Source organism: Manacus candei, unplaced genomic scaffold (assembly GCF_025592945.1).
Source record: "Manacus candei isolate 608988 ecotype Guabito, Panama unplaced genomic scaffold, ASM2559294v1 h1tg000026l, whole genome shotgun sequence".
Classification (NCBI taxonomy): domain Eukaryota; kingdom Metazoa; phylum Chordata; class Aves; order Passeriformes; family Pipridae; genus Manacus; species Manacus candei.
In genome coordinates, this window is record NW_026138074.1 from 4,268,170 (window position 1) to 4,556,527 (window position 288,358).

Below are 288,358 nucleotides of genomic sequence, written 5' to 3' on the forward strand. Positions count from 1 at the left end.
AGGGAGCTGGATCCCAGTGCTCTACTGTCTGAGGTGACAGAGATTTGAAAACTAACCAGAAGCCTTGCTGCTATCCCAGAGTACTGCATTAAATAATTGAAAAATGAATAATTAAATTAAAAGAGGATTATTTCCCACAGGCAGGCAGAAAATTGCTGCCTGCAGGACAAAGGATGATGGCAACACTTCATTTTCTGCAGTTCTCAGCAGTCAGGAGCAAAGTGATGTGAATAACATCCACAGTGGGCAGGAAAAGTGCCCCCCTGAATCACGTTGGGTTTTTGGCTCCCAGTTTATCCCTAAATTGTCTACTGCCAAATGCAAGAATAGTGATTCTGAAGAACAAGGAAGCAAATCAGGAAATACTAGACATTCCCTTTTCCAAGAATGTCACCCTTGGGGTGTGGGGGTATCTATTTACGTACAGATACCTGAGGGATTTGCACAGATCCCGTTGACTCATGGTTAGCTGCTAAACACATTTGTAGGATACATTTCTATGTTTAGTCATCTGCGTTTATTTTATTGCTGGATATGAGGAGATGTGCACGTGTGCTTTGTTCTAGCATTTTATAAGAACAGTATAATGGCACTATTATATTTTTCCGAAAGATGTATATATCTGTTTGAACAGATGATGCATTGTAAGAGTCTGTATTTCTTAAGAGCTATAATTAAACAGGAACAACTCTCCGCATAGGATAACAATACTATAATATACTCGCTCTCCTCACAGAAATTTAAACAAGTCGACGTGCTGAGTGAATAATGATCCTACATTTATGCAGCACTTATTCTCTCTGAGTAGCTGCAAGCCCTTGGCACACTGATACCCAGACTGTATGAGGCACTGCAGCAGGGTCTGAACATGACCAGAGGAGAGTGAGTTGTACTCTTCAACCCTTCCAGCTTCACAGCACCTCAAGCTCTCCTTGCCCTGTGAAACCTCCTGCCTAGCAGCTACGCCCCTTCACTGTCCCACTCTCTTCTTTGTGTCTTTTGCATCTTGAAGCCCTCTTTGTCTTTCCTGTGTAAGGTTCCGTCTGATAGTCCTCCTAAACCCCTCCCTTAACCTCATATTTGTCCAGTGAAGCAATTTCTTCACTCACCACATCAGCATTGGCTATAAAAGGTCAGGGTATTTTGCCAAGAGCTGTGACATTTTCCTTAAGCCCATATTCTTGCCTCTCTCTGTCCAGAAGCTTTCTCATCCCCAACATGGTGGTTGTAGTTGAGACTGAGCTGTCACAAACCAGATGGCTGTGATGGTGCCATGGGATTCAAAAACACACACACAGCATCAGGAGGGGTAAGGCTTCAACCTTGTTAATCACCCTTCCTCCCTCCACTAGCAGGTCCATACTCATCATCACATCACTGTATCTGAAAACTGTGAGCCAGTGCAGGAGGCCCAGAGTTTCAACAGCAGATTTCTCATTCTCCACCCCCTATACCAAAGCAGATGGGCAGAGGAAGCTCAGCAAGTAAACAGCATGCTTGACACTATGGAGTAGTGCTGTAACAGAACAATTTCTGAATGCCAATCCAGGGCCCCAGTCCCAAAATCAGCCCTTTCCTTCCTCTACAGAGATTATGCCTGCAGGCTTCATAGTAAGAGGGAACATCTTTTGTGGGATGTGGCATTTGAGTACAGAAGCAACAAACCCACGCTGCAGCCCAGAGCCAGCAAGGCCGGTCCAGGAGAGGCAGGGATGAGGGCCTGGCTGGCCATGCAGGCAGCTCCATTGCCCTCCTCTCACAAAGGTCCAGCAAACCTTTCAGCACAGAAGTAGCAGAGAGCAGCACAGTAACTTCTCCCTCCATGTAAAACCATGAATAGCAGACCAGGGGAGGCTAGTGGAGGAGATATTTCAGCACATGCCTTTTCATTAGAACACCCTTATGTCTGGTAAGTGAATCTCCAGTCCTTTTAAAAACGGCTTCACTGTGACATGTTCCAGGGCCAATCATCACTGATCCAAGAAGAACATATACACACAGAGTAGTTCAAAGTTGGTATTCACAGAGTACCCAGCAATAATGCTACTCTCTCTGCCTATGCAGCTATTCCCTTATCTTAGCCTATTTAATAGCCTCAGGAACACAGTGGGTGACTTTCCCTCCTGTCCTGAAACTCTCCCAGCTAAACCAGTGGAAAACATCTTTATCCTACTGAGCTCCAACCCCAGCTCCCTCCACCACTCTAGCAGGGGCTAAAACCTCCAGAGGGATACTCTGATCCCATCCATCTGGCAGTGGTCCCCGGGGGAGAGTCCTCCAGCTCTGAACTGTCAGCATGCTGCCAGATGAGTGCTCCCTGCTGCTGGAACAACTCCCATCCAGCCAGCTGCCGCTAGCCTCCAGTGTCTCCTTCCCACAAGCACAGGAGAAAGGAGCTGGTTTGGGGATGAGGGAGGAGGGAATTGAGCTTGGACCACCAGAGAGGCATTCGCTTTCCCTTGCTCTGCAGGAAACACTAAAATACAGATTTTGGGAAGGTATGACAACCTCTGTAATTTAATGTTAGCACTGGCTCTTTGCCTCTTCAAAGCTCTTTTACCATAGGCTGGCCATGGTCTCCTCTCAGTAGCCACTAGGCAACTGCGCTGGGACCAGTGGCCCCACATAGAGCCTATCCCACTCCCAAATGACTCAGGCCCTGCAAGGGTACCTTTACAAGGCAGACAGGCTCACTCAGTGTTATTATTTGCTTTGACAGATGGGAAAAATGAGAGGAGGTGCAATGGCAGGATTTGCCCAGGGCCTTCCTGCTAACCTGTGCTGTGAATGCATGAATTACTCAGCCCTGTGCTCCAGCCAATCAGCTCAAACTGCCTCCAGTACTCATTGCTGCAAACCACTGACAAAAGGATCAGTGCAGCAGTTCTGGGTCAAGCCAAGGTCCCCTCTATCCCTGTTGAAGGGCATGGGTGGACACTGAAAGAAAGGCTATGCCAAGTAGGCTGGTACAGAGCATCTCCCTCCCAGTATGCCTTGGAAAATGAGTGATTGCTTTCCATCCCCACCACCTCTCATAATCATTAAAGCATTGAATCATGCTTTTTGGCTTGCAGAGCTTGCATTGTGCAGGTCTGTTTGAATTGAAGAAAGGAAACACTTTGATGATCCTAATCAGAACTTCCCTATAAACACATGTTTCCGTCCCTGCCACGGCAGAAGCAAACACAGCACTCTGCTACCCAACAGCTCACGTCCAAAACATGCTTCCAGCCCCAAAGGTCGTCAGAAATGGAGGAAAAAATGTAACCCTGCTTTCAAGCTGTTAGCCAGACCAAACAAAATATTCCTCTCCAGTCTCAAGAGCAAGAAGGTCTCTGGTAGGCAGTAGGGCATCAGTGGGAGTTCAATGAACTTCAACCTGGTTCCAAAGCCACTGAGGCCAAGAGGAGGTTTTAGGTGGGGTCCAGATCAAGTCCTTGGGAAGCATGTATAGTCAACAGCAAGACTGGCCATATGGATCTGAACAACACTTCAGGCAGCCACTGAAGAGAGAGTTATTCACCACAGGCTGTTGATCCTCCCTTCTACCTTGTGAAGACATTTTATATATTTTGCACCAGATGTAAAATTTACCCAAGGAATGTAATAAACAGCATTGCCTCAAAGACGGAGCACAAACTTTACACTACTGGCAGATTAAAAAGTCATCCACTCCCAAGTGATTTCCTCCTGCACGTACCAAAGAAGTCCGAGTGTGGATAAATTTAACACAGATGATTCTCATTTTTTGCTTCTGGAAAATGTTGCCCTGGCAGATCGTGGAGTCAAGCTATACATCTGTCACTCCCTCCAGTCAAGTCCTTGGGAGTCTATATTTATAGTCCTAGGCTTTGTACAGTTAGAGTCTGTGCCAAAGCCTGCTGCAGTCAATGGAAATCTTGGGAAAAAAGCCTTTGAAATGTTTTATAAAAGCACAGTTTTGAGTAGAATATGGTAAAATGTTATAATATGTAAAAAAACCCCTATTTTTTAAACATTTCAAAGAAAAGCCTATCCACTCAGTAGATTCTGAAATCAGCTGTGGATGTGTGCTCACGAAAATGCTCAGGGCAGCAAGATTATCTGAGCATAGCATATTACCTGCAATGCACAGCACCTTGTGCTCCTCCGGCACTTCAGCCTCTGACCTGGGTCAGAGGAAGTTTTGCGTAGCTGATTCAGGTGAACTCCAATTCCACTTTAGTCTACCTTTCTATTAAATAAGTGACATTTTACAAGCTCACTGTTTGTTGTTACCAGTCACTGAGGAACCAGGATGTGTAAACATCAGTAAAAGCCGGGAGATTTTTCTCACTTTTTAAGTTTGCTGAGAACAGCATTTGCTGCAAGAATTTTTGGATGAGCACGGTCTTCCTCTAGGACTCCACTGCAAAATTTTGGTGCTTTTCTATGGGACTGCTTAGATGTCAATATATCTTTTGCCCTGGTCTCCTTCAGCTTTTGCCAGGTTTTACAACTCCCTTGAAATCTGGTCTACAAGAATCTAGAATGTCTGACCTGTAGGTCAGAGATAGAGATACCATGAAGGAGACACACACACAGAGCCAGAAAACTTCAGGGTGATAAGTGAATGAGCAAAAAATATGCATAAAAACTTTAAAATCCTGTAGTAACAGAAGTAATAAGAAGTCCTATAAGAAACTTCAAAACAACAGCATTTCCAGATGAGACAACCAAGAGAAAAAATAAAATAAAATGCTGACCAGGAGCATTACAGATAATACAGACTCCGTGACACTTCTCCAGTCAACTTGGCTTTTCAGGGTTGAAAAAGGTTCATACCAACCTTGCTGAGCTTTGCACATCTGCCATAGGCCTCTAAGTTAAAAGAATCTGGCAAGCCTGAAGCCAGTTTTAGCATCACTTGGGAATAGAGCATGATCAAGCCAAATGTCTTCCACTGGTGCCATGTTCACATGTATTTTAGTGTCATCTACAGCAAACCCATGGCTGGGGATATATAGAAGAAAACACTGATATACTGGCCCCTGGGTTCCCCATGCAGAACCTGTGCCACCAAGTTTCCTGTGCAGATGCTCCAGTCAATGTTTAGGCACTTTTGTGCTGAAAGAGCAAAGTCAGAGGTGATCCAGGGCCCGCTCCTGCCTACACGCTGCCCACAGTGTTAGATTTAGCTTATCTACTGCCAGAACATAGCTTGGATGTGAAGATCCATAGGGCAGCATCCTTAGGAAAGATTGAGCTCAGCAGTGAAAAACATTTATAGGGCAGTATGTCCTTCTGTCCATTGCTTCTGCTCAGATTTTAGCACAGACTTGTGACACCAGTTTGGGTACCAGGTGAGCCAGGTCTCACCATGGACTTGTTTGGATTCTCAAAACTCTGCCTGGGGAGCTGCTGTGTGCAAAAGGCACTGAGATTCCACAAGCTCCAAGCATTGCCCAGCCAACTCTGTTAGGAGCCCAAATGGCTCTACCTCTGTGCAGCACAATTTTCATGGTGCCACACAGCTAAGTACGGAAGGGCTTATGAGGTCCAAAATGAGGGGCTTCTCTGCTCAGAACATCTGTTAAACCTCGCCTAGGACGTGTTCTTACCACAGATATAGCCTATCCATTCCCCAAAGAAATGTGAAATAGGTAGAAAAATTTACTCTTACTCTGCTTCTCCACCCTTTCTACAGCACGAAGCTTCATCCGCAACGTGGGAATCCCAGGCATAATTTCCTCTTTTAGGAGAATGGGAATATGTGTGTCCTAGATACACGCTGTGACTACCAAATAACAGGTTCTATCCCGGGAAGGTGCTTCATGCCTAAAATAAAACAGGGACACTTGGCAAGAAACAACAAGATTTGGAGGGGAAAGCAGAAGCTGTCGAGGGAAATTCTGCTGCTGCAACAGCTGTGAAGAGGAAGAGGATGACGGAGCCCATGAAGCAAGGTCACTGCTAACTCCAGAAGTCTGGGTCAGGATCCAAATTTTTAACTTTCCATCTCATCTAAACACTGGATTTTTAGAAACTGCTCTATAAATTTTATGTAACTTCTCTTCCTCTCTATGAGGCTGATGCTATATACCTGCTCCTTTTACATGGCATGACACCATGAGAGCTGTTTAATGTATTTCATAGTCTGATGATTGCAAGGGGTTTTTATACGCCGCATGCAATTATCTTGCTACATGCTTGGGCAATGTGTGCCCCAGGACTCCAGGAATGTCTGTTTCCAGGACATACCTGTTGGTTTTATAATATGCAAATACCTGTTAGCTGGTTTTGTAACTTCATGAAGTTATGAGCCAGTGAAAATTAGAGAGTGGTTAGCTTTATACTACAGAAATCCAAAGCACAGATCCAGCATGTGTAAATCAGTGTAGCTCCACTGAATCAGATGGAATTGAGTTGATTTATGCCAGGTGAAGGAGACAGAACCCCAGAATGGCCTGTAATAAGACACCATCCTGCTTTTTTGCTCTTCAAGTGTACCAGCACTGCACCTTTGCAGATGATTGTATGTTATGCCACGTGCTGGCCCTTCACACACAGCAACTGGCACTGATGTTTATCAAAAGCATTGCGTGAGGTGAGAGGGAGAAAACGAACCACAACAACAACTTGGCACAGCTTTAGTCTCATCTGAGCCCTGTTTGGATCCGAGGAGTGTTCCAGAGGCTCTGCCTGCCTGCTTTGTGCAGGCACGAAGGGCAGCCTTTGATTCCTGGGTGGCACTGGCTCCTGCCCTTTGCTGTGGCTTTAAGACACAAGGGCATTGTAAGTGCCTGGCTGCAGTTCTTAAGAATACCAGCACTCTGGGCTCTTGGAGCAGCTGCATCCTTATCCCAGCATCTGAAAACCACTTGTATTAATAAAGTGGCAGATTTCAGAACTGGCATTTCCCCATAACCACAGGTATTTTAAATATTTAGCAAAACAAGATGGCATGCTAGAATGGTTCTTATGGGTCCTGAGTAGCACTTAGGCTGGACACAAAAAATTACCTGAGTTGGCTCTATGTGAGATGAGCCCTGGATGCGATTCCTCCTCTCTCTCAAGCAGGATACAGCCACTGTGCTCACAAAACCACAAAGATTCATCCATAAGCGTTAGTCTTCTTGAAACTTTTGATGTCCTTGTACACAAAAAAGGCTGCAAGACTCATAACCTACTTAAGGCTGGTAATGCAAAGTGGGAAATAATTGTCCCCAGGAAGCAGCTGGCTGATGAAAGTTCCACTGGTGTGAATAACCAGCACAATTACAGGGAAAGGCTTCAACGAACTGCTAATGGGACACCAAGCCTTTAACTGATAGATCAAAGTGCAAGTGTGTCCCAGAGCAGCAATGACTCATGTTATTTGATGTCCTATGGGAAACGTGCTAGGAAGGCTCATTCCAGCTCCTTAACTCATCAAACCCATTGAAACTTAGGGAGTTGAAGCCTCTGAAAGACTGAGATGCTTCTGTTGGTCCTACCAGAATTGTATCTATACCTCTGGAAACCTGACCTTACTTGTCTCCGCCACAAGGGCCACCACTGCCACTCAACACAGACTGTCTCAATTTTTGGCCAAGAACAGAAACGGCATGAAAACGAGAACTCCATTTTAGCACTCATGTCAATTATTTATTCATGAATGCTGATTTATTCATCAAGATGTCTGCCTTCAGCTGTGATTTAACAGCTTTGCTAAACATGGGTTTCATTTAAGTAACAAGGAACTTCGCTCTGGTCCTTCATCTATCTAATAAGGACCAGCAGGGGTCCTTATTTAATAAGGAGTGCAAATGGACCAATCTGGATTCTAGCTTTAATAGACAATATTAATAGCAAAGATTAATTTCCTCCACTGCAGGAATGAGCATTAGTATGAGCATTATGAGGAAGCCAGGCTAAATGATTGTAATTTCTAAGCCTTAATATCTATTTAGGTAGTAATTTTACAATAACAAACAATTAGATCTATGCAAAAGGCAGATAACACATAGGAAAAGCAAATGCTCTATGGACCTTTCTGTGTCTATCACCTGGTTGCCCGAGACTGTGTGGAACCAGAGTCAAAAGACCCAGCTGGCCCTCCCAGTTCTATATTTGTACTGAATATAAAGTAATTAGGTTGAGAGAAGATAAACTACACCTACCTCCAATTCAGATAAAAAATAAAAGCCTTTCTACAGTCACCCAACCATGAATCACCAGGACTTTACACAGAGTGATAGCCACGTGCTGCAAGAAGGCTCACGTAATGTTGGATATGGCACAGCAAATCTGAATTGTGATATGAATTCTTAGTCTAAGCAAATTCACTCTGTAAAATGAGAAGCTCCTACACAATGCTGCTCTTGCACATTTGAATGGGTAAAACTGGACTCCTGGCAGCCCGTTAGGGATAGTTAATACAAATAGAATAGGCAGGGGTCAATGTACCTAGAACGTTGATCAAGACCTAATAGGAAAAAAACCCCAGTAAATAAAGTCATCTGATTGTGACCAAGCCACTACAAACTAGCCTGAGCTCTGGTAACAGGCTATGAGTACAGCTTTTGCCCATGACAATTATGACTCTCTAGTAACGTTCTCCTTCTCAGCTGCAATGGTCTAGGAGCTGAGTGTGGCTCAGATCAGAAGTAAGACTGTGCCTGTGCCACCTCTTACTACCACTGCTGAGCAAGCTGAAGAACAAAATTACCAGCCCCAGCTCTGATACAGCCTCCCTGCTGGCATCCACTGTTCCCTCACACCTACTGTTGCCAAACTCTCCCACTAAAGGGACAAGCCTAATCAGTTTAAATGGTCCCAAAGAGGTTATGAAGTGCCCAGAAAACCAACTCAGGAAGCAGAGTAGATGAGCAGAGAAGATGGGGTGGGTAACAAAGAGCTACAGACGGCGACTTCTTCAGCCAGCCAAAAGAAGACATGCACCCACAACCCAGCTTGTCAAAAACCCTGTAGCTCAATCACATGGAAGTATGTGAAAATACCCAAAGACACATACTGCTCTACTTTCTTCCCTTTGGATTTTGTTTATTAATGAATACTTCTACAAGTCTGGGGTAATGACACTGGGATGAAACAAAGTATGTACTGGTAGTGAACAGGCACCATGATTTGCTATACACTTTGCTTGACTTTTAAATGACAAAGTTTTTCTTCTTAATTTTTTTTCAAAGCCTGGCACATTACCATGACAGCTTTACAGTGAGACACCAGTCCAACATGCTGACATCAACTAAAAAGGCATAGCAACAACCGAGCCCTTTCACATACTTTACAAGTACAATGTGTTAGTGTTAAGCAATATTTGGAGAAATACTAGGCAAAATAGTTCCCAGAAAGACCTGGATTCTAACTTCATCCAGGCAAAGAAATATATAACAGAAATGATAAATTCTGATGACATTGCTGATGGCCCACCTAGTCAGGGAGCAGTTGTGAGACTAAAGTGTAAGAAATGGCCCATGAAAAACTGTCCTCTTTGTTCTTTTCAGTTCATTTGCTCTACTTTTATGCTGGCAAGAGTTGTTTGGTAACACTAAATAGCATATTTAGTGTTTACTAAGGGCAAGAGGCTTGCTTATTTGGCATCTAGTGAAGAAAAAGAGGTAAGAAAAAGCTCTGCCAGTAATAACTTGTATTACAAAGAGCGGAGGTGGACAGTGTGGTGTGCTGGAACTGCACTAAAGCCCAAAAGCAATGGCACGTTTGCACTATCAAAGGTCTGCACGTTTCACAAAGAAAATGACCCTCAGTCTCTGGAAATGGACAGATAAAGGGTTCAGCTCAATCTCTAAGGAGATAGAGTCCTTCATCACTACTTTACAATGCTCACATCTTATACAATTCACTCAGCTTCCCCAACCCCCTTTGCCTCTTTCAGGGATGGAAATGTTCTGCTGGCTTGTGTGCTGTAGCAGCTGCTCCTCTTGACATTTCTGCTGCAGGCTGGGATACAGACCTTGAGAGTTAGTTCTAATGAAATAGCTAATATAACCCTTCCTCTTCTTTCCCAATATTTCATGTGAAATAGAAATTCTAATTTAGACAATCATTCCTCTGAGAAGTCTTCCAAAGTTAGTGGAGATTCAAAAATAGTTCAAAACTACAACAACCAAACCAAGGTTACAGGCTTTAATTTTCTTCCAACAACTTTTGCTGCTTCTCAGAAGGAGGTAAATGTTACTTCTACCAGGTGTCCTGCAAGGAACTTTAGTGCATTAGTTCTTTGCTCCCACTCTTTAGATGGGTGTTTAGGGAAATAGAAAAAGGTACTGAAAGCTAATCATAGAATCACAGAACCATAGAATATCCTGAGTTTGAAGGAACCCACAAGGAGAATTGAATCCAGCTTCTGGCCCTGCACAGGACAACCCCAAGAATCACACCGTGTGCTTAGAGCATTGTCCAAACACTTCTTGAACTCTGTCAGGTTTGGTGCTGTGACCGCTTCTCTGGGGAGCCTGTTCCAGTGCCCAAATCCTCTCTGGGGGAAGAACCTTTTTCTAATATCTAACCTAAACCTCCTATGATACAACTTCAGGCCATTCCCTCCAATCCTGTCACTGGTCTCCACAGAGAGGAGATCAGTGCCTGCCCCTCCTCTTCCCCTCACAAGGAAATTGTAGACTGCAATGAGGTCTCCCCCCAGTCTCCTCTTCTCTAAGCTGAACAAGCTAAGTGTCCTCAGCCACTTCTCATGTCTTCCCCTCAAGGCCTTTCACCATCTTTGTAGCCCTCCTTTGGACCCTCTCTAATAGCTTTATATCTTTTTTATATCATGGTGCCCAAAACTGCACACAGTACTCAAGGTGAGGCCACACCAGTGCAGAGTAGAGTGGGACAATCACCTTCCTTGACCAGCTAAATTCTGGTGCTGTGAATATGTAGGACAGGGCACAATAAGAGAGCATGGTTTTGGCCCACAGAGTGCATTTGTAGCTCAAAAAGTTCCAGGGAGAAAGTGTCTTTGCTGAAGTTATTAATATTGCATTTCTATGACAGAACATCCAAGCTGAGACTCCATCCATTGAAGGGGAAAATAAAACACTGGGTTTTGGATAGGAAAATTAATATAGTGATTGTAGTATGAAAAAGGGACTTTCACTTGTCAGGCCATTTCTCTAATGGGCCTACAGGAGCTGCTCATTAGGAGCTTTTCAATCACAACCAGTGACCATTGAAAGCTCTGTAAAGACAGCCTCCATTCGTTCCCATCACACTGCAAATACACAGTCCATGCAAACATTTGGGTTTTTTCAAGCTCCACTGAGACTGCTGGCTAACAAAACCATCAGCATCACACTGAGTGAATTTGACAAAATAAGAAGAAAGCTGAATGTCAGTCAATGAGACTTGTGAACAGAGATGTCTATCTTGAATTACCCTTTTTGTGCTCCTGCCCATTACCTGAAGAAATGTGGGACATCTGGAAAGCAGGAATTGTAAATGCAGTCAGTTACCCTCTCAGCTGTGACAGATCTAGTTTGAGTTCTGGTTGTATTGCTCAATAATTTCTTTAGGGAAAGATATGTTGCAGGAACAACTAATTGAAAAAATGGTAATTAATTGACATATACACTCCATCTCAGCAACCAGAAAATGTTCGTTCCTGGCGCTGGAAAGAGACAAGAGTCTCCTCATCCCAAGTCATTTTACAGCTCCATTAATCACCTGCATTTGCTCCAATGGACAATGTGCTTACTGCAACTGCTTTGTCTCATGCCTGCATACATTTTCATACCCTGACTCCCACATAGCCTCCAGGAAACTCCTCAGTGCAGGCAAATTACTTCATGCAGTTCACAGAGGCACTCAACAACGCTGCTTGGCCAGCTCCATTAATATCATCATGCAGCATACTGATACTGCATTTTATGCATGCATGTTTTTCAGATTCCAGGAACAACTTTAACATCATTAGCTAACTAAACAGAGTGTTTTACCCATGGTAATATTTCTCAATAAATGCAACCCTAGTGGAGGCTTACTGATGGATTACCATGGACCTGTTTCCAAGGTTACATTTCTACTGGCCTTTTTCTATATGTTGATGTCTTTTACCCATACATTAAAGCAGAGCCTAGAAACATACTTGCCTTGGATACATATTGGGTTGCTATAATTCAGGAGTTCTAGCAGTGAATTCCCAGGTATTACAAGCCCCTGACTAAAAGTGAGGTACAGCCTGTTGATCACACAGCCTCTCCCCAAACCTTCTCTCTGTCAGCTTCCTCCCTCAAACTTGCATTTCCTTCAAGATCTAGTATTGATTCTTCAGACTCAGCCCAGGGATTATAAATATCCCCTATCTCCCACGTTCCAGTTAGCATTTTGTGAGAAAACCTGAGGAAATTCAGCAACACAGCTAGCTTTTACACAGCCTTCTTAAACAGCTCATTAAAAGCAAAGAAACAAGAGAGCTCCCTGAACACCAAGCCCTTTCTGAAATGCAGCTTCCCTCCATCTAACTCTGTCCTGCTCCAGAAGTCTCTGTAGCAAGGAAGGTAAACAGGCAGTTTAAGGGGTACCTGCTGTGAGATCTGCATCCCTTCATCTAGAGCCCTGTTCAGACCCTTCCCCTCAATGCTCCAGCTTTCTCGTGCATCTCCTTCAGACTTCACCCAGGAGACCTTTTAAATCCTCTTTCATCACCTCTTTAGCACTGCTGAGTTGCTGGCAAGTTTCCAGTGCTCCTGGAAAAAAGGGTACTAGTTTGTATGAGGAGATGATGCAGTCAGTGGAACAAAACTCATTATGCCATCCAGCAGAAGCAGTCCAGAAAGTCTTTATGCTTTGAATATCAGGAGACACTGCAGCTGTAAGCATTGAAGTATATGTATAATGGCTTGTCTGTCACCTTGGATTTTAGGGACCAGTCTCCAAGCAGATACGCAATAATTTCCTGTACCTATTCCTGATCAGCAGTCACTAAAGAAATCTTTTTTGAATTTTTGCCAAGAGGAAAACAATAGACTGCTCGAGCACTTCAGCTTGAATGGGTGCGAGTTATTGGGCATCCTCTGCCTAGATGTATGTGCTGAAAAGAGAGATGCATATCTGCTTTTTCCTTAATCCCAAGGTACTCTACTATCCCACTGGGAAAGATGGAGCTATGTAGATACCATTGCAACTATCAGCTGAAGTTGAGAGATCAGTTCTGACAGCAGCACAGAGTACACCATGAGCATATGAATACATCAACTCTGAAGTCACTAGCTCACCTGGGCAATTTTGTTGCTCCCTTTAAATGTCACTCTGTTGTACACTAGCAATTATATGACCCCACAAATTAGTCAGAGCTTGGGTTAGAAAACACGTGGTATGAAGCTGCATCAGGGGAAGTTCAGACTGGACACTAGGAAAAGGTTCTTCACCCAGAGGCTGGTCGGTCATTGGAACAGGCTTCCCAGGGCACCAAGCCTGACAAAGTTGAAGGAGTGTCTGGATGATGCTCTTAGTCATACAGTTTAGTTTTAGGTAGTCCTGTGAGGAGCAGGGAGTTGGACTCAATGATCCTTATGGATCCCATCCAACTTGAGATATTCTATGATTCTGTATCAGACAGTCAATAAACTGGGTCTCCCCAGCAGTTTTAGAGGTAGACAAACTTTAAAAATGGCAAGAGGGTAAATAAAGTTATGACACACACCATCTACTTCTCTAATATTAGCTTTGGTGTTTCGTAAGACTTTCCATAAAAATAAAGGCATGAAGAAAAACAGGAAAGTTATGTATAGGTAAAATTCTCTAAATAGAGAAAGGTGGGGCATTTTGATAAATAGAAAATAAAGATGCTTTGTGCTTTGAGAATCCTGAAAAATGATACTATCATATAAACCAACTACAGACTATGAATATCATTTGTTATTATATTGTTTCAGTAAACATGTTTGCCCATCTTCTTTCAACTGTAGCTGCAGAGGAATTTCTTTTTTTAAATGCAATCAAAACAAATTTCAGTGTACTTACCTGTTAGCAGAATGTCTCTCAATCTTACAGTGAAATTGTGCCCAGGGCACAGTTTGAACAAAAATTCAAATTTGCAACTGCAGGTAGTGAAACCCTGTTTTTGACACATGCCTCTTTGTTAGTCAGCTGGTGCAAATCAGTCATCATGGGAATCAGAAATTCATTGCAGAACAAGGTGTTGTACACTGCGAGAAGTGTTCCGAGACTAACAAAGGATAATTTGTTTAATCTGATTTTAGTTTCTGAATTAAGTGGCTTTTCATTTCTTCTTTTAGATCGAGGAATTTGAGTGTGTACCTCCTCTGTGTACCACCTGAAGCTGCACAGACACAACAGCTTGTCTGTGGAGATTGAAACCAAAGGTCGGTTTGCCTAATGTTGGGATATGGGCCAGGTCTTGTCTACAGTTTTCTCTCTCTCCCGATATCACTCTTGTATTGGTGCCAGGAACTAGGATATTCATCTTCTCTAGGTAAACATCAGTTTATAAAACAGAGAATATAATTGCACAGCAGCAGCTATGATACATCTTGGGACTAGTGAATGCCTCCTAATTGAGCTTTAGTGAAAGCAGCAGTTCTGGCATTATTTTTATTCACCTTGTGGAAAATTATTGGAGCATATTTCATATAATTAGGATCAAGAATGGATTTGGCATCACTTCCAGCAAATGCCCCTGAATACTAATCTGGTTTATTTGGCACCACTGATGAAGCTTCTCTTGTGGGGAATACAATGACAACAATTAACCTGGCAATATAGAACAGAAAGGGGAAGTGGGAAATTGTCTTGTCTTTTATCCACATACAGCATGAAATGTGACCTCATTCAGCAACAGAGCAGCAGTGCCTTGAATTTATTTTCTTCTTCCCTTCTCCCCCTCTATCTTGAGTTGCCCTGAGGAATCTTCTATTTTTTTTTCCATTTAGCTGAAAAATCTACACTTTTCATACTGTCCAAGAGGATCTCAACAAAAAGACCTATTTAAAGTGTTTGTAGCTAAATGTATTGGATTTGAGTGTTGTTGAATGACCAAAAGACTGGTTCCTTTTCTAGAATTAGACCAATATTGACTTTCAACAGCTACCAGTTCAGAGTGAGAAATCAATTCCATGACTTGGGCAAGGTCTTTAGGTTACTGCACCAGGATGTACATTTGGTTTTTTTCCCCTTTTTTTAATAATTGCATATCATTGATACATACTCCAGTTTCTAGTGGGTTCTGTTTGTTCCTTCTCAACTGGAGACAACTCCAATCTCTGGACAACTCATAAAACCCCCTTTTCCCTCTCCTTTATCCACTTGTTATGAATTCAGCACTGGCAATACATTTAAGATTTCCAGGTCAGGTGAAGTGACACTTCATCCATCCTTAGTTTTTTTTCCTTTGATCTAGTTGTCGAGCTGAACGATGGCACAGTGAGACTTGGGAAAACTAGTCCTCCAAAGTTTGTTTGTAGGGAAGATGTTTGGAAGAAGAGACTTCCACTAGAAGCAGGACAAAGAGACTAGGTATTACCCTAGTATCTTAAATACGGCAAAGCTTGAGAGACTGAGGGCGATTTACAGACAGAGGGAAACTTTGACAGGAAAGAGGAAGAGCAGAGCAATTTGGTTTAGCTGCTGAGCCAGCTAAGAAAGGTATGTAGCAGAACTCTATGGAGACAAGTGAGAGAGGAGGATCCTGTGTATTCAAGGAGACTTAGACTTAAACACAAAGAACACTATTAAGCAGTGAGGAAATTCAAACAGGGAAATATAGAGAGTTGCTTATTGGCATTACATGTTTTTTGTTTGTTTGTTTGTTTTTTCTAGAGCAGTATATTTCTTTTGCCAGATGTAGGACCTAAGTACACAATAAATGTCTTGCCTGGACTCATATTCTGTCCCTGACCATGGCAGTAGGAAACATTATCCAGGCAAGCATGCTCATTTTATTTAGGAATAGTCACAAAATCTGCCCCTTTCCTCTCTCCCAAGTGGCTGGAGAGTTGAGATGGGAACCCTTGAGTATTTACTTTCAGCTCTGGAATTCATGGTAGGAATTTGCTTAAGCTGCTGAGCAGCCCAAGGAAGGCAGTTGTAGTCCCAGGACACGTGATTTCTACACGTAGTCCCATTTCTTCTAGGGGAAAGACAAAGAGAGCCTATGGCCAAGCAATGTGCAAGAGAGACTGAGAAACAGGCAAGTGCTGTGATGTGCTTAAGTGAAGGGCACCTGAAGAGCCTCCTGTAGGCTCAGTGTAGTAGGGACAAGGTGTAAAACCCTGGTGAGAACCATACTAATGTTTATGATGGGCAAGTGGAGACCACAGGATTGTATTTCAGTCATGTTATTAAAAATCTTTCCAAACACAACAGATTTGGAGAATGCTGTCAGGTCTAGTCCCATCCTTTCTGAAATGCTGCAAAACCAGAAGAGACTCACAGCCTGTCCTGATCATTAACACCCCCCTCCCCACAGCCCCCAAACAGCCTGGAGCCAAAACTGAGAGCTCCTCACAGAAAGTGTCCTTCCATTATCCTGAGCTCCAATCTGTGCTCTGTCCTTTTCTTCAACAGCATAAAAAGGGATGTGGTAAGTAAATTCTGTGCACGCTGTTCGCATCAAAACCAACAGCTGATCTTGTAAAATTGCTGCTCCTGGTAAAATACCTTGTTTAGTAAGAGAGTAACTGTGTACAGCTCCTGGACTGACCATAGATGTAGCCTAAAGATGAGCACATTGCAGCAATTTAGCTGTGAAGCAACAAGCAACTGACCTGCGATGGCAAGGCCCATTATGGTTAAAAAATACACTGTCACAGCATCCTGGCCAGACAAAAATGAGAAACTTCCTAGAAACTGTTGATTTGTGAATGTGCAACAGGAACCCACCTAGAGCACCAGTGTGCAAACCAAGAAATGGCAGGCACACCTCTTCCACAAGGAGTGGAAATCACTATTTTTCCTAAGCAAACAAATCAGTTTTGCCGGGTGTAATTTTTGCCAAGCCGTTTCATCACGGACTCGATCCTCCACCAATAATCTGTGAGGATTTCAACAGCTCACCAGCTTTGTTGTCAGGTGAGCCAGAGTGGTTTATTGTCAACACAGCTGCACTACTGCAGCCTATTTTCCCTATTCTGCCTCCTATGAAAAATAATTTACACAGCAGAGAGGAGCAAAGGGCAGGACAAATGATGCTGAAACCGGGGGATCTGATCCTTGCCCTGGAAATGCCTAGTGTGGAAGGAGTGGCAAATCTCTAATGCCAGACCTCCAAGTGGGACTGAGTAGTGCCCTGCCACTGTGGCTGGTCCCTGTCCCATGGTCTATGTTCCCTGTTTTAATTCATGATGCTGCACTTGGGAAGTAATATAGGCCCACAGTGCTGCCCAAGACCTCACCCTGTGCAAGTGGCATTCCAATTAATTTTCCAGCATTTTTTATTAAACATTTTATTTTTATGCACACATGCCATTTTATCCTATTTTTAAATTTAGAGGCTCTTTAATTCATCCTTCGCTTAAAAATCTTGGATACCAACCTTCTGGCACCTCAATTTAAAAACTCCAGCCTAAATCTCTCATGTCCTTTCTCATGTCAGAGATTTCACAGCCCCCTAAACTGTGACAGCTAATACATTGCATATGCTGCAATATCAAGTTTCATAAGCAGAAAATGAGGTGTCACCCTTAACCACGAATTTCCTTCTCTCCTCTTCTAAAAATCTGCGTAATAACAATTAACACAGCTTAAATGTGTATCTCACATTTCCACAGGTTTCAGACAAATATTTTCACCTCACACTACACCAGAATTAGAAAAATAGCAGTGCTCCCTGTCAGCACAAAGAGAAGTGAAAGACAATAAATCACTGACTTGTAAACTGCACCCAGGAATCAATAAAATGTAAATGGCTACAACACAGAAGGTAGAAATACATTAAATATGAATGATAAGAAAGAGGGATAAGACTGGAAAAAGGCTGTGTATTTTTTCACATCAGACAGAAGTGATCGAGAATGGTTCTGGGCTGGTAAAAGAGGAGTTCTTTGCAAACAAAATAGTGTCTGACCATGTAACCCTGTCCACTACCTCTCTAATAGAAACAGAATATATCATACAACTGCCAAAAACTTTTAGAAACTTTACACATCGCTGATTACAAATGAAAATGTAATGCAGTCTACATGTGTTCTGGCTCTTATCTCTCCTCCAGGGGAAAGCATTAAAGCCTCAGCCTGCCATGGAAAAAGTAGCATTCAGACATCTGTGACCAGTATGTGTAGAGAAGAGAAGATAAGGTGCATATCAAGCCTACATCCTGTGACAGGGGTCTCAGAGTCTCTAGAGATAGATGAATGAATGTGCATAAGACCAACCAAAAACCCTGTAATTAAACCTTTGCTTTCCCCAGAAATATTTGCTCTCCGTGTAGTATTCTCTGTTTTGAAAGAAAAGCTCACCAAAAAGATTTTGGCTGATATCCTCAATATCCAGTGCTTACACACACGCACACACTCCCTTTTTCTTTTAAGAAATATATAGCCTATTCTTGAGCAAAGATACTGTGTATACCTTAAAGACTCCCTGGAGAAAGTTCAGCCTGCTGGCCTACTGTGCAAGGTAAGAGGTAAGCTGTTAATGGTTGCAGGATGACATTAGATATATGGGCTGTGAGACAGATTTGGATCTTTGAAGAATAACTGGTTTTGAACAATAGGAGATAAATAAATCAGAACAAAGCCACAGGTAGATGCCTGGATGAACAGTGGCCTGCCAGTCAGTGGCAGTCATTAGCCCATACCAGCAGTGTAGGTGAGATGAATAAGGCAGAGTTTCAACTTCAAACTTCTGAGTTTTACAGCTTGAAGTATAATCAGCTTTGTATGGTCAGCAATTCATCTTACTGCTTTAGAAACTTAAGAATAAAAAATGCAAATGCACCTTTCATGTGTTGATTACTTAGGGATGTACAAAACCATGAATAGTGGCAGTAATGAAATGTCTCCTGGGTGCCTTTGAACATTACAGGAGGACACAGGCGAGGTTCCCTAGGAAACCAGAGATGCACTCCAAAGCACGGGCAAGCTTGGCCAGCTGACAGTCACTCAATTGTGTTCCGAACATCACTGCTAGAAGGTATGTGATTCAACTTCAGAGTGAAGTTGGAAGGACTGATTGTGGAAAGCCTAGAGGAGGTTGGGATAGATTTATTCCTGATTGCACAAATGTTCAGACCTCCAAAAGAAAGAAAAGGCTGATTGCTAGCTATCCAAAATGAGGGGGAGAGAGGGGTGAATAACACCTTCAATTAATCTAAATATTGATCTTAGTCCCAGATTCTGCTGGCCTAAATTCCACCTAAATCCTTGTGCCTACTGTTTTCCATTGGCTGGAACCCCAACGGCTTCTAAGTAATTATTCCAGAGATGTGAGTAAGGCTTAGAGCACAGAGCCACCAGTGCTCAACACTAAGTACTCATATTTATGTAGAATCCAGTCTTAACAAAACTGGGCCTTAGGATTAGACTATACCTCTGAGGTGCTTATGAGGGAAGATGCCTGCAGACCCAACGCTTGACCTTTCCTCTTCTGAATTTTAGACAAAATATCAATTTAGTCTCTCTTGGGAAATACAATTTATCACATCTCCTAAACTTTACTCTCTTTCTGTATCTCAGCACCTCCAACCCAATACTGAGTTTGCTCAGAAGAGAATTAAGACCATATGTGCGTGTGACCCACATGGGGAATGTAAACAGAAAAGAAAAAAACCCAAATATTTTGCCCTCCTTGGAAATGTGATTTCTAACCCTTTGCAGATCATTTCTCTCTTACCACAAGAAGTAAAGACCTTTTCAGCAAGGACAGAACAATGGAATTTCTCATACAACTATGGAAGACATGACATGACTGAATTTCTTTCCAGTTGCACTTCTCTAACTCCCTTAGAACAAGCCCCTGTATCCATTAAAGACTGAAAAGCAGTCACAGAGATTTCAAAATGCTACCTGTGACTTGTCAGCGAGTCCTTCCCAATGATCTGTGGATCAAATACCCTTACTATGAGATATTTGAGGACTTGGATGTTTGGAGTGGAAAGGGTCTGCCACATACAAACTTTCTTACAGTTTTCCAAGGATTGAAGAAGCACTGTTGTTCCTGAGCTGCCCTGCCTTGGTGTGAGATAGAGCAGACAGGTGTGGCTGTAACTCCAGCTCAAGTGATAAATACATTTAGCAGCTAGATTAGCATAACTGCTTGCCTAGTCAGCTAGCATGCAAAGTGCACAAACAAGTATCATAACAGTTTTATTACATGTACATGCTTGCGTTTCCCTGAGACGGGATAAAACAAACAAATCAGTAATTTTAGAACAGCAGTAAAAAAAAAACTTAAAAATTGCAATGAGTAATTTAAAACAAATGTTAAGAAAATTGTGTCTTTAAGAAATTTTCTCCAAGCTGTGCCCCAATTCTATTTTATCAACATGAAAGAAATGATGACCAAATATATTGCCAATCACGAAAACTTACATTTAGGTAGCTTTTGTTTTGTTCCATTCTGAAATATACTTCACTGCAGTCATTTATACTCTTCAGTGTAAAAGGTGTGATTCCATCTGGAAACATTTTAAATGGGTGATTGGTTGAGAAATGTCCCCACCCTTTCTTTGTTCAAACAACAGATAAGGAATGTGCCTCTTATTTCTCAAGTAGAGCATTTAGTTCTTGCTGATAAGATTGTACAGTGCCTTTTGAAGAGCTTGAATATCAGTGAATTATAACTGGTTTAAATACATTTCTAACAATCCGCTATACTTTCACAAATGTTACATAAGCTAGCTAACAAATTTGTTAGTCAAAACAAATAAGCTGAAACATCTTTGGTGTTACACCAAGATGCACTCAGCTGTTAAACAAAGTAAAATCAGCTGTTGGGAATTTGTTCACTTTACAAATGGCACATTGTGCATGTTACAGCGAACAGTGGGAGCAGTGAGCAAGATGTGAATGAAGTAGTCTATCAGATCCTTGGTTTGATTTATAATAATGGGGTTGCATTGACAGGAGAGTAAAATACAGCAAAGCATATGTTCACTGTGAGTAATATAGACTCATTTATACATTACAAGAGTATTAAATAAACAGGCTCGATCATTTTCTAAAATAGTCCTACAAAGAAAGTGGTTATAATGCCATGGGACAAATTCTGCTTCACAGGCAATGATCAAACGGAGAGAAAAAAAATAGCCCCCTTTTTTTTCCCAGTAAGTTTCAAGTCCATCTTTTGGTAAAGGGAGTTGAAATAGCATTTATTTTCCTGTTGTAGGTATAAAGAAAAACTAATCTTGTTCTTTCTCTGGAACAGAGAACAAGCATGATAGTGGCTTCATGGCATAACTTGCTCAGTTTCAGTCCTCAAAGAATTTGGTCCCTTCAATTCAGATGTTGGCAGGAAAGGGCTTGGTAGGACTTCAAGAAAACATTGACACAGTTTCAGAGATGTCACTGACAAATCCAACTCAGCTATAAAACAGTTACTGCAGGAACACAGAGAAATACAGGCATTTATCTTGAAGACTGGCAACCCTTCCACATGAATGTTCTAATTAGGAATCATGACATCCTATTTCTGTTTTTAATACCCTAGTTGTAAATGGACAACAAATGTTATTTACCAGTGATTGAGTAAGAGACTGTCATTGTTTAAACATGGAAATGGAATTTAAAGTTCTGCATTTAATTATGTTTGGGGTTGCTTTTCATTTGGAGCTAAACCTGAAGATTTTTTAAAAATGTGGCTCCAATATTGTTTCTCTTTCTAAAATGGGAAGAATGTTAAAGAACATAACCAAGCAGCCTCTAACAGCATGAAAATTGTCTAAAAAATAGTAAATCACCTAGTTGTTCAAATAATCGTGCACCTTATGAGCATAGTTATTTTGTGTTATGGTTCTAACCACTACACTATGAGACAGATCTTATAAACCAGGAGTTTCTGAAGTCTCATTTCTATTTCTTGTCTTTCCTTTTTTTAATGTGAAAATGGCTCTTTATCTCTCCCAGAGACCTCTATTTCTTGTCCACCTACTCAGTATCAGAAGCAAAGTCATTATAAGAAAACGTGCTTTTTTTTCTTTCCAGCCTGAATTGAGAAGTTCTATACATTTGTCAGTAACTTTGTAAAGCAAAAATCTGATATATTAAACACACAGCATTCTTCTCAGGCCACCTAAAAGATGGGAAGACCTAGTATGGAAAGGAAGACTGAGTGAAAGGAAAAACAAACAAACAAACAAACAAACAAAACCCCAGAACTGTTTCCTGAACTCTAAGGCATAGGCCAAATTGAACTTGAGGTGTAGGTGGATACAATTTCCACAGCACTGGTAGTGAAGCGCAGGCCAAAGCTGGAGCTGTGAATTCTTGGGAATGTGAAGCTTCAATCTGCTAACCCTGGAAAGCTGCTCTGCCCTTTGCTCTTCATTTCAGGGGCACGAGTTTAACTACACAGCTTTAACCACTGGCTTTTACTGCACTGGCAGGGGTCAATTTGACTACATTTGCTGCAGTGCTAAGAGCAGATGTGTAAGTATTTGGTATGGCATTCATCACAATAAAGAAAAAAACATTCAAACAAAACCCCCTAACCCCAAATCCTTTGTTGACGTGAATTTTTGAAATGTTTCGTTTAAAACCTAATATATTGCACTTGCAAAAATGGCAACACTATCCTTTCAGGTGAACAACCGCTATTCCAAGGAAAGACATTTTGCTGCGTAAAACATGATTACTGCTGTTCCATGACTACAATTGTCCTCAAAGGTGCAATTCGCAAGCTTTCCTTCCAAGAAAGTGCTTATTTTTTAATCCATGGCATTACATCGTTTTAGAGGTCTTCAGTTACAGATCTCCACATTGCATCTTGTTATTTTCTGCAGTGTACGGGCTGCAATTAAGCTTAAATCAGGGGTGTGTATTCCTAAGGACCTTTTCTTAGGTAATATGTGTTTGAACGTAACTGAAAATAAGCAACAATTATAAGACTGTAAAAAGCCCTTAAATATTTGGTTTTTTAGGACATGATGGTCCTGTTTCATCCATTAAAGTGGCAGGGTGGGATATAGGTCATATCCTAGCCATTAGCACTTACGCTTCAGTAGCAAACAACTGGGGTTGTTATCTGTCACATGACCAGAATTCTAATTTTGATTTTAAAGCAATAATCGTGTACTTTTTTTCCCTGTAGCAGTGCACATATGGCTGATTTTCTACACTTCCTACTATTTAGTGTATTCAAACCCGATATTACATAAAGTAATTGAAAGGATTCTTTCTGCCATTCATTTGTGAAGAGTCTCTCACCACAGATTTGTTCTTCAGAAGGACAATTTTTCTAAACACAACCTTCCATTCTTCCTCCCAGGTCAATGCTGCATTCTTTTTTCTTCTACCCTGGCAAAGTGATAGGGGATTTTGAGAATCCAGTTCAGACAAAGTCTTCCCCAGCCAGCGTGACACCTGCACAAGGAAACCTGGCACTTTGTCCCACACAAAAGACTCCCAACCCTTCCCAGAACAGAGAAAGACTGAGAGTACTCCTGAGTTAAGGTCCTGACTGCTATAAAGGAACACGTTGGCACTAAGGGATTTTTTTTTTCTGGAACTGACTCACTTTTTCCTACCCTGTCTCTTCTAGAAGAGTTACTAGGAATCCCTAAATAACTTGGGCCGAGCCCAAAACCATAAGTGAAAAGGAATGCAAGTCACCAGTCTTAGAACCACTCCTAACTTTACTATGTTTAATTAGTTTATCACTTAGAACACTAATGGCATGTCCTCAAACTTTATGCCTCTACCTTCCCTTCCAGATTAACACGTTTTTATCCCTTCTGACTGGGGAATTAAGAGTCCACGTCATACCTGACTTAATGCATCGTTTCTATGCCTGATGTTCTTTTAATGTCCTGTTCCTTTCTGAGTGAAGCAGGAGCTTTTGAACTGTGTCATCAGCTCACCAGAATGAGATGTGGGACAAAGGTATCATAGAAAAGGTAAAGTCTCTGCACTACTTCTGTGCTAATTGAGACTCAGAGAGGTTGCATGCTGGGTCTCAGCCTGATATTTCTGTCCCCCTGGCATAAGTCAGGTTTGGCCATATCCCAGGTTTCCTGTCAGTACAAGGGTTCTGTTCCCTGCATTGCTGGTTCTGCCATTTGTGTCACCAGCTGGATTTGTTGCTTTGACTAAAGAGCAAGTGAGGAGTTAGGGGACACGATATGTGCTTCCTTCACAGTGGGCAGCAACTTTCTAATTGCCCTTGGCCCAAGTGGGAAATGCTGCTCTCCACCCACAGCAGGAAGCACACACCTTCTTCCTCCATGGCACTAAAGCACCCCTGGCCTTGCTTTGTGTTTCTCCCTCCATTGGGTGGGTCTTTGTGCCCCTCCTCCTTCCTGGAGGGAGGAGAGACCTTTTGGAAAGACCTGCAGCAGCATGGTAGAGCAGCTATGCAGTGGTGGAGAAGCACAGTATTCCAGATGTGGTCTGAGTGCCAAGTAGAGAACGGTAATTTCTTCCCCCATCTCCTGGCTGTGCTCCTGCTGACCCAGCCCAGGGTGCTGTTAGCCTTCATCACTGGCTTGGGCTTACTCAGCTGTCCCCTAGACCCCCAGGCCCTTCTCTACAGAGCTGTACCCTGCAGAGTTATTCTGTCCCACATACTATTTGTCCTGGTTGAATTTCATGAGGTTCTTGTCATACCATTCCTCCAGCCTGAGTCCCTCTGAGTGGGAGCTCAGACCATATTTGCTAGTCCCACCAATTTGCTGTCATCCACAAACTTGATGAGAGGCCACTCCTCTAGGCATTGACACAGACGTTAAAGAGGTCATGTCCTAGGATAGATCCCTACAGTACTCCACTTCTTACTGGCCTCCAGACAGAGTATAGCCTGCTATCTGCTGGCCTCCGAGTCCTATCATGTGAGCAGTTTTTTTACCCATATGATTGTCCACCTATCTTGTCCATAATATTCTTTTATGGATACAAGATTGTGGTAGACAGTGTCAAAAGCATTGCAAAAGTCAAGGTAAATAATATCCACTGTTCTTCCTCATCTATAAATCCAGTCATTTTACTATAGAAGGCGATCAGGATGATTCACCCTTGGTAAATGCATGCTAGCTGTTTCCAATCACCTCCTTCCTGTGCCCAGAAATGTATTCCAACTGCACATGGATTTCCTCATGGACTGCAGTGAGGCTGGTCAGCCAAGAGTTTTCCTTTTTTTTCCAAGAGCCATTGGGGGACACTACAATGATTGTGGAGACCCTAGTCTCCACAACCTTTCAAAGATAACAGTACAGCCTTGCAGTGACACCAGACACCTCTCTCAGCAGCCTTGGATGCAAGCTCTGTTGACCCCAGGCATGGTTATGGGTTAAATTCTCCCATGTAAGCCCTGACTTGATCCTCACCCATTGCCGGCAGTTCTCTTCCTTGAATATTAAACACAGAGAGCTGGGAGACCCTGATAATGTGCCTGAGGCAACAATGGCTCTAGGTACCACAACCCTCTCTGTTTCCCTTGGTAGATCACTTGTCCTATTCAGGAACAAGACCTTTTTTCAATCTCTTACTCTTGGAGTTGTGGCGGAAGCTCTTATCGCCCTTGGGGTCACTGGCAAATCTTAACTAGGGCTGAGCTTTGACCTCAGAAAAGAGACCGTATGTGATTCCTTTGGACATTTCCAGCAGTTTCTGCTTCAGCCCAGGAACCCAAGTTACCTCCTCTGATCGTGGAAATGTACGGAATGTTCAAATGCAAGCACTGAGCCTATTAAGAAATGTAATATCTGAATGTCCTCCACAAGCTTCAGTATAAATTGCACTCTTCTATATCTGTCCAAAGGCAGCTGCTTTGTTCTGCTTTGTCAGGGAAACTGTTAATAATTTAATAATGAAAGGGAACTAATGAGGCCTATGGATTTGAGCCTCATGCTCAGATTATCCAGTGTCTAATGAAGTGTGAATTTTGACTGAAGCTTTTTCCACCCTGAGGGGAAAAAGCCACTCTCATCCATGCGGATTCTCCTGTGACTAATGAAGGGTGAGCTCACACTGCAGCTTTTGCTATACAGGGAGTACAGGTAAGGTTACTCTCTGCTGCCTAGGCCTAGTTTCATGACACTTAAGAAAACATGTGATTCTGGATATACCTACCCCTTTAATTCAGATTTGACCAGTGGGTTTGGGAATTAATAGGGAGAACGGACATACTCACAAAGGCTGGTCCAAAGTCATTATTTAAGCCTTAAGCACTTTGAAACATCCCAAAATTTTCTTGCACTACTTTGCATTTCAAAAACATGTCATCGGAAAGGTGCAAAGTAATTTACATCAAGTATTAACCTAATTTTTGAAACAGGTGAACCATAACAATTCACCTTCTTAAGAACATATTCCCTTTTCAAATACTGTAAACTAACAACTTCATGTGTGTTTATACACTCCATACTTCTGACAGATGGCTTACATGTTTAGTATCTTATATAAAATAAGGTTATTTCTAATGTCAGCCAGCAAGTACTCTGTAAAAACAAATATTATCTACCATTTTCTTTCCATAGTAGACTATGCTTGGATTTAGCAAGGAGGAATGTTGTCTGGTCTGATTTGGATGCATATATGCCATGAGCAATCCCTCAAACAGATGCATGAGGCTGTTGCTGTCACCTTCCCTAGACAAATACATTCAGTTTAATGACTGACTGGTGAGGTGTGTGCTGCTGTGGCACAGCTGTCCTGTTTTATAACCAATGTGGGGACAAGGCATGGCACTTTTATTGCGAGGTAAACCAGGGGAGGCCAACCAAAAGCAGGAGCACAGGGCCGACCTCCCCTGGCAACCTCGCTGCTACAGCTTGCGTGATTTTACAGATGAGTAGCTGCCACATTAAGTTTTCACTGTGAAAAACCTCACAAAACAAGGCTCTGTGCCACTGCAGAGAAAGCCCAGTGTAAGTGACTGTGTGACAGGAGGTTTTCATTAGTTTGGTGTGGGAATGGTATTGGTCTCACCCCAGCACCTAGCGATCTAGTGTAAACAGTGATAGAACTGCCTGAAAAAAAGGCAATTCTACCCCACTGTGACTGGCAGATTCCTTCCAGTCCCTGTTGTCTCCTCTTAAGTACTGCACCTATCCTTGACCCTCTCCTTAGTCTCACACATACTCATCTACAAAGACTCATCCTATTGAGTAAAAGAGCTGTTGTATTATACAAGTGACCTAAAGTATAGTGTCTCAAAACAGCTTTAGCACAGGTGAGAATTTCCTTTTATTCCTGCAAATGTATCCTTTTCCACCCACTTGTTCTCCCACATAAGCAAACACGTGGAAAGGCTGAGTACGTCTGAGTGCGATATCCTGCATGGCAGTGCACTAGATGTTAATGTGATTTCTGAAAGCTGATATAAAGAAGTCCTTTAGGACAAAATATTTTGCAAAGGGAGACTTAGCGACACTGAACCGAAGCATCATTAGGTCTTTGTGAGATGTGCCTTCTCCAACACGCCGATGAAAATCAAGCAGAAAAACAAGTGGAAATACATTATTATTATTAACCAGAGAGACAGAATCTAGACTTAAGTTTTACAGAACAATAAGCAGGAGGCATCACCTGACTGCAGCAGGCTCAGAAGTCCAAGCGGTGGTGACTTGAGAAATCAGTGATAATCAGGCAAACACAGATGATGGGCTGGTTATTGTAATCTTTTACATTAAATCTGTCTTGTAAATTCAGCAATCAGTTGTGTTTTATTGGTGTCCAAATGGTGTAAGAGTGGAGAGTCAGGCCTACGGAATGGTCTAAAGTATGACAAAATCATGAAATTCTCATTCGTGTTGGGAAGCAAATTTTCATGTATTTTTCTATTTTATTTCTCTTTTGAAACCTTAAAACATGAAATCATTATGTCCTTTTTATTACATATGATCACACTATTTCAGTTTAGCTATTCCCTGAACTGTATCTTCTGGTTTAGTTTATTCACAGATTGGTTTCAAGCTAAGAAATTCTAGGTTAATTCAATAGCCTCTGCTGTACAGTGTAATATAAGCTATTAACAAAGGAACAGCATCTGAATTTTGTTGAAGCATGGGGAAAACTGAAAAGCATTTATCAAACATCTTCCTAAAATTAGGCTTTGCTACAATGAGGTTTTGTATTTCTCTCTCCATATATTCCAATTGGCCATTTCTATTTGAAAAAAATAAAAGGGCACTTTTCAAAGTGCCACTTTTACGGCTTTCATTTCCCTGACTATTCAAAGATTTTCTTTCCTTGATCGTTGGAGGAAATCCTTGCATTATTTCTGATGCTCAAAGCATCTTAGCACGTAGGAACCCAAATGCTTCTGCAGTGCAACCATTCAAGCTGTTTCCCTTCCCTTCCCTACACGTACAGCCATATATGTGTACAGGGAAACTCTGTACTCTGCCAGGCGTAAGTGTACAGGGAAACTCCGAAAAACCTGCCAGGCTCATTCTTTGGCCTGTTTTCTCCTACTAGCCTCAATGACATCGCTTCCTTTCACTACCCCTACTTCCAGATGACCTCCACCATTACACTGTGCTCCCATCCTTCCCACCACAGGGAAATCCAATGGCAGCATGCCTCACTGCCTAGGCCAGCTGCCCAGGACACAAGGGGCAACATCTCTATACTCTCTTTAAGATGCTATTACTGCTACCCCCTTCATTTGTGATCAGATCAGCCAGGAACCACAAGCGTGGCTTCTACCTACTTCCCTACTCCCAGATGACCTCCACCATCCGTCTTGATTCTGTCTTTCCCACCACAGGGGAATCCAACAGCAGCCTGCCCTGCTGCCCACACACCATTGCCACCCAGGCTAGAAGAGGCATCATGCCCTGCCCAAGGAGGTGGTGGAGTCATTGTCCCTGGAGGTAGAGAAAAACTGGATGTGGCACTTCATGCCATGGTCTAGTTGACACGGTGGTGTTTGGCCCATGGGTTGGATTCGAGGATCTTAGAGGTCTTTTCCAATCTAGTTGATTCTGTGATGCCTATACTTGCATTAAAATGCTATTATTTCAACCCAAGAAAGGGTAGACAGGTGTGGCCCTTCCACGACTCTAATCAGCCCTCCAGCCCAGCGTCCCCTCCAAAGGGACACAGGCGTCCAACTCGCCGCCACGAAGGCGGCAGACCCGCGGTCTGTGACCTCTCCTCAGACCTTCAGCGTTTGCCTTCCCCTCCTATTTTTGTCATTTCCAAGGCGACTTGCTCAGGACCTTCAGGCAGCTGGAGCCCCGGGCAGGCAGTACCGGACCGTTCCCTTGCCCTGCCCCTCTTGCCCTCCCCTCCCCTCAGGCGCCCTCTCCCCTCCCCGCTCCCCTCCCCGCTCCCTCCCGCCGCCATTGGCCCCCGCCGTGACAGCAGTTGGCGCGCGGCCTCCCCTCCCCGCCGCGCGGCGCAGGCGCGGCGGCGCGCGGGCGTGCGTTATGCCCGCCCCGCCCCTCGCGGCCCCGCGCGAGCCGCGGCCGTTGTTGTCAGTCGCGACTCGGAGCCGCCGCGGGAGCGGCCGCAGTGCCCGGGGCCGTCCGAGCGCAGCCCGCGTCGGCGGCACGGCCCGCCGCACCCCCGAGCCTCCCCGCTGGGCTCACGGACCCTCGCCCGCCTTCCCTCCCCGACGAGCTCCCCGTCCCCGCCGCCGCTCCCGAGGGCAGTCGCGGCGGGCGCTGCCCATGCAGGGGGCGGCGCGGGGCGCGGCGCCCCGAGGAGACGCCGCCGCCGCTGCGGGCAGTAAGTTGCCGGCGGGGTTGGGCCGGGTTCGACTCGGGCTGGGCTGGTGGGGTGTGGTGGGTTCCTTCCTCCCCCTCCCTGCGCCTTCCGTTCCTCCCGGAGCCGGCCGAGCCCAATGGCGGCCTCGGCCCAGGGGGAGGAGGCGGCCGAGGGGGGACGTTCCTCGGCCGCCGCCGAAGGTCGGTGTGTCGGTGCCGCCCGGGGCTGCAGCCAAGGGCTTGGGGAGGGGAGGGCAGAAACGGGTGTTCCTGCGGGGACGGCAGGCTCACGGGATGCGGGTGTTCCTGCGGGCACGGCAGGCTCACGGGATGCGGGTGTTCCTGCGGGCACGGCGGGATCCCGGGATGCGGGTGTTCCTGCGGGGACGGCAGGCTCACGGGATGCGGGTGTTCCTGCGGGGACGGCAGGCTCACGGGATGCGGGTGTTCCTGCGGGGACGGCAGGCTCACGGGATGCGGGTGTTCCTGCGGGGACGGCAGGCTCACGGGATGCGGGTGTTCCTGCGGGGACGGCAGGCTCACGGGATGCGGGTGTTCCTGCGGGCACGGCGGGATCCCGGGATGCGGATGTTCCTGTGGGATCCGTGGGCTCCCGACATGCGGGTGTTCTGCGGAAACGGCATGCTCCCGGGATGCGGGTGCTCCTGCGGGGACGGCGTGCTCCCGGGAGCCTGCCGTGCCCCGGGCGCGGCGGAGTGTCCGTGCGGCGCGGCCCCGTGTGACCGCGGTGACAGCCGGCCCCGCGCCTGTGACCGCGGTGACACCGGCCCCGCTGCCGCCCCCCCGCCGCCGCTGCCCGCGCCCGCTCCGCCGCCTATGTGCCGTCGCTGGGAAGGGAAAAAAGGTAAACAAGCGCGGCCAGAGCCCCGCGGTCCGGCCACGGGCGCGTTTTAGGGGAATGACGGTGCATCTTGCCCCTCGGAGCCGAGTGCGTAGCCAACAGGTTTGCCTTCGCCTTTTTCAGGCCAGGGCTGGAGCGTGGCCCTCCTGACAGCGGCTGGAAGTATCCCTCGTGCTTTGTCAGTACGTGTCTAGCTGCTGTCAGTACACTTACTGCGTTGAATTTGCTGCCTTTAGATCGCTACAGAAGTCAGTCGGATAGCTAGTGAGGTCCCGGATAGAGGTCTTTGTGCTTTTTGTCAGGTGGGTTTTGGCACCCAGGTGGTACTTCACTCGATAAATTAATGGAGGGTGACTTTTAAACATGTTTGTGGTTGATGTACAGTCTTGGTAATAGTTGAAGGACAGTTATGTGCAGTTGGTGTTGTTATTTGTTTGTGGGTTTTTTTCAGTAAATAGACTGAATAAAGTGTTGAAGAACATCCACTAGGGAAAAAAAACTATATTGGCTGGAGGATGGTTGGTGAGAAAAGTGACCTATTTTCAGGTTGGATATTTTTATTGGTAAGGGATGCTAGTATACCTGTGAAGGAGAAACATTTGTGTGGGATATCTACATATGAAAAGCTCTGGGTTTTTACTTATATGTAGTTTCTTATTGACCATCTCACTTCCAAGAGCTTATTGAGGGTAGATGGGCAAAGAAGTGGTTTCTTCAGTGGAAGTTACTGGAGGAGCAGCTGAAGCGTATTGTATGATTTTCAGCCATCTAGCATGAATGAATTGAATGCAAATGTGCTTACGCCTGCCCTCTGTAGTGCAGTCACTACTTAGTCATATCGGCTGCTTTTTTGGAGTTGTTTATTATGGATATATTTAGATCTTCAGGCTCTGGGGAAGGACCAGTTTAATGAATCTCAGCAAAGTGAAGTCTGTATAGAAGTGTTTACAAGCAAATGTTTATTATGGTAGAATTAAGCATTTCTTTCAAGGCGTGCACCATTAGGAACTGGGTTGAGGAATGGTGGGATTTTTTTTGACAGCTGTATTGCAGAAAGTGGGAAATTGGATGGTGGTTATTTTTGTACTATTGCTGATCCCAGAAGAAGGAATCTGAAGCAAATAAGAACTAACAGTTAGTTACTACACAGTACAGTTAACATTTTGACATGTTTTGCAAGGTAAAATTTAACTTTAATAGACTGCTATCTGCCCATTTTACTTCTAGGGCATGCAAACATCCAGATTTGAGGACTTAATAATAAAAGCCAAGGATAAGAAAGTCCTGTCTTGTCTCGTATTTTTCCTGAATATTCTAAATTACCAGAAAAGTGGTAGAATGATAGCATGGTTTTTCAAGTGGTTGGGAAAAGAAGCTAATCTCAGTGCTGGAGCTTTGCCTGATGGTCAGGGTATCATCTAAGACAGTACGTTCATCTGGCTCTTTTAAAAGAATCCTTGTGATCCACACGAGGCTTTCATGAAAAAACAGGGAAAAGGGAAAATTACATCTTAAGTGGACTTAGTGTTTTATGGTTTTTGTTTTCATTTTACACAATTGAGAAACAAGAAAGTACACTCTGAGTTCTGGACACTGCACAGGTTACTGCTGTTACTTGAATCATCCTGCTATGAAAACTGATATTCCCATGTGGTTTGGGTGGTTGGACTGTAATAAACAGTTGGCTTTCTGATTATTTTAAACAAATAGCATGTTAAGAGTATGCATGTTAATATACTACTGCAGATATTATTCTGCTTAAAGTAGTCATCTTCCTTGTGCACTGTTCTGACCAACCTGGTGTCTTCTCACTGTCTTTGATATCATATTTGAATAATTGTTTTGCAGTCTACACCTTCAGTGTATCATTGTCCTTTTTATCCCACTAACAATGCTAATGCCAAAGTAGTGCCTTTGTCTTGCTTAGATTGCCTTGCTTTCAAGGGCACAATATCCTGGTGCAGCTAGCTTTTTTCCTCACAATCTGTCTCTCTTGAAATAATGCACTTCTCTTCTTGGATTTTGTTTGCTTTCAAAATTTCATTGAAATGCTGTAGCTGTAAAACTGCTTGATGAACTTCTGTCCATTCCTACTTAATAGTGTTTTGTAATTATGTCTTAAGAAAGCTATGAAGCATGTTTCAGATCAGGGAAAGGCAGATAGGGCTGAACTGCAGTTTATCATGGATATAGTAATGTTAAATTGCATTAGCTCTTAATGTTAGTAGCCTGTGAGGTTCTGCACATCTTCTGTGTCACACTGTTATCGAGCACTTAACTGTAATGCTGCAGCTGCTATAATAATGTAAAGTAGCTGTTGTTTTAATACACATAACAGTATTAGGTAAGAGCTTAAGAGGATTTGAAAAAAATGTGTATTCCCTTACAATTCTAGGATAACTCACCCTAGCAGAATTCTCGTACACATAAGTTGATTGAGTCACCAATGTTAAGAACTTAATGAGAAAAAAATTACACTCGTGAAATATAAACCCGAGCATGTTCACTTTCTGAAAAGCTGAATCTCTCTGTGTTACAGTGGTCTTTTACAGCAGTGGTGGGATACAAATGTTGCACTGAATTTGACAGACTGATTTTTACTCTTCATGTATCATTGTGTTTTTTCCACAGCAGTCTCCTATATGGAGATTACTGGAGTTACTGACTGGACTTAAACCAACTTTACTTGGGAGATGATAGCCTAAACTTTTAAAATCTTAGTTCATGTTGAAGCATGGTAGATTTCAGGTGTCTGGCAGTTCTGAAGTAATTTAGGATGCTATGAAAGAGAATAAACTGTTGAAACTGTGTGTAATTGTAGGTTGGGTGCAGTCTGTTTCTTAAGGTTTTAAGTAGTTTTATGCTAGATGGAAATGACAGTTTCATGAAGGCAACTTAAATCAATTCAGCCCTTGAAATTTGTTACCAGACATATTGCTAAACAAATGAAGCTATCTGACATTTGACCTTGAAGATGCTCTTAAGAAATGTTATAGAAATTATTATTGCTTGTAATAGGTACTAACAGTATACACATATATTTGCATCTGAATAGTCATGTTTGAGATGGAGTCTGATGCTTTCATCTCCCTTGATAGAGAATAGAAATCATGTCTGTGATTCTGAATTTACACAACAAAGATCTAGGTTTTAAAACAGTGGTAGCATTTAAATGTTACACCACACTGAAATGTTCATTGATTAACGGCAGAATGTTTAGAATTCCTGTTAGTGATCTTGGCTGCACTGCCTGGCATGACAAAATTATGTGGTAATGTTAATAAAGAGACATTTGAGAAAGGTGAAGCAATTCTGCGAATTCATGGGGTAGAAGCAACCCCTCTGAAAGAGTCCAGATTGGTGGAATAAAAATCTGAGTTGTCTGTTTCTGTGAAGTTCTTGCAGTAAGTTTCCTGGAAGGAAAGACTTAGTGTCCTGTCCAAAAGATAGTGATACCATCGTGAATCACCATGATGTGACTTCTGCCTGATATGCAAAGTATTTCTTCATCAGTTTCATGTTCGTAGTTATTTTGGGTGAGGAAATTTTGGGTGATATGATTTAGAATATCAAAGTCTTCAAGAGTCTACTTGGATACTGGTTATCAAGTTTAAAAAAGTATAATTTTGGACTAGGGAGCCCAACTGCCATGAGTTGTCTCTGTTGCTTATACAATGGTTGACTGAAATACTGGACATTGGTTGGTTAGGTTTATGAATGTCTGTAGCTAAGATACCCATGCTAATTTTCTGTAGTAGAGGAGAAATTTTTCTGTTAGTGGGAACTGCAAAACATGATAGTTTCAATTGAAACTAATTTTTTTTAATATATTGTGATATCATAGGGTCTGAACAAAGTTTTATAGGTGATTTACAGATACAAAAAGACAGTACTAGCAGATATCACAAAACTTGGAGCAAATCCTTTTAAAAGATGTTATCACTTACTATTATGCAGAAGTTAATTTGAGATGTGACTATGGGGGAAGATCTGGGGTTTTTTTCTTACTATACAATAATACTTTAGGAACAGCTTTAGAACTTAAGTGCTTTATTGCTGAAGCATCTGATATGCGAACAGGGTAGTGTCTGTATTTTTTTCTTTTTTGTCTTCCAGCTACATACTGGACTTTGAGAGTAAGCATAAGCAGAAAACAGAGACAACATGAAATTAATTGCTTTTGGAGCTGTGACTGGTGTGAGGACTTGAAATGGTGTAAAGCTATTGCTGAGTTCTTAAATCCATAGGACAGATTGTAGTTGTCTTATGTAATACCTCCCCTTAGAAATGGAAAGTACCTTGTGAACCATAGTGATTATCAGCATGGTTGTGAAAGTATCTTGGGCTTTTAACATATTTCACAATTGGAACCAGTGCCAGTGACTACTAGTGATAGGTTTGTCAGTGGATCAGAGTTTGATCACTCTTAGCACATCTGCCCTCTGAACTGCTTTGGTGTCTGTAATCATAATCTTGTGGTTGCTTTGCAATATGTACATACTTCAGTGTTGTCTGGGTTTTTTTTTTTCATTCACCTACTTGAGAAAGAAAAAGGAAATACACATTCTTGACTTCTAAAGTGGAGGCCCTAAAGGACCAATTCAGGTCTGGCTTTTTTCACTTGTCTGTGTTGAAGATGATTCTCACAAAAATACCAACTATCTAGTGGGGTTTCTGAATTTGTGCATTGTATTTTTTAAGTTTTCATATGCGTTGGAGCTGCCTCAAAGTGTCTTGCTCTTATAACTCAAATCATGCAGGCTCTCATAATTCTCTGTTACAAAATAATGTTGGTAACTTTTCTTTCTTCTCAAATCTATAATGCTACCCCTCTTGCCTGCCCACCTCCCCTCCTCCCCCCCAACCTTTTGTTGGTCCAGGAGCAATGTTTTACTAAGTTTATTGACCTGCCAAATATTTCTGCTGCTGGCTGTTTACTGAATAATGGCTCTTAAAGTTGAAGAGCTCCTGTTAGCATTTTGCTTTTATTTTTAAATTCTACGAAGAGTTAAGGCTAGGCATCAGTAGCTCTAATGCCTGTAATACATTCTAAAATAATGAAACACTAACATTTTATTAGACTTCCCAAACGTTTAATGGCAAAACTTCATCAGCAATTGACAGCTCTTGTATCTTTTCAGAGCAACGTTCTGTAGACTGTTTAAAACTAAGGAATACAATTAAATTGTGCAAGTTAATTCTTCGTTTTATATTTGGAAGATAGCACTACTTGATAACTCTTCATCATGTTCTTCAACATTTTAGATGTAGCCATGCTGAATGGTAGATTTTTGCTGACACATCTTGACATTTTAGTAGCATAGTATGATCTGGATGCTGACACCGACAATGAGGCCTAATAGGAAAATAAAAGAAGTGCATGTACACCTTGAAAAACATCTACTGTAGTCTTTTATTGTGGAACTTGCCAGGAGCAGGAAGTTTTATGGGGTTTGTCATCAGTGAAAGGAAAGATACGTGTGTATGCTGTGGTGCAGTCATGCAAAGTGGAAAATAAAGCTTTAGAGAGGGAATTGTATATAAAGGCCGAGTTGTAACACAGTTGCCCCTATGAATTGTGTCTTCCTCCCTCCCCCCATGAAAAGATGCTCCATTTCCCACGTGTTTGGTTCTAGGGCAGGTATAGAGTGCCCTTATTTCTTGAGTACCTTTCAGTGACAGTTGTGAAGGCTAAGGTCATAGGAAGGTGAAAGTGCTGGACTGTGACAACTGTGTATGGAAACAAAAGGTTCTTGGGATCTTAAATCCCATATTGAGTATTGAATATTCAAGAAATATTGGGTAGTTAGGAGCTTAAAAAGTTTGAAATACACTGGAGGAGTTGAGTCATGACAAGTTTTCAGAACATGTGGTTATGCATTAAGTGTGTGTGTTCTTCACACTTCACTCTTGCAAAGCCTTGTGCCTGTTTCTAGGGTGTTGACTCCCCCTTATGTAAAAGGAAAGGTGATCAAAAACCCTCTGGGGGGAAAGCAGCTGACAGTGTAACAAAATCAGTGGAAAAAAACCCCAGTGAGGGTGTAACATTGTCACATGGGAGTAGTGGCTCATATAGTAACAAAGACCGTTTTTAAAGGCTCATGGCTTATCCTGTGAAGAGATCTCAAAATAGGATAGCAGATAAAAATTGATAAGAAATATTGGAAAAAAAATGTGAAAAATTATACTGGCAGTTTGCATACCAAATTGATATGTCCTTCAGTTTGCTCTCAGATTCTAATGATTTGTACAAATTGCTTTCAGAGTAAAATAATTGCTTTTGAATCTCCAAAATCTGTTTATGTCAAATTTGGGGCTTAGTGTTTCTGGGAACACTAGCAACATAAGTCTTACTCTCAGCATACAATTATGTAGTAAATAAATAATTGATATAGATGCTGTTACTTGTCTGAGACAAAAGAGAGCAAAAGGAGAAACAGAGTAAACTTTAATCTATCTGGTGGATGTATATAGTGTGTGCATCCACTGAACTATTCATTCTAAACTCCTGTTACAGAAAATGAAAGCATGTGCTTTTAAGACATGATTCATCTGATCTATTTGGCTATCTGCTTTAGGGTGCAATTTGTTTTATCATAGACTCTTATCTGTGTTGACTGAATCTCCATTTATCTTGACGGGAGACGGGAATGGTTAGCTGTCTATGGATGGATGAGTCCCAGTGAAGATTATTTGAGCTTTCATGTCTGTTAGCCTGATAAGTCTTTGCATTGATAGTATTTCAACATTTTGTTTAAGTGGGACCTTGAATCTTCATTTTCTAAATAAAAAAGGTACATTAAGGTAAGATGAAGGCCAGAAGGCTGGTCTTACATGCAATATAGAATATAATGAAACTTTTTGAAAGGGGTGAATTGCTTAAAGAAAAACTAATGTCTCTGAAACATGCTGTTTGTCTAAACAGATCTATTCATCCCTCTTTTAAAGATGGTTGAATCACAGTACTGCTGTTAAGCTTCCTAATAGAATGCATGTGATATTACAAAACAGCTTCTGCAGATTTCAATTACAGTGACTGTTTGCAATATTTTATGGGATAGGTTATAGGAGCTTCTATGGAAGGAAGGATCTGTTCTGAATTTATTTTCTGGTAAATGTCTGCGTTTCATAAAATGAGTATCAGGGGCATAGCTGAGTTCTGGTATAGTTAGGGAAAACTGCATTTTTAGAACCATAATTAGCCACATGGATTAAACGCTGCTAATGGTTACTAAACTCACCAGCTTGACAATCCAAATTCTCTAATGCTGAAAAATTAACTGATCAGGGCCTTGAGATAATGTGAATGAAAAGATAGGCAAATATTTTCTGTGATATAACTGTCTCTTAAATGCTTTTTCTCAGGCTGTAGTTTGGCTTGCTGGTAAAGTGTGGCTGGTGGAAAATTTGCTTGTCATGTGCTTTAGTCTGCAGCTTGTTCATTTGGTAAAAATGTTCAAGAGGTCACATAGTAAACTGGATCACTGAAATGATCCATCATTAAAAATAACTCTGTTTTGGAGGGTGATTGTAAATCTGTAAGTTTTGGGTTATTTCATCTTAGCCCTAAAAGTTTTACTAAGGAAACAATAACCTCAAAGAGACTTCAGCTCAAAAGCTCTTATCTGATCCTTAAGTACTTTCAAAATTCTATTTTTCTAGAGAGAAACTGAGGAAAAGTAAATACTCAGAAAAGTATTGGTATAGCAGGTGTGACCCTTTATATAGCATATTTAAATTATAATCATGGCTTGTACCTACATATAATATGACATTTTTGCATCCACTTCCTACTGCTGAACAATTCAGAATGCTGGTATGTTCAAACCATGTGTGCTTCTAAGATCCTTGTATTTAGCTGTGGGAGCTTCATCTCTGGAGATGTATTTTAAAACCACAGAATTAAGGGTTAGTTGTTCTGTTATTGTGGAGACTTTATGTTAAACTGTTAATGAATCTGCATTAATTTTACTACAGCTAATGGGGCTGCAACATTAGTAAGCATAGTTTATCTTCCATTTCTGTAAACTCTTATCCTGTTGATTACTGTTTGATGTACTTCTCCATGGCTTATGCATAACTGATTTTTGCTGGAATTCTGTTGACAGGTTGTTTATGTGTATTCTGTGATTTACAGTTAAATCACTTGTTGAGTTTGTACTAAGGTGGTTGAGAATGTGCCAAGTGAACAAAATAATGAGTATAAATCTTCCCTTACTGCTGAGTGTTGCAGTTAAATTCAGACAAGTTGCATTCTGTTACATCTGGCTGGATTTGTTCTCTCCCTTTTGCTCTGCCAGGGATGAAGCCTTCTTCAGTTTAAGAAAGAAAAGCTAACTAAAAATTGGCTGAGGCTTTTTTACCTCCGTTTTCCTTACCTCTTCCATTAACAAAACTTTGGTTTTGCCACACAGTGCAAATGCTCGGTTTTGTCTGCAGGTGTTGTTTTTGAATCCAAGACTTAACAGAAAATCTAAAGCCATATCTTCTCAGAGAGAAAAGGTGTTTGATGATCTGGGCCAAATTTGTAGGATGTGATGAATTCATGCTGATAGAGATGTAAATCTTGAGGTTTGACTTAACATTCAAGAACGAAATGGTCCACAAAGACGTGAGCCCTGGAGTTTGTATTGTTGCTAACTCCAGTTGAGTAGGGAATGGCTTTCTGGTTTTTGACAGTCTTTTTTATTTTTTTTAACTCAAGGGTTCTAAAGTTGTTAAGTAGTTTAGCAGAAGGTATTAACTATGTGATATCATAATGGGTAAAACAGATTTGTAAGAAGGGATGATATCCTAGTGACAGTTAAAAAAAGTTGTCTTTAATTTGTGTGCTCCTTTTTTCCTTTAATTTCTTTAATCTAGAAGCAATGAGGAATCAGATTAGGGTACTGTGGAGACAGCAGTACTATAAAGCATGTTTATGTGGAGGGGTGTTTTGTTGGTTTGGTTTTTTTGTTGTTGCTGTTTTTTTAAAATGCTGGCAATCTCTTTAAGATTAGGACTCTGGAGTCACATAACCATATGGAGCACAGTTGATTAATATATCCCCTATTGGTTCATACAGGTGAAAGTTGGGTGGTCTGTGTGTGTACATGGACTGTTTTTCATTAGTCTGCATTTTGGGGGTTAGGTCAGTATGATGGAATATTATACAACTATAGTAAGGCATTGCATGAAAACATTATGTCCGTGCTCGGTAGTGGTAGTGAAAAAACCTCAAATTGGCCTAAGAAAGTAGAATAGGATAAAACAGAAAATGTGTAGAGAAAGGTGAGAAGAATGTGGAATAACCTCTCCAAAAGGAATGACAGACTAGGACTCAAACAAGATTAAACTGAAGCTAGAAAGGGAGGAAGCTGAAGCTGTGAGTTGCTTGAGGCAAGGTAAAGGGAGTATGATAGTTCTTGTTTTGGAACAGACAGTGAATGAGAAGATGCACAAATTATCAGGAGATTTAAAACAAACAAGAGAAAGTGGTTCTTCTCACAGCACAGAGTTAAGCTATACACCTCTAATGCAGTATGTTCTTGATGCTAAAAATTCACATACTTTAATAAAGCACCTGCCCAGTTTTACAGGGAAGGGTGTGGTGGAATCCATCAAACACTGTTAAACACAAAGCCACTGGTCTCAGATGTAAAGAAGTTTTTGAATCTCTTACAGATAAGGAGTTTCATTCTTTATTGTTAAAATCTGCCATTGTTACTGTATTCTTCCCCATGTGTCCCCTAATGGTTACTTACCAGGTAGGAGAGTATTTGACGTGGGCATTTAGTGTAAGATAGCATGCTGTCATTTTGTTTTGTACTTTTTTCAGTGAGGATGGAATGGTATTACATAGGAGTGGTAGGGGAACTTTGTAAGATGAGCAGTGTGGGAAGCATTGGGAAGCAGATATGCCAACCCCAATTTTGATACTATGGCATCTTCTAGTGAAGTGGAGTGGTTTTTGGAAGAGCATCTGAAGCATAGTGCTTAGTAGCAAAATGAAAGGGTGCATATAGCAACACAAAACCCAGTGAAGGTTGTTAAAGCTTGATACCTATCTTTAAAGAAACACAAACCCCTAAACCTCAATGTTTTTATGCTTGTCATACTTACCCTGTTCCTTGTCTGGGTTATGAATTTTTGGAAGTTGATTGATTTCATTCAAATTTTACAGGCGTGGAAGTCTCAAACTGAATTCCCTTGGACTTTGTGGAAGCAGGCAGCTGGATAGCAAAGAGGTTATACCATGGCTCCAGCTGAGAGAAGCAGTAAGGTGAGCTTGTTAAACATCAGAGAATCTTCATAGGACCCCCAACCTTGTAATTGAATTCATATGAAACCAGGTTCATTAGTTTCACTGTGAAATAACTTGTTTAGCGGGGAGTGTTTTTAATCTAATGCTTACATTTCAACTTGAGAATAACTAATGTAAGAAGCTGTTTGTTTGCCAGCTTCCTTTTCAAAGGTTTTCTTTTTGAAGTTCAGTTTCAAAACTGTGAAAATACATTCTAAAGAGCTATGTTTTCTGGATTTTATAGAGTTGGCAATAAGCCATCATATTTCCAGCTGCTTTGCACTCAAAGATGCAAACAATGCTTTTTGATACCTACAGTTTTTTATTTAAACCTCAATCTAAGTTAGTGATGCAGGAGAAGTTTTTGGGAGGTTTTGTATGTGGAAAAAAATGGCAGTGGGATATAAGACCTTCAAAACTAGTTTTGAATATGAATGTTTTATAAGTTGAGTCTTGTTTGCTTAAATGACGAATTATCTGGTAAGCGGGAGTTCAGCACATAAAAGCTGAACTCTGAGTTTTCTCCCCTTCCTTCCCACTCTTCTTCCCCTTCCCCTGACTCATTCCCAGGACTGCTGAACATATGCTGCCTACATGCAAACTTTTTATCACCAGTTTTTATTACTTCAGTCAAAATATTTAAGACATTTTATTTAACACTGAGAGTACATCCAAGTCAAATGTTTGATTTCAGCCTGTAAAGCTTCATTTGTTGTAATTACAGTACTGATTGATAATGCTCAAACTAATTAGAGTAACGAAATTAAGTGTTGTATGTCAGTCTGAGCCTTGCTAAACAGGAAGCTGTTAAAAGGGAGAAGGTAAAAGTCTATGCCATCAGAATTTTGTATTAAAGCTGTTTCATGTGCAATATGGAATATGCCAAAAATAAGATAAATCAAGTATGCTCCTCTTGCCAATATTCTGTGCTGTCCATCTGATTTTTAATGTAGCTGGAAAAGGTACAGATTTCAACTTTGCCAGTTTTAACAGTCCTTATAACACTGATTTCTTCAAGTGCTGCTTGCAAGGTTTCTGCCTCAAGACAATGAAGGCCACTGAGTTTGAGAGAGGTGTTCATTATTGCGGTTTTGAAACACACTTTCTTCAAGATACTGATAATGTGATGTCAGAAATCTGCTGGTTAGCACAGCATGGCTTATCAAACCCTTTGCAAAAGCTCCTGAAGAATGTAGTAAATAATCTGTAGTAATATGCTAATGTAACTTTAGGGTAATTACACTATAGTAATTTTGCTTACTTATATACAAATATGTAATCTTGTCTCTTTTTGGTTTTAGGTATGCTTGGCAGCGATGATGGACTATTTATTTGCATCAGATACTCTTATATGAAAATACTGTGTTTCCAAAGAGCTTAAATATTATTTCATCTTCTGAAACAGAATGGCAGGCTTCAAACGAGGATATGATGGAAAAATTGCAGGATTGTATGACTTGGATAAAACTTTGGGCAGAGGCCATTTTGCTGTGGTCAAACTTGCTCGGCATGTCTTCACAGGTGAAAAAGTAGCAGTAAAAGTGATTGACAAGACCAAACTGGACACTCTAGCCACTGGACATCTTTTTCAAGAAGTTAGGTGCATGAAACTAGTGCAGCATCCCAACATAGTGCGGCTGTATGAAGTGATTGATACCCAGACTAAGCTTTACCTAATCTTAGAGTTAGGTGATGGCGGAGATATGTTTGATTACATCATGAAACATGAAGAAGGTTTGAATGAGGATCTGGCAAAAAAGTATTTCGCTCAAATAGTTCATGCTATATCCTACTGCCATAAACTGCACGTAGTTCATAGGGACTTAAAACCAGAGAATGTGGTCTTCTTCGAAAAACAAGGACTTGTGAAACTGACTGATTTTGGCTTCAGCAACAAATTTCAGCCTGGAAAGAAGCTCACCACAAGCTGTGGATCCCTTGCGTATTCTGCTCCTGAAATTTTACTTGGAGATGAATATGATGCACCAGCAGTTGGTATGTTCTCTTTGAATTCAACCCATAATCCATAAACTGAAGTACAATGATGTTGTACCTCTTTGTTTTCTGTTTCAAGATAGTGCCATATGTGGAAGACAGCTAATTGACAAGAAATAATATAACCTGAATGAACTATAATGCTGTTTGAAGGATATACTTAAACATTCTCAAAAAAGCTTAAAAGTTCTTTTTGTATGAAATGATGCAAATGTATCCATTGTAATTAAGTTTTCTATTATAACAATTAATAGCAATGTGGTTTTTTGTACATACTTTGTTAGAAAACCCATCTTCTTTTTGGAAAAGCGCCTGTTTTAAATTTATTTTTAACATGACTCCACACCCCCTTGCAAAAAAACCCCAACCACCGGTGATTTTCTTTGCTCAGTTTAGCCATATAACAGTGGCACTGTGAGCCCAGGCTTCTTACATGTTCTGCTGCAAGGTGCTCGAAAGCCGTTTGATAGAGTCACTTTATTGTCTTGTACTCATACAGATTACTCATATCTGTTAGTTGAGGTACAGCTCACTTCTCCAACAGATTTAGGTAAGTATAATTCCAAATGGTGCTCCAGGAATAGGTTCTAGCAGTCAACATGACTCTTGTTTTTGTTTGCTCAGTATCTGATATTTTACTGTCTTGATAGCACCATTAGGACTCTGTACACATGGATGTTTTTGCTATGTTTTATAGTAGTGGCTGTAGTCATGGTTTACATTAAGACTGAGGTACCCATTTTTTGCTAATTTACCTGAGGTAAACAGTCAGCTAATTTTATATGCTGACAGGCACACTGTTGCACTACAATTTTTGCATTATTTTTAATATAAATATTTTCTAGCTACTAGATCTTATGATCTTTACCTAAACATTTGAATGACACTTCATGGCTTCTAACTTTGAATAGGTATTGTACTTTGGGTTTTCTGGACTTGCAAGTTCACTTTCTTGAGTGTGCTATAATTAGGAATTTTGGATCTGTGTTATTTGTGGGTTTGCAAATCCATGTGGATGCTACAGTGATGCTTTACAAAATTATTTCCATTTAGAGTTGGATGTTTTAGATGAGTTGGTTCTAGTGTTATTAGTGGCAAACTAGAGCTCCTAACTCCATAGCTCCTCTGTGTTCTTTTATGTCTCTCTGAGAATTTCCTGAAGCATGAGTGTAACTGATTGCAGTGGCCTCCGAAACTAGATGGAAAAGTGCATTTGTTAAATATTCTGTACAGTGCCTTGTGTGAATTATTTTTTGAAAAATGGAAGAACAGTGAAATTTTGGAGGTTGAGCAAAAAATGAACTTTTGATAATGCTGCTCAGTTGAAGATGTTCAGAAAAAAGATGGTGTATGGGGATTAATGGGGGAGGGGGAATTAAGAGCATTATGACCAGATGGTCCAAACTGAATTATGTAGTTAACAAAGTGTGCTTTGGACCTCTACATGATAAATATAATCTTGTTTCTTGGAGGACTTTGGAAGCAATTAGGTAGGTAAACTTCTGAATAGTACTATAAGAATATTTTTGAATGGATTCCTAGAAGAAGAGGTCTGGCTAATACAGAATGGATTGATGTGCACAGTAGAAAAACTAGGATAAAATTAAATTCTTGTAGCTGGTGTCTAAGGATACAGTTAAGTTCTCTTTCTGAGAATATTTAAATACACATCAGGGTTTGTTTTTGCTTACTTATTCCCCAGTATGCTGTCTCAGTTAATGGATACTTAGAACTTCTATCCTAGTTGGCTTATTGCAGTGCTGGTATCATAAGATTTTAGTGACATATTTTTTTTCCATCACTTTGTAATGCACTATAAAATTTTCTATAAGGAGCTGTCAGTACAATAATTAACAGAATAAAAATACCAAAAATTACTACTAGGTGCCAATAAAATGATGACATTGAAGGGTCTGGATTTTCCTTTTCTAACCATGGGTAAAAATAAAATACACTATGTAAGGTTTTGAAATATGATTTATTTGTGTATTTTAAATCCAATGATGGAGGAAAAAATAAAAAATAAAATTAGGGCCTTATTTAAAGCCTCCTTTCTCCCAAATGGAGTCTTAAATGTAGAATCTTAAAAGAACATATGTTTAGAAAATTTATCACTAACGATGTAATTATGTAACTAAGAAATTGGCTTCTGAAAACCTTTCTTAACGTTGAAAGATAAACTCTTGTGCTAGGATGAGGTCGTATTTGTGGACTAGAAATATGCATAAATTCATAACTAGACATTTCAACAAAGAAATTACATCAGTTGTATTTTGATGCCAGTAATGTGCCAGGTGTGCATCTATAGCTTGAAATAGTGGTGAAGTGCTGCGAACTCATTCAGATGTTGGCTGAATGGGGGTATTAATATTGCAATAATCGTGACTGACAATGGCAAAGATTTTTTTGCCAGTCAGGATGAAATTACATTATAGCTGAACCAATATAAAAACTAGTTCCTTAGTAGAAAGGAGGTCATGCTTTCCCCAGTGCAACTGCATGGTCCTGATGCTCACTTGAACCCCAACCTGACCACTTGAAACCAACTCAGTTTACTAAAATGGCAAATTGAAATGGATTGCCCTGCTTATACTATGTGCATATTAAGGCATATTTGCATTCATTATAATATTTTAAGACCCCACACCTGTGTTTATTTATGCAAAATTGTTGTTGCAAAAACTATTGCAAAAAAACCCCCTCGATCATGAGATTTTTTTGCCACAAAAATGGCTTTTCTGATCTCTTGTGAATAATGTTAGAATGACTATATAAAGGAAAAGACTTCGCATTTTTTTTCTACAGAAAGCTGAAATATTTAGGGCAAGTCTTTCATTAAGCTATATGTTTAATAAATATAATGGAAAAACTTGCTTTATGAAAACATAACTGTTTCAGCTAGTTTAGGGATTAATCTCCCCTTTGTGATGCCACTTGAAAGTTTTCACACTTGAAAAGAGCCTAGTTAATTTAGGTCTCTCATTTCCTTTTGTGTTTAAAGCTGTAGTTATAATGATGCAAGAGGAATATTGGGCAATGATCATATGTTCCCAGGGCTTTTCAAAAAGCTGAGTGAGTTAGATAATGACTTTCCCATGTTTTTTCATACTTAATTAAAATTTGTTCTAGTCAGAGGAAAGTGAGAGGACTGTTGTTGGACATAAAGTTCATTTCATAAATCAAATGGATGTATTATTTTTGATCAGAGTTCTGTTTAGAGCAGTGGTGTGATCCAGTGAACTCCAGAAGTGGATAACTACAGATGAGAAAGAATAAAGCATGCTTCTCATAGTACTTTTCCTTTTGCTCTACCAGCATCAACAGAGATTGGATCATTCCATAAATAGAAATCACTTCTTTCCTAGGTGATAAAAATTAATTGGAGATTTACAGATTAGTTGATTCTTTCAGAGGAGAGCAAGTTCTATTTTAACTGCTTGGCATCTCTACAAAGTAAAGTGCTATGTAAGCTACAGTAATTCTGGAAGACGTAGACATTTCTGATAGGCTTATCTGGTGTAGTGGAGTATTCTGTGTCTGATTTTGTAGAAACATTTGCAAAGTAAATTCATTTTTCTGGGGATCAGATATAGGGAAATTCAGATTGTAAAACTGGGATTTTGTACATTTAGCACAGCTGAGCACAGGCCTTTAGAATGGTACTGTAATACAAAAAATCACATTGTAGTTACCATCACAGTTACTGAGCATTGCAGTCTGTCCTCACAGCAACAGAAAGAGAATGGTGACAAGATGTTCCTCATGAAAGACCTGACTAACTGTAGCTCAATGCTGTTCAACTGGCAGGTTGTAGTTCAAATCTAACTTGCTGCTGCCTTGGAAGTTGCAGATAACATCCATTACTTTAGTAATTAGATGCCATCTTTCTTGCACAACTCAAACCTGGATATCTTCTGTCAATATGATAAAGCAATATATGTATTAATTATGTAGTAATTTTTCATAGTTAAAGGAAAGAGAGGCTTTGTTACATGTACTTTTTGCTTTCCTGAGGTGAAGTTATGGTGCTTTTAGACCCACTTTGTGTCTGTTGAAATAATCCCAAATTCTTTTGTTGGTGGTTTTTGTTTTGGTTTGGGTTTTTTTTTTGCGTAAAGCATTCACAGGGGCTTCTTACTTGCACATAGTGTTGCTAGAGTGTGTTTGGTCTTTCAAAGCTTTAGCCTGTTCACATGGTGCTTGAGCATTGCTAAGTAGCCCTGATGACCCTGTCTGGCCCACGTGGAGCTAGTTTTGATGTTTCTTGTTGTGTATAACATTTTATTCACAAACTGAATGATTAATGTAAGCATAATGGCCAGTGGCTATGTACAGTAACCTTTTACTTTATAAAAAGTACTGAATATAAGATTTGACAGACTGGAGTTAAAAAAAAAATAATTTGCAAACTATATACAGTGTTGAATAATTGAGCATACCTGGTGGCATTTGGAGTTTCACTATGCTCAAAATGTGACTATAGCCAACTTTGACAGATATGAAAAGCAAGAATTCCTACAAAAGTTTTTCTCTGCTTGTTTTGTTTTGAAAATCTGCCTTTTTTATGACGTATTGCAACACTTCACAAGTTTCATGGTTAGATACATTATGGAATGAGCTTGAGGCTGTAAAGGTGCAAAAGCTCAGGATGTAATAATGAGATGCTTCCAGTATAAAAGGTCTACTTCTCCTTCTGTTTTGCTTGTGTCTGTGCAGAGCTACCCCTTCTCATGTGCTGCACTTCTCATGTGTTGCATGGCTGGTCATTTGATGAACTGATTTTTATCAGCTAACTTGACAGAAAACTGTTAGAAAGCCAAAAACTGACAGAAAGCATGTTCTCTGCAGGCTTAACTTCTGCCAAGTTAGCAGAGCTGTTTGTCTCCTTAGCATTGAGTGGAAGAGCTGGTGCAAAGGAGGTGAGGGGAGCATGCAGCTTAGAGCTCTGGGGGAAGGTTGGTAGCAAGTTTAGGTCAGATCATCTTTGCGGTGCTCACTTATCTTCACTTTCTGGTAACTTATTTGACTGAATTGATCCAGTGTCATTGCCAGTGCATTTTTAGAATTGTGTGCTCTACTTTTCAGCTTCAAATGCTTTTTCTGGCAAAACAGAAGGAATTGATGTGTGTATCAGCTGTATTTCTGTCCTGCTCTCTCCTCCTGTGTGCTTGTGTTAATGGCCACGCTTTTCTGCCTTCTCCCTGCCGTGCTTTGTATCTCATGCTGTTGAAAAAACAGAGTCAAATTTGAAAAATTGTCACAAATTAACTTTTTATACATTTTTAGAAGTGTCAAGTAGAAGGAATTGGTTGTAGAACACTTTTAGAAAGCGACAGTCTTGAGGATATTCATGTCATGTTAACAAAGAATTTATGTTCCGTGGCAATTTGGATGCAGGTAGTAAAATTTATTTTTTATGAAAGGGGAGTTCTTTGCTGGTGAAGCAAAGAACAGTTTATCTGAGTGAAACTACAGAGGAGAAGCTGTCAAGATAAGTCTTCACTTACTGCCATATCAGCTAAACTGTAACTTGAGTATAGGGTTATTTCTTAGTCATCTTGCAGTGTTCATGGGACAACTGTTTTCATAGTATTTCAAAGTGCCATTGTGGAGCAAGATTTCATTATGATGAATACATCTCCACAGCCAGGAAGCTTACATTCATGCATCTTTAAACAAATATTCAGATTAATTATGTTCAGCCCATGGCTGACTAATTTGGCAACACAACCTCAATCAGTGGTGTGCTACCTAGTTATATACCAGATGCCTAAGTTTTGCATTCATGTGTAAAGCTGTAATGTTAATTTTTATAAATAAAGTACAATACATTGTACAGCTAGAACCTTTAGGAAAAGGTAGTCAATCAGAATATATAATGGATTTTTAAGATAGCAGGGGCAAATCATCTTTATATTTCCAAAAGACAAAAATTATTGCAGTGAAACACGTGCATAAGCTGTATGTGCTGTTTAGGCTTTGATATGTCCAATGATTTTGAGAACATATTTTATATAGAAAAAAGCTTCCTTCTATATTTAACTAATTAAATATTGTTTTATAACCTGGCTACTTATTTTCTGGAGTAGTAGTCTTGGAATTCATGCAGAAAACGTTGGGTTTGTTTGGGTTTTTAATATAGATACAGTAACTTTTTTTGTGGCTAAACAACAGAAAGCAAAGGAGATAGAATACATTTCTAAATGCAGAATTAATGAATTGAAGTAAAACAGGCTATTTTGGAATACAGACCAGTGGCACGTGTTCAGTAAGACCTTTCAGTGGTGGTGTTTTTTTTTAAATATTCTTACCAAAATTTGAGATGCAGTAGTTACTAGAAAACAAAAGAAGAACTGTTTGTATTTTAATAGTTTTACTCAACCAGCAAAACCCATCTATTGATTTCAGGGAAAAATCATGAAATCACAGAATGGTTTGGGTTGGAAAGGATCTTAAAGACCATGTATGTCCAACCCCCTGCCGTGGATAGGGACACCTTCCACCAGATCAGGTTTCTCGAAGCCCCATCCATCCTGACCTTGAAGACTTCCAGGGATGGAGCATCCACAGCTTCTCTGGGCAACCATTCCAGTGCCTCACCACCCTTGAAGTGAAGAACTTCCTAATCTAAACCTGCCCTCTTTCAGTTTAAAGCAGTTTCCCCTTGTTCTGTCACTCCATGCCCTTGTAAAAAGTCCCTCTCCAGCTCTCTTGTAGTCCCTTTTAAGTACTGGAAGGGACTCTAAGATCTCCCTGGATTCTTCTCTTCTCCAGGCTGAACAACATCAGCTTTCTCAGCCTGTCTCCATAGGAGAGGTGCTCCAGCCCCCTGATCGTTTCCGTGGCCTCCTCTGGACTTGCTGCAGCATCAGGTCCACGTCTTCCTTGTGTTGAGGCCTCCAGAATACCAGTACTAGTTGCCAGATTGAATGAAAATAAGAATCTCTTCTGAAGATAAGACTAGTTACGGATGATCATGTGTTAGTCAAATAAAATAACTTATATAGAACAGACTGTTTTGCCAGGCAGATGAGCTAATTAGGAAAATAATTTGCTAAATGCCATTTGCTATTTATGCTCTTTTTTGGTGGGATGGGGGAAGGAGATGATTTCTTCTAATTCTCTTGTCTGCTATGTCTCCTAATAGTAATATTGATCGGATTTATGGTGCTTTAAAACAAAGAAAAAATCCAGTTCTGCGTGTTAATTTTGAAAATATTAGCCTTGAGTTGTGCATGTTCTCTTCCTCAGCTTTCTGCAAGGGAAAAATAAATCCTATTTTACAAAGACAAAAAAAAAAGGTTGAATTAACAGATGGTAACATCTCTAAGAACTAGAAAGGTCAGTACGCAAGTTTATTCGAAGCCTTTTTCATTAAAAATTAAAGAATGAAAGAATAGTTCACTCAGCAAAAAATTGAATATCTATGAAAAAGTAATCTTCATTCTTTACCTACATTCAGATTTTACAACTGGTCCAGTTTGACCATATTCCAGATTTGCCAGCAGTCTTTAAATATGACAGTGTAAAAATACTCGTGATATGTAGAAATGCTGAAATCATTAACACAGTTATTCTGTGCTATCTTGACACTGACTTTTTATGCAAGGGATGCAACTTTTTAAAACTTTCTAGTTTATACAAGGGTGGAAATACTTTTCTTATTCTCCTTTTGAAGCACAAGTATATCAACAAGCACCATTCAAACAATTCAGTGGTATGATACCAGCTTTTATCTTTTGTACCGTAGTAGGTAATTTTTCACCACTATTTCTAGTAGAAGGCTTATTTTCTGCAATTTTCACTTCTTATATGAATCTTTACTCTTAAACTGTGTTTTGGTTCTTTAAACAATTATGCGAAGCTATGCTACATATGAGCGTTCATTCAGTTTTCCATAACCTATGCTGTGAGCAGGAGCTTGAATTTCAACTTGTAACAAGCATGCCTGCCACTTATCCTTATGAGTTACCAGCCTGTACCTGATCCTGAGCCCAATGAACCCTGCAATTCCAATCCAAATAAAGTAGTTCGTGATGGGGTTTTTGTGTCTGCGTTCAAAAGAGCAGTCTGCAGGTACTGCCCAGTTGCTTCCTAGTCCTGAACATGTCCAGAGTGCAGAGATGCAGATGATCTTTACATCTGTAAATTCTTTACATAGAATTTTCCTATCTAGCTTTGCATAAAAGAACTTGATACTGAAGTGCTGATGTGTTGAGTCTTCCAAGGTTTGTATTCAAAGGTTTCTGTGGATTGGGCTTTATTCCACAAAACTGCTCTGAAGAGGTTGTGGCAGTGCTGGTAACATTCTCTTTTATGTCTTAACATGGTGGTTAGAGTAACTGCCCATGATCTTGGAAATTGGCATCCATTTCCATCCTTCATTTACCCAGCCTCTTGATACCTCTGTAGTGGCAAAATAAACATATCTGTCATCTCCATAAAAGTTGATTTGTTTCCTTTTTGCTGAAATGGCTTCTAGTAGAAGATAACTATAATGTTCAGCTGTTACAGTAAACATTGCGAAGAGAAATTTATAAAACCTGGCTCAACTTAATATTACAAATCATTGCTGAAGAAGCAGACTTTCTGTGGAAAGATCCATCTTAGCTGAGCAATATACACTGTGTAAACTGTGAAGCAGTTCTAAATTTAAATTAGGAGGGGAAAAAAACCCAGTCCTTTTTCCCATCAAGGTTTGAAATAAACGATTTCAATAAGCCAATTCAATTTACTTTAGGTATGTAAATGCAAATGTGTCTGTTCCAAAATTATTATGGGTTTTTAGTTAGAATCACAAATTCACGTAGCACATATAAAGTGTGACAAGTATCTGACTTCTGAGGAACAGTAGAAATTTGAGTGAATCTGAAGCTATAAGGATCCCCTGTGTCATTTAAGTTGTAACTTTCTGAAATCTGAAGTGCTTGTTTTAGTAGATCAGGAACTTTAGAAAGCAGTAAATGGCTAATGAAATGGTAAAGTGCAGCTCAGTGGTGGAGCAGATGAATATGGATATGCTTTGTTCAGTGTACAAACTTGAACATGACAGATGTTTGACCACCCTGTGTTTAAGACTGGTAACAGAGACAGCTAATGATGTAATTTGGTTTCTATGACAGTGACTTCAACTTATGTAAGGAAGTTGCGTATAAACAGCCCTGGTTGTCATGGTTCACAGTCCTTTCCTGATCAACATTATTTAATGGCTTAGAAAACAAAAAAAGTTACTGCAGCTAGCTACTACTGCTTTTATTTTATTCACATTATAGCAATGACAGTTTCAAGTTACTAGTACCCAACTTAAAGGCAAAATTGCATCTTGGGGTCTTCAGTGTGCTTTTGAAAGAGGCCGTGATTTTGGCCACTGCAGTATAGAACTGTGCCTTCCCTCACCATAATAATTTGAAGTTTTACAGGCCTATCATGCCACAGATCAGGCCTAATTTCTACTTTTCCATCAGTTTTCTAAAGAGAGCAAATTAAATGATCATTGAAGGGGAGGAGAAGTAAGCAGTTTTCATAAAACCTTCATCTGCTAACTGGTAATAACTAAGAGTAGCAAAAGAACTCGAAGCTGTGCAAAATAAATTATTGTTTAAATCTGCTCTTAGATGTTATTGTTTAAATCTGCTCAGGTGGATCTCTGTAATCCTTCTCTTCCCTATGTTCCTTAAAATAAAGGTCTCCAGTCTAGAACTGGCACTGGCACGTGAGTTCTGAGCTGTGAGAAGGGAGTACATATGAAAGCGTATGCTGAGTTGTTAGCCCAGGAGCTTTGTGTACAAAACCTGTTCCTTTATGTGTTTAAACTATCCAGCAGTAAATTTATTATAAAATCTAAAAGTTTTGTCTAAAACCTGGTAACTTTTTTTGAGCATTAACACAGCACCGTAGCTAATACAGATATAGCTTATCTTAAAATGGTGTATCAGGGATATGGAGGAGAGGTAGATTCTGCAGTTCTAGTAAAGAACTAGAGTTCTTTACTGTGTATACTGTAGGTCAAACCATATTTGTATTGAACTGAAGGTGAGATTTTTTTTTTAAATGGTCCAGCCTATTTGACAGGTCTCAAAGAAACAGTTTTGCTCTGCCTTCAGGTCCTGTCAGTAGAGTTCTTCACTCTACTTTGTGGGGGGATTTTTGCCTCTGGTGCTTATGTGACCCTTTTAGTGAGCCAGTGCTATTCAGTGACTGGGTAAAAGTGTAAGTAGATGTTGTCTTATTTGCTTTTAATTGTGTATCTACAGTTTCTAATAATTTGTGAAAGAAGGAAACTGTCTCAGCTAGGATTTTTGCCCTGAGTTGATAAGGTATATAAAATTAAGAACATACTTTAAGGACCGTGTTCACTAAAAAACAAAAAAGTATGCTTTCACAAGTATGTGGAGATCTAAAGTAAAATTTCTCTTTCTTAAAGCTTTGAGTTATTTTTCTTCCTCCTTTCCCCAGTTATTAGCTGGTCTAATAAAGAGACACTACTTTTCTTTTTTTTTTTTTTTTTTTGAAGCCTTGCTTTGAGATGTCAGGCTTTTAATTTCATTGCTGCCCCAGCACCTTTCTAATGTGCTCATGCAACTGTCTTGTCACAGTGGTGGCTTTTGACCAAATCAGAATCACTGTGTCTTGACTGATGCTTTTGCTTGGTTTGAGTGAAAACACTTTTGTAAATCCTTGGGACTTAGAAATGAAAGATCAAGGTGCCATTTTGTGCTCTGCTGATGGAAGTGATCTCGCCAGCAGGAGTTATGCCCATTTTGCCACACCTGGTATGTGAGCAGAAATCGTCTCAACAACCAGCTGTTGATCAAAGCTCTTGATCAGTCGAGTACAAACCATCTTCATCGTCCTTAGATTCTTTGGGATCCAGAGGACAGATGATGAGTGTTCCCTTTATTAATAGGAAAGATTAATAGAGCGGTGCTGATAATGACAGCACAGAACAATATGGCAAGGAACATTCTTGTGTGTGGCTTTGTGTAAAAAAATAAAATTTGGTAAATATGCACTATAATAAAATAACCTCTGATTCTCCTTTACTAGTTCTTTTAAGGGAAAGGCAACATGAGTCCTTGTATCTTTCAGCCAGATGGCACTATTCTGGAAATGAAGAATTCTCCAGAATGAACTGTGACCATTACATGAAATAGGTGAATAAAAATGGTATCTTGAAAGAGAAGGCATTTTAATTTCTTTAGGTTTTGTGCAGTATATTTTCTGAATTTGACTGAAAAATATGCAGCTATACATCTCCAGTAGAGAAAAGTGGAAAGTAGATATACAGGATTGATTTTTTTTGTTTGTTTGTTTTTGCAAGTATGGAATGGTTTAAAATTAATAATTGGGTCCAAACATCAGCATTTCTTATTTAGGTACCATATAATCGTTTAACTGCCGATCTTTTAAATCTTTCAAAAGGGTATGTGGGTATTAACTCATTATTTTGGAATATCTGCATTGAAGACTTCAGATACTAAACCTTGGATTTTGAATTGCACTGAAGACTAGCAGACCAACATGTTTGAACTTATTTGTGTGTTGGGACTGCATGTCACCTTTTTAAATTTAGAAGAGAGATTTACAAATGGTAAGGTTTGGAGACTTGGCAGGGAGCCAGCTTCAAACCATATCACCACAAATGAGTAAGAGTTTTAACTCTTAAGTTTATGCATCCCTTTTACAAGGAGGAGATGATTTCCCATTTTTGGTGTTGTTACCTATCAAACTAAAACTGTCTTAAATATATGCAAAATAAAAACTTAATAATGCAAAACTTGCAGGGATTTCTGTTGTCCTGGAAACTGAGATCTGCCAGAAAAAAAATCTTTTTTTTTTTTTTTTTTTATTTCATCCAACATTGTGTTTTGGAAAAAGTGCCAATATGAAATTTTGTGGTAGGTTGGGAAGGGCAAGATACTGTTGTTACTGTTCAAATTTTGTTTAGGAATGCACACAGCTGTTGTCTGAATAATTGTGGTAATTTAAAATATCAGCGAGTAATCCACTTGTTATATACTGGTTCCATTTTTCCTTTGTTTTTGGAGGATTTGTATATTTCAAAATAAGTTAGAAAATTTGTTTCCTATTTTATGTCAACTTTTCTTACTGCTTCCTTTACACTTACTATTCTTTATGTTTCATGTTAGGTGTGAAAAATAATTGTTTTATAGCAGACTTGTGACAGCCCTGTGCTGGTTTAAATGGAACATTCAAGTTTTGTGTGTTCATGCTGTCAACATTATTTTAGTTCTCACTGGGCTGTCATGCTTTCAGTTTCTCAAATGGACACCTGGGATGTGCTGCTTCCCATGGGCAAAAGGAAGCATAGTTTTCCTGTTGGTGCTGCCTCCTCTGGTGGGGTACCTCTGAAGGTCATCTGGTCTAATCCTCCGGTCAAGCAGGAGCACTTAGAGACAGTTCCCCACACAGTGTCCAGGAGACTTTTGAATATCTCCAAGGGTGAAGACTCCACAGCCTCTCTGGGCAGCCTGTGCCAGTGCTTGGTCACCCTGGTCATGGTGAAAAAGTGTTTCCTGATGTTCAGTGGGAGCCTCCTGTGTTGCAGTTTGTGCCCATCACCTCTGGTCCTGCCACTGGGCACCCTCTCTTCATGTGCTTATATGCATTGATAAACTCCCCCCAAGTCTTCCCTTCTTGGGGCTGAACAATCCCAGCTCTCTCAGCATTTACTTACAGGAGAGATGCTCCAGTCCATCACCTTCATGGCCCTTCATTGTACTCCCTTCAGTCAGTCTGTCTCTGTCTTGCACTGAGGAGCCCAGAACTGGACCCAACACTACAGGTGCGGCTTTACCAGTGCCGGGCAGAGGTGAAGGGTCACCTCCCTTGACCTGCTGGGAGCACCTTCCTGATTGTTGCAATTCACCATTATGGTGATTCATTAACTGTTTGTTTTATTTTGTTTTTTAAACAAACACCCACAGATTGTTGCCTGAAATGCTTGATGGCAAAACATAGGACTGAGCTTGATGGTCACACAACTTTTTCGAAGAGTATCAAAAACTTCTGTAAGCAAATGCATCTGTAGCAACATGTGCATCTTCTGTTGTACCTGTACCTTTAACAAGGTGGTAAGTTGCAGTGGACCAGAAAGAGCCTTGTTACAGATGTTGCATCTGTCATCTGGTTGGTTGTCTTTAGTTGCAGGAGGAGTTGCAAACAAGTGATTTGGTCTAGTTAAACTGTGGCATAGAAGAGGGGACAAGGGAGCAGCCCCTCAATTGGAGAGGGCAGGACAGAACTCTTGAATGTGTTCTCTTAGTGCACCTGCAGAAATCCAAAGGCTTGGCTCTGCTTCCATAAAGGAGGAGAGGCTTGCTGTAATACAATATTGGAGGGCTTGTGAAGATGTTGCGAAGATGACATCTGTTATTATTGACATAATAAGCTCTGCACTAAGTGTCCCAGTGATTTTTCAATGTTCACATGTAGACTAGACTTTCTTAGGCACATTATTTTCTTGATTCCTGGTTATTAGCATACTCTTCAGTTTGCTTAGACTGCTCAGCTCTGTCCGTGACACTCCAAGCTGAGTCATTTTAGTCGCCTTGGCTGTAGGTGCAATGAAGTTGATCTTCAGCCACAGCTATAAAAATAGGATGAGAATAAAAGCTATGTAATTGTTGCTGTCCACTGTTATTTCTTGGTCACATCAGAATAAGTGTCTGCAATGCTGGCAGGGTAACGAAAAACACATTATTCAGAAAAGGATAATAATAAAATAATAACTTTGCCTGTAGTGTGTAAGAGTGAGGTAAAATGTAGTTGTTGCTGCCCTAGTGCTCTTCACTGAGAGCATAAGAGTATCTAGGTAATATGACAAGGTCAAAAGGTCTAAAGCACTATTTTTAGTTTCTAACAAAAATTTTTCTGCATGCATGATTCCCTTTTAGTGTATATTTTGTGCATTAAACAAAATGCATGATACAATGAAATCCAGTAGCAGTTCAAAGCATGAGTGATATTTCATTATTAGCAAGAGTTTGTTTTCTATTTTTCATGCAGTTGTATTAAAAAAAAATGATTTCATTTTACCATTTGCAGCCCTTCTTATCTGGAAAGACACATGGGTACAGAGTACAAAGTATACTAACAATTGAAAAAAAGATTGCAAAATTCTCTGTTATGTACCACCTAATCAGTAATTCCTGTTTTATTTGTCAAAACATACAGGTTGATGTCTAACTAGACATTGTATTATAGCAAAGAATAGTAATTTTTCTTTTTTCATTTGGAGAATTGTTGGATTTTGCTTCTAAAAAGTGTTTTTTATTTTTATAAAGTAAATGTGCATACATATTTACCTAAATAACTTTTGGAAAACTAAAACTGTACCTGTCATCACATATCCTTTTAAATTGAAGTACAGTGAAGTGTATGTATAGCCCAGAGAAGAAACCATGTGTGTAAAATAGAATACAGATTAGGAGATTGCTTTGTAACAGAAAATACTTAAGGATGTTCAGTATCTGCTCAATGCAGTTGAAATTTCAAGGTCTAGTAGAGTTTCCCTATCTATGATGAGTTCATGGAACTTTAATTGTTGTCTTACTTTGATTACTATCCTTTTCTCAGGACTGTATTATTGTTTTTAAGGTTGATTTCTTACAATATTGTCTTCTTCCTTCTGTTTAAACTTTTCATATGCTTATTTAACTTACGGTTTAATTATTTTGCTCAATATTTTGCCCAATATTTTTCTCCTGGCTTAAATTTAGCCAATATTTATTGTTTTATTATAGCAAATATAATTTGTCTGTAATAATGAAAACTATGTGGACTCTTCTGAAATACTTAATGCTAAAAGGAGACATGAAGCATTTTGTTGTGGGGGGAGTATTGAACAAAATACTAGAATAGATCATGTCACAAAATAGATCTTAGACACAGTTAAAAATCTAGGAAGGACATTGATATTCAAAAGATGATTACTTATAAAATGTATAAATTCATGTCTTTTGTGCTTGCAAAAATTTCTTGTAATCAGTTGTATGGTGGGAGATAGATAATGCACAAAAACTTTTGGCTGCTTTGAAACTAAACAGCAGGAGAAAGATGTAAGTAGCTTACAAAATTAGAGGTGGACCTCTTAGGTAAAACTGCCTCTCTGTCTTATGAGGGTTTTTAAAATCCTATATTCGAGAACACCGACTTTATGGCACCAGGCTACCAAAGTATTAAAGCACTTATTGAATCTGCAAACATGGGGATAGTCACACTGCATTTGCAGGTATACCTGATGTGATGTACCAACCTCTAAATGCTCAGTACCTACAGGACTGAGGCCCTAGTAGCTTAACAGAAATCCAGTAATTGTCCGAGTTAATAGCATACACTTACTACAAATTAGAGCTCTAAAGAAAATTACCATGTAGTATTTCTATTCCTCTGTCAGCTAAACCATATGAAGAATGGGTTGTAACTAGCAAAATGAGTAATTGTTCTAGGGATGAATCTGTGTGATTTAGGTTATTGAATAAAATTGTAGCCATCCTTCAGCATTAAATGCATGTCGAGCATTTTGAATGGGACACAGAAAGCAAGATGCAGTTGAGTAGATAATTTAGTGTGGTTCCCTCTTGCAAGCCTTGCCAGGAAAGAGTGGGTGTGCTCTGCTTCCTAGGCCACTGCTAGCTGCTCTCCCCTCTTTCCTCAGGAGATGCCTGCCTGATCATTTCTCACCCTCAGCTGTCTGCTTGGTTCTTCTGGACACAGATCTGTGAAATGCTAAGGGTGTAAGACCCAAAATTGCAACTGAAATTTCCAGAGCGTGGAGTTGTAGCTGAAGTTTGAATGTGGCCTTTTTTCTAAGCACATATTGGAGCGAGTTATTTATTTTTCTGCAATATGATACATTTCTCAGTACTTACACTTCCTGTACTAAATGCAATGAGACTTAAGAAATATTTTCTTTTGGGCAGACTCTTAATAAAGATTTGAACTAAGTATTAGCTTTTGCACTAAGTAGAAACCAACTACAGGGCTTCATGCCCTGAAGTGCTTCTTTTTCATCTTTTGGTATGTCATTTCACTGGGGAACAAGAAAGTTGTTAAGTGTTTATTTTACATGAGCAGGAATTAGAAGGAAACAAGAAGACTCCCAGAGTGTAGTAGAAATCACTGTTAATTGTTATGTTTGGATATTTAAAACCCCAAAGCAACACCCAAACCCGCTACCCCACACTTTGTAGTATCATTGGTAGAAGAAGTTGGTTTTACATAACCTAATTTCTTACTTACCATTGGAAGAAACACATTTTAAGGCAACACACCACCACTGAAGGGAAAACATAGCTAAATCAGTCTTATTGAACTAAGTGACTTTCTTTGTAATTTCTTCCATCATAGAGTAACATGTAAACAATACAGAGAAAAGTTTAAGCTAGTCCTTCAGAAAGGAATATGCTTTGAATACAGATCTCTTTAATAACCCATGCCTACCTGTTAACAAAAGGGTAATGAATGAGTGACCAAATTATTTTCAGCTTTATCTAACACTGTCAAAGGTGTTAATGCATCTCAAACTGTTATACATTCTTGAATTCTGATTTTTTTTCCCCTCAAAAACTATAAAAGCTGTCAAACAATGGAAGTCTTTTGTACTTGAGTGGAATTGCAATTTCTGTAAGTAATGCTCATAATCAAGAGTGTAGTAATCAGCCCTGTATGCATTTCAAGAATATTTCATGGCTTTGATGATAATTATATCTGTATCCTTAACAGTTGTTTTTCTTTTTAAAGTATGTACTATATATTTACAGATATATGGAGCTTGGGAGTCATCCTCTTCATGTTGGTCTGTGGACAGCCACCATTTCAAGAAGCAAATGACAGTGAAACTCTGACTATGATAATGGACTGCAAATACACAGTGCCGCCTCATGTGTCCAAAGAATGTAAAGAGTAAGTAGAGTACTAAAGAACTTGGAAGCATCCATAGAAGTGGACTTTCACCACCTTTGGGAGTTCCCCATACCATATTATCAGGGTGGAATACTCCTTGATACTCTTCTTTTATGTCTCTCAGTTGTCATTAATTTTATAAAGGATCGAAGAAGCTACTACTGATTGCCTTTGGCCGACTCTGTTGCTGGACAAATTGCCAGATGTTGACAGTATTTAGTGGCAGGGCTTAAGAAGGTACTGCTTCCTATCAATTTCTGTCCAAAAAATAAGTTGTCAAAAGCCATGGATATTACAAAGCAAGTTTTGCTCATCTCTACTGAAATTGCAACTCCAAATCAACATTCTAGGCAATCCAGGGAGAAAAATATTCTGCCTGCAAATATTGTATGCCATTTGGGAATCATGGTTCTTTTTGATGTATTGTTTTTCCTGCAGTGTTCACTGGAGCTTTTTAATTTTTTTTTTCCTATGTTGCAGTATTTTCCATATTTCCCTATTGGCTAATGACCTCTTCAGTCCTTTTAATATATATCCCAGTTGCATCACTTTTACATTGTTTGTTTGGGTTCTTTAATCTGCAGTAAAGTATCTTTTCATTTTCAATATGAAGGCCCAGATGCATTTATAAGTGCTTGAAAAATTAATTTGGTCCAGTCAAAAAACTGGAGTAGCATCTAGAATTCTGTTATTTGACAAAGAATGAAATCTGTTACAGCTGTGGTCATGATGACCATTCCTCTCTTCACTTGTCATCTGTGTGGTCCAGGAATCTAATGCATAACATGATCAACAGCATCCTGGCCTGTACCATCAATAGTGTGGCCAGCAGGACTAGGGCAGTGATTGTCCCTCTGTACTCAGCACTGGTGAGGACTCCCCCTGAGTGCTTGTTCAGTTCTGGGCCCTCAAGAAAGACACTGAGGAGCTGGAGCGAGTCCAGAGAAAGGCAACAAAGCAGGTGAAGGGTCTGGAGCACAAGCTCCTCTTATGAGGAGCAGCTGAGGGAGCTGGGGTTGTTTAGCCTGGAGAAAAGGGGGCTCAGGGATAACCATATCACCCTCTACAACTGCCTGAAAGGAGGCTGTAGCAAGATGGGGGTCTGCCTCTTCTCCCAGATAACAAGTGGTAGGATGAGCAAATGACTTCAAGCTTTAGACTGGATATTAGGAGAAACTTCTTGTCAAACATTGGAACAGGCTGCCCAGGGAAGTGATGGACTCACCATCTAGAGGTGTTCAAAAACCATGTAGATGTGGCGCTTAGAGACATAGTTTAGTAGTGGGCATGGTGGTGCTAGTTTAGTGGTTGGACCCAGAAGTCTTTTCTAACCTTAATAATTCTGTAATTCTGTGCCACAGCTGGTTTTCTTTCATGTCATTAGTGTCTAGTATCTCCAGTGAGACACAAAAGCTGCTGTCAGCTTGAAGAGCTCAGTATACAGGAAGAGGTTTAAAATAAAATACAGGAAGAGGTTAAGAGAGAGCTCTTATCAGTGAACTGTATCAAATACATCTCTTGAGATGCTGCATGCTGTGCTGAGGCCAGGAAACTTAACTTTTGCAGACTTCTGCTGAATATATTGGCTAACACTAATTTGCTTAAATGTCCAAGTAGATCTGCTTTCTCTATGTGGTGCATCGACGATGTACAATCAGTTACCCAGGTCCTCTATAGGTTATGTTGTCTTAGGGAAGAAACTCTGGGAATGTTTAAACATCCATCTTGGAGCGAAAGCATTTGTGGTTTGAGATGCATAAATAAGCTTAAAGCAGGAGGCACATGTGGTACGTTTGTGCAGTTTTACTACAGGTGTAGTTTATTAAAAAAGTCAGATTAAGTATGTAGTTTGTTCTCTTTCTGTCATAATATGAACAAAAGCAAAGAAACTCAAGGCTCTCATGTCTCATCCTGCCTTTCCTTTTGGTAAAGGCAGAGACCACAGCTACTAAGAATAAATGTGGTGTTCTTTGTTTACTGTAGAGTTTTTTAAGAAGGTTGAAATAACCTCCATGATTCCATACATCATCTCACACCAAAAGAAAAAAAAAAATTAAAAGAATTGTGATTGCCTTTGTGAGTTGTGTGGCCTTGCAGTTTGAAGTTGCATTGTATAGTATAGTTAGTGCAATAAAAAGCTCTGTGTGAGAACTGGAGAACATGCTGGAACAATGAAGTTTTATTGAAACCTTGGCATCAAAACTGTATATCCATATTTATTGAACGAAGCCAAACATACCTTCCCCAAGAATTTTTCACGTATAGTAAGTGAACAGAGATGTGCTATGCCAATCAAGTCATCTTTTTCTGTTTACTTGGGGAATTCATGCTCTTCCTTTCCAGCATTTGTGAAAACTCAGCATCAACCCGTTAGCAGGTTTGTCAGTACATCATCCCAGAGAGTGTATTGGTTTGTTTGTTTGTTTTTCTCTGTGGGTAGAACAGATCACAGTTTTTCCAAGGATACTGAAGACTCCAGTGTCTGATACCTACTTCAAAATAAAATATTTCTGCTTATCTTGCCACTCCATATTCTTGTTGACAGCAGCAATAATAAAAATTTACATTTCTGTCACTTTACTGACTAGCCAATAGGCCATCTGTGACAGTTGCCCTATAAGACCTATTAAAAAGAAACAAACCAGAAAAATCAGATTAAGAATCTAAGCACAAAATCTAATCTAAATGAAAACTGCAGTGTTTATGATATTTATAGTTTTTAATAGGTAAATGGTTTGTTTTGTTTCAGCAATATTTGAAGTGTCTTTGAGACTAAATAATTTCCCATCACATTGTTTACTGTAGAGACTTCTAAAGATCTATGTGAACTGAGAGCAGACAATGTCTTCCTAATGTTGCTCATACAAGAGCTGCTTTTTTAAAAAACGCGAGTGCATTTTTTTAGATTTATTTTTCATTCACAGTCTAATTACACGGATGTTGCAGAGAGACCCGAAGCGAAGGGCATCTTTGGAAGAGATTGAAAACCATGCATGGCTCCAAGGGGTTGATCCATCTCCTGCAACAAAGTACAATATTCCTCTTGTATCGTACAAAAATCTGTCTGAGGAGGAGCACAACAGTATAATACAGCGCATGGTTCTTGGTGATATCGCAGACCGAGACACAATAGTGGAGTAAGTTGTCGGTTCTCTATATGCAGTTTGTTCTGTGCATCTCTCTTTTTTGATTAAATAATGTCATGAGAACCTGGGGCACTTCGGTGATTAAATTTCAGGCCATTCAGTTAACAGACGAAGTGTGACAGGCTTGCTCTGTGACAGGATATTGTGGGATCAGAAATACTTAGGTATACCCAAACTTAGGGAAAACTTCAAGAAAATGTTTGATTCCTGCAATAGTTTGCCATCTTGAGTAAACTTAACTGCTTTGGAATCCATGCTTTTACTTGTGCTTTGTTTCTCATTCATATTTGGAAGTGATAAATTTTAGCATTTTCCTTTTAGCATGTTTCCAGCGTACCCAAATATTTGTTAATTTAAAATATTATTCCTTTTGTAATGTATAAGTCACTGTTACTGAGTGAACTTGCTAGAAAGCTACATAGTTTTTTCTAATAGATTAAAACTACCAAATTTCTAAAATATTCACAAAATTGAAAGGTCTCAATTATTTTTTTTTTAATTGTGTATGTTGAAGCTGGAAAAAACTGTTAGTATATTACCATTGATGGGGAGTGGGATGCAGCAGTCTCACTTCTTAAGCTTTAGCTGTGTATCAGTGGCATCCTTTCTGTTAGAGTCTCTGAGTGATGCTTACTGGCTTATGAACTTAATTTTACTATAAACTCAATGTGCAGCCCTAAAATAATGAAGGTTTTTTCCCTCCATTTGTTGCATAATCAAATATTAGTCCTTCGTGATTGTATGTGCCAGTGGGAAAGCCCATCATTGGTGCATGACATTAATGAAAAACACTTTATAATTTAAAGAATGTAAAATAAAAAAGAATTCCTTACTTTTTTTGGATGATATTCTGAGGATGTCCTCATCCAACTATAGTTGAAATTACTAGATTTGTTGGCTCTTTATTTTTAGTAAAACTAAGACATGCTTATCAAAACATCAAAAATAGGCAGTTCTGCTCTTCCTGCTATGGGAAGTACAGCAAGCTGTGAGATGCACGTGCAGTTCTCAGAAACCATTGATTTATGGGTTATTTCATGTTCTGTACTTTCCTCAGGGCATTGGAAACTAACAAATACAATCACATCACTGCTACTTACTTCTTACTAGCTGAAAGGATCCTGCGAGAAAAACAAGAGAAGGAAATTCAGACCAGATCTGCAAGCCCCAGCAACATCAAAGCTCAGTTCAGGTGAGAATTTAGGAATCTAAATGGCTTTTTTTTCCTTTTTAAACTTGGCTTAATGAGAATATTACTGAATTGCTCAAGTACTGCTTTCTTAAAAACAGTAAAATACTTACTCATTGCAAATTTTAAATGTCTTTAAAGTGCTGTGGACACTTCAGAAGCTGTTCAGAAATCAATTACCAATAATATTTTCAATTCCTACCATTGTCAGGAAATGACTAATCAATTTGAAGTCTGTACCTGAAGAAGCAAGTTTTCACACCTGCTAAAAAAGGGCTTGTTCGTTGACCTTCAGTTCCTCATACAAATTGTGTTATGTAATATCCCTGGAGAAAAACTTGTTGCATAATCCATAAACATGCTGATGGAGAATTAGTTATAAATGAGAAATCACTCTAAATTTGATCTGTAGGTTATGTTCTTTTTCATGTCAGTTGATGTGACTGTTGTCTAAGCAAAACTTGAATTTACTGCTTTAATTAGTCATTTAAAGACATGGCAATAGATTTTTCTTTTTTGTTTGACAAAGATGTGATCTAAGTAACCTTATAGTAAGGCTCCCTGAGATTTTCAAAACTTCAGCCTGTAACACAGTAAAACTAGAAGGGGAAGTGGGCTTCTGGAATGTAGTTGGTATTGCTATGTTCAACCAGTCCATTTGTTCTGGCACCAGTTATCAAAGCATCCCATATTTTCAGTTACAACAGCACATGCTTTAAAAAAATCCCAACCAAACATGCAAAAAAGCCCCCAAAACCAAATACAAGGGCAGTAGTATAGTTTGCACTTGCACACTGATCACGGAGGATGCAAGATTTGAGCAGTTATTTTTCTTAGACATTGTGTTTAACACTTAACTCAGGAAATGAAAGACTATGCCTAGGAATCTGCTGGTATTGGAAATAATATTCATTATTCATCTTGATAATCGTTCCAGTGAAGAGGGAGGATGTACTGAGGCATTTCCATTAACTTTTGTCCTGTAAGCTCCAGTGGTTTCAAAGTTGCCTTTTTAGGTTTTGGTAAAGTATTATTGGTAACTGTTATTAGCTACTCTCATAATGGAAAAAGAATATTAGGTGATTGTGCAGATATTTAGAGTTGCTAACTCTAGTAACACCTTCTCTGTTGTTAATCTATCTGTAGGATTTAGAGAGAAAGACAAAATAACTAGTTCATTCCAAAGGTTTCCTTGTGCAAGGTCATATGTGAAATCACTTAATAGGAATTGTCATAGGCACATAAATGCTGTGGTGACCTTCAGGTGCATAGTCATATTTTCTATGGTCTAATTGATAAAAGTAAGGTACTACTACCTCAAGTTAAATCTAGAAAAAATGGACACTTCTTATAAATTAAGGACACATATTTTGGAAAATAGGTTAAAGTGCTCATTGTTTGTTACCTTGGATTTAGGGTGAGATTTTAGAGGCATTTCTTCTGAATACTATTCTGTCTACCTGAATTATGAGTTGTTGTTCTATAAACGCTACAGTGGTTTTCAATATCTTTGTCATCTCCAGGTGGGAGATGGAGACACCCTGGAGGGTCATTCACTCAGTGGTCACTTATGTAGGAAATTTTATCTTATGTGGTTACAAGTACTGTAGAAGAGTTATTGTTGCAGGCATCTGCCTACAGATCCTAAATGGTCTGGAGTTTGGTGTTACAGAGCTTACCTCTCTTCAAGGGTAATACTGTAACTTTCACTTGGCAGTTGTCTCATGATGGATCATCCTCTTATTTTTATGTCAATTTCTTGCAAAAAGAAATCCAATCAAATGTGTCTAATACTAAGTATTACTTATAAAACAAATTATTTTAGAAGAAAACCTGGAGTTTGCCTTCAAATGGAAATGTTAAAACTGCAAAGTCTGATTTTAAATTGTTTTGGGGTTTTTTTTCAGCGTCAGTGTCACTCTTTCAGAAGAGCAGCTCTAGTTATATAAGAAACTGGAACAAACAAGTTCAGTGAATCGAAATCTTTGTATGAATTTATAAAAGAATATGAATTTTCTTTTCATGACAAGGACATATGTTCAAACCCAGGAAACCTTGCTATTAATGATCCCAGGTAGCTCTTCCTTGCCTCCATGATGTTCATAAGTTCAAAGTGTTTCTATAGAATGACCTCATGGAAAAGACAACAAAGTAGTGCATTATTTTGATTTTGAGACTTCAAAAGATTTACAAAAATTAAAATGTAATTTGCAACCTGGAGCTTCTCTTCTACCCCACTCTTCCCCTCAGGCCTGCTGGGAATAAGGGGAGAGGCAGAAGGGAAGGAAGGTAAACATGGGCTGCTATGAGAGATAAACATACTGTAGTGAGGAGGCTTATTGCCTGGCAACTACAGTCCTGTTAGATACTATATTTGCCCTTTATTGTGATAACCACAGAACTCTTCCTTTTTTTGCTGAAAAACCAGTCTGTTCTTAAAGCATGGTAAATTCTTGAAAGATTTAGAGCTTCATTTCCTGTCACATTTGTAGTGATGTTTCTAATTTATTTAAGTCCTGTTTGTTAATTACAGACAGTTGTTTGTGTTTAAAATAAGCAGCAGAGCACAAGTCATCAGAAAACTGGGTCAGTGGCTCCCAGCGCTCCTAGAGTCAGCTGGGGCCTGAGGGAGGGTGCTGGTGTCACACCAAGGAGGACTCAGCCAAGGCTTCACTTCTTGTCTGGGCTCGGAGCTGCTGGTTGTGTTGCCTCCCTTTGGGTAGAGCTGCTCACTGGAGGGAAACTGGTGGGAGGCCACAGGCTTAGGTGGGTGTGTGAGCAGCCAGGTCCTACTGTTAGAGGGACCTGGTGGGTGTTTCTATCCCTGCTTGGTTAAGCAAAACTGATGCTAGCACTTCAAAACAGTCTGCAGCTGGGCCTGATGAGTTTAATGTTAGCTTTAATAAAAATTTACTCTTCAAGTTCATACAATTTGGGAGGTAGTTGTCAGAAGACAACCTGTTGTAGACAGGTGTCTCACACCTCAGGGTCCTCTTCTGTCCAGCCATTACAGAGGGAGCCTTCAGCAAGTGCAGTCCTACTGCGGCAAAGAGGTGTCAGCTTTGCCTCTTCAGCTTGGGAAATTTACAGTATATGTTAAATTTAAAGTCAAATACAAATCATTAGATAGTAGCTTAGATGATGGAGTTAAGACATCTGCTGGTAACTGTAAAACCAATTCACACTCGTTTTGATTTGAGCTAGCACTAGTACAGACATACATTTTCAACTTGGATTCACAGTTTATTTAAGTGTCATATTCTTAAGCAGCTTGAGTCCTGAATTCATGCAGCTGTATTATTGCAGTTGCTCAGCTAAAGACAAATAAATGTGTGATCTCAGTTCATGTGTGTTTAAAATTAAAGGGGACTTTGTAGAATAGAGCTTGGTCTGAATGAGACTTACTGAAAATGAGGAAATGTGTCTTCTGACTCACCCTTTCAGTCTCACTTATGTTAATTCTAACTTAGTTTTTATATTAAGACTACTTGTGGGGGAAAAATAATAGAAACTTCAGATTAAAAGTACTTTGTAATACTAAGTTGTGCTTGAATCAGCTTATACCTTCCTCTAGGTTCTGGTGGTTCTATACCTACTTCAGATTACTGAGACACAATTATTTCAAGTTACAGCTTTATTAATTTTCTGAGAGCAGTGAAATCTTCATTTGACAGTAACCAACATAATTTCAAAACTATGCTCTTGTATAGATGACGTTCCTTTCAAGCAGAAGCATTTGTAAAGGAATGCACATTCTCTGAGAACATTTTCTTTTGCTCAGTCACTCAGTGCTTTTGTTTACAAACATGCCACTCAGCAGGCCAATTTGTGTGGCAGTGCTTGTGTTTCTCTGGTGCCGATACTACATTTTCTTGTATGTTCTAAAATGCTTGCCATGATCTAACTTCTCATTTATCTTTTATAATTGTTTATGTAGGCAGTCGTGGCCCACAAAAATTGATGTCCCCCAAGATCTGGAGGACGACCTTACGGCATCTCCTCTCTCCCACGCAACCGTTCCTCAGTCACCAGCTCGCACGGCTGAGAACGTTCTCAACGGCCACAGGAGCAAGGCCCTGGGGGATTCAGCCAAGAAGGAAGATAACCCTGAGCTGGCTGGGCCGGCGCTGTCGGCTGTCCCATCGGTGAGCTTAAAACCTACCACAAGTGGCCGGAAGTGCTTGTTCAGAGTAGAGGAAGACGAAGAGGAGGATGAGGAAGATAAAAAACCTATTTCTCTTTCTACTCAAGTTGTTCTGCGTCGGAAGCCTTCGGTTACAAACCGTCTTACTTCCAGGAAGAGTGCACCAGTCCTCAATCAGATATTCGAGGAGGGTGAGTCTGATGACGAGTTTGACATGGACGAGAACTTACCGCCAAAGCTGAGCAGGTTAAAAATGAACATTGCCTCGCCCAGCACCGTGCACAAACGCTATCACCGCAGGAAAAGCCAGGGACGGGGCTCCAGTTGCAGCAGCTCAGAAACGAGCGATGACGACTCAGAAAGTAGGAGACGCCTCGACAAAGACAGTGGGTTTACTTACTCCTGGCACAGGCGGGATAGTAGCGAAGGGCCACCTGGCAGCCAGGGAGATGGTGGTGGACAAAGCAAACCAAGCAATGGAAACGGAGGGGTAGACAAAACCAGTCCAAGTGACAACAACAAAGGTGGGGGGAGTCCCTCCGGTGGCTCCGGCGGTAGCACCAACAACACTTCAGGTTCCACCCGGAGATGCGCTGGATCCGGAAACTCGATGCAGCTGTCGTCCAGAAGTGCAGGGGAACTGGTTGAAAGCCTGAAGTTAATGAGCCTTTGCCTGGGTTCACAGATTCACGGCAGCACAAAATACATTATTGATCCTCAAAACAATCTGTCCTTTTCCAGTGTAAAAGTACAGGAGAAATCAACATGGAAAATGTGTATAAGCTCCAGTGGAAGCGCAAACCAGGCTTCGTCGTTGGGCAGCCTGAAATTTTTTTCCAACCAAATGTCAGACACAACAAACGAATTGGAACGGATAAAGAACAGGAACTTGAAAAACAATGTGCTACAACTACCTCTCTGTGAAAAGATGATATCTGTGAATATTCAGCGGAACCCAAAGGAAGGGCTGCTGTGTACCTCCAGTCAAACCAGTTGTTGTCATGTCATTTGACGATGACCTGACTTTGACAGCTCGATCTGCTTGACAGCATCATTTTTCCTGGTCAGAGCTGCAAACACCTTGTCACGGACCCCCTTTTATTGTCTTAAGATTTTTAAGTGGGCTTTGAGCAGTTATTTATTACACTTTAATTTTGTGTTTGCTTGATGGTATGACAATGCATGGTCTTTGCATGCTGCTAGCCAATATATTTTTCTTTTTCAACAAAACAGAATACTTTATTGTGTAATTTTTACATTTATAATTTTACTATGTAAGATCTGGATTAAATTAAAATAAATATCTGGATCCTAATGTAAATGAAGCACTTAGAAGTTTCATGTTCTGCACTTAAACTAGAGAGAGAAGCTTTTGTTTGCCTGTGAAATGTTAATTCTTGTTCTGACCTTCTGTGATAACTAAAATATGTGATATGTGGCATACTTCTATGTGTCTGAAACAGAACCAAAGCAATAATGTTTTGATGCTGAAAACTCTTCAGGGAGCTTTCAGATGTTCCAAGGCTTGTGCAAAGCAAAGATGCACTGAAAATTAGTGATCTTGAAATATGATTTTAAACCCACACCTATTTGTCTTAAGCTATGATACGGATAAAGTTGTGGCTCAAAAATCAAACTGAAAAGATCTTGTTTTGCTTAGAGGCAGTTTTCTTTTGGAAAAAAAAAAAAGGCAAGTAGATTTGTAAGGCAGCTTTCTCCCATAGAAATATGTTAATATTACAAGCAGACAATCTTTTTTAATATAACAAAGGTAAATTATTAAGTCTACTTCTGAGTTTTTACATGCTAACTGAAAATAAAGTATTTGTATGAATTACTTTTGTTAGTAGTATATCATGACATCTAATATTTTAGGTTTTTACCTTTTAAACCCTCTCCCCTGTCCTCTCCTCCCTTCCCTGAGATTCCAGAAGGCAATAAGGGATGGCAAACCTTTAGGTAATTGGATTCACATTGAAATTGTTATTGTCATTTACATTTTTGTCATTATTACTGTTTTTAAGACTTAAAATACTGCTGTTCCCCACATGTTCCCCACTTATTTTTCCTCAGTAATAACGCTTTTTCATAAAGTCCATTTAAAATAGCCTATAGGAAAATGTTTATTTCACAGCTCTCAGCCTTCCTGTTGGGTTTCCTATTGCCATGGCAAGGTCTTGATTTAGAGTATTTCTGTATAAAAGGATACTTTTGACCAGATGAATTAACTTTGTGGAATTTTATTATCTAGAATAAAATATATTGCAGATTCCTAGTTTTGGGAAGGGCAAGAATGTTTTATTTTTTCATGCTGTGCACTGGGTCTTCTAAGCAATGCTAGTGAAACTGGGGGTACTATGTAGCAGCGCCCTGGGCAGACCTTGGGTGTCCCAAAGGAGTTTGACACTGTTGAGCATCTTGTAACACTTGCAGAACGGTCAAATAGAGCGCGTTTCATGTCCGCCAAGGAGGGAGCAGAGAACCAAAGCGGGGGCTTACACTCAGTCAGGATGTGTGCAGCTCACGACAGCTCTTTTCGTTACTGAAAGGCTTCAGAGAGCCTGAACTGTGTGGGGTGTCCTTCCTGGCGAGCCTGCCTGTCCTTCCTGAGGTTCTGCTTCCTGAGCAAGGCAAAGGATAAGTGTTTTGCTTCTTTAAGTTTTTGAACTCTAGTTGCAGTTTAGTTAAAAGCTACAAAAGTAGATGTGTGGGTGAAGCCATAGAACATATTTGCTTGAAATTTTTGAGCAGGGATCTTACCAAGGGCCAGAAATGAGATGTGTGGTTCACAGACAGTGAGCGTAACATCCACGTAGGAGACAAGTTTATAAAGGGCATTGGCAATAAACTTTATTTGTTGCAGCTTTTTTCCAAGTATTGTAAATACTCTTTCCTGATATTATGTACAGCCTTGGAATGGCACCTTTTAACTAACCCCGGGTGTATTTTGTTTCCAATGTTTTTATATACGACTGTATATATGGTGCTCACTTTAGAACAGCAGTGTTGACCATTTATGCTGCATAGTTGTATTATAGCCTTATAGTTGTGTGTGTGGCTGGTTGAACCTCTGGGTGTACAGATGTGTTAGTCTGAGTGGTGTCCTTTCCCCATTTGTTGATAGGTGAATGATTGTGCATGTGGTGTACGTCGTGTTATGTCGTCACGTAAAAGGAAGGGCGAGAATAACCACTACATTAAGATAATATTGGACCAAACTATTTAGAGCAAGTAAACAGTTTCTTGTACCCCTTAACGTGTCTTTAAGAGTTGCATATAGTTACAGTAGTGTATAAAGTAAATATTGTGGAAAAACAGTTAGTCTTGTATTTTTCTGTATGTGTGTATATAAATATATATAAAAAAAGTAATGTACCTCTAGCAACTTAATCTGTATTTAAGATGTGACAATCTTGACACAGAATTTTAAGAGTAGCAGTCTAAATGAGCAGCATTAATGAACAGAAGTATAAAAATTTCTCACCAAGAAAGAATCCATGTATGTGTGTTAAGAGGGTACAGAAATATCATCTGATCTTATTGCTTCCAGCAATGTTTGGCTTTTTCATTGTATAAACATTCATGGTGTGCGACAGAAATGGAAAATCCAGTTAATAAAAGTGATATCCTGATTGATGCATAACCGATGATTAGCATGTGGATGCGGTTTGTTTCTCCTGGCGTTCGGGGTGTCAGGGTGGCACAGGCTCCAGGCTGAGTCCCCATGCACAGCACAAATTAAAACAGAAAGCAGTGGAAATATCAGCTTAGTTGCCTTGCAAGAAGCCAACTTTGTGTGGGGATGAACATTAATTTGCGAATTTCCAGTTATTATCTTGCACAGATCAAACTTGCTCATTTGGGCTTTGTCACAGTTGGCATCTACTAGAAGAGCTTTTTGTCTGAAGGCTGAGGTAGCTGTTCCTACAGAACTTCAAAATGGTTTAGTAAACCTGACACGCCGCTGTTCAGGTGGAGGACGTGGGTGCTAGACCTGGGCAGCTTAAACCCTCTTAGTGGCTGGTGGTTTCTGGCAGCTCTGGAGAACAGGACACGAGGGGTTCCACTCTCAGCTAAAATGTTTGCTGTGCATGTGCCCAGGTCACTCAGATGAGTCTGATCTCAGCCACACGTGTCTGTTTTAGTCCTGGGAGGGGAGGGACACCTCTCCCAGCCCTGACACCACTCTTGGGGGAAGGAAGTTGCTTCAGTGCTCTCAGGCTGCCCTTGTTAGATGGACTGATGGGTTGTGTGCCAAATCTGCACAGGTACTGTGCAAAGTAGTATTTATGAAGGTGTGAGTTGAAGTTTCACCAGTATAGATTGAATGTTTTTAATCCAGACCTAACCCACTACTGTTCTTTGCAATGTAAAATGGGTAATAGTAAAAAAACACCCAATGTAAGTCATCACTTACAAACTGCTGTGCCGTAAGGTGCAGTTAGGAGAGTGATGCTGCTCACTGCTGTACTTTTTCCAAGGCCCTGTGAAAGGCAGTTTAGGCTGAGGAGGGGACAGCAGCTCCAGCCCACTCTGCCCCACCAGTATGTGCCACAGTGCAGTGCACAGTGCTGCCTCTGAGCTGCTTCTGACATCTTCTCACGCATAGCACCAGTTCCCCCTCAGAGGTGTCTGTGGTTGGAGCAGCACAGGCTGCGCTGCTGCAGTGATTTAACACAGAGCTTGTGAGTTAACTGCTCCTGGAGCACAGATTGTAACCAGCCAGAGAGGGTACAGACACGGGGATTAATGCCATCCAACAGGTTATGGGAATATATGCCATTAATGTTGCTTTATGCCTGGCCACTTGTGCAGAGCTGTACCCACGGGCTTGTGCAGCTGGGACCTCACCACTGCTGAAGAGCTTTCCAGGTCCAGTCACTGCAAAACAGGGTGGAGGTGGTAGCAGACAAGGAGTTCACAGGACTGTGACGGCGCCCGAGCAAGGAAGGACACACCACATGTGCTGCCCTCCAAGCAGAACTGCAAGGCCAAGCAGTAACATCGCAGTAGATGGTAGATGCAGGTCAGATTACTTTTCGTGGAAGATTTTTCTGAAGGATTTTTCATTAGCAAGTAAAGGAATGTGCTAGCAGTTAAAATCCCAATGCATCTGCCTGGCAATAAAAAGAAGGGGCAAATGGGAATTTTCCAAACATTAGAGACAATCCAGCCACTCCGATAGCCTTTCCCATGGTTAAGTTTCTGTGAATGAATTAGAACTGATGTGTCTGTCACTAATTCCAAATTATGACTTGCTTTCAATAAAAGGTGTTTGAGTAATAACACCTTACTGTGACTGTACTTGGGAAAGCGTAACAGTGACTCACTTGTTCAGCTGCTGACTGGCTGCAGCCACAGCGGCTCCCCCACTGAACTCACACCCATATGGTGTTTGGAGGGAGAGCTGGATTGCCCTTCTCTGGAGCAGCATTTTAGCTAAAACAACTGTTTTAGCCTGCTCCTTCCTTGAAGCACAGGCTCTGGCTATTTATTTTTTTTTTAAACTATAAATTATAATCACTTGGAGGACGTTGACTCAGTTTGGCCTGTCTGCATGTAATAGGAATGACATCAATTTCTAGAAGTCAAGAACCTTGCATTAGTGACAGAGTAAAGTCTTACTACAGTAGAGATTAAAAAAAAAAAAAAAAGACCCCTATTTTCCCATATGGTGGAAGAATTACATTGTATTTAGAGGGCCTGAGAAGCAAAAGGAGGTTGTAGGGACTTCACAAGGCTCTCAGATGTGTCATGTCTCCTCAGCAATTAATTTCAGCAAATCCTTGTGTAACATCTTTATATTTCCTCCCTCTCACTACTCTCTCTTGGGAAATACAGGGGGCAGGCCAGAAGGATCTGTTTTTGTCTCCCATGCCTGGGAGAGGTTCGGCTCAGCATGGCAGGCCTGGGAGCCAGGAGCACTAAAGCAGCCCCAGCACAGCTCTCATCACACTGGTGCTGACAGAGGCCGTCACTGCTTTGTATGGAGCAATGGGGGGCAGAGAGATCCCTCTTCTCTCAGGGCATCAGTCTTCCAGGCTGGCAGGTGAGTCACCAGGCCCTGCTGTCAGCTCCAGCCTCACACTGGCACTCACTCCTGCAGCTCTTGGGAAAGGCATGGGAGAGTTTTCCTGAAGAAAGCATGTGGTAGTAGGAGGCATGGTTCCCACAGGCTTTCTTTATGAATAAGGAAGTAACTCCCCACTTTCTCTGAATGAGATTCAAGATCGATTCCCTCAGGTCCAGGTAGGCTAAAATACCCATAATTGCCTGCCTGCTTACAGGGGAACCTTTCCAGTGTTTTCTACTGTCCTCAGGTACACAGGAGGTGAACAGTAGAGATCTTGAGTCAGCAGATGCCTCTGGGCCATGCAATTAGACCAAGGGCTCACAATGTACCCAATGAGAGAATTTTTGTATCACTAGCAAATGATTTATGACTGCCCTTCTCCTCGAAAACAGCTTTCTTGGTTGTTAGTGTTGCTGCTAAGGAGATGTGTAAAATTCAAATCATAACAGACGGGTAGGGGCTACTCCCACAGTCATCCTCCCGAACAGGATGCCTCTGGACTCATCCTTGGTTTCTCCCTAAAGCTTGAAAGCAGAGATGAGCTTATTCCATTGCTTAGATTCAGGCACTGGCAGAACTGTCCTGCATCCATGTCTGTCGGCCTGCGCTCCCGAAAGGCCCAGAGCCATGGCTGTCTCAGAGGTGTGAGGGACCATGCCATGGACCTTGGGAACAGACATTCAGATTCCATACTTTTTGAGTGGTGGTTACTGGTAAATATCTAACTCTTTCTAATATTTTCATCTGACAACTGATTTTGGTCAATAAGGTTCATCCCTGGCATTCCACAATTTTTACAGATGCACCTACAGCAGAAAGGAAACAACACATTCAAAGGCACAGACAGAAATCTTTTTTCTCTCAAGAGAGAAATGAAAATAGATGCCATCATCAATGTAAAAAAAAAAACCCCAAAGACAACCCAAAACCCAGTATGAAACAGCATGAAACACAGCAACCCTTCCCCAGTAAACGGGCAAAGAGCTGCATGCAAAGGAATAAGGAGCTAAATTTCAGTTCAGTGACAAAATATTACTTGGCAATATGAGGGAACATTTCTAAGCTCTTTAGGACCAAAACACTCTCTGTCATGACTGTGTAGCATTTGTGATGCTGAAACAAGAGTTTTACCAATATCTGGAACAAACTTTAATCCCTATAAAACAGAGTATCATAGTTCTCACTCACACAGTGGATGGTCGTAATTCCTCCATACCTACTAGCTTTAGATGGAGAATCCACCTAAAGAACAGTATTATCTCCATTGATAGATAAGGAAAGTAAGCAGAAGTGAAGGGATTTGCCCAAGGCAAGGGCCAACAGCTAACATTACTGATGTCACTGGGTACTTAAACCTTAGTAGAGATTTTCCTGTTAGTGGTTTTCCCTGTAGGGTCCATTTCTTCTGTTTTCTGTAGACTTAAGTCAATTTTGCAGAAGTTGATTTACTTATTTTTCATGTGATTGCAGTTGAGACACGACATGATTCTCTTTTCAATCCATCTTAGAAATTACTCCAGACACCTGACACAGTTGCCATCAGCAAAACACACCAACTTTGTGCTCCTAAACCAGCACCAATTAACAGACCAGCAGAATCCCTTCAAAAAGGCTATGACAAGCTCACAAGAACATACTCCACCACACACTGGTGGATTTTTCCTTTTCCTGAACTCCTCATTCACACCGACTAGGCAGTTAAAACTTGAGCAAATGTGAGCAACTTCAGATCAAAGTGGGCAAGAGACTGCAAAGCTGAGGAGCTTTCATGGAGAACATGCTGGTCCCCTCCTAAAAAACCTTTGGTTTTGGGACCTCTACAGCACTATAGGAAGGGTGACACACTCTCTTTGGAGTTCTTCAGGGCAGAGCTTGTTCGGCCTCAACCCTGCCATGGCTTCAGAACAGGCTGTGAAACAGCAGCAGCCCAGGAGATACCCTTGAAATAGCAGCAGCGTGGGGGACTAACAGTGGGAGAAGCAAGAACAGAGGCAGCAGCTGTAGCACAGGTTTGCTCCTCTTCCCAAGGGAACACAGTCGTTTCTTACTGGGTCACGCCTGCAGAGCTTGAGAAATGCTAATTTTGAATTCCACACAAAATACATTATTTTGGCTTAGTTATATTACTCTGCTGGGGGGGCCCTGTGGCAGAAATCTAAAAATGTGCAAAGTAGGCAAATACCTTAATTATGGCAACAGCAGATTTTTCCAAACAAAACTGCAGCAAGTCTCACGTACAGGTAAGTGACATCTACCAAAAAGGAAGGTCACAGTAGCCGAAAGTAAACTGTCCCAAGGTCACAGGAGCAAACACTGTAGGTTTTGGTCCTATTACTGTCAGAAAACAATGAAACATTAGGAAAACTACCTTTCTGTGAAATGCAATGAAAATAAATCAGATATCACCACAGACACAAGGACTGGTATATCAACCATGAAGTTTAATTGATCTGTTACTGTCAGTTCACTTCATCAGAAGGTCCATTCACACAATACTGCAGTTCAAGATCCAGGGAAGTGATACCAAAATCCAATGTAAATTAAAAAATAAATACACTTAAATCACTGATCAGCAATCTGACTGTTACTGAATGCTCTTTACCTACCTTTTGAAAAGATTTTAACTGAGGCTTATTTAGAGAGCCAGCACACAGGAGTACATAATGCATACTCTATGATATTTATGGTCAATATTTCTCAGATCTTATAATGGAGTACATGGTTGTTCCCTATGCGGTGTATAAAATATTTAAATTAATTTGCTATGAGCAAACAGTGGCTAATAAGCAAGTCTTTGGAATAATACAGGATTGATCAGCTATTGTAATAAAGGGACAAAAGGGGCAATAACCCCAAAGGGACAATACACTGTGAATTAAATAACAGTCTACCTTTTTTTCGCTTTAGAAAGCTGCAGCTGAAAACTCTAGTTAGCTTCTGGATGCTTCCTCACAGGATCTGTTTTCAAAGCACAGTGAGTCTGGCAGAGTTCAACCAGACCTGGCATAAGCTGGAGTGCTTTATTTGGTGTTGACTTTGCAAACAATTACATGTGAGAAACAAAGAGAGCGGGAGAAAATATGATTTTTTACAGTGTCAGGCAAAGATTATTTACCAAGTTTCACATAAGCAGGTGCCACCTACTCAGTAGATGGTGGAGCGTGCACTGAGAGCCACACACCACCACAAACACACGCTCGAGCAGCGCCCCTCACATGTGACTCCTTTAGTCATCCTCATTCCTCCGTGTTTACTCCTTCAGTGACTCAGCCGCCAGCTTCATTTGCTGCCAGAGAAGAGAGAAAGGAGAAGATACGCTGAGTACAGTGGCAGCAACATGAGTTACACAAACCAGCAAAATCTGAAAGCGGGGAACTTCCGAATCCTACTGTGAATAATAAAACTACACCAAAGAAAAGAGCTTGAGCTTTGGTACTTAAAAACGAAAAAACACAAGCCTGTTATGCATGACTTTTACAAAAGACACAGTTTTAACAGAGGCATTGCTTTTCCCACCAAAAGACTCAGAAAATGACGATGCAATTTGTATGTTAATTAATTCTTTTTCTGATGAATAATGCCTTACACAAAACTCATCTGGTCTTAAATATTTAAGCTTTTAAGGGATTTTAAAAGGTCAAGGAACAACTGACATTAGCTGCCCCCATCTCCCATCGCACCAATCTGTTAACTGTTATTCAGTATTTCATTTTTTGTTGTTCCTTTGTTTTGTTGTGGGTTTTATGTTGTTGTTGGATTGAACAAAAACAGCCTGTGATATAAGAGGGAGTTGCAGACTGCTAGGGCAATATGTGTTATTTCCAATCCTGTTATTAACTAGTTTTGTTTTCATTATCTTAGGATGTCACCAGAAATAACAATCTATGTGAAACCAGGATAACAATCCCAGGTGTTGAAAATATCTGCTGAGAAAGAGAAACCAGAGCTGCTCTGTGAGGCTCTGTGAAGCTTCTTGTTAGAGAGGATGTTTCATAACACAGAACTTGCAGAGGCAACAAGAGCAGAGTTTAAATTGTGCCAGAGGCATCCATCTCACACCACTTGGGGTTGTCATCCAAGGGTCTTGCAAGGTCTGGAAGGCTGGAACCACCCTGATATACTAAGAAATAGTTACAATGACTGAAGTCCCCAAAGAAAAAGACTGAGAGACAACAGTTACAGGAGGGAGAAGAGATGGAGACCAGCCCACCAAAGGACATGGTGAGGAGCAGAGACAAGGAGGTGCACAGCACTGCTGGCATTCAGGAGGCTGTAGGCTGGTGTCCAGCATCACTGTCTCCTTCGGGGCAATTCGGCAGGCGGGGAAAGAAAAAGGCCCGACATGAAAAGATGTGAGTGATCATATGAAGAAACAATTTATGCACCTTCCAGCTCCTAAGCAGCTGTGCAGTTTCTGTACCATCCCCTCAGTGGAGGATGGACATGTGCTACTGAGCTGAAGTTCTTTCTTTTACATTTTTATACAAACGGCCCAGAACATACGAGCTGTTAGAAAGACAAATACTAACTAGCACTATAAAAAAATTGGAAAAGAGGAAACTGCAAATGGACACTTTCATTCCATTTCTACTGCACAACATGGGATAGAAAGATGTTGGATGCATAAACACAGCACCTTCTACCTTCTTTTGCTGCTAGTCTGTGCCTGAACCCATTCCAAAACATTACTCTGCATGATAAAACACCTACAACAACTCTCCTTTACTATTTTTATCTGTATTTCCATGCCATCTAGAAGTGAAATAAAATTAGTTTGTGATACAAATATTTATATGCCTCTCCATAGCAACAGTGCAGGAAAAAAAGCCATAGCTAAAGGCTGGAATACAGATTCCTCTTCTGCATCCTGATTCATTTATTTAAACAAATGTCCAAATAAAACTAAAGCATCTTTAATTAAAGTGATCTTTTCTTCCTATTGTAAAAACAAAAAAGATACAGAAGACAGCAATTCAATTAAGTTCCTGATTCATCAAATGCAAACCTAATTTTCTTATTTTAGAATGATTTTCTTAAATTCTGAGTGGTGTTGCAATTATATGGGGACTGATGAGGAATGCAGAAAACTGGAAAGGTATTTTTATTCTCTGATCTCTGCAGGGCTTGCCAAAGTCTGGAAAAAAACCAAGCACATGACTATTAATGATGACTAAATGGTAATCTGTCCAAAACTCTGTACAAGCAGGACTACTGTAATTTATTTTTGAAGGCCCTCCTAATTTTAACTGAACTAACCTTATGCTAGGATTCTCTTACACTGGCAATCTTATGCTATCATATTTAAAATATATGACATGAACAAACAATTTTCCAGATTCTTGAGTAGGCCAGTGAGTAGAAAAACCTCTTAAAATAGCTTCACATGCTGGCATGGCACACACAGCCTGGGCAAACCAGTCCAAATGCAGTCACATATATTTCAGGAAATGAATCATAAGCCATGTGAGAACCCCAAGAGCTGCGTCAATAATTTCTTCTTTATAATTTCTAACACCAAAACATATTTGGCAGTACCTGGCAGCAGCAGGCTCCCCTAAGAGCAATCACTTTGGCAAGTAACATGTGGTGGCACCTTTAAAAAGTGAAATTTTCTGCCAAGTTCAGGCTGAAGAATTTTTAAATTTTCTTTTACTATGAAAGAAAATGTTCTGGTTTAGTAGGAAAATATTTCTCTGAGACAACATATGGCAAAGGGAGTGTACTTTTTTTTCTCTGATCTTGAGAAAGGAAACTGATGAGGTACCTTTTAAGATCACCTTTCCCAACAGGTTCACTCACAAACTGAGGGACTGAGTTAACTACTCTTCCATTAGAAAGACATTTCTTTGTAAGCTTTAAGTAATATTTTAAAAATATAGAAAAGGAAGTATTAAAAACTTCTCGATATACTTTTCAAACCTACTAGCTACATAATGACAAACAAAGCTCAGTTGAGGGGTATTAAAAGCCTCTGACCAGAGGCACAGTTCAGATATGAGAGTTCAGAAACCATTCTTCATTTATTATCACTGAGAGTTAGCAGTGAAAGGTTTATCCTTACTGGTCTGTTTTACACAGCACCCTTAGCAACAGTAGCCCATGCAATACGTAAGTGAAGCACATGTTTAAACTAATATTAGTTTATTTTAGTGGGGCTATAGTGTTGTTTATTCTGAAATTCTGCTGTTAGGAAATGCTCTAAATATTTATCTGCTGTAATTCAATAGATTTGCTATTTCCATTTTATTAAGTTTAAATTTCTTTGTAAAGCACATGTAATATAATTAGACAGTACTTCCAGGAGAAATAGCAAAAAACCTTCAATGTGGTTTACAAACAGTCTTTACCAATTACTTAGATTTCCCTACATTTCAACTTTACATTTTCTGAAAGGACTTTAATAAAACATAAGAGATACTTTCACACCACAAATAGAGTTGCGTAGCAAGCATGGAAAATCAGGCTACTTCCTTTGCAGGCTCACAACCAGAAACACAAACTTTAATGTACAGGGTATTGGCTGTGGCAACTCTAAAGTTAGAGGGTCTGTGGAAGTCTGAACATGTGATTTAGTGCTATGAAAAATACTAAAATACAAAAATAAGTAGCTACAAACATGAAATAACAGAAATACACAGCAGCACCCCAGACCTTAACTACAGCAAAAGCTGATGAGTTGCCAAGGTACTTCCCACCAGCAGTGCTAGGGCTCAGTTCAAGCCACAGCCTCACTGCAAATCCATTTACTCCTGCATGGCACGAGGAGGACCATGGATGGCCCTCCTTATCTGCCAGCCCTGTGCACAGTGCATCGGAGCAAAGAGATGCTTTGCCCCTCGCTCTGCACCGCAGGGCTGCTTTGAGCAAGGACAGTGCATGTCCCAGCACGTGGCTTCACGATGCCCCTGTGGCTGAGAAGCGTGTGCTGCCTCTCACAAACCCTATCTTGCAAATCCATCTGTGACCTTCTTTCTGCACCAGAGGATGACAGATAGCCCAGCATTTCTGCGGTACCCAGGCTGGTTCCACACACACTCATAACCTAATCAAACATTCTCACCTTTCCTTTATGGTTTCTACAGGACAGCCAACATTTAACAGGCAGCTAACAGTCTTTGCCAGTTTAATGTTGATTTATTGCCCTTGCTCAGCTGTGTCAAATGCTTAGAACACTGTTGTTTTCCACTTATGCTCAGATCTGATAAGCCAGCCCCTAACTACTCTTAATTTTACCGCTGTGTGTGTTAATGCCAACTGACAATTCAACCACAAACTGAGGAAAACAATTTTAAAAAATAAAAAGCATATAAACATGAAGACCAACAAAACCAGGACCTAATGACTCACCAGTTTGGTCCTTCTCCATAAGTATACTCAACATACACATATGTTTGTTCATATGAAGAATGGACATGTAAATAGCCTATGTAAATATAAGGAGACATGAAGGCAGATGTTTTTTATCAGCAAATCCATCTTCTGGTTTTCCTGTATACACCACACAGCACAGCTCATGAGCAGTTAGAAAGTGTAGTGTTACATGGTATCTTTCCCACTTTCTAAAATTAATTATAATATGAAAACATGATGGATATATATTAAATGATTCTCTCCTAATGGTGTACAGTCACAACAAAGGCAGTTTCTTGGCTCTGTGTTGAGAACTGCATCAGCTTAATCTGTAAGTACCAGCCAGTTATGGAATAGGCAAATTAACACCCACTTCAAAACTCAGTAGGCTCTTTCACATCTAGTATTTTATTCTGTGTTAAAGTTCAAAAACTTATTAATGGAAATTTGTTCTCACTGATTATAATGGTGGAAAGTTGTGGTAACTTCATATCTAGAATCACAAAGCTTCCCTCAAGGTTTCTGTCTACGGCATTGAACGCTCTCTGCAGGGAATGGTGCAGGCTTGGGGTTACTTTTAAGCCTCATTTCTGACTCTGACCAGTTTTTCAGCAACCTGTTAGTTGCCTTAGCTGGAGATGATAACTGATGCTTCTTTACAGTAGTAATAACCATCCTCTATACTAGCACACTCCTGTTTATAAATCCCAGGACCACACAGCCATCATATAACACTGAATGCTTATTTTCACTTAAGTCATCCAGCACAACCCTTCAGTCTTCTTGAAAGCTATTGATTTCCAGAGTACAGTTTCCCCCCTACTTCAGTACTGTGATAAAAGACTTGCAGGAACAATTTCACAACTTCCTTATTTACCAGAGCCAGACCAATGGCCCTGTGATGCTGCAACCCAGTGGAAACAACTCTCTATAAAGCAAAGCCACACATGAGAATTAAACAGGTAAATGAAGATTTTTGGTAAGGAAGTGAGAAGAATTTTAAACTGACAAGAATAAAAAAACAAATGGTGAATTGTCACTCTCATGTGGACTCTGTAAGCAATTATAGTAACTTAACTTTTCGAGAATTGAAAAGTTACCTAGCACTGCACCTATTACTCTCCTTACTTCTAGGTTGCACCTGGAATATTGTGTCTAGTTGTGGGCCCTCCAGTACAAGAAGGATACTGATCAACTCCACCAAGCCCACCCGTGGAACCCAAGATGGGCAGGGAGTTGATGCACGAGACACCTGCCAATATTTACAAGGAGATCAGCAATAAGATTGAATCAGGGTCTTTGCCAAGGTGCACAGCAAGGGAATAAGAAACAAAGCAGTCATTAAAAAACAGGAAAAAAAAACAAAACAAAAAACCCAACAGATAACATTTCACTACAAGGATAACTAAGCACTGCAACAGGGGCCCAGGGAGGTTTTATAGTCTCTGTCCACAGACGTTTTTCCAAGACCCAACGAGAAAAAGCCCCACACCACCCTGGGGTCTGAATTTGGTGCTGATCCTATTTTGAGCAGAAGGTTGGATGAGAGACCTTCTGAAGTCCCTCCCAGGCTGAGAGATTTCTATAGTTGTTTCTGCAGGATTTGTGACAGGAAGTTTGCCTGGACTCACAGACCTAGAGTGGGAATCTGCTACAACAAACAAAAGGTAACAGCGAAGAGTAAAAGAAATTATTCTCTTCTTTCCTTTCTTGTGTGCCTAATTCAAGACAGAATACCAAGTACAAAGGCTGGTGCTAATGAAACAATAGGTTTGCAAAATTAGTAAGTGCAGAGTCAGGAAAACTTGCAGAATCACATAATATGTTCCTTGGTGTATCATGCCTGATTAATAGCACTGTGAGGAACAGCAGACAAAGCAACCCCATTTGTAGTAGATTTTTTTTCCCCAAGACTTTTTTCTGATCTACTTCATATTGTCTCTGATTTAAATTGCAAAGTATTAATTAATACTCATTACAATATTCTTACAGTATTAGTCACCCTTTGCTGAACCTTATTTTAGTTCAGTAGACAGTACAAAAGTGTAGAAGTAATAGTAGAAGTCACATTAGATAGTAAAATAGTATTTTCTTCAGAAGTATAACTTATGTATTCCGTCCCTCAAAACATTTACATTATTTTTATCTTTGTTTAGTTCACACTTTTTTAAAATTAACTTTTTTCCACCATAACCGACCATGCAGTTGCCAAGTGCCAGATAAATGCACAATGTTAAACATGTCTGAATGCCTCATGAGGAGTGTGTGCTGGAATCACCCTCTCAGAATGCCAGCCCAGCCCAGTGGATGGTCTCCCTTTTCCCCTTTAGCTTATGCAATTACCTCCCATCCAATAAGCAGCTGGTCAATAGACTTTGGAGTCAGAAGCTATTGACTGGATATGAAAGCAATGATGCAAAAACATCCAATGTGACATGACCTTGGTGACGTCTCAGAGGGGAGGGGAGGACTGTGCAGTCCCTCCAGATGTGTGCCTGTCACTCACACATTTCTGTAACTTTGTGACCTGGGTCACAGAGACATCACTACAGTTTAAAGGTGCAGTTGGTCCCTTGGTTAGCAGCACATCAACAGTGTTTTAATGATTTCAGGGTAAGCTATGATACAATTTATTTTCTCTGTGGCTCTGGAGAATGCTAATTACCAGTTTGCAATTATTAGTTCCAACCAAGAGAAAATGAGTAAAACAAACTATTCTGCCTCTCCAAAGCTTATTCACTAAGCAGGATGCCCCTGAGCAGGCACATACCCTTTGGAAGAGAAATACCCAGCACCCTGAGAGTTTAACTAGCCCTCTGGACACAAATCCCTACTGTATGGATATGGCTGACACTAGAGCCTAACTGCAGATTTAGCTGTGTTAGTTTTATACCAACTCCAATATCCTTCCCTGGAGATACTCACAAGCTGTCTGGGTGCAATCCTGAGTAACATGCTCTGGGGGACCTTGCTTGAGCAGGGAGCTTGGACTAGATGACCTCCAGCGGTCCCTTCCAATCTGACCCATTTTGTGGTTCTGTGATAGCAGTTAGCAGCCTGGCTAAGGACCAGATCGCTCAGTAGACACTAATTTAACTCCTTAAGCTCACATCCTTTGTGCTCACTCTGCCTCAGGATACAGGAGGGACAGCTGAGAAACAGTGAAACCAGCGTCTGAAAAAACATCAGCAGCAGTGGTGAAGGACTCAAAGGTGGTTGGTGGCACTGCATGGGACAGCTGACAGTCCTTCCTCCCCACACTTCTGCACTGCCAAGTGCTTGGGTGATGTCAAAAGTACACAGCTCACTACAGTTTCTGGAGGTTATAAGTTTCAGACTAGTAAGCAAAGCTATGTTAACTCTGTGCTTCCGTTTTTCCCAGTTTAATGCCAGAAGAGACCTGCTGGGTTACAGACAGAAGCCACCGTCAAGTGCATAAACCCACATCACAGAGGTTTAGCCAGAGGAGACCACACAACAGCTATTCCAGCGTTGCACATGCCAAAACCCACACAGTTTTTGCCAACATGCTTTAACAAATTCTGATGTGCAAAAGGCAAGAGACTAGTTTAAACCATTTAATGCCACAAAAAGAACAGAGACACATGAACGTGTCTGCTTGTAATCCGTGCAACAGCAGGGAACAGACTGTGTGAAAAGCACAGTGTCTCCAGACACAGATGTGTTCACTGGAACTCAGGCACACAAAGCCCAACACCTAAGCACCCAAAGCACTAGTGCTCTGCCCAGCCTCTGCTCTGCCAGGGGACACAAAGGCATGCCTAGCCTCAGCCCAAGCCCAGCTGGTCTCAGTTATAACCTATGCTCACATTTCTCTCTAAATTTAGGTTTTTTTCAAAGAAACATGTAGTAAGAAGAAACGGTTACCCTTCTGTGCAGAGAATTCATTAGGTAATCTAGACTGGACTCAGATATGAAACTAAAAAACCAACTTCAGCTATTATTTTTGGAAATTTCCATTTGTGACATAACTCTGACATAAATAAGCAGACAAACTGCAGGGTGCATGGTTGTCCTCTGTCCTGCTACCACACACCAGTCACAATGGTGCAAGTACAAAATTTCCACCTCTTTTGTGGCAGTCAAGAAACTTCAGCCTGACAAATATGTCAGAGAAATCAAACAACTGAACAGTGTAAGTAGAATATAACAAAATACATCTGAAGCACAAACCTCATGTGGAGAAATCAGACTTCCACACTAAGTACTGTGCAGACACATAGGAAAAGCAATCAATGTTGTGAAGGACTTCTTTCTTACAGGGAATTTGCCTCTCTGTTTATCTGCTCTATCAGCATAGAAAGTGAATTTAATTCTAAAGTTACTCTTACGACAGTACTAAAAAAAATAACACTTTAATGCAGTAATGCAGGAAAAACTATTCAATGTTTGGATTATTTGGTGAAGAAGAACTATTTTCAACTCTAAGAGTTTAACAGGCAAGGAATCCAAGACCAGCAACAAGGGACCTGCCAGGGTCCCTTATTTGTTGTCCTCCCCTGAAGAGACTCTCCTGCTCCAAGCACTTGTCCCTTACAGTATAATTCTGAGTAATATTTTCATTCTCATTGTTCTCTTCGAAGACAAGATTTCTTCTACTTCCCTTGAGGGCTCTGCTCTTGCCTATTCACAGCCTAGTGAAAAATTATCAACACAGAGCTGACAACCAATTGCTAGTTACAGTAATTTTATAAATGTTCTGAAGAAATCAATTCTACTGATTTTAAAATATGCCAAGGATCTCTTTGCAAACACTTCCGAAATGGCAATGATAGAATTCCTTCTTCCACCAAAGGCACGTGGGACAAGGCAAATTCCCCTTCTGCCAAGTACCCTGCTCCTTGGGAAGACTATGTCTTCTTGGAAAGAGAAATTGTTTTCCCTTACTTAAACACTGGTTAAGCATGTGTATTAATTGGTTACAGGTTATTGATTTGCTTTTTAAATACGTATTTAAGTTGATATCTGTCGGATCAGATTATGTCATGTACCTATTCAGGTAAAGTCAGTTACCCAAATTACTTACAATGGATTCATGGTTTGATCTGGCCCAGGAAGTTCTTGAACTAAGCACAGGCAGAGGATGGGGAATATGTCATCCCTGCTTTTCACTCTGTCCTAGACATCTGTGTATTGGCACTTAGGAAGCTTCGGCAGCCCTACGCAGATACATACACGTGCACAGAGGACACATACAGCTTGTTAAACTTGCCATTTTCATTGAAGAGGCACAACTGAACACAAAGCATTACTCTCAGTGTGCTACAAAAGATTTTCTAATAAGCAGGTAGGAGAGTCAGAATAAACTTTAAATTAGTTTGCACAGGTATTTTGAAAATGAGTAAAAGGTTGGCTTGGTAGTTTATAACTGCATTTCTTCGAAATGAGTAAAGTTATAAGAGTGACAGAGTCCTAAATTACAGGTATGGTAATATTTAGAAATTACTCTGCTAAGCCTGTTGCAATTTTAAACAACCTAGCAAAGGGTAAAGGTCTGATTTCCTTGAAGGCAATGGCAAAGTTCTCATTTACTTCAGTGAAACCAGACTTCCTTCCATTTATACATTTCCTACCTTATGAGTGAACAAAATGCTTTTTCCCTTTTTCCCACAGGTAAATGGGAAGGAACCTTTGCTGCAGGTTATTCATCACCTTTGTTTTGAAGTGCTGTAGCACTCAACTGGCAAGGCTCCTCTCCTCCTGTCTGCTTTTTCAGTAGAAGAACAAAGTACTCCTATGTGTTACACGGATGTGTTGCTGCACTCATCAGTACTGCCATGCCCTGGGTGCTCTTCCTCTGCAGCCCCTTTTTCAGACCTACCTGCACTGCTATCAGAGACCCTAACGAAACTGTGTGGGTTTCTGCCTCTAATACCATCAGCAATTTTGTTGTAAAGCTTTATGAAATTCTTCTGCAATAAAGAGCAAATTAAAGCTGTATAAGAGCTACTATTTCCAGGCTAAAGAGATGTGATATTTTAAGCAGCTTTGTAATACGAAGATAAAACTGATCTGCAGATATGCTGAGTATTAGCATGTATTCTGTTTCTGAGATCTGCTTTAGCGCCTTTGAACACCCTTTGGTATATAACAGGAACTGCAGAAAAATATTTTGAGATGAGGTTTAGATTGGAAAAAATGTAGGAATGATTTCTGACTACATAATTTTATTATTTTCATGCCTTGCCAACCCCATAAACCCAGTTTCTCTCTGTTAATTTAAATTCTGTGCAGGACAATACATAAGGGCATAAGCAGAGTACTGGTATTATATAAAACACATATATATTTGTAAGTATTGATTTTAATAACATCACAATTTTTAGGTTTAGAACTTCATGTTGAAACTGTTACCTTCTAAACAAAATTTGAATAATTGCAGAAAGGGGCATGCATACTGCAATTACTCTTTTACTTCTTCAACATGAATCTTCTGTCTATGCAGCTTTTCCATGCACAGAGTAAGTAAATTTTCATACACTTTGGTAACACTCCTTATTTTTTTCTGCTTTTTAATCTCCTTAAAGTATTTTTGCTTTATTAAAGCATTTTACTTCCTTTTCTTATCTATTCCTTTCTGATTCTCTTCCCTCTGTTCTACTGTCCTAGTTGCAACCTCTCCCTTAGATTTTTACTTCCAATTTCTTCAGAGAAATCATTCCCTTCTAACTCTAAATTCACAGGTGGGTGAGGGTCAAACTTACTGCCAGCAAAACTGCCAAGAGGACTGGCCCTGGAAGCTGGCAGCTTCCTGTTGGGAAGAGAGTTGCACTTCTCTTCCCACTCCCATCATTCTGCCCTGCTTTACAGGAGCGGTGGGAAGGAAAGGAAGGACGAAGTACCGCTAGCACAGCCCCACTTTGGGGCACTGCTGAGAGGGGCTGGATAAAGCCTGGCAACAAACTGAAGCCTAGAAATAAACGTGTGGAACAGATACATGCAGCTCCAGTCCAGCTGCTGTTCAAGACTGATCTCCTTCTTTTGCTTCAATGGAAATTAGAGCTAATGGTGCCAGCTTCGGCATGCACTGAGGGATTAACTATTGTGATTCATTTCAATTGCCACACTAATTCTATCAGACCTCAAGGCTTGGCCTGGAAATATTTGTTATATGTTGCAAAGTGCTTTTACTGGATACCCTGGGTTACCAGTACCATCACATTCCTATTTCTCAATTCTAATCTATCACAACAAACTCATTATCTAGTATGCAACCACAAACATCTAAAATAATTTCTCTTCAACACATTAGCTGTAGCACATCAAAACTGTCCGATTGCTATAGAAACACTGTACAACATTACCATTTGTGAGAAAACATATGTTGTCTTGCAAATTTTATGGTAAGACCTCCATAAAATAGGTTGTCACATCTGTCAAACCAACCATATTTTAACAAACATGCCAGTAAGTGCTGTGAAAGGGCTCTAAATAAATGCTAAAGACATCATATGATTTTGCATCAGTAAAGTGAGTCAATATTATCCAGTGAGTCACCTAGCTAATTCACTGCAAATTTATGTGATGGTATAAGATGGAAGGTGAACACACATTCCCAGAGAACCTTCAGGGCAAATCAAACATGCAAGCTGGGACAGGACAAATAATTACAAAATATTAACAAGCTGCAGAAATCCATTTTCTGCACTTTGCTCTTGATAATATGTCAGTGCTCATATGCTCCTGCTTCCTTCTTGGCACTGGAAATAATCCAAAAGCAAAGAGTGAAAATTGCATATACCATTGTATGAGCAACAGAACTGCAAAAGCCACGGCCATCAGTTACATCATCTTCTAAAATAATAAGAATTCACAACCATAGCAAAACATTTCTTCAATAAACTAAAGCAAGTATCTCTTACATACTAAAAAGAGAGCGCATCATTTTCCCTATTAACAGGAAATAATGGTAATTATTAGTGCTGTAAGGAAATACAGCAAAGGAAAAGAGTATGAGGCTGTGGTTTACAATAAACCAGTGTAAGAGTGCATCTACAAAGGAACTGAATAGCATCCACACACACAGATGCTCTCTCTCAGTGTGTACCTGTATACTGCATCTATCTATTTATCTATATATATAAAATAAAGAAAATGCATTCATAAAGAAGACTTTAACAATGCTTGTATTTAAAGGGGCATTATCAACAATATTAATGGGAGCCTGTTAGGTTTTGGTTTCCATGTTTTGGTTTTTTGGTTTTGTTACCTTGAAAATTCTCCTCCTGATGCCTTCCTCATTTGTAACCTTTGAAATTCAGGAATTGGTCAATATTGCTACCAGAATGTTATGGGGAATTCACACTTTAGTTTGGCAAAGGAGTTTTTCAGCAGATAGTATATCCTAAAGACTAATTACCACAGAGTACTAATTTAAAATATATATTATATATGTTACTCTATATTACTCAGTATGAACCTCATAAAAATAACCTTCAAATAATTATATTTGAATTTTGCAATCTTATTAACTTTTGATCAAAGAAACATACTCAATTGAAACTGCCATCTGCTGAACTCGCTTCTTGATTTTGTTTCATCTTTCTGTGACATGGGAATAATCACCAATACTACTAGGAAAAAATAGATAAATAAACACCTTAAAAAAATTTTCTCTCTTATGAAATCTGCAGGGGTTTGACTAGAAAGAAGAAAAGAGGTCTTTGTCCCGTGTTAGTGAATTACTCAATCTCTTTTCTTGATTTCTGCTGATCAGTGAAAAAATAAAAGAGAAAATACAACTCAATCACTAAGATCTATACAGATGCTTATGCAACAAAGTGGAAGCTACACAGTAGCATTAAAAATAATCCTGGTTTTGAAGCAGCACATCTTCCTATTGATGAGATAAGCTTAATACTAATTGATATAGCAAGTAAGCAACTGCTCCCATTAGCAGTTGCTCCAAAGTTTTAACTGTTCACTACACTTTTATACACTTCTCATGGAAACAACAGGATTGACCACTCCTAGAAAAGTAACTGGATGAACTAATTAATGTTTTGGTCTGATAATTTCAACATCACCACCTTAAAAACACGTAAGAAAAGCTCTGGGTGTGTCTCACCTGCAGAAGAAAGGTGTCTTTCTGCCACATGTGAATCTAATTTAGCCACTTACGAGTTTCTCAACCTGGAAGACCAGCTAAATTCTGGGTTTACTCAACAGTACTTCCATCAACCCAAACCCATCTGTATTTCATTTCATTAAGATTTTAACCTCACTCACTACTGGTTACCAAATGTTAGCTAAAATATGGTAAGAACAGACTCTTCTATCTCCTAAAAGTAGAACAAGCCTTTTTCAAAAGACAGACTGAATAATCTGATAGCATCTATCAAGGCAGAAACAGGAAGGACCAAGAGCCACAAGAACCTTCTCTATTTGGTAAATTTGGTACTCCTTTTTATATATGAGTACTCTTACCTTTTGAAAAAATCCAACAGCTCAAGAAGATGCTGGTAATAAACCTCATCCCCTTTGAGGGGAACAGACCTCCTTAGTTATTCAATTTATTTCAAATTATTCACACAATCCAGTAATGCCTGCTTTGTTTTGGGCAGTCCCACTCTTCCAACAGCATGTGAAATTGTCCTTAAACATCTAACGCTGTGTTGCTGCCCAAGCTTGTTCAAATCTTCGGGTTTTTTTCCTAGGTAACCAAAAACAGCACACAGGCAGAACTGTATAGAGCTTTTGGACCAAGCAGATGGTGACCTGTACCTGTAGCAGAGACATCCAAAAAGACCTCTGGGCCAGGAACTTAGCACTTGAGCATTTTTATAGAGAGCTAAGGCAACAGAAGTCTTTATGTGTCTAAGCCCTCTAAGTGCTACAACTATAGAAACACTGCAATATAAATAGTTACCTAATAGACAGTTCTTTTCTCTCAGTGTCTGACCTGAATATTAAAACTATGAATATTAAATATCTGAATATGAAAAGCCATTCTGGCAGATTTACCATCTCCTACATGAGGATTACCAAAATAGTTATGAAAACTTATAAAATCCTGCAACTTTTTCCTATTTCTTTCCTATCAAAAGCTATAGGGTCACCATGCCTGCACGGCTGCTAAACCTTCAAAATATTTTCTCTGCATTGAAATTTAAACTCCTCCTAACATGTCTATGAAGGAACTATGATTGGTCACATCTCTGAAAGTTTGATCAACCAATCTGGACAACATTAGAGTAATGTCACTCAAAATAGCACCACATTTTTTCCCTAGCTTATTTGGAAACGGTTTTAGTATTATCCCCATTTATCTGGGCAGCAGATGTAATTGGCCCTGGTCATTATGCAAAATCTCTAAAGAATTATAGACTGGCTTGGGTTGGAAGGGATCTTAAAGATCATCTAGTTCCAAGACCACTGCACTGGGCAGAGACACCTACCACACCCAGGTTGCTCAGAGCTCCATCCAACCTGGCCTTAAACACTCCCAGGGTGTCCTGTTGTGGGGCATCCACAACTTCTCTGGATAACTGTTCCAGTGCCTCACCAACTCCACAGTAAAGAATTTCTTCCTAATATCTAATCTAAACCTACCCTCTTTCAGTTTGAAGCCATTCTCCCTTGTCCTGTGTTGTGGCGTGACCCTACGACATGCTCTTGTAAGAAGTCCCTCTCCATCTTTCTTGTTGGCTCCATTCAGGTACTGGAAGGCCTCAATTAGGTCATCCTGAAGCCTTCTCTTTTCTAGGATGAAAAAAACACTTGCTCTGTGTAAGGTGATAGAAAGGCCACACAAAGGAGAAAAAAAGCCTCCTGATGGCTTCCTGAAAAACCCTTGTACCTGGGGAGACATTCCCAGAAACTGACAAAAGGATTAAAAGGAATAAAGGAGTGATATGGAAATAACAAGGGCCTTTTTTCTTGAACATCTTGGCTGCCAAGAACTCAGGAAGTGGACCCTTGGGCCTATGTCATCTGTCTACCATCATCCCAAAATTAGTTTATTGACTATAGCCACTCAAACTGCCTAAGGAAAAGGTATAAAAAGAGATTGGACATAAGCAAAAATGGGGGAAAAATTCCATCAACTCTGTGGAGGTAGCTGATGGGCTGCCTTTTCTCCTTCCACATCTGGGGACACCTAGAAGGTGAGACTTATTTTATGCACGCTAATTACTTGCTTTTAAATAACTGAAGTTTACTTTTGCTTCATAGTATTCTTAGTAACTTGCTTTTCTTTAAAGCTTGTGCTTAAGTTTGTAGAGTTGTTTTGTGTCTTTGTAAGTTGCTTTTGCTTTAGCATGCATGCCTATGCTTTGCTTTGTTATTATTACTGTATAGTTTGTGTTTTTGCAGTTAGATCCTATTCCAGACACAGCAAACCCCATTAATTGTCACAAATTTGTATGAATAAACATGTTATTTCATGAACTGTTAGAGTGAGTCTGTTTTTAGTTGCTGACAGTTTTGTCGATGGCGAAATAACTCATAGAAGAAACCTGCTGAGGGGTTTTTCTATCACTATTAAGTGCAGTCCTTATATAAGAAGGTATCAAATGTCCTGATCGTCTCAGTGAATCTGTTAAACCAAGGGTCTCATTAGGTGAGATGCTTAATAGACTATTTTGGACATTAAAAGGCTTTGATCTCCTGGGGGGGACAGTGATAGACAAAAAATAAATTAATACAGGTTGGACAGAAAATTCGTCTCTTCTGCCCCTTTTAACGTGACACTGTGGTATCAAAAACTTGCTTTCATCTTTAAAGAAAAAGTCCTTGCTTTATCATCTTGAACGTCTGTTGCTTTTTCCTGAGGTTTTGGAGTGGTTGTTTTTTTCCTCCTTTTTTTCCTCATAAATACAGATAATTACTCTCTGCACCTCTCCATCCTTTCTGCTCAACTGTCCCATGGATTCATTCCAGAATTTTATCTGGGAGATGTTCCTTTCTGGCTTGTACTTTTCTTCTGGAATAAGCCAATATCCTACCAAACTTTCAGTGTCTGATAAGGTAATATTTTCTGGCCAAACAGGACGTGTTTTGAGTATTCCCTCCTCCCCTCTACTCCCTCTACGAGGGACAAAAGAGAGGACACAGAACAGCAGCACTTTTCAATTGAGATGTGCACTATCACAATATATATTGCTCTGGGACACCTTTGCTCCAAGACAACAAAGGTAGATTGTACAGCTATAGCTCATTTCTACACACACATTCCAACCAGACCTCCCATATGAAACAAAAATTGAGCCAGCAGAGCTCCAACCTTGGAATATGAATGATATCATCACCTGAGGAAACAGATAAAAAGAAGAAAAAAAAAGATTCTCCTAAGAAAAGAGGGGAATCAGACAAAAAAATTCATAGATTGGCTATGTAGGCCTAACAAAGACTCCAGAACTAAAGCATTCTCAAAAAAAAAAAAGCCTGTAAATGAAGAAAAAACAACCAAAGAACCCAAAATCAAACAGGGCAACTCAACTACTAAACTTTAGATTCTCCAAATCCTTCTTAGAAAAGCAAATCTTATTGTTTTCTATCAATTTTGCAGGATATACAGCCATAAGCAGTGCACATTACATGCAATAGGGTGAATAACCTAGCAAACCACAGAGGCGCAAATGCTCTGAAATGATAGCTGAAGTTTTACTTGCTGTCAACAGAAAAGAAAAAAAAAGGAAAAAAAAGGAAAAAGAGTATTACAGAACCTTAACTTATAAAATGTTCTATTTGTTTCTAGCCCTGCTTTTCCATTTAATTGTCATTTATTTTTCTAAAATTTAAAATACAATAAAGCTTTAAAAAGTATCTAAAAGTCCGAATTTAGTTCTTTTGCCAGATATTTTCCTCTTGGCTTCTCTAATCCATTTTATATGAGCTGGCATCTTAAAAAGCATGCTTTGGTATGCAGAGCCTAACAGCACCATTGAAACCTCCTGACAGCCTGTTTCTCAGAAGCAAAAAAGACATTATCTCCCAAAAGATCTGCTCTAAACAGTGTTCTCTTTTGCACATGAGCTACCTTGCATCCCATGCCCTGTTACTTGTAAGTCATACAGCTGCACATCAAAGAGAACCAATGCTGAGAGTACATATAGGAAAACTTACTCTTTCAGTTAAGCATAAAGCTATTTATATATAATGGTGTGGTGCTTTCATGCACATAAATTAATTTTGGTTTTTATGAAAATTCCTTCTAAATATTGGAGACTTCAGCCTCTTATTAAATAAACACAGAGCAGCAACATAATTTTGCTTCTGTAACAGAGCAGTACCAAGTCTGATACACATGCAGTGATGTATATAGGCCTGCCTACAGAAAACTACAGCATATGCACTGTGATTTCAAAAACTTTCTAGCAGATTATTATATTGTGTTGACAGAATGCCATTCACTTCAGGTTAATACTTATTTCAGGAAGAGAAGGTTAAAAGAACTCCACTGTTGTCTCCTAGCTAAATTACCTTAGAACACATTTGAGTACTTTATAATCTGTTAAACATACAACATTCAACATCCCGCTCTCTGTATGAATAACAAAACCCAGTTATTTTCAGCTTGTCAAAAGAAATAAATATTTCTTGCAGTTTTTCCAGCATAGTGTGTAATGAATTAACTACACGCTAGGCACTAAGAATCTAAAGCATTCACCATGCTAACTTAAAAGGACGCTGAATACTAATTGAAGACTGACATGCTCTTTGACCCTAACCATTTTTCTTTGAAAGTAAAACCTCTCTCATTTCCCAAATGTCAAACCTTGCTGCTTTTCCACAGAAGCGTATGACGCTTCAAATGCAGCAGAAATGCTGTGTTTATGATGCTCTGCCGAAGAATGAAAGAACAGGCAGTGCTTGTATGTTGACTGTTGCAGACATTCAGGTAAAAAAACCCAAACCCTACATTAACCCTTCATTAACACACCAGGCCTCATTTGCTTCACTTAATGTGCTCCCTATTTTGCTTGCATATTGAAAAATCCCTCATGTTAGTGTGACTAACCTTCTTACATTAATTTTTCACTGTTTAATTGCTTCACAATTCAATTATTTCATAGTTCAGCTGCTGCTTCAATGAGATGGTCTCTAACAGATTTGCTGGCAAAGTGAACTACCTGTAGGTTCTGGCCAGAAGGGCATTTTCCTCAATCTTGTGCTAGAAACGCAAGAAGTAAAGAGAATGTGCAACTTGATGTAAAGAGAAAATGCAATGGCAGTGATTCCATTTCAAGCGCTTTATGACGTATCTTCCTACTCAGAGTTTCTCAATTCTCTAAATATCTGCCTTCCCCTTAGGTTTTGTACACACATCGAATGTCCCCTGCCAGGAAGGCTAACACATGCCATCCATTCACAGTTCCACACTGTAGGTGCATATTCATAACAAAGGACAGTATGAATACTTTATTGCTTATTCAGTACCTGAAGAGTCTATGTATGCCCAGTCCCCTCTCACTAGGCTAAAAAGGACTTGGAAGTAGGTAAATGGTAAATTTGCATATCAACAAAACACTTCTGACAACTCCAGTTATTAATGGGTAGCTTCCTTTCCTCCCTTCAATGCCTGTCCAAACGATCATTCACACTGTCACTGATTCAAAGCACAGTACTCCCACATATTCACAGTTGATTAGGAGTTAGATTTGAGAGTCTTTCAGCTGCACGGCTGACATAGGACTGCCAAGAAGAGCTTTGCTTCTGGATGTCTCTGAAAGGGCAGAGCTTGGTAATAAGGTAGCAAACAAGGGGGTTACTTTTCAGATGTCTGAAACATAGAATTTTCTGTGAGCTCAACAGTGTAATTCCAATACTGATGGGTGTACCTGGGTAACTAAATGCAGGCAAGTATCTCATTGCAAACTGTGATGAATTGTTACCCTGTTAGTTTCCTTTGTGATACATTTATATTGAGTATAATTATCTTGAGTAACCAAAACCCTAAAATTAAAAAAAAAAATCTCAAGCTCAACTGTTCAAAGCACATGTTTATCCACATTGTAATAGGCATCTGCACAAGCAAATAAAAAACACAACCACACATCCTGAACTGAGAGCATGTATTACTATAGAATAACTATTAAATAATAATTCTTTAAAGCTCAAGCAAGTCTCTGAATTTCAGTGGTGCTCAAAAACTATCTCCTAAAGTCTGCAATTTTCACAGTGACAGTACGTCTCTTTAAAATCACCAGAACTAGATGTCTAAAGGGCCAGGGCCACTAAGCAAGGGACCACAAAATGACTTTCCAGCTATGACGAAATTTCAACAGAAGTCATCAATTCGCAGAGGTCTCAAGGATACCAAGCTCCTCTTCATTTTATGAAAATCACTAGCTTGGTATGAAGGGAAATCCAAGTCTGTCATGGAAAAGAGAATTGTAACTCAGGGTAGCTGCCAGTTGTTTAATCGGGATGTGCGCACAGCTGTCTACAGGCTCAGGAAAGACAGAACATAAATCCCGAGGAAATCAGGCTTCATTAGTTCTGCTGCCTATAAGCAGATTGTGTGCAATGTGAGAACATGCAAATGGAAAAGTTTATTGTATAAGAAATCAGTCCAATCTCCTTCACAGTATCTGACCCTGTATAGTCTTGAAAAAAGTACTTTCATTCCCTTCCCTGTTTACAACCTGCATTTATCAGAGTTCTGACATTTCCACTAGTCTCTCAGCACACAGGTGACACATTTTCTGATTCCTTTTTATTTTTACCTAAAAAAGACTCTAAGATTCTATATCCAAAATATCTTCTTGCCCCTTTTTGTCTCTAAATGAAAGTTATTGTTCTATTTGAGAAAGCAAGTAGGAAAAAAGAAATTTTAGGGCATTTTTAAAGAAGAAAATTAATGCAAGCGTATGACAGAGGGAAACTGTCAACCACAATAAAAATCAGAGTAACTACAACTTACTCCTTTGATAAACTTGAAAATACTCATAGTTTATAGAAATTTAGCTCTCCAAGGAGCCAGAAGAATAATATCTGCCATGGCAACCAAACAGAGCAGTCTTCTGGCACCTTCTGAATGAGCATTTAGGAGGAGATTAATTCAATACTCGCATGATGAAAGGGCTCTTGAGATCCATAACTGTCTCCCACAAATTACCCTTATTGTACAACTGGATGTTTAGAACAGATTGCACATTATCTATATTGAACTAGAGTTATCACAGCAAATTTATACGAAACAGATTAAGCCCACATGATGTGTCACACTATTTTTCACCCACTCCTTTCAGGGCATTTATAAAAATGGGTATTTTATTAAATGGATTGTTGCAGTTTTGCAAGATTCATTTTTAAGCTTATTTATATTTAGAAGCTACTGTAAAGCCTTTTTACTATGAAACTTTGAAATTTCTGAAACATGTAAAAGCATAAAAAGCTACTACAAAATTTGCAATATAGTGTGCAAACAGACTGCAAAAAGGCTGCCACATAAGTGACCATTATAGTCTTTGTTATACATTTTATGCTATTCTGAATTACAGTAAATTCAAGCGATGACATACCTCAGTAAATAATAATGTGTCTTCCTATTTATATATATCAAACTGATTTCCTTATATTGCATCCAATTATACCGTACAACATACAAAACAGAAGAAACCTGGAATGAAACAAGACTTAGAGTGCAAGCGCATTTAGAAACAATTACAGGATAGAAGAGCTAGTCAGCTACTCTTAGGAAAGTGGAAACATGTGTTGTCTCTTCTGAGCCCACTGCAAGCTCTTCTCTGCAGCCCAGCAATGCTCAAGATGCAGTATTTCTCTTGCTGTATTAAGTGAAGAGCTTTCCAGTTGTTTGCAGTAATGAGTAACACCTGGATTGCACATTCTGGAGGATGCACACCCAAAAAGTAGCCTTTGCCAGCCTGATAAAAGTTACTTGAGAATGAAGATTATAAATAGCACTGTTTCAGTTTTGTATTTGGCAACTCCAATGAATGAAAGGTGAACTTTTCAAAAATTTCTAAAGGCCACATACAATCTGTAGTGATAGACAGCAAAATTAGACACTTAATCCATCACCATTTCTGAAAATTCCACTTTGGTTTTGATTACATTATCATACATTATTTCTGCAAAATCCCTATCTTCTTTGCAACTAGGAAACAGAGAAACAAAAAGTAGTGAGTGTAATTACAGTTTTGAAGATCCAAGACTTACATAGAACTACCATTTATTTGCAAATGAGACAATTCTGAACCTACCCTGCTTAAGTATAGATTGTGCTCTATACTGTGTAGGGAGGAACTGTATATCCTGAATAATAAACAGCATGTAAATCAAGGAACAGCAGTTAGGTTCTAAGCAAAGAAAAAAGTATTTACCTTGCCATCAAAACAGCGAAAATAAAAATAAATTTAGGTAAAGCAACATCACTCACTGAATATCACATAACTTATCACAGACCGAGGTAAGACTGGGTGGAATAAAAAGCCAGAGCAAAAGGAGCAAAACTGTGGTTTGGCAAGTTCCCTTCAATTTATTACTTGTCATTTTAGTTCCATTTTACAACCAGTGTATCATTAACAAACCTTCAGTCCTCACTCTGGTACTGATAATTAATGCTGTTATACGTTTTAGAAGGTCTTTCAAAACATTAGGCATTTTTAAGCATTCAAACATCACCAAAAAAAAAAACCCCAAAAAACAAACAGCCTTTGGGCTAGGTCTCTTGAGAGTGAGATGCTCTCAAATCTAATGGAGTTGGGCTGATTATTCCAGCTAAAGACTTCAGTGTTTTTTTACTCCAGTAAAAAGTAATGAAGTGAAACAGATTTGTACATTTCACCATCTAGACTCAACAGGAAAGCTACACAGGTTTTAATATCTGTATTTTAGAAAACAACTGAGGCTTTCAAAACCATTATAATGATACCTCTCCCAGAAGTATATCTGTTGATTAATAAACCTCCAAAACAAACCAATCTTTCCAGTATAAAGAGAATTAAATAGGTTACAATTTCAAGCCAATATATTTCCAAGGAATTAGAAACCGTAATTTGAAGATTCTGTCTCAAAGGATTTGCAGAAGTACTTACATTGGTGAGTAAATTGCTTCTCCCCAATAGTACTGCCTCAAGATCATTATTTTCTAAAGCTACTCTTCACAAACAAACTTGGCAAACCTACAAAATGTGGTAAGAATTTGAATTTTCAATTCATGAAAGAAAACATGTAACCAGAGAGCAAAGAATCATTCACAAATATGAAACCTGTCACAACACCAAATTCCTCTGTCTCCATGTCAGCTGAATCTGAGCTTTTATGCCTGCACTCATCCCTCCCTCTCTTCCATAAAAAAACCCCAACAACCATAAATGTTACTGTTCAAATAATCTTTCTGATCTGTGCCTTTGACTTTATCATCATTCTCTTCAGCTTACTATTCCTTTGCATGAAACTAAATTCTTCTGACTTCTGGAAATTCTGTAATCTACTCCCCATCCACTTGCTCCACTCTGACACGGAGAGCTAACTCTTCTTACCACTTTGCCAAAGAAATGAGTCCTTGCTAGCATGCTTCTCCCTCAAAATCATTGCTCTTTCATGATGCCTTACAAATATGGAAAAGCTCTCCATAAGCGTTCATAAAAAACATCCTGAAAAAAATCACTTTTGATCTATAAAGAACAGTTCATAAAACTCAGATCAGGCATTTATTAGTCATCATGAACATGACTTCTGGGGGGGGGTGTCCTAAGAGCTCTTCATTAGATCTAACTGATTAGATATGCCAAAATACCTGATTATTTTTTTTACCACATCCTCCAGAGTCTTATTTTTTGCTATCATTCTAATATTGTAGTTTAATGTAATAGAAAGTATTATCTAATCTTAGCTATAGATATCACTACTTGTCTCCTATAATAGTTACAGTGACAAATTGGAAATGCAGCACGAACTGTGAATATTTACAGTATAGTACTCGGAAGGGAATACATTTTGTAGGAGTGAGTTCTTTTCATGACTGAGTAAAGATGTAATGAGAGCTGTACTTCACATTATGAACGTTTTATACTTCCAGATATTCTGAATGAATGTAAAATTTAAATTTAGTACGATGTGGTCTGAAGCCAACCTTGTCATTTAAACACCTTTTGAGTCCTTAGGAACAGAGCTGATTGTTGCCTTGGAAACAAAGACTGCTCTCTGCCGTGTTCATTTCAAGGGATTCAGTCAATTTGAATCCGTATTTTCAACTGCTAATTTTATAGCCAGTGCACGTGCTAAAGTTTTTAAGATCTGAACAGACACTGTTTGCAATGCTGTTCCCTGACAACAGTGTATATTTATTTATTTATTTTGCTCTGCCCTTGGTGAATGATATCATTCTTGTGTAACACTGCAGGAAACTCAATTGTATACTGTCCCTCTGCATAAGAAGGTGATTATGATAATGGAGGAAACGAATCTGAAAGTGAAAATGCAAAGACCTTCAGGCATAAACAAACAAATATATAATTTTGGTCCTAGTGTTCTTTAAACTGATAACAAGCAAAAACCATACTATGCTCTACTTTAAGCATATTTTTTGTATGTAGCTATGTTCAGATAAAGTATTTGTAAAAATGAGGGCTAACACTTAAAAAGACATTTCATTCATCCATTTCATTTGAGCCATTTTGTTTAAATAAAGCATAATAAAAGACACAAAGAGACACTACCAAGCAGGACCTTTTATAGGGATGATACTCACATTTCCTGAAGCTCAAATTCAGTCTTGTATTAATGGGGTGCATTATTCACTCCTGAGTAAATCATGACATATCTAATTTTGTCCTTTACTTGGTCAAAATATAAACACTTCCATTTTCAAGCAGGATGTATATTATGGACCAAGTTCTTAGCTGGCATCTATCCATGAAAATATTCACACTTCACCCTGAGGGAGACTAGTCCTAAGATGCTCCATGTACAGTTAACAGAGAGGGGTAGGTTCTTTCAGGGATTGCTCATAACTCCAAGTTAGGGTCCTGTTCAGAGGAGCCTCTTTTTCTGCTTTTCTTCAAGGAACAGGAGAGACTAGCATATCTAAAGCAAATTCTCCCTGTGTGTCTACATAATATATTCAGTGCAGATATTTTAATTGAACTAGCTATGACAGCAAAATGCTACTACTAGAAATACCACCAATTAGCTACAGGAGTTTATGCTGTTAAAGCACAGGGTTCCTTAGCTTGTGTTATCTTACATTGTCTCTGGATTCACGATGTTACGGTAATCTTATTTTTTTTTACTTGAATAGTTACAAAGCATATCCACAGAACATTCATTCATCAGTCCAGTCTTCAAAAAATGTGGTTCTCACTCAGCTGTAAAAGAATCTACTCCAATAATTCAGTGTTTAATGTATCTAAAAATGTCTCGTGACCAGCCTTGCCTTTCTAATCAAACTGCAGAACTCCTATCTCAAAAGACTGATGAAAATGAAAGTTATTTTACAAGATGAGGAACAGCTCATACAGAAAAAATTGTATTTCGACAGAAGCTTATGCAGTAAATGGTCCATAAGCTGCACATATAACCAGAGGAAAAAAAATCAGTACTTTGAAAACACCTGAAATAATAAATAAGATTTAAATAAAGCAGCTACTGAATGATTCAGCATCAGAATTACTATCGAAATTGTCACTGACAAGCTGATTCAGTGCTACAAAAAGACCAGTTATAAAGAGCATATGGCTATGTACAGACCCACATGCACAGGTGTGTAACAACGTGTATACATGCAATAGAGTTAGTGCATTAGGAAAATAAAAATGGACTTCAAATAGAATGAGAGAGTTTACAGTTAACGTACATTTCAACATGATGATGAAGGCAGGATTTGCTCACTTTTTTTTCTACATGAAGACAAGGAAATTGCTTGGTTGGTATCAATGCAAAGTTAAAAAGGAAATGAAGGAACGTCTTCTAAGTGTGCTATGTGCAACTACCTTTCCTGTCACTCCTCCACCTTCCTCAACTTTCAATTTCAGGTTTCAGCATTCAGTTTTGATTGCATCAGGCTTTCTTCACAAACCATCACATTTTGTTCTCACTGAAATGAAGGCCTTTGAGAACTGAGTATTTTGAGTGTTATAACAAAAATGTGTGCATAATGAGGGTAAATTAAATGCAATTTAATCTAGTTGAGAGGCTGGGAGATCTTGCTCAAATACTGAATATTGTGATGAGTGAACAGCACAATTCAGAATAGATTCTTTTCTTCTGTAGTTCTTTGTTTGTGTCCTAATAAAATCAATGTAAACAAACTGCCTAGCAGAGCAAGGCTGGCATGGGTACTTAAATGACTTTTTTCAGCTTGTTCCTTTTCCTGGATTAATTCCATTGTCACTTTGTGTAGAGCTGTGGAACACTCATAGTGGCAAATAAATGGATGTTTACAAAATACTCACTGCACAGAGACTTTAAAATGCCTAACCGCTTATTAGAGTCCAGGGTGAACTGCAATGAGGCAAAGAGTATATTTATTAAATCAGGTTCATGAAACTCATTGTATGATAACCTAACAACATCTCTCCCATGGAGCTTAGAAACATTAAGATAAGTAAAACAAAGAAATGCAAAACTGTAAAGATTAGAAGAGTCTACACATCAAAATGAATAAAGATAAAAACCCTTTCAGAACAAAGCACAATGGACAGAATATGAAAAGCAGGTACAAAATTTGAAAGAATAGGGCAGGAAGGGAAGGAGACCATTTTTATACCCAATGATTCCACAAAGCACATTTATTTCATCATCAGGGACTCCTTCTGTCAGATAAAGGTAACCATTTGGCTGCAGATTGATGTACAAAACTAGAAAACTAAGCTAACTTGTTTGCCCCTTGCTCACCTACAAACTTTTTGCCCCTTGTTTACCTAATACTAAATGAACATTATTTTACTTTAACTGGTTCTTTAAGTTATATTGTCATATGGATTGTATTGGTGATACACCTGAGACCCATGATTGTTGTGGTCTGCCTGTCCTGAAGTCCTAACTGGAGAAGGAACAACCAGCTCCCCATTTCTTTATCAATAAGGAATCAGTAAGATATAAACTCTGTTGAGGCAAAAAATTACAGTGCAGCATGATGAACACAGGCTATACATCCTGAAAAATAACCTGTTTCCTACTAAAACATGTAAATAATTATTCTTCTTTAAAAAACTGCCCACAGAGACCTCACTCCCAGTGACTAGCAACGAGTTACCATCCTGTTCTGAGTGTATAGGATGCATATGTGAAATGTTCCACTTAAAAAGAGCAGGGACTGCAGGATGGCTTCATGGGGCAATTTTCCTAAATGTGGGAAATTAGGACAGAGACTTTCCTCAAGGAAAATATACAAAACTCAGTTTGCACTAACAAAGTAAAAGGCAGTTGCTAAAAAACTAGACAATGAGATCCCAGCAATTGTGAGGTGCAAAAATGTGTTTCATGACACTGAAGTAGGAAAACAAGCTGCAGCAACTTCTACCAAATGTTTCTTCACAGAGTTCATAGAAAAGTGCAATTACTTTAGGACCAGCCAACAGACTGAAGTAGCAGAAAGCTTTTTGCAGGAGGTTGGTGATTAACATTAGGCTGCCCATGGACAGAATTTCCTTCATTTTGCTTAGCAAGTCAGTCTACACTAAATTTTCTTCTTTGTTTCATGGAGGAGAAGGTCTGACCTACAGCTGAACTGTCTCTCACTCTGGCAATGAATCGTATTAACCCTGCTGTAACACGTCAGAGGCAGCAATGCTGGATATGAACGCAGATCCCGACTGCAGTTTTGCAAAGCAGTATCAGGCAAAAGAGATAACTGGGCTATAGGACAGACTTACATACTAGCAGTCTGTAATAAAAAATGCGTTCAGTTTAGTTCAGTGTTGGAAAGGTCAAGAGGCTTCAGCTTAATGGTGAATATCCTATAACCAAAGCAAACTGTTTCTGGACAGAGTGGAACTGATACTGCTCCTGATTTGTTTGGACAGTGACCATCATAGCATTCTGTCATTTTGTCACCTGGCCTCTGGTACCCATGGAGAGGACATGTCATCTGTGTTCCACAACATCTGGATGAGAAGCTCCTTGCAGACATCCATGCCACCTCCATGGAGGTATTCTGTTGGCTTCCTCACCTCCGAGTGAGCTTTTGAAAGGAGACTGAGTGATGAAAAAGTATTCCTTCACAAAGTTGAATTCAATCTTTCCAGTAACTTCAGAAGAGGAGAATGTCTTGTAGAGCTCTCATCTGTTATCTGTTACAGTTACTACAGTGATTTCAACCACTTAACCTGTAATACAAATTAAATCTGGCACACCGTCAAGAAGGTGCTGTAGCTATCTGACTGAAGCATGAAGAATGGAGCTCTTACTGCTACCATTAAAATGTGCTGCAGAGGATGGAAAAGGTTCATCATCAAACACCTTTTCATCTTGATCTTAAACTGCGACAGATTAAAGAAGCCCCAGCAGATTTTCCCCCACCTCTCTTTCCCCCATGAGAAATACCCATGCTTCTCTTTGCAGGAGAACTGTGGTTAAACCTGCAGAAGATTTTACTAGCAATATCAAAATAACTAGCAAAAAATTGCCAAGCTGCAATTCTCTTTTCCAAACGCAAAGAAATGCTTATTAGGACTGTGCATAACAGCAGGTCTTTCCTACTGGGCCTAAAAACTCCCCACCATTTCATAGTATTGAAACATATTCCACTGCAATACAAGTTGTTGTACGTGATCTGCTCTTTTAAACTGATACTCAGTTAAAAGAAAATTCAGGTAATCTCTTAGGGACATTTGATTCTGTTCTTCTTACAAATCATCATATTATTTTTGAATATTTTACACGGCATCTCATGCAAACACGCTGCCACTGCTGTAGAAATAACGCAGATGCCCATTTCCCAAGTGTGCTGCCTGTATTTCCAGGCTGGTTTCAGGCAGGTGGTGGTTAGTTTTGGAAGAGCAGCCGGTGACCTGGAACACAGGGGAGTACTTATATAATATGCTTATACACCTTACATAACTTTCAAATACTGTGACAGCCAAACCATCTCCCAGATATTTGACTATCTGACAGCTCTTCCTCACTAACTCTCTCACTATCCGGCTTTTAAGAAGATATTTTAAAAAACTACTAACAATCCTCCCTCACTTCCCCCACCCGCCGAGCTCCCTAGATTACAGACACTAATGGCATCATGCAAGTTACCAGCAGGAACAGATGAGGTCTCTGGTTTTTGGACATTCTCACACATATCCCCTGCCAGTAAACCTAACTTTAGAAAAATCACATTGTGCATACAGTACAGCCATGGTTTCACAGCAGGAGAAACCTGTGTTTTTACAATTTTTTTTTTTCCTCAGTTCTCAGTAATTTAATCTTTAGCTGAGTGGACTGCAAATATTAACTAAGGGCATTCACTGAGGAGGAAGGGAAACAAAATTCGTTGTACAGTACTCAAGTATTTAGCAAAGCTACAACTTTTGAACATAACCTGTGAAAAAACAATTCTTATGAACTGAGTTCTCTGAGTTCTTTGTCTTGGCTGATACCAATGCAAAAACCGTGGCATCTTAAGAAAATTAGTTCAATTTGTCTTTTCTAGGATAGTTATACAATACATAATGTTTGGGGTTTTTTCAAATATGTTTGCTTATAATTATTTACAGCTTGCAGAGAACAGTATTTGTAATATAAAGTCTTTCAGAAAACTAGAAGTATAAAAATGAACTCATACATTCTGGTCAACAAAAATTTTAACTCCTAGCACACTGTTGTAACCGAGCAGCCTCATTTTGCACCAGTATTAATATAATGACACTGGCAGAATGCAAAGAGCATAGATTATATTGTAAGTACAAAACAACCAGCATTCTTCTTAAGTGCCAGCTGTAAGAAAGTTCTTGCCATTGAAGTTGAGACTTTAATTGTGAGATACCCTCTTTTTAACCTTGTCAACAAAAATGCAACACAGAATCTGAATTTAATGAGTAGCATTTAGCAGTAGCATGCCTAGGAACACAGTCAGAGGATTCAAGATAATTTGACCTAAAAAAGCTAAGAGGCTTTGGGCATTAAAGCAGACTCTCAAATGTTTATCTTAGTGCAACAGTTTTGCCCTCAAAGCTAGCCGGTGTGATTAATGTTTGCTGGAAAACATGCGCACAATACAGGGGGATAAAGACAGTAACTTTTAAATGCATCCCCTCCAAGGAAAGCAGCTGCCTACATTCAGCTGAACTTTCAAAAACCTGCCTATTGTGACTATAAAGATGCCTTTAAGAAAATAAAGGAATATAGTAGTTACAAAGGAAAGATGTAACTCAACTGTTAGGCAGAAAGCATGGGCTGCTGAAATTCAGCTATGCATTACGGAGGTGCTGGCCAGAACTCCCTAAGCAAAGTGCCCCCCCCGAAACACAAGAGAGGCCAAACAGCAGAAAGATTCAACCTCTTTGTATTTCTAAGCATTCTGGTCATGAAACAAACTCTTAACCCTTCTACACATAAATGCCTTTCATAAGAAAGCCAATATAGCTAATGACTAAGGGAATATTTACTTTTAATTTATAATTAAATAAAAATTTTAGATGTATAATACAATTTTATATGAGTCACACATGTAAAAAAACAACTATATCAAGGAATACAAAACTATTCCTCATCAATGCAATATTTTCTTCTTCTATAAAGGTTGAAACACTGGACTTTTAAGTGTCCCAGTCCTGAGTGACAAAAATTACCTCAGCTATTTTAAGAAACTGTCATGTCAATGTTCTATTGTGGCATAACTGCCCTGCATACTTCAAAAACACAACAGGCCATGAAATCAACCACCACCATGTCCTGACATCTCATCTAATGACAACTGCCAAACTGACAGTACTTAGATTTTTCAGGTTTTGGCAGATTAAAGCAATTTTCCATAGGAAAAGAACAGGAAAGTACACTTAGAACCTAATATGCCCACTGTGGTGGCAAGGAACAGGTTAGATAAATCAATTCAGGTACCACAACAGGGTGGAAAACCAGAAATCACACAAACTTTGGCAACTAGAATTTTTCCAAATTTGGTAACCAGTCTGGATTTCATTGTGTTAGCAAAATGTTAAACTGGTCTCCAAGAAAAGGACTCTTTGCACCAATTCACATTATTTGGCCATCTATACACAAACAGAGAAAAAAACGAGTCAGCTAAAGGCCTGAAGAAAATTATTTGACTAGACTAATTGTCTTAAAGCAAATTTGCAAGCATCATTAACAAGCTAAAAGCAAATCAGGCCATTGTGTTTTCCACGAAGGCCATAAAATAAAATTACAGAAACTCAAATTCACAGACTCCAGAAAACAAAAGGACCTCCATGACAATTCAGTCAAATACTTCCTCTCATATGTAGAATCTAAAACCTTTTTCTACCAAACCTGATTAGAATATATTAAGACATCTGCAAATGAACAACCTATGTCCTTGGCCAAGAATAATGAGTTGTGGCACTTCTTGCCAAAGGATACTGTGTACCCTAAAGCTAAAAATGGTTCAAAGAGGAACAGAACACTATCATGGAACAGAAAATAACTGAAGATTACTAAATACAAGGAAACCACCTCTGTCTTAGAAAAATCAAGAGCTAAAAATTACTGGAAAGTGTGATAGTTTTAGAAGGAAGCACACCACCTAGTTGCCACACTTCCCTGTTCTTTCCTAGATATCTGTGGATGCTGGTAGACACGGCATACCATCTTTGATAAAAGGTTGTTTTGTCCCTGATACACTCCATTTCTAATATGAACCAACACTGACCAAATTTCTCAGGTACAAAATCATGCCTCCTTTATGTAATGTCTGATTTCAGACACTGGACCACATTACATTTTTTATCAAGAAGGTTAAAAGGTCTCCCACTACACTTTCATGCACAAGTGAATACACACCTACATAACAAGACACCTCTCAACCCTTTTCTTGATAAGCTAAACAAATCATTCCTAAATAATCTCCCCTGTATTATGGTAGCAAAGGTTGCAAACTACTGGTTATGGCTGTCACATAATTTAAGAGAGTCATCTGTACATGTATTAAAAAGAACTGTTGATATTTGGACAAAAGGCTTATAAATGTACCTATGGTAGATACAGACTTCTTCTCACACATGCATCTTAAATGTGCATTAGCCAGAAAAACTATCAGAGCTTAATCTCTGCAGACTTTCCTATCTTCATCTCCTGCATTCTTGGTATGCCATCGCAGCTCCTTTCTGATTTCCTAATCATTTATACCAATTTCTTAAATGCCACAACCAAGTTCCTTTGATAATACAAGTGCTACCAGTGCCCTCCTAAGGAAGCTAGCAGGTTGCTTCGGGGGGGGTAGACACACGAAATGGAGAAAAAAGCAAGTCAAAACTTCTTTCTGACTGACACCTGCTTCTAGCAGTGACTCAACACAGGGTCCTGCTTCTGTTGCCTGATCCGGCATAGGGAGAAAAAGGGACTCAATCTCCCTTCCACTTTCCACACAGAGGCTGTCTCTGCTCCTTCCTCAGACACTGGACATCCTGTCATGCTCTGTTAAGGGATCAAATTTTCTGCAGCTCCTCATCATTTACTAGTTTCATTTCAGTCAAATAATATATCTCCAGCATTGTTACACAATCCTTAGTGAAAATATTACTTTCCTCACTTTTTCTATCTATGAAATACACAGAATAAATTTGGCTGGTGCTGTTCTGCCACACATGTATATTCAACTTGGAGTTAGAGCACTTACATCTCTACAAGTGAGAGAGGTGGGACTTTTTGTTTTAACATATGCATGACGTTTTCACAAAGAAAATCCCACATACAATTCAACATGTTCCAGAAAACAAATAATAGATTTTATTTTCATCTTCCAAAGCAAATAGAAGAATCCTCAAAAAACCTCTCTGACAAAATGTCACTCATTGGAAGTATTTTATCTTATAAATATGACCTTTCCTAGTTCACAAAGAGCTTTCAGCTATACCAGCTAGCTCAACATGGGGATGTTGGGCTTGGAAGACTTTTAGCTGTCCCAACTCACACCAATCTATAATTCTGTGAAATCACAAACTCTTAAAGATCATGTTTAAATATAGTATAAATATGAATCTGGATATTGGTAAAGACCAAAATTATTTAAGATATTATAGCAAAATTCTTTATATTATGGATACAGTAGAAAACAGTTAGAAAACAGGTGTTGACAAAGAACACACACTTGCTAATTATCTATGAACAAGTGGCCGGTGTTTATTCTGATACAACAGAGAAACCTATATCAGACATGACTATTTTTCAGCTGACACAGATGAACATTTGTAGAGTTTGCAGAAGCCTTCTAAAGCATTGGAGTTAAAACAAATAAAGCCACCTTTGTTGGACCAGGCTGCTTCACATCCGTCTGTTCACTTGGAAAGTCTTCCTCAGCACAAATTTGACTACATTTAAATTTTTGAATTATCGCAAATTTTGAGAAGCAGCAAAGCTGCCAAATAACATGCAAAAATTAAAAGAATGTAAATGAAATATGAATTGATAATTTGTTCTAGAAAATTACGAGTGGCACAAAACCCCCAAGCCAAAATCCAAATGCTGCCATATGCTGTCCAGTTTGTGGGAACTCAGTGGCTCCTAGGGAATGGTAATTTGACTAAGAGTCAATCACTTGCACTACCTGCCAGGCAGGCATCAAGAGACAAAGGCACTCAAAGACTGAAACCTCCTCCAGTGCAATTTTTCTCTATTTTTGGAGAAAGAAAAGCAACAATTCCACCCATCCTTAACCACAATTAAGTGAGATGATAAGGGACAGGAAAGCTAATGCTTTAAGATAATTCATTGCTAACACTGAAAGGGTTCATACAAAAAAAAATGTAATAATCTTCAAGGACATTACTAGTGCAGAGCAGTAGTTGGAGAACTAACTGCACAAATTGTCACTGCTTGTGTGACGGGGATCTGAGCCATGCAGGAGAGGGTCCACCCTGTGACAGTCAAAGGACTGATCTCTGCAATAAAAGATCCCTTATGAGATTAAATTTCAAACCATAGTTGTAGCATAAAGTATCAGGAAAGATGGTGCTGGGCGTGAATTCAGTAAGGGACAGATCAAAGTGTCTGTAGAGTGTGTTTTCGCTCTTACTTTGCAACATTGTCCTTGACTGTACTGAGGGACTTAGCTGTCTGTTGTGAATTAAGCAAAAATGTATCTATGTACAGACTGGTGAAATAGTTTATGTCTGGTTTGTTTGCACATCTCTGATTATAAAAAAGCTGTGGCCTGCAAATTAAAACAATGCACCTCTAATTTATATGTTCAGGTCAACATCACAGACTGAAAAATAGGGAAAATAATACACAGTGAAGATAAGTGCCAATTTTTATCTTTTGAAAATCACCTCCCCCAACACATTTTCAACTATATCACCTCTTTAGATGCTGAGGGAAGGTACAGAATTAGATACTCGAAAGTGCCAGAAGCAACTGTCCATAAAACCACCTTTACAAAGTACTCTGTGATGAGAGTTTGCAAAACAATTGCTCTAACATACAAAAAGCATGTGCTACTTAAGTCATGTATATATTTATAAATATATACTATGCAATTGAAACAAAATGTACACATACTAACCGCTTATTTTTCTTTTTATGTTATTCAGACAAACAATTACATCTGATTTCAGAACAAAAATGAATCAATATGGCAAGGACTTGACTATTTGGCATGAGTTTTACCCACCTCACTGAAATGGCAGATATATATCAGAGTACTGTTTCTCATGCCACAGAAGGTATGACTATACAAGGCAGCACCAGTAGCCACAGACATTTTTTCAAATTCAAAAATGAACAAAACCCCAGTGGCTAGGTAGGCAACACATCATAGCGGACACTTATTCTCAGAATCACCACGATCAGGCTACACAGCATGTACAAAGAGTCAGTCATGGTGCAAGTGTCATCACTAGCAACAAGCAGTCATGAACCTAATTTTAAATTTTTGCCTCCTTTTTTCAGGAGTTCTGTGGGGTCTTGCTTTTTGATCTCTAGTTAGTCTCAGTAAGAGTTCACCCTGTAGACAGGACGACAGGTTTTCTTGGGAGGAGGGGTGGTAGTGGTATAATCAGGTAATATATAAACATCTAAAATTTGGCTGAAATCATCATCTCTGAAAAGTTGAGATGCATTCTATCTACTGTCTTCCTGCTCATACAGAAAGCTTTCCAGAGTCAAGTTTAATTATTTAAAATAAAATAGCTTTTCCTTTAAAAGGCCTATTGTTCTCACTGGGATCTTTTGAGGTCGCATAGGGAAAAGGATATTTAAATTGAGATAGGTGTGTAGGAGTCCACAGTTGCTTGCAAAATATACTGTATTTTTTATCATCAACTTCTATTCAGATCTATAAAGAAAGTTATGAAAATATGGTAAGTGTAATCCTTTTGGGATTCTCTTCTTTTGAAGGAATTTTAACAAGAGAAGATATTTATTTTTCACTTCTTGCTCTAGTCCTCACCTTCTCAGTAACAGGTACAATCATCACTTAGAAGTCTGTAACTACAGACACATGAATGTCCTATTGAAAGCTGGCTACCAGATTTCTTTAAATCAAATCTCACTGTGCACTTTACTCTCATTTGCATGGAAGTGGAATAGCCTGTTCCCTTGTATTCAAACCAGTACACATATAATTGGGATCCCCTCTGGGTTCTGAAACTATGAAAGCCTGAGGGAGCTGCAGTAGTCTTACAGTCGAAACAATTTTAACCTAGTTTTTACCCTATCCCCTTACTCCACGTTTCCTTGTTAAGATGGTATCCTATCAATGACCTAGGATGTCAGGCATAAAGAGAATACTGAACTGACTGATGTTCATTCCACCACTAGGCTCTAAGTCAGGATTTGAAAAAGGTAAAATGGGTTATCTTTCCAGAGAGACTCAGCTGTTACGGAAACATAACTTGATGGACAATTTTGCCCCTGGCAATAGCCACAGAGAACACATGGATGGTTGGAAAAGGAAATTACATCTGCTGGGAAGTTGGTGCACTGTTTGTTTCTGTTCCCATTAAGAACATACAGAAGCATCAGATACCATCACATTTATATGTATTTAAAAGTTTATATTTATACTGTTAGCTCTCAAGGTTCCCACATTTAAAAGTTTAACTTATTTCCCTCTAGACAGATTTGATGTCATCTCACCTCTAGCTGAAGTCATAAATGGGGACAAAAAAACCTTCCTCCCAAATTAAAGGGCTTTTGATTTCACTTTTTTTTTTCTTAAAGGACCATCATATATTTTTCTTTTGCTAATACCTCTATATTGAAAGTAATTTTCATTACCACACTCTCAAGCAAGCTCCAGCATTAAAAGAATTCATGTTTAAAATACACAGGTAAAACTATGCTTGACCACAATCTGTTCTATGACTGGGTGCAAGTCTTTCTATGCTTAAAAAACTGTGTTATGAAAATATAATGGATCTTACTTGAATTATATCCCTGCTGCAATCAAACATACGCTAATGTTATACTGACATGTCTTAAAGCATCTTGCCTATTCACTCAGAAAAAAACACATTTGTGAAGTTGAATTTATAAGTTTGTCCTCTTAAAAAAACTTAAAGCAAACAAAAATGATTAGTAATGGTTCTATTTTAACATCAACCGTGAGTTATGTCTGATTACACAAACCAGTGGAGTCTATCAAAAAAAGTGCAGCACATATTTTTACAGAAAAAAAAATGAACCTTTGTTAAAAAAACTTCTTTTCTTTAGAAACAATATTATTTTTAAGGACTTGTTTGGTGGGGCTGTGGCAAAACATAAAGCAAATGGTTGATTTCATCACATTCTGTTTTAACCTAAATTCAATGTTTAAGCTCAAGTTTTACCAGCCTTTCCTACAGGTTGTTTTTGCAAATCTTTGATTATTCGAATGAAATCTTTTCATGTCAGATACTTGCCCTTCCTCTTGTCTGACTGTAGCCTTATATTTGCTCAGCATTGACAGGGAGCGTGGAACAAGCTTCTCCTTTTATTATCAGTTTTGAGGGAAGTCCTGAAACTACAGGTCCCTCTAAATTCTGGTAATTATAGCAGAAACAATACAGTAATAAGGCAGAAATTCACTGAGTTTGTTTCAGTAAACTGTCTTCAAGAAAAAACAAAAACTGTCTTCGGTTTCTATTTTACAAGATAAATAACCAGGACATTAAGAATTAATGATTCAAGCTCTCCCAACGTTTAATAGTTAAAAACAAAGATCCTGTTCTCTTCCTTCCCCCACCAAAAAAGAAGGGTAATTTCTGAGGCTCACTGATAATTCAAGCAGCTATATTGGCCCATCACACCCACAGTCACATTCTGAGACCCATGACACATTAGTAATTAGAAAATCTCTGCAAGAACAACAGCTTGAAGAGCTGCAAGGACCACAAACAAACGTTACATAGTGCAGAAGACCCTTAAGTTAGCAGTACCTCTTTGTTTTGCTTTGAGCTAAAAAGAGCTGTTCTCAGAGAGGCTACACACTCTAGCAGGGCAGGTGTCAGAATAGTGTATTCCTCCTGGAAAGGACATGATTAGTGCTAGTTGGTACCATTCCTAGGGGAAATGGCAAGGTTCAGCAATTGCAGTCAGAAACCAGAAAGCTTTGCAATTACTAGAGCTGCTGCAGTGCTGTGAATTGCAATGTTAAAGCACTGAAATTACTTGAAGCAGAAGGTTTTCACTGGAGAGAACAGCAACTTTTGCATGCCAGAATACCTGCAGAAAGAGGGAGAAAGGGTTTAAGCTTTCATATGACTACACCTAGGTGAACAAACACCAGTCTCTTTTTGTCATTGTCTCATCATCCTTTTCAAAAAAAAGCTAATTAACACAGTGCAAGAAGTGTTTTGAAGAAGCCTTTGGTCAATGAAGATGATGCAGAGATCAGTCACAGCATTCTTCATTTCTTTCATTTCCTTGAGAGGGAGCTGAGACAGAAGACCATTTTCAGGAAATGCGTGACATTGCTGGAGAAATCCTAATGAAAGCTGCACCTACTGTTGCTTCAAAAAACTTGTTATTCTGCTGGAAATCATTAAGAAGAAGCACTACTGACTTACAGACAACTAGATCTCACTCTAAAGCAACTGAAGCAATTGTTTATGGATATCCAGACTATACCATTGCCACTAAGCAATTGTATGTGGATAGTACAACTACCAAGGGAGATGCTGCATGAAAGAGCAAAAGGTCTTTCTCCACTTGGCCCAGGCTGAATAACCACATTGCTTTATCTCTCTCTAAACAGAAATACACCAGGGAGGAGAAAGGAGGCTTATTTTCACGGCTGGTGTTCAATAACCTTGACCCTTTTCATTGCTGTCAGCTGAGGAAGGATGACAGCTGTCAATCAGCTGACCCTTTGCTCACAAGCACGTCATCTATCTGGAGTCTCCTTCTGGTGGAACTTTTACAGATGGACACCAGATATCTAACAGATGGACATACTTCTTCAGAGGAAGCACTGAAAGGCTTCACATATCAGAAGGAAAAGGCATTCCTGTTAAAAGATACTGGCCACCAATGGCTAGAACACTTAAGGAAGGAAACTAAAGCACAGGGATGACAGGAAGTTTATACATTAGGTCCCCTTGGAAGTAAGGGCTGGGGGTGGGGAGGAAACCAGGAAGGGATGCATGGAGCATAAAATCATGCACATCTGCATTTCTGCTCCAGCTTAAGGACAGTTTCCCCCCCTGTAGTTCCTCTGAAAAAGCCAAATTGTGCACTAAATTGTATTTCTCTATTGCTGCTATCAGAGCTATGTGTATTTTGCTGAGATAGCGGTGAAGGAGATAATATAAGGAAAAAGAATCTTTACCCAATTTATATAGTTCAGATGTTTTAATGCAAAAGTACCATAAAAAACACAACCATTTTTACATTAATAAACTTTTGTTTTCAGAGCTAGTATTGATGCTGTATAACGAGTTGCACTTTGTGAAAAGATTCCCCATCATTTAAAACTTCATCCTTCCTTGAAAAATAATTAGTTAGACATCATGCTGGAGTTGTTACTCTCTGTATTTCATGATCAGAAAATAATTACTATAATATTTTTATAATATTACAATTATTTTTCCCCAATCTGTCTCTCATTTGCTTTGCCTGGGACTAGTTTCAGTGCAGAAAAAAGGTATTTATTTGATGTTTGCCTCAACTGGAAGAATGTAATACTGAGGAGATCTCCTAATACTTGAAAATACGACTGTAGTCGAGTCCACAAAATGCAAGTTATGCTGTTTAATCTGTGGTTGTCTTGTGTTTCTAGAACTTAGACCTTTTATAAGGATACAGACCCTTTTCTCCAAGCAGGAGGGCCTTTTGTCTATTCTTAAAGCTTTGATCTGTCCAGAAGCTGTTGCTGCCCTGAAAATGCTAGACAGTGATCTCACACGAGTTTATATCATTGGTCCAATGTATGATGTAGGCCAATGGTAATTCCAGAACCACTGAAGAATTAACTGACTGCTCCCTTGCTGCCTGCAGGTACACCTAGACTTGATCCTCCTCCAAATAGGGACTAGACCAAAGAGCAAGGCATGCTTCTGCAGTTGCAGCTAACAGATGCAACAGAGCAGGGTACTGTAAAGATGCAAGGGCACCTCACCCACTTTACCAGACAGTTACTTCCCTAAGAAGGATCATGATTCTCACTGAAAAGGGTCCATCGTTCCAGTGGCAGACAATACCCATTTCTAGTTGCCCATTATCCAGGCTTTCTTCCAGGTGACAACACTTTGGGGACTGTGGAAGGAATCATTCCTGCTCCTCTTCCAAAAATCTGGATATTCTCTTTAGTCCTCCATAAAAAGTTTACATTCATTTATTCTCTGCCCTCTCCCCTCCCCAAAATAGAGTCTAACCGGCCTTCTTCATCATTCTTTACACTGAAGGACATCAGGGAAACTTGAAATAAAGTCTATAGATGTAGCATGTTCCCCAATCCAGATTCAGAAAGGGTAAAGTATTTTCTCTGGAGTTACATTAGCAAATTTGTTATGATACTCAGAATGTATCAAAAAAAGTATTTTCAAAATAGATCAAGTTATTACAAGCCATTCAAGAGTCCACTCCCTTCAACAGTCTTAACACAAACTATGTAAAGAAATGTTTCAAAGAAACATTTCAGAAGTTCCTAAAAAGCTTTCTTAAAGTTTGAGAACTTCAAAAGTTGAGAACTTCAAAACAAGACTGACATTCCAATATAAAATGATTTTTTTTTAATTATGGCATTTTTCACCATATAGCAGGGGTTTTTTTTTAATAAGCTCTACTGATGACTGCTCATCTCTGTTACAGAACTGAGACACTCTATTCCCTAAAATCCCTTTCAAACAGACATTCAAGTCTTCAAACGGATTTGAACAGAGAATAGTTACAGTCCCACTGCACTAGGTTAAAAAGCAATTAGCTTAGCATTAATGAAAATGTAAAGGTACTCACACTATCTAAAGTTAAGGATCCCAAGCAAAATCAATACAACTGTTCAAAGCAGTTGTATTAGGAGATCTTCTCTCCATGCACTATATATGAAGCCTAATAATCTATTTTGGCATCTCAGAGGTTTATAGTCTGTCATTGTAAATACCCTTCTAGTAGCTACATCCCAAGACAGTAGTACTCTAAAAGATCATATGGGAAAACACAATGGAATGCATGTCTGGATAGCATCAAGAAAGGAATGCAATGCATACTTACACAGAAGTATATGAACCACTTTTTCCATAACATTTGATCCCACAACGTGTTTGTCCCGGACATTTATGCCTGTTTTTTTAAGGAGTTGTTTTGGGGGACTTTGCTGTTCTTGTTTTTTGCTTGAAAGTAATACATACAGTATAAATTACCAGCTGACTCTCAGTAGCAGGGGGAAGAACTAGAAAATGTGCTTCTAATATAAATGCTTCAGTATCTTTTTGCACTGTCAATGCAGATATTGCACTTTCAAATGCAGATATTTTTCACTCAAAAAATCCTTAAAGAACAAGAAAAAAAGTCCAAATATCTACATGTCTATGGGATACATAGCACAGTATCAAACAGAGGAAATCTAAAAAAGTGATGGCAGACACTTGTGTTTAAAGTAACTACCAAGGCACCTGAAACCCAGTCAACAGTCTTCCCAGATCCCGTAGGAAGCCTGAAAGTATAGGTGAGAACTAGGCTCTTGCTGAAATTCAGACTAACTTTTACTTTTCACTACTGAATTAATGAAGCAACCCTGAAGAACTGGGAATCAGGCATGTATTATTGTAGGAATACACAGATGCAAGGACACAAGATGAAGACCCTACTGCTGACACACACACTCATATTGAAAGAGACTATATATATTCCAACTGGAACATTACAACCCAAGGTGACTGACTACATTCACTTGACCTTAAGGTTCTGGCAGATGACCTATTTTTGCTGGTCTACAAAATGAAAACAGAAAGAACAACTGAAATAGAAATGTAGTCCTGTTTCTTTTAATATTATCTAAAAACCACATGAGACCCCAAACAGCTCTTGTTAACTTCACATCAACATACCAGAAAAAAGCAAAACAAAACTATCAGGCATTAGATTCAATTGTAATTTGGATTTTGTTTGTTATGGTTGATTATGAAAGACAGCACTGACCTCAATAGAGATGTTCTAGAATCACACAAAACTGTGGTATTTTAACTAGAAAAGGTAGTGCATTGTTTATAGGCTCAGTTTGTCCAGAACCAAGAGATCATTTTGTCACCTGCAGCTACAGTGGATGCTTTAAAAAGTAACATTCCATTTTACACAAATAAAAGTATAAAGGAGTTTACACGTGCATGTGGAACACACAAAGAATATGTTCATGTAAAACCATGCTCTGCAGTGTGAAAGTATCTTCAACAATAAATAGGTGAACTAGTCTCTCCATCTCAATGCTAGGGGTTTTTTTGTTTGTTTTCTGATATGTAAGATAGCTTAGAAATCCTATCTAGCATGGTACAGTCAGAAACTCCTAAAGAATGGTGCCATTGCAAAACCAGCTCTGTAGAATCTCTGTGTCCTACTGAAGCTAGTCCCATGCAATTCTTCATCATTTGTTAAAACAGAAATTCTCAGTAAAACAATCTAGTTCCTTATTTTTCTAACTTGCTTTGGAATGCTTGTTAAGTATATTGTAAAATACACTTTTTTATGCAATAAAATGAGAATATTGTATGGACACTAAAATAAGGCAACATTACCATTCCCTCACACGTCTTTAGTTTACAACGCAATTATTTCAAACATATTCAGCCTGTTTACAATTTCTGATTAATATTTGAGCCAAGTTAACTGTCTACTTGTGATGGTATTTCAGCAATGAAAGAAATCCTAGTGTTGCAATAATAAACACCTCCAGGGGATGAAATGAGGTTTCATGGAGCCCAATGTCCTTTAAAAGTGACAATATAAACAAAATATGTTTGCACACACAAGGACAACAGACATTACAAGTTGCTACATTACTAGCCATACCAGGAATTTCAAGCTGTCTGAAAAGGAAGATTATTTTCCTGATGTGGACTTTCATACATTACTGGGTTGAAATGGCAGATAAATAGGTTAAAACTCTGCTCCACTTCTTAAGCAATGATGGATTAACAGAAAATGAAGCAGTACCTGAAATGCTCTTACCTGTTGTTTGAGAGCCTCTAAAGATTCAAATTCCAATTTCGCGAGTTTCATCTGGATATCTCTTGGTTTATCCGGAATTACAAACGCCATGATAAACTTTATTGCTAGTAGCAAGTGCTGGGAAAAAAAGGAGAAAGAAAATCATTGTTCTACAGAGCTTGAAGCAGGGAGAGAACAGCATAATATTAATTTCAAGTTTTAGTAATAGAGGTATAAACAATGATTTTTTGTGACATGTACAACACAGACAGCTTTACTATAACCACGTTAGGTCTCAGCTACTCTGTATTTTTTCTATTTACAGTCATTCCCAATTTGAATATAAACATAGTTTGGCTTATTTTCATAATAATCCTATTTTCACTATATACTATAAATTTCTAAATCAGTTTTGTATTTGTGATTCCAGACAAACTAATAGCTTTTAATACATATTATTGGTGCATCAAAATTGAATTATGGCACCCAGCAAATACAGTTTCATAGTAAATTTTTGTGTATGTATATAGTCAGATGCAATTATAGCAACACGCATACATGCCTGCACACAAATATTATGTATGTCATGATACAAATGAAACAAGCTATTGTAAAAATATGAACAATATGAACAATTCCTGCCTTAGAGAAGTTATTGAAACGTAAAAGCACTGCTGAGAAAGCATCAGAAGAGAACAAAACAAAATAAAATATGACCCTTAAAGAAGCAGCACACTCATGAACAGAAACTTCCAGGAAACGGAAAAACATTTCAGGTATAGGAAGCCAAATGAGCCATAATTTATTCCAAAAGACTACAATCTTACTTAAGAGAAAACAGGCATGAAGTCCTCTTGAACCTAGTCAGTGACCAGTTTTTAAATTTCACCTAAATACGCACTATTCCCCTTATCTCACCAAAAATAAGTGTCAAACTGTCAAGTCAGTGTTTTGTTTCTTCATTTATGCCAGCTATAATCTAAATAATAATTTAATCTTATTCTATCAAGGGCTGAGCTAACATACACTGCATTTTTGTAAGCAGGGACTTGCTCCTAGCCGAGAAAACCCTGACCAAGGTAAGGCAACACTTAAATATGTGCTTAACTTCAAGCACGTGCTTCAGTTCCACTGACAAGATGATACTCGTGGAGGTGCTTACATTGAGATTCCATGTCCAAGCTACTTAGCAAATCCCCCTGACTTTTTTTTATACAATGGAGCAGATCAGTGTTCCTTTCTGAAACACATTTTGCTGAACTGTAAGATCTTGATGGACTTGGGCACCTGAATAACAATGTAACAGATTCAAAATCCCTGAGATTCTGGAATTATAAAAGCAAGAAGCTAACAAAACCACTACAGACCTCACAGCAGTGGTAGTGAAACTCTAAACAAGCCAAGTCCAATAAATAAGAGTTAAAGTAAAAAGTCAGATAATGGTAACAAGTAAGAGAACAGTAACAAAGAGCCATATGTTCAATTATTTTTTAAAATGTATTACAGAAACACAGTAGGTCTAGGAAACAAACAGTGCAAGGATAATGTTGGTTTGTGCTAGAGATACACAGCAATAAAACATGAATCAGAGTTAGCTTCAGAGGAACCTTTTAAATGGAAAAAGGTAAAATACCGAAGACTGTAACAAAACAAACAACACTCCTATGCAGAACAGAATCATAAATAATCACAGGTTGAAGGGTAATAACTAATCTACAGATAAAATTCTGGTACGGAAACATGAAAATAAAGAAATCACATTGGGAATAACTCAAAACTAAATAACAGGATTAGGCTAAAAATCTTATACTTAAGATAGAACGAGCAAAAACTGAGAGATTTGGAGAGGGATATTTATTTGAAAAGTTACAATTACAGTTAAAAATACAGTTAAAAAAAGACTTAACATCAAACAATGGTGCTTCTAGCTGCCCAAAGTCCTCTGGGCTAGAGTTCATCTCACATTGCTCAGCAAAAGAAAAAGATTGTATTTTTTTTTACCATATTAAAGAGTGAGAATCAAATTTTGGAACTGTAGTTATTCAAGCACTGCTGCTTGAAGAGCTTTGAAAACATAATCCAAACTAGTAACTTTACACAGAGACTTCAAAATAGCTCCAAATGTAAACAACTTTTAAGAAAATAAATAAATTTCAAGGAAACGTAAATAATATTATGGTAATTTTCCCCCTTTTCAATACAGATGAGGAGGGAATAGAAGAGACATCTCAGGAAACCAGAACCAAACCCAAGAAAAATACTGCAGTTAATCCTGGAAAACACTGTATCTTTTAAAATAGCTTTAGAAGGGCAACGTGTTTTAATTACTTCACTGTGTGAGAGTTTTATTGCAGTATCAACTAAATAGCTGCTTTTCAGAAGTCACTTTTCCTGCTAGCACAACTCAGCCAATAAACACAGGGATACAGCCTCAAACATGAAGGCAGAATCTCTGACTCAGAAAGTTTCAGAAAGTCTTCAAGCCAGAGAGGGATCAAAAGTTGGAGTACAGATGCGGAAAGCCACTACTGCTTGCCCCACTGTCATTCTCTTTTCTAGGCATCCACTGTGGGCCATTGTAAAAAAAAAACAAACAGACTATTGAGTTAGGTAGATGTTTGGTTTACCCCTCAAAAATGGCTTTTTTATGTTCTTTTCCCTCCCTTCGAAACAAAGCTTTACCAGTCATAAAGTGCTCAGACTGCACGGGTTGTCCCCGTGGGCAGGACTTGTGATCTCAGAAAATATATTGGACTTAACAGATTGCAAATGGTGTTCAAGCCCACCTCATAACTCCTGTGAACCTGGAAAAAAAAACAACATCAGAGCAACAGTCCCCTTGGATAACTTTTCCAGCTGTTACTATTTGCAAATTTGGAGTAGTATTAATGAAATTGTCAAGGTAACCGGCAGACATGATGAATGCAGGTCATATGATCCACAAAAAAATCTTTAAGAGAAATGTATCTACTTTATTAGCAGTTTATATTGTGTTTTGAAATTCAAATTTTGGAATTTGACTAAGGTAATGTAAATAGTTATCCTGTAATAGAGAAATTGAAGGAAAATGTAGAGAGGAGTGGTTGAGTTCATTATATCATTCACATCCCATACTGATTTCTTAATCTTGTTTTAGTATAATTCCTGCAAGTCAGATCCATAAAAAGGAGACATCTGCTTTCAGAAAATAAATGTACAATATTAATCATCAGGAGACAGCAAGATCTGCTTTCATTACACTAGTATGAATATAAAACCAAAATACTTTTAAAAATTTGCTACACTAGTGAAAATGTATTTGTTCAATACTAAAATTTCTTCATAGAGCTGAGTTTTGTTTTGGGGGTTTTTTGTTTTGTTTCGGTGTTGGTTTTTTTTGGGGGGGAGGGGTTGTGTTAAACCACGTTATAAATCCAACCGTTATTTCTAACTGCAACCATTAAAAAGCAGTGCTGTTTCCAAGAAAATGCCCTTTATGATTACAAGAGGACTATTACACTGCGAGAAAAACCCAGGGTAACATTCCCACAAGCTGTAAGCTCTTCAATGCCAACAGCAAAGTCCCCTCTTATTTTGCAATCTGCCAAGCGGGCACAGAAACAGCACTGGGTCTCTTCCTCCTGATAAATGCAGTGCCATCAAACTCTTTGTGGTCTTGTGCCAGGTGTTTAGAGAGCCAGAAGAACTATTCTGTTCTGCAAAGCCACTGACAAAAGTACAGGCAGCAGCTGTGTTTTGCAGTAGTGGGTCCCCAACCTCGCCTCTTCTAAAACAGAAAATGAAAATTAGGGTTAAATTCCTGGAATTATGAACAGCTAATTTGATTTCTACCGTGGTTTTACTGCAGCAATTCCTGATAAAATCTACTCAACCAAAGGAAAAAAAAGAAAAAAAAAAAAGAAAAAAAGGAACATAAGCAGTAGCTGTGTTGCTGATAAAGTGCATGCCAAGCGTCAGCTTGGAGAGACTTTAATAAAATTTTGCATCAAAAGGCTATTTAGAATCTAATACTTATAGAAACTTTCAAATAAAATCAGAAATCTGGACCTAGTCCAGTCTCAAACCAGTACATACTATGACACAAGGTAGTCACTGGTTACTAATTCTGCACAGGTAAAGAACTCTACACAAAAGCCAATGCCTGAGAGTGACACATCACTTGGAACCTCTGTCCTCTACTGGCATGTGCAAAATGCCTTTGCCAAAGGAAAGTATCAATGCAAGATCATGTTGCTGTCAGACAGAAGGCAGGGGGATCATTGGCTTCTTTGTTTACAACTCTGGATCACAATATTCTGACATTAAACTAAGCTAAGATCAAACACTAAGAACAGACAAAAAAAAAAAAAGACTCAAACCAATTTCCATGTTTTTGTGGCAACAGTTTTTAGCTTTGAGGGTCTTGCATCTTTCCAAGACGAGAATAAAAGGCAGGAAGAAAGTGCAAAATAATTTTGTCAAGGGAGCAATACAGGCAAAGAGAACTTTTCATAAAGCTCAGGAAGTTCAATTAAATTAAACTGTCTTTAATAGACAGTAATAAATTTATGAGCAAATATTTCTTCAATACATAAGAAGAAAGCATAACCAAACTTTCCTTCCCTCTTTTAGACTGAACTGGCTTCAATAGAGTCTTGCTAATGGAGCAGAATTATCACAGCTGAGGGACTTTAAAAAGGGTCTTTTTTCTGCTACTCTGGCAAATGCTGCTTTTAAAATCACATATCCCATATATTATTATGGAATTTTTCTTTCAAAATTTCATTTTATCCACAGACATGTCCAAAATCCTGTGGGAGGAAGGGGAATGATAAAAGAATTATTTCATGTTGGTTCTATTTCAAGTCTTCTTCACCTCTCCCATTAACCTTGAGACTGTGTTCTCTTCCCACAGATATACACAAGCACACACTTAAGAGTCCTGAAGCCTGCCACAGTCTGTAAGCTCCACCTACCCTACTTATTCCCATCTGTCCCTTATTTCAGCCAGAACAAGCTTTCTTCTCCTTCCTGCTGAAACTCCAGGGAAGCACTTAGGACTGAAGTGCAGCCTTCCTGCCTCTGATCCAATACCTCTTGCCACTCCAACATAGTGATATCAGTCTCAGCTCTCAAATGGAATATGCTAAGTACAGTGAAAAGTTCATGCTGATATTCTCCTTTAAGTCTCTACTAAGCACATGGACCAAAGATGTTTCAGAAAACCACCCAAACCATGCTCATAGGAGCATCATAAAGCACATTCTTTAGATCAGACTGAGACTTCTGTCAGCCTTCAAATTGCTACTGCAGATCACAGATACAATGCCTCTTCTCAACATAATAATCTCATTTTTATATATTTATATTATATATATTTATATTATATATTTATTTTTTTATTTCTAGAACTTCAACTTTCATAAAAGGTGGAAGGCATTTATGTAAAAATGCAAAACCTCAAAACTCCCAACTTAACCAACCCATCCAGCAGGGTTAAGCCTATCCCATTAAAATGTGGCTGAGAGAGATGCAGCTGAACAGAAGCTTATTACAAAACACGTCAGAAAGTGTAAGCAGAGATGGCATTATCTAGTCCATTCATAATCTGTAACAGAATGTCCAGTTCCTCCTCTCAGAAGAGGAACACACACACGAACCTGCAAAGGCTGCCCAAGGAAAACTGGCAACTACATTTCTGACAGAACATTTCACAGACCATCAGAGGGGCATGAGCAAACCACCCATCTCCTACTGATCACACCAGCACATTTGTGAAGCTTAGCCCTGCTCAATATTTAGTTTTAAGTATATCTATGAATATATTAATGTTCAGAAAAACATTTAAGCCTGAAAATGCCCAAGTCATTTGCTGAATCTAGATCTTAAAATTCAATTGCTGAATCACAATGCCTTTTTTTTCCCCTAGAGGTGGTTGGATGTGGTATGTACTAAATTCACGTGTTTGAAAGGAAGAATGCTGGCTTGGCACAGTGTCTGCTCACATTTACACTTCAAAAATTGTTTTAGTTAGTGCAGAAATCCTGGTCTGTATTTTTATTACCAATCCAACTTATTACCAATTACCAATGTCAAACATCATAAATAGAAATCTATGCTGAAAAAGATACTAGGCTTCAATATGCAGTTCTGAGATATATTTCAATCATAAGTATTAAGATACAGCATGACAATCAGGGTTCATTTTAGCAGCTCTGGCCTCTAGGAGCACTGAAACATGTCTCCTTAGGCTTGGTCTTATGCCTCAAGGCTATTGAATTGGCTTGTTTCAGAAGTAGTAAATTTATTCTAAATACTACAATTGCTTTATATACTATCAAAATGGAAAAAAGAAGAAATTTCCAGACCAGTACCCCTGAGCAAGAGACTAACATGTGTAAGACAACAAGAAAGGGTTGGGTTTTTCTAAAAAAAGTAGAGATAATCTCTCAGGAAGCAGATTCTGTGCTCATGTTTTCAGGAAGCAACTGCAGAAGGAATGAGTTAAGCAAAGCAAAAAATAAAATATTGCAAAGATCATCTCCCAGTGAGGAAGCTGGTCTCTTTTGACCTTACGTATTTTTGTACTCTCCTTCTGTTTTCAAAAAAGGCTCTGTTGGAAAGCACACAAAGCAAGCCATTCCTATTTCTGAAACTTAATCCTGCTCTTGGACAGCCTGAGGAAGTATTTAAACCAGATACAAATTTAAACATAAGTCATCAGGAGAAGTCTATTAAATAAATAAATATTCTACCAAAAGACATACTAATAATCTCGAAAGCAAAAGTAATCTGATGACTTACACAGTTGTGACTATTTTTCTGTCTTATAGCACATTATGCTTTCTAGTAATTCAATATTTTTTAAAAAAATTTTCTAATTATTTATAGTTTATTTTTACAAATGTTTAAACCATAGCTGTTCTACATTATATTCAGTTCACTAATGAACTGAAGCATTATCTGGTTTTATTAGACTTTTTGAAAGATTTAGAAGCCCAACTGTTCTCTGTAATTTTCTCTAACAATAACAATTAAGATGTGAGGCAGCCCAAAATCTGTAGAAATTTTGTCACCAACTTCTCTGACACTGCAAAGAAGTGTCATTAGTTCCTTATTTCTCACTGTTTACATATCTGTTCAAGGCTTTTTATAGATCTTTACACTAGAATTTTAAGCCGACTTTCAGATTAGTTCTTCAAGACTGAAGTATAAAAAACATAGGGGTAAGAGCTAAGTAGGGAATGTTTTACTTACATACTCAAGCAGCATTTTCTCCTCTCTCCAGGCAAATCAACGTTTTTGGATCTATCACCAGAAATTAAGGATTTAGCAGGTTCTAGAAACACTTGCTGAAAGGAAAAAATTCTAAATAAAAGATCTTCTGATAGGAGTCTTGTACACAGACTTCTAACTGCAGCTTGGGAAAACACAGCTACCCTAATAATCTTGTTGTATAAACACAGCATATTCTGTGATCCAAAATATTTTATGACACAGCACACTTTCAAAACTGTCTGTATAAAAGTCCCTATAAAACTACAGCATACACAAATGAGCATTTCAGAAATGTTACAAGAACGTGATTTTTCTCACATTGTTTCATCCTGTAGTCAATTCAAAAGACATGAAAAAACCCACTGTAGGTGTAAATTTGTCTTGGACCTTGTAAGTATTTTCTAATGGTTAATTTTGCAGTAACCCAACAGTCTTGAAAGCAGCATGATAATGCATCCATCTCTATGTCACCATTTGATAATCCTGAAATGTTTTGGCACAATGCTTATCTCAATTTGTGGCCAGCATTTAATAGGAACTGGGGTAAGAGATGCCAAAAGCCAAATTAGCTAATGCTGAATGTAATGAACAGCAGAGCTTTGATCATGCTCTGAAATAAATTCTAAGTGAAGAGTGGAAAGAAGGATGCCCATGGAATTAAAATTGACAGTATGATTAATAGCAAGCCATATGAAGTGCCTCTTAGCTGATTGCTAACATTACATATTGGCTCCCATTCTGACAGGTATAGTTTATTGTCAAAATGCCCTAGTGTTCCACATCAAGGAAGGGAGAAAAAAATTGCCATTTTCTATTAATCTACAAAACTTACACTTCTTTCCACATTTAAGTCATACATTTTTCTCCATAAAAAAAAAGTACAAGTAAATTATGGCACATGTCACTGTACTTATGCATTGTAAGGAATTTTCTTTGTCAGAGTTCAGAAATTCCTTCTTGGTTACCTGACCAGATAACCTTGATTAGTAAGGAGATAAGAAACATTATTTCTGTCAAGGGTTTGAAACTACTGTAAGTCAGCTCACAGATAAACAGAAATTGTCACCTACTGCAAGCATCACAGATTTTAAGAACTCTTTGCCCCTGCCTCAATCAAACCTCATTTGCCCTAGTCCAAGCCGAAGTGGACAGGTAGAAAACTCCCAACTGATTTTTGGACAGACTCAGCAAAGATATGAAAATGTACACATGTGAAAGCAAATCCACTATACTTCAACGAGACTTATAGATGGTTTTCCAAAAGTTTTATGCTGGTTCTGGAGACTGAAGGACAATTAGGCTTGTCAATCTGACATTTTTCTTCAATTTATGCTAGGAAAAGGTGATGTTGCATCTGCATTAGAATTCAAACTATTTTAAACATTGAAATTGATGTTTTGTCTGTCAGCTTGACAACAAGAAACAGAAATGGTAACTGGGGTTTAGTTTTAAGAGCGAAGTCTCAGTCATTCTTCAAAGATGATAAACATTTTAGCTTTTAACTTTGAGTAACAAGTTTTCCAACTAGTTGCATTGCATTGTATTTACAGCTATTTGCTCATTTCTCTCACAACTCCCTGGCTTTACATGCAAGTCTTATGATGTTTATGAAGCTGATTCACAAGAACATTCATCCTACTGAAAAATCTCTTCACGTCACAACTCCAAGATAAATAAAGAACTGTAACTGAATGAACATATTTTATACAAAACATAGTGTTTCACCACACTGCAAATGCACCTTTATGGAATGATTCAAAATTTTAGTGTAACACACAGCTTTCTTCCTACTGTATTGTATTCATTGTATTTTAAGTGGCTTGCTTTACTTCTGTGTAAGCTAGTAGTAAGCAAATTCTGTAGGACACAGCACATTTTTAATCTGGACCAAAAGGTGAATCATGCAACATTAAATAATGATCAAAATGTCACATCCATGACTGAACAAAGAAAAATAAATGTTATTGCAATATATCATACCATAAGATGCAGATTAATTGTTGTCTCTATTCCTGTGCAACTTTAATCAAAACAAATTAATTGAAATGGGTCCAATAAAACTAGCTAATCTAAAACAATTGTGTAGGGAACAATCAAACTAACAGTCTTCATACTGGAAACTCATCACCTGCATTTTTTCCTGTAATAACTACAGGGTTTTTTTCATCAGAACCATGCAAAGTAAAATAATCCTTTTCTTTTCAATAAAGGTCAGGAGAAAAGCTTTCCATTCAGCTGGAGTATTTTAATTAAACATTGCAGCAGGTGTTTGGATTTGCTGCCAACTCCTAAAAAGCTTTCATAAAAACTGTATCTTAAAAAAAATAAAGATCTGTACATCCTCCTCAAGCCCTCTTTATATGTCTATTCTTTGAATAGGTATTCATAAAATTACGTGCCATTTTCTCTGTTTTGGAACACCAGTACCTGCCCTTGCTATAAAAAGATTTCTTCATCAAAGCCTCTGGAAGCGAGCCATGCAATTCTCACATCAACTTTTATGGCCATGCAACAGAGCCGTGCCTCAGCTGCTGACCTTCAACTTTTTGGGAACATAATCGGTCTGTTCAAGCTGACAAAAAGAGAATCTTTAACTGTGAGCCAAATTCACTTTTGAGACAAAATACTGCAGTTAGAGCAGAACTCTTTGTAAGTCATATGCACGTAATTTGAGTTTTACAGTAATAACACACCTTCTAACTTTATGGATTCACATAGAAGCAGCCTAAGGAACACTTCCAGAACTGCTTATGCTCTTAAGGAATGCAAAGCCCATGGAAAGGCGTAGACCTCAGAACAGTGGTGGGAGGAAACAGAAAGTGGAAGAGAGGAAGAACAAGCTGTGTTCTTCACAGTGGTAGTCAGTGATTCCATCAAGTCATTCTTTCAGCTGAGAATGTGAGTCAGAATGTGAATCCCAACATAAAGACAAGAAAGCAGTAATTCCTATACACTGAGATAGATATAGTTGCATCAGTGTGGTACTGTTCTCCAAAACTGGACTTCTATCAGCACAAATCCAATGCTTATGGTTTGACAATTCCGTGACATCTCAAAAAACCCCACATTTGCATCAAGAAGAGGTTCTCAATTGAATTCTGATGTATGAGGAGAAAGGAATACCAGCAAATATGATAATACAGCAATGAAAGCTGTTGTTTACTGATTCACTTAGGGTTTTTTTCTGAGACTTGGTAGGTTGGCCTTTGGAACTACAGGTAGAACAGAAAACCAGCAGTTTATTGTCAGTGGTGTAACACCTTTGGCAACATGCAGTAAGCACAACTTCTCATCTCCCTACAAATGGCAAGGTTGAAAGTAAAACAAAGGAAAGAAAAAAGCTCTACTTGCAGATTCAATTAGAATTTTAAGACCATTTGGGAGTCAACTTACAGCAAGGGCTCAGCATCACTTTGTTGCTATGAAACATTATCACATAGGAATAATCAGTCATAAAGACCTGCAGGTGACTCGTTCTGTGGCTGAAATGATCTCAGCTGAGAAGGACACTTTCAATTTAAAATGAATTAACTAGTAATTTTGACTGTGGCTCCGAAAGATGCCTCAAGCATCTCAAATGGGTAACACTGAAATATCAGACAAGATCCTGGACCAGGAATTAAATCTGAACAGGTCCTTGTGTAATTACAACATAACATGCAAGCAAAAATGGGTGGGAAGATGGGACTTTTCACATATGAATCTGAACAGAGTTGACCAGTGCTGTCTTGCGAATCCGAAAAGCCCAAGGACTGAAGGAAGAAATCATCCATACCTGTGACTGGCCTGCTACTAGTAATTACAAGGGGTAACATGGTACAAAAAATGACCATGTCTCCGCTTCAAAACTCATTCTGAGAATGAGAGACACTCATGGAGAGACATCACCTCACTACAGGAATAACTTCTAGTAGTGGTGATTTGGCCTTCCTGTGAACAAGGAGGATGGTGTTACAAATATGTGTCCTACGGACTTTGAGTCATGAACCAGTCCTGAGTCTGCATAGATACATTGATGAAAAGCAGATATTTATTTCCTGAATTCAGGGACAATTTGTATTTATTAATTTTCCTTAGGACCAGACCGAAAAGAGATTCTCTTTCTTCTTTGAGTTAAGAAAATGCTGGTAATGAAAGTATTCCACAGTGCCTTTCCTTCCGCTTGTAAACAAAGCAAATTACTGCTCCTTTTTTGTGCTAAACATGGGTAAGGAGAGGTTTTCAGGACAAATGAGAGAAGCATACAGAGAAAGACAAAAGGATGTGAATGTACAGGACTGAGCAAACCTGGTGCACGAGGGCCAGGCTGTTGCTGCAAACAGAGAGTGCCCTGGAATCCTCTCTGAGGCACCACCACACCAGTCAGATTCACTGCCCTCAACCAGCCATGTGAGCCAGCTTACCATCTCCAAGACCTGCAGTCTCCAAAAGGAACAAGATGACTCCTGCGGTTCAGAGGCAGGTGATCACCTCTAAAAACAGGCAGTAGTGACAAAATAATGCAATTTCTGCTTTCAAAAGATACATACTTATAAAAGTGAAATCATTGAAGATCACAACATTTCAAATCTTTTATCCAAACAGACTCCCTCACTAGTCACATGAATCTGAACTACAAGCAAAACAACAGCACTGTGAACAGGCAAAACGAACAAAATTTTCAGGGTTCAAAATGTTACTTTGCTGTCATCCTGCCTTTTTCCCTTAGAAGTTCTTTAAGAACTGTTACTGAGAGAAGAAATCTGTAAAACCTACTGGCCTAGATTTTGTCTTTTTTTTTTTTATATATCCTTGACTAAATGTTGTTTGATAATCCAAAGATGCACGTCCTTATGTACAAAGGAAGTCTTTCCCCATATTCTCAAAAAGGTTAAAAAAATTACAGTGGGAGTACTTGTCCTAGAATGCTTGAGAGATTTGGCAATACTTGATGTTGTGTGGGGTTTTGTGACATAACAATTAAAGAATCATCTTCTAATATAGTAAATTGTTACACAAAAAAAGGCTAAAGCCATGTGTCGTGGTTTGAGACCCCCAAAATCCAATTCCCAAGTCCAAGCCCCCCTCTCACAACTCACCCTAGTGTGAGAGGGGTTTTTCCAGAGACAACACGACTCAATATGGGGGGAAGGGAATTATATTACAATCACTACACAAATAAATATTATAATACATCATATATAATCCTAACTATCTCTCCTACGACAAAGTAGTATTTACATTGGATCAAATCTCTTTTCCCTCCAATAAAAGTCCAGAAGGGAAGAAGGAAAAGATCCTTTCCACGTTCAGGGCAGCAGTGTCTCTCTTCTTCAAGGCAGCAGTTGTAGCTGAAGTTGTGGCTGGATCTCTTTCCATTACACACAAGGGGGTCTCCTCTCACCCCTCTCAGCCCTTTGACTCCAAGCAAAGGTCTCTCTCCCGTGGACTGCAATAACCAGGACAAAGGTTTGCTTCAGCACCTCATATCACGAAGTGCAGGGATCTTCGTGAGGGTCTCTTCCTCAGGGGATTTAAGTTCTCTCAAGTCAGAACGTCTAGGGCAGCTTTCAGTTGAAAGTCTTTGCCTCAAACGTTCTATCAGAGCTCCTGTGCTCTGTTTCAGTCTGCCAGCCTGGCAGCAGCGGGGGGGGCAAGGGCCTCCTCCACATTCCGTCCGGCCGTCCCACCATCCCGGTCCAGCTTCCAGGACGTCTGAGCTTCTTAGCTCCTCTCTCTGGTGCTGCTGCACTCCAAGACTCCCCTCAAGTAGGAGCCCATCCCCTCCTTCTAGGAGGGGTGTCAGGGGTTTTGGGGGATTGATTCAGTTCTTACCCCAAACTGCCTTTGTTGAGCTTTCTCTGCTCTGTTGCCGGCTCTCTCTCTCTCTCTCTCCTTGCAGGATATCTCTTTGCGTTCTCCAGCCTGGCAATGTGCCATGTTGCTAGCTGCCGGCTATCTTCCTGGCTTTCAGCCATAGCCTTCTCCTCAGCGCTGCCTCTGCCGCTGCTCCTGTTGCCCACTCACAGTGGAGAAACTTCCCCAGCTCTCAGCTACAGAACTCAGTCCAGTTTAACACTGTTTCTGAGTTTCTGCAGCCCCACCTGAGCGGGGCTCCTGCCCCTTCTCCCCTCGTAGCCTAAAACACGGCCACTTCTTCTCCAACTACCTCATCATCCTTCTTTTCCGGTCTGGTGTGATATGTTTAAATTTTGCAGGGGCGCTGATTGGGTCAACACCAAGAGAGACACCACCCCTTTGGGGGTTACCACTTTTTTTTAACTCCCAGGGGAAAACCACTTTTTTTTCCCCATCACACCATGTTAGACAACAAACAAGCTCATAAATCAGTTTTGCTATTCACATTCTTTTCCTAACTTCTCATCTAGCACTAGGAGAAGAAATATCAGTATGCCTTAAACATGGGAAAAAAATTTCTCAGTCAGACAGTATTCAAAAGTAGGATCTTCCAGCATGACATGAAAGAATTATGAGAGTAAAATTGAGTATATTTTCCTTTCAACCCAGAGGAACAGCACCTTTCTTTGATAATACTGAATGGTTCTGGGTTAGATAAAATGACTTTGCTGTATATAACAACTTAAAATCCATTTCTATTAAGAAACATTTTAGCATCACAGATACCAAGCTCTCTCAAGACAGAAACAATGTCTTTACTAGTCAGCAGATATATACCTTGCTCACTTCCAATGGGAACAAGCATATCACCCTGTTACCTCAAATCTGAAAAGCACCTGGGTCCTTTTCACAGTCTGCAGAGTTGTCAAATGTAAACTAGACAAGTACCAAACACTGTACTGCTTCTAGTTTTGTTTTATGTGACCATGCAGTCAATGATTATTTCTTTTTACTGCCTAGCTGATCTTTTAAAATCAGTCACTATGTTCAAACACTCTATCATTAAACATATGGCACATCTATACCACCGTATTTTATGCTGGCTTAGGTTTTTAGAAATTTGAGGGGTTTCATTATTGTTTTGTGGGGAAAGGACTTTTTAAAGTAATTTTGCATCTTTCCACACCTCGAGTACTGTGTCCAGTTCTGGGCCCCTCAGTTCAGGAAGGATATTGAGGTGCTGGAGCAGGTCCAGAAAACAGCAACAAGGCTGCTGAAGGGACTCGAGCACAGGTCCTATGAGGACAGGCTGAGGGAGCTGGGGCTGTTCAGCCTGGAGAAGAGGAGGCTCAGGGGAGACCTCATCACTCTCTACAACTCCCTGAAAGGAAGTTGTAGCCAGGTGGGGGTTGGTCTCTTCTCCCAGGCAGCTATCAGTAAGACAAGAGGGCATGGTCTTAAGCTCTGCCAGAGGAGGCTTAGGTTGGATATTAGGAAGAATTTCTTTACAGACAGGGTAATCAGGCACTGGAATGGGCTGCCCAGGGAAGTGGTGGATTCTCTGTCCCTGGAGGTTTTTAAGATGAGACTGGATGTGGCACTTAGTGCCGTGGTCTAGTAACCATGGTAGTAGTGGATCAAGGGTTGGACTTGATGATCTCAGAGGTCCTTTTCAACCCAGCTGATTCCATGATTCTATGATTTACTGATTTTTGCCTAGTTTCTCTCACACAGACAAAAAAGCATTAGGTCATATGGTTCAAGCAAAAACATTTGGGGATTGCTGACATCCAGGACTCTACTGAAGACATAAGCCATTCTTCAGAATCATTATTCTTCCAAGACGAACACTTAAGAATCAGGTAAATGGTGAGAGTTTCTTTGTCAAATTGGGTTGCCTGAAGCAAATATAAAACATGCTCTAAAATTCTAAAACATGATCTCTAAAGGAAAGAATGCCACTGCAGAAAGGTTAATTTTGCTATAACACTGAAGGAGATACAACAGAAGTTAGTTTAAAAAAACAAACAAGATGTAGTTGCATTGATCAGAAATGTGCTTTGTTACCCTATTCTGTCAGAGGTTGAGCCCTTGATCTCATTAAGGACATGCTTGGTTGTAAGTAAGGGCAATCTTTCTGACAATGCTTTGCTTTTGAGAGACACAGATTTAATTTATTTTGGTTGGGTTAAAAGTTCACATCTCCCTTTCTTTCCCTTCTTTTTATTCTCCACCACAACAGCAATCTTATCTTCATATGGCCTATTCAATTTTTTTTGTCCTTTGATTATTTTTTTTCAAAGTTTAAATATATATGACTGACCTTTATTTTAATTTAAACTCGCCTTCATACTTTTAGAATGTTGTCAAACTGGTTATCCCTGAGGGAACTTGCTGCTGCACAGTAAAACTAATCTTTTGTGCACTGTCAGCAACAGGATATTTGCTTAATAGGATGAATTACTGGGCTTCTCCAATCAATCTGTAACTCACACTGTCAGTTCTCAACATATTGCCTTTAGAAATGCACCATAAAGACTTTTCCTCTGGACATAGGCTCCTAAGGTGCTATGCCTCTGGAGCCCTCAACTCTACTCTCTATATCTGATATTAGAAGCAAGGATATAGCCACTCACACAATTAACATACTGCCCCTGTGTAATCCAAAAGACTGATGAAGAAGACCCATCATTTGCATCCAACACAGCAATCCCGGTCCATTCTAAACAGGATACAGTAACAGTTTAGCATCTAGCATTACTGCAAGAATTATATTCAACCAACAAGGAATTTCTATAAATAGGAAACCTAGGGTGATGGCTCAGATTTTGTTTTCAAGTGTTATGTGTCTTTTCTTTCTAGATATTGGCACAGCAACAGCATTTTTAAAAAATGTTCATTTAAAACTATACAATTTTCTGAATATATAATACTGCTTATAACATTACACATAGACCTGTTTTTCAGATCGCATACGTTTCTCTCTTAAATGCAGAGAAGCAATAAAGGAAAGACAGCCACTAATCTTCTTCAAATATAATACATACTTTTTTATATACAACATTTATATACACTTTCTGAAAGTAAGCCTGGTTAGACTGTGTCACTGGAAGTACACTGGTATCAAGACCAGGGATCACTTGTTTTTTTTCCGTAAGGCAATAAGGAGTTGTGAAACATCACTTGCAAAATCCAATTTTGCCAATAAAACCTTCCAATTGAATATGAATGATTAAAAATCACAACGCCAATCAAAGCTTTGGGCTTGTTTTAATGTTCTTTCTTTTCCCTTGCTACAAGACTTATGTTCAATAGCTCCACAACTAACAGGTTAGAAATGCCAAGCAGGTCTGCTATCTGAAATGCACAGGCTGTAACTCTCAGTCAATAACAGGTCTAGGAGAGATGACAGCACAAACCTCCATTACCTCTGTAGTGTATCATATTTCTTCCATATGTGCACTTAGATGCTTCCCAGTGGACAATCTATTTATTCTTCAACAACCTGTATGAGCTTTTGTTATAATTTTCTAAATAAAATATCTACTTTACACGAAGTTACTTTATGAATTTTGCTTTTAGATGTTCACCTGCAAAGTAACCCCTCATATATGAAAGTGCTTACAACTGAGCAACACTCCATCATGAAGACAAGGCTTTTAAACAGACTAAAAGCATCTTCAAGAATACTAGCTTTGGTTTTATCTTGCATGATTATCAAGACAGCTTTCAATCAGAAGGGAGTAGACTTGCATTCCCTTGCTCACATACTCAAGCTTAAATGGTGCAAATAGGCTTTGCTGCTTGTAGTCCCTCAGCAGACCCTTCACTCAGTGCAGAGGAAAGCCAGCTGGAAGCAGCAGCCTTCTCACTAAGCATACACAGTGTGCAGGGGTGGGCCATGTGCTGCATGAAGATGGGTGGGAGCATAAGGCAGCATGACTGACAGAAAATTCCTACTCTGGTTCTGGGCAAGGCCATTTTAAATCAGTCCAGCTGGATACCTGCATATCCCACATACTCCATGTACAGTGATGATTCAGACCAAGAGCTCCTGCTCCAAACACCACAGTTTTGATAATGACAAAACAAGCACGAAGGCAGAGATTTATAATTAGAAAGGAAAGATTAGTGCTGTGGTAAAACACAAACTCATCTTGATGGTTCCTTTTTAAAACTCCAACACTACTAGCAATCTTTCCTTTTGTCTCCAAAACTTATTTAACTATGAAGTTCACAAGACAAAAAGCCCTGTATGCCTCATAGCATAGAGGCAGAGCAAGACTAAAAGTGGAACAAACATGTCTTCCTCCACATAATAGAGTAACAAATACTATCAAGTCAGGACAACAGCCTCAGAAATAAAAAATGGAAAGCAATCCCCTATCACCACATACCTCAGAGCATGAGTTTGGAGATCAGATGATGAAAAGCAGTTTCTGAGAAAGTGTCAGCATGCTCTATTTTTGTTGGCACAACCAGCAGTGCTCTAGTTCTGAAAATCAGGTCAATGCTACTTTTGTACCTACATGCAAATGCTTGAAATCTGACACCTGTATTTTTTAAGTTCTGTCTTACTATACAATATTTACAGTTTGTCTGAGTATTTGGGTCACTGAAACAGACAAGCACTAATAATAATTACCCTGAAATTAAAGACTAGGCATGCAAAATTGGATCAAGACTTCTTTTTTTGAGCAAAAGTAAACTAAAATCATGTATGAGATTTTCTTTCATCTAAGTTTCATTAGATAATGAATCAAGCATAGCCAAAGCTAGCAGGCTACACATCCCAGATGGCATGTCGTTCCATTCCAAATGAAGGTAGGAATGACTCTCTGCAGGTGGCTATACATCCCCCCTGCCCAGACGGTAGTCTAGGCAACTGGCTTCTGACAGGTACTAGCTTTTGGATAGTTATAGGTTAGGGGAGACTTTCCAATTTGTATATATTTAAGAGTAAATATAAAAACCTCACCAGTCAAACTCAGAGGGAAATAAGCTCAACAGTGCTTGAGTAACCTTTTTATGATACTGTATTTCTGCAGAAGTCACTTTGAAACATTAAAAAAGCCTAAGTGTAGCTTATGCAATATGAAATATGAAGTACAGCTTCTAGTTTGTTGTGATTACCGAAGCTAACTACTAAAACAGTTGTCTTGCTTAGGTTGCAAAGTGTGTATTTCATAGGTTTATTCACATGAATGGGTGCAGACAGAGGTCTCACATTTTACAACACTGACCTCTCTGGGGCTTCCACACAGTGTTAATGGTAATAAGTTCAATATTTTATAGAAGTAAGAAAGACTTCAGAAAATCTTTAAACTGTATATGAAACACAGAATATTAGAGAAAATTCCGTGAACTATTTCTGCATAGGTAAAGAATGCTGAGACTACAATACTGGAGAATATTTTAGGAGATGTCTCATACATGCTTTGATATGTCTCAATTATTTTAAAATCACTGTATTCTGATTAAAAAAAAAAACCACCAAAACACTGGATTATCAAGAGATAAATCTTTTTCTTAATTTCTGACTTCGCTGCAAGAAAAAAAAAAAAAAAAGAAAAAAAATCACACAAAGCTACATCTTCACTAACTCATTGTCTGGACACCCCAAACATTCACACATGGACCCTGAAAGAAAATCAGAAAGGATGCATTGTTTTCAAGCTTCTGGAATGAAATTATAAAGCACTACTTCTTCATATACAATAAAATTACTGACTTCCTTTCCCAAAACATAAAGATCACTTGGCTTGCTGGGTCTTCCTTGTCATTGCCCAGCTGTGCAGGCTACTCTAATGCTGAGGACACAATCATAGAATAGTTTAGGTTGGAAAAGACCTTTAAGAGTCCAACCATTAACCCAGCACTGCCAAATCCACCACTAAACCATGTCCCCAAGTGCCATCTCTATACATCTTTTAAATACTTCCAAGGATGGTGACTGAACCACTACCCTGGGCAGCTTGTTCCAGTGCTTGACAACCCTTTCAGTGAAGAAATTTTTCCTAACATCCAGTCTAAACCTCCCCTGGAACAACTTAAGGCCATTTCCTCTTGTTCTACTGCTTGTTACTCAGGATACTGTCTCCCATCTCACTATAACCTCCTTTCAGGTAGTTGTAGAGAGCAGTCACATTCCCACTGAGCCTCTTTTTTCTCCAGGCTAAACAACCCCAGCTCCACAGCCACTCCTCACACACTCCCCACTCCTTGACTTGTGCTCCAGACCCTTCACCAGCTCATTGCCCTTCTCTGGACACGCTTCAGCACCTCAATGTCTTTCTTGCAGTGAGCCCAGAACTGAACACAGGATTCGAGGTGTGGTCTCACCAGTGCTAAGGACAGGAGCAATCACTGCCCTAGTCCTACTGGCCACACTGTTCCTGATACAGGCCAGGATGCCACTAACCTTCCTGGCACCTGGGCACACTGCTGGCTCATGTTCAGGTGGCTGTTGACCAGCACCCCAACACTGTCTTTTCTTCCTGAAAAGTGAACTTTTGTCACCTATCAGAAAATATTTAATCTTGGTTTTACTGGTTCAGCAGCCCCTCATTTACATGGCTAAAGAAAAGTCACTCAAATTACAGAGAAACAAACATATAAAGAAGAGCCCATCTTCTCAGAAACAAGGCCCAGATAACAAGAAATTAATTCTAATTAAAACCAATGAAGAAACAAAGGAAAACTGGGTAAAAGCAGAATTCTGAAATTCCTAAGTATGTGTTCAGAGAATTTTCCTGTCAGATGTGGTCCAGGAATTCCAGACCAAAATTGTCAACTTGTAGTATCCCCATACACTTCTAATTATCTCCCCTCAATCTCCCTACACTATGAACTTCCAGTGCAGACTAGTGCAGTCAAATATGCTTTTAAGCAACACATTCAATTAGGAGTCTCGTACCTTTTTAGAGAATTTAGGTCAATTTACCGGTAATTAGCCTTTAGTATTTCCATTTTAGCATTTCCCATCAACAAGTCAAATGCAAACATCATTAGTCTTCAGCAATCCCAAATGTCAGTTTTGATTACCTACTAGGTTGTTGTATACTACTCCAACTCTTAAGCTGGGAAAGGGATTACAGTATTATAAAATCACTTAGAACTTGCATCATAAACTGAACTATTCATACCATCTGTTATAAAAGAGCAAATTCTTCTCCCTGCTGAAAAAAAGACTGGGGTTAATCCACTTCCCTAGTGCTGTGCAGCAAATTGGAAGAGCAGGTTACATTAAAATGTTGAAATCTATGCTTGTCCATTTCAAGACAATTCTATACTACCTTTTCAAGGACCTGGATGCACAACTACTGCAGCACACCAGTCTCATGTCCTAAAAATTCTAGAATCATTCTACTTCTTGACGCTGCAGATGACTTTTTTTTAAAACATTTGTATATTATTAGCTATAACATCATTACTTCAGCGCCCAGGTAGTTCAGCTGGAGAATCCAGCCTCTGCACGAAATGTTTAAGACAGTTATTTCAAGTACTTCAGGTCAATAAGCCAATACTACTGCACTCTTGTAAATGAGGCCATGATTTCTCATGAGGCCTTACCAATAACTAAATTATTCCTGTCATCCTCTTTATCTTACCTAACACCACAGATCCTATTAAAAAAAAAGTTCATTGTGTTCTAGGAGATGACGCAAATAAAACTCTGAACACAGATCCAGTTGGAAAATGAAACTCCTTCCACATTGCCATCTTATTTAGTGTTTGCTCAGTGTAACAATTAGACTTTAGAAATAAATTAATTTTCATAGCAAAATTAAGAACAGCGAGCCCATTACACAAGCAGTAAAATAGCTTTAAATGGGTGTAGCCTATTTTCTCATTTTATTATTTTCGTATGCAAGTATTTTCACAGTGCGTTAGTTTAGGCCAAACTCCTCCTCTCCCATCACAGCTCAGTTTCTCATAATGATCACTAAGGTAATGAAAACTGGATTAGAAAGCATCAGTAGGATCCTTCCTACAAGAATGCATTGTATTTGAGCTCAAACAAAAATATCTAAAAATACAGAAAGAAATACAGAAGAACAGAATGAAGATAACAGGTAAAAATGTTGCCTACATCCAAGTTCAATGGAGAGTGGAAATTCCTTTCTGACTAGTTCCAGGCAGGTGCCTGGTGGACAGATACTACAATGAAGGAGGAAAAGAAGTATCTTACAGACAAAGCAGATTTAGTCTAGGCTCAGGCCCACTCATCCATTTCTACAAAATTTGGAAATACTACACATACTTTGCTTCTGCAAATAGAGCTCTTAAGCTAGTTTATATGATATGACAAAGTTATTTATCATTTATAATGTAAGATTCATAGATGAAGAAAATCTGCAAGTAAGAGGAAAAAAATGTACAGATTTCATTGGCCAGAGCAGTTAAAAGAAAAAAAATAGTCCACATTTCTGCATCAAATTATCAGACGAAAAAAAGCATTACTGCTTTTCTTTTAAAAAATGATTGAAGAAATAAATTCTAGTTACTTTAAGACTTCAGTATGCATTCTGAGTATGATGGGGGGAAAAAAAAGAGCTAATGAAAATGTTTTACTTTTAATTACATGCAGAGAAAAAAAATGCACAGGAAAGCTTAGAGGAGTAAACATCTCATTTTCTCACCTGTGCATTGTCCACAACAGATATATTGTTTAAGATCTACTACCCACCTTACCATAAGAAAACCCAGTGTAACCTTACCAATGTCATAGAGACCTACAAGTAACTCTACAAGACTTCAGAGCAAGTTTCTAGGATAAACTGTCCAGAAGGCATTGCCTCTGAAGAAGTTCAAACCCACTTTAAAATTTCACTCTTTACTATGGTTGCATATTCAGTTTGGCTACAGACAGGTAACTCTTGGATGAATATGTGCACACCATCAGGTGATGACAAAATCCACAGTTGAAATGCTGTTTACAGCAACTATACATAAATCAAACCATGGCTTTATCCAAGTCTGGCAGAATTCCTATGAGATAGAAGGAGTTCAGTGAACCATCACACTCTTCTAATGAGTAAACACCTTTTTGTCTCTCCTAATCTCTACAATAAACACCAATCAGTAATTCTAGGCTCTCCCCTTCACACAGTATGACACCTAATTCTGAAAAGATAACTGTGATTATTTTGACAGAAAAAAAAAAGATGATGCAGAACAAACTACTAATATTGGCTTTCCTGCAGGATCAAGCCAGAATGCTTCCATTTTGTAAATGAAGGTTTTTTTCCAGTCTAAACTCACAACTGGTTACATAACAAGTCTCTAACATATAAACTCTAACTTGAGGCCAAAAAAATGTAAATAAATTATTCAGGTGTATACAAATGCAGATTGAAACCGTGCAGATTTAACACACGTGGTTCTTCTGGTTTACCAGAATTACAGCAATGTGCAGCATTCTGTCTTATTCACAGGGCTGCTTATGAAGTATTTTAATATGAGGGTTTCATGAAGCTTAAAAAAATCAAGACAGAATATTTTTACTTTTAAATTTAATGATGCTCACAACACTTCAGTACTGAACTGTTTGCTCTAACATCTTCAAAATGTCCCTTACTTGTTAGACTTTTAAGACAATGTTGATGAGTGTATGAAGGGCACGTTTGTAACAAAATATCAATAATAATCAATAATAATGCACCAATCACATTATCACCATTAAAAAGAAAAAAATTGATGACAGTTTTCCCAGATTAAAGTTACTGTAAAATTTGATAGAAACCAACTCTATGCTATTGCAGCAGTATAATAAAAGCTTCCAAAAAATCATACATGCCCAGTATACAGAACTAAAGTGCTCTAGACTTTTATTTCTTTGATAAACTCTTTTAAGCTCTTACTCACAAAATTTCTGAAGCATTAACTTGACATTTGGATACCGCTGTAAGACTTAATTGTTTCCAAATTGTTCAGACTTTGTCAGTGTTTAATGGTAAACAAGAAGATAAAAGATTTTGTGAGGTGGTACATCCCTTTTAAAGATAAACATGTTCCTTCAGTAGTGACAATTCTTAATTAAAAAAACCACCTTAGGAAAGCAAAGAAACTTCTTAACCCACCTATAAATAAATCACTGTAACATGGCTACCACAGTACTAACACATAGAACCTAAACCTTTTTTTCCCTCCTTCAGAAAAAAGCAGGGGTGGGCGGGAGGAAGAGCATATGTTGCTCAGATTATTTCACTGTGTATTACAGAATGAATAATTTTGTCTATTTGCTCATTTTAGTGTTGAGATATTCCTCCAGCGAACCTAATGCTTTTTGGTTAAAGGACTTTTTCTATTTTAATTCTGCCCATCTGTAGGGAATTCAGAAAGATTTTTCATCCTCCTCTAGAGTATCTGAGGAGAGAGGAATTTTTCTTCCTACTTATTTAAAAAATTGCAGGTGTTTATGATCCGATTTATCAAAAAAATAAACAAACACAAAAGCAAATACTTTAAAAGCTTATCACACAAGTCATAACTACATAACATACCTGGGAGCTATGTCAATCCCTTTGACCTTTTCTACACTGGAGGAAATAAAAGCAAATAAAACACCCTTTGTGCTCAAGCAAATCAATCTACAGTACCATCCTATGGAGAACAAAGTAGCTTTTGGCCATTTAGGATAAAATGAATGGGCTCAGCTGAATTTAGCAAAGACCAGACCTTCATTTTAAAACCTTCTCAGGAGATTGGTGAGAAGTCATTACAGCACACGCTCACAACGTGCCAACAGGGTACATCCCATCCACAGGTACACGCCACTGATTCAGGTATTTTACAATCGTTATCTGCACCTTTTAGTTCAAGAAACTGAGGCAGTGAGCTAGTTTGTGTGACTGACACTTCCCAAGAAATGGATAGTCAAGAAGAAAGATGGGAATTGTGGACTCCAAAGGTTAGCTGGTATGACAAATCAACATGGATATGTGTGAAGACCAAGTGCCTGATTATTTTTGTGCTGTTTTTTTGTAATTCATTTCCCATCTCATTGCTTCTGCTTCTGTAATTAAGCCTAAGACACTGTCCCTTCTGAAGTAATGGTATCACTTTTTCCTTCCTTGTGTTAGATAATATGCCCTACCAACTTTGCCTCCCGTCACCATCTTCCCCTGTCTGTAAGCTCACAAATAAATCTATTTATTTTATAAATATTTAAACTGTCAATCTCTACTAGACATGATACATATTATCATTATCTATTATTCTACATTACAAAAATTACAGGTTAGCAAAGATAAACAAAAACTAATATACCATCAAAAAGGGTAATGAGAATTATTTATTTACTTTTTTATATAGCAACACTTAAATTTTATGTTTGGGGTTTTTTTACATCTTTAAAGAAGAGAAGCACTGACAAATTTGAAGTCAGATGCCCAGGGACTCACAGCCAGCACTCAGGAGATCAGGTGTTCTGGCTAAGTGCACACTAGATGGGAAACACTTAGTTTACAGTCCAAACACCACCAAATGCTCTCATGTAAAGGGCTGTCCTTTAGGACACCTACACTTTACAGTTCATTAAATAAGAAGCTCTGTATGCCAAAGATATGTCCTTCCAAGACATCTTACCAAACTATAAAAATACAATATATTAACACACATATACTTATCCTTTCATTATACTGAGTTTGATATGCTACTGCTGTCTCAAACTACATCTAAAGGTTTCATCTTACACCTTGATCCTTGAACTTAGTAACATCTCTATGTAGGAAGCAGTCCACTGGTATTTTTTGGTAGCAGAATCAAAAGTCAGAATTCATGGCCCTCTCTTCATAAAAGATATTCATTTTTTAAAACCAGTTCAAAAGCTAATGACACAGTCTCCTGGAATAGTATTGGTTTAAAAATAGGGGCTGGGCTTTGTTCAGAGAAGACGCAGGGAAAGGAGCTTTTATTCCAGTGCAGATTTCCATTACAATCATTATCAGGTGTTTACCATAAAACCAAAATGCTCCTCATAAGAATTAGCATCTACAATCCCCTTTTACTTCATTTTGCTACAATGGAGAGATAAATGCACATACTAGGACTTTCTGAAAATAAATCCTTGGCGTGTTATAAACAGAGAATAGTCTCTATTAATTACTATATGAAGTGTTACATATTATTAAGTGTTACAGATGCTTCCTGACACAAGCCTTACAACAATAAAGAGAGGGGAACAAACCACTACAGAAATGCATGTATGGGGTATAACCTAAAAAGTTATTTTGGAATTTATTTGGCCATACAGGTGTCAGTCACCTGAAACTATTTTAAAAGTTCACATTTCAAACTACTGTTTCAGTTTTACTTCCCCTCCCATGAATGGTATTAATGCTATTGGGACTTTTTTTTTCTTTTTGAAGTGCTTTAGGCTGGCGTCACAAGGCACTTGAAATTTCTAAGAGTGCCTCCTGTACATCCATGTCTAGCATTTCTAAGAGGAAATATTGTCAATCAAGTCTGACTAGCAGCCATTCAGGTCATGAAAGGAGTTGCATAACCAAACAGCGTGGACAGTTATTGTATTAAAAAAACAAAACAGTGTCACAAGTTTGAAAACAACAAAGCAAGTGAGGTGTGTTAAAAATCATAATTGAAGGAGAACAGAAATATACTTTAATCTTGGAAAAATATTTAAGAGGCTGAACATCCCTTTCTACCTTCATAAAGGCAAAAGAATCCCTACAATAGGGAATGACTGCCTGTTTTGTTTTGCTGCTCCAGTGGTTATAAATGCCACGTCTCAGGCACCGCTGCTGCTGCTGCTGCTTTGTTGTCATGAAGTGACAGCTGAGAAAAATGATGATGCTGGAGATACGTTATGAATATACAAATAGGTGAGAGTCAATTGATTCCTGCAGACTAGAGTCTAGACATTTCATTTGATAGGTGCTTCTCCCCTTCCCTTTCCTTAAATGCAGCAACCTACCAAACATACAGCCCTACCAAATAACACCTCATACAGTGTGCTTCTGGAACTCTTCTGGTAAATAACGGTGCAGACGTTATTATAGACTCAACACACTTGGCAGCTTTAGCAGCAGCATTGATCTCACTGTCATAAAAGAGACTAGTCCAAGGTTTCTGAGCCTACTGGGATGCTGAATAGTCCTTACAGACAGTCCTGCTTTGTGTGCACAGAATAAATTGAACTATTGACGTCATATTTATTATCTTCTTAACAAGAAATTCTACTGAAAAAATTGTAGTGAGAGATAGCAAACCTAACTACCATATAATATATAAAGAGTGACTTTCTTGAGAAGCTGCACATTAGTTCTAAAATACTATTCAAGAGCTTCTGAACAATGTTGAAATGTAACAGGCATTTGGAATTTGGTTATGTTGACACATATACCTGCCAGCCCATCAACAAAGGAAAAGGGCTTGAGCTACCCAGGAGAGAGGGAAAAAAAAATACTTTTTTACCTTCTTCTAAACACAATTCAAAATCCAAGCTCCAATTAACCTGTGTATTAGTAAGTCACTTATTTAATTCATACCCAAAGGATATGGCTTCATACCCCTAAAAAATATGTTATTGTGTTGACATTAAACTAAACTGAAAAAAATTAGCATTGATACTAGAGTATCAAAAGTATGATGCATTGATATTGTGACCATTCTGACAGTTGGATAGTGATAAAACTAGAGTGCTTTGGTCTTTTTGTTTCCTTTCTGGGGCTCTGGTGTAAGCTTTCCTTGCCACACATTCCAGCACACTGTTTCAGTTGGTCCTAAAAAAATAAAAGGATCTCAGTGATGGATAAATTTATGCTGACAAATTCCAGCCATTTCAGATTTTGTTGTATTTCTATTGACTTTCTAATAATCCACTCCATTACTAATGTAGTCTTGTTTTTAGCTTCTTCACAAGCTAATAAAAAGCACAAAATTACAAAAACAAAAATGCCATAGCTTATACAATGGCATATTAGAAGAGACTGAACTATTTGAATTGAAATCAAGGACTACTTGTTAACATTACGCTGCATTCAATAACTACATCAGTAATTTTTAAGAGTCCTACATCCACTGGAGAGCACAGTTATATTTTACTTAGAAAGGTAAACTTGGTATGGCCATCATAAGAATAAGCACCTACAGACAACAAAGAATCCCACCCAGTCTGAGAGCCCCCTCATATGCAAGCTCATGAATGCCAAAAAGGAACAAGGAGAAGACTGTCTCTCTTACAGTAGTCTCTATTATTAGGCCAAGTCTTGTTTCTGCAACAGAGACATTCTGTTTTTCATGTATTTACAATAACAACTAAGTTTCCTGAATGCCTTCATTCCTGAGTAGCACAATTGTTTTTATGACACATCATGCTAACTAGGAAAGATCAGAAAGAATAAGTACGAAAATAAAAGTACCCCAAGAAGAATTTGATATACAGACAAAGAGCACAACACATAAGGTTTACACCATCACCATCTGGTTTATGCCTGAGTCATAAGTTCTCATCACCACTAACAATCAACAATTACTGCCAATCAACTTGCATTAGTATAAAATCTATCACATTAAGTGGATATTGGTTCTTGAGGACATTATAAAACTTGGTTGACAAAAAGCAACAATTTTGATGTAGAATACTTACAGCTTCTGAAAATATGTGACTTGATTTTACAGAACATTTTGATTATATTGCATCATGTAAATTAAACAGGTTTAAAAATGAGATACGTCACAGAGCTCAAGGATACCATCTTAGAATGGTTGTACCTTTTCTGCAGCAGCACATGAACCATCTCAAAACAACTCAGTACTTGCTGATCAGAATATTCAGCTCTTGATGATTTGGAAGAAAAGTAATATCATTTGTGGAAAAATCCTCTGGCAGCAATAAATTCTGAAGAAACCAAGGTACTGATGGAGAGATACAACATCTCTTCATTGACCGCATACAGTGCTGTACTTAAAAATGATGAGGTGACAGAATAGAGGAGTCACTGTCCTCAGAAGCAGTAACTCAGAATGAGAGATCTGGGTACTGATTAATAGTAATTTGAATATTATTCCTTGGACAGTATGGAAGTATTGTACTTGACCTGGTAAACAAAGGAATTTGGAGAAGACAGGAAGCAAAATTACTGTGCCTCTGGTACTGATGAGACTAGTACTAAAAAAGCACAAGAAGTGTAGCATTCCCCACTGAAAGAATAATGCTGAAAAAAACGGGAAAGGCTCACAGAAAAAAACAACATATGAATGACTAAAGAATCACAGTGAGAGAGTAAAGAAGCCTTTATTTACCAAGAAGAAAATTAAAGGCTAATTTCATTGAATAACGCAATTGAGACATCAAAGGGAACAGAAGGGTCCTGAATTTAAGAAAGCAAAGAAGAATAATGAATGACAAGAAACTGAAGACAGTCAAATGCAAAATAAGTGATTTTTTTCTTTTCTTAAATGGCAAGGATGATTTATGCTTGAAAGAAGGTACCAAAGGTCACTGTTTTTGCAACTTAGGTACATGAATGTATAATTTTCATCAACTGTTTTTTGGCTTTTTTTTTAGAAAAGAAGATATATTAAAGGCTCAAGTTGTTAAGAAACAAGAACTGAAAACATAATGGAAGTCATGTTGGTGTTAAGAAAACTTGAGTGGTTCTCTGGCTTTAAAACCTGACATCTTTAGAAAAATTCAACACAAATAAAGTGCAACTACCTGAACAGTAATTTCTTCTAGGTATTAGGTGTTTTATGCAAAACACCCATTTTCACTTATATCCTTATGTGTATTACTTTCACAAGGTCAAATGTCATTTGGCAATCTTTGTAATTTTACTGTAGCAGCAAAGGAACTTTCCTTCATTTGATGAGCTGAAAATTTCTCCACAGATCAGCACAATGGTACTAAATAAAGAATTACCAAATGTATAAAGCCTACGTTCTCTTTACTTCAAAGTGAAGAATAAAAAAAAGGGCAAGATATAAGAAGAATAAACATTATAAACTCTTAGAAACCAGACTGCTTATGTTTCAAAAGACTAAAAAAATCACCTAATTAACACTGAAATAAATTGTCTTTTCTCCGACATGAGAAGCAGTGAGAACAGACTGCAAACGATAGCAGCAGAAATGAACCACTGAGATAGGAGCAGAATGAACAAACAGGCCAATAATCAAGAGGTTTATCTAGCAAATTACTCCAAAATAAGTTTAGTATTTCACTTACATTTTATGATCAATTTTTCAGTAAGATACAAGACCTAGAAACTCTGTTATCACAAATGAAGTCTGTGGAATTTTCTTTGCTGTTCAAAATAAAACAGTGGACTCTGTGCTGCACACCCATTTGTGAAAAGTCAGTTTTCCAGATGAAGAATATTTTCAGTCAAATCTCCAGAAAGTTGTAGGAGCAAACAGATTTATTTTGAAATAGGCAGCTGTCAAGTAATGGAAGTGGTGGGACTTTCTTATTGTCCAATTTTGCTTCTGCTTATCACCCCCCAAAAGGAACCAAGCTTTTCAAAGTATTTGAAAAGAACTTCAAAGAAAGGAAATCAAATCTGCAGAGAGCCCTCACACAGAAGATAAAACACTTCCTATGATGAACTGTGAACTTGAGCACAGGTAGCTACCTTCACTTCAAGGGCTGAATCCCACGACAAAGTAATAAAGGAAGATAAATTTATCAAACCATTCAAGATGATGTCAATCTCCACTACAAATCACATAGCCACTGTAAAATGCAATTTCCTTGAAGGTGCTTAGAAAATGGCCTAAATTAAAATTCCACTTGTTCATATAACATTAATATACATTCAAAAAATAAATAAATTGAGGATTGCTTATGTGGGATTTAAGGAGGCTAACATAAGAAAATAACTAACTTATGATTTAGCTTTATGCTACCAATAGGCTTCTGTATAATAAATATTTAGTTGTACTCTGAAGTAATTTTAACAAGGAAAGGGATTCAACATTTCTTAATATTCTTCTGAATTTCTGTTAGTAAAATATGCAATAAAGGAGCAGGAAAATGTGAGTGGGTAGGCATCTATCCTGTGGATAAGCAGATATGATGCTCTAAAAGATGAGACTAACAAGATATCCTTTCTTTTATTACTTCCCAAATTAAGAGAAGTTTTATATTCCCATTCTAGTTTTAACTGGAAAGCAGGACAAGTTAGCTGCTTAGGAGACCTGAGAAGTAATATAATGGAAATTTAATCAGTCAGAAGAAAATTATTCTAACATCTCCCTACTTTGGAATAAGAGCAACTCGTGAGATACACACAAGTGTGCTTCAATATGCAATCAGAGAGGCAAAAAAGAAAAGTCAGAAGGAACTCCCTACCAGAATTCAGGTGGTATTCCATGCAGCTATAATTTGTGAAGGTATTTTACTTTTAACTTGAGTAATCTGTTTTCACAGATGAAGTGAAGAGCCTGACAGCAATCAAAAATAGGAAATAAAAGCATCTGTGAATGAAAATGATAATTTGCAAATGTTGCTTCCATGAACAGCTTATTTTTATGAAAGACTTGAAAGCTGCATAAAGCCATCAAGGATCCTCCTTAAAATGCCTATCAGAAACTGAGCTATCTTTTCCTTTCAGAAGTGGGGGATAAGTTTGAGTCATCCATTCTGTTCTATATTAAAAGTGGCATTACACAACCCTAAAAGGTTTGCCATGTTTACTTTGAGAACAAGAAAGTAACTAGCAACAACCTTTATTGGGGTAAATAATTAACACAAGAACAGCTTTAGCCTTTCTCTTCCATTCTTCTTGCTTTTGTAGGAGGCGAACCATGCAAACAGCATAAAAGCATTTGATATAGTGTCACAGTATCCCTATGAGGCAAATAATGATAATTGCCCAGTAAGAAAATCAAGCCACAGGAGTAAGTCTCTCACCCTGGGCACTCTGGAGTGCTCCATTTTTGGGTTCATGCTATTCTGTGCTAGTCCTTGTCTATATTTCTCTCAGAACTCAAGAACAGGTTTCTGGAATAAATCAGTCATAGAAATAACACTGTAAAAGGACACATGCATGAAATGATTTAACATCTGGAATTGTTCAATCCTTTGGAGATACTTTTATTGCACATTTCTAGAGGTTAGCCCATGTAATCATTACGCACTATTTAAATGGACTAAAATTATTCCTTTTCCATCTGGATTAGAACTCAGTCTCATTTTCTTATACAGCTATAAAACGTTGTAAAATATCTGTTCAGTTTTCTCTTGCAAATATTTTCCATACATTCATTAATTTTATCCTTGAACAATTTTAGGCTGTATTATTACCATTTCATAAAATGCAACTACTAGCAATGCAGGGAATTAATCTAACACATGCATAAATTACCTGCTACAGATCCTAAAGAGTTTACACTGGACTATCTGGATTGTAAAGATGCACTGAAGTCACAGAATATGACTCTCTGGTATCTTCTGTACTACCTCCTTCCAGGAAATCACCAATCTGCAGATTCGAATGTGGAATTGCACTTATTTAGATAAAGAAGATCTTCTCTTAATCACTTTCTCTTGGCTAACTTAACTCCTGTCTACACCTTAGTACATCTTTGGTTTTTGTAAGCAGCATAAATAAGTTCTTGGTCTGGACCTAGATTTTCTAGTAATCATTTATCCTCTCTTTTAAGCCATGAGTTTCCTAAGATCTGACCATTGCCAAGTCTCAAAAAAAAAAAAAAGTTTAACCACCAGATACAATATAGGGAATTGTTGCCTCTATCAATTTCAAATAATATTTGGGACCTCCTGTAGCAGCACCTGTTTTTTTTCAGCACCCCCTACAATCAACATCTTCTATTACATTCTACTAGCTACCAAAGTCTAGGAAAATGCAAGGTCATTTAATTTACCTGCTCAACTATACTTTAAAAATCATATAGTACTGCAGAATTGTACAGAAATAAAAATATGTACACCTCAAAAGTCTAATCTGAATCCATGGAATCAATCTAGGGGTTTTTTTCTATTTTCATATGGGGCAATCCATACATTTGTCCACACTCCCCATTCCTTCTTCAAAACTTACTATAAAACCTTAGTTGAACCTTCATATGGATAACTTCCTTAAATTCGTAGGTAACAACAAATAAACAGTAATACAAAGGGAGGCATGACATAAATGATTCCGGTATGTATATAACCTTGGTCTACATATTTTCCTTTTCCAGACTTCTGAACCATTATTTGTCTTTAAACAACCTGTCTAGCTATAATGTAAACTTTTTTTAGAATGAAATAGGTAAGAACTCACTAAAGGGCAATTATGGAGCTGGTGGAAGAGCTCGTCAAGCTGCTCTCCATCATCTACCAACAGTCCTGGCTCACTGGGGAGGTGCCAGATGATTGGAAGTTGGCAAATGTCACGCCCATCCACACAAAGGGCCGGAAGGAGGACCTGGGAAACTACAGGCCTGTCAGCCTGACCTCAGTGCCTGACAAGGTTATGGAGCAGATCATCCTAAGTGCAATCACACAACACCTACAGGATGGACAGTGGATCAGACCCAGCCAGCATGGGTTTAGGAAGGGTAGGTCCTGTCTGAGCAACCTGATCACCTTTTATGATCAGGTGACCCACCTGGTGGATGAGGGGAAGGCTGTGGATGTGTCTATCCAGACTTCAGCAAATCCTTTGACACCGTCTCCCACAGCATACACCTGAAAAAGCTGGCAGCCCATGGCTTGGACAGGGGCACCCTGTGCTGGGTCAGGAACTGGCTGGAGGGCCGGGCCCAGAGAGTGCTGGTGAATGGAGCTGCATCCAGTAGGTGGCCGGTCACCAGTGGTGTCCCCCAGGGATCAGTGTTGGGCCCAGTCCTGTTTAATATCTTTATCAATGATTTAGATGAGGGGATTGAGTCCATCATCAGCAAATTTGTGGATGACACTAAGTTGGGGGGGAGTGTTGATCTGCTGGAAGGCAGGAGGGCTCTGCAGAGGGACCTGGACAGGCTGGAGAGTTGGGCTGATTCCAATGGGATGAGGTTCAACAAGGCCAAGTGCCGGGTCCTGCACTTTGGCCACAACAACCCCCTGCAGCGCTACAGGCTGGGGACAGAGTGGCTGGAGAGCAGCCAGGCAGAAAGGGACGTGGGAGTTTGGATTGACAGGAGGCTGAACATGAGCCAGCAGTGTGCCCAGGTGGCCAAGAAGGCCAATGGCATCCTGGCCTGGATCAGGAACAGTGTGGCCAACAGGAGCAGGGAAGTGATTCTGCCCCTATACTCAGTGCTGGTGGGGCCACACCTGGAGTGCTGTGTCCAGTTCTGGGCCCCTCAGTTCAGGAAGGATATTGAGGTGCTGGAGCAGGTCCAGAAAACAGCAACAAGGCTGCTGAAGGGACTCGAGCACAAGTCCTACGAGGAGAGGCTGAGGGAGCTGGGGGCTGTTCAGCCTGGACAAGAGGAGGCTCAGGGGAGACCTCATCACTCTCTACAACTCCCTGAAAGGAAGTTGCAGCCAGGTGGAGGTTGGTCTCTTCTCCCAGGCAGCTGTCAGTAAGACAGCTATCAGTAAGTCTTAAGCTCTGCCAGGGGAGGTTTAGGTTGGATATTAGGAAAAATTTCTTTACAGACAGGGTAATCAGGCACTGGAATGGGCTGCCCAGGGAAGTGGTGGATTCTCTGTCCCTGGAGGTTTTTAAGATGAGACTGTATGTGGCACTTAGTGCCATGGTCTAGTAACCATGGTAGTAGTGGATCAAGGGTTGGACTTAATGATCTCAGAGGTCCTTCCAACCTGGCTGATTCTATAATTCTGTGAAAAGCAGCACCATGCAAGCTGAATATATGCAATTCTTACTGCATTGCTAGGTGATACAGTGATTACCATCTCTCAGGCATAAGCCCTAGGTACAGCTTTCCAACACCACACATGATTGAGGCTATCCAGGTATATTCACTCAGTGCACCCATTTTAACCCCTAGCATTTCATAAATTTGGAATGGGAAAGGCTATTTAAAAGTTCCTTTTTCAACTGTTAAGGATAAACATTCAGATTTTAAATTGCAGTAACTATTTCTGCATGCATGGGATAGAGATACTTGGATCTTTACAAAGACTGGCAGGTTCAGTGCCAGTCTGCTTTTGAAAACAGAGCATGATCCATTAAAAAAATCCATGAGGTTCTTGTCACCTCTATCAGTCACATTTTCCTACCAAAATAAGATCCATCTGTAAATTATCAGTTTGGTAAAGCAGTAGCATTAAGGTGGGTAAATGTACTTGATTCTAATGACTTTTAATTAAAATCAACGAAATTTTTATTAATCTCTCAAGCAGCCTTACACTATCATCAGAATTTTAAATTGTCCTCCTTCTATCTTTAGCCAGAAGAGACGATACAGTTTTAAAAACAAAAAGAAGATAATCTTCTTAAAAAAGGATAAAGCAATCGTACTTAACTGTAAAATAGCCATGCAGCTGTTAATAAAGCATAAGTTAGCTCTTATGCCAAATTACTTTATATTTTAGGAAGTATTGTAGCATATTTAGATAAGAACTTTAAATTATTTGACCTCATGCTAAAGATACACATCTTGCAATAATTTTGTTCTTGAATTAATGCATAAGCAGTTAAGACAGTTAAAGCAAACAGTCATTGTCATCCGCAAAAACAAAACCAGGTGAAGCCCATCAAAGCATTATTCCAACACGCAGAATGAGGTTTAACTTGCACTTGTCATTACTGAAACTTGAGTTTTACTGCTGTTTTGATAAAACAAGTTAAACTTAAAAATCTATATCTGTCAGTTCAGCAGTTTCATAGTAGCTGCAATGGTCCAAATATGTAAAAAAGGTAGAAAAGTTTCAGGCTGAGAGTGCAGGCTGTATTATGTAAGAAGCATATAAACACTTCCACAAATTAAAATATTCAAATGCTTTTAATATCTTTCAACTTCCTCTCTGTCTGGTTCCTTTTTCAAAACAAAACATCAAATATATCATGTTAGAATACAGAACACTAAGTAGGCAAAGAAATTAAAACGTTATTTTTCTATTTAAAAAAGAAACAATAGAATAACAAAATCACAGTTTTTCATTTCTGAAAACTACTAAATTATTTCACAGGTAACCTGGAGAGTGAGTGATTTTAAGAGACTGGCCCTTGCATTGTTCGCAAAACTGGCTCCAAACAATTCATTTGTTCTCTGTTCCTCTAAGTATCACTTAAGAGTCTCGCCTGACATCCTGTCCCTATTTACTCAAGTAACAATGCCATAAATGCATCATTCAGATCTTAATGTTTAGCTTCCAAAGAAAAAAGGCAGTACAGTTCTGAAGCAGAAAATCAATGCAAGTTCTAAAAAAAGCAATAAGGTTCTGAAGCAAAAATAATCTGAAAAGTCATGCACATACAAAGTTGAACTTTTAAGAAGTACATGAGTAGTCAGAATTACGTCACACTTGTAAATATATAATGTGGAAAGTCTGTACAATAGCAGTATATTTGCCAAAAAAATGTAATTAATGCACTCTAAAGCAGGAGGTGATGCCACTCTTTAAGCCTTGTTTCTTTTTGCTATTCACCATGGACAGTAGAAGCTACCAGTCCAAAAGCTCACTCTCCTTTATTTTTCACTAGACACTCAGCCAGTTCTCTGGCAATACTACAGGAATTTTTTGGACAAGACATGGCAATAACCAGCACTGCTGTTGCAGAGCACTGATAACTACCAGATCCCTTGTTGTAACACTCCTATGTAGAGCAAGGGTTAACCAGAAGAATCTAATGCTAAGAAAGCAGTATATAAAATCTCCCTCTATGGATTTAATGAAAGCAAGCTTGTGCGTCAGATAAGATAAGGTCCAAGGGCTAAGACATATAAGCACTGTATACAGAAATAGCCACAAAAATAAAGGCAGCTGTCACTTGGGGAACTGAGGGAGGAAGGAAATTAGAGTGGGGTTTCAAGTCCAACTCCATCATGAAGGAAGAAGGGAACATAGAACTTCAACAAAAATCATGAAACAAAATAAGAGGGAGTAATTATTGTAAATAGAGTTTTGGTAAGAACAGACAAGCATGAAATTAATTTTAGGCTGTCTGCAAGGAAGGCAGCAACTATACAGTTAGAATTTTTCAGTTTATATATGAAAGCACCATAAATTTCTATTTAACATTTTTACCTACCCTAAAAAAAAATGTACTTTAGGTAGCTGAATAAGAGATAAAAGACTTCTTTTTGGAATTAATTTCAATTTATTGAGTGTAAATTTTAGCAGTATCAGTCGACTTTCCAGGCTTTGCAGAAGGTCACGTTTCTGGCTAAAGAATATTTTATAGCACTCTCTTCAGCCCTAGCAATAGCCTAGCAATATACCCTGATAGACATCAAGCCCTCTCTCTTCACTGCATGCTCAAGAAAGCCATGTCTATTTTCTTACACTTCACTACACTACAGAGACTACAGAAGCAGGTACAGGAGAAACAATCAAACATTCTAAAAGGCAATTTATTGTTTCTAACACTATTACACATGTCGATTTCTCCTTTCAAAACCAAACCAAGGTTCCTCATTAACTAATACGTTTATGTTGCTACAAGTAACAAGGGAAAATCACAGGAACATAATTTCTTGCAGAGTAAAAGTTGCAGAGGAATAACTCTACTGTAGTATTTATCATCCCTGTTATGTCCTTTCAGACATAAGCTGCCAAATATGGTCACAATAAGAATTTGCCCACTTTGTTTAGGAAAGGTTTTCTTAGAAACTATCTATTTTTGAAAGTTTCCCCTTCCCTAAGATCATTGTCAAACTACAGGAGGAAAATGTACTGTTAGGTAGACATCTGACAGTATCTAAGCACAATTAAAAAAAACAGGTGCAACTTTTTCGATCCATCTGCACAGCTCTCCATGAAAAAATCCACCTGTCCTGCCCAAAAGAAAACACACCAAAGAAGTTAGTGCTGACAGCAGTGTCAGACTGCAGGTCATCCAGAAAACAAGCAGTGGAGAAGCTACATCTTTGCCCTCACATCCTGAGTCTCATAAAACTAGTGCTTCTTCCCTTGCTCTGCCCATTTGACAGTGGGTTTAAAACTGAAAAATATGAAGGTTGTTTTTAGGAGGTTATGAAAATAAATCCTATTGTGTTACTTGAGAACAGAACATACAAACATCCAACATCCTGCCCCTGGAAGAAAGTACTGAAGAAAACACAAGTGGATAACAATAGCTTCCCACGGCACACTTCTAAGTAAACTGCTGCTTCAGGACCCCTCATGCCAGAGGTTGTATCTATATCTTGGGCTTAGTCTTTCCATTCATTAAACATTTTGAAAAATGTAATTGAAAACCTATTAATTATTCCTTGCAACCTGATCACTGTGCATCACTGCTAGAGGGAAACTGCCCAAAGAAACTCCTTACATCAAAATGCTTTATGAACCCTAGAATTTACTCTGTACATAAAATTAAGTGCATCCCTGACCGTGGTAGTCATCCTAACAGCATCTTAAAAAAAATGCATATTACAACTATTAGCAACTATTTCAAAACAACTTTGACAGCACTGATCAAACCTAGCATTTCTTGTTTCATCATTAGGTTCTCCTTTAAAAATAGATGGATTTGCACAACAATGATTTTGTTCTCAAAGTATCTTCTAGATGTTAAGAAGAGCTTTAATAAATAAATACCCTAACTCCGAACTGCAGAGGAAGCTAAATTAATCCCAGTGGGGTTCACATCTCTGTTGTTTTGCCTGTTTTGTTTTTGTTTGCTTGCATGTGATATAAATATTGAAACATTTGGCTCAAAGTACTCCTGAGTATACACAGGAGGCTTGCAGAGCCAGTTCAGTGTCAAGCAGAGGAAAAGGAGAGCAAATGACATCCTGTCTGCTTATGTAATTTTTTTTCCCAAAGTTTGCTTTCCACAGCTGGGATTTAAAATAGTATCTTAGATGCATTATAAAAGCAGAGTTATAAGTTCACAAGAACTTTAAACAAGTATGTATCAGATAATTAAAAGGAATAAATTAATTGCCCTGTACCAAATTCCTAACCCATTATTACATATTTTTCCAAATACTTAAAATCAAAAAGGAAAAACATGCCTGCGAATGGAAAACGAAACAGAACTCTGGTCTTTGTCATAGTTTATTTGTGCTTAGGCAATTTTCCCAATCTTTCCTACTGCTGAGATAATACAACATGTGCGGGATCACTACCTACTCCCACCCAGGATTAAAACACTTTTCTTCAGTCCAAATGCATTATTGGGTCAAAGGATCAGCAGCTTAGTTTTACTGTATTTCAACCCAGTGTATCTACAGAACAATGAAACAGGTCTTGTTCAGTGTGCACTATTTGAAAAGCTTTCAGTATTGAGTGAAAAACTGTTTAAGTGCTCAGATGACTCTCATTTCAAGCCATTACAGACTCATTCTTCTCCATTGAGCAAAACTGTTATTTTGCCGATTCTGGCATCACACCTATGTTATCACTGACCATAAACAGATACCTGTTAAAGCTATTTGAAGTCAACTTTCATTGAGTTTATTTCCCACAGCCCAAACATCCTGTCACTAGGGAAACATCTGGAGGCAGGAATGCAAATTATCAATTATATCTAGGGAGGCATAAAAGAAAAAACATAAGACTTTGCCTCTGTTTTTCAAAAACTCTACAAGTAAAATATTTCTGAAAAATGGTTTCTCAGTTCTGCTAGACTGAAAAAATTTTGGGTGGTTGTCTTGTGCTGGTTTTTTTTTTTCCCCTCCTTTTAAGTGTGTTCCATAAAACCCTCCAAAAGTTATCAGAATTCAAATACATTTAACAACTGAATGCTGATCTGGACTGAAATCCTCAACTCCCAAACAATAATACCAAGGAACTTCTAAAGCCCACTGAGCTCCTGAATACTTCTAAAATGCTAACATGGACAGAATTTAAAGCTCTAAGATAAACAAGCAGAAACTGTTTTGAGTTCTGAGTACCTTGGTAAATCAGCAGGGAGAAAGAGCAACTTGCAAAATAATGGAATGCATATTATAAATGTCTAGAGCTTGCCTAATCCAGAAGTGAGACTAATATGAGATAACATGTACATTCATATTACTAGGGTTATTTCAGTATAATTCCTTGCAGGTATTTTTAATTCTAGTACAAGAAGAGATCAGGTTGTTTCAGAGGTCTGTTAAAATTTTAGTTCATGCAGTATACTGCTATAATTAATGCACCAAATAATTATACTGGTACCATTTTAACTTCCTTTGGCCGAAGTTAAAAACAAAACCAACAAAAAATCCACCAACAATAAAAAACCTGAACAGATCATCCAAAAGAAAAATTAAACAGTTGTCCAAGTTTTGAGGTAATGGTAGTTCTCTAGTAAAATTTTGTATCTCTCTCATTTCAATATTCTTTTGGGAGGTACAGATACATGTAACATTTGGATTTATTCAAGTTATTTAAAAAGAAGCATTGTAGCAAACTTAATCCTACAAGCTGCTTTCACTTAACTATATATTTTTACACATCCTGCATTTCAAAGTTATTTTGGAGAAAGAGTTATGAGGTAACTCTAGCTGCAAGAAAAAATAACTCTCTACTGACCACAGATTACGAACTATCCTGTGCAGTGTAACACCCCAAGTAAAGATAATAATGTTTTATTCCTGGATGTACAAACTGGATAACATAAAACCAAATTACTATCTTCTTGATACATATTCTAGCTATCTAATATGGACAACAGTATACAATTATTCAGAAAGATCCAAAGATATTTCAGGAAGGAGTCAGAGTTAGTCACGCAAGAGAAACAGTTAAAGAACAATGGCTACAACAACATATATGAAACTACATTAAATAAAACATGCGATGACTCATTTTTTTCATGCCATAGGACGCATCAGAAGTTATTATGCGAAATAACAAGAATTTCAAAAGCTTGTTAAAAAGTTTCTTTTGGATTATCATCTTTAGTAACCTCAAAAAGAACATGCTGCCATTGACAGTGAATTAACTTTTTCTTTTAACCCTATCGTTGAGATGTCGTCCTGTGTTTGTGTAGGCAAACGCCACTCAGAACGACAAGTGCAATAATGGATGTGCTTTGTTCACTTAGAAAATTTTAAGTACAAAAAAACCTGAACAACTATTGAGTAACCACATTCAGAAAATAAAAAAATGAAAGATACAATTAAAAAGATCCTTCCAGTTTATATTTTAGGAAGATAACACACATACGGACTATAAAATTATCTTTCCCATTATAAACTCCATTTTCATAATTAGCTCTGCCCCATAAAGTGGCTCTTTAATCCCACTTGCTATATTTTCATTTTGCTAACAGGCTGTAAACATACTACCTCTCCTTTTTATTAACCTTGGCTAATTAACCATCAGCTTGAAAATATACACATCTGTCTTGCAGATTTTTTTTGCAGTTTAAATAAACTACAATTAGTACGTTACTTTGGAATAACATCATTGTTATGCATCTGAGTTAGCCACAGTTTTAACATAATGTTCACAATTTTAAATGGGAAATAAAAGATTATCAGTTTGGGGAAAACAGCTTGAAAAACCATTCATATACAGAACTGTCTGAACTTTTTTCCCTATTTTGCTCACCACAGACACGATCCACCCGCATAGAACCTTTCGTAAACAGATTTTTACTGGTCAATATCATCCTGATACTGAAAGTTGAACTACAGAATGTTTCAGTGACTGAGTGTTAATTTGACCCAATGTTGGAAGTATTCGTAGTGAATGCGTGGAGGTTTCGATTCAAAGTCACAATCGAACTGCATCTTTAATAAATACATTGCCAAAGTGCTGCATATGAACATCTGATGCAAAATTACAAAATAATATTACAAATGAAAAGATATTGTAATCAATTATTTCCATGCAACAACAAACTTCAACTCTGAGGATTAATTTAAAAGATACATCAGCTAACTAAATTCACTATAGTGTTTATGTTCAGCAACTCCTAGTCATTAACATCATGCAAATTACCTGGATCATGCACTGCATATGCCTCACTGGATGATAAATTTTCTATGTATTTCAGTGTTCCAACCTTCTCCAACTTTTTGTTATAGCAATTTCCTAAGAGTATATGGATATATTTTTAAGCTAGTTGTTCCAAGATGACCTTTACAGAATTTGAAGGTCATGGACCCCTGATCCATTTCAAATTAGTTAGGCAAGTATACATGTTTTACAACGACTACTTTTGACGGATATGGACATAGGAGTACTCTCACAGCAGATTAGCAGGGATGTTGCCTCTGACAAAGGAGGCAAAAAGGTAAGTGGAAATGTACAGCTAGATCCAGAAAATCAGCAATCTGCCTATAGACTTATTGCTAGGGGAGGTGAGCCAGAGCTACAAGTCAATAGTGTCGGTCACAATGGGCAGGGGTTCTGTTCTATGGAAGAAGACAGTATTTAACTGGAGTAAACTGATCACATCCCAAATAAGATATTTATACTTATTCCATTAAGTTAGATAAATGAGGAATTTCAATTCCTCATTTTCCTTCCAGAAATATAATGACTAATGCTTAGCTCCGGTAAAAACAACCCCATCCTTCAACTTCTGTTTCCTAACTCACTAATACTGAAATTTAATTTTGGTTCAAGCCAATTTTAAGACTACATATCATATATCAATTGATTGGTTTTGTTTAAAAAACAGAGATGTCCTTATAGTGAACATTCTCCTCTCCATGCACACAAGGAAGCATATTTCAATTAATTATCAAACTTTGTGATTATCCTATCTAGAAAGTGCTTACATTATTTTTTTCTTTCAGTTACACTTTAGTTAATATAAGGTATCTGCAGCTAATATTCTAAAATAAACCAGGTCTACCAAGCAACATGGCAATTCACCATAAATAAAAACATCATGCAGGGACCAAGGAAATCAGTACCTTCATTTACAATCTGTGAATCCTTCAAGCACAAAAACCAATTATCAGATAAAAATACATCTGCACACAGCCAGGATAGCTTCAATCTCACCAGGGACTTGAATGAGCACTGACCAAAAAAACCTTCAAAACGCAAGCACGTGCGCGCACACGCACAGTGAGAGAAGAGTTTCTATAAAGTTAGGAAAGCAAACATTTGGAAGGGCTTGCCAATGCTCTCTGATAGGCAGCAGGAGGCAATAACGCTGGGATGAAAAGCACAAATATAGAAAATAAAAAAATCCTTTTAACAAAGGAACATTCCCCTTGTATCTCAGACACAAGAGAAGTTTTCAAAGAATGCCCAGCATTCACGGCATCCAATGTTAAAGAGGCCTCTCCTGTGCGAAACAAAGGCAGTGTTCAAATTGCACCAATACACAGATTCAAAACCTGAAACCACATCAAAAGATTTCCAGAAGGCAAAGGATGAAGACTTAGGCCATTAAGGGAACGTCTTGGATCTGGAGGTGGTCTGGACAGGATTTTAATTTGGGAACATTTATTTACAACTGGCTAACAGAAAGAAAACTATCAAAGAAAACTTAACACTCAAGGTCTCACAAAACTATACACTCATTAAGCAACACAAATCAGGAACACTAAATCAGCCCTGGATTTATTTTACACTTAGAATAAAATCTTGGCATTCACATCTACAATATTAAATTTGTTCTCATTTTTGTTACAAATGTTTACACTGTAAATGGTAAAAACTAAAAATTCGCTACAGTTTGGAATTAATTTAGTTGTGCAAGTTACAGTGTATATTTCTGGAGAGACTTAGAACATTAATATACTTTTTTGTAACGTCCATTTGTAATTGTCCCTTCTGCTCTGAAATACAGAGTAGAAATACAGGCATTGAGATAAACATACAGAGAGGTTATCTAGTTACAGCAGCTTTTCTTAAAACCCTGCACATTCTCTGCCAAAGAGCAACCATCTAATTCTCATTGAAGGGCTGATTTTGGTCCTGCTTTCTAGTTTTGCTAAAGACATGGAGTGCTTTGCCTCTAACGTCAGTAGTTATTTACTTGCACTTTCTTACTGTGACTTGGACTTTAATGATACTGCATTACAATAGTTTTGTTGAGCATTAAAACTTCACTTTTTGCTCAGATGAAAAAAAGCAAGAAAATTTCAACTGTTTCCTTTTCATAAATTTCAGTTGTCTAAAACAAGGTTTAGACACACCACCTGGCCCTGCCCCCTGTATTGACACATTTGCTTCTCCCCTTCCCTCTAATAAATCTACTGAGCCTCTTTCAAACAGTCTTCGGGTATAGCTACTGATACTGAATGCATGAATAGGTAACACACATTCAGTATATGCTGGTCTTCAAATTGTAAGTATATTCCTTTTAAGCCACTTAAACCATGTCTCAGACATACTCGCTCTTTACAGAGTTGTTGAAACATTTCATAGAATGAACGTACTGTCACTCTTTTTATCCAGAAAGTTAGTGCCAAGGAAAAACGTGAGGGATGGAGGATTATTGTTCTTTGTGCCATGTACTAATATTCACAGTGTTTTTACTTCTAAGAAAAGCAGAACCAAGCTCTCTATTTACAGTCAGAAAATCTAAAAAAGTCAATATTTGTAATCACGGTAATTGGAGAATTTTAAAGATTCTCAATCTTGGAATATATTAAAAACATAAGCATAATTCTCCCTGAGCTAAGTCAAAGAGAAGTGGCATCAACAACAGTGAAGCATATTCCAAATGAGCCAGCCTTGCATCAATCAGCTCCAGAGACGGTTCTGCAGCTGCCACAGCAACAAGCAGAGGAGCCAGCCAGAAGGCCAGAAAAGAAGGCAAAAGAGAGGTCAAGGCTTGGGAGCCAGAACTTGGCATCCGGGTTTTACAGCTGTCAGGGATACTTATGAGAGAATTCACTGTTGTCCGCAGTTTTTGAAAACAGTTGGGAAACAGGAAGAGGAAAAAAAACAAAAAACCCAAATCTATTCACAAATATTAAGAGCCAATTTAGTGCAAAAATGCAATATATGCCACCATTTGTTTTGTCACAGCATTGTGATACCAAGCCACCACACCAAATGAGAAAAGTTTTATCTGCATAGAAGTAGTTTCATAGTGGTGTGGAATGTTAGACTTCAAAAGAGATGGTTTCTTCTGGAAAAGAAACACCAGTGAACAAGATGGAAACAAAAACTAGACAACTACTCTTTTTTGTGTGTTTCAAAATACTAAATTTTGCCTTAGTTGTTTCTTAAGGAGGATAACCTGTCAAACTTTCCATTTAACTCCCCATTGTGTAACTGCTGCCGGCACCAGCCACAGCTCAGATATATAGATCAATGGTTTTATTGCCAAGTTGTATGTACTTCTTATGTAAAAAAAAAACAAACCAACAAACCAACAAACCACATTTTATCTAGAGATTACTGAGAAAATATGAAGCTGCACTGTCTACATTAGGGATTCCATAATTGTTAATGACAGACACAAAACTAAGAATGACAGCTATACATTTTAAGACTCATTAAACAGATTTGGCAGGATCTCTAAACAAAAGAATAGAATCAGAATAAGAGCTCCAGTCTTGCAAAAATTAATTTTAAGTGCATATGCATGCAAAAATTCAAAGCTAGTGGCAGTTTTTGGGAAAGCTGTCTCCACAGATTCTGTGCTGACAAGCCAAGCAACTGCCAAACAATGTTTCAAAACAAAAGAGAGACTCTTGCAAAGTGCCAAAAGAGATGTTATATTCTGCCATTACAACTCAGGCTTTATGAAAAGGAAAGAGGGGACACTTGTACTGGGATTCTCTTTGGCACTGTGAATGAGGCACATTCTGTACCAAGCAGATTCCCAAGGAAATATCATGCACGCTAGCATGGACTGCAAAAATGAAGAAGTGTTCAGCTGCGATGAAAAGCAAAAGAAAAGTAGAAACCAAGACTAATGCAACTAGTGTCCAAAAAATGCATGTCTCTGTCACAGAGGTGCTTTAAGCAGAGGTCAAATGAACAGCAAAACTCTTAAAACACATAATTTGATGGGATACTTTAATTTCTCCAATCTTTTCTTAGTCCTTATCAGCCTCTACGTCTTGTAGATTGAGATACAATCTCTTATTTAATTTTCTGGGTTTAGAAAAACTAGCTAGTTCATAATATTCTTAACTCTGTAGTCTGATATCCATCTCCTGAACATCAGGCTTCCATATGTGGAGCTTTCTCTGTTTTTCTTGGACCATATGAGCATCACAAAGCTGTCTCAAGGACCCTTCTCTTCACTGTTATACAAATAAGCCCTCTAGTGGTAAAACAACCGTGAGACCTTCTGTATTCAGACTTCCTCTGCACCTCCTCACCAGGATAAAAATCTTACTCTCATATCTCCTAACTAAAGTTGGGCCATTAATGGCCTATCTACAACCTCTTTTGAAAGCTATTTATTGAAGACGAAAATCTTACTTCATCTTGAGCATTAGTGCATGGCTTGGTTTTTGAATCCAGGTATAAAAATGTAATAATCCACATAGAACTGTCAAAGGTACAAAGCTAATTTAGCACAATGTCACAGAATTCTCCAGATTTTATATTTTTTCAATAAGTATGCTAATGCACAGATAATGAACTACACCACACACTAGCACTTAATTAAACTCTTCGATTACCAGAATCATAAGTCAATGCTTGTGTTCTTTTCATTCTAAGCTACTGCATTTCTTTTCCCTTATTAAGAATATTTATTCTCTACTTCTAAATACTAGTCAGTGAACTGATAACAAAAACACCAACTCTGACCTCTGTTTATGGCAGTGATTTCCACTATGACTGGCCAAATGTTGCCAAGGCATCAGATACTTTATTTGAAGCAACTCAACTTCAAACACTGCCAGACTGAACACTGTCAAATATTCCTAAATATTATGCCACCATTTCTTAACAGAAGACTAGCACGCTATCTAGTTTTAAAATAAAATAGCTGTATTTTATATTAGGAAACACGGGAAAAAACCTCCCATCCACATAATTCTCCGCTTACTTTAACACTGCAATCCAGCAAACTGTTACTACATGAACAGGGACCCAAAGGGACAGTCATACTGAATTGGCACATATTTCTACAGATTCAGTAGTTCAGATGAAACAGAATTATCTGGCTGATTGGCCAGATCAGAGCTTTCACTATATTTTTAATGACTCGAGAGCTCACTGACAGTACCATGATGTATTTCTAATCTCACCTGCTGTTATAATGAAGGAGACTATGCTGGGAGAGGTCACTAATCACCTTCCACAAAACACTGCTTACTTAAGAACACCCCAGACTTCCTTTCTCTTCTGAGCAGAGGTGGGCTTAGGAAACCGTGGCACACCATCAGCTCACATAATAGACCCTTATCTTTTCTCACTGGGACAAAACTGCAGCATATCAGGTAGAATTCAAAATGTAGACTTCTTTGGAAATGCAAGTGCTAACAAAACTCCATCAACAGATAAAACAATTAACTTTTTGGCCTACATAAACCTTTTTTGTGTGATTTTTGCCTATCATGCACATGCCTTGATATAACACCATTTGGTTATAATTCAGAGAACAGTGGCAGAGGATGAGTAACACATTTTGTTATTTGTTACTATTTGTTATTTGTTATTATTTGTTTGATAGTTAGAAACCGATTTCTAAAAATCAATGTATATTTCTGAAATTCCTTGCAAAACCATTCAAAAATTAAACCAGAAATAGTGCAGAAATATACTAACCTGAAAAGTGGGTTCAGAAGCAACAATAAAAGTAAATATAACTACTGTGACAAGATTGAAAATAGTTTTGACACTCTCAAAACACTCTAAATCAAATAAATAATAGGGAAGCATGCAACTGACTGGAAAACAAAAGCCCTCCAACAGTAACCATCAGCAACTTGTCAAGCTGGAAAGACTGTTCTGGGGATCTACAAAGATCTGTGATGGATCAGATCCCAGTTCAATAGTTTCATCAACAATTTTGGTGATTTAACAGGAAAATCTGCTTAAGGACTGCACATATGATATCAGGCAAGGAGAAACCCAAGTGCTCTGAAGAGCAGGATTACAACTCCGCAATCCTAAAAAACTGAAGAAACAGTCCACACTGAAAGACATACAGCACTAATTCAGAAAAAAAAGAAATATTCAGTACAAGGTTACTGCAGAAAAGACAAAAAAACCTTTCAACATGCTAAAAAGAGCATCACATACAACATAGAATCTCTTTTATACTCAGAAGTATATGCACTTGTAGCTGCTTTCAGGTATCATCATTTTAAAGGTAGAAACAATACTGGCAAAACCAAAATGAAGTATTTTGAAATAATTGACCATAAGGAAGAGTTGAAAGACAATAAGTTCACATGATTCAGAAAACAGACGACAGGAACATCATACCAGTTGGAAAGTCATCATGAAGGGAATGGTGACTTTTCTGTACTAAACGTACTAGTCAGGTTAACATGCACTTGGGAGATTCTGGTTAAAAGCTTTCTAGGTTACTTTGGAAGGCTGAAAACCCTCATGCCAGGAATTTCACATCTTCTGGTGCTAGTGAAGATTATATGACCAAAACAGAGAGAGAAAAGTTAGATAAGTTGAACATAAGGCAAGGTCTACAAAGCACTTTGAATCTTCTCTCCCCATTCAACCAGACTGGCAGGGCTGTTACACTGTACTGCAGCTCTTTCACCTTCAAACAGCCACCCATGTTTTTTCTTATTGAAAAACAGGGTAAACAGGAGCTGAGGGAGAATGATGCAAACTTGAGTCCCATCCTCACAAAGTCAAGCTTTGTCCGAGGTAAGCACTGAAATACAGAGACATCAGCCCCTGCCCAGTTCCTGCTATTTCTTGTGAAAGAAAGAGGGGACAACACACTCCTTCCAGATATGCTGATACCAGATTTTAGTCACAGCACATCACTTGATCTACCATAAATACCTTTTGAGAAGTGCCCAAGTTCAGCTGAGAGCTGTGTTTATGTGAGGCTTAGGAACAAGGTTAGTTTTTTTTAATAAAGACCCAAACCTTGGACAGAACGCCTGTATTTGTCAATAGAGTAAACATTAAGTCTATAGCCCTATCAGGCTCTCCACAGTTTTGACATTGATTTTTCCAGATGCAGCTAAATTCTGTAATATAAAGCACATTAGAAAGTTACATATGGCAAATGTACAGTTTATTGCTATGGATGATAGTAGCACAAAGAATCTAACACGGATTTATCTCTAAGGGTTGACTTTCTGCCAAAATATTTAAGCTATCTTTTTGTGCTATAAAATGTATGCACATGCATGAGGACACTTTTGTAGCAGGAGAAATGCATCAGTATAATCATACCAAGGCAGTGTCTCCAGGCAATGCACTAACAGAAAATGACAAGACAGGAAGTGTCTTTTGTTCGAAACAGAGTCAGCAAAGCTGTTAAGTCTTCCCCCACACTTGAAAAAGAATCCACAATACAGCTTTTTACATATAAGCCACAATTACTTCGTGGGATAAAAAGAAGCATCTGCCTCTTTCTGTGGCTTCCAAGACCACGTCCTATCACTCACTGGATCTCTGCAGCTCAGATGCCTTCAGAGGGCAGCTGAGCAAAGCAAGATGCAGGTGCCATTATTAATACAATGTGACATTGCAAAGGAAACTGGATTCCCTCCCCCTCTTTGTTCAGAGTTTCTATTACAAAGGCAATTCTTGCATTTATCTTCCCCAGCTAAAATTTGAGAAATATATCATACAGCTGTATATACTCTTACACTTCAGCTTCAGAAGACATTTTACAACATACAGCTTTTAATCCACTGCTGTACGAATTAGTTTGTATTTAAACTGCATAACTACAGTACTATAGATCTCAAAGTTTAATCTCCATGGGGGTTGGGAAGGAAGACAAAGTCGCCATTACTGTTATTCACTCCGTCTTCAAGAACAGTTAGGAAGGGAGGGGAGGAGACTAAAAACTCAGCATATTTGGAACTTCTTATTTTAAAGATTTATACCAGAATAAAATAATTAAAATACTATAACAGTACATCCATATGAGGAGGTACACCCCTAAAATTTCTTCTTCAGAAACTGTTATTTTTAACTTCTCTGGTTAGTCGAGGTCTCAGTATAACCATCACAGCACTTGAGGTTGCTTGGAAAGCCTGAGCAACTTGCAAGATTCATAAAAACAGAAACAACAAAATGGTATAAGGCTCTACCTACCCTCAGCAAATTCAGAATTTGCAATTCCAGTCACACCAAAACAAAGACCGTGCAGTTGGCAAAGAACTGCAGCCTCAACACTACAAAGGAAATCACCAGTTATGTTTTGTGCTACGTGTAGCTGCCAAGATATGCACCAAAATAACTAGAAGTCCTAAAGAGGCAGATTCACACATTCCTTCTGACATCTCCAAAGTCAGTTTTACTTGGCCATGACAGGACCTTCCAAGTTTAGGGAAGACCAGTTCGTGAAGCTATCAGCATAATGGTACCATGTCCCTTTTCCACCTGCTGTCTTCTTGGTGACGAATACGGCCACAACCCATACTCACTACCAGCTGTGCTTCTGACTCTTAAAAGACAGTCTGCAGTCAAAATTTAAAAGTCATCTTATGCTTTTAAAAATAATGTAATCTTTTCACGAAATTATTTTGTCAAACTGGCACCAAAGTCACTGGGAAGGTGTCACACTAATACTCATATTTCTCCTCTTCCTCCTGCAGTTTCTAAAATTACACAGGAAGTGAAGCAGGACTGCCAAATGACACCAGTGTTAGAATAAACTGATACTTCCAGGTTTTGTCAACATACTATACTTCAAGATACGTTAATTTGTCTGCTACAAACTACTCTTAGGATACTATCTTTTTTTTTTAGCACGGTTTTTTAGAAGACAGAAGAACAAAAAAGTACTTGAATTCAATAACTTTATTTGCTAAGCTCTAAGAGTAAAAATTAAACATTTCCTATAATAAACTGTTTATTCCCATTTCACTGGATTCCTTAACAAGTTTCACTCAGATTTTTCAATTGTTATAATCTTCTGAAAAATATATACTGAGATGCAAATAAACTCAAGTATCACAAATTATATTTCAAGTTTAACAAAAAATACCCTTATATTTGATATTGGTTTATCTGTAATTGCTATACCAGGAAAACACACACAATTTTTATCTTACAACAAATTCTCTGACTAAAACTAACCTTGATGAAACATATTATGATTTATGAATTCTCAGCAGCTTCTAACTGTATCTCCTTTGTATTATTAATTGTAGAGATTTAGCTGATTACAGGCACACATTAGAAATCTCCCATGACTTCAAAAGGACTGTTCAAGGCATTAGAATAGAAAGCAGGAGCATACCAGGCAGCTTGCACACTGTCACAGTAAATTAAAAATCCCTTGGAAAATTACACATCATTCCACTAATTTCTTCTGATTAGAGGAGTGAAAATGTGGATTGACACTTCCTTTCAGTGTAAGATAAAAATTCTGTGCAAAAATGAAGTAATTAAGTCTCACTTCTTTTGACATTTTCTAGCATGACTCATGACCATCTTCAGCCTGCATTTAATAAAACATTTTCACAGAAACTATTAAAAAAACAGAAAAAACTCTCTGCTACAGCCTTTCAATTCAGTATTGCATTTTCTTGCAAAATTTGAGTTCCAAAATCAGTTTTCATTTAAGTGTGCCAGGTGGTTCTCAGCATTTAAAAACAAAACAAAGAAAGCAAACAACAAAAAAAGGTGATTTTTTTTTTTATAAACCCAGATTTTTAAAAAGTACAAGGTATTTCCGAGCTTTTTTTAAAGACCAGGAGGGTAAAAACAGTAGTAACAAATTTTGCTCATTTTTAAATAAAAGACTGTAGAACTCATGCTTGAAGTTTCCAAGAAATAAAAATTTCCTATAAATAAAAAACAATCATGTTTACAATACTGAGTAGGTATGTAACAAAGTCAACAATATAATACCTAAGTTGGTCCAGAAGGTTTAACACTCCAAACCAGAACGTTAAAAGTTATTGCAAAGAATTTTAATGAAAGAAAAGCAAATTCTTCTGCAAATTTATAACTTGAAAACACATGAGCAACAATATCACCTCTTTAGACTCCTCTGAAGAGGTGTTTATATCTAATCTACAGTACAGATGTTCCAACACATCTATGACTGGCTTTCTCCTGCTATTTGGAAACAGTTTTGCTGATCTCCTATTCTCCATCTCTTTTTACAGCTGCAGCCACAAACCCCACATTTGCTACCTTGCCTGCCACTCATTTTCACTCTCAATCACCTGAGGATACAAATGTCAAAGTGTATTTATCCTTCAATGCTGCACACAGTTTAAAAACCAAACAAACTGATCAAAACATACCATGTCAGACAAAGACATTATATAAAACTTTGAAGATGGGAAAAACATCACAGTCCCTAAAAAAGGAAGACTCTTAGTAAGAGCAATATAAAGAAACACTACTGCAAACTGCATCACAGATATATGGATATATGGTATATGAACCCTATAGCTCTACTGACTACCTAGGAAAAGCCATTATTCAGGCTTGTGCTGGCAGCTACCGACAGCACATTTGCAGAGAATTATTTAAATAATTTAACAGAATAAACTAATACATTATTTACAAAAGAAAGCAATTCAGTTTCATGAAATGCTAAGCCAGTCTTGAAATGGTTGTGAAGTAAAAAGGCTTTGAATGTTCATACTCTGTCTTGTCATTAAACAATTACTAATCTTAATCAAGTGGAAAGTAAACAATTAATATTAATAGGCATTAACTTGGGTTTTGTCTGGTCGTTCAACTTTCAACTGCCAGAAAGGAAGTGTACATCCTGATCAGGTTTGAGCTGGAAATATTTACACATTAAAGGAAGCTTCTTTGTGGGAAATATTAAGCTAAGTGGGTTTGAAAGAGATCTGAAAGTCTGATTCTTATAGAGTTCTTAAAAATGTCTTGTAATTGTCTCCAACGATCTGCTCTCTATTCATCCTCCCTTTTGAAGTTTTGTCATTTTGGCATCCTTGCACAGTCCCAGAAGAAAAATAAAAAATATTCTTACTTGGTCTTCTCATGTTGTTCTTCCAGGTTGACACTTTTGAAGCACTTATTAGCATAGTTAAGAGATATGCTCTCTTCCTAAAGTATCTTCCCCATCCAACCTCCCTAACATATGCATGATTTAAGAACACAGCAGTGTCTACCAGATAATGTTAATTCATGAGGAATGGCACAATCTCAGGAGACATATCCATTTCAGCTTCTTACTGAAGGAACCCAGCATGACCCCTCTTGAAAGTTCAGGCCTTTCAGATAACTAGCATCTGATACCTTTGCAGTTCCCTGTTCCTATCCACCACCTGGCTGATGGCAAGAAGAGAGTATTCTCTTTTTGCTATCACTGTTTCTACTAAGACACCTCCAAGCTTCTCTCACAGTGAGAGGGCTTCCTGTGCCATGAACCTCTTAACCTTCACTATAATGTCACACCCCCACTGGTAATTTAGAATTAAAAATCCTTCTTACACTGAAAAAACAACATAAAAAAGAAGAGAGAAAAGATAGAAAAATCCAGGGTAGAACCAACACACAAGATAATTACTTATGAAACTGAAACTATATATGAACATCAGTGGCTTAACTAGCTTCCTACTACGAAATAATTCAAGTTCTTTTGAAAAAGTGGGTATGCCATTGCATAAAAGCATTGCACACTTTCACATGCAGCTCTGGCCAGATCATTTTCAATCACGAGACAGGTTACACTGCAAATCACCAGATCCTGGGAAATAATTTTGAGGAAGCATAACTACATAAATGGCTGTACTAATTTACTCTTCCCTTGGCCTCTGCTACAGAAAGGATTCTGGCCTATATAGACTCCTGATCTGACCGGGCTCGGTCATTCCTTTGCAGACAGTCCTAGTTCAACTGGATCAAAAAGTTCTGTGAATAAAGGTAAAGCTGTATTTCACACATCAAATCTGACCTTTATAACCAAAACATATATTTATTTAAAGATAAAAATCACATTCTGAATTGTGTCACTCTAAAGGGAGGAATGAAAATTACTATCAAAATACAATGCTCCACTTGGGGTAGACACAGTAGTAAAATATATCAACACATTTCTATTATCAGGGTTGAAAAACCTTATGCAACACATTGGTTTCTTGTTGTCCTATACATTACTACACGTACCTGCATATTTAACATATTTCAGTGTTCATACATGGCTTGAACAGCACAATTCATTCATCTGTGTGATTATTTTTCAATTTTAAACATAGCAAATTGAGAATTTGCAAAAGGAAGGGTTGAAGAACAGAAAATAACAAGGAACAAATGAGAATGACTCACAAATAGGAAAATGGACAAATACTGCTTTAAGCTCTGAGACTTTCAAAAGGCTCCTGGACTACTTAAGGATAGGTATTGACATGCATTTTCATTTCTATACTAGCAGAAAACAACGGAACACAACTTGCTCAGATCTGACACACTTTTGGCATTAAGCTTCACTACTCAAAGTGACAAAAAAATCTACACTAAATCAGAATTAATATCTCAAAAGAACCAGTAGATGGCAATAAAAACATCTGTGATAAATTTTGATTTTGGAAATAAACATAATTTGCGTTACCAGCAAAATTGTCATTTCTTTTTAACCTTGTTGATACGGTTCCAGGAGGCTTCTTGAAGCAGCAAACACTTATAAAATTTTATACAGACAAATCCATAAATCTTTCCCCCATCTGAAAGGTGAAAACACCCGCTGAAGTGAGAAAAAAGCCCTGAGAACAATCTGTTCCCGTTACTCAGAATAATAACTTATTTAAAATATTTCTTAACTTTATACTCAAACTAAACATACAATTTCAAGATCTTCTGCAAAGTAAAATGCATATAAAAACGCATGGATATTCAAATTCATTTTTACTCTTAAAATGCTGTCAAACAGTAAAATAAAAAAGTAGTAAAAATTTTTAAGTCTTTGTACTTAGTCTTTACATAAGTCTTTACAGCTCTAGAAGCTTCCATTAGCTGTTTTACCGAAGATATTCAACAACTACTGGTAATTTTTGCCAGGGTTTCAGCTTGAAATTAAAGTATCAAACTATTTTAATGTCTCACAATTTCACTTCTAAGAATAAACCCAATTACAGTGACTTACCTGTCTAGCATAGAATATAAAAATCAAATTTGTATGATACTAAAAATAAAAACATACACAGATTTTTAAAGGAGGGCTTTTAGATACGATTTCTTATGTATATGTATATATATATATTATGTAAATGTTCACAGCTGAGGCAGAGTTATTTTAGAACAGAAACAATATGTTAATTGAAATCACCAGTGTTTTGGATTAACCTTTTTTAACATTCAGAATTAGTAATGCTGCAGAATTATTTTATATATGTATACATCAATGAACCAAATAATTACACGATTTACATAAAGTGCATTTTTCCATTTATCTTTCTGTATTTTCCTTTTTTCATCACAAGTGCAAGCATAGATAGGTCTTGGCTAGGATATCTGTTTCACTGACATAAAATACTTGACGAATTAAATTGCCAAGTATTTTCCCAAAAACGAACCATAAAGCTGTCAGTAAGGTTTGCATCTTACCATGAAACACTTCAGAAAAAGAGACTTATATGTAACTCCCTAATTAATATCTACTCACTATAGCTAAATAATCAAATTTTTTTTCACATACATTTAACTATTGGAAAGAAATTTAAACCACTCATCAAATATTTACCAGTAAGTACTCTGCCTTACATTTATACATGAAAACTGACAAAATATTCAGGTTATAAACAAAGTGCCCTCATCCAATATATATGCATGCATGTCAGTGCGGAAAAAACACATTGCCACAGAAAAGAATTAGCACATGGCAAGACAGATACCTCAAGACTGTTGCCAAAAATATTTCAGCAGTAAGAAAGTTAAAACGGTTGTACAACGCTCTCAGAAATTACTTTCTCTGATTAAAAAGCAAATAGATTGAAGACGAAGAAAGAATACACACTGTAGTGAGTAGAAGGACATAAGGGGATAACCCACATGAAAAACACTTGTTTTTCTGAAAGTGGCACTGGCAACTTGGAAGGCAGAAACCGAAAACTTGAAGGGGGCCTGTTGGAGAGTCAAGTCCAGGGTTGAAGAACCTGACATATGAACACAGGTTGAAGAAACTGGGTTTGCTACCCTTAGACAGGAGAAGGCCTGGAAGGGTGGGTAAGATCTAATCATAGTCTTCCAATGCCTAACAAGTAGCTTTCAAGAAGACAGATATACCCTCTTCGCAAGGATGCGCAGTAAAAGGACAAGAGGCCATGAGCCACAAGTTGCACCAGGGAAATTTTTTTCTTACCATAGAAAAAAACCACAGTTTTTTGCCACGAGAATAATTAAACAGTGGAACAGGCTGCCTAGAGAAGTGGTGAACTTTCCCTCATGTCAAGTATCCAAGCCTTAGTTTATCTTGACAAGGACATGGACAATGTAATCTAGGGTCCTGCTTTCAGCAGAAGGTTAGGCCAAATAATCTCCAGAGGTCCCCTCCAATCTACATTGCTGTCTGACTCCATATGTGAAACTCTGCAGTTACTACGTTACATCAGTACCTGTCACAAACAAAATAATTTCGCAAAAACAGCACTTTATGCACAGCAGTTTTGCTTCAACTTTTGCACTTTTATAACTCCACTAGTGTCAATGGATTTATACATGTGTCTGTGCTGATGCAGCCTATTTTTCTGCATTTTTTCCCAGTTTCTTTACTATGTAAAGTTGGCCAATTCATAAGTGTATATCTAGCATATCTGCTAAATCCCAGACTCCTGAGTTCTGCGTGAATAAAGCTATTTGCTCCACACATGTGGAACACTATTCCGTGCAGGACCACACCTTACTTCTATCATGTCAGAATGAAGTTGTGTACATTATTGCCAGAAAATAAGCCAACTAGTACTGTTTTGTGAAAAAACAGTTACCCAACTTCATTGGGAAAAAACAGATTGCACTGAAATCTGTTGCAAAACATTTAAGGATTTTTTTTAAAGGAAAAGAAAAACGGAAAATACTTTTACTTTGATGTAACAATCCACCTAAAATTGCTTTTGCTCAGGAAGTGGATTCAAAAGATCTTTAACTGCATCAGGATGCAACGTTTACTGATTTTCAAGTTTATGTAGAATGCAAATTATGATGATGCCTTGTCACCTACTAGACTCCAAACTGCTTGACTCTGATAGTGTTTCCCAGTTTATTTGGCACATCATCTCAGAAACAACTGTCAAGCTTACTGTTGAACTGATTGAATGTTGGGGCCATTACACTGAGTGCTCAGCAGAAGCTCAGTTTCTATTGTACACCACAAGGCTTTTGATGAAGAAATACACTTAATAAAATGGACCTCTAGAGAAAAGCAGATGTACCAGACAACTTTCAACCACTTTGATTTTGGATCAGCTTTATTAACAAGCTACAAATCTCATTTTCCAGCCTTTGATAAATGGACTGTCAGCTCCTCCTCATCTAGAAAAAACAAGGGTTACTTCTCTTATTCCACTCCATACTTGTTACAGAAACAACTTTTCAATATAGGTTTTCTTATGATGTTCATGAAGATCTAATTTCAAATCCTTATGAGAACTCTATGAAACTAAATCGATGCAGCCCAATTGTTTAAGCCATGTTTATTACAAATAAACCAGTCATATCCTTATATGAAGGGTCCATCTATACCATAGCTGACTACATTCTTCCCAAAACCATATTTGTAGTCTGTAAGGTCAGATTTTATACTACTGTTATCAAGAGAGAGCTCCATTATTACTTATTATTTCCAAGCTAATCTCCAAATGCCTCGATGTGACCTAGAACATTTAGGCTAAATGCACTTCTGCAAAAAAGCTTTGCATTAGTTTACCACACTTGAGTGCTGGATACATGAGTTACTTTTGGAAACCAGGATACACTCATGTTAAGCTGTATTTTACAGTTACTGGTTCAAAACACTCCTACTGATGTACTGTTATAAACAAAAATCACTACTAAGAGTTGCACACACAACTGATTTCTTGAACTCAACTTTCATAGTAGTCCTGGAACTGATTTAATTACCATTCTTTGAATTTATGAGAGTCTACTTTAAAAAGAAACAGTCACCAGGAACAAAACTCTTTGTCAACAGTTTTCAGAGAAAAATAAAAAAAGCACTGCAGAATTAAGGTTAGACCTTATTTTAACCCACTCCCCCAACTATCCACTGAATTTCTTCAGAGCAATTTTCTTTTTTTTTTTGGTTCCAATCAGTGTAGGAAGTCAGAAGTGATTGGGAACAGTTTCACACGAGCACAGAGGCATGCTTGGAATGTCCTACTTTGCACCTGCGGTACACACCAGAATTCTGTGTGTACAGTAAAGCCTGAATAACTAAACACACTATGGGATAAACTATTTTAAAATTATGATAATAAGGATTTATTGTTTCCTGTTTTAAGGACATTTGCTTACTTCTTTTTGTTTGAAAACTGCACTGGCTGCACTCAGCATCCATCCATACGTAAAAGAGGGGAGTTTCATCATTCTGCTCCTGGTTCAAATCATGTTGCCATGGAAGCAGATGTTGAATTGATGAAAATAGGTCAACTGTTCAAAAAAAATCACTGGTTTAATCCTTCAAAAAATTTTATTATATGTGATTTTTAATGCTTGCCATTATTTTGCAATTGGTAATATTTTATTCTATGCTATTCTAATTAGCATTTACTTCACTCACACAATACATATTCCCACCAAAAATGCAGACAGCAGTAGAGTTAGAGTTGTTAATGAAAATAAAAATATTTTGCATAAATCTGTAGGGGCTGGGTATAGAATACTTGCAAGAATATCAACCACAGTTCTTCATTACTCCAGTAGTGGATGGTGTTAAATGTTGCCATATACACTGTTTCCATTTGAGGAGTATTATTATTAAAAAGCACTAGCATTTAAAAAAAAACAAACAACCAAAACAAACAACAAAGCAAAACAGGACATTGCTAATATCTATGCTTGGTTTTGACAGCAACAGTGCTTTTCTGTTTAGCTTTGCATCAAACAGATACATGAATATTCAACTGGAGTCTCAATTACTTAAAACTGATTAAAATACTTAGCCAAGATTTAAGTAGGCTATCCCATCAAAAGAACACATGAAAACATACTTAGCCAACTCAAAGAAATTTCTTTCTTAACATTTCCAAACTGCCTGCCAAGCTGCTGTCAAAATAGCATAAACACACTGTAAAATGCTCACCTTGACCTGCAGGAAACACCGGAAAATAAAATAACTCACCTGAATCATGTTTCTGAATCTCTGCTAGGTGATCTAAAACACTTTCCTATCAACACCCTGATACATCCAAATTTTTTCCTACCTTGACATTGATGTAATTTAGATGCACCAGGTTTGTCCTAGAGGTTTAATGTGATATATTCTGTTCCTGAATTTTTCTTTACCACTGAAATGCAGAGTTTAATTATTAATAAATATAGTAAAGGTGCATGGGAATACTGGTAATACATGACATTTGTGCTCCTTTCATGGTTCAGAGATCTTCCTGACGGTTAAATAGTACTTAAAGGAGAAAGGGTCAGTGGTGCAGACATCCCACAAATTATTCCAGCACAAACCTGCCATAGCACTACTGTGTGTCTTCCACACACAGTTGCTTCTGCCCTGCTCCCTAGTGAACTGGGTCAGACAGTTTCTCCCAGATCAATTCCCTAATGTGGGTCATTATGCACCAGAAAAGAAAGTCCCAGTGTAACAGATAAGATGGGAATAAATATACAGGAAGCAAAAGCAAAAACAGCCTCATCTCTTTAAGCTGCCATAAATCTGTACTGCTGCTGTTCATAGTCCCACAGCATCTAGTACCACTCCCTTCTTTCAACATCTAGTAATCAGTGTTTTAACCTGAAATATGTACAGCAGAACCTCTGATAAAAAAACATTTCTGTAACTGAGGATATGTTTAACTGTCAACACAATTGAAAACATCTTCAACAGAAGCAAAACTTACGTTTGCTGTGTTCATTTTCATATAGTTTTTAAAATAAAATTTCTGTATAAAATGTGTTTCATTTTGGAGAACGGTTTTGGACTCCAGAAAGTTCATAATTTGTGTTACAAAACTTTTTGCAAGATTGGAGAACCTGAGCTAGTCTCTATGTCTTTAGATATTAAAACAAACAAAACAAACCAAACAAAGAACAACAACAAAAAACCCCATACCCATGAAGTTGATAAATATTGTTTAAAAGGTACTGAAAGAGTGTCCTTACAGAGACTGCAAAAGTCTTACATTTCACATGGAATAGTTTTGGAACTGTTTATAACCAACAACATTCCAAAAAAAAATCAAATGGCTCGTTACTCTGCAGAAACATACTGTAAGGTTCATATGTTGGTTTTGTATCTTTGTGTTTTCTCAGACAATAAATAGTTTGTAATAACAGAAAAACAGCCACAAAAACCCCCTCAAACTAGCATACTTAACATTATCAAGCATACTGGATACTTCTGATTAAAACTGTTTTTTAAATAGACCTTTTCTGACCAGTGCATTATGACTTGCTTTGTTGGTGTTGGTTTTGGTGGGTTTTTTTAATTAAGAAGGAGAAGAAGAGAAAACTTTTCTTTAACCAAATGGTTACCTTTCCTCTCCTCTAGCTAATCCAGCATTAGCCTCCAACAGTCCCTTCATACAATGTTAATTATAGATTGGTGGTCTTCAACAAAGTTGCTTCTCTGTATAAGACAACATTTTTCCCTTCTCTTCCCCTCAGTACTAATTTATATTTTCTCTCCAAACTTTCTTCCCTTTGTTTTCTGAATCCCCCTTTCCACCATGTTTATAGCTGTTTTGAGATACAATGTTAAAAAGTAATTCCAAGAGCTACCTAATTACCATGCTGCGATTTCTGTCCCCTAAGGGCTGCATATACACAGAATTTAAATTTAGAGAGAAAAACGCTGATATTCTCCTGTGACCTACCAGGAAACAGAGGTCAGCCCAGAGATCACCCAGCCAGCTTCACATTCAAACAGATAAGAGGGGAATACACAGCAAGTGAAAGCAAAAGCAGTTCCATCTCTTTAAGCTGCCATAAATCCATCCTGCTTACAGTTAGTCATACAGTTTTCATAATATGATCTCTCTAGATATGTTGTCCAGTAATAAACTATATAATTAGAATTATTTTACCAAATTAGTTTTATATTACAATATCTCACTGAGATTGATGTAAACATTCACACATGCATAATTGAAGAGCAATTCAATTGGGCTGCCTGTAGACCCTAACTTCAGCAAACTAGCTGACATGATTCATATTTGGAGCTAATTCTGCAAACCTTAAGGCTTGGAAAATAAAATTCAAAGCAAGCTCATAATTCATTGCATAACATTTAACACCTGTAAAAAGAACAACAAAGAAATAGGTGTTCCTGATGCACCTCAGTAAGGCGATGCACTTTAATAACTACACAGACACAATCCAGACCTATTGCCACAAGGAAAGTAATCCAGTTCCTAAAGGCTAAAACAGCATAATGATGAAAGTCAAGGCAATGCTACCCAAGAAAACTCCAAAGGGAAGATATATAAGTGCAAAGTCCTGCAATCTCAGTTATTATGTAAAATGTCCACAGACATCCCTCCATGTCTGAAAAAGAATGACACTCAAGTGCTTAGTACACAGAATTAGGAAAAGATTAAACCCAAATTCTGTTACAATTACCAATATTTACAGTCATCATCCACAGTTGTTTCACATAAGCCTTACAGGATACATCCCATAAAGATTATGTACAAAGTCCTTTTAAGATATGCTGGGGTCACAAACCAAGCAGAGAAATAACAAGTTCACAAAAATATGATTATTTTGCTTCTTGAAATAGCACTACTAAATACCTGAAATACATGAAGCCACAAATAAACAGTATCTTGGGAATGCATGGGAAAGTATGGCAACAGCATTCACAGTATGGGAAAACACAGAAAAGGAAGAACTCAAAAAGCAAGACTTTGAAACTCTTCTTTGATAGGGAAATCTTCATTTCCTTTTAATATAAGGTGCAAGGGAAAGTCTACTTCCTGTTGTCATTTTCACTGGTGTTTGTGTTCTTTGCCAAAACATGCATTGTTTGAAGGCACACTTACCTCTATGAATGCCACAGTCAGAACAAGGTCCATTTTTGAGTCTGGGAAAAGCGCATCCACTTGTGGAGACATTCCAATCAGCATACAATTAGTTACAACTGATATTACACTCATAGTTTCAAAAGCCAACTGAAATAAAACACAAATATATTTATAGTTATGACCTTTGCCTCTAATTTACCAGTCCCCAAATTGCTCTGGACAATACCTCTCTCTTCATTAAAGCCTCAAAAGACCCATCAGCTTAAACTTTTATTTTCCTTCATCTTTTGAATTCTATGGTATAAGACTTGTTTGGTAAGCAGTCCAGACTTCATCAGCTTGACAGGCAAAGACAAAACCACAACAAAGTTGTAACCTGAACACGCAAAAGAGTATGCACTCATCTACAGTTGTACTCCTGAACAAATTTATTTCAGGATAAAGGAAAAATTGCAAAGTTCATAGAGGAACTAATATTCTTAACACTGGTTTTGGATGTTTTATCTGAATGTTAAGTAATGGAAAAAGGTAAGGATGGTTTAGAATGACTTGTAGAATGACTTTTCTAAATCACAACTAGTTGCACAAGCTGAAATTTATTGAAAGAAAGATTTACATTTAAACACATGCAATAGCACAAGTCTAAGAAGTTCTTGCCTACTCCTAAAGCTCCCACGAAATGTCTGAAAATATTAAGGCAGCTTAACAATTACATTTGAAATATAATGGTTACTTATTCCAAGGTCCTGTCTGGAAGGAGAAAGACTGACATTGAATTGTAGGAACTGTCACAATGAATTAGCAAAAGTAGCTTTCTCCTTGAAAACAAGCTGGTGACTCAGCTCACCTGGTAAAATGATTGCAGTATTCCTTTAACAGAAATCTTTCAGCAAATACTCTAACTTCCCATATGAAAGAGAAAACTTGGAAATTTAGTTATTATTTTTAATTCAAAAAGCAAATGCATTTCTACTATTAGTTAAAAAAATGACACCATAGAAAATAAAAGACTGTACCAGTATTGTTATAATTTTTCAGCCTACTCTCTTGATTGAAACAAACTATTCTAGCCAAACAAAATGCTATTCATATACCTGCAGCTATGCTTGTGACTTATGACCACAGCCTGATTTTTCTGGTGCTCACACCACTGGTCAATGCAGCTATGCCATCAAGATGTCAGCAGCATAGATTTGGACTGAGAAAATACATTCCATGTTAAAATGCAATCAGATTATAATTCACACATTTTAATGACATATTATTAAAAGACTTATAAGTCCACCTCAATATCTATGTGTCTAGTGAACATTGCTCAGAATCCTTGGTTTGCATGTTTTTACAGTATGTTTGAGGTTTTATGATTTCATTTCTCATCTCTCATTTGCTTCACTTGATAATATTTACACCCCCTCCAAAATAAATAATTGATTACTTAATTGTGCCCTTTGTCTCCATTACATATCACTAGAAAACTTGTTAAATAAAACTAGAATATGGATCATCCCCTAGAAAGTTCCCCCAACACACTTCACACTCCCTTATCAAGCCACTGCTATTAGAGAACACTGGAGTCTCTGGATGAAACTTAGTTGCCTCCTTTCTTTCCACAAAATACTTTGGTCAGGATAAGTTCACTGATGCAACACACTCAACAAGCTCCAAAATAGCTGGTGCTGGCATGATTGCATGGGCAAACAACTGAGGACAGAAAATCCTTAACCCAGTACTACTAGCATGAAATTGTTTGGATAGACTACAGTGTTCAGGCTGTGCAGAAAGTTCCAGCTCCTGCTCACAGATCCAGGTTATTTTAAAATTAGTCACCTTGAGTACCAGTGATCACAAGGGCACAAGCCAAGCATGTGGCTTATCTATTCTTCCATTTTTCTGAAACCCTTGTTGAGCTCCATGCTTCTGAGATTAAATCAGATATTACCATTTCTAAAATATGCGGGCTATAAAGAGTACCAGGCAGTATCTGGAAGCTTTGCTATGTTGCATTGCAACAGGAGTACAATACATATACAAGAACTAAAAGAAAGATTTGTTTTCTTTTCAAAGGCAACTGAAAGACATGTGGTCAAAAACCCCACCAAAAAAAATCACTTGGATGTGTAGTTGGATAGAAAATATTCTAAGGCATTGAAGAGAACAAAGTACCTACTGAAATTTGAAGTGGCTCATGGGCCAAACACACAGCTTAAATATATTTGTTGAAACCTCTTTTAAAACAAATGAACAGAAAAAAGACACAAAAATTACCTGCCAAACACCAATATTTGCTGTGGGTTCTGCAAATGGACGCTTGTAAACTCTGCACATCTTTAAGGCATCAGAGTAGATCTCTGTGATATTGTTTAACACTGCAAAGACAGCTGCCAGTGGATAAACACATGAGAAAAGACTCACATAGCCAAACTGTAAGAACAACTCCAGGTAATCATCAAAAGTACCCTGAAAAACAGAGCAAAAATAAGAACAACTGTAACCTACAAAAAGCAGATGAAGAAACACAGTAATAACAATAGAATTGTAAACACGTTTCCTCATCCCAAATCAGTTTTTTGGGAATGACTGCTGATAGAAAACAACAATTAAAAAACTCTCATCTAGTTAATTTGGAATTATTCGATTACTCAAGACTTCTTATAAGGGAAGGCCAAGGTTTTTCCTTTTACATAATGCATTTTCTGGAAGTCACACTTCTTATCCTTGTAACATGAAGTATGAATATATTCATCCAATTCAAGTTCTTGACTTTCTCAGCGAGGCAGTAACAGAAGGAACAGTGGGGAATAGGAAAACAACACCATGCATTTAAACTGTCAGAATATTCTCCTAAGAGCATTGTGGCAATAGAAATCCTAGTATTTCAGACTGACCATAAAAGACCTAATAGAAAGGCTGGCTTGGTAGATAGGCAACTCTTTTCTCGTATTTCTGCTTATTTATTTCAAAATGAGTAGGTCAGTTAGTGGCCCACTGAAGGATGAAATGACACAATTCAGCACTGACATCTGAAAGGAACAACTAGTGCAAACAAACAAAAGCTATTTTAACAAATCCACAACACATCAATCACCTGATCTTTAAACCAAGAATGTGGGTACTTACATGCTTATTAAGTATTCACATGTAGGTTTATCATATATTTGCATACTGGTTTTGTAGTATTAATAACAGTCTTCTATTACTGCAGCAATTATTTATGAAAGAACTGAAACAACCACTTTTAAATAAAAAGCATTCACTGAACAAAGGATGGTGAAATACCACAAACTGGGATCTAGCTATCTTACATTTACACAGACCCACATATTGTCCTATCTCTCAAAATTTAAATCTTGAAAACTTGACAGTAACTGAGATTATTACAGGAACCACATAAAATTGGTTTCGGCTTAGACACATGGTTCTCTAATATTTTTTGCCCATTATAGCTGTTAAACTGACAACCCTTTTTCAGCATCTCTTGTTTTTTTCCCTAGCAAACAGAGAGAGAGGTAGTAGAAGCCTGCAAGCTCAGGAATCAACACTGGTTGCTCATTAGTTGCATTTTCATTTGAGGTCTTTTTTAAGTTGCACAGTTTAGCTGGGTCTGACAAACCGACCTGCAGGCCAAACCATGAAGAGCTACCTGACTTCTAAAGCCATTAAGATTTTTCCTCAGAAACATTTTGTACAAACACTGAATTTTATTAGGGTCTTTCTTAGGGACATTTGTGCAGGATCCCTCACTGGAGTGGCAGCCACATTATCTGTTCCTGCTATCCCTTTCTCAGACAACTGTTGCAGTCAGAGAGCACTGCTTCCCTTTGTGCCCCTCCTTCTGCACAGTAACTGCACAGTATTCCCACTGCTTCCTCACACCTTTCTTCACATTTCCTTGCTGACTTTTAGAACAGCAGAGTATGAAAAGAAAATAAGAATTTATTTATGAAACTTTGTGTTAGAAAACAGGGAGTCTGATATGATGTTCAAGACATTTCTAATTGTGCCACTGTCAGCCGTGAGATCAGCACATGAACTACAGCATCAAGAAAACAAAACCAACAAAAATTCAGAAATTCAGAGAGAAAATGAACTAGAGGAGAGAAGCAGAAATTCTAAAAAAATAATTAAAAAATTACTGCAGCATGTTTTTGCATCTTAAATAGGGTTAAGGCCTGGAGATTTGAAAAGTGAGAAAGAACAAGGACAAAGAAAATAGAGAATTAAATGCTGAAGAGCATGTAAAGGAAGGAAAACAAAAGACAACAGCCTGAAACACAGAATTCTGTCAAGACGCCTGCTAAACTCCTCAGGTACTAAACATAGTCAAATGCTTCCCCCTTGTGACAGCTTTAATTTTAGAAATATTCTTGCCTGCTGACAGCTCACTGCTTGCAAACAAATCAGTGGTCTAATATTATGTGTTCTCAAGCACAGAACAATTACAACATTTAGACTGAAAATAAAATTAAGGCCTTGAGTACACAGTCCCTTGAACTGAAACCGAGGCTAACAGTGCATATGTTCAAGGCAAAGTCCTAACTCTACAACTGACCTCTTGGGTCCCTGCAGAAAACTATTCAGAGCACAACAGCACAACAGGTGCAGATTCATTTGATCTAGCTCTGCACAAGAAGCACTGGGCAATGTGACTCAAAGACACCACATTGGCTTTGTATGTGACAGCTGAGAATAGAAGTCAGCTCAGGTCTAAGAGCCAGAGCTCATCTGCTCAGGCATACCAAGGCCTGATGCTGACACACAGTGTTTGGAGCTGTGCAGGTGCAGTGCTGGACTATGCTGATCAGTTCAGACATAACTCAGGGATATCTGCTGTGTTCCCCAAGGCAAGACAGACATGCTGTCTAAATCTATCTCCTTCCGTATCAAACATGGGAAATACCAGTCTTCACATAGGAAAGCAAGTAGTAACATTTGTACAGTTTTTCAATTGTAAAGGTGCTATCTCTTTCTCCTCTTCCCATTTCATGGCACTTCATGCAGGAAGAGAGGAATGTGATACGGTATTAATATCAAATTTCAAACTGCTGATCTCTACCTTTTACATAAAAGGCACACTATCTACATGTAATTCTTACTCTCTAGAAGAACTGTAAATCATACAGTATTAAGACTCTTGTGACTATGCTTGCAGCACCTGATCAAGAAAGCTATCAGCCAGTCTTTAAGGTCTTAACATACATGCCAATATCTACTTTGTCAATTCTTTTAGAACTGCAAATAGTGAATTGCAAGAAGTGTGTTAAAATACAATTAAAAATTATACTGGGTAGGAGGTGGTCAGGAACAGAACCAGGAAGACAGGGAATGCAAAAGTTGTGGTTTCATGAAGCAAGAGGTTCCAGCAGCAGTATTGTTTGGAAGAGTTGGTTCCTTCTGCTCTCTACCTTTCTGGCCCCATCCACACATGAGCACGCTCTCTCTCAGGCTTTAGTTTAACTGACCGTTTAAACCAGTATCACTGCAAAATCAAACCAGAACAACCTCCCTCTTCCCTATGCCAGGCTACTCATCCTGGTAGCCTTCACGTTACTCTTGGAGATTAAGGGTATATTATACAAATACTTCTTTCCACTGATAAACAGGATTACGTAGCTCCAGATACAGCTGTTCATTCTTTCTCCTTCATTCTGGTGTAACAGGGATCCTGCACTGTATCCATTTCTTGATCCAGAGCACCATGTAGCTGCATAGACAATACCACCAGCAAAATTGATGAAGCTGGAAATAAGCTGTCAGGCCAGACAGCCAGAAATATTTTCATTTGCCCTGGCTGATGCTTCTGTCAACTACAGCCCAGAGAACTTTTAACTCTTTTACAGTGATAGAACATACCAAATAGGTTCCCATTTCTTTCTCCATATTGACTTGTTCAGCTAATGACACGTCTGTATCAGTTTTCTGAGAACAAGTGAGTTTCTTCATCCTCTTGTTATGTCTCCTCTGGAGCCAGTAAGGAAGCAAGGATTCTGCAAACTGATTGAGGATCTGCGAAGTTATCAGCAAAGTGGCCAAGCTCTTAAGTTTAAAAAAGAAATAAAAATAAATAGAACTGTGATAAATGTATGATCATTTGCAATTCTGTGTGTTCTAGTAACACTGTCAGTTATTATACTATGACAGAAAAAGGCCAGCCTAACAAACCTAGCAACAGCACATGAAAAGTATAGATGCTCTAGTTCCCATTCTTTGCTATACACTGAAAAGGACAAAGCAGGAGTTAGAAGACTAAATATTTTGTGGATCTGGATGTATTCTGGACACAGTGCACCAAGTACAATGAAAGGTAACACTTAACATATGCCAATGACAATCATGGAGCTAAAAAATCTTTTTTTTTCTACGTTTTTTCTTCTTCCTTTTACCTGAAGGTAGATGAAATATCACAAATGTTATGTCTGGTATAGATATGCCAAGTGTTTTGCTAGAGATCACTTTAGAGGAACAGAGATCTTGAGCTGAAGTTCTTGTTGTACTGCTCATTATATTTTCCTTATACCCATTTTTCATGCATTTGAGTGCATGAAAGATATTAACAACAGAAAGTTGATTTAAAATACTAACTACAAATTATTTTTGCCTTTATTTATTTAGAGATCCTCACTGTAGCCATAAACTTAATCATGTTCCCATCATCAGGAGTCTCTCATTAAGAACACCACAGAGATAATAATTTTCTGACGTAAAAGGAAAAAAAGAGGAAATGAAAATTTCCCAGCCTCATCTGTGTAAGGGAATAATCCATTTATTTGAAAACAGTTCCTCATTTATACAGAGGGAAAGAATTGCTCTATTCTGTTATGATTCTGCAACAGTGCTAGGGGAACTTAAATACAGAAGACGGATTCCTAAGAAAATGTTTATGAAATATATTAATTGTCAAGCTAATGTTTTAGAAGAATAATTAAATACTGAAGTCCTGTTTCAATCAATCCTTCATTTTCCTAGATTCGTCAACATTCTTAAGATGCTCTTGGAACTCACCTGCCTCAAAAGCTTCATATCAAACAGCACAAAGGCAATGTAGAAGAGAGATGCAAAACAATTTAAGAAGTTGAACTGCAAATAAAAATATTTAGTTTCAGTGCTCAAGCAAAAGTTCAGCTGCAGAATATCATCTAACTTAACAGATATCTTGACTAAACAGCTTCCATGCAGAGGTAAACTGTTCCTTAAAATTTTCTTTACCATGTTTAAAATTTAGGTCAGAAAAATGATTTAACAAAAAAGTCAACAAAAAAACTCAAAACAAAACAAAACCACACACTAAAAAACCACCACACAGAAGGAAATAAATAAGGAACTCTGGAAGAGACTTAAACAATCTTTTCAAAAAGGAAATTAATTAAACCAATCTTGGCAACTGCTTTTACTGAACATCTTATATGCAAATTTAAGATTTACAGTACAATTCCTTAGAACCAGTGTCACTCTGACTATATACCTGAAAGAGCAACCAAACACATATACATACACACAAAAGCTGGTTGTTCAGAGACACAAAGTAAATAGATCAGTATATACTATAAACTTCACAGGAATAGACTGATGGATGTTTCCAGCCTCCTCTGACCAGTTGTCTGAATGGTAGTACATAAAAGTTAATACATGAGTTTTTAAAAAAATGTGATTAACCATAAAATCTTCCAAAAACTAAATGGAATAGCTCCCTGTTGAAGACAGGATCATAGCAATTAATAGGAAAACATATATATAGAGAATCCTGATGAAAGAACAATCAATACAAATAAAAAGCCAACTTCCGCTATAAAAAGAGGCATCTAAAATAGTCTAGCAGTTACTGTAACCACAATAGAAGTCTTGTTTACTCTGATATTTGTGCTTGTATTTGGCCTTGAACAAAAGGGTAGGTCAGTGAGGTAATGCTAGGAAAGCATTAATAAAACACATGACAAGTTGTCTTTTTAAATAATCTTAAAAGCTGCTTATACTACATACTTACCACTAAAACCTTCAGAATTAAATGATTCTGATATGAAGATTCCAGCCTGTGATTTTCTAAAATACAAAAAAAATTATTGATCAGTAAACAGCAGAAGCTCTTATCATACACTAGACATTGTTATACAAAGAATAAAGAGACTTTTCCTCCACCTAAAAATTACTTATCTAATAGTTTATGTTCCTCCAACAGTTTATGGGAAAAAGAATTTATATTTAAGTGACGTACCAGTACCTCACTTAATCTATGAAGCTAATCTGATGTACAATGTTATCATACATGTTTTTGTCTACAACTCCAGTATTTTTTCTACTGCAAAGAAAGAAAAAACATCCATCATTCTTAACACTTAACAAAATGTTTCTAGCTATTGATTGTTCTTTGGCTGAAAACTAATGCAAGACTAATGGGAATATAATACGAAAAGTAACAATACCAAATTTAATTCAAACCCAGTAAATGCTCAAAGAAATGTTCCCATCCATCTCCAAGAAATTTAGATAAGACTCTATGCTCTAAAGCAAGACCAGAGTATGTGAAGTTCAACAGATGCATTACTCATTCTGAATTAGGATTTTCAGTTCATTCAAGATAAACTGTCAGAAGCTGATGTTTCAGGAGAGCTTTTTACCAGCAGGGAGAAGAGGAAAGTGAATGGGAGATTTCCAATTTCTTTCTGCTGTTTTGTCAGATTGTACCTTTACAGGCCTGGCTAAGGAGTAACTGAGAAGGCAGCACACCAACATGAGCTGTGTCAACAAGGCTGAAAGGAGACACCCGTCACCTATGGACCTTGCTCAGCACAAACCAGCAGAGTTCTATTCTGACAGGGGTGTGAAGTGGGGCCTGACATGTGGAAAATGCACTCAAGTGACTGAATGCAATTTTTACTTTCAGCTTTCGCTAAATGATCAGTTCTCATGACAAATGGCTGCAAGAGGTGTGCTTAAAATACCCCAGATTGTTTCCCATGCTTTGTCAGTTTAGTTGTGTAAGTCAGATATTATCTGAAAATATGCCAGGTGGGAAAGAAGGTAGGACAGTTCAAAGCATGGCAGCATAAACATATTGGATAGAACAGAAAAGGTACAAGCTGTCAGTGTAGCAAATTACATAAATACTGTCTCTGCTGAATATGAAACATCAGCTTAAAAACAAAAATATCTGGATTAAAAAAAACCTTGAGTTGCCTTTAAAAGACATTTTAGTCTATCTGATCAACACAACTGGGTATTATGGAAAAAAGCTTTTTCCTGCAGTGTAGTAAAAACAATGAAACAAAACCGTCAACTGAACCTCAGATATGAATTTATAAGTCATTACTTAAATAAAAGCCTTGAACAGTCTTAAACAAATAAAGAAATTGCTTGTTTTTACTATCGTGGCTGTCAGATTGAATTTGCTGAGCAAATCAATTTGGCATGCATAACCAAGCCCCACTTCAACACCTCTTTTTATTCTGTCTTCTGCATCAATCTCCCTTTTGCTTTATCTTTCTTCTGTTAATTTTCTGGGTCTCTGGCTTTAGTAATCTGGATTCTGTCCTACAAATTAATGCCATATGGAGCTACACAAAGCAGTTAACTCTCCACTAGCTTCATCTATTAACTTTGTCTGAAAGTGACTGCACATGTCTGTAGAAGTGCTAAAACTGAAAATAAACACTAGCATTTCACTATCCTTATGTTAGGTTACAAAACACAAGGCCCAATCTGTTAAATAAGGCACACATACAAGGGGAAGAAAAAGGCAATCTATTATAACATTCCTCCTCTTTTGAAAGTGCCCAGAGAAATATATTTTGATAGGGACATGAAATCTCAGTCTTTGTTATATAACAACCATACACAAACACTTTCATATGACATTTAGTTGGTGGTTTTAGATTTGGTTCCATTATCGCAGTGCCTCTGTCATCTGCACAGATGTATGAGGAGATTAAGATACACTCAGCAAACCCAGGTTTTGGGTGCAACTTGCCAGGGCAGTCCTTCCTGCCACCCATCCACCTCTGAGCTCCTTCCTCATGCTCTCAATCTTGTCCCTTTTGTCACCACTACGGCTGATACAACAAAACAAGGAGCTAATTAAGGGAAGGGGGACTTCTGCACCAAAGGGAGAGAGCAGCTGAGGAAGAAGGCAGGATCACCCCTTCTGATGGCATGTCAGACTCAGAGTAAATTAACCCAAATATGAAACTGCAATCTCAGAACACTCAAAATATAAGAAGTTAAAATGGCTATCTCTTTTACCCCACAGCAAAAAACTGCTTCAGGAAATTTCTTCAGCATTCTGTTAAACAGGAGCTCACAGTAATGTATTCTACAAAGAAACAAACTCTAAGCATCTGGGATTCTAACTTGAAGGATGAAGAATAAACAACTTTCTTACCCCATGATGTTAAGAATTCAGCAGCATACCGATAGATACGGTTCATAATTTCAATCACAACAGCATATATGATACTGGGCACATACAGCATCAAGCTGCTGAAGTTAGACTCGTTCTCATTGTGATAATCCAGAGCCCACTGTTCCAAGTCAAAGTAAATCATCATCACGTACAGCGAGAAGTAGAGGCAAAGGCACACAAAGGGTAAGGACACCAGATAAATCCGCAGCTGTCTCTTAATACTTGAGTACACTGGTTCCTCCCTCCCGGTGACAGGATTGATACCCAGCACACCATGGAAGCCTGGTCTTGGTTCTTCAAACTGTCGCTTCATCAACAGCGTCCCCCAGCGGTACGTCAGGATGGCGCAAATCCGCTTCCAAACTTCCAGTATCACAGTGGACCAGAGCAGATTGAATGTGGCAAACATCACATATTTGTCATAGTCTTCCCATGCAAACACATAATAAGGAATCCCAATGACAGCCATTGGAATCAAAGCAAACGTGAAGTATTCTAAGAAGCCGAAGTAGAGAGCAATGGTCTCGCCAAAGTAGCAGCGTATGTCATCTGCAGAGAGAAATGGATCAATTCAGACTACACTTAAAACACAGACATCAGTACGATACCAAACTTGACTTTACATGAACTTTCCATTGGCCAGAATTTATTTTTCTAAATAACACAATGAATATTATTGGGGTTTTTTTCTCCTTCTCCCTTATTCCAAAAACTCAGATGGTTATCTGAATTATTTTCTTTTTATGTTGTATATATATATATACACACATAAACATACCATTCAGATGGTAAAGAAGTCAAATACCTCAATACTTATTATATCAACATCAGATATCCAGAGGAAGAAAAAGAAAAAAAGAAAGGGAAACCCCAACCAAACTGAAAACAGTATCATCTTGGTAACAGAATTGATCAATGAATGGCTAGGATGGCATTGATGGCATTTGATATAAAACAAACCAAACTTTAACAGCAAGTGACACTCAATTTCTGAAGATTCTCACTGGCATAGGTACTCCTGGGAAACAGCTTTGTTTCAGCTTGCTCAGGGCCAAAAAGGGCTAGTTGTGCTTTGACAACCCCCAAGAAACTAAAGGAACAGATGGAAGGTATATTGAAATCTTTAATCTTAAACATGTCAGCACATCCAGGTTGAGATATTCTCTTCAGCAGACAACTGACAGATGAAATACACATTTGCTGTACTCACTAAGTCTGTCTGCTCAGGTGTTACAGAGACATGAAAAGTGCACTAGTAATGGATGTATTTCATGACAGATATATTACTTCCAAGAAGACAAGATCTCACTTATTTTACTAATAACAAAAAATATAGGAGTATTTTTCAACATAATCTAGAAATAGCACCACATAAGATATAGAAGTGCCTAGCAGAGTTTTGAATGCCAAAATATGTTTCACCTTTGCTTGCTTGAAAGCATTGCTTGTATGCCATTGTTATGTATTTACCAGCTTAAAAACAGCCACAGAATCACGACCTCTGAATTGACACCCTCTGTAACAGACTAACACATCAAAGCCCCACGTGCAATACCAGAATATTCTTATGGCTCATGGTTTACAAAACACTACAGCAGAAGTTCACAGTTGCCCATCAGGTAAGTCTCTGAAAGCAGGAAGGAAAGGTAAACAGACAGAAGAATCAAACTCCAACATCCCTCTCAATTGCAAATTAATTAACAAATACATTCAAGTGTAGGTCATTAGCATCATTTCACACTCCAAGCAAGCAACACTTTAATTCTTAAATAAGTACATACTTAACAGGTTCCTGGGATTTACGTTTACATTTTTTTATGTATTCAATGTCAGTCAAAAAAAATGCTCTCTCACATAAACAAAAGACAAGCAGACAATAAGACTCCTAAGACAATACCCTGGAGGCAGGTATTATCGAGCCAAACCTTTAATGTCCTGCAGCTCAGGAAAGAATCTCAAGCAACTGCAAGACCCAGAGATTTATAATCAGGCAAACTCCCAAATGCTTACTTTCTTATTTTTAAGCTAAGTTCATGGGTTTAGAGTTTAAAACTTAACTTTCCACATTGCCAGACTAAAAACTGTTTTCATTTTAAGATTATTCAGTGTCTAAAATATATGCAAGTGATGCTGGCAGGCAACACACAGTCTTCATACAGACAATGAATTTAAAACAAACTGTTGTAAACACACTTTTGACATGCCTACCACTCAAAATAGCTTTGGGAATTCCAGACATTTAGGAGCTTGTCAAGAGTCAGTTTGACTAAACAGTCTTGGTTTGGACCATTACTGCTTCACTGAGGGGTAGGGAGAATTTGTGCTTGCAGACTGCTGTTACATGGAAGCTCACAGACACTGAATCCGCAGACTCTGGAGCCACCAATTTTGCAAGTCTAGAACCATTTCAGGTGGTCACACAGGAAACATTAAAAGACAAAAAATTTGTCCAATTGGTAAAAGAGCAATGTCTAATTTCAAAATGACATTAGATGACCACGGTGCAGATGCTGAGCCTTCGAACTGCCCCCCAGCTCCAACTTGAAAACTACAACCAAAGGCCTATGTACAGAAATCCTGAAGCTATGAGAAAGAAAATCAAGAGACATCCAGTGCTTCACTCCAGAACATTTGTATTGAGAGTCATTATAGCAAAAGATTATCCTACAGCCATCTTAGAACCAAAAGAGAATTCAGTGAACGGACCTCAACTGTGCATGTCAACAAGTTTGGAAACGCGGGTGCTTTTTTAACCAGAGTCTAAGCCACTCTGTTGATTCCAAGATCAGTAAGAACAAAGGTAGGTTTAAAAAAGGGACTTTGATTCATAAAGGCTAACAAAACAAAGGTAATGTTTGAGGAGGTGAACTGCAAGGGGTAATTCAGGATGTAAAAAGGTAAACTCTTAGTGAAAACAACAGACTTCTTGGTACCATACTTACCTTCCATACAGGATTTCACTTTCATAGAAGCTAAATGCTGCAGTGGAAGTTAGACCTTTGGTCTTCTCACACAAATTGAAAGCTTCTCCAGAAGAAACCCTGCACTGTATTTATAGTAGAGTAAGTGTTCACATACCTAAAGGTTGATAGCCAACCCTCACTCGGCCATACCAGCTGTGACGGAGCTTTTTCAACTCTTCTCTATCATGCAGTGGGAAAATCTGAACTAGGATACCACTGGTCAATAACCTTCTCACTAGAAGAACAAAAAAAACACAACAACGTACCTAGCACACCTTCAAAGGACAATGAAGTTGACATAAGCATACAGGTTACATTATGTACTTAGCAAGCCTAAAGTTCCTTTGAAATAGATACAGGACTTGAAATAAAAAAAAAAATAAATTGTCTGCATGTTAGTTAAAAAATTATTCATAATAGAGAGCAGTTATACTTATTCCTACAAAGACTGTGCTGTCCACTGGAAGAGAAACAGCAACCTTTTTACATCTATTAACTATTCCATAAGTTTTTAGTATAATCAGTTGCAGCTTCAATAACAAAAAGTGATACAGATCAGAACTGAAATGCCTTATGTAGCTTTGTGAGGAAAGTCTTTGTTGTATTAATAATTGGAAAGATACTAAAAGCATTTTTGAATTATCAGTTAACACTAATTCATAAATTACAAAACATCTTCATCGCAAACAAACTATATATTCCACAATTTCTATTTAACTTTGCTATGGAAAGCAATACTACACGTGTGGATAAAAAATTAACAGACTGCTCTGGAAGTTACAACCGTATTAAAAAAGAAAATAAATTCAAAAACAGGAGAGGGGAGGCACTGGAAGCTGCGTGATAGTATTTAACCATTTCCCATAGGCATCTGTTTGGCATAACTAGAAATATACTTCGACTATATAACAAAGTTACCAATGTAAATTCATCTTACATTTACATTTATTTACATTTTTTGAACTGCTAATATGCATAGAACTCTTTCTTTGATGACCAACACTAATGAATAAAGATACTGTTATTAGAAGGACATACAAAGATTAAGATAAGTTCTCCTAAGAAAGTGTAGCATCTCTGCCAATGAACAAGTTCCACAGAAACAACACTAGCTCTAATTGCTTCTTTCTCCCATGAAAAGGAAAAGCTCCAGAAGCTTTTGAGGAGGATCAATGAAACCAAATAAATTAAATAAAACTTCCTTCGTATTATGAAATTTGTAACTCTGGGGCACTGTTACTCGTTCCAGTACTTTTACACAGAGGCAATCCAAGTATACCATTATGTAATTTTAAAAAAATAAATATTTTTGGTACTAATTAAAAATAATGGATGATGTCAACATGTGTGAAAACTATCCAACTGAAAAGAACATAAGGCCAGAGTCTCAGCCGCACACAAAAACTCAGATTACTGGAAGTAATCTGGCCCAACTTCCTACTTGAAGTAGGCCTAGCTTAAATCAGGCTGCTCAGGGCCTTTTCCAGTGAAGATCTAAAAGTTTCCCAGGACAGAGTTACCAACAATCTCTTTAATTCCCTGTCCAATGTTTGGTTACCCTATTGTGAAAAAAACTTCCTTGATACCTATTCAGAGTTTCTCTTGTTGCACTGTACATCCATTTCCTCTTGTCCTATCATTCTGAAGCAGCGAGAAAACAAAGCTGATTAAAAATAGTGGGACTTCAGTGTCCAAATGATTTCTCTTCATTACAGGAAAATTAACTTTTTTTCACAATGAACACTATCCTACATCAACACAGTGAGTTACAGGCAACAAACTACATTGCTTACCAATTGATTTTCCTGGGTACAGCTTGGCCTGAGGATATCCAGGGATCATTTTTTCATTTTTAGCTCTCAAATTCTCAAGTTCGTGTTTGATGATATACTGACATTCTGCCATTGTAAGGAAATTGTGATTGTCATCTAAATCAAAAAGAAGGTCGTGTGAAATTGTGCAGCAACAGAATACAATCCTGGCAGCAAATAACTACAAAAAATGATCAGAATCAGGAAAAAAAAATTATGTGACTATTATTGCCAATAGCAAAAATTCCACTATTTAAAATAAACTTCTTCTTGAGAAGAAGCTTTCTCACTGCATTTTTTGACTACGCAGATAAACTAAGAGAACAAATCACTCAAGAGACAGACACTGAAGTATTAATTGTTGGTGCCTTGCTAAAAGAGTCTTCCTTAGGCATCCACTATTTGTCAATCTCAGCATCTCCATAACCCTTTCTGACATGCAGTTCCCAAAGTATTTACATAACAAAAACCAGTAAGATGTCAAGGACAAATCTCCTTTACAGTAAGCATTTCACACCAAATACCACAGAATCATAGTCTCTTGCTCTTATTGCCCATACAACATAATAAGTCATTTGAGATAATTAGTTCTGATAAAAATATGGAAAAAAGTAAAACAATAAGAAAACTTCCAAAAAACCCCACATTTTTGAAAGCTACAGTAACAAATCTATTGTCAACCCCATCATCAGGAAAAAAAGACTGATTTCCTTCAGATAACGACCAATTAATTTTTTCTCCTTTTAGAAATAAGAAACAATAGAAATTGCCCTAGATACACTAAGAAGAAGCTAAAATAGCAGCAAATCTCTAATACAAAGAATAACAACATAGTATCAGTTAAATTGGGCAACCAGAAATACTAGCAAGACAACACAGGCCGCAAGGGTTTTTTTGTAGGTGACATTTTTCACTCATCTAAGCATAGTCAACTATCTTATCCTTGACAAAAATAAAATTATACTAATGTTTTTGTACTTATGTTTTTGGTTTTGTTACCAATGTGTAAAAAGAAAAAATACCAGGAGATAAAGCAAAAATTATATTTTAGATTTACAGCAGTTGCAGTTTCAGCTGCTCCTAGAGCCTCTCTTAGCAATGACAGTCAGATTTGCATCAAGAAACGAAAATGGCACTTTTGCAACTGCCAATTGTTCTCAAGGCTTCCTAATTTCAGGAAAGCAAGGTCACAAAAGAAAAGACACTGCAACAGTTATTGCACACAGCAGCAGAAGTGAACAGAACTGGCATCCAGCAACAAAACTTCAGCTTTATTATTGTTTCAGACGGACTCAATAACCTTGATATTGAAAACATGGTGAAAGGCATCACTCAAAGGGGCACACGAAAAGTACTGGCAAGACTAAGCTGGGACTCCAGTATCCACCTGGAAAGCAAAATGAGTTCTGCCACTGTAGGGGGGTTAAATACCTTACAAGCAGCACATTTAAAAAGAAACCTTACTGCATTGCTTCCTCCTTAAAACAAAAGAGGAGAAGGAACAATTTCCCTAATCATGCCCAAATCCCACTAAATGGCTCTTTAGTGCTAATTAATTGTTTAATTGTTTGATGTGTACATGTAATAGAGAAAAATGTTTCTATTTTCTCCAGCTAATTATAAGATAATAGGCCTCAAAACTGGCTCATAGAAATTAAATTGCTATGCTAATTTACAACATTGATTGTTAATCATAAAATCATGTTTATCAACTATTTTGTCTTATTTTCAATGAAAATCTTTCATACAAATAAGAGACTATTTGGAGCATTGAAAAGCATAAAGGAAAACACAAGCAAAAAATTAAAAGCCATTTGAACAAAAAAAAAAATCATTATATGATCTGAATTTCCATAGTTAAAAATGAGTATTTATTCATTACTTGGTCTTCCTATTTCCGTTCACTGACATCCTTCCATAGAATAAAGACTGTGAAAGATTTAGCAGTGTAATTCTTATAATCTTTAATCATACTTTGCAATGACAAAGACCCCTACAACTGCTTACCTGCAAAATCTTTGAAAGTTTTTCTACTGCTGTACGTAAAAGTTCTCATTGAGTTATCATTGCATTCCTTCACCAAACCCACAGTTTCAGCTCCCAGCAACAGCCTTAAGTGGGACGCTCCAACTAAATAAATATTTTCATGTCCATTTTCTGTGACCAATGGTTTAATCAGCAGTTGTGCACCTTTAAAGTAAAGAAAGGCAAAATAAGTAAGAAAATACATTAAAATTACATCTAAAAGCCCTACTGTTTTAGCATCCACCACAACAGTCCTATTTATCAGGAGCACTGAAAATGCCTCTTAAGGGCACAAAGAATTAAGGCTTCAACAGCACTTGATGTGTGGTGTTTAGAATCTTGCAGGGCCATCCTTGGATTTAGCCCTGTTTCTGGGGAAGCACTCAAAACAGTGAACTGGAACAATGGGGACAACTGGGATCTACTCCCTTAATGTTCACACCCCATAAGCAAGCAGTGCTTCTGCAAACAGTCCCACAGGTTTTAAGGAGACAAGACTTTTGAAATAGAAACATCCCTAATTTATTAAGCAGAGGCCTGAAACCAAGTTTGTAGTCACAAATCCAACAGCCTCAGGAATAAATGGCCATGACCTATAAACTACAACAGCCATAAATAATGTCTCTCAAAAAAATATTAAAAAAAACCAAAACAAAACAAAAACCACAAACAAAAACAACAACAAAAACCCAAACAAAATAAAAACAATCAAAAACCAAACAAAACCCAAAAAAAACCAAAAAAACCCAAAACAAACAAAAAGAAACAACAAAAGCATCTCAAGAAAATACAAATGAATTAGCCTAATTTCAGCTGCCAGAAGTGGACTAAAATGAGTGATGAAATATTGTCTTTTTAAAACCCTACAAGCTACCAAGAATGTAACTAAAATCCAACATGAATTCAACAAGATTAAATTGCTTTCTGCTAACTTAACTTTATTCTACAACATGGTACCAAGTCTTATGAACAGGATGTGAGATGTCTTCATTTTGGCAAGGCTTACCATGTTTCCATGAGCAACAAGGGAAACGTGCTCTAGACAACTGCTATAAAAACTGACATAAAAACTACTTTGAGAGACAGGTTATCAGGCTTTCACTGAAAAAATCAGAAGAATTCTAGAATTCAACTGGCATTTGACCTTAAGCCAGTGTTTTCATTAATAACAGGGTTAAGAGGGTTCAGTTATTACAGTTTCATGACAGCAGCATGAAGCTCTATTCATTCTAAATGAAGCAACTTCAAAAATGCAAAGCAGAATGAGATTGGCCAAACAACCATTAAACCACAAATTCCTAGAAAACAAACCTTCTGTAAGTCTTCATATCACGGTGACAGCCAATTTGTTTTCAAACTGTTACCGAAGATCATACTGTACTCACCTCCATCTGCTTTTTTGTCTACAATTCGTTTAGTGAACCATTCTATGGTTTCTTCTTTGGTGCCTTTTGCAAGTTCAATCACTACCAGAGGCCTGAAGTTAGACTCAACAGTATCCAAGAATGACCAGCTTTCCGCCATCTTTTGTGGTTTTTGCACCATCTCTTGCGAGCTTGCTAAGTACAAAACCGGAATAAAAGGCAAGTGTTAAGAAACATTTTGCACCGATCTAAAAACCACAAAACTTTACTACAGCGAGTTACACGTCTGTTTAGCAAAGGCATAAGTGTGCATTTTTGTGGACTTACTACTGTGACCAGCTTGAGAAACCTCTCCAGTTGTCAAGGCATTATTAGTCCTCAGTGGCTTACTTATGTCCTTCTCTCTGAGTAGGAAAAATGTTGTTGCGATAGGGAGAAAATATTGTCAAAAACAACCTTGAAATTTCCTATAGTGTATTTGTCAGCAAATGAAAACATTAACAGAACCTTAGTCAAACAGATATCTAAAATCAATAAGCTCCTCATGGTAAGAGTATGTAAACACATCATAAGTTTAAGAAGGAACTTTCTCAGTCAATATGGTAAAGCTTTAACCATACCAAGGAAACCTTTATTATGCTGGGTAGGTGAGCAAGACACCTGTCATACAGATAGGCAAATTAAGCACAAAGCACTTAAATGACTTTTTGAAAGCTATAAACCAAGTGTTCTATGACAAAGTCCATCTGCAAAGCACTGAGCATCAGCACAGCTTTATGTCTAAAAAGCCCAAATTATCTAAGTGGATCTTTATAGAACCACAGACTTGTTGAGGTTGGAAAAGACCTTTGACTCCAACCATTAATGCAGCACTGCCAAGTCCACCACTAAATCATGTCCCCAAGTGCCACATCTACACAGCTTTTAAATTGCTCCAGGGATGGTGACTCAACCACTTCCCTGAGAAGCCTATTCCAATACTCGGCAACCCCTTCCATGAAGACATTTTTTGCAATACCCAGTGGTACAACTTGAGGCCGTTTTCTCTTCTCCTATCACTTGTCACTTGACAGACCCACACCTTGCAACAACCTCCTGTCGGGTAGTTGTAGAGAGTGATAAGGTCTCCCCTGAGCCTCCTTTTCTCCAGCCACTCCTCTTTAGTCTTGTTAACAAACTTTATACAAAGATTCTACAGAGATCATTATATCATGCTATATAAGGCAACTTAGAGGTATTGATATAAAACAATCTGGTAACTAACCTAATAAATATTAAAAAAAATTAAAAAGCCACCAAAAAACCTATCACAGACTTAATTTACTAATTTACTAATTTAAAAGTTAGGGGAAGATTTGATGATTTTGTTTTGGTGGGTTTTGAGGGTTTTTTAGCTATTAACTTGACTGAAGAAAGGATTTTACCTACTGTCTTTAAGCAGTTGCCCCTCCTGTTCAAAGAGTGAACTTACTTAATTTCGAAGCAAGTTGCTGTAAGGATGCAGTTTAGCATTTATGAGTTATATTTGTGTGATTCAAAGAGAAATCACAGTCTGTAGTATTTCATATAAACTATCCTACAAAATACAGTGATACTGCAAACACATGCATATCATAATAAAAAAGTCTATTCATTTTTGACTGGCAAAAAAAAGCTTTCAAGCAAAATTTCAATTGGGTTTTCAGTTAGTTTCACCTGCCTTTCACATGCACACAATTCTGCAAGACTCATATTTACAGCTCTGAACCCAAGCACACATCTTTAAAAGAAATACACTTAATAAGTATTTAAAAATATTTTACATGCATATCTGCACAAACAGAATGAATCAGACAAAGGAAAACATCATCACAGACGAGGCACTGTAACTGGGATTGTCAAGGACTGACTACACTGTTTTGACAAGCCATTCCACCTCAATGCATCCCTATCCATAATCAGCTGTTGGGGTTTTTTAAGATAATGCCTGACACATTGTGCATACTGCAATTTCTAAAGAATTTAAGAATGAAAAGCACTAGCTATTTACTAAATATTACTATTTAGGAAAACAGCTTTGCAGAACAGTTCTTTTCTGAAAAAAAGCCTGTGTATAAAAGGTGTGCTGCTCAGTGAACTTCATTTATTGGCTCCTATCACTTATTCAGAATCACTGTGCTTGGCATAGTGACTATTTAAGAACCATAGAATCATCACAGAAACACAGAATGGTTTGGGTTGGAAGGGACTGTAAAGATCATCTGGTTCCAAGTCCCCTGCCGTTAGCAGAGACACATTCCACTAGACCAGGTTGCTCAGAGCTCCACCCAACCTAGTTTTGAACACTTCCAGGGATGAGGCATCCACAGCTTCTCTGGGCAACCTGTTCCAGTGCCTCACCACTCTCATAGTAAAGAATTTCCTCCTAATGTCCAATCTAAAGCCACTCTCTTTCAGTTTGTTTTGTTATTTTTTGGCTTTTGGTAAAATTTGTTCTTTTCAGGCTTATTACTACTGAAAACTAGAACAGATTTGAAGCACTCTTCCAAATCGTGCCTGTGATTTCCAAACAGCTTGCCCAAGGCCCAGCACAGACCCTACGGGAGGTAACTTGGCCTCTTCTTCCGTACATACACAGTGAACTCGTGACAGACCCCGAAGCGTGGGAAACAGACCCAAAAGACCCTCTAAGCCCCACAGCCCCCCTGCCCATCACGGAGCGGCTGGGTGGCGGTCACAGAATCAGTTATGTCGGAAAAGACCTCTGAGATCATCGAGTCCAACCTGTGACCACCATTACACCACCACGTCAACTCAGGGCAGCGGGAGCTTTCTAGGGGGTCCGTGCAGAGCCGGGGCAGGCTCACGGCACGGCCGGGGCAGGCTCACGGCACGGCCGGGGCAGGCTCACGGCACGGCCGGGGCAGGCTCACGGCACGGCCGGGGCAGGCTCACGGCACGGCCGGGGCAGGCTCACGGCACGGCCGGGCCCACTGTAAGGCGACCCATCACGGCTCCCCCCCGCCGCCAGTCTGCGCCTCGCTCTCCTTTTATAGGAACCGGACGCCCAGTGAGGACAGACACCCGGCCGTCCCCGCCGCCAGCGCGGCCGGTGACTCACTCCCTCCCTGCCTTCTTCCTGCCCGGCCGCGCTCCGCCAGCGGCCGCCGCCCTGCGCCGCCACCCTGCCCGCTGCCCGGGAGAACGGGCCGGCAACCAGGCCCGTCATCCCCATCGCGCCCGTGAACGCCGCCAGGCGGCGGGGCAAGGACCGGGGGTGTCACAGGTGCCGCGGCGGGGCAAGGACCGGGGGTGTCACAGCTGCCGCAGCAGGGGCCAGCTCCGCGCTGGCTCCGCGCCGCGCCGCGGCCGGATGGGCGGGAAGGGGGAAGGCTCCTCCCCTCGCGGCGGCGCAGGCAGTGAGGGCCCCTTCCCGCTGGGCGACCGCCACCCACTCCCCACTCACCACCGGTGCCGGCTCCACATCCGCAGGCCGGGGCGGGGAGGGCAGGGGAGGGGCGGGAGGCTGGCGGCGGCCCCAGGCACCGGGCCCGGCCGGGAGCGGCGCCGGGCCGGCCCAGCGTGGCACCGCCCGCCGGCTGCCGCTGGCCGCGCCCCTCACACGGGGCCCATCCCATTCCATTTCAAACCATCCCGGCCCGGCCCCTGTCTGACCGACCGCTCCTTGCACCATGATGCGTCCAAAATGTCATTAGGTCAGTGTTGTATCAACACTCGAATAGACCACGAGCTCTCATGTCATCCTCTTGTTTATTTTCACCTTTCCCTCCCTGTGCTGTGTCCTGTCACAGAATCACAGAATCAATTAAGTTGGAAAAGACCTCTTGAGAACATCGGGTCCAATCTCTGACCAAACACCACCATGTCAACTAGACCATAGCACTAAGTGCTCATTTCTTGAATACCTCCAGGGACAGTGACTCCACCACCTCCCTTGGTAGCTCATCTAATCATCCTTTCTGTGAAGAAATTCTTCCTTATATTCAATATAAACCTACCCTGGCACATCTTAAGACTGTGTCCTCTTGTCCTATCACTGGCTGCCTGAGAGAAGAGACTGACCCCCACATTGCTACAAACTCCTTTCAGGTAGTTGCAGAGAGTGATAAGGTCTCCCCTGAGATTCCTTTTCTCCCGGCTAAACAACCCCAGTTCCCTCAGCTGCTCCTCATAGGCGTTGTGCTCCAGTTCCTTCACCAGCTTTGTAGCCCTTCTCTGGACCGCTCCAGCACCTCAGTATCTTTCCTGAATTGAGGGGCCCAGAACTGGACACAGTACTCGAGGTGCAGCCTCACCAGTGCCCAGTACAGGGGAAGAATCACTTCCCTGGTCCTGCTGACCACACCGTTCCTGATACAGGCCAGGATGCCATTGGCTGCCTTGGCCACCTGGGCACACTGCAGGCTCATGTCCTTCCCTGGACACAGCCAAAACCTCCTGCTGGAGCTTCTGCCCTCACTTCAGCAGAGTCAGTTTTATTTCCAAGCATTGTTTTGTACAGGCAAAAGAGGACATTTTTGCATTTTGATACCAAGACTTTTGTAGAGAATATAGTTCCACGCATCCATTTGTAGCTGGGAAGCAAGAAATGTGACTGCAAAGCAGTGGTGACAGGCAAAGGAGCTGGCCAGCAAAGCCACTGCTGGGCTTGAGGAAGCCTTTTCAAGCCTTTCAATATATTTGGAAATAAATGCAGATTTTTGTATGTAAATTTTACAGCAAGAGGCTTGATTTGTGTTTGGTAGCCTGTATAAAATACCAGTTTCTGGTGATAAGTTTTTCTATTATTTATAGACAATGAAGCAGTAAGGGTCCAGGGCACCCTGGAAAATGGAGATATGTGAATGCTTGAAATTCAGGTACTACAGACTACAGTGGGGAGTAGAAGACAGACACCATCTGTATCAGACAGTTTGGGCAGAATGTGTTAGTCAGACCTCTTAAACTGTGTTTCAGTCTTGTCCAGCTTCCAGTGGCCTCACTGATCAGTTATTCACCTCTGAGCATCTCCAGCTGTGAAAACTCTCAATTCCTGAAGAAACAACATGACAACAACAAAGAACTGGGTTTAACAAAAGGGGTTTTTTAGACACTATTCTTGTGCTTTGCATGTTGGATGCATCTTTTCGAATATCTGCAGTGTCTTCATTGGGCTTTGGGCTCTTTATTTTAGGGGCCCTCTGGCCTTCTTGGCCTGAGATCTTCAGTCTGCTTGTGGTTTACAAAAAATGTGTTTAAAACTATCGCTGACACCTCTTACATTTATGAGTTTTCAGTGGGGACTTGCCATTATCCAATTACTTTGGCCCAGGAAAAGAGTCATTCAAGATCAATGTCTTTTCTGGTATCAAATTAATTTTTCTACTGGACAGGGTCATTTAATGTCAATATTGCTTGATGGGACTGTCACGTTTCCTCAATGTCGTGTATCCACTAGGTGTCATATTCTTGCTATGCAATGAATTCTTAACTGTTATACTCTCAGTTTCTCCCTTAAAGGTTTGCATTTTGCTAGCCATGCATAAAGGTTAGCACATAAAACCACGTTCAGAAAAGAAAAATAGGATTCATAAGTAGATAGTGGATGTGCCTACAAAGTAATCTACACACACATACACTGCTGGCGCAGTGGAAATCATTTCATCATGATGGCAAAAATTAAATTATTTTGTGCCAATCACAGTGTTAGAATGACTAGAAATTTTGCCTTAAGAGGATTAGCTAATTTAAAGATGGATCAGGTATGCCCATCCTAAATTGCAAACTGCACTGGCATTATAGCTAAATATAAATCCCAAGCGTGTATCTGTGAGTGACTGCAGTCCAGTCTTGCGATTCTGTTATCTGATTATAGCGTTTTCATGGTCTCTGTCAGTCACTATGCAGACTGCAGGCACAGTAGAATGGATGAGCTGTGGTAAGGCAGAAAAAAAAAAGAGAGACAAAAGAAGAATCCATGAAAATTTCAAGAGCAGAGGATTTATTTTTATTCTGTGGTTAACCCACTTCTCCCTGGAGTAATGACTACCACAGTACTTAGCCAAATTAACAAGCCATTAAGCTGCTGTGAAGTGAAATAATCTTTTACACCTGGTCAAAACTTTGCTCATATTTTGAGTATAGTTCAATGCCTCACTGAGTCCATACAGCATCTCACTACTACTAAAAGGGTGAGCTCTCACTCCCAGTCCACCACTAACATTTCCTTTTCCCCATGCCTCTCGTTGCCAGATGAGTGGCTCTGCCCCACACTTAAGGCAACTCTGGCATTCACCAGATCCTTCTCTGAGCCCACTCAATTTACCAGCTCCATAGTAAACCACCTAATTTTGGCTTGTTTGGCTTTGTTCTATTTTAGTGATTTAAATGAACTCAGAAAGAGGTTAGATAAGATCAAGAGCTGGCACAAGGAAAGCACCTTTCCATACAGTAATTCTCATTAATTCAAATGTATGCAGATATATGTATGGTATGACAACCATACTTCACATAGTCGCATAAATGAGATTAGTATTGGCTCTTATCTGAAGTCATATATAATTGCAATCATTCTCTTAAGATTTACCTTTACCTAGGTTTTGAGGCATACTGGAACATTGTCTTATCACGAAAGTAAGGAGCAATTAACAGCAAAATATCCTTTTCATTCACAAGCTAACGACTTATGTAAAATGAATGATGGAACATCTGAAGTTTAAGGCTAACATTACATTAAATTGCATTATTGCATTATTAATGGCAATTACATTAAAATTTTAGTAATTAAATTTCAATTTATGTATTTGTCAGAGTAAGATACCATGACATTTTACTGATCTTCAATGGTGGTTTTGGTCAGATTATACAGAACCTTTCTAAGAGTGTAATAAATATTATTAAAATGTTTTTAACTTCCTGCAAATAGAGGGGAAATTGTTTTTTTAATCACACCTGGAACAACTTTTACATCCTGACAGGAATTTTCACATAAGTCTGTTCAGGCAGTCCAAGCATTGTTTGGGTCAAAGTATGGTAGCTTTGATTCATAAACACTGAGTGATGAAGCTGATAGATTGTAATTTGTAAGGTACAAGGAAGACACACCTCTGCCATTTCACATTGTGTCTACCTGATTAGAAATATCTAGTTTTATCTTGTTTTATTATTTCCAAATAAGATTATCAAGGAGCAGAAAACCCTGTTCTATCAAACAAAATGGAAACAACATGAAAAGAGGAGGATCGGCCTGCCTAAGCCTGGAAGAGGAGAGAGAAACCATTCTGAAACTATTACACAGGAGGAGCAGGTAAAACATAAAACATGCATGTTTTTATGATGTTAATCATCATTTATACATGAATTGAAGAAAAATAAATTAAGAGTTGTCAAGGCAAATAGCATCCTGGTTTATATGAAAAATAGCATAGCCAGCAGGACCAGAGCAGTGACTGTTCCCCTGTACTCTGCACTGGTGAGGCCACATCTCAAATCCCAGATTCAGTTCTGGGCCCCTCACTACAAGAAAGACATTACGGTGCTGGAGTGTGTCCAGAGAAGGCAACGAAGCTGGTGCTAGGACTAGAGCACAAGTCTGATGAGGAGTGACTGAGGGAGCTGGGGTTGTTAAACCTGGAGAAAAGGATTCTCAGGGTAGATCTCTGCAACTACCTGAAATGATGATGTAGCCAGGTGGGGATTGGCCTCTTCTCCCCAGATTAGTACTAACAAAAGGAATTGGCCTCAAGGTGCGCCAAGGCAGGTTTATATTGGATATCAGGAACAATTTCTTTACCAAAAGGTTGTCAAGAATTGGAACAGGCTGCCCAGGGAAGTGGTTGAGTGACCATCCCTGGAGGTATTTAAAAGACGTGTATATGTGGCACTTCATGTCCCAAAAGATGAGTTAGGATCTTGGCTTACAGAGCCGTGCATGAATTTGTCAAATAACATACGAATTCATATAAAGACTTCACAGTTTACCACTAGAGCCCAGTTAACATCATTGTGATACTATCAGGGGCAAAAAAGCTGAATTTTGCTGCATTTAGTGAAATGGAGCCATGAGGTTACTGAAGTTACAGTGTTTCTGATTAATCTATATGGCCTTCTGTTGTTATTAGCTAGTCTTTAATTCCTAGAAGAACATAGTTTACTGGAATTCACCATCCACCTACTGTGGAATAGACTCCTATATCCTATGACTGAATGGTCTATTCAGAAGTAAATCTTCACTGGAATTTTCAGTACATTCCATTGGACAGCCTCCATTCAGTGACACCATATTTTCTCTCTCATCCGGAGGCTTCATCAATTGTAAAGGCTGCAAAAACAGCAACAACAAAAAAAAAGCTGTCCTGTATATTTAAATTTGAAGTTCATTCTCTTTCTTTGCATTATTATTGAGAACGGTGTCTGTCATTCCACCTGGACAGAACACACTTGGTTGATTTGTTTAGTGCATGGCTAGAAACAGTACAGTGCAGTCAATTGGTTGAGTACTATGATTTATTAGATAGCAGAATTTAATACATTCTAACAAAATGTGCAGAGTCTGAATTCTTCAGTAGCCATGATTTTATACCTGAGGCTATGCCTCACAGAGGCAGTCCCTGACTGTACCATCTGATTACCAGCCTTTCAGTAGGTAGTGTTTTTCAAATACCTGTTTTAATAATATCTCTGCCTGGATTTAGGAACTGAAGGAAGATTATTCTAACTCTTACCTAAGCTGCTATATTATGATCATAGCAAGAAGAGCTTAAACAAGGTTTGGGTGAGTCAAGTTCAGGGATTTATTATTCAGTAAAAGTCCTTCCAGCCACTACCTTCAAAGTAACACTCACTGAAGATAACAACATGATAAATCCCCTTACAGTCCTGTGCTGAGGGCTTTGAATTATGGATAGGAATGGCTGTAGAAGGGCTGAAGAAGTTAATGATTCCAGTTATCTTTCCCTCCTTGTGCCTGAATTCAGCCATTGGACAACCACAGCATGAAGCTTTAAAGCAAACCAAAATCAGAGAGAAGAAACACCATCAGCCATTCCAAACTACATCAGATATGCACATGGTTTATTGTGCTTCATGAACTATTTAATGTGTTCTTACAGACAACTTCACGAAAGTATCTGTATTAAATGTAAATGCCACATCTTTATACAGTCCATTTTACTCTAACTTTTAAGTAACTTGAAGCATAACTTGGGAACTGGAGCTCTTGATTATGAAAAGATGAGTTTTTCTAGCTGATTCTTCACACTGTCATAAATTGCTTTCTCTTGGGAAATGCATTAATGTATACAGTTAGGCAAGAGCAGTAGCACTGGCGTACTGCTGGCAAAATGGTCATAGATTTGACAGCTGCCTAATAGTTTTAAATCTAAAGACTCTGTGATCTGTTTTCGTTTCATGCAATATACACTGTTGCATCGTAAGATACATTTGCAAGTCTGCAAATAATTTCTTTGTTTAACTGCTATCCCCTAGTATGAGTTTTACATCTGTTTATTTGACTGTTCTCACCATTGCTTGGAAAATGACAAAACTATTTAAATCCATTAAACTACAGATATCCTATTACTGTTAATTGCTGTTTCTAAGGTCCCAAACTTGTCATTATTACTGATGTCAGTCTAGTTTTACACACTACATCTACTTACTCAAACACTATTTTCAGGTGACCCCAAATTGATGCATACAGGTGTTTACTCACTGAAGACTCCAAAACAGAAATAAAAATCACGAGCCTTGAATAAATCACTCTTATTTTTTTGATGAGAATATAAATGTAATCACTGAGCTTCACGAAGTTATGGACCTTGCCCCCTTAGAAACCAACAACACCAAGAAAAAAATATTGAACTAATGAAAATAGCGCCATTTGAAATATTCAGTGAAATACTGTAGCAGTCACTGAAATGATTCTAGCTATTAAAGAGAAAGGGGATGAGTCAAAAGACAAAGTCTTTTGCTGTGATCTCTTCCACAGGGTACTGACAAGTAAAGTACTGACAGAACTAGGCAGTGTTCATATGCTATTGTTAAAAGACTGCATGTGCTGATCTAAATCAGCATGTACTTTTGGCCTCTAGTTAGTTCCTTGAATGCAGTGTGGTACAGTTTTTCACCATCTGCGTTCACGTGGGTCCCAGTGCTGTCATCAAATGTTCAGAGCATGGAGTCATGAAGATATATGATATCTTCTGACAGTTCAGGGAAACACAAGGCCTTTGAAGTGAAACTGAAAAAATGTTTAACCTGACCTGCCTGCTATAGTCATACATTCAGAAATACTAGATACAAAACATTCATAAATTTAAAGACATTTTATATAAATTCTGACTAATTAGAGACTAGTATATTATCTTTATTGGTATCAAGTAGTCCACTTAAAATTTAGTACTATGAGTCTGTACAGAAAAACCTTGATTTTATCAAGGTGTTTGAATTTGTGTTTTACTTCTGTAGTCTGTAACTCTATAATCTGTTTTGAAGCACACTTAGATATAGAAAATCTAATTTTAAGAAGTTTTTATTTTAGTAAAATCATCTCCAATCAGCAATTAGAAATGCAACACGGTAAAAGTCAGAAATCCTATTTCTGTTCTCAGTTCCTTCTGAAGCAGATGTCTAGTGTTTGCCAAGATGGAATGGCAGAAGGGTATAGTATTTGCCCTGTTGCAGAAGGGAGTTCTCCTTTGTGCTGGTACTACAGTGAAATAAGCTAAGCAAAACATTAAATCAAAGGATTCCTCATTCTTAATATGAAATGTCAACTGTAAGTCAAGAAAAGATTACCAATTACTGTTGCCCTTAAAAACTGTTTTCCTGGGGGATCCGAAGTCACGAACTTCTGGTTTTACAGAACATGGAATGCAAGTTCCATTTGGGGTTTCTTTCCTTTTCAGGAAAAACAGCATAGTACTTTGGTATTATGTTATATAACCAGGAGTCTGTGTTCATTTCAGATTTAATGAGATGTGAAGTGTCTGGGTACAGACAATCTCAGCCAGCCCAGCCTGGGTGTGAGTGGGTGTATTTAAAGCTGCCTGTGAGTCACAGTGAGTCTAACTAGTATTGCATGTAAGGCCCTAGAATCATGGGAATATAATGCTTCTTATATTACTGCACTATTGCTGCATGGAGGCTCTACACAAAGTCGACAGATGAAGGCTTCTCCCTTCTGTGTAGGATCATGCATTGGAGGTGCACACCCTGGACATATTGGGCTATGTGGCAAGAACGCACTCCCCTAGAGGGACATAAGGTAGGCAGGCTCCCTGGGCTGGCACACACAGCAGCATGGACCAGCAGTGCAGGCAGAGACATACATTTCTTGGCTGACAGAGACAGCCACAGCCTCTTCACAGGCACTGGGACTGAGGGCTCTGAGAGAAACTGCAGCGCTACACTTATAGCACCAGTGCCCTGTATGATAGCAGGGAACAAGGTAGTGAAGGCCAATGTGGAGGTGTGGGAGGATTAAATCCTCTATTGCTTTATTAAATCCACGCCTGCAACAGTGTCTGTGATTCTTTCTCAGCTGTGAGAGAACTTGACTGTTCTTCTGGACACTCTGGAAATGCTGGGAAGTGCTGAGTGACTGTCAGCACTTATTTATGTTGTTACTCTGATGTTTTCACCATCTGCATGAAAGTGAGAGTAAGAAACAGGGCTGATCCTGTCTCCCAGCTGAACTAGCTTGTCTGAACTAAAATCCCACCTCCAGAATGAGATGGTTTCAGGTGTCCAGAAATAGTCACCACACTGGTGTAAGTGCACAAGTAATGCACCCAGTCAAGACACCCCCTCAGGTACTTACAAAGGGCTGGTGGTAAGGGCTACCCCCAATGGTAAACAACAATTTGTTCAGACACATGGTTTTCCACATGCCAGATAGGTAGGACCTGCTGGAAATTAGGATCTTTCTGTGTCTGGAAATATGGATCTGGCAACAACTGGTAGAACAGGCTGTTCTGTGCCAGTTCCAGCTTAATATGGTTGTATACTCTGAAACCACTGAGAATGTGTGCAGCTGCAGAGCTTTGCCAATTCAGACAAGTTTGAAACTTACACTAAGCTGGGTTTGAAACACTCCAATCTAAAACATTCTAGGCATTTAACTTTCTTAAAAGCAGGGAAAATGGTAGAATTAAGATAGATACTGGTAATATTAGACCATGTAATTAACAGTAACCCACACTGAAAACAAATGATCCACTTGGCAACACTGACCTCGCATGCTGTAAGACCATAGATAGCATCATCTAGCCAAAAGAAAGACATGTTGTGAATATACTGGGGTTTTCTACATCCTTTCCTTAGGGAACTCTTAATAAGCAATGCTGAGTTACCAAATACATTGGACTTTTTTCCTTAATCATTAGGAAAGTAATTAAACACACATCCCTTTTGGACTTTTTTAAAGAGGATTTTAAATTCAAAGGTGAAATGTGTTTTGCCTTCAGTGAACAACATTTGAGCCCAATTTAGTTAAGTGGTCTTTCAGGAGGTCTCAATATACTCCTGAAATTTTGTTGTATGACCAAAGTAATGTTGTATGATAAATATGAAGAAAAATAACATGGTAAGTTTGCCAAAAATGTTAACATTTATTAAAAAAATACAGAGCTCTTATGGTAAGGTGTAATATTTTTTATGTAATATTATTTTAATGATTTTTGATTGATGGACATTTTGCTGATTATTTTATATATTACTATCCTCCTTGATTTTTTTATCTAGATCTATAATTGTTGTTTTGTTAATTTTTTTATTTGTTTGTCACGGGATAATTACATGTCATGATTACTGTGTCATCATTCAACTTTCTGAGGGATGCAGTGGGTAATAAAGGTAGTTCAACACGTTTTTTTAATTTCAGAAGCCATAGACATTTATTTGCTATTTTAAATGTACACGTTTGGTACATGACAATTCAAACAGCATTTGAACAAATCTGAATAAGGAAAAAAATTGTAAAGAAAGGATAGATCCTTAAAAGACCAGAAGAAACAATACCTCGGCATTTAACTGACATTTATTAAAGCTTCTTCCATACTAGATACCAAAATCAAGTAAAAATTGAATCAAAGTAATGTACTCAGTACTATACTCTACACAGCATGGAATCTGTTCTTACATAACGGACACATACATGATTTTTAATGTGATTTATTTGTCTTGACTCCACTAAGTTCAGCCCATATAACTGAAGTATAAATGTTTATATTTTTGGACTGTACATCAGTGCCCTGACACCTCGAGGTGAGCAATTGGTTCCCCAGATATTTCCCTCCACACTTCTGTTACCTGAAGGAGTGTCAGCAAGGACTCCCCAACCGACCCTTCAGCTGCCACTCACAGAGATTATCTACATGATCTAAAGCCACTTGACACACCTTTGGGTATCAAAGAATCTGCAGAGGGCTGGCAGATACACTACAAGACTGAAGACAGATCTGCACCGTTCAGAAGCAACAGTGAGATACACCACGCAACAACAAAAAAAGAGTATTAGACAGCTACATTTAAGCAGCTTATTTAGCTTTTTGTTTCTCAAGTTAGGTGGGCACTTTATTCTTTTTCTTGAGAGGGAAGTGTTCTGCGTCAGCCTCAAAAGCCAACAGTTCTCTACGCAAGAAGTTACCCATCAAGAACATGATTGTATACATTTTTCTCACTTTGATTAACAAGCATACCCATTAATTTTTCTTTTCTACAGCCTACAGTAACATCTTCATGTAAGTAACATTTGTTAATACTGTTAACAAATGGAGTGTCCATGTACTTAACTCATTTCATGTGTGTGCTTTCACAGCACATCAACATCAATTACTGTGCTCTTCATGGAATTCTAACTCCTTGATTTCTATTATTTCTCCAGCAGTACAAACCATAATGAAACTTTGGGTGTGCCTACAAAGAAAATACACAGTATTAAATAAACACTCATGTCAGTGTGATTACTTAGCCACACACCAGTAAGCATATGGAATGTTTTGACAAGAGTAAATTTTAAAACTTTCCCCTTTCTTCTCAGAATGTCCAAACATCCTACACAGAAAAATCAAGATAAGCCTGTGGTATAGGGAGGTATCTTTAATTCAGTTAGCATAGTTACAAGTAGCAGTGAAGATGCAGCAACATAGGCCATTTATATAAATCAGAATACAAGCTGTACAAAAATCTAGCAACATGCTCTGAACCTTCTCATTGTTTTTTCAGCTTCCAGCAGTCAGTGACCAAAGGATTGAGATGGGATTTGTATCTGGCCTCTCTCTTCAATGACAACCAACAGACGTCTTCCATTACCCTGCCTAATCCCTTTATTATAGTTCTGGCTCCTCAGACTTCAACAGCATTATATTCCATTATTTCTGTCACATGAAAAAGTACTTCCTTCTGATTTTTTTTTCATCTGTGCTATTATTCACAGGATGCTCCTAATTTTTGTATTTTGCTTGTTTCTTGTTTGCCTTTCCACACCATCCATTGCTTTAATGATTTTTCTTATGCTGCTTTCCACCGTCACTCTTCTAGGCCAAGAATTGTAACCTATTTAACTTCTCGACATGTGGTAGCTATTCTCCCCCTCTGAATGTCTCTGCCATCCTTCCTTTAACTTTTTCTTGTTCTAGCCTACTCTACCTTTTTTGAAACGGCATAAGCAAAACTCCACACAGGAGTAAGAATGCTTCAGTCCAAATTAAAATTCTTGAGCTCATTCCTGTTGTATACTTACCTTTCCTATCCTGTGACTAAAACAGAAAGATGAATTCATGTAAGGGTGTTCCAGTAATTAACTTGCAGCTACAGTACACATACAAAAAGAAAATTGAATATCTCTCTGTTTATCTCTAAATATTAGTATTTTCATAAGTTACATAGTGATTGGCCTTTACTTGGCATAATGGAGTCATTTTTGTAACTGATTGTAAAGAAAAGCAAGAACAGTACAATGTTCCATGTTACACAGGATATACTATACCTAAAACCACAGATGTGCAATCAAAGACAAAAATTCTCCTGAAAACAACGTGCCAGACGAACCAAATACATTTAAAACCCCGAAAAAATATTCAATAGCAATCCATTTGTATCACCCAAAGCACAGAAAAAAGCAAGATAAAACCAAGTGTCTCACAAAGAAGAGAAAAGTGTATCCAAGCAACAGCACTAAGACTCAAAAGAAATAGGTCATGTGAAGAGAAGTACTAAATTTAGTAATTAAATGTATATTCGGCAGCAAACATAAAGAAGGGTTAGTGAAATAACATAAAGAAAACCAAAAGAAATTAAAAGATTCCTGATCAGAACATTTTCTAAAGCTGGGAGACACTTCAGACGAGCTGTGCACTTGGATGCAATAGTGCAACTGAAAAAAATTCCTGAAAAAAAAATTCCATAACAATTAACTCACTAAAATTTTTATGAAATATAAACCAACTCAAAGCAGATTTTGGTCCAGTATTTTATTTTTGATCAGTTTTATCCCAGAAGCATGGTAAGAGCTCCAGTTGATTGGGTCCCTGCATATGACGACAGAAGTCATGATGTGTTAAGTTGGTACAAAAGTACAATGGCAAAACTTTTACTGCCATCACTGCCATCTAGCAGGCAGCCACTACAATTTGCTTTTGATCCTAATGAGGTCAACGACAGAGCTCTCCTACATCACACAGAATCATACACGTGACTTAATGAGAAGGTGTGACCACAGCTGCTGTTGGCATCCCATCTGGACCTAGTCAGTTCAGCTGAAGAACTTGTTCGCCAGGGATCTTACCTGGAGGTGTGACAGCTAGCTGTCTTGAGCTGCAGATGTGGTAACGCTGAAAGAATAACCTTGTTCCACAGCCTGTTAGAAAAAAACTATACTCTTTTCCTCCCTGAAAGATTTTTACTCCATTTCAGAAACTGTCTTGGTAAATCATTGAACACTCGTGGATGGCATTTGTTGTAATAGTGGAGTTTCTGCCACTTCAGATGCACCAACTGTGCCACTCACAAGAACCATTTCTTCCACTGATGAATTGCAGGTTTTCCTACCTTTGGATGAGGTCTGAACTCCATGACCACTCCCTGCCCAACAAGAGAGAGATCATGCAGCTGTGACAGATAGCAGCTGCAGGACAGCTTCATTAGGACCTCGGGGGAACGCAGAAACTCAAAGCATCCAGGAAAGGAAAGGGTTGACTCCGTGAGCAGCAGGGTCACTTGTCCTTTCCTCCTACTTAGCTCAAGACTCAGCAGGAGCTGGACTCTGGGGTGCTTGCCTCTCACAGCAACAGTTCAGCACCATTCTGTCGCTGTGGGAAGCAGCAGTTCCAAAGCTAGCCCTCTCCTGAGGTCCTGTGGGAAATACTAGTGGGAGAAAGTGTTACTTTCTCTCAGAAATGATAGTGTATTTTCATCCTGAAGGAAAAAGCCAACATGCAAGTGCAGCATATATATTGCCATATACTGCAGCACTTTGAACACTAAGTAATGCATAAATATATATTTAATTTTGAATATAAATTCATCCTGTAAATCTGCCATCTCTGGGAGTAGCCACTGACTTTGCTCTGTGAGCACTGCTGAAAATAGTGGGCAGAATAGATTTATCTAATTATGCTAAATTTGCTTTTATTTAGCAGTAACTGACAGTAAAAAAAAAACATGGCTGAAATCCAGACCAACATGACAAGGCTGGAGTGGGAAGATATATGGTATAAAGGGTAGCACTGTGGTTTGAATGTGAATGCAAAGGTTCAGTATACTGTAGAAGGACAGTGCTTTTCTGTCTGTCACCAGCACCCAGTAAACAGAAAAAAAAAACCTCAGAGAGCAAGAGAAGCAGCAGTTACATATCAGCAAGAGCAAGCTGAAAGAACAAACTGTAAGAGACATTATGCCTTGTTTGGTTTGATTCTTCCTCTTTTGGGGAAATAAGACTTCGTGTTCATTTCTTGTAAATTAAAACGGTGCACCATAGACATGTCTGTGTTCTCTGCCACTGGATTCCCTAATTTAAAAAAACCTCACAAGGCTGAATCTGGTCAGCAACAGAGGCTACAAAGTAGGGGGAAAAAATACTTTAAACTGAGTTTAAGCAGTCACTCGTCTTGACACTGCCTTACAAAAGTGACTTTATGTTAAAAAGGCCAAACCCCAAAGAGAAGAGTAATTTTCACTCTACTACTACTTAGTACTGCTATTTTCTACCAGCTAGAATCAGTACAAATAACAAATATTTCTTTTTTACCTTATTGACCCCTAATGATTTACTATCTTTTGAGAACAAAAAAAAGGACAATTTCTCTCAAAAGAAGAAACAATGATTAGATTGTAACAAAACATGTTGACTGACTTTAAATACTGCTTTCAATGTTCCCTTCACACACACAAAGCAAAAGATTTTACTAGTCGAGGTAATTATTCTTTACTCATGTTGTATACATAAATAACTGAGACTCAACATGGCTGAAAAACTATCAGTTACTTTGACAAATCTGATTGAAAACATTTATTGTATTTCAAGTATAGAGAGGTATTAAAATAATGTTTTTAACAAAAAAACTCTGCAGTAAGAAATTATTTCACAAGAGCGATGACTGGAAATTCTCAGGGTCGGAGTTTACCAGATATCAAGTACAATACCCACTAGATGCTTCCTGTATTTACTCATGGCAGATGCTTGGAGATTGTTGACCCACTGAGTATTGCAACATATGCTTTAAGGTTAAAAAAAAAAAAAGAAATGTACTTTTATATAAAAAGAAGACTCCAAAACATTCCACAGGTTTTTACCTACAACCAACAGACTGAGGATGAGATCAGGATTTGATGAATCTCTTACACCAGAGAAGTTGCACTGTGTTTTGTATTTAACTTAACTAGAAGCAGGATCTTGAAGAGGATTTTTTGGGTTGAAACCTTCAACTAGTATCAAGTGGAGTGGCACAGGCTCCAGGACATGAGACAGGACAATGGGTGTACTGGTGGACAGGATCCACTTCTTACCAAAGCCTGTAGTGATAGGAAAGGGAGCAACAGTTTCAAACTTAAACATGGTAGATTTGATATACGGAAGAACTTTTTTATGATGAGGGTGGTGAGATGATGGCAGAGGTTGCCCAGAGATGCTGTGGATGCTCCATCATTGGAAGTACTCAAGTTCAGGTTGACTTTTGATTGGCTTTAGGCAAGCTGGTCTACTGGAAGGTGTCTCTGCTCATTGCAGAGGGGGGGTTGGACTAGATGACCTTTAAAGGTTCCTTCTAACCCAAACTATTCTATGATTCTATGAGTCTATTCTTCTATGACATTAAAAACAATAGAAACAGAGGGCTGAAGGGTCCTGAGAAAGTCATATTGACAGCCTTCCTGTCTCTAGGCTGCTTCACTATACCTACTAAATTTCTGTTTATTAAGGATATATACATAGTCTGTTCTTAAAGACCCAAATGACAGATTGACCATACCACTGGTAACCTTTTTCCAGTCCCTCCACCCTGAAAAAAATTTGTCCTTATGTCTGAACTAAAATATCCTGGCTGCAATTTCTGCCCCTGGTAGACATAGAAAACAGGTTATTCCCACCTCATCAGTAACTCCTCAAATACTTGAGAACTGCTGTCATTCTCCTACTCCTATTCTTCCCTAATTAACCAATCTGAAATAATTCACTATTTCCTCTAGGCCCCTGACATTCTGGTTGTTCTCTAGGTGGTCCACATCCTTCTTCATGTGCAACGTTCAAAACTACCTTTACAGCTGTTAAGCAAAGCAGAATTTCTTGCCAAGTCTTGCAAACTCTAATCCTCATAATACAGCCTAGCAGAAAGCGTAACTTTTTCTGCAATAACAAGCCGTGGTTGACTCACACTCAGTCTTTGACCACTCAAAGCCTGAGTTACTACCGTACAGAACTGCTACCTAACCAGTTTTCCTGACCAGCTGATTATTCCTGCCTCAGTCTGCAGCTGTTTTGGTTGACTAGCTTCCCATTTTTCCCATATTTCTAACTGAAGATCATTTCTTATTTTGCCCCTGTTCTCCATCATACTTACTTCCTCCCAGCCTGACACATATGTGAATTCAATAAGCATTTTCCCTTTTATAAGCATCCATCCAGGTCACCAGATTCTCAATCTGTGCAGTCTAACTTGATGCACATTTCCATTTTGATAGAAAACCACCCTGTAACTCTGGTTTTACAACAAGCATTGCATGCACTTAGCTGCAGATCAATATAGAACACACTTTATTAATTTGCCTATGGGAATCACATAAAAAGTACCCTGAAAATCAAGACATCGGTGTAGATTCAAATCTACAGTTCTTCAGTATGTCATGCTGTTGCAAAGGCAATCAGATTTTTAAAGGTTTTTTTGTGATTTCTTGTTGCCAGTTATTCGTTCCTATGTTATTTTTCAGGGATGTACAAATATATTTTTCACTATTTTTCCAGAAATCAAAATTAATTTGCTTAATAACGTCATACCTTCCATTCTTTCTCCTCCTCTCCTCCACCATGCTTGTCATTTTAGAGCCTCCCTCTATCCTACCTAACATCTGTAATTTCTCAAATATGTTGATTACTGACAATGAGATTCTGTTAGCAAGATCTTTAAATACACTAAGAGAGACTTGAGGTCAATTTGAAAATACCTGGCTTAAATACTCTACCCTTTCCTTAACTGAAAATGCACCTGGATAGTGCATTAGTTTCCTTAGTTTACTGATCTTGGATAGTGAATCTAGAAGGTACTGCCTTCTTGACACCTTTCAGTTTTCTCACTTTGCAGTTAGAGAACTATTTCTACCTCACATAATTAGTGGGCTTCTGGAGTGATGGAGGGATTTTTTATTTTGCTTGCTAGTTGTGTTTCATTTCAAGCTTGTGTCTTTCTGGTTTTGCTCCTATGTGCTTCTGTTACACTTTTATTCTCAGCCATAACAACCAGCCTAAAAGCTAACTTACTTTCTCCTTTCCTATAGGTTTGTTTCTTCAATTTGAGTGATTGAGCCAGGCTGGTTTCCTAAATACAGTTGCTGATTTTGCTTCACAGTGAAAATCTGTATTTGTGCTTCTAATATTAGCAACTCCTGTGAATTCCCTTTCTGTTTTGTTTACCTGTTATACAAGCCTCCCAGGTGACCTCCGCCCTCCTCTTCTCCAAGTTCATTGAAGTCTGCATTCCTGACTTTTATGGGGTTCATGTTGATTATACTCCTTGTTCTGGTCCTGCATATCACTAACTCTGCTATGTTATGGCAAGTCTCAACTAATGCTTACCCTGACCTCTTCAGCTCGTTCCAATCAGAACTAGAATAGCCTTATTGCTCTGTGTGAATGTCTCCAGAAAGTCTAGAAGGCTCATCTGTCTCCAGCCTGTGTGTCCATGTAGGTATTCACATTCACAGGTGAGGGAGAGCAAACAGAAGGTTGTGGCACAGGGACACTCCTTAAATTACACACCCTATCTCAAGCAGCTGAATGTCTCATTGGATGGGTTCTCACAGCGAGCACATACGACCCAGGCAGACACAGTCACGGCACCCTTGATGGAAGCACTCTTCCACCCACCTGAAAATATGAGACCTTGTGTCTCCCCAGCCACTCCTGTGTCTAGGAGGGAATTTTTAGGTTAATCACATATGAGTCATATACTCTGGAATAGTCAAAAATGACTAGATGGAAGTTCTGCCTAGCAACACAGCCTGTCACGGACTCAGCTGTTGATGATACTGATATATTAAAAAATCTGTATCTAGGCACTTCTCTTTGCAGTTCACTCACTCCTTGGAGCACTTAAACTTCTCCTGGCCTCCTCGTAGCTGACTCCTGCACACAGTTACTCAACTTTCTACCGTAACTGCTGTGGGCACGGTTTCAAAATGGTGCCTATAGGGCAGACAGGGGCTTTGAATGCAAACCCACTCTGAGATGGTGTGACAGCAGCTCAGTCAGGACTGGTATGTTCTTTGCTCCCATCACATGACTCTGGTGAAGTAACCAGCAAAAGTTTTCTTACAGCTCTCCTCAACTACACTCTTTCATTCAAGTGCCAGATTCACCAGAGGCTCTGATTTGCCCCAGACATTCTCTCCAAGACTGTCCCCTTACAGTCACAGCCACCATGTCATTGATTTTCCTGTTTAGAGACAGCCTGCTCCCAGAGCAGGATCAGACATGAGTCTTTGAAGGTGCACAAGAAAGCTTGCCCTCTTGTACAGCAAGGATGTGAAAGAACAGGAGGCTGAGACAGAGGGTTTTCCTATGCAGGGCAGGCCTGGGGCACAAAGACCATAGCGAAACACTAGCCTCATTTCAGGGAGGGTGCCCCATGTCAACAACATCCCTCATAGCTTCCAGGAGTTTGGGTATGTGTAGAAATAGCCTTCTAATGCTCACCAGAGTCAAGAGACATATTGGTTGAAAGATGCTGGTAAAATGAGGACCTCCAAGTAGTTGAACTATACTTATTTTAAATTCTGTTCCTACACCCAGATACATCTAGGAAACAGGTTACCATGAAGTAGTCACACTAGGAACACAACAAGCATGGTGCCATTGGTCTCAAACTGCCATTCCACTTTGCAGGAGAGCACTGTGACGGAGTCCACAAAGCAGTTAGACATATCAGAAGTTTGAACAAGCTGCCCAGGGGGCTTCAGTGCCCTTGTAGATCACTGGAGTCTAAAAGGGCCCAGTAATATGAATCTCCACCAATGACTGACACCACCAACGACTGACATTTTTATGACTTTTCCTTTCTTCAATGACATAGCCAAAGCTGAAACATCCAGCTGCCAGACTGACATAATACTGCAGTCCAGAACTAGATAGAAGAGGCTCATTTGAAGTCAGGATTCTTCCCTCACGTCAGCAACAGCACAAGCGCTTCCTAGAGAAACACAGACAACAGCACTCTGGGCTGAGTTCCTCATTTACACACCCTGAGAGCTGCATAAATCTTCAGTCTTCCAGCCCTATTTGGGCTTCCTTTCAGGCTTAGCCACAGCTAGTTCCAACACCTTCTCCTCCAGTCCCTGAGGCAGCTGACAAACAGGCTTCTCCCCTGAAGAAGCATGGCAGAGAGTAAATCTTCCATTGACAGCAAAGCATGGACAAGAGCTCCCAGGGACATTCTACAATGGCTTCAAGGTCCTCTTGCCATCACAAACAGGTTAATTAGCAGAAATCAATCAGTTTTATTATGCTTTCTCCTTGCTGTCCTGAGTCCCCGCAAAATGTCACAATAAGGGGGCTCTCCTTTTCAACCTGGGCTACCTGGGCTCAAATTTTCTGCTGGAAGTTATGCCTGAACTAAAGGATGAAGAATGTAAGGAGTAGACAGTTAGACCAAGAGGATCTGTGAGAGCAAGAAACACAGGGCCTGCAGAGGCCTAATGGGAGTCAGCTACAGGCTTGCTGGAACACTGCCAGGATGCAACTGGTGAGAGCCCCCTTGCTTGTGAGCTGGGGTGCCACCTTAATTGTTGCTACCAAATCAGATCTACCAAATATACGACATTACTTTTGTCAAGCTGTCATTTTTATCACTTTCATATAAACAACAAGCATAAACAACCTCAGTCTGTAAATACTTGGCCCAGTCTACCCTCTCTGTGGCTGGTTGCTCAGACTGATTTTGGCAAGTTATTTGTGATGCAGTTTGAAGAAGTAGCTTACTAAGTGGGTCATTATAAAAAATGTGGGTGATAAACACTATTGCTCTCTTTTTGTGCTTTATTAAGTCACAAGCTCCAGCTGACAAGCAGCTACTTCTGCTAGATCAAAAGCAGGATAGCAAGCTATATAATATACAAATTCTCTGTATTTGAAGAATTTTGATGTAGACAATAGTACAATCCCAAATGGTAAACAGCTAAGAACAGTGACCTTTACTGTGAACTAGCCTCTAACATAGATAGTCTCAAAGGTATTATGTGAAATCCAGAGTAATGAAGATGGCTTTGGCATGCAAACTTCTGTAATGTTGTCTGGAAATTTTCTCTAGCATGGAGAATGATTTTTTTTTAATCTCAATCCAGGACAAGGGGGATCTGTAAGGTCAGATGGATTGCTTTTCTTCTGCTAGTAAAAAGTACTTGCTTTTTCTTCTGATGTTAGCAGGAAAAGATGCTGCCCTGAAAAAGGAGTGTTACAATGGAAGCTGTAAGGGTAGAAACAAAGCAAGTAGACATCTCTTGTTTTGGTTTTTTTTCAATTTTACTTTTTCACTGTGAGAGAAGAAAGTCTTTCTATTTTAATCTTATCTATATTAGACAATGAGATCTGAAAATATAAATCTGGTTTCTAAAGCAACTTTGGGGAACATACCACTTATTAAAGAGAATGATATTAAACTTATTCAATAAAGAGGGCCAGATACAAGTCCCACTAAAAATCAACATAGAGAAGTGAGATATTAAACAGGAGCAGGGATCATTCCCTTAGAGTCAGAGATATTTTCAGTGTCCAGAAATTTCTCTGAAATAAAAAAAAAAAAAGAAAAAACTCGTCTGAACTATTTGCTTCCCATTATGATACAGCCGTCCTTCATTTATTCACACTGCAACATTAGCCAACTGATGCACAACTCTCTTCTATCAGCATTATCACAGTCATTTCTCCAAGCACAGAAATACAGCTGGTTTATCCACATAATCAAATCAGTTCTAAAGAAACTGAGTCATTCCTTAGCAAGAGAAAGGGCTGCTAAGTGGGAGTGGGCTACTTGTACATTTAATTCTTAAACAAGTGTAACAGATCAGTCCTTGTGTGAGCACCACTGAATTAAAATCACAGAGATAACTGTGTCTGAACACTTGCATGTCCCATGAGCAGGGGGTAAATCTCACTTATGAGGTTTTAAACTCACTATTACATTGAAATTAAGAAGAAATAAAATCATAGCATTCAGAGCTATTGTTTCAGGTTGTTTGCAAATTCTAGAGAGCATCATTGCAAACATTTGCCAGTGATCATGATAGCCACGTTTTTGGTAAATAAAATATTTCAGAGCAATAATAAAAATAAATACACTCATAAGAAAAATATCAGATTGCCAAAGCATTGTGACACAGCCAAACAAACTTGAGCTGAGATTGTGTAATCTCAACAATCGCTGTTGTTGAATTGCAGAATGGTTTTAGATGAGAAGTATTTCAGCTATTACCAAATTAACCTTATGCCTTTTATCAAGGGATTTCAGAAACCAAAAGAAACAGTAATTATCCTTGCATCTGTTTTTCTAAAGTGCTTCAGAGCTCAGTGACAAAATTCAGAAGAAACGCAAGACATGAACTTCTCACCATTCCTTCCACTTGCTGCATGTTGCTGCTTTATTTCAATTAAGGTTTGTTGTTTGTTCGATACGAATGGAGTCCTTATGCAGCTGAACAGTAACACAACCAATATTGTGAGACTAAAGGCTGTCTAAAACAAGCACATCCCAGCATTCTCCTCCTTATGGGCATGGCTTCACTTAAGTCTTTCAAAACACTTGAAAATTACAATCGCAATAGTTATTCTACTTGTAATCATTTTAGGGACAGGTAGTGTTTAAGTTGCATCCAGAACTCCTAATTTGCTTCTTATAAATAAAAACAAACATTACAAACCCGAAAACCTTGTGCTGGACACCCCTGCTGCCCTCTCTGCAGGCCTTGCTAAGCAAGTTGTCCACAGATCTCTGTTTGTGAAAGGGCTGAGGGTTTTGTTTAGGTTCTATCTCTCCTGCTTTACTTGTCAGCTTGTGTACTGGCACGGAGGCCTTGCCACCTCTCTGATGCAATTGCCAGCTGTTGTGTCCCACCTGTACATTGCTCCCTGTGGAGGCAGCGGGGAACACTCTCCCTTGGTAGGCATGTACAGACTATGTTCGGTGTGTACACATACGTACACAGTATCCATGTACATTCTACAGCGCGTAACATGGTCCAGTATGTACACATGAACACACTGTGATACATACACAGTATGTAGTGTGTACACTGTGTACAGCATGTACAAAGTACAATGTGTACACATATGTACATATTGTGATACACAGTACATACAGTGTGTACACACTGTGCACACATATGTACAAACTGTGATATGCAGACAGTATGTACAGTGTGTACACATATGTACACAGTATCTACGTACAGTGCAGTGCACAGTGCGTACGCAGTACAGTATGTACATGTATAGACAAACTGTGATTGTACGCAGTATGTATGTACAATGTACACAGTGTACAGCGTGTACACACCACACTCTGTACACGTATGCACAGTGCGCCCCAGACGCAGGGCTCACGGGGCACAGACGACCCTCTGCCTGGCCGGGAAGCCGCGGCCCTTCTTCACGGGCGTCATCCCGGGATCAGGCAGCGGGACACGGGTCCTACCACCGGGAGCCTTACTCCAGCCAGGCCGCTGGCGGGCGGGCGGGAAGCGCCCGAGACCCCTTCCCCTCTCGGTGGGACCCTTCCCTGAGGCCGCACGACGCCCACACACGGCACCGGGGCCGCCCGGCCGCCCACGGCAGCTCTCGGGGCGGCCGCTCTCCGGGCTGGGCGGCCCCGCGGGTCTGACGCAGGCGGCGGGCGGGCAAGCGGGAGGGAGGAAAAGAGGGAGGAGCCCGTGATGGCTGGTGCTGTCGCCGTCGCGCTGTCCCTCGCTGCGCTCCCGGCCACCGCCACCGCTCCTCCGCTGTCAGCTCCCGGCCGCCGCGCCGCCGCCATGGCCGAGGAGGAGACCTCCAGCGAAAGGTGAGTGGAGCGGGACCGGGGTGACCCCTGCCGTCCCCACGGGTGTCCTGGTCGGCGGGAGGAAGGCTGACAGGGCGCCCGGGCCGGGCCGGGCCGGGCCGCCACAGGCGCTGCTTGCCCACCTCCACCCGCCGCTGGCCCGTCCTGCCGCGGCGCCCGCCAACTGCGGGGAGGAGACGGCGGCCGGTCTGTGTGCCCGGGGCCGGGGCCGGGGGACTCCCGCCTCCCCGGGAGGGCTCCCGCCTCCCCCCCGCGCTCCGCTCCGGCCGCGCCGCGCTCTCGCATCGCCGCTCGGGCGCTCTCCCAGCGCGAGGGCACGCTGCCTGCCATGTTTTCCTGCCGCCCAGCCCGCCCTCCTGCCACGGCTTCCCGCGCGCGGGGATGTCTCCTCGCACCGGCAGGCTCCTGGGAGGGTTTGCCGGCGGCGCCCTGCGAGCCCCGTGTCCCCGCCGCTTCGCCCTCTGCGCTGAGGCAACGCCGTGGCCGGCCAGCTGTTGTCATTGCTCACCTGCCCGCAGGTGTGTGCCTACGCATTTCTCTGCCTTCTTTGCTTTGGCGTGTGTGCGCACTCCCAGTGTCATCCACCCTTCCCTTTGCGCCCCGGAGGCCATACGTCTGTATATACTGTTGGCCCGTGCTTCTGTGTGCCTTTGGAGCTTTATCTGTGCACACAGGTACCCTATCTTCTCATTCCATCAGTTCTATATGTTCACTTTGATGTAGAGCAGACAGTAAGCTTGTCAGCCTTTCTGTGTCATTATTCTGTACTTGATACAAGTAGGAAATGAGAGCACAATCTATAAATTACAGACATAAGCTATTGTTCTAACTTTTCCCTTTTCTAGTACTATATGCTTATCTCATCTCTCGCTGTCCCTGTGAACTTCCCTTTCACTATCCCAAGGCATTCACATCTACCAAAATGTATTTTCTGGCATAAGTTATCCTGCCCCTGTTCCTAACATAAATCTCTAATACCTGTTTGTAAAGACTTATACCCTCAATATATGACTTCATTATAGCTATTAGTCATTCTTCTGCCTGAAACTATGCAGTTCCTTACTATATCTTTTGTCTGTGTACATCAAATGGTTCCGTACAAGTTACCAACCAATGGTCTGTTCTTCAGTTCACATATTCTTTGCTCACATATGGCTTCTCATACCTAGTCCTTCAGTGTATGCTTTATTTTTTGTTATACACAGCTTTCATTGTGGACCCATTCTTATACCCTTCCATTGCCCCCAAATACATTGTTTGCCCTCCTTTGTCCCACTACAGAATAATACAGTCATCCTATATCTGAGACTGTTCACTAAACATAATTAATATGTCTGCTGGTCACTTATCTCCCACTTTGTTCCATCATTTTTAGGAGTCTAGTCCAAACATTGCTCTATCAGAAGATATCTAGCAGTGCCTTTATCACACATGTGCTTTATCTCCTCTGTCAGATGTGTAAATAGGCTTTCTATGCATTGTTTACATGAATTTTTCGTATTTCTCTATGCTATAAATATCAGGTGGTGTATCTCATTGCCAATTGCCTGGCCCTCAAAAACCCATTTCTTGCTTTTTCTTCTCCATGTCCCTTCTTGCATAATGAAATCTTATATTATTTTAAGAAATCCCACCTAAAATTCTTTAGCTACATGCATGAAAATCATGCTGTGTATTCATGACTTCGTAATTAAGGATGTTACTGTTTGCATGTTGTCATCTTATGTGTCTGTTCTGTTATCTTTCAAAACTACCTGTATTCTCAGTCCTGTTATCCTTTTAATCCTTTTTCTAACTTAAGACTTTGATATTTCATCTTACATTTTTTCCTACTCTGCCAGCTCAATCTGACCAGAACTGAACTATCCATCTTTTCCAAACTCCAAAGGCTTCTCTTTCAAAGCACTGTGCAGTTTTGTCTACTCTGTAACTCTACTCTCTCCTCCTTTCCTCAAAATAGCTTTTCAAAATAATCTTTTCCCCCTCACCCCCACCTTCTGCAACATTACCCATTTGAAACTACAGTCCCCTTCTTGGTTCTGTGTTTTTTCTGACCTGTTCGCATTCGTAAAATGCAAGCAATTTGTAAAGCTTCTTGTTGCTGGTTTATGGGTTTTCTAAGTAAGACACTTAAAATAGCCCTGCCTCAGCCTGTTTTGTTTGTATGTTCAGTCACTGCATTAGTCTGAACTGTATCAGCTGTCTGATTTTATCACATAGAATGCTGAGTGCTGCTGAGATGGTGCCAAGCACCCTCAACTTGAGTTGCCTGTCAGGATTGCAGGATTGTAACACTAGTTGATGTGGACCTAGGGTTAGGAATAGTAGGCTGAATTTTCAAGAGGATTATTGCAAGTTTCTCATCATGGTTTACAGAACTGGACAGCTTTTAAAGGGTGTTGATTTTCAGAACTTCTGAGCAATCAGGCCATTTGATGTGAAATCTTTCTGAGCAAGCCCCCAAATTCACTAAAGACTTCTAAGAACAAAATCTCATCATCTTTTTCCATGAAAATGCATTAGCTTTGAAGTGCATTAACTTTTCAGAAAGTGCGTTAGCTTTGAAGTGTTAGCACTTTTATTGGTCTGTTTCTAACAATAATCAAAATTAGCATTTCTTTATCTTTTGAAGTTGAGCAAAGCTCAGTACCCAGAGGAAATTGATAAACAAGAGAAATATGTTAAATATTTTTTGATTTAGAATGCCATGGCAGTGAGAGGAAGAATTACAATATACCATCAAATCTCTAGATTAAATTATGAGTGACAGGCGTATTCAAAGAATAAATACGAAGTTTATCTGCTTTGCAAAACAATAGCGTGACTCAACTTGTTATGCAACGCACTATCTTTGTTGCAACTGTGTAAAAGCATGGTGAAAACAGAATAACAGTGGCTCAGTTACTTTCTGGAAGATCTCAGCTGAAAAATATTTTTATGACCCTTTCCCAACTTTGAATGAGAAGTTTAACTAAACAGGTGTTTTAGTATTCATAATGACAATGATTACTTGGTTAGCATGTCACTTGCTCGTGATTTCCAAACCTGTTTGCAGCCTCGGACCTTCTGTGTGTAAGTTTTAGATGTAGACTTCTGCCTGTGAGGCAAACAGCCTGGCATAAGTCTTTTGCCAGTATTGAATTCGCTTACATTCCATCTGGATGCAGCCAGACTGCGTGTGGCTTGCAATAGAACTAGGAATAGCAGCTACCAAATGTGTGTATGTATCTATGGGGAAAAAATCCCCAAACCACAGTCCTTGGGGGTTTTTTTCCCCTCTGAGATAAGTGGAATAGCTTTCTTGGAAACAAAAGTTGTAAGGGATCTGCACTTACAAGCTTACATCAAATTGCTTGTAAGTGGTCTGTATTCTTACAAAATAATGGCTTGGAGTAGTAGGTACAAATGTACACTGCAAACACCAGTGTTCAAAATTATTTTTGTATTATCCTTCAAGCTTGTTTGTATACAAGCTTGTTATACAATTTTGACGTGAACTTTTTCAGTGATAAAAGAGGAATAGTTTACTAGGCTTAATAGAGCCTACGTGTACTCCTTAATGCTTTGGTTTACGAGGATATCATAGTGGTGTGTTAAGGCGTGATCTATAGTGGTGTGTTAAAGCATGATCTTACAGCATTAAGGGACACTCTCAACTCAGAATTTTTCTTAATTTTTTTTCTTTTGCTGCTTACATCTGCTAGGTTTTAAAGCAAACTGAGTGGGTAGGCTGCTGAAAGCAGGATTCTGCTTACTTTTCTTTGTGAAAGGAGACTATTTCTAAGGGCCTTTCATATAGTGCAGGACATTTAAAAATGTCAGCATTTTTAAAGACTGAGTGAGACATAAGTGCAGTGTGGTAAGCACATGCAGGAAAAGGTTAAAGGACATTTCCTTCCTCTTTTCTGAATCTGTCATTTTTGCTGGTAGGGTTGTATCTATCATAGCTTCAGTGCTTAATGGCTTTTGTGTTACAGCCATGAGCTCATCTAAAAGTATTTGTGTGAGCAGGTTTTCAGGCATTTATAGGATTGTTTATAATGGCTTCCTGTACTTATATATATCTTCTCATTCCAGTGGCAGAAGAAAGGTGCTCATGACCCTACTTTCCAAGTATCAAGCAAAGACACTACTGCAAAAGTTGCCAAATAGGGTTAGGGTACCTGTGAAGGGAGTCATAGCCCCCGGGGAAGTTAAAGTGGAGGCATAAATCCAGAGGGGTGACTAGGTGTGGGGTTGCCGTAGTGCTGGTGACTATGAGTCATTGGAGAATGCAAACTTTAGCCATTCTTGCTTACATTTGGGTATATGCAAAGTGTTTTAGAACCTGATGGGGGCTGGTAGGCCCAGTTAGAGACCTACCCCTCCGAAAGGGACAGCTTTTGGAGGTTCTCTGACTATTCTGAACTTGTATGGGAGAATCTGAACAGCTGTTCCAACTGATAAATTGTTAAAATGTCTTTTCTCTTATATAGTGGTTTATTAAGATTGTTTTCTGAGGAAATTTTGATTCTTATGTTTCATAACTTTTGAGTATTTACTTGCAATTCTGACATTCTTTCAGGATAGTTTTTTTGTACATGATTTGCATTGACAGCCAGAGAGAAGAGGGCATGGGAGGAAAGGTGAGTGTCTGCGTTTGCATTGGCTCTGAAAGATCCAGATGAGAAGCTGAGCAGCAGGAAAGAGGTCAGTGGAGAAGAGAGATTTGTGAGTCAGTAAAGCTGTGTAAGGGAATGAGGTCAGTCTGGAATAAGGTTAAGAGGGGAAAAGGAGGATTTTAAGTGACAACAAGAAAACACGGTGAGGAATGGCAGAGGAGGAAGGTGCTATGAGTCTGTTGTCATAGAAAGCTCAGGATAATAGGAGACTACAGAAAGAAGGCATAAAAATGCATTCTCTGAAAAAAGGTGCAAGAGCACCTATTGCCATTGAGAAAGTCCGCTCATGTATTGAAGTAAGGGAAGAGAAGGGCAACGAGAAAAATAAAGAAATGGGGTGGGTTAGTGCTCCAGGAGACTCTTGTAGAATTTTTTTTCTTGGTTGCATTTAGTAAGTGTCATACCAACACTAAAAACTTATTAGTTATATCTCTACCTTTCTACAAGGAGAGTTTTGATGCAATGACTTTATAGACTCATTTAGTTTCTTAACTGTTTTTAAAACTACTTGCACTTCCTTGGCATCTAAAGCATTTGTGGTGTAAGCATGTACAGAAAAGAGTCTGTTATCAAAAGGTTGTGCATTTTTAGGTTTTCCAAGAAATGGAAATGAAGCTAGGTAGACCAAAATGTTGAATACCAGTTCTTGAATTTTCACAAAGGTAACTATCACCATAGGTGACTTTGATAAAGGAATACAATGTAGAAGTTGCTCTAATAATCTGCAGTGAAACAACCTGTCTTCAATGTGTATTCATGCTCAGGTACAAGTGGGGCTTATGTACAGCATATTTGGAGCTATCATGGGCCTTAGATAGCTTTTTATCTGTATTCTTATGTGGCTCCTTATGGAAGAATGAAAATACCCACATCCTATTTAAGTTGTGATCTAAATTGCGTATAATATACTGCAGAATATAAACAAAAGATAAGCAAGGTAGAGTGTGGTTGAGCAGTGATGCAGATTGGTGAGAAGTGCCTGTTACATGCGTGCTTTACTCTTATCCAGTTTGATGGAACTTGGGGATGTTCTGGCTGCTGGCATGGGAAGTATGAGAAGGCTGACAAGGTTTAAGCAAGGTCGAGGCTGAAGAGCAGCAGGAGTACATCAGTCAGTGTATGAATAAAATGAAAGCAGTAGAAAGTTAAATAACATCTGAAGGGCACCAAGTGTAAATTTTCATTTCCTTAATTTTATTTATGCTTTTCTTCACAAATTCTTGCTGCAATGTGCAGCGTGTTGTTTGTAAAAACTCTTCAAAGCTGTGGCAACGCCGAGTTCTATCAGGTGGGATTTTACTGTGGAGGAGGCAGAGGGATGTAGGTCCTTTGTGGAACCAAACCCGTGTGTTAAACATGTGATCTCTGTCATAAGGTTGAGTAGTTTTAGAGGGACTGTGCAGCTTCCGTCTTTCTTCTCCCCTGCACCTGCATCTTTATCTCTGTATTCTGTATTCTTCCATACTTGGTATGTAGCTGCTAATGTGTTTTTTTTCCTCTGGATTGTTTTTGATTTTAGTGTTTAAATAAAAATATAGAACAATGAGTCCTCAGGAGAGATGGCAAGAAGTAATGGAGGGCTTGGTTCACTGGGTACTATTAGCAGTTAGTGGACCTTAAAGTTTTCATGGGGAAATGCCTGTGTGTTAAACAGTGTGTTGCAAGTTAAGGAGGAACATCATTTCTGAAAGCTTGTTAGGACTAATTAATTCTCTACTCTGTAGTATAATTGTGACTTTTACCTGACTGTGGAGAAGACTTTGTGATATTTTGGAGGACAGGACACTGCCCTTGTCTGTACCTTTGGAACCTGCATAGCAGTGAACAGTAACAGGAGTAAGTAGTAGCTGTGTGGCACATGGTTTCTTTGTTGTTGCACTCGTGCTGAATGGTTTCTTGCATTAGGTGCTACCACAGCTACTTTGTAAGCAATATGAACATTACAGATTGCAGGCTTAGTTGACAGTCCACGGATAAAGTTCATTCTTGTGGGACATGTTGAAAAAGCGCTTGCTTTGAAAGGAGGAGGGCGGAAGAAATTACATAAGCATATAAAAAAGATACATATGGTTAAAACAAAAAGAAGAAAGGCAGTGCTGGGAGACAGAGAAGGTGGAGGGAGCTGCAATGATGCAAGGTATACGGCAAGGTGTACCTGTGTCTGAGGTTCAGCACGGGAGGGAGCAAAATTGTAGGTCCTCTCCACTTCCTGAATGCGCAGGTTGCTCAAATGAATTTACATAAATATGGTAACCTTTAATATCGCTAAAATAGTCAGAAAATGCTCATTGGTTAGGGATTCACATTCATTAGGTACATGTCAGGTTAATTTTGATAAGTGATAGTCCTATGTAGGACTGTTAATATAAGTAGAGACAGTAAGAAAGTTTGCTCCTGATTTTTTGCATTAATTCTGATGTTGAATGTTCTGAATACAGAGTTCAAGATGCAGTAAGTACATGAGGAATGCATTGCTTTCACCTCTACCCTGATGTAGAGCAATATTCTGCAATACCCTATCATGGGTTCTTTGTTGGAATGGGGCTGATGTACGTTACACTTCCTAGAAATATTATGCAGAGGTTTTCAAAACATTCTGGTTTAATGTTACTGAAGTATTCCAAGAGTTTCACAACATGTTATTGCATAGAACATCTTGGCTCAAAACTCCTCTAAACAGAACTTTATGGGCAGGGCTATAGTGTCATCTAGGGGGAAAAAAAAGTATTGGTGTCCTTTTTAACTTGTTCACAATGATTTCATCCAGTTTTTGTCTCCTCATGAAGTTGGTAAACAGACATTTGTTAAAGAATTGAGGTTTTGTTCCCACACCATATTCCTAATACTTCCCTCTAGATCTTGCCTGTTTAGTATGCTCCTCAAGGTCTTTCCCTGAGGGTTGCAACGTTTTTAGTCTGTTCATGCAATGAAAGTGAAACATGGAATATTTTTCTTCTCCTGATGTTTGTCTGCAACTGCCAGAGCATTTTGTCCTAGGAACATCTCATTCAAATTGTGGTTGCTGCATCTGATTTCTACTGTACACGCAGAAGCTTTGTCCCTGGATATGCAGCCTTCACAACAATGGTTACTGTACATGGGCTCTCTATGCCTGAATGATTCTGACTATATTCACTGTTCTCAGAAGAAGTATTAAAGAACATGCTGCACTTTAGGGACAGGAATGAAGGACTGCAAGGATTCCTAAAATTGGTTGTGCTCTTAAGGTTCTAATGAAACAATATCCTGAGCCTGGTTGCAGAAACATCCCTGCCTGGTTAAAAGCAGACTCGATGTCATGATTATATGTTACTGTCTGTCAGTGGCAGCTCTGACTTGAAAGCTTGTCCTCCACCTTGACTCACTAGTCTTTTTTTTCCATCTTGTTGGCTTATAGGTCTGCTGGTTAACTTTGTGGCTTCTCTATAGCTGGGTCTCCATAATTATCTGGGTTAAAATATGGTGTCTTTTAAACCTGTATCATTTCACAAGTCTGACAGAGAGAGCAGCCACCAAATAGTTGAACTGGCAAAATAGGAGTGGTGTGCTATTGGATCTGATAGGATCTCCTGGCAGTGAGGATGGCCTGAGATTCAGGCATTATGTCACCCAGTTTACTACATATTAACACCAGCAGGAATAAACCCAAAGAAGCAGGGTGCTTCTCAGAGTTGAACTGACACGCAGACTTCTCCGTGTGTTTTATCTTTCTCATTATAAAAATTGGCTTTCCCTGAATTAACAAACCAACGCCGAATATTAACTCTAGTCAACTACTTCTGTCAAAAGTTCAATTCTAATACATGTTTATTTGCTGTATCTTGCTCTCAGTTTCATGCAGAGCATGCTGCTTTCACATGATAAATATATTTTTCTAATTTTCTAAACTTTACAAATTTGCTTAGGAAATTTGAGTCTTCTTTCATGCTAATCAGTAATACTTTCTGTCATTTTCAATTAAATGTGTTTTGCTTTATAGTTTTTACTTCATTCTATAATTAATAAAACCTCACTGTTATATTGTTATATATTCTTTGAACAGAAGGTGCATTTTTCTTAGTCATTAAGAATGTGGTTTATTTACTTATTTATATTCTTTACATTAAACTGTTCTGTACCCCAGTTTTTCCTCTCATAGCTAGATTTCTGCTTTAAATGGGTACCAAGCTTGAATGTGTAATTTTCATGGATTTTAAGTTATTACAGTTGTTGAAATGCTAAAGAGACTGCTGGCTTGTCCAAAACCATATAGAAGAACTTGAACCTGTTTATAAAATGTAATTCACAATTATTAAGTAACATCCCCTTTTTAGTTTAGTACCTTATGTGTTTTAAATTTCTTATCACTATTAGTCTTAGATAACAGAAAAATGTTATCAAATTTGGTTCAGAGATATGTAGTTCCACTATATAATAATTCTAAAACTTTCTTGATTTGAAAATAGTTGCTTCTTCTTTATCTCCTCAATTTTAATTTACTGGAGTTATAAAAACATGTTTTCTTGTTTTTTCACTCACTAGTTTGAAATAGACTCATTGCATTTTTCTCCAACCTATTTTTTTTAACAGTGATTTGTTAAACAACCTATTGTCAAGAGGAATTTTACTCTCCTGGGAATAAAGAGGGAACAAGATGGAACTTGGATATAGTGATACTGGAAAGAAAAATATGCTCCTTTACTTAAGTATTAGGGGGTTTTTTTGCCATGGTAATGTTGGTGTTAACTGTTAACAAAGAAGTGTTAATTCTTGCCATAATCAATCATGTAAACAGCAGGCAGTATTCTGATGTTGCAGGCCATTAAATTAATGAGATGGGAAAGGAAAAGTTTATTATAACTTAACTCTATCTTGGATAGAAATGAGCCAGATGTAAACCTGCTACTTTTCTCTGACCTTTTGACACAGAAAGCCCTGTTTGATTGTGTCATCCTTGACTGTTTCTTTTGCTTTGTGTTGTTTCAGGTTATCACCTTTAAACTTGAAATTTAGTAGCCAAAGTTGGTGGTGTTGATGGTGGAAGAAACCACATCCTACTTACCTCTTAGGCTTTATGTAGGCTACTGCTAAGTAAAATGCAGAAAGATTCAGTAAACAGACTTCTTTCTACTGTTCCTTTTAAAACAACAGAAAGAAAAAAAGATAATGTAAAGGGTAAAAGAGTATCTCCATTTCACTTAAGCATCCATCCATCCATCCTGTCTTGACTGTAGAGTGTTCCTAGAGCATTACTGTAAAACAGTTTTATTTTTAAAATTGGCACTTTGCTGTAAATTTGATATGTTGATCTCATACCCAGTTATGAATACCTGATGCTCTTTGTCACTACTCCTTTTTTGCCCATTCTTAGTATTTCTATAACAATTGAAAGGGCTGAGTGAGTGCAAAGTAACATGGTTAAGTGTTCATATGTGATGAGATTTATGTGAGACCTGAGAAAAGTGAGCCTTATGTTGCTTATATTTAGATTTCAACATGTTGGCAATTTTCAATTCTTTTGCTAGCACAGTATTTCAAAAATGCTTTATGCAGAAACAAGAGGGGAGAGTCTGAGCTGTCTTTCCATTATCTTACCCTTGTTTTTTCTGTTACAGTGTAAGATATACTTAATTTGGAGCTAGCTCAAATTGATGGGTACTTATAGGTGCCTTGCCAGCTGGATGACCTTGAAAATCCCAATGCCATTTCTCTTGGTGATGGGCAGAAACAGTACCAAGTTCTCTGCATTAATTTGTTTTTCTTTCCTTACTTATAAATAGCTGAAATTAATTCTGAGAGTCAGGAGAGGAGAGGGTTAGGGTTTTTGAGAGATCAACTTGATTCTAATAAGATTTAAGGGTAAAGGGTAAAGCTTGAAGTGCTTTACCAGTGAGTTCACTCAGTGTTTAAGCTTTTTAAGGTTTTGAGGTTGTTCCCTAGCTAAAATCTTGGTAGTTTGCAATATTGGCTGCAAAAATTCAGTCAAAAATATTAAATATGCTCATCTTCTGAGAGCAAGACAGAAACAGATAGACAGCTCTGTTGCTCACGCATTCAGTTACTTTCCTGTAATCCTTTGTGAGTTACTGTTCAATTGTTGTATACCCTGAGCTCTGGCTTCCCTACTGATGCAGTTTTTAAGTCCAAATAATTCTTCACAACAGGAAAATCTATTCTCTGTGCTTCTGTCACTCTAGTGCATGGCTTTTGGTCTATACTGGGAGTTTTGATTACTGTACTGACTTCAGAATTCTTAGTTCAAAGCTGAATTTATACTCTGTAGAAAGGTCTCTGCATGTCCTGTCTTAGTGGGTCAGTGATTTTTGACAAATCATCAGGTAGCAAATGGTATGGCTTTCATTTTTTTCCGACTTAGGGGAGTTCTATTGCTTTTTTTGCAACATGTTTGGAAAAACCCATGTTTTTTGGTTTGCTGTTTTGCCACACAGGCTTTCCACAAATTATGACAGCTAGCTCTGCAATGGTGGTGTATGTGGAAAGGTGCCTCTGTCAAATGATTTCAGGCTTAATACATCTTGTAAGCCATGCATTCATATAACTCTAATGTAAGTAAGTTGTAAACTCGAAAAGTGAGAGCATAAGCTCCATTTCTGTACATTTATATCTCCTAGACAGAGTTATAAGCAAATTCTGATGAATGTCGTGATATGGTAGAGCTTCCATTTTTTAAATCCAGATTAGAAACAGAAATCAGAGAGACTGTTCATCTGTTTGAGTAGATGCCTCAGTGTTAAAATAGATGTTTCAATTCCTCAATATTATCTAAGCTTTCGTCAGCTTTTTGTGGAGTATGTCAAATTTGTAACTGGCTGCAGATCCATCAGTTGTCTTGCATGTAATCAATTCTCACCAAGCTGAATAGGGTTAATGTAGCTGATGGAATGGTACTACCCAACTTACCTATTTGCCTCATTCTTCATGGGGTTTGACCTAATTAGTGGAGGTGGATGGGTGGGTCAGGTTCACTATGCCTCTGCCTCCACTTGATTCTCAGTTCTTTTGAAAGTTACCCTCAGGCAATTCAAGCTGTGCTGTGACAGCAAGTTCTTGATTCAAATTAACAAATTAACATTCAAGCATCTAAGGAAAAGCAGTGTTATCCTTAGGTACATTTAACACAATATTCAATTATTCTTTTCTCATTAGATGTCTAAATATAGTAATAACTATTTGTTTTAAATTATTTTTTTATTATTTCTTTTTATCCTTTCTTATGCATGCAACGAGAGGCACAGAACACTTGCTCCAATGAGCCAACGTGTTAGGTCTTGCCTGCTGGTTTAGCCCTTGTGCACAGTGGTCGTAGCTCCAGGTTGTTCAGATATTTGTGTCCCTTTTGTTTGCATCATTTATTACTGTATTGGTGATCAGCATAGGCTGCTGATGGTCTCCACTAATCTTCTAGTCCCACATTAATCACCTAGACTTTCTCTGTGTCTGAGGTCATTTGGTGGGTGTCTCTGGGGCTTTCCCTTACCTTCTGGTCTCCTTCCTGAGATATGTTGCAAGGAGTGGGGAGTTCTACTGGCAAAGACAGTGACTTCTTTGAATGCCTGGCAGGCCAGCAGGCCCCCCACCTGCTGGCCTCTGATTTTTCCAGCCTCTGGTACTATAGACTTTTTCAGGTGGCTGTGAAAACTGTAACTGACCTCAAAGAGAAGATGAAGGAAGCATCCTATGCAATGCTTAGCCCTACTGGTTATTGCTTATTTTACGGTGGATGTGCATGCTGGTTTATGTTACTATGTGGCCACATATACATGGGTTAAATTCCACTAGTTATGTGCCTTGGTAATTTGATGTGTAACACCCGTAAGTACAATTAGTATAAAAATGATAAAAATTTGGGCTGTCAGTTGCCAGATTTATTTCACACTTTTTGATATAGCAAGCAGCTAAGCCCAGTGGTTCTCTTAACTCCTCAAAATGCAAGATTCTGCTGTTGACTTTTCTTTTTGAAAAAAGACAGATGGGACTAGAGTGTCAGGGAAGTGGTGGGTGATGAGAGTAGAGTGGGGTCTGTCTCTTCTGGCAGTTGGTAGCTCACTTACAATGTGAAACTGCTGCTGAAATCTTTAGTTTTCTTTCGTAACTCATCTCCATTGCTGGTGAACACACTATCTTGAAAGGTCCATTGCTTCTTTTTTGACATTATATAGTACTTACAGCTTTATATCACAGAAATAAAAATGATAGACCATGTAAGCAATTGGTGTTCTTGTGTGCATTTAGAAGACACATTTAGCACAGATGTAGAAAAGAAATGATACAACTGTAATCTTCCAAAGCTATCAGAAGAATGATTTAAATAGATGATATAGTTGCTTATTCTCCATATGTGGAAAACATCTAGCAATGTGGTAAATCATTTTTGGAAAGATGGAAACAAAGGATTAAGTCTTGAATACTTCAAAACTAAATATTTTCTTTCTAAAATAATGTTTCTAGAAAGTGCTTGTTTTTTTGACAGAAAGCCTTCATCATTGCTCTTTTAGTTCAGGAAGTAAAAAATGACAGAATTACAAACATAGTTTTAATTCTAAATATTTCACCTTGCTGATTGTGTTTGTCAAACTATGCATGTACTCAATGTTTCTTCTGAATTAAAATCTCACTATTTGTAAAAAGTACTTGTAACTAACTAAAGAAAGAGTGGGCACCTGTTTTACAGCTTTCCCATTCTGTGACAATTTTCTAAATAATTTCCCTGAGTATCCAGGTGCCTCCCTAAGACTGGGAAATATAACTCTGGGATTGTGAAATGTAGATGACATTTTTATTTCACTGCAGCCATATCTCTGCACTGTTTTCATATTGACATGTTGCAGCTTTACATTTCTATAAATAAAATCTTTAAAGTATTCTCTTTGTTAAATCAGTGGTTTTGCTGAGAGGAAGCAGTTCATATAGTTTCAGCTTGGGGAAAATAGTGACTGGGCTTTTTGCTTCTGACCTAAGAGCTAAGAATGAAAATGCATAGTTGAGCACATAACTAACAGAAAGTTTGACTCAGAAGAGTGGTGATCTAGCTGTTGTTTAATAATTTACCAGAGTAATTCATAGCATTGGACACAATTAGTGTTATTGTTAAACTCAGATTTCACGGTTACTTGGGTATGAAATTACTTTTGGCTTGTCCTAGCTTTAACCTCTTAAAAATCTTACTTTTAAATAAATGCATAGTTTAATGTGGAAGCAAAACAGTAGGATGCCTATTCCTATAAGAAGCTAAGTTCCTTTATTTCTTAGATTGCATGAGGACATGGCATGGAAGGACATACAATCATCCCTTCCCAGTCCCTCAATTATAATGATTATAACAATTCCCATGGTCCCTCATTATAACGAATCCCATGGTCTGGTGGGTCAGGAAGGTTATTTACAGGACAGCCAGACCTTAGAGTAGAGGAGTAAAGAATACTGAATAGCAGTGGGCATAGGTGATTGGATGATTCATCCTTTTTGGTCAGGTATCATTTGGGTTGGGGGTTTTTTATGTCCCCTAATACATTTGTATGAATCTGAACAGTGCTTCTCGCAGTTGCACTCTGCATCCCCAGAAAACCTTGCATGTGGTATCATAAATTAGTATCTATGCAGCTGGAGTATGTCTGCCCCTTAAAATGTGGGAAGATCCTCTGGATAAAGAACTAGGGGGAGCAGGTCTTTATTATTGATGCATTGTGCACTCTGAAAAACTGGACATTAGTAACCTAATAGTCTTTTAACATTAGTTGTTGTATAACTAGTACTCGCAGTGTTCAGTCCTGAAAACTCTGTAACTTATTGGAAAGCAGTTCAGTGTAGGAAGAGTGCTAGAGAAAGCTGATTGTGAGTTTGGTGACCTATCATCTTGCCTGTGAGGAATAGTCTGGGGTCCTGCATTAGCAGCCTTTGCACTGATAGTGAGCCACTTCAAAACCAGGTGTGACATGGAAAAAGAATATTCCGTGGTAAAAACAAGGGATAAATTAGCACCCAGTAAAAGCTGTACCAAATTGCTGTGTCCTTTGCAGCACTGTAGGTGAGGCAGTGCTGCTAGCTGAGTCATTCCCCCTGCTCTCATGGTCAAGCTAGCACTACCAAGATAGTAACTCACAGCTGGAAAAGCAGCTTCTGTTGCAGGAATTGGAGGTTTGTTTTCCTCTGGGACTTTGTTTCGAAGTTTGTAATTAAGGTCCTAGATTTTTGCTTTGCTAGGATAGACCTGCTTCTTTTTAACTTTTTAAATTTAGTATATTAATCAGTTCAGGTTAGGCTGGCGAGCACACAGTTTGTTGCTTTTTTTGGAAGTAATAGGTTCACGTAAGGTAATGGGTGTGCAGGCAGCCTTCCAAAGGAACTTAAGAGGAGGCTGGAAAGTCCAGTGACTATGTTATGTATCCTGACAGGCTCATCAGGTTGGCATGAGGGCTGATGTCTCCAGATCAGCATACTCTGATAAGAGCACACAGTGGAAAAACTGTACAATCTTTGAAGAATGCCTCTAATCGTGATGCCACTTTATAAAAGTGAGGAGAAAGAGAATTTCCTCCCACTGCACACTCCTGTTCTTCATAGCATGTGGTTTACATGGGTTCTCTTATGAGGAGCAGCAAAAGAAATGTCTTCAAAGCATCAAATGGTGCCAAAAATTACCATGTTGCTCAAGAGACTTTTATTCTGTGTTGCTGTTGTAGGTTAGGATGGTTATTCAGCTGGCTTCCTGCCTGGTGTCCCACATCGCTGCTACACCTTAAAGAGGCTGAGGACAAAATGCTAAAATGTAAGTCTTTTGTTTTTAATAAGTTTCATAGATACAACTAGATTTTCTATAAATTTACATATAATCAAAGAAGTTTTTCAATATGGCTTTTACACTGTGATGAAATAAACAGGTTTAAAATTACATTTTTGTTGTTCCCTTATGAAGATATTTGATTAGAGGCTCTCTCCTTTGAAAGGGAGCTCCTATTTAAAACAGTGGTTTCCATAGAGTGTACTTCATATTTTACCAGGCGTGTCTAGCAACATCATTTTTCCCCACTTTTTTCTTCAGGTATTGCAAGCATTTACAATAAACGGTACGTTTATATATCCAATGGAAATAAAATATGGACACTGACATTCTCTCCAGACCTTTCAAATAAAACTCCACTTGTTCTCCTGCATGGGTTTGGAGGAGGTGTTGGACTGTGGGCTCTCAACTTTGAAGATCTCTGTGAGAACAGGACCGTTCATGCTTTCGACCTCTTGGGATTTGGGCGTAGCAGTAGACCACACTTTGACACTGATGCTCGGGAAGCAGAAAATCAGTTTGTGGAATCCATAGAAGAATGGAGAAAGGAGGTGGGATTAGAAAAAATGATTTTACTTGGACACAACCTAGGTGGATTCCTGGCTGCTGCTTACTCATTAAAATACCCATCAAGGTATGTGAAAATAAAGGAATGAAGGAATTCCTTTTCTGTATTTGACTAATGATTTTAACATAGATTTTACTTTATCAGGCTCTTTATAGGTTATCTTTATGCTGATCTAAAGAAACTTGATACTGATTTCTAAGCATTAAAAATAAAAAGTACTAATTGTGCAGTTTGTTTCCAGGTGAATAGAAATAGGTAGATCTGGGAAGCACGATTTTCTGTGTACTTGTCTGTTTGCTTTTCTTCAGTACCCCTTTGCCCTGTTAAAAATGGCAATGAATGTATTTACTGGTGAATGGTTTGTGACATCTGATTAAACATTGTTTTGTAAAGGGAAAATAGGCTTGTTTCTGCCAAACTTCCCACTATTACGGATAACATTGAAACTTCTGCATGTTATTCCCCCAGGTAATTTATGCCTATGCACTAGCAGTCAGCCTGGTGCCAGCATGATAATATAAAAATTATTTTAGTGACTGTTTGATTTAAATTGTCTGTATGCCATTCATATTTCTCCTTTGCAAAACAACCCAGCCACAGCAGTTCTCTAATTGTATTTCATCAGCATTTTCTGCACCACGTCATGGCCAACAGTTAATACATTTTTTCCCCCTTAAAGTAGTAATTTGTCTCTTTTATATAGTCGGGTTATATATCCCCTGGTGAGATAGGATCCCACTGAGGTAATTCCGTATTAAAAGAAGACAGTGCTTTTGTTGGGATACACATAGTGGGCCCCTATGAAAAATTGTGAATATAAGCTTAGCTTTCCACATCATATGGCAAATTCTATATTATACAAAACATACCTTATTCTTTTATATTCATGTCAAGTTTTATAATTTCTTTGTTTCTTATTTGGATATTTTTGATATAATTTCATACATCATTTATTCCTAAAACACTTCCTCTTTTTCTAAGTGGAAAACAGTTAGCACAAGTGGCTGGAAATGACGTGTGAAAGTAGATGTCTAAATCCGGAATTGCAGTGAAGAAATGCAATCTTCTGCTTTAGGGACGTAAACCTATTATCCTTTTGGGCATAAAACAACTTTTAGATAGGTGTAGTTGGTTTTTCATAGAGATCACTTACAAGTTCCTTACCTCTTTTTTCAAAGAATCTATAAATGGCACTGTCCTATCCTTGTGGGATGGAATGTTCTTTCTCCCCTCTGCTGACTTACACCAAAAGTGGTGCTCTGTTTTCTTGCCTCACTGTGTTTAAGTTGGGGTTAATTAATTTGGGGGGTTTCCAGTTTGTGCTCTCACGTTACTAATGTTTCTCTGAATTAAACTGGCACCATCAAATTGGCAAATTTGATCTTAAGACAGCATTGAATCAAGTGATAAATGTAGGACATGTTTCAGCCAGATTATCTAACAATGCATTAGAGACTTAAGGGATTCTGGATACATATTATTAGGAAAGTAGATCTGTTTCTCCAAGCATAGATGTCCATTAATTTGCTACACTGTACCAGAGTTGTTCATGGAAAATCTGAGGTTACTAATCCAGAAAGAGTCCCATTTAGAATATTCCCAAGTGGAGGTGGGCCATGATTTTCAAATACTGCAACTTCTGGACTGTTACTTTTAGCCTGATTCTCGTGGTCAACTTCCCATTATCCTGGGTTATGTTTTAGGCCTGATTACCAAAAGGAGAAATGCCAAATAGGAAGGAAATTGTTAAGAAAGGAAACATGAAAAAAGCTTAATCTATTTTTATTCTTGTGTTTGCTGTGCTGTATGTAATGCCATAGTTTGTGCACAGAATGTGTGGCTGTCCTGAATGGCTCCTCGTTGCTTGCACTCCTTTGCCTCTAATCTCTCCTGCTTCATTTGTACAGTTAGATTATACCCTGTCCTCTCTTAATGCTGTTGTTTGCTGCAGGGTGCAAATACACTAATAGCTGAGCCAACAGCCAAGAAACATCTTTGTGAGGTTAATCCTTTCCAACCCTTCATTCCAAGCACAGGTTTCTGGTTTCCCAACTGCTTATAGTCCAAAAATAGCCTTTGGAATCACTTCTGACATCGTTTTAGGTACTAGGAACTTTTCCTTGTTAATATCTAATCTCATGGTTTTGAAAGAGAGAAGGAAGTCATGAAGAAGAAAGTAAAGATCATAGAACCATAGACTCATTAGGTTAGAAAAGACCTTTAAGATCATCTAGTCCAACACTGCCAAGTCCACTAAACTGTGTCCCTAAGATCAACATCTACACATCTTGTAAATACGTCCAGAGACAGGGACTCAACCACTTCCTTGGGCATGGTATCATAGAATGATTTGGGTTGAAAGGGACGTTATCACCTAGTTCCAACCCCCCTACCGTGGGCAGGGACACCTCCCACTAGGCCAGGTTGAATCAACCTGTTCCAATCCTTGGCAACCTTTTCGGTGAAGAAGTTTTTCCTAAAATCCAATCTAAACCTCCCGTCACACAACTTGAGGCCATTCCCTCATGTCCTATCACTTGATATGTGAGACAAGAGACTAACCCCCACCTTGCTACAACCTCCTGACAGGTAGTTGTAGAGAGCAATAATGATGAAGCTTCCATGGAAAACCACCTTAAATGTGCAAAACTATAGTTGAGTCACTTTTTTTCAGAAATCATCAGTACTTAGGACAGTTAGAGTAAGTGTTACAGGATTAAACAGAAATGGATGATTCTAATCTACCAAGATGAAAGAGAGTTTTTGCTTGAGGGGGACCCACAGCATGAAGTGACGGATAGTTGCATGTGCTGGAGACTCCTACTGTGCTCTCTACACTGAAATTCCTTTGAGTAATAATTTTACAAATTGTCTCTGACATTTCTTTCATAACCTAAAGTCAATGAATTTAGAAAACATCTGCTAGTTTTGCCCTACCTCTCTCAGTTAAAATTTTACTTTGATAAAATGATTTTTCAGTTAAATTGTGTCTCTTCTTAGAACAGAGATCTTAGACTTCTAGCAACTTCACTTAAATTAAATAGGTGCAGTTATCCTCTTTTCTCTCAAGTTAAACTGCTCCTGCAAATAATAGCGACTGAGCACATGGATTAGGCTATTTTTAAAAATAGAAATAAGACTATCCTTTTTCTCAAATTTATGTGACAGTGAGTATCTATTGAATACTGACTCTCTCTTTGTGACACGTGCTTCCAAGTTTCTGGTGTTTGTACACATGATTAGGTGCAATTCACTCTCTAATTAGTAATTGAAATCAAAACCATTGATAAATCAGAAACTGGGTAATAAGCCACTATGACTGAAGTGACTAAAGCACGTTGTATGTATGTATCTGTAAGACAGATAGCATGTTTTCATCATACTTGGTTGAAGAAAAGCTACTGTACTCTAACCCTCTTCACCTTTTTTTGCCAACAGGGTCAAGCATCTTATCTTAGTGGAGCCATGGGGTTTTCCAGAGAGGCCTGACAATGCTGAACACGAACGACCAATTCCAATCTGGATCAAAGCACTAGGAGCTATATTGAGTCCATTTAATCCATTAGCTGGGCTAAGAATAGCAGGACCCTTTGGTGAGTTTTAGATACTCTTAAGTACCATTTCTGTTTTGGTTAAACATAAACGTGGGGCAGATAGCACATTATGATAAGCTTTCTAGCAGGTCTGTATCACCCACAGAGGAAAGAGTTGGAGAAAGGTGGGAGTGGTTGAGGAAGGTTTGAACTCTTTGGGACAAGAGGGCAAGCTCTTGCTATTAGAAATACTAATATGGTAGTTTACGACAAGCTACAGTAAGTGACTGTAGGCTCCAGTTACAGTGAGCCAGATTATGTGGACATCTGTTGGGGAACCCTGACAGAGAGGCATGAATGTGAAAGGGTTTTTTCTGTTTGCCTCTGGTCACAGTCCGTTTAGTTTCCCTTCTCACTGCAGTTTGATGGGCAAACAGGATTTCCAAATTCTGTTAACATTGGAAGGCAGTCTCTTACAAACTCATTTGTCTTTTGTTCTGAGTTTAGAGAAGTTAAATTGAGACTGGGTTCTTTCTATTAGTCATTTCCTTATGACTCTAGCAAATCTTGTGGGCCTCACTGATGTCCTGCATTACAGTGGCAGTCTATACTTCATATTTCTATTTCTTCAACAGCACTGATGAGATGTTAGGTAAACTCTGTATACTCTAATACTAGGACTAGGTAGGAATGACTGAAAATACTGTGGTATGAGTCTATCTGAGGAGTGGGGAGAAGGGCATAATAAAGTCTTAAAGTCATGATATGTATTCCTTCTAGAGGAAAAAGAGTTTATCTGTCTGCTGCTCTGTGTACTACTGAAGTATCTGCTGGAGAGGCTTGGAAAAAGATATCCTTCTGGTCCCTTCTGAGTTATAATTAATTCACCTCTTCATCATTTTTTAGTATTCAGTCTGAAGATAAACTAGTGAGATTCCTAGGCTTTCCTTACATTTAAACCACATCTGTTTCCTAAATCTCTTTCTATAGAATATATATTTTAATATGCTGATCTGTTTTTTTCTTGTCAGGAATGTGACAAAATTAGCTTGTCAGACAAGCAACATATTTTGTACAAACAGATTTTTTTAAAGTAAAATGCTAATCTGGTTAACAAAACAACCTGAAGCATATTGAGTGAGAAGCACTGGTTTAATGCCTTTTATCCAATAACAAGTGCTTGCATAAATCAATCCATGTGGAAGAGTTCCAAGCTGAAATTTGTCTCCCTAAGCAATAAGTGCACTCAAAACCATGCTGTAGAAACAGACACTGTCTTGGCAAGGTGTCCCCAAACCTAGCCTTGCTTACACATTGCTGTAAAGGGCAGTGCTTTCAAAAATTTTTCATCTGTTTCGCACTGCACGTGTTAAAGATGTTTTCTGTCATCAACTTAATGCACAGTTCTTGACAGGTGAGACATAGTTCTTAGAGAAGAGTAAGTTTAAACACTGTCCTGCAAGGTGGGCATCAGATCCAACCTCGTGAAAGCACTGAACCAAATACAGCTTTCCTTCTACATGCAAATGCGGTTAAGCTGCTGGGCAAGCACAGTTGTTTGAACCTCACTATAAAGCCAATTGATCTTGTTCAAAGGTATGAGTTAAGCACTTAAATGTGAGCCAGGTTCGTTGGGATATCGTAATGGTATCACGTTGACCAATCAGACCCGCAGGCGAATAATTAAAACTGGGAGAGAAAGAGAATCCAGAGGTATTTTTTAATTTGAGTGGTTTCCAGATAGAGGATTTGCATATTTTCCTTCATTTAACTGGAATGGTCACCCAGGAGGCTCACAGTGCAGGGGGTTTGGTGCTTAGGTTGGATTTGTGAATTCCATTCCTAGAGCTGGACACATAAAAATTTCTCAGGACAACGGAAATGTCACGGTTGTTGGCAAGTTCCTTTTTGTGGAACTTGCTGTCTTCCATGTTAGTATTTCTTACAGCATTTTCATAGACACTGCGGAAAAGCAGCCAGACCAGTGTCTTCAATAAACATTGCAAGCATGAATCAGTGCGATTGCATTCCAAAATTTGTTCCAAGGTGCCTTAAATCCTTGTTTCGTTCTCCCCTGTAAATTCCCAGAGAAGAACTGTTTTGCAATTGGACCCACAGACAAAACACTTATCAAAACGGAAAGTGAATTCTAAAATTTGCTAACATTTATGCCATGACCTCCATGCTGATAGCAGGGGAAGACACAGAATTAGTCTCTTTCTTCCAGGTACTCTTATTCCAAGCCAACTGTATCATTTGTGTTCAAAAAAGCCAAACGCAGAGAAGAATAATCCAGCAATTGAACTCTCTGCAGGGAAAATAGAGCAGAGAGAACTGCAGGATTTTACAAAATCTTCATTGTTTTGAGAGCTAAATCACTGTTTCATAAGGGAATTATTTTCTCTTGCACTGTATTAGTTTTCTAAGTCTGTTTAAAGCGTGCATAAGGGCGTGTTGCAATATCTAATCTCAAGATTACAAAAGCATAGATCACTGTGACAAGGTCTACATGAGTAGTACGAGGCCTTTGGCCAGAGTTGGGAGGGAAAGAGTGACATCATCATAATTGCACAGATTAACAACAATATGAAGTTCCTGCCATCTGGAAAAGGGGAAACGTAAACATGAATGGTCACACATAGTTGTGGACAGTGGCTCAATGTCCAGGTGGAGACCAGTGATGAGTGGTGTTCCTCAGGGATCAGTATTGGGATCAGCACTGTTCAGAGTCTTTGTCAGCACCGTGGGCAGGCAGATTGGGTGCCCCCTCAGAAGTTTGCCGATGACACCAAGCTGTGCAGTCAGTCAATGCACCATAGGGAAGGGATGCAATCCAGAGAGACCTAGACAGGCTTGAGAGGTGGGCCCATGTGAACCTCATGAAGTACAACAAGGCCTGCACAAGGGCCTGCACCTGGGTCGTGGCAATGCCGAGGACCAGTACAGGCTGGACAGAGAATGGATTGGGAGCAGCCCTGAGGAGAAAGGCCTGAGGGGTGCTAGTTGATAAGAAGCTCAAAATGACCCAGCAATGTGTGCTCACAGCCCTGAAAGCCAGATGCATCCTGGGCTGCATCAAAAGCAGTGTGGCCAGCAGGTCAAAGGAGGTGATTCTCCCTCTCTGCTCTGCTCATGTGAGACCCCACCTGGAGCGCTGCATCCAGCTCTGGGGCCCTCAGCATATGAAGGACGTGGACCTGCTGGAGTGAGTCTAGAGGACGGACATGAACTGGAGCACCTCTGCGGTGGCAACAGGCTGAGAGAGCTGGAATTGTTCAGCCTGGAGAAGAGGCGGCTTTGGAGAGACCTCGTAGGAGCATTCCAGTACCTACAGAGGGCCTAAAAGAGAACTGGAAAGGGACTTTTTACAAGGGCATGTAGTGATAGGACAAGGGGTAATGGGTTAAAACTGAAAGAGGTAGGTTTAGATCAGATATTAGGGATGAATAGTATTCTTAGACTAAAATTAGCCTTGTGCTGATGCTCTTGTCCCAAAGATCCATCTGGCCAACTAGAAGACACTTCCTCCTTAAAGAAGTGTTTCAGAAAAGAAGCTTAAATTTAGAAGACCTGAACTGGCCCCTGAAACGACCCACTTCTCTACTTTGGCTGTTAAGAGAGCATGAGGACAATAGTTTTCAACATTAAATCTCTTAATTTAGACCAGTACTTGTGCCTTATGTCCAGATTTCTACACCTGTTTTTCACCATAGACTTGTGTTTTTTCGACTAAACACTAGTTAAATGACTTAGCTTCAGAAGCAGACTGTTCTGTAATAGGAGGGGACAGACTTAAAGAAAAACAGCCCAGATTTTTCAACGGTGCCTTCTGGTTCTGAAAGGTGTGATGCATTTGGCCCACTCAGTGCTGCCAGAGCAAGGAGAAGGTATTGGCATCATGTGAGACTAAACTGGTGACAAAAAGATACTCTGCTTAGCCCTTTTGCTGGTCCCCTTTGTAGGTTTCTTCTGTTGCTGCGGTGACCTTTCTCAAACACGCCCTGTATGTATTCAGCAGGGGGTGCAGCATAAAATCCTTAAGAGTACTTATATTTCATTCCTGTTTGGTGTAATACCATCGTGTTTTCCTGAGACACGCAAGTGCTAAAATGAAATACTGGTTTAGAAGTCATTGAGCTTAGCCACGAGTTTCAAGAGGACATGTTTTGAGGGTTGTAATGAAAAGTATTAAGCAATCTGATAAAGTCTTCTATACTCATTTCTTCTCTAATAGTGTTTTCTGTTTTAACAGGGTTAAGCCTTGTTCAGCGTTTAAGACCAGATTTCAAGCGAAAATATTCCTCGATGTTTGATGATAACACTGTGGCTGAATATATCTATCACTGCAATGTACAGTCACCCAGGTGAGTATGAGTTTCCCAGTGTATGTTTTGAAGTCTGTCATTCCTTTACTGAGTGCCTGCTACTCCCTCCAATGGCCATGGCAGCAGTGTGCATGCTATTTTATTTTTAATTGCAGCATTTATTTTATTGAACAAAAACATAGCATTGCACTTTTTCCGAATTCCAGAAACTGATAAAGAAACTAGTAAAAACTATCCTGTTTCTGTATTTCCTGTTAACTTGTGTTAATTCTGTGAGAGTTTGGGCACTAATTTAATTAAAAAATTGTTACAGTAGTTTAATCTGTAAAGAATTTCTTTAAAAATTTTTAAAATAAGGCATTTCATTCTTTTAAGTTTTATCACTCAGTCCTGTAAAAAAAAATTACATGTAAACCTTGAAAATTTATATTTCTTAATTGTGAAAAATCCCAGCCTTGTGTACTCTGTGCCACCAAAAGGCACAGATACCCCAAATTAGATAAAAAGCAGATCCAATGGAAATTGAATTGTTTTTGCCCTTTTGAATGGCTTGAAGTGGTGAAACAGCTTTCAAGAATATGACTATTCCTTACGGATGGGCAAAAAGGCCGATGCTGCAACGGATTTCACAAATGGATCAAGACATTCCTATCACTGTGGTCTATGGAGCACGTTCGTGCATCGATGGTAATTCTGGCAGTACTATCCAGTCTCTGAGACCAAACTCATATGTGAAGACAATAGTAAGTTGACTTTTAAAGCATTTGTTTTTTTTATTGTGTGGACTTGCTTAAGTCATATCTATGTGGCCAGGTTGGATGGGGCTCTCAACATCCTGGACTAGTGGGAGGTGTCCCTGCCCATGGTATCGGGATTGGAATGAGGTGATCTTTAGGGTCCCTTCCAACTCAAACCGTCCTGTGATTCTCTGTTTTTTATATCAACTGTGGATATGCTGTCCCTTTGATTTAGAGCCTGGGGTAATAACTTCTGTTTTCTGTAACAGGGAGAGAGAAAACACACTGTAGATCAGAGAAAAGTGTTGAGTTCCCAAAGTAAGAACAAAACTTACTGTAGCACTACAAGCCAAACTAGATCTTTGAGCAAGGTCATTCTTTATTTTGTTCTACAGTGTGCTACTACAAGTAGGTTTTGTAGTCACAGGTTTTGTCTGTGTTGTAAACCACAGCAGTCATAATATCTGCATATACGTGTAACATAGTAGGAAGGCTCTCATAAACTCTTTTCGTCTGTCTATATAATGCTTTTATTTCTTTAGTAAGAGTGGTTCGTACCTGGTGCTTAGGTTCTTGTAAGCATCTTTCTCTAAGTCATTAAAAGAATACTTAGTGTTTTCTTCCTAGCTAATGTATTTTTGTTTAGAAAAATATTAAAATGTGTGTACCTGCAACTTGATGGGAATGTGCACTCTGCATTTTTTTTTATTTCTATAAAAACAAATTAATTTAAAAGTACTCTTCACACATTTTCACATCTGTCAGCTGTGATAATTGAATATGCATATATGTTACAATGCTGTGAGGTGATAAAATGTTTGAACACACCAGCTGTCATCTTACTGATGTCTAGAACTATCTGGACAGAAGTGACAATATGCAATGTTGATAGTATGCTATAACAACTCATTCAAATAAAATTTTATAACTTGATACAGTTGACATCAGAGCTAAAACTCAGAGAATAAGACATTGTTATTGAACTGTTTATGTGTATTAAAGAGCACAGATAAATTTCATAAATGTTAACATTCAGATTGAAAGTGTCACTTAACTGCTTAACCAGAAAGGGAGTTGAAACAAAAAGTCATTTTTAAAAAGTATACAATATATTGCTGGGATAAGCATGTACTGTTCAGACAGATTTTTTCCATTCTGGACAATGGCTTTTAGAAAGGACTGTGGACAACTTTATTGTATTCCAGATTAAAATTGTGTCAAGCCAAATACAGATTCTAAAAGGTAAATTGGAGTGGTAAAAATTGCAGGGACACTCAAAAAACCATAGGGTGGAAAGGGCTCTAATGAGACCAAGACATGGACTGGCAGTGCCGTGCTTGGTAAAATGCACAGAAGTTCTGGGGGTTTATTACGTGTATTTATTTCTAATTAATTTTTAATTTGAGTTTCTGGGTTTTTTTAACACAATAACATAGCTATACATTTATGGGATTCAGTTAGAGACTTAAGAGAGAGTGTTTTAAGGAGAGAAGGGAAAAATAGATTTAAATACATATTAGTCTTGGATCAGTTGTAAAATGGAAAGAAAATAGGTCAAAGTATCTTTGCTGTACACTATGGTGATGGCTTCGTAGCAGTTTTACAGAGAATAACAAATTATAGAAATACTGCTTTCTTAAACCCTTACTTTTGTTACATAGTTGCTGTGAAATAATCTAGTTCACAAATGTGGGGGTTTCCCCCCAAATATTGCATCATTTGGATTTTACTTGTCTCTGTTTAACATAGTAGTCATTAATTTGGAGGGTTGAAATCTGTTTCCACGAGTCTAGAAAATCCCCAGCAGTTTAAGCTTCTGAGTTCTTAATCATTTATCCCAGTACCTTCTTTAGTCTCTTCTGTATCACTTTTATAATATGAAAATCCAAATGGCTTGATGCTCTCTCTAACACAAACACTTGCAGGATTAATGAGCAACCTGGCAGAACTATTTGAGTGGAACGCGAAGGGAGTGCAGATGCAGCAGAAGTTTGATATTGCAAAGCACGTTCTTCTAAGTTTGCTTTGCAGTGACTTGTGCCCACTTGAATGGTGGGGGTTTTTTTAACAAGGTGTGCAATTGCATAAGCAGTATTTGTACCCTCTTTTCCTGTGTAGCAAAGTTCCTTCACAGGGGAAAGAAGATTTTCGTCTTCCTTATGTTGAGTTTTTTGTTTAGGCTGTATGATGCCAGCTCCTAGTTAATGTGTAAAAGTCAGGTTTTTCACCTTATCCCAGTATTTATTAATTTGTTTATTACATTTTTGTGAATCTGACCTGTTTCTTCACCTTTGTCCTCTAGGCTATCCTCGGTGCAGGTCATTATGTGTACGCTGATCAACCCGAAGACTTCAATCAGAAAGTGAAAGATATCTGTGATTCTGTGGACTGACTGTCTTCTGTTCTTTAGAAAGTCATACCGTAGATAGCATTTAATGGCAATACTTTAGGAAATCACTAAAGAATGCGGAGCTAATGGGACAGGCTCTGTTTGCACACTGTTTCTTCTAAGAAGCTATTTGCACACTTAAACCACTGAGTGCCTATTTTGGGGGGGATGAAGAAGTTTGAAGCTAACTTTGTACAGTTTTTTTGAGATTGTTGACCTATTAGATACAAAATTACATGTAACTTTTGAAACTGGAATTTTCTTCAAAATTTAATTGAAACTTGCACATGTCGAACTCTCTAAAAATGCTGAACTCTCCAACAGAGAGAACTGTATCAACGTAGATACAATGTACAAAATGCAATTTGGTTTCTTTATGAATGTTCATATTTTTTAGTTGATGTTTCATAGCAAGATTATGAAAATGCATATGTATTTTATTTTGGGAACCCAGAACTCCATATACAATGTTTTAAGAGAGTGGTGTTTTTTATTCAATTGGAGTGATAACAGCTTATGAAGCTGATTTTGTAAGAGGGACGGGGCCAAAGTAGCAAGCAGTGTCTGTCACTGAATTATGTCTCTTAGGCTGTAAGAAATTGAGGCTCAATATTAGGAAATCTATCTTCTGTTGGATTTTATTTCCATTTATCTCAAGGCATCCTTTTTCATCTGTGCAACTTTTACGGAAGACTCAGTCTGTAAGAGTCAATGATGTCACCAGCACTCATGCTTCCATAAATACTTCGATGTGTAGATTTCAGTGATTGAAAATGCAGAAGATGGCTTGTTAGTTACTCCATCTATTTTTAACACTTTACTGCAAGATTTGTTACTAGTCTAAACCTAACAGTTGTAGATAAGCTGATAAGATTTTGATTAGGGCTAGGAAATGGCCACTTGGATAGTGAGCATACTTCCCATTTCCTTTGGTAGAAAACCTAGCCTACTTTTTAGTAAATTCGGACTGAAGGAGAAGCAGAGGGAGAATATTGATGTTCTCTAACTAGAACAGGGTAGTGTATTTTATTTAACATGCAGCCTCCTTGTAGGAAGGACTATTACTGGAATGAACAATACTACTGTAACGAATTATAATTACATGTTTTGGAGATTCTTTATATATTTTAATTGAGTGTTTCAATATCAGAGATAGTCCAGTCTCTGCATCTTTTTGAATTATAGTTTGACATTAGTTCTTCACATGCCTAGTAAGTTTTATTAAGGAAAATACTTTGTCACTTTAAAGCCAAATTATGTGGTGGTTTGTATTTTAACAAGTTTACATAAAACTGTTGATCTGTTTTTGAATATTAAATTGACTGCTGAAGAGATCTTGATACTTTTATGTAGAGAGAATTTGAATTAATGATAGCACCATGTTAAAGCTTGAATGGAATTCTCTGCATTTTTTTCTCAAATTAAGGAATTGTTGCATATATTTATGGTGTGGAAGGCAAAGATACCTAAAATATTCAGGAAATACTCTGATTATGTTCCCAGCCAAACATAATCTCTCCTTCTGAAGGAGATATTTATCTATATGGTGCTATGTAAACATCAAACAGTTTTTGTGACTGCCTTGACTGGTAGCATTTAATATCTAGCAAGCTAAAGATTTTAATTAAAATGAAGTATTTATTTAAATTACTTTTTCAATCAGCAGATGCCAGATTTGTAAAATGAAATTTTGGGTTATTTGCTAAAATCTTGAGTTGAAAATGGAAAATCTGAAGGATCTATTCCATTTTTTAATATAAGCTATAAATTATCAGTCATGCCACCATTTAGGTGGATGCCTTCAGCATGTTGGTTTTTATCACCCTTATCAGTGTCTTATTTTGTATTTATCAACTTAAACACCTGTTTTAATTGTGTGTAAAAACCTAATGCACAAAATAAATTTTGAGTCTCCTCCAAGTAATCAAAGGTGAAACAAACTTGTTATTTTTGGATAGCACTTACTGATGGGAATTCTAGATTCCACGTCAAAAATTGGAAGTAGGGATAAAACTCGCACACCGCATGTGAATATTGTTTTAAATATCCCTTGCTTTTTCAGCTTATTGTACTAATATTGTACTAAAACATTATTGCTTATGTTTTGCACAAAAAATCTTAAATGTTATATTTGATTAATGTTAAGACAAGATATTGCTTTTGTAAAAATTATGTGCAATTAAGTCCTGGAAATCAGGAGTTATTAACAAGTTGAGCTAAACCATCCAAATACATTAAAAATATGGTAATGCTTATTTTCAAATGTCTCAATGTTCTTAGGTTTACGTGTATTTAACTGAAACTGGTAAGCGCTTGTCAACAAGTAGCTGCAAGCTCAGAATGTTGATTGTATGTACAAGGAAAATGATTCTTGGTATTCTTCCAGGCAGTATTAAATGCTGCTCTGAAGGTCAAGATGGAATCCTGAATATCCTGTTGCTTGTAGCATGGCCTGATCAAATTACCGGAATAAATGTCATAGGAGGTGCTGAACAGAAAAGGAATGGCACATACTGAAAATACTTGGGAGCTACACCTTTTGTGAGCAATTACTGTCTAGGAATAATCTCAGTTTCCCTAGAAGTTCTATTTCAGTGCAATGACCAGTTGCTTCAATGTACTGTGGTGAGCACTGAACTCTGATGGTGCTATTTTTATTACAGCACTATAAAATAAGACAAGAATTGCAGGCATAAAGGCATCCAAAGATCTATCCTGTTCTAGCATCAAAATGAAGACAGCTGTGGACCAGAGGCTAGAGCATAACAAAAAGAATCCAAAATATTAATAGAAATGCAAGATTAACAGCCTAAGCCTCCAGGACATGCTCTTCTTCCTGAAGTTGTTGTGATAAAATTTATTTGAAGTAGCTTAGTAATATTTTGTTTGCATGGCTGAGTTCATCTTGTTACTTATTGAACCCTGCCAGATTAGATTTTAGTTCTGAAAAACTGATTTTCAGAGAACTTACTGATAAGACTCTATAATAAAACATTCACAACCATCACAAGGAAGTCCCTGTTTGTATCTGATTGTGAAATGGAAATGGAAAATGTGAATTCATACATGTTGAGCTTGGAAAAATGGGTCCAAACAAGAGAAATGTCGTCATGTTGTTTCACGTGGATTAAATCAATGCTGGCATTTCTTTTTAATAGTTATCTTTTTAAGGTTAGAGTACAATACTAATAATGCCAAGGTCGTGAGTTTGATCCCCATAGGGGCCATTCACTTACAAGTTGGACTTCATGATCCTTGTGGGTCCCCTCCAGCTCAGAATATTCCATGATTCTGTGAACGTTCCTACAACTGTTTGTTCTGAACTGATCTGCCAGTCTCTGTCTAAAATGCTCTCTGTGGTCCTCATTGTGGTTCCTCAAATTCCCAGCCCTTCCAGATCACAGTTACTCAGCTTTTTCACTGGGGTTAAAACAAGATTGAATACAATAAAAACATCTGGAATTAATGTATGGGTAGACATATTCAGGAATGCCTGTTTTGCTTGCATTCATTCAAATGTGAATCTCCAGAAGCCTAAGACTAATAGCTGCTGCTTAAACGGGTAATTTCTTAGGGACTCCTCCCTAGTCTGTTGTTTTGTTGGGTTCTTTCACATTGGCCAGGCCACCATCAACCTATCCTGCAACGTTTAAGCATGGCAGCACACTAATGTTGCCAGAAGCCTTTATCTGAGGATTTATGTTTTGTAGGAAACACAAGTGAACCTTGTGAAAGGGTGAGGCACTAAAGGTAACTGGAGAGAGACACGTTTTAGTGCCATTGGTAAGATTGGAACAAGGCACAGATGTGTGCTGCAACTGCTTCCTGGTGTTAGTGGCAGTAGATGAAAATGGGTGGAGCTTTCAGGTTTTCAGACAGGTGATGGACAGACCAGTGTATAGAGCAGAGACACATAACTGGAATGACAGCGTCCACCACAAGAAACGGTGTGAGCTGGAAAGAAACAAGGCTGGTGAAAACAGCAAAATTCAGCTGAAAAGCGGACACGTGGGAATGTTCAAGAGCCAGTTCAGCTCTGGATGAGGATAAGGGAAATGGCGAGGGAAAGGTTTGGGGTGTCTAGTGTGCAGAGTAACACAGTCTACCAGGGCAAGGAAGATGCCTTGCAGCACCAGCTAGAGGGAAGTCTGGCTGGAGAGCTTGGATCTATGCTATATGGGGCACCGTAAAGTTTTGATATCCCTCCTTTGACTAAGGCTTGTCCTCTGAATGCAAGTCTTATTTCCCAAGCTGGACACCGTTAACTCAAGGCTCATACTTGGATGGGAAACATTTAAAGAATGGCTGTCTCTTGCAGCGCTCAAGAAATCATGAGAAACTGTATTCTCACAAATCAAAAGTGAGCTGATAGCAAAACATGAGGTAGGGGGTCACTGGACTGCCTGAGGTAAGGTGAAAATCACAATGTACAACAAGACTTGTCACTAAAGATCATAATTTCCTCTTTCACAAGAGGAGCGGAGGGCCTTGGCTCTGTTCCAGTTTGCCTTGTTGCCTTGTGATCACAGAGATATCCTACCTCAAGGTTTGGACATGGTCAGGAGAATGTAAAAGTATAAAATCTGGAAATATTTGCCACATATATTTTGAAAATAAGGAACACAAGTAGCAAGAATGTACTGCACTGAACCTAAGACATTTTTAGATATGTACATAATTTGCATTAGTAATTAGCAGCAAGATGAAAGGGGTGACAACACTAGAAGTTAGGTGTTTACTTGCATTTTGTGCTTCACTTGTAGAGGAAGGCTAGCAAACTGAAACAGCTAGTTTTGGAAAGCAGGGCAAGGGCTGTGGAGTGTGACCCAAAATATATGCTAAGAAGTAGATGTGCTTTGAAAATTAACTGCAAAATAAGATATCCATATATTTACAGGTCTATTTCTGCACTCTTGCATTCACCTATTTGATGTGTAAATGACTGGAGCTGTCTGTGGAGCAAGGTGCGGCTATCACTTCCTTTGTAGCATATTTAAATGCTTGCCTGATATCCAGCTGCCTTTCTGCTTTGACTTTTATTTAAAAATACTTGCATTCACTCAGAGCTCAAACCTAAAATGGAGGCTAAACAGCTCAGTGGATAGAAATCCCCCAGATAGAGAACCCCTCTGAAAAGGAGATTATCGCTCATGTCTCCCCGACCTTCACGTTCTCCTCAGTGCCTGCCATCTCCCTCAGCTTGTCCTACTGGACACTGAGCCCCTGTGTTCACCCATGCACTGGTGGCCAGTTTTGCCTCATGAGTACCCCCAGTAGATGCTTTGATGAGTACAGGGTTAAGGAAAATAACCATTCTGCAGACACAGGAAGGAAGGCTCCAGTAGTGGGGTCATGCATGGGGGAAGAAGGACCAGCACCAGGATGATTCCTGAGATGGGGAGCCTCATCCAGCCCTTGGCCTTGGTTTGTTTCCAGGCTTGCAGGGCCTGAGCACTGTGATGCTCTCAGTTCTGCTTGCTGCACAACCCTGACTGATAATTTAGTTCCCTGCATCTAGCTGCCTGAGCTGCAGGATGAAACCTTTGAGCCTCCTGAGCGTCTTAAACACCTCTACCCAAGCATTCCCCCAGCAGTTAGTCTGCTCACAGCTGAAGCCTTTGGGAATACATGGCTGTTTCCACAAAGGAAATTTGCAGGTTAATAGTGGGTGCAGGCAAGACACAGAGGAAAGCGAGGAGCAAACCTGCCAGCTGGCTCATCCCCTAGCACTGACTCCTTCTAACTTTCAGCCCCCCTCCATGCCCTGCAAAAGGCCTGGCCACGCAGGAGGTCTCCCAGTTGGGATTCTACAACAAATTGTAGAATCACAGAATCGCAGAATAGGTTGGGTTGTAAGAACCCTATAAGATCATCTGGTTTCAACCCTCAAAGCCCCATCCAACCCAACTTACCTTCATGGAGATCTCCCATACTGCAGCCCCCATTCCAGTGGGTATGGGAATACTGCAAAAGCAGGGACATTGCTGGGACATTGTGCATCACCCTGAAATAGCTTACAGGCTGTGTGGCACCTGCCATGGTTGCTGCCAGCAAAGCCTGAGTTGGTACCTACTGTGAGTTAGAGTCATGCCTTGTTCACAGAAAACAAGGATCCAGGTGTGTCACAGAGGTGGCTGTCACCAAAATGTTGCATAAACTATTTTGCTTTATTTGAATACTGGCAGATTTCAGCAGCAGTTTGGGAGACAGCAACTATTAACCACACAGTAGTGTTTGCCTATTGTAGAATGGCTATAGATTTGTTTTATGAGGGTTCTAAAAATAGTTTTTGCTAAAATGATGAAGGGTTAGTGACAAAATGCATTTATTTTTATCCCAGCAATATCTGGAAACAGATGAAAATCCAGCCAAGTGAAGGAATCCAACCTCTCATCAAGTCACATCTTTAATTAATAGGCAAATTATTACAACGGGATTTCCCCCGGCTCCTTCAGCACAAGCGTGTTCCCAGCTGGGGCTGCGCATTCCCGCCACTCCAGTATCTCCATGCCTGCACTGTCAGCCGCGCAGAGCAGGGATGGCAGGAGCAGGGAGGCAAGGGGAGACTCTCGGTTGGGAAGCCGAGGCTCTTGCCTCCATTTCTCCCTCAATTCTGCGCAGACCCCACTAGAGGGGAGATGGCGCTCCCAAACCGCCCCAGCACTTCCTGCGGGCTTCTGCTTCTGCACAGCGCTGCTTTTAGGGAAAGAGCTGCACTGCAATTTCTTCTTCCACACCTGATAGATTGATACCTATAGGTGTGGGGCAGGGATGAAATAGGAATTTCATCCATTTGATTCACTCCTTTCATGCAGCAAAGGGCAGGTCGTGGAAGAGGTGAGCGTGATGTGGTCCCATTAGCGTAGACTTCTGTAGTACTGCATCTCTGTTTTATTTATCCCAATGTCTTTTCACAAGGCAGAAATGAAATCCGTGCAGAAAGATTAGCCATTGGAAAGAGGAGGGGGAGCGCAAATGAACCTCCTCTATTATTACATATTAACCTCCTCTATTAGACCAGCCCCAGAATGAGAATAAATGGTGATAAGAGGAAAAAATAACTGCGACAGAATTATTAAATAAGGGGCAACTTTTAAAGTGGCTCCAGTCTGGCTTCTAATTTTGTTCCTGTAATTTGATTGTGGGTTTAAATGGGACTGCTTAGACATTAGCTACTTGATCTGCAAGCAGCAGCAGGTAAGCAGTGCAGAAGTATGCACTGGGGCACGGCCCTGGGCATGCTCTGCCAGGGCTGAGTGGGTGCTGCACCCAGCCAGCCTTCTGAGAGGGACTGAGGGCATGGGAGAAGCTCCCTTCCTTCCAGTGATTCTCTCATGTCCAAGGGTCGAGACCCCCAGAGATGGGGGGACAGCTCAGATATGGGCCGAGTGGGACATGGCATGTGAGTGCATATCCCACAGGGATCCCCCAGCCTGCACCAACCTCGCCTCTCACTCTGGAAGATGCAGCAGCACCTGGCTGGCCATGCCCTAGGGAAAGTGGTGGCAGCTTTGCTGCTGCTTAGCCAGGTCTCTGCAGAAAACACTGTAGTAGGCCTCTATGTGTGCACTCACAGGTGTAACAGAATAGGAGCTAGAAGGAAACAACGCTGTAGGAAACAAGGGCAGAATTCACTATCGAGATAATATTGACCCTTTAGTAAAAACCAGTATAAATACAGCTACAGAACATGCTGTAACTTGCACCAGCACAAAGGTACCTCAAACCTCCATTGCAGCCTGCCGCCACTGCATGTCACTGTTAGGACAGAGGTCTGTGCAGCTCTGGTGGGGGCAGACCCTGCTATCCCCCAGGTGGGACCATCCCGTGGAGATGGACTGCAGGAACCCAACACCCATTACCCCAGGGGAAGACCAGTCAAAAGGCTTAGTGTGCCCTGCAAAAACAGGTTATGAGTTGCCTGAGCTACATGTTTCGTTAAAAGAGTGGGGCTTTTTCTGAGGCAGACACCAAATAGCACCTGGTGTGGATAATTGGGGACAGGGGAGTGGGATGTGCCCCCCTGGACATTCCCACTCAGTGCATTCCCCACTGGGGAAACAGGCTGCACCAACTGCTGCTGAGGGAAAGGGATGGTTCACAATACCTTACAGGTGGGGCTGGTGACCGTGGGAGCTGGAAAGAGATGTGACTGCTTCCATCACCTCAGGTCTCCCACTCAGGATGGTGACAACCAGATTTGGCCCTACTATGACTGGAGCATGGGGCTGACTGGGATGCCAAAGGGTGCTGGGATAAGCCTGTGAGACTGAAAGTTCACCCCACAGTTTAGGGGATTATGGCCATGGCCAAGCCCACATAGGCATTGTGCTACTGGTTGTGGCTGCTGGGCACCCTCCTTCCCAGTCTGTGTGCTGATGGTGCAAGAGATGACACCTTGGCCCCTGCCATTGTTCTTGTCTGCATCTCTCTTTCTGATTGGAGGTGGAAATGTGGTGACAGACCACATAAAGGATGATGTGTCTGCTTCAAAAGCACCTATTACAGAACATGATTCACAGTTCAAGGGGAAAACTGTGCTGAGCATCAGTCATCAGGGGACATAGGTGGCAGTAAAGGGGAGGCTCTTGCTCTCTGTGTGCCTCACTCACATGTGCTTCTGGACATCTAACAACGCTCTGGGAGCAGGGATTTGTGCTAAGGGGGCAAGGAGAAATACCTGCAGCTACATCACCTCTTTTGATGGGACGTACAGAAGGAGAGGTGATGACATTGTTGCATCCAGGAGTGCATTTATGATGCAGACTTATGGTGGCCAGCAGTGTCACCATATGGAAAATTGTGTTTCATTTGCTCAATGCCTATATTGATCACCATGCATGCCAGCTCCAGCAAAACAAAAGCATTATAGTGTCCCACTGGCATTTGAGAAGATTGCATGGGAGATGTCCATGACATCCTATCAGTCCTTTGACCGACCATCTCAGCACCAATAACATTGTCTCCTTGTCCTGCTACAATCTCTGTCCTCCATGGTCTGTCACCAGCAAACCAAAGTGTGCGACCCAGACCTGTGGCCATGTCACATCTCTCTGTTGCTCCTGAGGGATTAAGGTTGGGACAGGAGCAATTTGGCAGCCCAGAACTTGCTGCACTACTGAATTAATTACAACATCTTTCAGGCTGAAATGCTTTAAGAAATGCTGGGACGTTTAAGCATCTTTCAGGCCGAGATGCTGTAAAATGCTCAGCTGCCTGGCAGGTCCCCCCAGCACACATGCACAGGCTGTTTGTCTCAACAGGATATTAAAAAGAAGAGGTTATAAAAGCAAGGCGTGATACGAGGCAAGGCTCAGCTCAGAGCACCAGCATTTATATCCTCTCTGCATCTCATGTGCAGCAAGCCAGAAACATCTGCAGTCCTCGCCATTCCCTCCTCATGCCCCTCTAGGGCTGCCACACTCCCCCTTGGCCTCTGGTGCTGTGATGGTGGTTGAGTACCCTGGTCCCACTTGTTATTTTTTTCGTGGGGGACCAGGAAACCTGTTTCAGCTCTGGCTGAAGTAGCCAGTCCTGCCTGCATTATACTGCCTGCCTCTGGTCCTTCCTTCAGCATGGACTGTGGCCCTGTGCTTGTGGGTGGCTTCTCCGTGGCACAGACACCTTGCTCATACTTTGTCACTTATCTTCTAACCCATCTCCTTTTGCTCCTGGATGGATTTTCTGGTGGCTCCTGGATTTTCCTGGACCTGGCTCACCATGCCAGGTGAGGCTGTCAGTGGTCACCAGGTCCAACCCTGCTACAGCAAATCCCCGTCACCATCCATATTTTGTTTACTCAGTTTCCCAAAACTCCTGAAGAAAATTCCCCTTTGCTCTTTGATTCCCACCGACTCCACATCTGATTCAGCACTGAGGGCAAATGGTGTTTCCCACCACTTTATCGGGGAAAGAAAGAAAGGAGATCAGGGATCACATTTCGCAGGGCTACAGGCACTGATGATGCCCTAGTGGAGGAGGGTACAGAGAGTGAAGCAGTGAGCAGTTGCACAGGGCTGCCCACTGCGACATGAAATGGCATCTCTTGATTTTAATATCAGAATAGCTGGCCATATTTTCTCAATGCATGCCAGGACAAGTTAAGCCAGTTCCAGATCCCAGTGATCAGGCACACATATGCGAGAGATTTCCCTCTGTCATGGCTGTGTGCTCTTATAATAGTTTATTCCTATTCACCCCACTCCCCCAGTCTTTTTTTTCTCCTTCCTCCTCCCTTCTGGTTTTACAGTCACTGGATAGACAAGCTCACAGGCTATTTTTAGGTCTCTAAATTACTTTTCAGATCTATTCTAAATTTATCTCCCAATAATCTGAAATCTTGACATTGCAGGAGTGAGAATCTTGTCTGAAAAAGAACAAGGAAAAAGTTTAAAATCTGGCTTACTGGACTGGACTCCTTTGCTGTGGCAGCCTCTCAGTCATCTTCCTCCTCATCCCTCACCTCTCCCACTACATGTACTGTGACCATCCTGGCCAGTCTCTGCCAGGGGTAGGTGAAGGGTGGTAATTCCCACCTGAGCAGTGGCCAGGACCAAGAGTGTCCCTGGGGAGATGGGGCATGCAGAGGAGCCCAGGGAAAGAGGAGAATGAAGGCAGCACCCCAGGGTCACACTTTAACTGGGTGCAAACCAGGGAGCCAGGTTTGCAGCTGCAGTCCATTGAATCCCAATGGTTTTTTTACCTGCAGAGCTTCCTCTGGGGGGGGGAAAAAAAGTAATTTTTTGAAAATTAACCAAGAAAATGAGTATTCTTGAAGAAGATGATGCTGCAAGCCCAAGGCAAAGCTAGGAAGAGGAGGCAGGAGCCCTGCTGTGCAATTGCTGCAGGTTGCTCTTATGCAGAGCTAGAAAATAGGAAAACTTTAAAATATTCCTTTGGAACTGGATGCCCTTTGAGCCGCTGCCAGCTCCTCCCTGCAATGAGTGAAGGATAATTCTTTTGTCCACACTTATAAATGTTCCACACCCTGCAAATAACTGGCCCTCAAACCCTCAGCAATTGCCCCTTTCAAAAACCTCGTACAAATGTCTTTATCTCATGGCCTCAGATGGAGGAAACCTCTGGCTGTCAGTGCAAGGCTGGGTTCCTGACACCTCGAGCCAAGGAGCTGTGAGGGCTAAATGCTCTTAAAAATAAACTATTTCCTCCTCTGTTGTTCCTTACAGCCAGTTCCCGGACAAACCAGCAGGATGATGCACTGGGCCAGGGGGAAGGGAAGGAGAAAAGGAGAGAAGGAGTTAACCTTCTTCCCATGGTAAAGCACTAAGGCTGCCTGCCAGTTTTCGGAAAAGCTGCAAGTCATTCTGCCAGGACGAGGAGGAGGTTTTGAAGTCTCTGGGATGTTCTCAGGAAAGTGCCGCAGTACAAGCCCAGCTGAGCTGGCATGACAGGCAAGGCAGGGACCTACCCAAGATGGGAAGGTAGGAAAGAAACCCCAAGCAGAAACATCCTGGCAAGACTGCAGAAATGCTGTTGTCTTCAGGTTTTCTTCCTCACCTTCCTCTCTTCTTTGGCCCTCATCCTTTACATTTCCCAGCCCCAGCATTCCAGGCACCTCCTTGCAGATAAAAAATGTGGGGAGTGAGATGGTGCTGCAAGCCCAAGGCAGGAGAGGGAGCAGCCACCAGAGCCCTGGCTCCCTGGAGTGCTGGAAAATATTGGATACCCTCTGATACCCTCTGATGGGAAGAGAAGTCTGCCAGAGGTGCTCCAAGCACTGTCTCCCTGTAGGGAATAGCTGGGGCTATGCCTGGCCTCCTCCTCTTTCCCCTCAGCCCTAAAGAGCCCCCAGGCATCCTGCACCAGTTTTTCCAAATGTGCTGCAGTTGATGGAACATAAGGGGACATCTTGCCATCAACATCCATTTCCTGGGAGGAAAAATACTTTCTTGAAAAAATAACAGTCCATGGAGCATTATAGTTGGAGAGAAAATAAGTAACCCACCAAGGTAAAATGTCATTGGCAAAATACAGGGGTCCCCTCGGGCACATCTCAGTGGTGTCTTGGCACGGTGGCTGCACCAAACATGTGGCAGATGCTCAGAAAGACAAAGTTAGATTAGGCAGAAAATAAAACCCTACCAACTGGTGCCACTTTGGAGCCCAAATTTGCAGGTTTGGGAAGCAGAGGCGGCAGAACGGAGCAGCAACGCAAGGACGCTGAACTGCAGATTTCCTCTTCTAGGGGAAAAAATCCCCCTCACAGATGGATCCCACCCTGACTTTGTTGCTTGGCAGCATAAAACCCAGCAGATTAAAGGCATGTAAAACCACCAGTGTAATTTCCTAGCTTATATTTTTACGTTTAGAGCGTATTACATCCAGCACAATCCAGGCTTTTGAGGAAAACTTTGGTCAATTAAGATTAGCTGTTATTCCGCATTTATTACCTTCATTTACGAATTCTTCTCCTTGCCAACAGCAGAAGGAGAAGATGATGAACAAAATAAATAAATAATTGAGAGAGAAGCAGGTCAGGGCCCTGATTTCTATTCCCCTGTCATCTCTGGCAAAGCTCTGTTCTGTGAGTCAGCTCCGGTGGACTCTGGGAAACCATCACCGTTTCAGCACTTCGATTAACCCACACATATATATTATTCTGACAGCACTTGGGGTTAGTCAGGTGGGTATGAGTAAGGACTTCCTGCCAGCTGGTGTGCCAATGCCTCCAACCTATACTGATCCCAAAGGCACCGAGCCTCTGCTGTACTGGGCATTACTAGAGGAAGGGGACTGGTCTAGAGGGACCACCAGGTTGACCTGGCACAGGGCTTTCTGGCTAGAGTTGCTCAAGGTGGGACCAAAGTATGTGCCTTGTGCTACAGAAGGATGGAAACGTGGTTGGGATATTGGCACAGCACCCTCCTTGAACTGCTCCAGCCTGGCACAGGCAGAGTGGGACCCCAAGGCACCCAACATACGGGGCTGGGTGGCACTTCTGAGTCCCAGACTGCATGGGGCCTGTGCCAAAAAAGGGCCAAATTGAAAAAAAAAACATGGGAAATATTTCAAACATACGTACCTAAATGAACAGTCCTAAAGGACCTGTGCTCCTGGGAGTGCATCAAAACCTTCTTTGTCTTTGTACACCTTTAGTCCCTGCCTTGCTTTTGCAATTGCATAATAACAATACAACCTTGAGAGGGAAAAATGAGCAACTCCAGGATGCTGGTTCAGATGATGAGAGCTTGTGTAACACTGTATTTCTGGCAGGCTGTCACTCCAAAAATGTATGTCTCTAATCAAAGGTAGATTTAAAAAAAAATACTTCTTCCCTCTACTACTACAGCAGTATTTCTAAGGCACATGTTATTACCAGTGCATTGTTGGGCCAAGGGGTTAAATCTCTATATCTTTGCTTGATGTGTATTTATCATTTCTGCATAGATCTGGAATGAAGATGAAATAGCTCATTACTCATCAGTGACAAACAAAAAGTACCATGAATCAAAGTAATGGTCAAGGGGGGAAAAGGAAGATGATTGGGTTCCTGTTGTTCAATGTCTTTCTTATCTTGCAGGAACACGAGGAGCAAACAAGCCCCCAGCTTGTGCAGAGCACCTTCCCCCAGCAAGAGGAAGTAACCCATGCAGTAAACCCTGAGTCCTCTGCACAGTTAATAATTAGAGAACCTGCTGAAAGCAAAAGAAAACAAAGATTGTTTAATTTGGTACCTAGGGGGAAGGTTAGAGGTGCTCTTTATGTTGTGGGACAATGGGTCTTGCAAAGGTCACAGAGGCGGTACCAGTCAGGGTGAAGATGCAAAAAGCCTTTATCAGCTCACCTTATCTGGGAACCCACCACATGGGCTAGGCAAGGCTCCTCACTGCCTGTTTGTAAAGGGCTGCTGCAGCCCACCTGAGCACAGCCTCCTCAATGAACAACTAAAGAAGGGGCAAGAGGCCAAAGGGCCCCAGCTTGGAGGCCATGGGCCAAAGATCACTTTGTACTGTGCACCTGGGTTAGGGTAAAGCTCAATATCAGTATAGGCTAGGGGTTGAACAGATTAAAAGCAGCTCTGCTGACAAGGACCTAGGGGTGCTGGTAGATGAAAGGTTGGACATGACCCAGCAACAGGTGATCAGAAGCCCAGAAAGCCAACCATTTGGCTGCACCAAAAGAAGGTGATCAGCAGGTCAAGGAGGTGATTCTCTGCTCTCGTGAGTCCCACCTGGAGCACTGTGTCCAATTCTGGGGTCATCAGCACAGGAAGGACATGAATCTGCTGGAGTGAGTCCAGAGGAGGGCCATGAAGATGATCAGAGGGCTGGAGCACCTCTCCTATTAAGACAGGCTGAGTTAGGATTATTCAGCCTGAAGAAGAGAAAGCTCTGGGGAGACCTTAGAGAAGCCTTTCAGTACCTAAAAGGAGCCTACAAGAGAGCTGGAGAGGGACTTTTTACAGCAGTATGTAGTGCTAGGACAAGGGAGAATGGTTATAAACTAAAAGAGGGTTGGTTTACATAAGATATAAGGAAGAAGTTTTTCACAATGAGGGTAGTAAAATGCAGCAACAGATTGCCCAGAGAGGTTGTGGATGAACTCTTAGGAGTCGCAAGAGACCTTCAGTTGCACACGGAAGAACTGATGCCCTTGGTTTGAGTTCCTATCATTTCTGATGAAAAGATCTCACTTCCTTTCCTTGGAAAAAGTGTTCCCACAAGGTATGGGTCAAGAAAGAAAAAACTTCCCCTTGTTGTAGCTGATGATTTCAAATACATCATGTATGATGATTGTCTTTCACCATATGGGCTAGGATGATTCCTAATCGTAATATCCTCTGTGGAAGCTGTGGAAATTCAGTCTGTTCAAACCCTATGTGCTGCCTGGGATACCATCCCACTCTGTGACCTACAAAACACAGGTTCTTGCTCCGCTGAGCTGCTGGGGGAACCATGGGGCAGCCAACACTCAGAAGTCTGCTGCAAGACCTCAGCTACCTCCTGTACTTCCCCCATCATGGGATGTGGTCTATGGGTGGAAGTACATGTTATTTTCAAAGCAAGCTCCCCTCTACCATTTTTTCCACCCAGAAACACCTCCTGCTTATTCTTCTCATCCTCCCAGGAGACCTATGGCCACACTGAGAAGCTCCACCAGCAGCAGTTTCCCTGTACTCATGGCTGAGTTATCCCCTGGTTTCCTCCTGAAGCCCCTCAGCTCTGGGTTACCCAAGGAAACCTTTTGCTTGTGATGCTGGAAGAATTCAAACCAACCTAGAGTGCTTTGCAGGATGGGGCTGCTGCTGAGAATTGTGCTGTTTCTTTGCACTTGGAGAAGGTGGTGAGCGACTGATACAGATGCAGTGTGTCTCTGACACCATTGCAGCACTTACTCTTTTGAGTAGAGGATGGATTTTCAAAAAATTTGCAAATAAATTGGATAATTTGCCTGAGTTACAAGTACTTTGGAAAATACATCCTTTAACAAATTTAGCAGCAGTCTTCAGACTTGTGCCTTCTCATGAATGTACCCAAGAAAATGTGTAGTGTAGATGTTTCTCCAGCCTTCCCTTAGGGACAAAGTATTTCATACAGGTTACATTCACAGGCTCTCGAAGGAAGGTAAGGTGAGCCCTTCTCCTGCTATTGAGCACGGAAGCTTTGTCACACTTTGGAAAAGGAAAAGGCAACAATGGCTGTCCCAGAGATTGCCCCATTTCACAGGGGATGGAGCTCCCTCCTGGGAGAATGGGGGTCATGAGTTGGCAGAATTCATCTATCCCTTTAGAGAAGAGGAAGGTGGAATTACATGTCTGCTCAGAAATGGGGGTATTTCCTGGGGCAGAAATGGTCTTAGTGCAACTGAAAACTCTGGGAGCTGACACACATTTTGGAGAAGCACAAGGGCTGTGAGGTATGGGGCGAGGATATGGGCAGGAGGATGATGAGGGGCATGTGAGGGGCGTGAGCTGCAGAGGCAGTGGGGAGGTCTGTGGGCCATGCAGACTTACCTGCTTCAGCTGCTCTGCCTAACAAAACCAGCCTAGCTTCTCTGCATCCCGCCAGGAAAGCCAGAGCTTACATGGGGGCATGTGCATGAAAAAACAGAAATGGAAATAGAGCTGGTATTCTCCAGATTTAAGTAATTATGTTTCCTTTGTGTAAAAGTGTTCTCTTCTCATTTCACAGTCACTGTACCAGTCTAATATTTTCAACGTGGGCAAAAGAGGAAACTTCTCAAACAGATACATACACACTAATGCTAAAAGCATCCATGGATGCGTGATTAAAAAAATAATACCCAAATTGCACATTCTGCCACCCTTCTCTCTTCAGCCCCTGCCATTATAATCTCTAGAGGTGCAAAGATAGAATAAAACATATTAAAATTTGGAAAGTCACAGTTAAGGTACCCCCAAATCCCTGACTTTACCCAGTGTTGTCAGCATCAGAAAAAATAGAAATAGATTAATTTGACTGCATTTTGGAAGACACGTTCATCTAGTGCTGGAATGAAAATCTAGTTGAAATGTCATAGCTGTGTCATTATTTCAGAGTGTCACTAAGGAGCAGGTCTCGGTCATTAAGGTTTGTCTCAGTCTACCTGATATACAACTCCTTATTCTCAATGAGTTTTTTCTTAAACTTGACAATTATTTGTGTTTTTGGGATTCACAACATTTTGTTTTGGCAGAATCAAAATGTGTCAGTGATGCACTTTTCCTTAAATAATATGGCTGCTCTACCTTATCCCCCCCTAGTGTCATAGGCTTTTCAGTTTCCCTCTGCAGGAAATAGAAACAAAGAAGCCTAAAAAGCAGGTTGGGGAATTAATTAAAAGTACAAACAGTATTTTCACACCTTTTAAAGTTTCTCTAGTGTAAATTACCTCCTGCATGGGGGCAGTCGCTGGCTGCGAAGCCTCCCCAAAACTCCTGTTCTTCATGCTCTCAGTCATGGTTCTCCATTTCCCAGGAAACTGAGGTATGGGCAGACAGACTGGAGAAGTGCTCTGTGGCAGGCATATGTCCTTGGTCCTCTCATTTATTGATGCACCTGCAAATGCATCTGTATTTTCCTGCATGACAATGTAAATGAAAAAGCCTTGTTACCCCTTCCATCTCCCACCTCATCTTTGTCGCTGCTGCTGTCACCTAAGCACACATAAAGGCACGACATGAGAGGCAAATGGGATGAACTGGCTGTCTAGATTTAAAAGGGAACACTGGACAGGGAACCAGCCCACCTCCGACTTTTGTAGTCCCTGGTGCAAAATGGTGTTGTTTTCAGCCTGGTAGCACTCAGCCCCCTGTGTGCAAGGTCCTTGACTCCGCTCAGGAGGGCTGAGATGTGATACCTGTGCTGTGCCCGCTATGGTCCATCAGCTCTACAGGGATGTGGTGTTGTGGGGAGCCACAACATGGGCAGCCCCACCACTTGGTGCTTTTCTTCCATTGCTGCCCCTGCAGACTGCAACACATCCCACTGCATTGTCCCACCTCATTTCCTTTAAGGTAAGAAGCCATGCAGTTTCTTTTGGGCGGTCTTTCCCCTCAGAGCTTGGGGCAGCAGGTCTTGAGGCTGCTACCAGGAAGAGAAGTGGGTGGTGTGGGGCGAGGAGACAAAACTCCACATTCCTGCTCTTTGCTTGTTGGAGCTGACCTCCTGAGAAGGCGAAGTGCTGACCACAGATCTTCTCTTCCTCCTCCTCCTCCGCTTGCTCTCCAACAGTAATGCACATGTGCTTTGTCCATAAATATATTATTTTGTGTTCCTGCCAGCCCAGACTAATAGGGCTAATGTTTCCTGAGGAGCAGCCCAAAGCTACATTAGCCGCAGATGTTTGATTGATTTAAAACAAAGAGCCTGACCGCCAAACTGCTCCATATGGTTTCTCTTCCTGTCACTTTGCCTGCAGGGTTATCTCTGAAATGCAATTAAGGTGCTTAAAAGTACATTTTCAGGAAGATGCAGAATTGATGAGGGTGGGTTTGCCGATGGGTGCCTCCAAACTGTTCAAGCAAGAGCGAAGAAAGTCATGCCCTACCCTTAGCAGCTGCACACGTGCTTATTCCACTTACATGAGGATCTTAGGAGGGCAGGCCAAAAAATGCCCCCATTGTAAAGACTTTACTGTAGATGTACTTTGCCAGTACTCATGTCTCCTGATATTCTGCTCATTTATTATTGAAATCAAACATTTCTCTAATTAGATATTTACTTGGGAACTTAAGTGCTGCAGAGATTTCATTCAACCCCACCTCTCCCCTTCTCATTCTGCCTGGGCACTGGAGATGAAACCTTTTGCTTTTGCAACTCCATCGAAGACGCAGTAATGCTGCTGAGGACAAGCTGAGATCTGCCTGCCTCAGATTTGCTGTGAGAAGTGTGTCAGTCCTGCCTGCACACTTGGGGACTGACACCACACCTGAGGACACCCACCCAGCCACTGAAGACCCAGCATGCCAAGCCTGGCTGCTGAAACCATACCCTGGTCCCCTGTAGGGCTGAGACCCCTGATCCATCCAGCTCATACCAGGACCACAGCCTTGTATGCCCTGGAGGGGCTGAGGACAGAAAGAGAAATTTATGGCTTCTTTGCTTTTAATGCACAGAGTTTGTAGATGAAAAAAGTGTGCTTCTGTGTGCCAGTCCTCCATCTTCCCCTTAATTCAGCTGACACAGGAAAGCAACAGCCACTTACACCACATTTTTTAAGAGTTTAAATGCTTCCATTTCTGAACACAGATCTTTTAAATCCTTTTCCATTAAAATTTCCAAAACATATGCCTGATATCTGGAACCTCAATCCGTGTCTTGGTGCGTAAGGAAAGGAGGGTGGAATACGTCACCTGCAGTGACCTGAGAGACAGCCGGGTCTCCTCTCTGGACCACAGACAAAAAATATCCATGAATTTGAACAGGGAATCCCAAGTCTTTCCATTTCATATTATGGAAAACAGAAATAATTACGTTGCAACAGGTCTGAAGATTTATGGTAACAGTACATGCTGTAAATACACAGTAGCACAGGATAATTATCTAGTGCTCAACTCTCTTCAAACTAGACCTTTGTTAACCTTGTCCTTACCTCTTTCAGAATTAAAATCCTAAGGTAATTCATCATAGAAGGTCTTCGTAACTTCAAGTATAATTGCCAAGTAATTTTCAAGTGCATACAATTATCATGCCCGATTAATCTCATCATGAGTCTTAAAGCCAGGTTGTTAAATGGGCCTTAGATCTAAATAAACTCTAGTGTGTGTATACATACATATATATATGCATATACGTATGTATATATGTATACATATGCATATCCGTGGGTCTGTTTGTATTGGAGACAAGGAGAACAGCCCTCAGAAATGCATCCTTCTGTGTAACTTGCTTTATTCTCTAATTAGGCATTTGTATAAATATTACCCTGGCTACTGCATAGCCCTTAAATTCACATACGTGATCACCACTATCCAGATCTTTGTAACAATTTAAAGTGAACTTTTTCACTGAAAACTGATTGTACAAACAACACCATATTGCATGGTGTTTATTTTCTTTCAAGGGCTTCCAGAGCAAATGTTCTTCAGCTCCAAACAAGAGGAGTAGCTTGCTTTCTTTTTTTGGCCATGCTGCAAAATCAACCTGAGATCTGAAATCTCAGCTATTTTCTCCTCTTGGCTTTCATATCCCCCTCAGGGAAGGCAGATATGAATTAGAAGAGCCTACCCAGTCTGCACTACTCTGGAAGATTAAGCAAATTAACTTAGCCACTTTCTGATTCATCCCTCCACCCCTGATCACCAGTAATAAAATAGTGGAAAGGCTCATTCCTTGCTATGTTGCTGTGTTAATAGGTTAAACCAGTGTTCCATATGTGTGGGAAACAGGGAAAAAAATATGGAGGGTTTGGTCCCTTAGAGAGTGGGTGCAAAACATATTGCTGGGTTGAAATACCTTCCTGGTGGCCTCAGCAGTGGTGGATGGGAAGTTCATCAGCAGTAGGTTCCATCCCTTCTGTGGACACAGGCTCCATACAGTCAGACTGGCTGTGGTGGCAAACAGAACACATGGGCAGGTTCCTGAGTGGCAGCATCTACCCACATCTGCTGTTCCCATGGGGAAAGGTCCTTGCCAGGGCCACTGCAAAATGAGACTCCTAGGGCTAATAACACTGTGGCCATTATAAACTGCTTGAGGTTAACATTCAACACACGATTTGTAACTTAAAAGAAGTTATGCCTGAAAAGTCTTTATTTGGTCACTGGCACTATAGTACAGAGATTAAACACCTAAGGCCTGTGGTGCTTGGGGAAGGTGTTAGAATAACATGATGGGTAACTGTAGTCATCCAAGGTGACACAAATTCCCCCCCAGTTTGCCACGGCTGTAATCTGAAGACATTTCCTTTGAGCCGAAGACCCCTACAGGGACACAAACACTTGACTCAGAAACCTCAAAGCAAAAGAAGTGGAAGTGCTACTCGCCTGTGGTATTCAGAACTGAGCACATCCTTCGGGCTTTGAATGCATTTTACAGAAATCATTCTAAAACAACTTGCTGAAATGGACAGGGAGCAAGATTCACTGCATGAAATTTGAGAAAACTGTATAAAAACTTCTAGAAAGAGAAGGATGACATTTTTTTTCTCCCGCTCTCTGCAGCTTCGCATTTACATACAAGTGTGAATCTGCAATTTCCTACTGTTTCTCCTTTCTTACGGGAAATATTCCTGAAAGAGAAGTGCCAGGAACACTGCCAGCCAGGCAAATGTAGTAGTAGGCGTTATTTGCAATGCACCTCCCCAACCCCTGCAGACAGCTGTGTCCCCTGCCTTCCTGCCCTTGTGGGCATTGTGCTTGAGTAATACCTGCCCTCAATGCCTGCTGTGCCAGACGTCAGGATCCCTGATCTCTGTGACAGCCCTGTTGCCTTCTCTTGAATCTGTATCTCCACGAAAGCATTGCTGAAAACTCTGTGTGAGCAGCTCCTTCCCAGTCGGAGGAGTGGATGCAACCCTGGGACCAGAAAGCTGCGAGCAGCAGGAAATGTGGGCATGTTAATGGGAAATAACCATGGCACTGAGCCATTGTCCACTTTGGACCCTTCTCTGATTCCTCTCTAAGTTACAGCAAATTCAGCTGGTTCTCAGAGCTAGGCTTTATCTCCCCTCTGGGAGGTTTCTGGGTCAGCTGTATTAAAATGCATTTATTCTTAAGGGGGTCAGTAATCTGACACAACAGTGATGTACGAGTGAATGGGGAGAATACATAAATTTCTAACAATGCAGAAAGAAGAATCCCAGAGTTTCACTATCTTTAAAAACAGAGCATGGGATCTGTCACATCATGTCACGACAGCCAAATTAAACAAATGCAAGCTGACAGGAGGAAAAGAAACAAAGGACTTCTATCCAATTACTTCCCAAAGAATATTAAATCAGGGGGGCACTTGCTTTTGTGTTAGCAAATAAGTATTTAAATGGACGCAAAGTTCTCCATATTCTGAAAGTTGGGTTTATCTGCCTAGGAGAAATGGATGCTGTGGATGCTTGTTCCTGAAAGGGAAACAGAGGTAAGACATCGCCTTTGCCAGAGGCTGTAGGTTGATGTGTGTGTTCCATGGCCAGGAACTGTGTTTCTACAGCTGTTGAGATGAGTGGGAGGGGCAGTGAAAACACCTGAGCATCTAGTTTTGGATGCCTCCATCACTGCTGCTCAAACAACGACATGAGGGTATCACAAAAGCCCTTGAGATGAAGATACCTTTGAAAGCAACAGCTCGAGCTTTCTTCCTGTAGCAAGGGGCAAAAGAAAACCAAATTTAAGCTGTTTGGAAGTCCAGCCTGACTAGGAAAGGTGAGCATGGACCTACAACTTCTGGATGATCGCAAGATCAGAGTGATCTCTTTGACCAAGATCTGCAAAAGGCAGACTATGCAAAGGCTCCTCGTCAGAAATGCAGTTAGGAAAGACAAATCCTGACAAATCTCTGGTGCTGCGCTCAGGAGAGTGGTCAGAGCAGGCTGCAGCAGGGCTGAAATGCGTCACGGTGAAAAGGGAATCTGAGTCAAAGACACTTTCCCCTGGATACACACAAGGAAGAGGAAGGTGAAAGTGTCAGGAAACATCATGTTACTCATGAGAGAGAGAAAGCAGACACTGAAAGACAGCTGCGAGCTTTCACGGACCATGACCAGGCACTTTCCCAAGGTGCAGGTAGCTGCCCACTGCCACAGCCTGGGGACCTTCCTGCTTAATCTCTGAGGGCATCCAGCAGGACGTGGCCCCAGCCTGGTTTGCATGGACAAGCCTTGGGACCCCCAGGATGAGGGTCAGTACTTGGCACTGAGGGGGTCCATGCCAGGACAGGGATGCAATCCCAGTGCAGAGGGTGCTGAGGAGAGGTGTGTTCCTGAGGCAGCAGGACAGCACTGCCACAGGTTTTGGGCCATCTCCCTCTTCCCCAGCAGTGAACAAGGGAGGCAAAAATGAGAGCTGTGAAAGGTGGAGTGGGTGGATCAAAGCCCCATATCCCACCCACCTCTGAGACATCCTGTTTTGCAAGTGGTGCAGATACATTGGTGGGACCCAGCAAAGGGAACACTCTGTTGGCCTCTGTGGCTGTGTGTCCTGTGCTGGAAATGGGCAGAAGGCCAAGGAGCAGCTCCAGCTCTTTCCTGGCAGAGTTGGGAGGGCAGCAGCTCCAGCAGCATGGGGACCTGCCTGGTAGAGGACACCAGGGCAGGACACTTGCGTCAGACCTCTGCACAGCAGCAGCCTTGGCAAAATTCTAGGCCTATTTATAAATTGTTCTGCCATGTTACCTCTACCAGCACAAGGCCGGGGATGTCCCTGCTTAAGGAGCACTGAAAGAGCCTTTTTGGATCCCAGGCTGGCTTGACCAGACCCCTATATTTTTGTATATTAAGGCAGGGAGGGAGGAAAAAAAGAGAAGACCAAATTCCTTTGTCGCATACCCTGCTCTAAATCCAGAGTAATTACATTAAATGTAATGAGCCTCCACACTTCCTTCCCCACTCCCACTTGGGAACAGTCATTTGCTGCTGGCCAATTCCTGCAGCAGACAATGCCTTTACGTAGCACATTGGTAGAAATGTCCTGGTCAGGGAACCACAGAGAGGAGCAAAAGCTGCTACCCTGCCCTGCGTTCTCCTCCTCCTCCTCTTCCTCTTTGCCCAGAGAGAAAAGAAACACTGCTCCTCTACTAAGGAATCTAAGAAGCAAACCTCAATTTTATCTGCACCCAGGCTCTATGTGCCTCTCACCGGTGCTGTCAGTCCCAGTTCCCACAGTAATACACCACTCTGCACTGTTTTCCTCTCCACCAACCGGAGAGAGGCTCTTACCTGAAGAAACACCATTCAGTCGTTCCTCCAGAGCGATGACAGCAGGTCTCCTGCAGACTGGTGTGGCTAGCATCACTCAGCTCTCCTGAGCCACAAACTGGGGAAGTGGAGAAACCAGGGAAAGAGACCAGGGAAATAGAAGCTCTGGTTTGGCTAGGAGGAGGTGGTGAAACAAAGAGGTACAAGAGCAGAGAACAGAACTGCTGATCTCCCCAAGGCCAGGAGTAAATGAACAGTAAATGTCAGGCGACCCTCAGTTTTCTAGATGCCAAACAAAGGCTTTCCTGCCAGTCCAGGTGCACCCCTCTGCACCCCACACAGTGAGATGCTGGGCACCACGAAACTATCTTGCCAGCCTGGCAGGTCTGTTCCAGGTGCAGGCACAGAAGACCAAGAGCAGCAGATAGAGATGATTAATCCTCCCGCTTTGTTTCCCATAGGTCTGATCCCTGCAGGGCTGGTTCTCTGCAATCCTCATTGCCCAGGGGAGTCTTGGAGCTGCTCCTCCTAGCCAGGAAGTCTGTTCCAGGGAGCTGTGAAGCCATATATAATAACTGCACATTCTTATTATTAATTTGAGCACCTGGAGGAGGTGACAGCAAAGACCTTATTGGGGGTGATGAGTAGCTGTATGTAAGCCTATTGGTTTCACCAGAGGAAGTTTTGGGACCTTGGCATAAGAGCAAAGCCACTTTCAGCACTTGGGCCTCCTCTCTGCTTTCCTTTCCCATGCAAGGAAATATTTTCAGGCACGTAAATGAATTTTTTGGTGCTCAGTCCCCCTGCGCATTTACAGCATCGAGGTTGGGATGCATCTGTGCTCAGCACAAAGCAAGGAGGGGAAAGAGCAGAAATGCCATTCTGCTCCCCTACCCCACAATGGCAGCATTTTGGGAAGAAAATCCTACAGGAAAAAATAGCCCGTGCTCTGCTTTCTTCTGATGGTGCAGGCTGATTCGTGCTGTCTGTAATTGTAATCAAAGTTAATTTAATCCCGGTGTAGAGGTTGCTGAGCAACTGAAGACATTTATCCAAAGGAGACAGGGGCTGCAATCACGTCACCTGGAGTAAACTTGGTAAGGCAGCCACGTAACACTGCTAATGTCCAGGGCAGAGACCTGTGGGTTAGGGGAAGGCATCAGTATTCGTGGGGAAATCACTAGGTTATGCCAACGCCATGCTTTCTTCCACAATCCAGAAGGTTTGGATCAGATTTGGAATAAGGCTCCATATGGGCACCATATATGAAAGCACAACTTCCCAGAAGATGAGCAGCAAGTCCTTGCCTGTCTTACAGCCACATGGCTACAAGCAAAAAGGAGGTGCAATGCCAATGGAAATGGTCAGTCAAGTCAGTTTGTGCCCCAGGTGGCCTCTTGATGGCTCCTTTTCACAGAAATCCCATTCCTTCCCCACTGCCCAAGGAAGCTACAAGTCCTCCCTCTTAAAACCGAGAGCACTGGGCTGTGCCATCAGGACCAGGACTCGGGGCTGAGCATTCAGCAGCAAGAGCCTGAAGGAGCTGCCCTGAGCAGTGGCAGAGCAGCTTCCCCCCTGCCAGCATTGGTGAGGGATGGGAATCTCCAGCGCTGCTGGTGAAGCTCCTCTGTGCTTGCTAAGAGCTGGCCTCGCTCGGCCCCTGCTGTGCCGTCATCAGGGCCATTTGCCGGTGATGAGAAGATTTCACGAGGTTGCCTCGGTGGGCACCTGCTGCTGCCAGGAGGCCGGCCTGATTAAGTGCTTCAGCGGGGAAGGAGGGGTCCTGCCATCAGTGCCTCAGCAATCAAGGAGGAATTTTCCTCCGCTATTTCTTTTTTTTTTTTCTTTCTAATTATTATTTTCTCCAAAACCAAAGTGCTTTCGCAGAATTTAAAGGCCTGTGGGTGTACCAAGGGCAGGAGGAGGGAGGCAGCCTGCCAGGGAAAGCGACCAAAGTGTGGTGGGGTTCCAAGCACGCCAAGTGGCTCCTCACCGCAGCTGCTTCCTCCTGTCAGACCCCTTCCAGAAGGGCATTTGGGAAATATATATATACTGCAGAGTATCCAGAGTCCATCTCCTGCTGCACTGGCTGGGCTGTCCCTGAAATAGCAGTTGCAGGGAAAAAACAGAATTATTTTCCCTTTTTAAATAGACATGTTGGATTTCTAGCTGAGAGGAGGAACAGCAGCTTGATGACTTAGGAGGAGATCCTGGTTTTTCAAAGCAAAACTTCGGGATTTTCAAGTGACCAAAAAATTGGACGAATGGCAGGAAAAAAAAGGAAGTGCACTGAGCAGTAGCATTGCTGCGCATCAGACCTTGTGAACCAGCGACAGCTCAACCCAGCAGAGGCAGGAGAACAGAGCAAGTGAAGCTTAGTTTCAAGCAGATTTCCCAAATTTCGGAAACAAAAATGCCACAGGAATTTATTTAGCTTTTTACCTTGTGCTGAAAAGTGTGCTACAGTTTCCATAATTTTGCTCTTTTACATAGAATTGCTTAGGTTGAAAGAGATCTTTAAGACCATTGAGTTCAACTGTTAACCTGACATTGCCAAGTCCACCCCTAAACCACATTCCTAAGTGCCACATCTAAATGTCTTTTAAATACTTCAGGGAGGTGACTGAGCCACTTCCCTGGGTAGCCTGTTTCAATGCTTGACAGCCCTTTTGCTGAAGAAACTTTTCCTCATATCCAGTCTAAGCCTCCCTGGTGCAACTTGAGACGATTTCCTTTTGTGCTATCACTTGTTACCTGGGAGAAGAGACTGACCCCCACCTCATGACAACCTCCTTTCAGGTAGCTGTGTGTTGTGCCCAAAATGGAGAAGGTTGGATTCAATTGTTTTCAAGGCATAATGGCCATCTCTCTTCCTTCATCTCACACTTTTCAGGGGAAAAAGGCTGTAAGTTGATGGCATGTTGGGTATTTACCTGCCCACCACCCACGCCGGCACCCTCTAAAATGTGCCCATTCCAGGTAGATGTGGCTCTTCCCCACTGGGGGAGAATATTCACTTTCCACCCAGGGCGTTTTCCAGTCCCCAGTGCTCATTTGCTTTGCTTCAGCTGCTGATGGTGACAGCTAAACTGAGAGTTTGCCTCCCCTGTGAAGCACCAGTGATGCTGCAGGGTTCTGCACTGAGCCAGCCAGGAGAAATGTACCAGCCATGCTGTGCTGGGCTCAGGGGACTCAGGAAACCGCTGACTGGAGAAAAGGGCAGGGCAGTGCTGACTCGTGGTTGTCAAAAAAAAAAAGTGGAAGGAGGAAAACCAGAAATAAAATAACAATTTCCTGGGCAACTTTCTTCTGGGGAAATTAAGATGCAGTTTTGATTAAATCCCATACCTCTCAGGTTGTCCAGGCTTTAGTTTCACAGTCCAGTTTTGGTCCGTTTCAGTGAAGATGGTTCCAAACACAAAATCTTTCGGAGTGGTTCTTTAAAGGAAGTGGAGGGATGAAGAAGGATTGCATGAAACCCAACCATGGAAGCAAAGATGTCCATTGATGCACAGCCCTGCACGGCACTACTTTCCCTTTTGTCCACAGGAAAGCCCTTCTGAAGCCCCACCAGCTTTCTGCAGCGGTTTTTGGCAGCTGGTGGCCCAGCAAGGGTCTATTCCTAATCCATTCCTGAGAGTTGGAAAACTTACACAGGCCCTACCTACACCTCATGGGTGAAATTTTTCCTCGGGGGGCTGTGAATACATGATCTACAGGGATTTCACCCAAGGAGCAGGTTGGGTATCACAATCTAACTGTGTAGCACATCCTAGACCTCTTCAAGGGGAGAGAAGTGAACCTGTCAAAGCCTTCCCCTTCTCACAAGGAGATTCAAAGCCCGTTCCCAGGCTTTCAAGTTCACATTTATTCCCATGTTACAGGCTTTCTTTTTCTTTCTTTTCTTTTTTTTTCTTTTTCTTTTTTTTTTTTTTTTACTGTAGAGGAAATACTAATTTCATGCTTGGCTTGGCTCTCAAGCAGGAGCGTTCTCCCTCCTGCATCACGATGTGCACTTTTTTCTCTGCACTGGGAGCTGCTGAGCCATTACCTGCATTTTTCTCTCCCTGGGGCCGAGGGGACGGGCTGCAGGCAGTAGGTTTTTATGGCCACCATGGGCCTGTTTAGCACCAGCATGGAGGCAGCAATCCACCTCCACCTTCAAACCTGACCCCACATGCCGACTGGTGACATTCCTGCACTGGAACCACACCACTACGTGCAATGTTTGGGAGAAATACAGCTTGTCTCAGCTTTACTTTAAACCATGTTTCCTGTGACAGAGACAAAACTATTATTTGATCATGATAAAATCTGTTTGCATTATTTGCCATTTTTTTGCCTGAACACTGGCCTCAAAATCATCAAACATCTAATGTACTTGCCGAGCCTTGGATGGTCCATTTGCAAAAATGGATCTATGTTGTGTGTATGCCAAGAAAAATGGAATATTTATCTGTTTCTTAATTTTTCTGAGTGGTATTTTTTCCTAACACCTTTATAGTGTCCTGGTTTTCTGAAACTTCTTTAAGTAAGTAAGCACAGAGAAAGCAAATGCAGAAGCAGCAATTTCAGTAGCTGGCGAGGCTACTGAAGGTTTATGCTGACATATTTGCTGTGCCTATGGCTGAATTAATAGTGCCACTGAAGCATTTGAGTTTTCTGAGGTTTTCTCACTCTGACTAGAAATGGAAGCACAGACACACCGGCACACAGGGAGTGTGGATGGAATGTATATCGAATTCATCTGCAATTCTTACTTATTCTCTAAATAAGATCATTGCTGAGGTTACAGGTCCAGAAATGTCATCCAGCTCCCCTTTGTTTCTCTCTACTAGGTGATGATTTTTCTGTCTGCGGAACTGGTCTTCAGTTTTAAGCCAAGATGCTTTAATTGTCTTCAGTAATGTTTATCTTCATTCGCATCAATGTAACTGAGAGCAGAATCTAGCTCAGACTGAGTAACTTCCTATTTCTTCTAAGCAAATATTTATGATTGCTTGTTATTTTCATAAAAACTAAACCAGAAATCTTTTCTTCCATGAAAAAAAATTATTCTTTCACCTCCATAATTCAGTGTGTTTCTGAGCCAGAATTCAGCTTCCCACACAGCAACATGAACCACTTGGAGATGTCAAGCAGTCTATTCATTGCTCAGCTTGTATTTTGATGCTGCTCAGAGTTCTCAGGTAAGAAAATACACTCAATCATTTATAGCTGTGAACCACAGCAAAAGACCAGTGCCTTAAAGGAAAAGGAAGGAAAGAAAGAAGAGATGTAGATTGTTAAGTGAAGGTGGGGAGCAAAACAGATGAAATTGATAAAGTGGAAAGCTATATTATTCACTCCAAGGCTCCATTTAGTCCCTCTGGCCTGGTAGTTTCAGCAAAGTGAAACTCTTGCTGGAATCAATACTGCTATCATTTCACAAAATTACAGTGGTTTGAGCAGAAAACTAGTCATAAATCAACTTCATGCATGGACAGCTGGAGGAAATATTTCTTGCTTTAAAGATTTGGGTGCTTCAGAACTAGTAAAGAGGATCTTGGCTCTCCAAGAACCCACATTTAACGCATTTCTTGGAAATAGAGGCTGGTGTTGCATATTCAAACAAGTCAAAATAGCAGTGTGAAAAAAGGCAGTGTCTCCATTTTAATCAGATGAGGAAAAAGTGTATTTGATTTCAGTGAAACTTGGGTGTTTTGGAGATGGTCCCATTCTCTGATATTCCCTAGTCATTCCTTCAGACTAGGCTAAGAACATGTCCTTGTTGCTTCTTTTTCATAGACCTAGTCTAGATCCCATGGATTTTGAGGGACTTTTGTAGCCCACCACTTTCAGCTTAGTGAATTAATAGACATATGGATAGAGCCTTTCAAGTCATTGCTACAGGAAGATGTCCAGCCCTCAGCTACCAGGGGAAGGGACTGTACTTGGAGACTGACCTTTTCTTTAGTATTTCTGGAACATATCCTTGAAGATCCTTCAAAGAAAAGCATGAAAAGCACAGCTGCTGCCCATCTCAGGAAGGTTTCACTAAATTCTTCTGTGTTTTCTTTAGTACCTCTGAAATTCAACATTTTCTGTAGTTCTTGTTTTCCAACAGAGATATATCAGTTGGCAAAAAATTATCTATGTGGATGCTGGAAGCTTCAGAGGTATAGTGCACAGCAGAAAAGAAGAAGGGAAATATAGTATCTCCACATCCAATTCCTTGGTCTGGAGTGAATAAACATCAGTCACAGCTCCATGACCAGAGTTGTCTGGCCAATGCATTAAGTTTGAGGGACTCTTAGACATCCCAATTACTGCTGGATCTCCTTTCCTCTTTTCCCATGAGGCAGAAAGGGGCAGCATCGGGGTCAGGGCTGCAGGGCAGAGCTGGGAAGGCTGAAGGGATGAGGTAGCCCTGTTTGTAAAACCATTCCCAAAGCCTGAAAACATCCCAGGTCTCTCATAGGCAGCTTTTATCGCAGCTCTGTCTTGAAGGAACAGACCTTTGGATGTGGTTGTCTTTGCTCAGCCCTGCTTGCAGTGAAAAGGCTGGTCCACTGCATCCTAACTGGGTTCTGCCAAATTGAGGAGGTGGAGATTTAGCATCTGTTAATTTGTCATTGTATCTGAGGTAACTCTCTGCCGTTTTTCCTCTCAGGTGCTTGTGAAGCACACACTTGTGCAATATCTAAGCACCGTATAGCTGAAATTATCCATAATGGTTTCCCCTATCTTGTGCATTTAGCGCACTGAAATTTTCTCTTAATTTTGTCAGATATTTCTGGAAATCGCTTAGCTAAATTTGAATTCATTTAAGACAGCAATCATAATTATTTGATAAATAGCATCATTAAATCCATTACACAATAAAATATTGCAAATAAGAGCACAAGTAAATATTTGCAAGAGTATTCACACTGTATTTCCTCTCTTGGCATTTTGAAAACCCCTTTTATTGTCTCACAACAGAACTGCCAAGTAGCTACAAATGTTCATGCATCATCTGCAAACCAGGGACAAAGAAGGCTGCTGTTTAATAAAATTTAATTCACCCAATCAGAGAAAGGAGGGAATAACGTATGATATGAACAGCCAATTGGATGGGATGTGCTCTGATGACTAACATCAGCCAATTTGCTAATGAGACACAAAAAGTAATCCATAATCAAAAATAATTCAAGTGAATGAGGATAATAGACACATTTGCTCAAACTGTGACCTGTTCCTTACTGCACTGACACAAAAAAAAATGGGTTGAGGGTGTCGGGTGAGTTACCTGTGAACAACTCAATTGACTCTGTTTCCAGATATTTAGAAATATGGAGAGTGGCAGGGAAGGCTGGGAAGTGCCCCAGGAGAGGCAGGGTGGCTCTGGGCAAAGAGGGAATGAGCTTCTGCCTGAGAGACATAGGGTCATACGGAGAGGACCTCATGGGACCACACTGAGGCTAGTCCTCATCTCCAGAGTGCTCTTCTACAGCCACGTTCTCATTGCACCCTCTGAAAAGCAGGCAGAGAGAAGGAGAAGTGCCTACTCCTCCAAAGAGGTTCAAGGGTGGCAGCGGTTTGGTGGGAGCAGCATCTAGCCCCTCATCCAGCTGCCTGTGTGTCATGCCCCTTACTCCATGCAGTCTGTTGCTGCTGTCCCAGGTGCAGGCACCCACCAGGAGAGATGTCCAGCTGCCTGCAAAGAGGGGTGGCAAGGCAGAGACAGATTTTTACAGCTTATTTCAGCCAAACAGTCACACTTTGGAGCTGAAGCATTAGTAACAGTGAGCAGCCAGGACACTTCCCTAATGCTTAACAAGTCAAGCTCCACTGCACTGGAACCGAGTCAAGGAGGCAGGAGCCATTTAATTAGACCAAAGCAACTGACAGCCACTCTGCTATAAATCTTCCCTTGCTGCCTTTGAGGTCTCTGGTCCTCTGTGTCTTAATAGTAAATGATATCTCAATGATGGGAAAGTAGAGAACAAACATGCCTCTGCCTGTCGCTCTGATGAACCAGGACAGCAGGACTTGTAAGGGATCAGCTCACAGGCCAGGGTAACAATGGGGGGGCTTCTTTCTTCCCAATACCTAAGTTTCCTGGAGAGCTACCAGACAATGCTTTAACCAAAAAGAGTAAATTACAGACTCAGCTATGGTTTTTTGACTGAGGAGGAGGAAAAACACCTTTGCCTGCATGTTTGCAAAACCTTTCTGCTGACTTGAGTCAGTTCTTTCCATAGGCTGCTCCATCAACATCAATGCTGGCACTGATGCTGAAGGAGAAAAGTTTTGTTTGGGTAATAATATATGGAAGTCCAGAAAAGCATTGCCTTCTGGCCTGATAGTAGTGTAGGATTTCCTTACCCAGTCTAGGCTAATCCTGTGTCTCCTCTGTGCCTGCCAAAGAAATTAGGACAGGAGTACAAATATGCTGATGAAATTTGGTCAATACTGATGTAAGGACTATTCTCCCCTACCATACTTCATCTAAGGTTTATTAGAACAAATATGTTCACCTAATTGCATAAAACAGTGAGCAGTGGGCATTAATTACTCACAAATTGCAATAAAATTTCATCTACTGTACACCAGGAGTGGATCAGAGCTAATAACCTCACAGGAGACAGAAAAGATTGACACCTTCAAGTAAACAGATCTCTGACCTGTCTTCTCTTCAGCAGCCAACAGGCACTCATTTCCTCAGATCCCACGTCCTGTCTTCTTGCTAGGAGGCAGAGTAATTGTTAAATATTCACAAATTTACATTTGACACTGAAGATTGTCCTAAAAAGCAGTCTCACGGCTCACTCAGTGGTCTGCCTCCTCTCAGTGGTCTGCCTCCTCTCAGCTCTAGGACGAGCCATGTTTCCCATGCTGCTGGCAGCAGCAGGCTCCCCTTCGGCATCACTTCCACCCACTCGCTCCATTCCATGCTGTGGAAGGACCATGTGAGCATTAGAGGGATGTGTGACCAATTTCCTTCCAGATCCTTTCTCTTTCATAAGGGTGCTTTCTTTCATCAGTCCGCCTGAGTCCATCTCTCCTCATATCTCGCACCAGAAAATATCCCCCCGGGCTGGCCACTGTGCAGGTCACCTCATGGCTGCCACCCAACTGCCTCCTTGGGGAAACTTTCAGTGGCTGAGCTGGGTAAGGCATCATCTTTACCAATTTTTTGAGATCAATCAACCTCTCACCTCTGGCCTGCTGATAGACCCCCATCTCCAGATCGACTTTATCCAAATTCTTTTTTCAAGCTCAGGCACTGACCCCACAGGGGTGTATTTCAAGGTCTGGACTCTCTTCTGCCTTCCTTTTTATTCCTGTCTTAGCATGACAGCACCCAGATTATGCACAGGAAACTATGGTTCACAGAGGTCCAACCCTAGAAGAGCACCACCTTCCCCTCACGAAATCACAGATCCTGCAAACCGCCAGCAAGGCAGCAAGCAGAATGATGCCATCCCACTGCTCAAGAGATGGTATACTGTGAGGCCACAGGCATAACATGGCTCTGGTGCCCTTATTCCAGTCCTGCTTCTCCCACCGTGTGGCACTTCCACTGATACATTATTTTGGTGCAACAAACCTACAACATTTTTTGTTGGGGTATTTTTTTTTCTGGGGTCTCCTTCCCCAGGCCAGCACTCCTCCCACACACACTTCATTTTTGCTTTGCTCCTAAAGTCATTCCTCTGAATTTTAGGAGCTCATGAGAGCTTCCACCAACTGAAGACAGGAGGTATCTGCTCATCACCCACTGCCATGGCTGCTGGCACTCACCTACCCCTCAGCTCCTTCCCACAGTATCCTTCCAGCTCATAGAGCTTTCCAAGTGCTTGCTCCTCCCACACTGCTGCCCTCAAAGCTCCCCTCTCCAGCCTCTCCTTCCCTGTCCCTTCCCACTTTTTCTCATGCTTCTGAGTCACACTCACTCCACTCTGGTGCTGACCGATCCAGCATATCAGGAATTATCTCTTCAAGTCACTGAGTCACTGTTTAAATCTGATATTAAATTTTCCTTTCAACCTTTAGCCTGTGCATTCCTCATCCCATAAAGCATTCAGTAGATACAGTGCATTCAGGCTGATATAAATATATGTATATGAAGGAGGAGTATGTCGTTGCAATGCATAAACCATCATCTCTTGCCATCTCTCACTGCATTTTTTCCTGCTTGTTCACCATCAGCCTTATATAAAATGCTTTGCAATCAGCATGTGGGTTAAAAGATAAATTTTCAAGGAAACCTTGCTGAGAAGGATGCAGAAAGATCAAGCCTTCTGCCTTTTTGAATTCCTGAAGTAATATGTGCCTAATGCCACTATATCCAGCCATGCATAGGACATTGCCATGGTACCTGCTGGAGGCACATGGGGAATTAGGAAAACCTGCCTTGGCCACCACTGGAAAAACATAGCCTGAGCACTTACCTTGATACTTTGGCCAGTCCTAGTTGTCACAGGTTAGCCCAGTCCCCAAGATGCAGTGTCATGAAAAAAATAAAGTGTTGCCAGAAGGTAGGGAGGTGGGGTGGAAACGGCCAGCGGAAGGGCTGCCAAAATTTAGCTCAATGGGCTGGACCACCTCAACCCTACTGCGAAAGGTGGTAGAGGAGCATCAGTGGGGGCCATAGAACCATGTAAAGGGTAAGGCACAGGGACTTAGGGACCCCTTATGATGTGATGCCTCCTGCTCCCCAATGATTTTTATCTCATTTCCCTGCCATAAAGCCTGGTAAAGCCCTTGAAGCAACTGAACAGCCCAGGACAGACTTTTTGAAGTGACAACTGTTCAGTCCAGCCCTACATTAAAATATTGTATGTAAAGCAGTGGTGAAGGTGGCCTGCTGGAAAAAAACACAACCAAAGACACTGCATCAAAATCTTCAGGGAGAAAGCTACTTTTCCACTGTTTTCTACAGCTGCTCTCATACAGACGCTTTAAAGTGATAAATTGTTTTACCTGCAAATGTCCACACATGGCCAGGCTTCAAGTGAAGACAAACATCTTGCCAGTATTATCCAGAGACAGAGGGAGGCAAGTCTCTACTAGCTCTGACCCAGCAAGGCACTTCCAGGAGGCCACGCCACAGCATCTAGGATGGTTTCAACCCTCTCTCAATATCAAAATTTAATAGGGCAATAATTGCAGGGGTGCTGGCCAGACCACAGCTCTTGTAAATGGTGTCAACATTTCCCGGAGGTATGGCAGAAAACAGTCCAAGGAATTTCTCAACAGACAAGCCATTTTGAGATTAATTTTGGATGGGACGACCATCATTTCCAGATCTATTTTCTTTCAGGGACGAGGAGAGCATCCTCCAGTTTTTCTCCTGGCTGTCCCCTCCCCACTTAGCCCTCTGAAGGTGCAAGCAGCTGTAGTTACTAGTTTTGCCCTGTGTTAGGGCACAAGGCATCCATCCTTTGCACACAGTCAAAGCATGGCTCCAGCAAGCATTAATCTTTATTTTTGGTGCTTACTCTCCCTGGGGGACCTGCAAGCCTCCCCCACTGGGTACAGAAGGTGGTAAACAAGCGGGGAAAGCCTAGGCAAGCAGGTGCTCTTCTCTTGTCTGATGATTTGAAACAGTATAGACAGCGCTGGCATGTATCTGAAGCACAATCATTACATTTCCATAACTTTATCTGCAGAGGACATAGGAGTTACAATGCAATCAGTGCTATACAGTTTAAAGTGTAGCTGAGATGTATTATAAAGTCAGCTGCAGCAAAGAACATATGGTACAGCTTGCCACCCCACTATAGTATTTCTTCAAAAGACATTTTTCTTACAAAAAATAAGACATTATCAGTCAAATTATAAGTAACCCATTTCCATTTATAGCGTACAGTCTACCCTCTGAGTCACACACAAGATCAGCAATAGCAGCTGTGACACTTCTGAAAGTTTGGGGGTTTTTTATTTTATTTTATTTTTATACTCTTGATTCTGAAAATGTTTCTGCTTGAGTGATGAAGTCTTCCCTCATCTCCGTTGTGAAAGCTAAGCATCACCATGGCTGTCCCTTGTCTTGCTCAGATGGGCACACGTTGTCCTGCTTGCAATGCTTGGTGCTTTTCCAGCCATGGTGGTGCCTGGAAGAACACATGAGATGTGCCTAAATTGGGGTACATAACAGATACCTCACTACCTAGTGCAACACAGGAAGCATTTCTGCTGTGGCTGGGTTGATTTAGCACATCAGAGATTTGGGGGAAATCACCAGAAACCATGTGTTATTTACCAGTATGTCATGGTTTACCCTTGGCCAGCAGCCAAGCACCACACAGCTGTTTGCTCACTCCCCCACCAGTGGGATCAGGGAAAGAATTGGTAAGAAAAGGTAAACCCTGTGGATTGAGATAAAGACAGTTCAATAGGTAAAGCAAAAGTCACACACCCAAGCAAAGCACCCAAGCAAAGAAAATCAAGGAATTAATTCACTGCTTCCCGCAGGCAGGCAGGTGTTCAGCCATCTCCAGGAAAACAGGTTTCCATCACATCTAATAGTTACTTGGGAAGACAAATGCCATCACATCAAATATCCCCCCCTTCCTCCTTCCCCCCACTTTATATGCTGAGCATATGGCATGGAATATCCCAGTGGGAGGCTACTGTTCCACCTCTGTCCCCTCCCAACTTCTTATGCAACTCCAGCCTACTTGTGGGTGTGAGAAGCAGAAGAGACCTTGACTCTAAGCCCAGCTCAGCAATAACAAAAACATCCCTGAAATATTAACTCTGTGTTCAGCCCAAATCCAAAACAGGGCCCCATACTAGCTACTGTGAAGAAAATTAACTCTACCCCAGCCAAAACCAGCACAGTCTGTTACTGAGCCCTTTCTACCTGCATCACTTAAAGGAACAAAGTCTCCCTCTTCCCTCAGGACCAGAAGTGCTCTTTGTGATGCTCAGCAAGACTTTGGCACCTCTTAATATGGAACTGCTTTCATCTATAACATATTTGGTGTTTGCTTTTACTCCAATGTGTTTTCATTTAGAAGCCAGTCTTAAGGATTTCCCTGCAAAGAAAAAAGGTCAAGGTTCTTTCCTTGGGGAAGGAGGGCAAGAGGAAGGTCAGAAAAAGATTTAACCAAATAAATAACCAGCTGAATTGTCAGG

The 288,358-nt window shown here is 39.6% G+C and overlaps 3 protein-coding genes across 7 annotated transcripts; 2 read left to right on the forward strand and 1 right to left on the reverse strand.

Annotated features, from left to right (window-relative positions):
* The first annotated feature begins 29,481 nt into the window (after positions 1 to 29,481).
* On the forward strand, positions 29,482 to 71,934 carry SNRK (SNF related kinase). Its single transcript, XM_051788988.1, has 7 exons — positions 29,482 to 29,765; positions 40,768 to 40,866; positions 42,189 to 42,882; positions 59,667 to 59,808; positions 62,733 to 62,945; positions 64,012 to 64,146; positions 68,081 to 71,934. Exons 3-7 carry the CDS (start codon positions 42,294 to 42,296, stop codon positions 69,297 to 69,299), a joined length of 2,298 nt encoding a protein of 765 aa, XP_051644948.1. The 5' UTR covers positions 29,482 to 29,765; positions 40,768 to 40,866; positions 42,189 to 42,293; the 3' UTR covers positions 69,300 to 71,934.
* Positions 71,935 to 76,778: 4,844 nt separating this feature from the next.
* Positions 76,779 to 202,807, reverse strand: ANO10 (anoctamin 10). 5 transcript variants are annotated; one of them, XM_051788991.1, is made up of 14 exons: positions 202,664 to 202,791; positions 199,546 to 199,622; positions 199,240 to 199,413; positions 197,837 to 198,019; positions 195,812 to 195,946; positions 194,134 to 194,253; positions 191,035 to 191,604; positions 188,644 to 188,699; positions 187,665 to 187,739; positions 186,516 to 186,698; positions 182,931 to 183,122; positions 180,684 to 180,812; positions 119,406 to 119,522; positions 114,265 to 114,470 (listed from the first exon to the last, which is right to left on the reverse strand). In XM_051788991.1, exons 3-14 carry the CDS (start codon positions 199,397 to 199,399, stop codon positions 114,399 to 114,401), a joined length of 1,992 nt encoding a protein of 663 aa, XP_051644951.1. In that variant the 5' UTR covers positions 199,400 to 199,413; positions 199,546 to 199,622; positions 202,664 to 202,791; the 3' UTR covers positions 114,265 to 114,398. The 5 variants fall into 5 exon arrangements, with proteins under 5 accessions (XP_051644953.1, XP_051644951.1, XP_051644952.1 ...); XM_051788992.1 differs by lacking the exon at positions 202,664 to 202,791 and adding an exon at positions 202,319 to 202,614; XM_051788993.1 differs by lacking the exons at positions 114,265 to 114,470; positions 199,546 to 199,622 and adding an exon at positions 76,779 to 77,646 and having other exon boundaries at positions 202,664 to 202,807.
* A 21,979-nt stretch (positions 202,808 to 224,786) lies between these two features.
* ABHD5 (abhydrolase domain containing 5, lysophosphatidic acid acyltransferase) lies at positions 224,787 to 254,951 on the forward strand. Its single transcript, XM_051789044.1, has 7 exons — positions 224,787 to 224,951; positions 240,292 to 240,377; positions 240,651 to 241,023; positions 244,396 to 244,550; positions 248,743 to 248,854; positions 249,372 to 249,558; positions 251,855 to 254,951. The coding sequence occupies exons 1-7, from the start codon at positions 224,827 to 224,829 to the stop codon at positions 251,942 to 251,944; spliced, it is 1,128 nt and encodes a 375-aa protein (XP_051645004.1). The 5' UTR covers positions 224,787 to 224,826; the 3' UTR covers positions 251,945 to 254,951.
* The last annotated feature ends 33,407 nt before the right edge of the window (positions 254,952 to 288,358 follow it).

Excerpts from the sequence above, each read along its gene's own strand:
- ANO10 (XM_051788990.1), bottom strand. The coding sequence starts at position 199,399 with ATGGTGCAAAAACCACAAAAGATGGCGGAAAGCTGGTCATTCTTGGAT. Across the intron at positions 187,740-188,643 it reads TAATTCTGAAGGTTTTAGTG|TTCAACTTCTTAAATTGTTT; the intron begins GTAAGTATGTAG and ends TTTTATTTGCAG. Across the intron at positions 180,813-182,930 it reads CAAATATTGGTGTTTGGCAG|TTGGCTTTTGAAACTATGAG; the intron begins GTAATTTTTGTG and ends GTTTTATTTCAG.
- SNRK (XM_051788988.1), top strand. The coding sequence starts at position 42,294 with ATGGCAGGCTTCAAACGAGGATATGATGGAAAAATTGCAGGATTGTAT. Across the intron at positions 42,883-59,666 it reads ATATGATGCACCAGCAGTTG|ATATATGGAGCTTGGGAGTC; the intron begins GTATGTTCTCTT and ends ATATATTTACAG. Across the intron at positions 59,809-62,732 it reads GTGTCCAAAGAATGTAAAGA|TCTAATTACACGGATGTTGC; the intron begins GTAAGTAGAGTA and ends TTTCATTCACAG.
- ABHD5 (XM_051789044.1), top strand. The coding sequence starts at position 224,827 with ATGGCTGGTGCTGTCGCCGTCGCGCTGTCCCTCGCTGCGCTCCCGGCC. Across the intron at positions 240,378-240,650 it reads TGAGGACAAAATGCTAAAAT|GTATTGCAAGCATTTACAAT; the intron begins GTAAGTCTTTTG and ends TTTTTTCTTCAG. Across the intron at positions 244,551-248,742 it reads AAGAATAGCAGGACCCTTTG|GGTTAAGCCTTGTTCAGCGT; the intron begins GTGAGTTTTAGA and ends CTGTTTTAACAG.